Source organism: Neoarius graeffei, chromosome 8, assembly GCF_027579695.1.
Source record: "Neoarius graeffei isolate fNeoGra1 chromosome 8, fNeoGra1.pri, whole genome shotgun sequence".
NCBI classification, from domain to species: Eukaryota; Metazoa; Chordata; class Actinopteri; order Siluriformes; family Ariidae; genus Neoarius; species Neoarius graeffei.
In genome coordinates this window covers 57,524,264-57,812,621 of record NC_083576.1, presented here as the reverse complement: position 1 = coordinate 57,812,621, position 288,358 = coordinate 57,524,264, and the positions used below count along the sequence as shown (strand labels likewise).

At 42.0% G+C, this 288,358-nt stretch overlaps 5 protein-coding genes and 2 long non-coding RNA genes across 12 annotated transcripts in view; 2 read left to right on the top strand and 5 right to left on the bottom strand.

Moving 5' to 3' along the window:
* Positions 1–53,451: 53,451 nt before the first annotated feature.
* LOC132890178 (uncharacterized) lies at positions 53,452–53,994 on the bottom strand. The gene is made up of 3 exons (XR_009655166.1): positions 53,891–53,994; positions 53,586–53,745; positions 53,452–53,498 (listed from the first exon to the last, which is right to left on the bottom strand). It is a non-coding gene; the product is annotated as an uncharacterized LOC132890178 (long non-coding RNA).
* Positions 53,995–54,070: 76 nt separating this feature from the next.
* Positions 54,071–54,397, bottom strand: LOC132890177 (uncharacterized). The gene is made up of 3 exons (XR_009655165.1): positions 54,343–54,397; positions 54,197–54,250; positions 54,071–54,111 (listed from the first exon to the last, which is right to left on the bottom strand). It is a non-coding gene; the product is annotated as an uncharacterized LOC132890177 (long non-coding RNA).
* Positions 54,398–64,115: 9,718 nt separating this feature from the next.
* guf1 (GTP binding elongation factor GUF1) lies at positions 64,116–101,865 on the top strand. 2 transcript variants are annotated; one of them, XM_060927905.1, is made up of 17 exons: positions 64,116–64,497; positions 66,253–66,361; positions 77,215–77,363; positions 77,565–77,645; positions 81,972–82,049; positions 82,130–82,213; positions 82,317–82,381; positions 85,451–85,654; positions 90,991–91,130; positions 94,234–94,357; positions 94,488–94,620; positions 97,322–97,465; positions 100,696–100,829; positions 100,949–101,050; positions 101,263–101,382; positions 101,474–101,510; positions 101,608–101,865. In XM_060927905.1, exons 1-17 carry the CDS (start codon positions 64,309–64,311, stop codon positions 101,734–101,736), a joined length of 2,022 nt encoding a protein of 673 aa, XP_060783888.1. In that variant the 5' UTR covers positions 64,116–64,308; the 3' UTR covers positions 101,737–101,865. The 2 variants fall into 2 exon arrangements, with proteins under 2 accessions (XP_060783888.1, XP_060783889.1); XM_060927906.1 differs by lacking the exon at positions 66,253–66,361 and having other exon boundaries at positions 64,349–64,497.
* Positions 101,866–123,887: 22,022 nt separating this feature from the next.
* gnpda2 (glucosamine-6-phosphate deaminase 2) lies at positions 123,888–141,355 on the bottom strand. Its single transcript, XM_060927904.1, has 7 exons — positions 141,248–141,355; positions 136,123–136,252; positions 135,837–135,938; positions 132,120–132,302; positions 131,191–131,375; positions 128,513–128,687; positions 123,888–125,333 (listed from the first exon to the last, which is right to left on the bottom strand). Exons 2-7 carry the CDS (start codon positions 136,244–136,246, stop codon positions 125,269–125,271), a joined length of 834 nt encoding a protein of 277 aa, XP_060783887.1. The 5' UTR covers positions 136,247–136,252; positions 141,248–141,355; the 3' UTR covers positions 123,888–125,268.
* On the top strand, positions 137,712–260,907 carry frmpd1b (FERM and PDZ domain containing 1b). Of its 4 annotated transcripts, none has more exons than XM_060927900.1 (17): positions 137,712–137,850; positions 187,050–187,190; positions 219,682–219,793; positions 224,075–224,238; positions 233,917–234,019; positions 239,378–239,423; positions 239,521–239,625; positions 239,764–239,859; positions 240,043–240,168; positions 243,229–243,348; positions 248,793–248,929; positions 249,294–249,420; positions 249,687–249,779; positions 250,041–250,223; positions 253,842–253,986; positions 254,071–255,084; positions 255,203–260,907. In XM_060927900.1, the coding sequence occupies exons 3-17, from the start codon at positions 219,690–219,692 to the stop codon at positions 257,488–257,490; spliced, it is 4,851 nt and encodes a 1,616-aa protein (XP_060783883.1). In that variant the 5' UTR covers positions 137,712–137,850; positions 187,050–187,190; positions 219,682–219,689; the 3' UTR covers positions 257,491–260,907. The 4 variants fall into 4 exon arrangements, with proteins under 4 accessions (XP_060783883.1, XP_060783884.1, XP_060783885.1 ...); XM_060927901.1 differs by lacking the exon at positions 137,712–137,850 and adding an exon at positions 141,845–141,927; XM_060927902.1 differs by lacking the exon at positions 137,712–137,850 and adding an exon at positions 145,248–145,269.
* LOC132889910 (THAP domain-containing protein 1-like) lies at positions 152,925–156,364 on the bottom strand. The gene is made up of 3 exons (XM_060926725.1): positions 156,147–156,364; positions 155,681–155,868; positions 152,925–152,936 (listed from the first exon to the last, which is right to left on the bottom strand). The coding sequence occupies exons 1-3, from the start codon at positions 156,352–156,354 to the stop codon at positions 152,925–152,927; spliced, it is 408 nt and encodes a 135-aa protein (XP_060782708.1). The 5' UTR covers positions 156,355–156,364.
* A 22,717-nt stretch (positions 260,908–283,624) lies between the features above and the next one.
* The window catches only part of slc25a51b (solute carrier family 25 member 51b), a 25,665-nt gene continuing 20,931 nt past the window's right edge, over positions 283,625–288,358 (bottom strand). For both annotated transcript variants that reach the window (XM_060926966.1, XM_060926967.1), the window contains one exon: positions 283,625–284,987. In XM_060926966.1, coding sequence (XP_060782949.1) covers positions 283,973–284,896 — 924 coding nt within the window. In that variant the 5' untranslated portion in view covers positions 284,897–284,987 and the 3' untranslated portion in view covers positions 283,625–283,972. The remainder of the gene's footprint in view (positions 284,988–288,358) is intronic.

The following is a 288,358-nucleotide window of genomic DNA, read 5'->3' as shown; positions in this document are numbered from 1 at the left end:
TCATATTTGTGCCATCATTCAGATCCGCCCCCTCCACCTGCCTGTGCGGTTTCCTCAAGCTCTCACAGCTCTGCATCACAAAAGAAGCAGGAAGCAGGTGTAAAGTGTTTCCAGCTTACCTGCTTCTGCATCCTGTATCATTTTCTCATCGTGAACTTAATGATCTCTGTTTTCACTGCATGACGACAAGCCCTGTACTCTTTACTATGTGCAGCCCTTGTAAAATATGTTATTTTCTTTGATAGTGAGGCTAACAGCAAAACAGTAAATTAAAGCCAAATTCAAAATCCTGAATTATATTGTTACACCACTTGTCTAATGGGCTCTAATGGGTTCAAGTCTGAGAAGTGGATCAAATCCTATACCATATGTACAAGTAGTAAAAGAGTTTTTAGATATGTGGTGGTCTGGGGAGGAAGTTTACTGAGGTTTACTAGAGGATCAGCTCACCTAATTAGAATGTATATGACAAGATTGCATTTGCAAAATATCTGATTTGTTCTTCCTATTGAACTGAATACTGGTGCTGTATTCAATATTTCCAAATACTCAAGGGATGATTTAAATCTACACAGGCCAAATTGGATTCACTAAGTCTGCATGCAATTGCATAGAGCTACCAAATCTGTCTGAAACATGATTTGAGATCAGAGATGAAGTGGCAGAGTCGTCCATGTGGGAAAACTACTTCAAGATTACAGTCCAGTTGGCACAAACTACTACCACTAACTCTAAATGACTGGAGACATTCACAGGCATATATTTTCTAGCTGTATCAGTACATTTCGTTCACAGTAAGTTTAGGGTCATTTGGACATGTGGTATAGAGGAGCAGATGTTAGGCGTGTTATGAGAGGCAGGATAAAACTGTGGGGGATAAAATTGTGGCGTTCTTGTGCCCTTTTTCACTTACCCACTTCCCAGTCCACATCACTGAGCATATTTTTTTTTCAACAGAGATTCATTCTCTCTCTCTCTCTCTCTCTCTCTCTCACACACACACACACACACACACACACACACACACTATCACGTAGCACACAGAGACAGGTTCAATTTTACTCACACTTACGTTAGACATGAAATTAAAGTGGGTAGCTGTGTAAATCCAGTTTAACTCATTAACTACGGTGGTGCTTGAAAGTTTGTGAACCCTTTAGAATTTTCTATATTTCTGCATAAATATGACCTAAAACATCATCAGATTTTCACACAAGTCCTAAAAGTAGATAAAGAGAACCCGGTTAAACAAATGAGACAAAAATATTATACTCGGTCATTTATTTATTGAGGAAAATGATCCAATATTACATATCTGTGAGTGGCAAAAGTATGTGAACCTTTGCTTTCAGTATCTGATGTGACCCCCTTGTGCAGCAATAACTGCAACTAAACATTTCCGGTAACTGTTGATCAGTCCTGCACACCGGCTTGGAGGAATTTTAGCCCATTCCTCCATACAGAACAGCTTCAACTCTGGGATGTTGGTGGGTTTCCTCACATGAACTGCTCACAACATTTCGATTGGACTAAGGTCAGGACTTTGACTTGGCCATTCCAAAACATTAACTTTATTCTTCTTTAACCATTCTTTGGTAGAACGACTTGTGTGCTTAGGGTCGTTGTCCTGCTGCATGACCCACCTTCTCTTGAGATTCAGTTCATGGACAGATGTCCTGACATTTTCCTTTAGAATTTGCTGGTATAATTCAGAATTCATTGTTCCATCAATGATGGCAAGCCGTCCTGGCCCAGCTGCAGCAAAACAGGCCCAAACCATGATACTACCACCACCATGTTTCACAGATGGGATCAGGTTCTTATGCTGGAATGCAGCGTTTTCCTTTCTCCAAACATTAACTTTATTCTTCTTTAACCATTCTTTGGTAGAACGACTTGTGTGCTTAGGGTCATTGTCTTCTCATTGACACCAAAAAGTTCTATTTTGGTCTCATCCGTCCACAAAACATTTTTTCAATAGCCTTCTGGCTTGTCCATGTGATCTTTAGCAAACTGCAGACGAGCAGCAATGTTCTTTTTGGAGAGCAGTGGCTTTCTCCTTGCAACCCTTCCATGCACACCATTGTTGTTCAGTGTTCTCCTGATGGTGGACTCATGAACATTAACATTAGCCAATGTGAGAGAGACCTTCAGTTGCTTAGAAGTTACCCTGGGGTCCTTTGTGACCTCGTCGACTATTACACGCCTTGCTCTTGGAGTGATCTTTGTTGGTCAACCACTCCTGGGGAGGGTAACAATGGTCTTGAATTTCCTCCTTTTGTACACAATCTGTCTGACTGTGGATTGGTGGAGTCCAGACTCTTTCGAGATGGTTTTGTAACCCTTTCCAGCCTGATGAGCATCAACAACGCTTTTTCCGAGGTCCTCAGAAATCTCCTTTGTTCGTGCCATGATAAACTTCCACAAACATGTGTTGTGAAGATCAGACTTTGATAGATCCCTGTTCTTTAAATAAAACAGGGTGCCCACTCACACCTGATTGTCATCCCATTGATTGAAAACACCTGACTCTAATTTCACCTTCAAATGAACTGCTAATCCTAGAGGTTCACATACTTTTGCCACTCACAGATATGTAATATTGGATCATTTTCCTCAATAAATAAATGACTAAGAATAATATTTTTGTCTCATTTGTTTAACTGGGTTTTCTTTATCTACTTTTAGGACTTGTGTGAAAATCTGATGATGTTTTAGGTCATATTTATGCAGAAATATAGAAAATTCTAAAGGGTTCACAAACTTTCAAGCTCCACTGTAAATACATTGAGAAAAAAGTAATTAACTTCGCAAATTATTACTTAACTTAATTATTACTTACTTAACCTATTATTACATGGCTGTTGAATTGCAAAATTATTGCTCCCTTGATAAAAACTTATGAAAATCAACAAAACCCATTCCTAAGTATTCAACACTCTAACAGATTCAAGATATCAACAAACCTAAATTAAGTTTGTTTATCCAGTGACTCATTTGATGCCTACAGACCTATCAACATTGAGTTACTATATAAATGTTTTTTTAAGTGACTAATTTTGTCTCACAGTGAATGTGAGCCATAATTATACTGTTATACTGTGAAATGATAGGCATATCCTTTCATACTGTATATTGTGTCCCTAAGCCTAATATTAAAAATTATTGGTGTGTTTTATCAAATTTCCAGCCATGAGATCACAACAGATATATGCTACTTTTGCCATTTAACTTAATTCTCTTGAAGTTTTTTCTTTTCTCATTTTTGCTGACCCATTTCCCTATACATGAATAATGTCCTAGATAAACCCATAAATTGTGCATGCTCATTAATGATAGTTTTTTTTTTTTTTCCATTATGCAACTAGGTTACTTGTCAAATGATGAATAAGCAGATGATAGCCTTACATACAATCATCTATCAAAATATAATAATGCAGTGACTTTGTTGGCCTTTAAAGAGTGTATATAAACTAAAAAGCAGCCCTGACACTGGTCTTACATTGATTCATTACCTACACTCACTGTCCACTTTAATAGGAATACCTGTACATCTAGGTTAGTGCCCATAGGCTCTAGGACTACTCTAAGGTATAGTATAAACAATGTCTGGCCAAGAACACATGCAGAGATGACTCTGCATTTGTAGCAACAGATTCGGACGACGTGCAGGAAATCGTTGATCGCTTTGCCACAGCTGCAACCCTCTTTGGATTGAAAATCAATACCACAAAACAGAACTCCTGTACCAACCTTCACCTGAGCCACAGGCAATTCAAAACAACTTTTTTTTTTTGTCAATGGAACACCTCTTAGGCGTTATGAGAGTTTCATCTATTTAGGCAGTGCAGTTACCAACACAAACTCATCAGACTTGGAGGTCGACCGCCAGATTCATTACATTACAACTACATTACATTACAGGCATTTAGCAGACGCTCTTATCCAGAGTGACGTACAACATACCCAGAGCAGCCTGGGGAGCAGTTGGGGGTTAGGTGCTTTGCTCAAGGGCACTTCAGCCATTCCTGCTGGTCCAGGGAATCAAACCAGCAACCTTTTACTCCCAAAGCGGCTTCTCTAACCATTAGGCCATGACTTCCCCATTCAAGCTACCACCAAAGCCTTTGGTGCATTACAAAAGCAACTGGCATCAAAAGAACCACCAAGTTGAAAGTATACAACACCGCAGTCTTACCATCTCTGCTTTACATCACCAAATGCATGACGCTCTACCGTAAACATTTCAAGAAACTGACCAGGCTACAACTCTGACACCTGTGTCAGATCCTCAAAATAAGATGGCAGGACAAGGTCCCCAATGTAGAAGTCCTCAGGCAAGCCAAATACAGTAAGCGTGGAAGCCCTTATCACAGCCTCCCAACTTCGTTGGGCTGCACACATCTGGTGCATGCCTGACAAGCGACTACCCAAAGCTGTTTTCTACAGAGAACCGAGCCTAGGAAAGAGGAGACAAGGAGGACAGAAACTGAGGTACAAAGACGTTTTGAAGAGGAACATGAAGAATGTGGGAGTTGTTGATCAGACATGGGAAAGGGATGCCTCGGATAGAGCAACATGGCAAAGCATAGTTAAAAGCTCAGTGTCTGCAAAGGGACTATATGAGAGCTCGCAAAACCAGCCATTCCATAGCAGCTCAACCAGGCCATTCTTGCCACCATTGTGGACGACTCTGTCACTCTGGTGTGGGCCTCGTGGCCCATCTGCATTTCTGCGCATCCTAATGAAGCAGTCATCATCGCTAGCAATGGACAGCCGACACACACCTGTACACCTACACAATAATGCAGTTATCTAATCAGCCAGTCCTGTGGCAGCAGCACAATGCATAAAACCATGCAGATACAGATCAAGAGCTTCAGTAAATGTTCACATTAAACATTAGAATGGGGAAAAAGTGTTATCTCTATGACTTTAACCATGGCATAGTTGTTGGTGCCAGATGGGCTGGTTTGCATATTTCAAAAACTGTTGATCTCCTGGGATCCTAGGGTTTATACAGAATAGTGAAAAAGAAAAATCACTGAGTAAGTTACAGTTAGAGGAGAGGTCAGAGGAAAATAGCCAGTTTCGTGTTGCCAGGAAGAATATAGTAAGTCATATAATCACTCTTTACAACCATGGTGAGCAGAAAAGCATCTCAGCATGCACAAAACATTGAACGTTGAAGTGAATGGACTACAAGAGCAGAAGGCCAGACTGGGTTCAGCTCCTGTCAGCCAAGAACTGGAATCTGAGGCAATCATGGGCAAAGATTTATGTGAACTGGACAGATAAAGATTGGGGGGGGGGGGGATCACCTGTCTTCAATTGTCTAGTTTTGGTGAGTTTATGTGGGCAGGGTTGTGTTGGCCTAAAGTTTTGCATTTCAATTGCATTTTTTTTCTTTCTTTCTCTTCTTATGTAAACTGAGTGCCAAAAAACAGGCTGTAAATAGTTTCCTTGGTAACGGTAGAAAGAAGGGATTTTCTTGTTTGAGCAGCTTAGCTTCACATGATGGTAGCAGAATTAATAAGATGAAAAACAGGGAAAAGGAGGGCACCACTTTTCTAAAAGCTTCAGAATCTCAATATCATTTTTGCAGCTTAACAAAAGCTTGAACAACTGCTACCCAGGCAAGAGACAGGACAAGCGTTCCCACTTCCATTATAGCCTGGGTGATGTTTGAAAACACCCGTGTTGGGGGAATAAATGAGACATTGACCAAATGAAAACTACTTCAATGCAGTTGCTAGGAAACATGGCAGCAAAGTAGTTTTCAAACTGTACAACCATGGCGTATTTCTGGAACACAACAGAGTTGTTCTTAGAAGAAATAGCAGTGGATGTTAATGCATGTGTGGGTACAGGAGACTCTGAGACAGAAGATTATTAAAAGATCTTTTCAAGTGGGTGGGCACTCAAATTAATCTTTCAGACACATGCTAAACCTTGTATTAAATTATATTGTTTCTCTGTTCAAAGTGAATTTTAGTCAAGAATTAGTGGAAAGTCCATTCTCCACCATTAGCATAAGTGATCGCCAATAGAAACTACCTCTCTTCTTTGGGATGAAAGGTCTTTATCAAGATATTCTTGATATTTTTTAAGAAAAATTATCAGTTCTTGTCTTTCTTCTGATTTATAATAACATTTATTCTTGTCGGTATTTATTCTTGTAAAATTCTGACTTATTTTTAAAATAGACTGACTATATAATTCCTTCTTTGAAAGAAAATCCCACAATATTTGTATTCCAGATATTATGGGATTTTTTTTTCTTGCAAAAGTCGGATTTCTTTAAACACATTTACCTTATATTCTCTTTCATTAAAAACAAACAAACATTAGATTTCCATGTCGCTTGCTTAACTGCATTAGATTATTTTAGCCAAACGCATTGAAAGAGGTCAGTGGGCGGTACTGATTTTAGCACGTGCTGTGCTATGGCATGGTGAACCATATGGAGCAATATCAGAGAGGTCTGCCAGCCCAGATGGCTTCAGCTCAATCCTCTGGGTAAAGATGAACAGGATTCATTGTGCCCACTGGCTGTGTCTCAGCCAGGCAAAGGTGTTCATTATGATCTGGACCACTGTCAAATGTAGATGCCATTCCATGGGATAAAAGATAGGAAAGCAAATTAACCTTTAACTCTTGGGAGTTGAAATATACCAAACAGTCATATGGGCATTTTTATCTAACTGTCTAATTGATGTAATGTTGGCCTTTGTCAGGCAGCAGATACAGACACAAGTGCAGGTACTCACTATTTTTATTGAGGGAGCTTGCAAATGATCCAAAAATGTTAGGCAGATGATATGCAAACAACATAAACAATGCAAGGCATAAATCGGAATGAAGAATACAGAACTGGATCAAAAACCTGAGGGAGTGGAATGAGATGTAGGGACTTCAAAAAGTAGTCAATGATCACTACGATGACTGTGGTTCTGATATATGGGGAGATCTGTGACAGTTGATGGCTATGTGACCATGGTTTCTGTGGTGTAGGCAGAGGGATGAGTTTACTAGCCAACAGAATGCAAGGTACTTTGGCTTGGGCACATATAGAACAGGAGGATATGAACTGGTGAATGTTCTGGATGGCCACCAGTACTCGCCCTGGAAGACCGGGTGAGTACAATGACTGCCGGAGTGTCCAGTGGCTGGGGAGGTGCAAGCCCACGTGATCAGTTTGTTGCAGAGATGGAAGGGTTCATATCTCTTCTCCACTGGGCACTGTGGAGGAGTTCTTGCCTCTAGAATGGTTGCTATTTCTTGGTATATTTCCCTGGTGATAGTCCATATAACTGTGGGAAAATACATTCTTCAGACTTTTCTTTGGGAGGGGCTGAATACATACATGATAGGGAGTCAGCTTTGAGGTTCTTTGATCTAGGTCAATAAGAGATAGGAAACTTTAAGCTGGTGAAGAACAAGGCCCAGTGTGCCTGATGTGAGTTTAGCCTTTTGGCTGACTTGAGGTACTCCAGGTTCATATGGTTAGTGAAGAATGTGAAGGGGTGAAGTGGGTGAAGTCGAGGCTGCCTTGGTCATCCTGGCAGGCCAGCTTGGTGGTTCTCTCTGAGGTTTAGGGCAAATTCTGTGGCTCTCAGGTCCCCCTCCTTGAAGTGGAGAAATCTCTCATGAGAGTGGTCAAAGACACACTGGCAAAGCTGAAGAAATCATTTGTAGGATGCCATGTGCTCACCCCCTTGGGACCATAGAGTTCTGGACCATGCCAGCTCTTTATCAGTCAACAAGGTGACAAATTGCATGATCTTAGTTCGCTTGGGGATTCCTTCTTGACCCCAGAAATAGAGTGAGCATTGGAGCATGGAATCCTTACGTATTTCTCTGGGCATGCAATGAATGAATAAGCAAATAGGGAGGTCCCTACTGGGGCAGCTAGCACAGCTCTGTGCCTCCACCACAGCTCGATGCTAAGCACGGCTATCTGCTGTTGCTGTTCTCCATCCTGCTCAATATTTTTATTGAGGGAGCTTGCAAACAAAGAGAGACAAAGTTGAAAAATAGACAGTGTTGTGCAAACAACATAAACAAGGCACAGCAAAAAAAAAAAAAAAATCAGAGTTGAGAATACAGAACTGGATCAAAAACCTGTGAGACTATAATAGCAAGAAAAGGCTTGGTAGTGACTGATAAGGAACACAGAGTGTTTGCAGCTAGGTGTGTGCACTGAGAGTCCTTATATACTGTGTGTGTGTGTGTGTGTGTGTGTGTGTGTGTGTGTGTGTGTGTGTGTGTGTGTGATAGAGTTCAGGTGTGTACATCAGTAATCAGGTAAAAGACACCATGTGTAATGGTAGTTGGAGTCCATGTTTGTCGGCTGTATGGTGTTAAGGGTGGTGTAGTTGGATTAAGGCATGGAAATGACAGTCTTCTTCCTTTAGATGTGCATTTTTGGCAGTATTCTGCTGAATTTAAAATCGACCCACAACATCTCAATTATTTCCCTCTTGTTGTCTGAACATATAAACTAGTTGATTAAAAAAATGGAGTGCTGTAATTCTCATGATAAGCCTGATGGTTGCTATGCAAACAATCATAGTCCATATTGTTAGGCATAAGATCTGAAAGAAATGCACAGGGATCCAGTTTTGAATTATTCTGGGTCCTGCAGTCAATCCTTGTATATTGTTATTTTTGAGTCAATATTAAATTGTCAGTGATCAAGATTTTGTTTAATTTTTACAAGCGATCATCTACTACTTAGATTCTATTAAAATTGAAATATACTGCCCAGTTAAATGGCATTTTGCTTCTGCAGCATGATGTTGGTCTTCTTTCTTGTGCATTTTTGGCAATATTCCACTGAATTTAAAATCGATCTTGAATATATTTCCCCTAACAAAGCCTCTTTCCATTTTAGGCTGAAGATAAAAACTAGTTGGTAACACTTTTTGCCAACCATAAGCCATACTGTCATCATAATCGTCCATACTGTAAAACACATGCACACAAAAAAAAACAGAATCTATACTAAGTAATAGTCATTGCATGCATATTTTTTCTCAGTGATAAAACTTGTGTTTCATACAAGTAATCATCTTATACAATCTACTATTAGTAGTAAGAATATTAATACTATTGGTGGCATGGTGGTGTAGTGGTTAACACTGTCACCTCACAGCAAGAAGGTTCTGGGTTCAAGCCAGGGGCCAAAGGAGGCCTTTCTGTGTGGAGTTTGCATGTTCTCCCCGTGTCTGTGTGGGTTTCCTCCGGGTGCTCTGGTTTCCCCTACAGTCCAAAGACATGCAGGTTAGGTTAATGGGAGGCTCTGAATTGACCGTAGGTGTGAATGTGAGTGTGAATGGTTATTTGTCTCTGTGTGTCAGCCCTGTGATGATTTGGCAACTTGTCCAGGGTGTACCCCGCTTCTCGCCCATAGTCAGCTGGGATAGGCTCCAATTTGCCTGTAACCCTGCATAGGATAAGCGGTTATGGATGGATGGGATTGTGGGTGCAATTGGCCTTAAGTGATCAGTCTCATTAAATCAGTCTCATTAAATCAGTCTCATTAATAATACCATTAATTTTGGTGTTTAATAATAAATTACCAAACAACTAAATTATGGTGTATTCCAAATTATTAATGATCACTACTGATGCAGCAATAATGTATTACTTACCGTATTACATAGACACTACAGCCAATAGCACTCATATACACTTGGGTGAAGGCAATTTGGAGTTCTTTGAGATTGTGTGACTTCAAGTATATAGTAGCAACAAACAGACACACAGTTTAACAGAATAATTGAATTTATTATAACGATATACGGGGCGGCACGGTGGTGTAGTGGTTAGCGCTGTCGCCTCACAGCAAGAAGGTCCGGGTTCGAGCCCCGTGGCCGGCGAGGGCCTTTCTGTGTGGAGTTTGCATGTTCTCCCCGTGTCCGCGTGGGTTTCCTCCGGGTGCTCCGGTTTCCCCCACAGTCCAAAGACATGCAGGTTAGGTTAACTGGTGACTCTAAATTGACCGTAGGTGTGAATGTGAATGTGAATGGTTGTCTGTGTCTATGTGTCAGCCCTGTGATGACCTGGCGACTTGTCCAGGGTGTACCCCGCCTTTCGCCCGTAGTCAGCTGGGATAGGCTCCAGCTTGCCTGCAACCCTGTAGAACAGGATAAAGCGGCTAGAGATAATGAGATGAGATAACGATATACATTCAATAAGGTCAGCAGCAAAACAGTGAGGTAGTGTATGTGTGTGTGAGAGCGTGTGTGTGTGTGTGTGTGTGTGTGTGAGCGAGGAGAGAGAGAGGGAGGGGTGCGAGGCAGAGAGGAGACAAAGAGAGTTTGAATGTGCGTGCAGGAGGATGCGTTGTAAAGTTTGGAATGAATCAGGGATTGGAATGTTATCTACGGTGTCGAGGGGGAAGGGAGAATCACCTCGTGGTCTCCTTGAGACAAAGAAATTCGTCGTGGTGGCTAATCCACTACACTATAACATTACTCAATCCACTGAAATCTTGATGAGGTCAAAATGTGTGTAATAATGAAATTAAAGGATGTTAGAGAAGATAGCAAAGAGCATGCAACAACTTATCTATTAAAACGGAGCAAGAGCAATGTAGAACACAAAGATCAACTCGACACTCTAAGTGTCTATAGTGTGCACAATTAAACAGTTTCTGAGTTTAAATTCACACTACTTCATAAAGCTAATTCCTAAGACTAATTTGCCCAAATGCCAGCCTTACTTCCAGTAATCGATATCTCTATGCAGGATGTGCAGAGATGTCCCGAAGTTCTGCGGAGTTTCACAGAGCTCATGGAGGCTTCTGTAAAAGCAGGGAATTCTTGATCCGAGGCTTCGTCGTTTGTGAGGAAGAGTCTCTGATCAATAATGTGCACAGCGATTAAGTCAGAAGGAATCCGGTCACTTCTAACTTTTAATTAACTGCTTGGGCGGCAGTCGTAACATTACTCATAATAAACAAATAAAACCAGTTGTAACTCAATTTAGTGAGACGGCGCAACTTAGGTACTTTTACCGTGGCCAGTGGTAAATACGAAAGTGCATGGAGTCTTCTTTTTCTTGCAAGGCAGACGTCTTGATTTTGGATGTTCTGATGAAAGTGGGTGTCTCTTTATGTCTGTACGACGCGGAGTCCACAGAGTGAGAGAGCAAGAATGGAGGATGGCTAAGTCACTTATGGAGTCGGGGGGGATGTGACGTAGGTAATCCCGCCTAGGCGTGACGTAGGTCATCGCGGAAGTTAGTTGATGGGATTTGTAGTTCTAGACAGGACTGTGGCTGTACCTACAGAATATTAATACTGTTTTGTGAGTCATGGTTCAAACTATATTTAAAATAATTTTTAGACATGGCCTTCAGATTTGTGAATCCCTGATATTGCAATACAGTCTATGTTTTAGTCAACAGTCTTCTTAAAGCACTCTAGTTACCTTTAAAACAGTCTAATTCAGCTGTTCCAGTTTACAAGCCAATATACTTGTGCTTTCCAGAGTAAAGAGTGAAAATGCAGTGGGGGGATAAAAGTTCTCCCCGAGTCTCTCACTTGTTTGAGTATGACAGGTGAACTGTGAGGAATGAATGAGCCAGGCCAGTCAGCTAAACAGCTTTGAGCGAAACCTGCTAAGCAGTGGAGAGCAGCTGGTTGCGGCATGGTTGAGGGAGTCCTGTCTCTCTCGCTTTAGAGCTGTCAGTTGCACACAAAGATTGTGGCAGAAGGATTCCCTTGAGCAGCAATCCAAAGGGGGAAAACAATGGATGCACACACATATCCAACCCCATTTACACACAAGTATAGCAGATGTACACACGTTCTGTGGTTCCCCAAAGGATGATTGTTTACAGCTAATAAGAATTCAATTACAGCACAGATTTAACACATGGAAGTCAAGAGTAACCTTAAAGTTATTGCTTTCCTGTCAGACAGAGAAGGATATGGAACTAACGTGTACAGCAATTCCCAGAGCAAATGTTAAAAATACAATGTATGAATAATGCAAACACACACACACAGTCTATTAACTAGAGCAGAAGATTGGTATTGGCCTTACCTCACCTGTCAGTGGTGTCTGAAATTGGTTAGATTAGTTCATGGCCTGCTTGGCAGGACTCAAATAGAGCCAGTGAGTTTCTCGTACAGGAGCATAACAGAATGGCAGAGGAACATTTAAGCTTCCTGTAGCCTTTCAGGCTGAGCCTGTCACTAATAACCATGAGGTATGTCCGCTTGACATATCCAGCAGACAAAAACACTCACACTATGTCCTGGCTTAGGCTACAGCAAGGTAAATCTGTTTCAGGACACAATTCATTTACTTACTTATGGTTGTGAATTCCCTACTGTGAAGGATATTGTTAATAAACCATTTTGCTGTCGTGCAAAAGGAATGACATTTCACACTCTCAGAAATAAAGGTACCATATGGTATTTTCCTTCTCACTGCAGTGCTAAAGCGTTGGGTAGACTTATGTATGTTAAAATTTATTTAAAGATGTACTTTTGATCATACCACCCCAGTGACAAAGTAAAGTGCAGTTTGGTTCCTGTATTTCTGAGCTTGTCCTACTGCTAATTCAAATTATATATTTATAAGTATATCCAGCTTTCCACAATAAGATATAAACCTTTTTCATGTCGGCATAAGCTCTCTAAGATGTACCCTGCAGTCCTGGTTTATAATAGAATATCACCGTTAACAGGTACAGTTCATGATATAATGGAGATGATGATTCTTCATTTACTTAGCTGCTGTATTTCTCTCTTTCTCCTTCTTCAAATTTAAGCTCAGAATGTCATTTCAAATAATAGAATGTCATTTCAAATCATAGAATAAAATAAAACAATATTATCAATTATATATGAGCAATATGCCAAAAAGGAAAATTCTGTAAACTGTCTTTGCTTGAGTGTGGATGCCAGGATGGTAATCAATGAGAAAATGGAAAAGGCTCAGCAGTAATCAGAGAACACTGGCAACATTTGCTAGTAGATTTGATTGTATTATAATGGAACACCACTGGCACACCACTTAGAGAGAGAGAGAGAGAGAGAGAGAGAGAGATGCTCCAACTTACGCATGCACTTTTGTCTTTGTGTGTGGGTGGGTGTGTGGGGGTGGGTGGGGGTGTAAGAGAGAGAGAGAGAGGTGTTAAACAGAATAAGAAGAAGAAGAGAAGAAGAAGAAGTTAACAATTATTCGCTGAAGGTGAAGTGAATATCATTGAATAATAACCGAGACGAAGTCGAGGTTATTATTCACCGATATTCACTGAGCCTGAGGCGGATAATTGTTTTAGTACGGATATACAGATGATTATTTTTTTTTTAATTTTAAATCATCTTTTAAAATCAAATTATTTCAAACTTCAAAAGCAGCATGCAAATGTAATAAAGGCGCACTCAGACATGTAAAATAAATCACAATTCCACTTTACTTTTGAATAGTTTTAGACCAAACTTTATAGCATGTTTAGTGCTTTTAGGAACAGCATTTTCTTTCATAATTTGAAATTCTTCCTCATGTATGTTGACAAAACGATTGGCCGCCATTTTACTGAGTCGCTTGAGGTGATTATCAAGAAACAGTCCGAATTTCTCAAACAATCATCATGCGCAATTTCCTATAAATCAGTGTTTCTCAACCACTGGGCCATGGCCCATTAGTGGGCAACAAAGCGCCTGTTAGGGTTTTGCTGGGATTCGAACCTGGTTCGTTGGTGTGATAATCCAGCAAACCCCCACTAGGCCACCAGGGGGATGACTCAAATGCAGAGGCGTGAGGCGGAAGTAGAAAAAGAATCAAATGGTTTATTTAAACTATATACACTATATACAGGGCAAAACAAAAGACAAAAAAAACCAAAGAGTAAATCCAAAAGAAAAGCAAAGTGCAAAAATTCAAAAGCTAAGAAGATCAAAAACACAGTACAAAGGAAACTGGAGATAAACATAACAGCACAAAGACTCCGTGACAAGAGGACTGAACTCAGGGGTATAAATAGACAAACTAATTAAGGACACAGGTGAAGATAATTAGGCAATTAACACAAACACAAAACACAGGAACAGTGGCGGCCTCTAGAGGCCAAAATAGTCCTAGTCCTAACAGGACCCCCCCCTCTAGGAGCGTCTCCTGACGTTCCCAGGGCGATCCGGATGGGCCGAATGGAAGTCCCGACATAGTTCTTTATCAAGGACATCCCGAGCAGGAACCCAGCAGCGCTCCTCAGGACCATAGCCCTCCCAGTCCACCAGATATTGCAACCCGCCGCGGACCCGGCGGGAGTCAAGCAGGCGATTCACAGTGAACACAGTCTGCCCCTGGAAGATGCGGGGGGGTGGGGGGTTCCTAGGGGCAGGGGCATACGTAGACGTCAGTACGGGCCGTAACAGGGAAACATGGAAAGTGGGGTTGATCCTCAGAGTCCGGGGCAACTGGAGCCGGTAGGAGACAGGGTTCACCCTGCGCACCACCTTGAAGGGGCCAATGTAGCGAGGAGCAAGCTTGCGGTTCTCCACCCGCAGTGGAAGGTCCTTAGTGGACAGCCAAACACGCTGCCCAGGGCGGAAAGCGTGTGCAGGTCTCCTATGGCGGTTGGCCTGAGTCTGGTTGGTTCTGGAGGTCTGTATGAGGGTCTTCCTGACCATGCTCCAGGTCTTGCGACACCGTCTCACATATTGGTTGACCGAGGGCACCCCCGCGTCCTCCTCCTGGTCCGGGAACAGAGGTGGCTGGAACCCAAATTGGCACTGGAATGGCGACAGCTTGGTGGCCGATGACTGCAGGGTGTTGTGGGCGTACTCCGCCCATGGCAGCCAGGTGCTCCACGATGTCGGGTTATCCATAGCCAGGCCTCGCAGGGTGGTTTCCAGGTCCTGGTTGAGCCTCTCTGTCTGACCATTGGACTGTGGGTGAAACCCAGAGGAGAGGCTGGCAGTGGCTCCGATGACCTTGCAGAACCCGTGCCACACTCGGGAGGAGAACTGGGGCCCTCGGTCTGAGACGATGTCCTGTGGAAGACCAAAGACTCGGAAGACATGATTAAACAAAAGTTTCGCAGTTTCAAGAGCAGAGGGGAGTTTGCACAGTGGTATGAAGCGGCAGGCCTTGGAGAATCTGTCAACTAAGACCAAAATGACCGTGTTACCTTGTGACTCAGGGAGACCCGTGATAAAGTCGACTGCCACGTGGGACCAGGGACGCCGGGGAATGGTCAGAGGATGCAGGAGACCCTGGGGACGCTGTCGTGGGTTCTTGGTTCTGGTGCAAACCTCACAGGACAGGACAAATGACCTTACTTCCTTCTCCATGTTAGGCCACCAGAAGCGTCTTTTCAGGAAGTCCAGGGTCCTCCGAGCTCCCGGGTGGGCGGTGAGAGGGGAAGAGTGACCCCACTGGAGAACCTTGGCCCGGGCTTGATGTGGGACGTACAAGAGGCCTGGTGGCCCCGTCCCAGGACCGGGGTCCTGGCGTTGGGCTCGTCGGACAGTCACTGAAGGAGGTAGACGGTCTCCAGGTAGAGGTAGGGAGGCTGGGGGGGCTCAAGGCTTGGTGGCGTTCTCTCATCCTGTTGTCAAGACGAATAGCATGTGAGATGAGGGTTTCGAGGTCACTTGGGCATCCAATAGAGGCCAGACCGTCCTTGATGGGGTCAGACAGACCATGGTGGAAGGCTGACACCAGGGCAGTCTCGTTCCATCCACTTACTGCTGCGAGTGTTCGGAACGAGATGGCGTAATCTGCGACGCTTCCTCCTTGCCGGATGGACATGAGCTTTCGGGCTGCGTCGGTACTGATGTCTGCCTGATCGAAGACCCGAAGCATCTCTTCAGAAAACAGCTGGAAATCAAAGCACTCAGGTCCCTGTCTTTGCCAGATAGCAGTAGCCCAGGCTCGCGCCTTACCAGCTAATAAGGTGATCACAAAGGCAATCTTGCGGCGATCCGTAGTGTAGGTGGTAGGCTGAAGCTCAAAGGTGAGTTGACACTGGGTAAGGAACTCTCGGCACTCACTGTGCTTGCCGTCATACCTCTGTGGTGCAGGAAGGCTGGGTTCGCGAGGTGAAGAAGGCAGCATTGCAGGAGGCACTGGAGCAGGGGTGGGAGCTGGATCAGGAGCAGGAACTGGATCAGGAGCAGGAGATGCAGGCAGAGATGTCAGCTGTGCCAGGGTTTTCCCAATTTGCTGAAGCAGTTCCTCGTGGCGAGCGAGGGCCTCACGTTGGCTGGTGAGCGTACGTCCATGAGCGTCCATGGTCGCTCCGAAGCGTGTCAAAGCTGCCATAATTCCCTGAAGGTTGGCCGGGTAGACAGTTGAAGCAGCCTCTGCTGAGTCGGTCATGACGGAGTCTTTCTGTTAGGGTTTTGCTGGGATTCGAACCTGGTTCGTTGGTGTGATAATCCAGCAAACCCCCACTAGGCCACCAGGGGGATGACTCAAATGCAGAGGCGTGAGGCGGAAGTAGAAAAAGAATCAAATGGTTTATTTAAACTATATACACTATATACAGGGCAAAACAAAAGACAAAAAAAACCAAAGAGTAAATCCAAAAGAAAAGCAAAGTGCAAAAATTCAAAAGCTAAGAAGATCAAAAACACAGTACAAAGGAAACTGGAGATAAACATAACAGCACAAAGACTCCGTGACAAGAGGACTGAACTCAGGGGTATAAATAGACAAACTAATTAAGGACACAGGTGAAGATAATTAGGCAATTAACACAAACACAAAACACAGGAACAGTGGCGGCCTCTAGAGGCCAAAATAGTCCTAGTCCTAACAGCGCCATCTAGTGGGCTGCAAATTTTTTCAAGTTTAAAGCCAAATACTAAATAGTTCAGGATGTCGTAGGGTCCTAAATCCAGTAGCTGGTTTGCCGTATACTTTTCAAGTGGAACAAATACATTTTTGGGGTAAATTAAGAAGAACAAGCCTTTATTTTTGTCACATTCCTCTTCTACATTTAACTGTTGCGCGCGCACACACATAGAGCACGCACACACGCGCACACACACACACACACAGTGAGAGAGAGAGAGAGAGCAGAATAAATAAATATGTTTGTGGGTAAATTATATGGATCTGTGATGCCTGCATGATGCCTGCTGGACGAGAAGAGCAGGGAGGATTGAGAATCGAGTGGCTGTGGTTTGTTTACACCTGATACACCAATAGTGTCCTAGCAACCATTTCAAAGATGTGAACAAAAAGCCCAGAAATTCCTACTTACCCGGGAATAAATAATACGGGATTTATCTTGTGGTGTCCTGATCCCCAGATCTTTAACCCAGCCACATATAAAAAGTTGTACTCCTCCATACTCTTCCAGGTTTTCATCTGTGTGTCCATGTAGAATGATGTCTGCAGCACCGGGTAGTCTGAGATGTCGGGGAACTCAACAGATGGATAAATTTCTAGCTCATAATGAATGAATAACTTTATTTAAACATGATAAGTTGATCAGCGGAGCTGGTGGGGTCGTGCATGTACAGATACAAATAATTATAAATACAAAGGACTAAAAATATACACAATCTTTTTAAAAAACCCTTAATCTGTTGATTATCTGTTAATTATCTTCACATTAAGTTAATTAATAGTATGTGTAACTATTGTCTTTGTATTTAGTTACGGCTACAATAGGATCAAAATTTATTCTACTAATGTCAAATTTAGCTAGTAAATTTTTCTTTCATAGGAGAAATCCTTCTTTGTTAACGTGTAAGGATCTAATCCCATTGAGTGGTTTCTAGAGCAACTTCTTTTGAATGAACTTCTTGGTTTTAATAACTTGCTTGTTTGCTGTACACAAACATGGCAATAAGTTCTTGTGTTAATGGACCAGACTCCACTTTTGGATCATTAATCCCTTTTGACTGAGAATGCCCTGCATGCATGGTTTTATATTGGCTTCTGGTACATCCATACAGTTTTAAATATAAATACCTACAATAAAAAAAAATTGTTTTTATTGCATTTATTTAATTCCTGGGCTCCCATCTGTAACAGGGAGTGATATTGCATCACATTAAGGCCAAGTTTACATTAAACCGTATCTGTCTCGTTTTCTTCGCGGATGCACTGTCCATTTACATTAAACCGCCTGGAAACGCCGGGAAACGGGAATCCGCCAGGGTCCACGTATTCAATCCAGATCGTGTCAGCTCCGGTGCTGTGTAAACATTGAGATACGTGGATACGCTGTGCTGAGCTCCAGCTGGCGTCGTCATTGGACAACGTCACTGTGACATCCACCTTCCTGATTCGCTGGCGTTGGTCATGTGACGCGACTGCTGAAAAACGGCGCGGACTTCCGCCTTGTATCACCTTTCATTAAAGAGTATAAAAGTATGAAAATACTGATGCAAATACTGCCCATTGTGTAGTTATGATTGTCTTTAGGCTTGCCATCCTTCCACTTGCAAGTGGTAAGTGATATGTGCTGGGATCACACACACAGCGGCTCAGTCCCGAATCACAGCTTGTGCACTTCACTCGCGTGCTGTGTGAGCTGCGCAAGGCCGGAGTGCGCACCTCCAGAGGGCACTCGCTGTTCAGGGCGGAGTGATTTGGAGCGCAGGATGCCTGCGGAGCTAAGCGTATCCATGTATTGGTGTTGCTGTGTGCACGCAAATCGTGTATTGGTGTTGCTGTGTGCACGCTAATCGTTTTAAAAACGTTAATCTGATGATCCGCTGATACGGTCTAATGTAAACATGGCCTAATACACTTTACAATCAATTATTAGATTCTAATAGAATAGATGAGCCAAAATAATTGAGGATTGTTTTAATGGGTCCCAACTCATTACAAGTATGAATAGGTGGGCCTCGAAGCAGAAACGTTTGGGAACCCCTGCTATAAATCACCTGTGTATTTATACTGAAATAAGTGAGTCTTTGTCTTTTTTAATGTTAAGTAAAATGGCCAAGGAACATCTTCATGAAAATGCATTTCCGAACTCAACACCATTCCCAGTACTGTTATCTATAGAGTACTGTGCTGTTATGGAAGGGCATGAGGTTTTTGGATAACTTGGTTTACTGACATTGCTCACTTCTGTTGTGCAGCTATATTGCGTTTCACTATAGGTAACAGTTAGCATAGCTAACTGGTTAGTTAACTGCTAGAAAATTAGCTCGTTTTTGACAGGTAGAAATGAGTGTGTGGATCTGAATTATTATATTCTCTGAGATGTATTAACAGTAGTTCATTTTACTTTCACAATCAATTGTATCTGATAGATACAGTACATGTAATCAAGTTAATTAGCTTAACAAACAGGTATGTGGCTGAAAAGTTTTTTTTTTTCCTCAAAAAGTCTCTTGTGTAACTTGAAAAGTGTGAATATAGCTGTTTTAGACATTTAACATGAGTGCCCTTTGTTAAGTACGCATCCCAGGAAGCTAAAGAACTGACTATGGCAAAAACAGGGTGTAAAAAAAGATCAACTGAAATTTTATTAGTTTTCCAATTAGTAAGGAGAAAGTATACTTGCAAACCAACACAACCATGCTCACATACACTACCGTTCAAAAGTTTGGGGTCACCCAGACAATTTTGTGTTTTCCATGAAAAGTCACACTTTTATTTACCACCATAAGTTGTAAAATGAATAGAAAATATAGTCAAGACATTTTTCTGGCCATTTTGAGCATTTAATCGACCCCACAAATGTGATGCTCCAGAAACTCAATCTGCTCAAAGGAAGGTCAGTTTTATAGCTTCTCTAAAGAGCTCAACTGTTTTCAGCTGTGCTAACATGATTGTACAAGGGTTTTCTAATCATCCATTAGCCTTCTGAGGCAATGAGCAAACACATTGTACCATTAGAACACTGGAGTGATAGTTGCTGGAAATGGGCCTCTATACACCTACGGAGATATTGCACCAAAAACCAGACATTTGCAGCTAGAATAGTCATTTACCACATTAGCAATGTATAGAGTGGATTTCTGATTAGTTTAAAGTGATCTTCATTGAAAAGAACAGTGCTTTTCTTTCAAAAATAAGGACATTTCAAAGTGACCCCAAACTTTTGAACAGTAGTGTAAGAGAGAAAAGAAGCTGGACCTTGCCTATAAACCATCTCTGTTAATTATTACTCTTTCATAATGTCTTTTTAATACCAGGTCACAGCAGTAGTTGACTAAAAAGGCAGCTTGTTTAATTTAGTTATATCTCTAGGCGTAGCTTAGCGCATGCTAATTAGGCCATTTTCATGCATATTTTAGTTGATAGTGGCACTAAGAGAATGCACATTTTGCAGTTGTATCAATAACTAACCTCCACAGGAATTATAGTGTGATACATTGCTCAGAATGCCCTTTGGGTTTCACATAAAACTCGAAAGAATCTCTTTCTTGCTTCTATACTTCTAGCGCTTTCTTTCCATCCGATGGATTTTCTGCTCCAGCACATGAAGCCCTGAATGGCGCACTGATTATTACACCACTTTAGATTCACTCCCTAAACTCCAATCATCTTTGCTGATGTGTTTGGCATGAATCATCCCTTTTCCATCACTGCCAACTAAAGTGCCACAAAGAGTTTTTCACACTGGGAGCCCAGTTTATGGTTTACTGTACTTCTGTGTCTGCCAGCTGCTATCAAGTCTAGACCAGAGTCATGTTTATTGTGAATTTAAATATTATTCTGAAGCGCCCATCAGAGGACTTTGGACTTACTCATTGCTCTTACTGCCAGTCCAGCTCCAATTCTTCAAAATACTGTATTCGCTTGCTTAAATTATCCGATTCCAATAATATCTAAGTGTTTAGCTGGTGGTGATTAATTTGAACATTGAATCAGGGCTGTCAGTTGAAGTCTGATGAATATGTTCTACTCTGTATTTTATCTTTGCAAATGTGCCTCCATAAGGCTTTCTGATCTCTCTGGGAAATTAGCAAGGAAATGAGTCTGAATGCAAGTGGTTTCATCACTCTGAAAAAACTTTCGTGGGCCCTGGCACATAGCAACTTCTGATATGTACTGGTGAGGGACATGGTTTTAATGAGTAATGTTCTGCAGACTAAAAAAAGAAGCCTCATTATTCTTCCATGTAATTATGGTAATAAGATAAAAATTTAAGATGATAAATATTACACTTAATTACACTCAAATTTGTACTTGGACAGGTATAGATATATAAATAGCAAAATAAAATCATTTTTATCATGTGAATAAAAATACCATGTAAACAGATGAAATGGGTCAAAAAAAGAGTAAACATAGATATACACATCAGGTTATTGTCTTGGCAATGGGCATGTGCCATCCTTGACCGCCATGCAATGGAGGAGTAAGGCATCTCCTTCCCTCCACTAGCCTGGGGTGGTGCCTTGAGCAAGCACTAGCAACCCCTCACTCCCCCTGGTCAGGGTTACAACCAAAGACTGGACTCGGCAGACTGCGCAGAGGAGACCACCACCTGGTGGTTCAATGGACAGGAAGGCGAACCCAGCAAAGCGTTTGTGGAGTGCGATCAGGGCACTGTGCAACAAGTAGAACACTGTTGGCCATCCACTGCATCCCAAGCTACAGTGCCTTGAAAAAGTATTCATACCCCTTGAACTTTTTCACATTTTTCCACCTTACAACCACAAACTTAAAAGTTTTTTATTGAGATTTTATGTGATAGACCAACACAGAGTAGCACATAATTGTGAAGTGAAACAAAAATGATAAATGGTCTTCAAAATTTTAAACAAATAAAAATCTAAAAAATGTGGTGTGCATTAGTATTCAGCCCCCTGTACTCTGATACCTCTAAATACAATCTTGTGCAATCAATTGCCTTCAGAAGTCATCTAATTAGTTAATAGAGTCCTACTGTGTGTAATTTACTCTCAGCATAAATACACTTGTTCTGTGAAGGCCTCAGTGGTTTGTTAGAGAACACTGAAGAACAAACAGCATCATGAAGACCAAAGAACTCACCAGACAGGTCAGGGATAAAGTTCTGGAGAAGTTTAAAGCAGGGTTAGGTTATAAAAAAATATCCCAAGCTCTGAACATCTCAAGAAGCACTGTTCAATCCATCATTCAAAAATGGAAAAAGTATGGCACAACTGCAAGCCTACCAAGACATGGCCGTCCACCTAAACTGACAGAGTGAGCAAGGAGAGCACTGGTCAGAGAAGCAGCCAAGAGGCCCACGATCACTCTGGAGGAGCTGCAGAAATCCACAGCTCAGGTGGGAGAATCTGTGCACAGGACAACTATAAGTCATACACTCCACAAATCTGGCCTTTTTGGAAGACTGGCAAGAAGAAAGCCATTGTTGAAAGACAGGCATAAGAAGTCCTGTTTGCAGTTTGCCAGAAGCCATGTAGGGGACACAGCAAACATGTGGAAGAAGGTGCTTTGGTCAGATGAGACCAAAGTTGAACTTTTTGGCCTAAATGCAAAGCGCTATGTGTGGCGGAAAACTAACACTGCTCATCACCCTGCACACACCATCCCCACTGTGAAACATGGTGGTGGCAGCATCATGCTATGGGGATGCTTTTCTTCAGCAGGGACAGGGAAGCTGGTCAGAGTTGAGGGGAAGATGGATGGAGATAAATACAGAGCAATCCTGGAAGAAAACCTGTTGGAGGCTGCAGAAGACTTGAGACTGGGAAGGAGATTCACCTTCCAGCAAGACAATGACCCTAAACATACAGCCAGAGCTACAATGGAATGGTTTAGATCAAAGAATATTCATGTGTTAGAATGGCCCAGTCAAAGTCCAGACCTAAATCCCATTGAGCATCTGTGGCAAGACTTGAAAATTGCTGTTCACAGACGCTCTCCATCCAATCTGGCTGAGCTTGAGCTATTTTGCAAAGAAGAATGGGCAAAAATTTCAGTGTCTAGATGTGCAAAGCTGGTAGAGACATACCACAAAAGACTTGCAGCTGTAATTGCAGCAAAAGGTGGCTCTACAAAGTATTGACGCAGGGGGGCTGAATACTAATGCACACCACATTTTTCAGATTCTTATTTGTTTAAAATTTTGAAGACCATTTATCATTTTCATTTCACTTCACAATTATGTGCTACTCTGTGTTGGTCTATCACATAAAATCTCAATAAAAAACTTTTAAGTTCGTGGTTGTAAGGTGGAAAAATGTGAAAAAGTTCAAGGGGTATGAATTCTTTTTCAAGGCACTGTAGCTCCAGTCATCTTGATTCTGTCTTGCCCCTGGACCCAATTAGATCAGGATGAGAGAGTGAGGGTGATGGCTGCGCAACTCTCCCTCACTCTAATCCAAGTCACGCACAAGTCATGATTTCAAAGAAGATAGTGAAGGTACTCAACATTGGCCCATGGAATGTGCACATTCTAATGGATAACATCAAAGCAGACAGGTCAAAGAGAAGAACTGCACTAGTCGCCAATGTGGACATAGCTGCCCTCAGCGAAACATGTCTAGCAAACAAGGGCCAGCTCATGGAACGTGGTGGTTATACCTTCTTCTAGAGTGGTTGTAGCAGCACTGAATGGTGAGAGGCAGGTGTTGGATTTGCTGTAAAGTTCCACCTTGCCCAGAAATTTACCAAACTCCCGAGGGCATCGACGATCGCCTGATGACACTTCAGTTCCCACTTGGAGGCAAGAAGAATGCAACGTTAATTAACACTTATGCTCCCACAATAGATGAAACACATCACCGAGGCCCAGAAGAAATGAGCTGCGTGGAAGGCTCGAACTATCGCCACCCCCACTACAGCACCTACCCACGCATGTCTGATATGTGGGCGTACCTTCAAAGCCCAGATTGGCCTCATCAGTCACCTCCGGACCCACAACCGCCACCAACCAAATTGAAGTCATGGTCATCTTCGACCCTGAAGGATGGACATCATCATTGTCTTGGTTTGATCTCAGCAGTTAACAACATGAAATGCTAATTACATATGTATCCATGGTTCAATTAACCTTGGATAACTACTAGGGCAATAATTATTATCTGGAAAGATTCTTCTGAGTGTGGACATATGTTACTATGTGACATGTGACATTTATTCATCATTCATTCATCCTCAGTTTTATCCTGTTTTATCCTGGTCAGGGTTGCGGTGGATCCAGAGCGAATCACAGGAACAAAGGGGACACACTCTGAATGGGATGCCAGTCCATTGCAGGGCACCATGCACACATCCATTCGCTTACTTATTCACACCTAAGGACAATTTAGTGTAGCCAATCCAGGAAACTGTAGAACCTAAAGGAAACCCACACAGACGTGGGAAGAGCATACAAATCTTCATTCCGTAAAATGAGCTCAGCATCAAACCAGGGACCCTGGAGCTGTGAGGTGGCAAAGCTACCTGCTCTGCCACCAAGTCAGTATTGACATAAATTTGTCACATAGCCATCTTTTCCTGAAACTACTTGAAACGTTCGCACCAGGTCAGCCCTGGTTCTGAATGACAAGGAACTCTGGTGGTTATCCAAGGTTCATTGAGCCAGGTTCGTACATAACTAATATCCTATGATGGACTTTTGGGGGAATTGGAATTGGACCCTCTATTTATTCAGAAAGGCCATGATAAGTTTGAGAGAGATAACGTTCACAATGCTGTGACACAATACAATGGCTACTACACACACTTGCCACTGACCACTGACACATCTGACACTGACCATTAGAGGAAGTAGCATTCTTCTAGTTGCTAAGTTCTGTGCAATGTGGGCAGAATCAGCAGTAGATAGTGAGACCAGTCATGGGCCAGTGCATGCTATCCCATGGGGCTATTCAGCTCTCCTAGAAAGACTTGACATTAAGTTGACTTGGCATCAGTAAAAGGTCCACATGTACCTTACTAAATTTTTGTCAGATCTGGAACACTACTTAGAGTGCAGATGGCACTTTCCTGGCAATTTATCCTTCCATCACGAAAGCACTTCAACTGCACCCCTGGTAGGCGAGTTATTCACAGTGAAGCTAACTTGAGACCCACCTGAGAACATTCTGTGCAAGTTAAAGAGCGCTGTCTGACCTTATGCTGCCTTGATGATTAATGTATCTGATTGTTACAATGTCTGAGCAGACCAGCATATAATGATGTCTCAGAACTGCTAAGACATGTTTTAGGGCCTCATTTACCGTCCTCAATTCTAGCTAGTTTATGTTGTGATATCACAACCCTGATCTCCCAGGGAGTGTTTCACACCCCTATTTCCCTGTGGCACCACACTGCCCCCACCCAGTGAAGGAGGTATCTGTAGTGACTATTAAGAACTTTAAGTTGGAATGTCTGTCCTTGGAAAAACTTTTTTTTTAAATAAAATAAAAAAGCATCTCTGTTTGGGGGTGATGAGAAAATGGAAATAAGTGTTGCACAGACCCTCCAATGTGAACAAAATCCTGTGGCGTCAGGGAATCAATTACATCAGACAACCTTATGTAAAGGAAGGGATTTTAAGAAACAATTCAGCCCTCTCAAATCTAGAAATGGAAAGAAACCATCATCCATCTGAATAAGAAAGTATGTTGAGTAGAAATCCTTTTTTTTTAATTTGAGGTTCAGCTTCTCAATTACAACCTTGATGGATTATGGTTTTTGCGAGGCTATGTGTGGTGAGAATATTTGGGAGATGACAAACTGGAGTTTGTAGCCCTATAATACTAATATCAGTGTTCAAATGTAGCCACTGCCCAATAAAAAATATTTTCTGGCTATAAATGGCCCAACATCAGCCCCAGCTCTTCATGGCCATGCTGTACGGTGCCCTTTAGTGGTGGGGAGGTGTTGTTTAAGGCCCACCTCATGGGAAGAAACAAGGGGGCTCATGCCCCCTGTTAGGAGGCTGAAGCCCCTTTCTCACACAAAACCTGTTAATGTATCAGGTAAAAACAGCGCAGGGTAGATAACAAATTTCATTCCCAGTCAGTCTTTCATAATGGTAAAGTAACAGGTACCATGTATTCCCACCTGACTGTATTTAATGGGATGCTATGAAGCACGAACCTATGTGAAAAGCTCAAGCTAAGACATCAGCAACATAGCACCAGTCAGGCTGCATCATGTTTCTGTTAAAAGAGTTCTCTTCCTGCTCCTGAACATTTGTTTAGTTCAAGCAAAGGCTATGTATGACATTTTATAACATTAAATAGGCAAAAACATATTTCTGTGATGAGTTCCATCACAATATCACTGCATCATCATTTCACTTCACCACCAGTAACATCATGACCGGTCACAGCTTGTTAAGCTAATGGTTCCAATTTCCACTGAAGCAGTGGCCAAGATTACTATTAATGTTACTAGGTCTCCAGGGGATAGACTAACATTTTGACATTTTGCTCCCATTCCCACACAAGACAATTACAGCATAACTGTGGAAAATAAATGGCTTTCAGTGTGAGTGTGAATAGGATTTGAGAGGTGATTTTCTTTTGCCTAGGCCTGGTGTGGGGTGGCAGAACTTTTGTGGATATTGAAAACAGGGCAACCTCAAGGTTTCATTATTATATTTATTCTGAAACCTGCATTCTCTTTTCCATGGCCTCTTTGACAGTAGATCCAAAGAGTGACTCTGGCAATGTCCTACTGCCTGGATGATGACCAACTCCTCACAGAAGGATCAATATCTGCAAATTCCAATGGTAGCAGTAGAATGGCAAGCATAATGTCATACAGTATGCAATCCAATAATAAGTTTGCATTAGAACCTCACATGTGTCTACTGTCAGTCTAAATTCTGCTAAAATCCTGTAAATTCCATCATGACTGGTGCTGTGCAGAAAAGAGCATTCAGTGCCTTGGGTTACATATAACTATCCAATCCCACTCAGTTTAGAGCCTGTCAGTGTTGCATGGGAGCGATGAGGCTGTTTTCAGATGGTGAGGGGAGAGTTGAGCATGGCAGTAGAACTGCAGTGTCATTATGAGATGAGGAAAAACCTCCCAGATCTCAAAGCTCATAGGTTCAGTGGAGTTCCCTAGTGTTTCCCAAAAATGTAATAGAAATGTTGAATAAAAATCCCAAAGATAAGAGTCTATCATCTGCTATGGAGGACATCCATCCATTATCTGTAACCGCTTATCCTGTGCAGGCTTGTAGGCAAGTTGGAGCCTATCCCAGCTGACTATGGGCGAGAGGCGGGGTGCACCCTGGACAAGTCGCCAGGTCATCGCAGGGCTGACACATAGGGACAAACAACCATTCACACCTACAGTCAATTTAGAGACATCAATTAACCTAATCTGCATGTCTTTGGACTGTAGGGGAAACCGGAGCACCCGGAGGAAACCCACACAGACACGGGGAGAACATGCAAACTCCACACGGAAAGGTCCCCATTGGCCACTGGGCTTGAACCCAGAACCTTCTTGCTGTGAGGCAACAGTACTAGCCACTACACCACTGTGCCACCCCATTTTGGAGGACAGGTTACCTGTAATTCAACTGAAGTCAAAAGCTGTTAAGCAGATAGCTCCATATGGGCTTCCGAATGTATTCCCACATGTATATGTGGTAGGACGAAGCGCAATGGAGGTGAGAACGGGGGCGTGGCATTAATTTAGCCATCAGTGCAGTTGGCCTTTTTAAGGCACAGGTGTCGTGATTGCAGCTCATGTTTGTGTGGCAACGGGTAGGCTGTCTGTGTTTGTCCTGGTATGCTGAATGTTCATCAAGGGCTCCTATGCTTGAAAGTGGACCTTGAGATTCAGGGTTAATATTTTCGAGTTCGAGGCTGTGCTGTGTGGGACGACTATAGTGCTTCCTGGTCATAAGCTCAAAACACACCGCCACAGAAACATGTTGGCTGCTGCTTTGCTGCTTCACTGTTGCCGCTTTGCTGTTTCGATTCGGCTTGCTACATATGCTGCATGCGGTTGCTGCTTTCTACTGACATCTTCTGCTACTCGGCTTAACGTTTCTAAACTACCTTTAAGGGTCTTAATCTAAGGCCGCTGCTCTCCACTTTTCCTGTGGGCCTTTGTATGGCGGCTTGGTGTGCTTGTGGTATGTTTAGTGTCTACGTTGTGCGTGCGTGGTGACGTGTCTCCTACTTGTGTGAGTGTGAGGGTGAATGGTGTCGTCTGTGTCTTGCATTAACTGTGCTGTGCTTGAGTGTCTGTTTGTTTTGTGCTGTCTGATAAGTCCATTTTGATTCTGGATAATTTGTGTTTTTTTAATTTTTTTTTTTTTATATTGCATTGTAACCTCTCAGTACTGGCTTGGGTAATTACATCTAAGGGGGAGGCAAGTGTACTGGCTTACATGCATATCTTGTTTTTTGTTGGCTGTGGGTTATTTTCATTTGGGTGTCTCTTGTTTTATTGAGTGTGCATTTATTATTTGGGTTTGTATTTTTTTTTATTTTGCTTTTGCTGTAGAGTGCTGTGATTATTTGTTTGGTTTGTGGGATTAGGGGGACTGAGCCTATGTCGCATTGCTACACTGCTGCCTCTTGAGGCCCAATTCATACAAGTTATACTGGAGCTACAGTTGCATGTTTTAAATATATTTTTATATTGAAATGAATTCTTAATAAGGGGCGGCACGGTGGTGTAGCGGTTAGCGCTGTCGCCTCACAGCAAGAAGGTCCGGGTTCGAGCCCCGTGGCCGGCGAGGGCCTTTCTTTGTGGAGTTTGCATGTTCTCCCCGTGTCCGCGTGGGTTTCCTCCAGGTGCTCCGGTTTCCCCCACAGTCCAAAGACATACAGGTTAGGTTAACTGGTGACTCTAAATTGACCGTAGGTGTGAATGGTTGTCTGTGTCTATGTGTCAGCCCTGTGATGACCTGGTGACTTGTCCAGGGTGTACCCCGCCTTTCGCCCGTAGTCAGCTGGGATAGGCTCCAGCTTGCCTGCGACCCTGTAGAACAGGATAAAGCGGCTAGAGATAATGAGATGAGATGAATTCTTAATAAAGTGTTGCATTTGAGGAATCATGCGTCTGCTACATTCATTTAGTTGAATGGCCTGCTCTGTGGAGGAACACTACAAATTAATTTAAGGGTGATTCACTTGGACTGAAGTAGCTTCAGTTAGGGGCTAAATTCTAGTCATTTGGGTCGGTCTCATATACAAGGAGATGGCTGTATGACAGCAGTATTTATTGCAAATACTGTACTGCATCATATAAATATAATTTCCTCACTTTGCTGGAAGGTCTCAACATAAGCTATAGGCTAACAAAGAGATATCCAAGTTGGTTCAGTTAGTTAACTAGCTACAGTGCACTCCAAAATTATTGGCACCCCTTATCATTTTTTGTTACATCACCCCACAGAACTCTTTACAGTCAAAGTTGTAGTAGTGTTTCACAAACTTCAGGCTATATTTGTGGCTAACTGACAGAAAAGTTTTTTTTTTCAGCATAGCTTCCAAATAATCTTTTGGCATGGAGGTGTCATCTGATGATGGTTTTGGAGACTTGGAAACCCCAAGATTTTAGTTTTTCTTGTAATTCACTAACAGTGATCCTCGGGTTTTTATTATTTATTTTATTATTATTTTTTTTTGCCTCTCTTACCATCCTCCTCACTGTATGTGGGGGCAAAATAAACTTGGATCCTCTTCCAGGAAAGTTTGTAACAGTTCCAGTCGGTGTCCACATTTTTATTATTACCCTAGCAGTAGAAATGGACATTTGCAGGAGATTAGCTATTTTTTAATAAACATTCCCTGACTTATGAAGGTCAGCAGCATCTGATGGTGGTTTTCGAGACTTGGTAACCACACACTTTTTCTTGTAATTCACCAACAGTGATTTTACCATCCGCCTCACTGTACGTGGGGGCAAAATAAACTTGGATCCCTCGTCTCGTCTCGTCTTCTTCCGCTTATCCAGGACCGGGTCGCGGAGGCAGCAGTCTAAGCATGGAAGCCCAAACTTCCCTTTCCCCAGACACCTCGGCCAGCTCCTCGGGAAGAACACCGAGGCGTTCCCAGGCCAGCCGAGAGACATAGTCCCTCCAGCGTGTCCTGGGTCTTCCCCGGGGCCTCCTCCCGGGGGGACATGCCTGGAACACCTCCCCAGGGAGGCGTCCAGGAGGCATCCGAAAAAGATGCCCGAGCCACCTCAGCTGGTTCCTCTCGATGTGGAGGAGCAGCGGCTCTACTCCGAGCTCCTCCCGAGTGACTGTGCTTCTCACCCTATCTCTAAGGGAGCGCCCAGCCACCCTGCGAAGGAAACTCATTTCAGCCGCTTGTATCCGCGATCTTGTTCTTTCTGTCATTACCCAAAGCTCATGACCATAGGTGAGAGTCGGAACGTAGATCGACCGGTAAATTGAGAGCTTCGCCTTTTGGCTCAGCTCCTTCTTCACCACGACGGACCGGTAAAGCGACCGCATCACTGCGGAGGCTGCACCGATCCGCCTGTCGATCTCACGCTCCATCCTTCCCTCACTCGTGAACAAGATCCCGAGATACTTAAACTCCTCCACTTGAGGCAGGACTTCTCCACCAACCTGGAGAGGGCAAGCCACCCTTTTCCGGTCGAGAACCATGGCCTCGGACTTGGAGGTGCTGATTCTCATCCCAGCCGCTTCACACTCGACTGCAAACCGCCCCAGTGCATGCTGAAGGTCCTGGTTTGAAGAAGCCAACAGGACAACATCATCCGCAAAAAGCAGAGATGAAATCCTGTGGTTCCCAAACAGGATTCCTTCCGGCCCCTGGCTGCGCCTAGAAATTCTGTCCATAAAAATTATGAACAGAACCGGTGACAAAGGGCAGCCCTGACGGAGTCCAACATGCACTGGGAACAGGTCTGACTTACTGCCGGCAATGCGAACCAGACTCCTGCTCCGTTCGTACAGGGACCGGACAGCCCTTAGCAAAGAGCCCCGAACCCCATACTCCCGAAGCACCCCCCACAGAATACCACGGGGGACACGGTCGAATGCCTTCTCCAGATCCACAAAGCACATGTGGACTGGTTGGGCAAACTCCCATGAACCCTCGAGCACCCTATGAAGGGTATAGAGCTGGTCCAGTGTTCCGCGACCAGGACGAAAACCGCATTGTTCCTCCTGGATCCGAGGTTCGACTATCGGTCGAATTCTCCTCTCCAGTACCCTGGAGTAAACTTTCCCTGGGAGGCTGAGAAGTGTGATTCCCCTATAATTGGAGCACACTCTCCGGTCCCCTTTCTTAAAAAGAGGGACCACCACCCCAGTCTGCCACTCCAGAGGCACTGTCCCCGACCGCCACGCGATGTTGCAGAGGCGTGTCAACCAAGACAGCCCCACAACATCCAGAGACTTGAGATACTCAGGGCGGATCTCATCCACCCCCGGTGCCTTGCCACCGAGGAGCTTGCAAACCACCTCAGTGACTTCGGCTTGGGTAATGGACGAGTCCACCTCTGAGTCATCAGCCTCAGTCTCCTCAGTGGAAGACATGACGGTGGGATTGAGGAGATCCTCAAAGTATTCCTTCCACCGCCCGACAATGTCCCCAGTCGAGGTCAACAGCTCCCCACCCGCACTGTAAACAGTGTTGGCAGAGTACTGCTTCCCCCTCCTGAGGCGCCGGACGGTTTGCCAGAATTTCTTCGAGGCCGACCGATAGTCCTTCTCCATGGCCTCCCCGAACTCCTCCCAGTTCCGAGTTTTTGCCTCCGCAACTGCCCGAGCTGCAGCACGCCTGGCCTGCCGATACCCGTCGGCTGCCTCAGGAGTCCCGGAGGTCAACATGGCCCGATAGGACTCCTTCTTCAGCTTGACGGCATCCCTTACTTCCGGTGTCCACCACCGGGTTCGGGGATTGCCGCCACGACAGGCACCGGAGACCTTGCGGCCACAGCTCCGAACAGCTGCGTCCACAATGGAGGTAGAGAACATGGTCCACTCAGACTCAATGTCCCCCGCCTCCCTCGGAAGCTGGGAAAAGCTCTCCCGGAGGTGGGAGTTAAAGACCTCCCCAACAGAGTGCTCGGCCAGACGTTCCCAGCAGACCCTCACCATACGTTTGGGCCTGCCAGGTCTGTCCAGCTTCCTCCTCCGCCAGCGGATCCAACTCACCACCAGGTGGTGATCAGTTGACAACTCAGCCCCTCTCTTCACCCGAGTGTCCAAGACATAGGGTCGGAGATCAGATGACACGACTACAAAGTCGATCATCGACCTCCGACCTAAGGTGTCCTGGTGCCACGTGCACTTATGGACACCCCTATGCTCGAACATGGTGTTCGTTATGGACAAACTGTGACTAGCACAGAAGTCCAATAACAAAACACCACTCGGGTTCAGATCGGGGAGGCCGTTCCTCCCAACCACGCCCCTCCAGGTGTCACTGTCATCGCCCACGTGAGCATTGAAGTCCCCCAGTAGCACAATGGAGTCCCCAGTCTGAGCACCCCTCAGTACCTCTCCCAGGGACTCCAAGAAGGCCGGATACTCTATACTGCTATTTGGCCCGTAGGCACAAACAACAGCAAGAGCCCTCTCCCCAATCCGAAGGCGCAGAGAGGCGACCCTCTCGTTCACTGGGGTAAACTCCAACACATGGCGGCTGAGCTGGGGAGCTATAAGGAAGCCCACACCAGCCCGCCGCCGCTCACCATGGGCGACTCCAGAGAAGTGGAAAGTCCAGCCCCTCTCGAGGAGCTGGGTTCCAGAGCCCAAGCTGTGCGTGGAGGTGAGCCCGACTATCTCTAGCCGGTACCTCTCAACCTCCCGCACAAGCTCAGGCTCCTTCCCCCCCAGCGAAGTGACATTCCATGTCCCAACAGCCAGCCGCTGTGTCCGGGGGTCAGGTCGTCGAGGCCCCTGCCTTCGACTGCCACCCAATCCACACTGCACCAAACCCCTACTGCTACCTCTGTGGGTGGTGAACCCACAGGAGGTCGGGCCCACGTCGCCTCTTCGGGCTGAGCCCGGCCGGGCCCCATGGGCAAAGGCCCGACCACCAAGCGCTCGCATACGAGCCCCAACCCCGGGCCTGGCTCCAGGGTGGGGCCCCGGCTGCGTCCTACCGGGCGACGTCACGGTCCTGGATTTTTTCTCCATAGGGGTTTTTTGGTGAACTGCTCTTGGTCTGGCCTGTCACCTAGGACCTGTCTGCCTTGGGAAACCCTAACAGGGGCATAATGCCCCCGACAACATAGCTCCTAGGATCATTCAAGCACACAAACCCCTCCACCACAATAAGGTGGCAGTTCTAGGAGGGGAACTTGGATCCTCTTCCAGACAAGTGTGTAACAGATCCAGTTGGTGTCCACTTTTTTATTATTGCCCTAACAGTAGAATTGGAAATTTTCAGGCTAGTATCTTTTTTTTTATAACCATTCCCTGTCTTATGAAAATCAATACACTTCTCCTTCATTTGGTTTGTTTGTTCTCTTATCTTTCCCATGTTGGTGGATGACTGACAGAATTTGGCCTCTGTGTCACCGTATATTTGTTCCCCAGTTAATCAGGAAGCCATGGATTAGCAGCATGAAAGTTCTTCCAATCAACACTCCAATCAACTCAAAAATGTACAATTTAAATGGGAAACATGCTTCAGTTACATTGGGTTCAGTATAATTTCCAGTGGTGCCAATAATTGTGGCACATGTGTTTTTGTTGAAAATAATTATTTCTTGATGAGGGATTTGTTTTTCTCTGAAGAGATTTATATCAATTAAAGGTTGGATTTTTCTCAGTATGAGACGAAGCGACTTCACCAAAACGTGGATTTTTTTCCAACCCTTTTTACAGGAGCAGCCATGGCCTGAAAGTTAGAGAGGTAGCCTTGGGCCCAAAGGGTCATCAGTTTGATTCCCGGGACTGGTAGGAAAAATGTAAGGGGAGTTGAGTGAATGAACAGCACTCACCCCTGCCTCTGTAGCATAGCTACCCACTGCTCTGGGTATGTGTGTGCTCATTGCTCACTTGTGTTTTCACTGCTTCAGATGGGTTAAATGCAGAGAAATTTCGCTATGCTTGAGTGTACAACCCCGATTCCAAAAAAGTTGGGACAAAATACAAATTATAAATAAAAACGGAATGCAATAATTTACAAATCTCAAAAACTGATATTGTATTCACAATAGAACATAGACAACATATCAAATGTCGAAAGTGAGACATTTTGAAATTTCATGCCAAATATTGGCTCATTTGAAATTTCATGACACGAACACATCTCAGAAAAGTTGGGACAGGGGCAATAAGAGGCTGGAAAAGTTAAAGGTACAAAAAAGGAACAGCTGGAGGACCAAATTGCAACTCATTACATCACTTGGCAATAGGTCATTAACATGACTGGGTATAAAAAGAGCATCTTGGAGTGGCAGTGGCTCTCAGAAGTAAAGATGGGAAGAGGATCACCAATCCCCCTAATTCTGCGCCGACAAACAGTGGAGCAATATCAGAAAGGAGTTCGACAGTGTAAAATTGCAAAGAGTTTGAACATATCATCTACAGTGCATAATATCAAAAGATTCAGAGAATCTGGAAGAATCTCTGTGCGTAAGGGTCAAGGCTGGAAAACCTTACTGGGTGCCCGTGATCTTTGGGCCCTTAGATGGCACTGCATCACATACAGGCATGCTTCTGTATTGGAAATCACAAAATGGGCTCAGGAATATTTCCAGAGAACATTATCTGTGAACACAATTCACCGTGCCATCTGCCGTTGCCAGCTAAAACTCTATAGTTCAAAGTAGAAGCCGTATCTAAACATGATCCAGAAGTGCAGACGTCTTCTCTGGGCCAAGGCTCATTTAAAATGGACTGTGGCAAAGTGGAAAACTGTTCTGTGGTCAGACAAATCAAAATTTGAAGTTCTTTATGGAAATCAGGGACGCCGTGTCATTCGGACTAAAGAGGAGAAGGACGACCCAAGTTGTTATCAGCGCTCAGTTCAGAAGCCTGCATTTCTGATGGTATGGGGTTGCATTAGTGCGTGTGGCATGGGCAGCTTACACATCTGGAAAGACACCATCAATGCTGAAAGGTATATCCAGGTTCTAGAGTAACATATGCTCCCTTCCAGACGACGTCTCTTTCAGGGAAGACCTTGCATTTTCCAACATGACAATGCCAAACCACATACTGCATCAATTACAGCATCATGGCTGCGTAGAAGAAGGGTCCGGGTACTGAACTGGCCAGCCTGCAGTCCAGATCTTTCACCCATAGAAAACATTTGGCGCATCATAAAACGGAAGATACAACAAAAAAGACCTAAGACAGTTGAGCAACTAGAATCCCACATTAGACAAGAATGGGTTAACATTCCTATCCCTAAACTTGAGCAACTTGTCTCCTCAGTCCCCAGACGTTTACAGACTGTTGTAAAGAGAAAAGGGGATGTCTCACAGTGGTAAACATGGCCTTGTCCCAACTTTTTTGAGATGTGTTGTTGTTATGAAATTTAAAATCACCTAATTTTTCTCTTTAAATGATACATTTTCTCAGTTTAAACATTTGATATGTCATCTATGTTCTATTCTGAATAAAATATGGAATTTTGAAACTTCCACATCATTGCATTCCCTTTTTATTTACAATTTGTATTTTGTCCCAACTTTTTTGGAATCGGGGTTGTACATGTGACCAAATAAAGGCTTCTTCTTCTAATCTTTACAAAGGGTGCTAATAATTTTGGAGGGCACTGAACATTGCTATTAATCATCAGCTGATAATTCTGCAGCACTGCATCCACTAGTTATTTGGATTGTCTTCTTTAAAAACTGGATTTCACTTATAATTGTTTGAAGGATTGAGTACTGGAATACACTGCAAATAATTACATATTATTTATTTACCAATAGTTATGTTGTTGTCAGTTTCAACCGACATAAAAAAAAATCCACCATCCCCAACTTGTCTGCACTAATGAATCATTCACATGGTGAGGTGACACCCAAATCGCTCGCTATTCAAATCACATGTTCACTAAAGAGGTTATAACATAACAGTGCTGTAGAAACGACATATTTTCACCCAAATGCGATTTAATATTTTGTTATAACAACATCCCCTCATCTAATGCTTAGGCTAGAAGGTCTGAATGCTAAGCTTGCTCTGCATCTTAAAAGGCAAAATGAGTCACAGGTAAATAAAGATGCTTTCTTGTCTTGTTTGGTTAGATGGTCCACATTGTCTTTGCTCCTGTTTACATGTTGCTCTTCAGCAGATATTTTATTGAAGCTGCTTAAATGGGAGAAGAACTTTTGCTAAATATGAAAAAAAATAGGCTTTGCGTGTTTACTGATCCCACTATTAGGAGTGCAGAAACACACACACACACACACACACACACACACACACACACACACCGCTCCATAATAACTATATCCTCTAAAGACTCTTAGTGCATGCTGCATGTGTTTGAAGCCCACCTACAATCTACATAGAAAATGAATAGACATACACTGGTTTCACAAATCTGCTAACAGTCATCAAACATAAAAGGGAGATGCATTGGGAAGATATATTTTATTTGATTTCTTATCTAGGCAATTTTCACAGGGACCTACTTAGCAGGCCTATGAGTGGGTTGCCATGTTGCCATGGTAATGGTGTTCTCTCCTCTTTTCTCTTGCGTCTGTATCATCTGTATCAAGAGTGACACCCTGTGGAAGAAGAATGACAATAAATACTTTAAACTACAAACTGATCCTTAACTAGATAGAATGTAAAGCATTTCTTTGTTAGGCTTAGAATTACAGAGATGCAAGTATTATTTGAATGCTGTAATGCAAACATTCGAAAGCCGAATCAAGTACGACAGCTAAGATACGAGCTGTTCCAGTTGGCAATGTGTGCCACAGATTATACACAATGTATTTTTTGTGTCACAAAGTTAACGGTGTGTTTAAAGTGGTGAAGGAATGGGATGATTTCATGTTCGCAAACAGTTGCTTGGGTCCAATCATTTGTGACACTGGAACCAACATCTGCTATGAGTGAATCAGTTAGCAACAGAGAAACAAAGAAACAAAAAAAAAAAATCACACTCTTCACACTGTTATATGATATTATACAGCCACTTGAAAGGAGAGAAACATAAATAGCAGGACGTTTCATATGAGAATAAAACAAATCCACTTTCAGAACCAGTCAAGTGTTTGAACACACCTACTCATTCAGAGGTTTTTCTGTATTTTCACTATTTTCTACAGAGGTGCTTGAAAGTTTGGGAACCCTTTAGCATTTTCTATATTTCTGCATAAATATGACCTAAAACATCATCAGATTTTCACACAAGTCCTAAAAGTAAATAAAGAGAACCCAGTTAAACAAATGAGACAAAAATATTATACTTGGTCATTTATTTATTGAGGAAAATGATCCAATATTACATATCTGTGAGTGGCAAAAGTATGTGAACCTTTGCTTTCAGTATCTGGTGTGGTCCCCTTGTGCAGCAATAACTGCAACTAAACGTTTCGGGTAACTGTTGATCAGTCCTGCACACCGGCTTGGAGGAATTTTAGCCCATTCCTCCATACAGAACAGCTTCAACTCTGGGATGTTGGTGGGTTTCCTCACGTGAACTGCTCGCTTCAGGTCCTTCCACAACATTTCGATAGGATTAAAGGTCAGGACTTTGACTTGGCCATTCCAAAACATTAACTTTATTCTTCTTTAACCATTCTTTGGTAGAACAACTTGTGTGCTTAAGGTCGTTGTCCTGCTGCATGACCCACCTTCTCTTGAGATTCAGTTCATGGACAAATGTCCTGACATTTTCCTTTAGAATTCGCTGGTATAATTCAGAATTCATTGTTCCATCAATGATGGCAAGCCGTCCTGGCCCAGATGCAGCAAAACAGGCCCAAACCATGATACTACCACCACCATGTTTCACAGATGGGATCAGGTTCTTGTGCTGGAATGCAATGTTTTCCTTTCTCCAAACATTAACTTTATTCTTCTTTAACCATTCTTTGGTAGAACAACTTGTGTGCTTAGGGTCATTGTCTTCTCATTGAAACCAAAAAGTTCTATACTCAGCAAAAATAAAAACTTGACACTCATTATTTTTCAAATAGTGTTTAGAAACTTTTCTTGAAAGAGTTCTTGTTGTGATTATGGTTAAATGCATTGTCAAGGGCATTACGTCACACATTCATTCTACTGGTCGGGCCTACGTAGCACGTGCGAGAGCACTGCATGCTAAAATCACGTTTCCACGTGACACAAGTGACGTGACCTATTGATACACGTGCAGTTGATCTCACGGTAGCAGAGTAGAGTGTCATCTCAGAAAAACAAGGTTTTATGGTTAATTATTCGTTAATTTGCAATGCCACGACTGTCAAACATTCAGCGTGAACGTGCCATTGGCATGCTGAAAACGGGAACATCCGTCACTGACGTTGCAAGGGTTATGGGATGCAGTCGACAGACCATCCATAATCTCCAGACATGTCTCCATCAAACTGGCACCACAGCCGACCGCCCCCGTCCTGGTCAACCACGTGTGACGTCACACGCAGAAGACCGACAGATTGTCTTACGTCATTTGCGTAATCGGTTTGTCACTGCCACATCCACTGGGAATTAATTGTTTGGAGGTCGAGTGACTGCCCAAACCATTCGAAATCGCCTGCGCTCTGCTCTGCATTAAGTTGTGACTCACAGTTTTTGATCATGGACATTGTCGTCGCATTTCCGGTGGAACCGATTCCATGACAAACATGATCTGTATGCTATAGCATCTTTAATGACAAGATAATTGAATACAATCGTTATTTCAAACCTATTTTCCAAAATGTTCAAATTATTGACTTTGAAACGAGTGTAAAGTTTTTATTTTTGTTGAGTTTATTTTGGTCTCATCCGTCCACAAAACATTTTTCCAATAGCCTTCTGGCTTGTTCACGTGATCTTCAGCAAACTGCAGATGAGCAGCAATGTTCTTTTTGGAGAGCAGTGGCTTTCTCCTTGCAACCCTGCCATGCACACCATTGTTGTTCAGTGTTCTCCTGATGTTGGACTCATGAACATTAACATTAACCAATGTGAGAGAGGCCTTCAGTTGCTTAGAAGTTACCCTGGGGTCCTTTTTGTGACTTCACCAACTATTACACGCCTTGCTCTTGGAGTGATCTTTGCTGGTCGACCACTCCTGGGGAGGGTAACAATGGTCTTGAATTTCCTCCATTTGTACACAACCTGTCTGACTGTGGATTGGTGGAGTCCAAACTCTTTAGAGATGGTTTTGTAACCTTTTCCAGCCTGATGAGCATCAACAACGCTTTTTCTGAGGTCCTCAGAAATCTCCTTTGTTCGTGCCATGATACACTTCCACAAATGTGTTGTGAAGCTCAGACTTTGATAGATCCCTGTTCTTTAAATAAAACAGGATGCCCAGTCACACCTGATTGTCATCCCATTGATTGAAAACACCTGACTCTAATTTCACCTTCAAATTAACTGCTAATCCAAGAGGTTCACATACTTTTGCCACTCACAGATATGTAATCTCATCTCATCTCATTATCTCTAGCCGCTTTATCCTTCTACAGGGTCGCAGGCAAGCTGGAGCCTATCCCAGCTGACTACGGGCGAAAGGCGGGGTACACCCTGGACAAGTCGCCAGATATGTAATATTGGATCATTTTCCTCAATAAATAAATGACCAAGTATAATATTTTTGTCTCATTTGTTTAACCAGGTTCTCTTAATCTACTTTTAGGACTTGTGTGAAAATCTGATGATGCTTTAGGTCATATTTATACAGAAATATAGAAAATTCTAAAGGGTTCACAAACTTTCAAGCACCACTGTACATCGTAGAACAATACTGAAGACATCAAAACTATGAAATAACATCTGGAATACATATATGTTATTTACCAGCTGGGAGGTCGGTATCGTGAAATACCGTGACCGAGGTCTTGAAAGTACTGAGCGAGGTCCTCTGGGCAGAGGTCAGTATTCAAGGCCGAGGTCACGGTATTTCGCCATACGGACCGACCTTAAGCTGGTAAATAATATATTTATTTTTTTCTTTACCAAATTCTAACAGAAAACGAGAGCGCCCGAAAGGGAAAACCGAGCCGAGCCGCCATTTTGAATCCTCATTCACGGCTGTAATGCAAATTGTTTCCTCCTCGGTATACAAGTGCACTTCCATGGCAGGAAAAAAACCTACATTTTGCCGCCTATGTAGTCCCCTATTTATACAAATAGGAGTCATTCAGGATTCAGCCATGTTTTTGCTCGGTGTTTTTGCTTGACCAAAGTTATACAGTATTGTGACCTTTATATTGCATAAATAAAGCCATTTGGTGAAACTTTGAAGAAGAGATTGTACTGGTTTAAAGTTTTTACCTAACGTAATATTATGTATTAGGATAACATGGCCCAAAATGGGCCTCATTAACTAATGAGATCAAACTGTTAGCAAGTTAGAGGTTTTTAGCTTTCTCCTGAAATGTTTTCTTTTATTTCGTCTTCCTCAGGGTAGTAAAACTCACTTTCGCTGTGAACACTGTCGTTATCGCTATCCATGCTGTAAAATTAATGCTATTTTGAATCCTCATTCACGGCTGTAATGCAAATTGCTTCTCGGTATACAAGTGCACTTCCATGGTAGGAAAAAAACTACATTTTGCTGCCTATGTAGTCCCTTATTTATACAAAATTGAGTCATTCAGGATTCAGCCATGTTTTTGATCGGCGTTAGCAACAGTTAGAGGTTTTTAGCTTTCTCCTGAAATGTTTTCTTTTATTTTGTCTTCCTCAGGGTAGTAAAACTCGCTTTCGCTGTGAAAACTGTCGTTATCGCTATCCATGCTGTAAAATTAATGCTGTTCTCCTGAGAAATGCTGGCAAAAATTTATAAGATTTTTGATAATCTTATAAAAAAAGATAAATGTTGACAAAAAATGCTACTATGATTGTTGTTGTTGTTGTGAACGAGCGAGTCGCCAGAGGTCTGTAACTGGGGTCCATACCATAGGATACGGACCCGCTCGCCAGCCAATCAGAGCGCAGGATTTGGACTGCGATAAAAACAAATTGAATTATGTGGTCAACAAAAAAAAGTGTTAAAAATGCTTAATATTTTATATTCTTTAAAGTAACCAGCGTTGAGTCAGCATGGTGGTGTAGTGGTTAGCATTGTTACCTCACAGCAAGAAGGTTCTGGGTTCAAGTCCAGTGGCCAATGGGGGCCTTTCTGTGCGGAGTTTGCATGTTTCCTCCACAGTCCAAAGACATGCAGGTTAGGTTAACTGGTGACTCTAAATTGACCGTAGGTGTGAATGTGAGTGTGAATGGTTGTCTGTGTCTATGTGTCAGCCCTGTGATGACCTGGCGACTTGTCCAGGGTGTACCCCTCCTTTCGCCCGTAGTCAGCTGGGATAGGCTCCAGCTTGCATGCAACCCTGTAGAACAGGATAAAGCGGCTAGAGGTAATGACATAAGATTAGATTATTATTATTATTACATCACATCACTCCTGTAGAGGACGGCCTCATATGGACAGTCGAAAGTCGTACTTGGAAGACGGCTCTAGGCACTTACAGTTTTGCTATTATGGCTGATGCTACAATTGACTTGATAACTTTAGGACTGCAGGTGTCATGAACAGTTTTGCACTCAAGTTTCCATCAATGAACAGTTTATAACTTCAACAAAACAGACTTCATGTTAAAACTATAATGAATTTCCTGGTTACACAGTTATACTTTGTGACTATATAGGACACAGTTATAGAAGTATATTATTTATAATCACGCTATATGTCATCACCCAAATGAGAATGGGTTCCCTTTTGAGTCTGGTTCCTCTCGAGGTTTCTTTTTCATGTCATCTGAGGAAGTTTTTCCTTGCCACCGTCACCATAGGCTTGCTGATTGGGGATAGATTAGGGATAAAATTAGCCTATGTTTAAAGCTGCTTTGTGACATTGTCTGTTGTTAAAAGCGCTATACAAATAAACTTGACTATTATCATTATTAGTGTGCTTGCAAAAGCACTTAAGTTTTATTTTTATTCTTCCATTTCACCCGTTTTTTGGATCCACTCCTCCTACTAGGGCTTTCGAGATAGAGACACCGGTCCAACGCTGAAACGTAGGGCCCGATCTGAAATGGCGTGCTTGTTTTCAGCTTTTGGATCGTCACACCTGTTCTCTCGTTCTTGTTATTTTTCTGTCATTTTTCCCCATAGAGAATGAATAGAGTTCACGAATCGAATCATCCTGCTCAGACACGCTTCATCGCAGACGCACCAAACCTCGTGTGATATCTCAGGCCAACTCCCCAGGCACATATATGCATTCGGTTCTGACCTGCACTCATTTTTTCCTTTCTTTTCATGCCCCACTTTTTCATCCATTCACTTCCATTTATTTTTGGCCCCATTGAAAATGAATGGCGTTTCGGGAAAAAAAGCTTTCACTCTCTGTCAAATTTTTTAACTGAGTGACCAAACTTCAAGAGACTTCATATGATGCCTCAAGGCAAGCCCCCACACATATCCATCCCCTCATCTGAGACCTGCACTCATCTTTTTCTTGGTTTTCACACATCCTTTTTTCCCTCCATAGGCTTCCATTGATTTTTGGCCCCATTCAAATGAATGGAGTTTTGAACCCCGTAGCCAGCGAGGGCCTTTCTGTGCGGAGTTTACATGTTCTCCCCGTGTCCGCGTGGGTTTCCTCCGGCTGCTCCGGTTTCCCCCACAGTCCAAAGACATGCAGGTTAGGTTAACTGGTGACTCTAAATTGACCGTAGGTGTGAATGTGAGTGTGAATGGTTGTCTGTGTCTATGTGTCAGCCCTGTGATGACCTGGCGACTTGTCCAGCCAGGGTGTACCTCGCCTTTCTCCTGTAGTCAGCTAGGATAGGCTCCAGCTTGCCTGCGACCCTGTAGAACAGGATAAAGCGGCTAGAGATAATGAGATGAGATGAGGAACATCAACGAAACTGACTTCATGTTAAAACTTAACGTTCTTGTCTGTTGTTGCCCAAATGAGGATGGGTTCCCTTTTGAGTCTGGTTCCTCTCGAGGTTTCTTCCTCATATCGTCTGAGGGAGTTTTTCCTTGCCACCGTCGCCACAGGCTCGCTCATTGGGGATAGATTAGGGACAAAACTAGCTCATGATTAAAGTTATTCAAATGATGTAAAGCTGCTTTGCGACAATGTTTATTGTTAAAAGCGCTATAGAAATAAACTTGACTACTTCACCTGGACTGAGATGATTTGAACATGTGACTCGGCTACAAACGAGTCTGAGAATCGTTTGTGAATGATTCATATGATTCATCCTTCTCATGTTCATTACACTCGCCGAACAGCAGATGGCGCTGATGGTTAATTCAAGGCTCGTCACTGATGAAAGAAGACGACACTTATGGTTGTATTACATATAGCTCAGCTTGTAAAACATCCCTTCTGAAGCTGGAAAGAATACAATTAAAGGCCATTAAAATAGCTTTGGGTGCTATTAAAACAACTCCTGCATGTGCTCTTCTGGTGGAGTCAGAGGAAACCCCACTTAATTTAAGGTTTAACAAGCTTTCTTTAATGTATTGGGTCAGACTGCAGGGCAGTATTAACAATCCAGCCATATCAGTACTTAAAGATTGCTGGGAATATTACAAGAAGCGTAATGGGTTTGGGTGGAATATTGACAATACTGCAAACCAGTATGGTTTGAAGGAATGAACATACAGCCCTGCATTAGCTTTAAGTGGTGTCTCTCCATGGATTCTGCCTACCCCTGAGGTTAATATAGAACTGCTAGAGGTAAAGAAAGATTATCCAAATCAAAAGAGTTTTGCATTATTTTGCAAACAATACTTGACTTCTTCATTCTATGGATATCTCCAAATTTATACTGATGGATCAAAAGATGTATTAAGTGGTAAATGTAGCATTGGAATTTCTCATCCTCATCATTCTCATTATCTCTAGCCGCTTTATCCTTCTACAGGGTCGCAGGCAAGCTGGAGCCTATCCCAGCTGACTACGGGTGAAAGGCGGGGTACACCCTGGACAAGTCGCCAGGTCATCACAGTGCTGACACACAGACACAGACAACCGTTCACACTCACATTCACACCTACGGTCAATTTAGAGTCACCAGTTAACCTAACCTGCATGTCTTTGGACTGTGGGGGAAACCGGAGCACCCGGAGGAAACCCATGCGGACACGGGGAGAACATGCAAACTCCGCACAGAAAGGCCCTCACCGGCCCCGGGGCTCGAACCCAGGACCTTCTTGCTGTGAGGCGACAGCGCTAACCACTACACCACCGTGCCGCCCGCATTGGAATTTATATTCCAGAATTCAAAAAAACATATGGCTATAGACTGAATAATTTCCTATCAGTTTACTCAATTGAAATGGCTGGAATTCTTTCTGCATTAAGATGGATTGAAGAAATCAAACCACTCAAGTCAGTTATATGTACAGATTCAATGTCACTTTTACAAAGGTTTTATCAGGTAACTCAACAAGGGAAGAGGGCCCCATACACGTTCAAAAAAGTCGTCAAAATTTTGTATCAAAATTTTGATATCAAAATTTTGATGCAAAATTTTGATGTAAAATGTCCACACATGATTCAATGTTTTTTCTATCAAAAATTCAGTATTGTCAAAAACTTTGACATGGACGCAGCAGTGGCCGTAGCACTTGTGTTCGCTTTGGACAATGAACCGCCTCGGCTTCGACGGAAATGGTCGAAAGACTGGTTGTTGAAATGGCGAACGTACGGTCACGTCAACCTCCTCAGAGAACTTCGTCTCAAAGAACCAGAGGACTTCCGTAATTTCCTTAGGATGGATGCCCCATCCTTCGATGAATTATTGGACCTTGTCAAGCCATTGATATTGAAAGAAGACACTATGATGCATTCATCTATACCACCAAGTGAACGCTTGTCCATCACACTGAGGTACCTGGCATCTGGAAATTCTTTTGAAGACTTGAAATTCCTGACTGCAACGTCTCTGCAAGCAATTGGAAAGATAGTTATTGAAACTTGCGAGGCCATCATCTTTTGTCTGAAGCGTCAACAAACAATAAAGCCCCCCACATGCATCAATAATTTGACGACTCTTCAAAAAATATCAAAGTGATTTGATATGTCAAAATTTGGGTTCAAAATTTTGACATCAAATTTTTGACATCAAAACACCCTACACACGATCAAACTTTGTATCAAAATTTTGATATCAAAATTTTGATACAAAATTGATGACTTTTTTGAACGTGTATGGGGCCCTTTAGTAATTGAAGTTAAACATCCCTTAGCTCACATAAGGAATATGGGACTTACTATTGAGTTTTGTTGGATACCAGCCCATATAGGAATTAAAGGCAATGAAATAGCAGACCACATAGCCAAAGAATCCACTGATAAAGAACAGATAGACATTCATATTCCACTGGGAAAAGGAGAAGCTAAAGCCTTAATTAAAACAGAGATTATGAAAAGATGGCAAAAAGAATGGGAAACAGAACCCAAAGGTAGACAATACTTTAATATGCAGAGTCAGGTATGGGGGAAAAGAATAACATCAATGGGATTTAACAGAAATGAGGAGGTAGTATATACAAGATTAAGACTGGGACACAGGTCTTAATGCAACATTACAGATATTAGGTAAAAGTGATGGTCTTTGTCAAGGATGTAGAGTTAAGGAAGATGTTGAGCATGTTTTATTCCATTGTAGTAAATACAGTTCTCAAAGACAGAAATGGTTGGAGCTTGAAGCAGGTTCAGACATTCACAACATACTAAAGGAAGAAGGAATACAGCGAAATAGAATTAAATCACTAATCATTTATCTTAATGATACAGGTCTAATGAAAAGAATATAATTTTTTTTTTTTTTGTAGCCTAGTAATCTGACATAGAATCTGTCCAGTCCCTTCACACACTCCTGTACAGTAGGTGGCGGTATACACAGATTGTGACAATCTGCCATTAAAAAGAAGAAGAAGAAGAAGACACACGTAACCTTTAACCTTTCTCAATGAGTGTTGGGAGTATGGTTGAGCCCAGATTTGTAGCTTTGGATGGGATGGTAACAAATTAGCAAATCGATTGGGAATAGATGATATCATTTGTAGCAAGACTGTGCCCCTGGTAACAACTCCACCTTGGTTGTTTTGCTCCACTATGGTGATCATGGAAACCAAAGAGATAGCTAGATCTGGAGGAGTGTATCAGAACGTAGAGCAATATTTAGGAAGTAGGTACTATAATACAACACAGGTTTATACAGATGCATCTAAAGATTCAGAGGGTAAAACAGGTATTTCAGTTTATATCCCTGATTACAAAATCTCTATGAAAAAGAGAACATCAGATCATCTGTCCATATTTTCAGCTGAAATGACAGCCATTATTATTGCATTACAGTGGATAGAAGAAGAAAAGAAAGAAAACACAACTTTATTCATCACACACTTGTGAAATTTCCTTTCTGCATTTAACCCATCTGCAGCAATGAACACACATGTATCCAGAGCAGTGGGCAGCCATGCTAACAGCGCCCGGGGAGCAGTTGGCTCACTCAAGGGCACCTCAGCCCAAGACCGTCCCATATTAACCTAACCGCATGTCTGAACTGTGGGGGAAACTGGAGCACCCGGAGGAAACTCACACAGACACAAAGAGAACATGCAAACTCCACACAGAAAGGCCCACGCCAGCCGCTGGGTTCGAACCTAGAACCTTTGCTGTGAGGCGACCATGCTAACCACTACACCACCGTGCTGCCCATCTAGGCCCCCCTAAAGCAGTTATTTGTTCTGATTCTATGTCAGCGTTTCTCAACCTTTTTTCAGTCATGGCACCCTTCAGAAGTATGCAAATTCTCAAGGCACCCCCATATAAAATACACGCAGTCACGCTGACCATACGCTGACCCCAGCAGTGACGTTGTGACATGGGAAAGGGGGCTGTGAGACAAATTTTGATGATGTATGAGGCGGTGATGATCTGCATTCATGTAACTATCGTTTTTTGGAATTTTAATTCATTTTATTTCTTTCAATGTTAGAATATATAATTTTTTGACGGCACCCCTAACGAAGCCGCGGCACCCCAGTTGAGAAAGGCTGTTCTAGGTCATCTCTCACATCCATTCAAAGTGGAGAATCATCATGCCGACAGGACTTATTGAATGAAATTAATAATATCTTATTTGCAATCGGTCAACGGGGAATATCAATCCAGTTTGTATGGGTTCCAGCCCATAAAGGAGTTGGTGGTAATGAGGAAGCAGACAAGCTGGCAAAAGAGGCAACCAAAGAAAAGGAGGTTCAGTTAAATATTCTACTCAGTAGATCAGAAGTTAAGGTACTCATTAAACATATAGTTAACATAATATGGCAAGATGAATGGGATAAGGAGAAGAAAGGTAGACACTTGTATAATATACAAAAAGATATTTCAAGTCGCAAACCTAGTTACCCAAACAGACAGGAGGAGGTTTGGTTTACAAGACTGAGAATAGGCCATACTGGATTAAATCTCATCTCATCTCATCTCATTATCTCTAGCCGCTTTATCCTTCTACAGGGTCGCAGGCAAGCTGGAGCCTATCCCAGCTGACTACGGGCGAAAGGCGGGGTACACCCTGGACAAGTCGCCAGGTCATCACAGGGCTGACACATAGACACAGACAACCATTCACACTCACTTTCACACCTACGGTCAATTTAGAGTCACCAGTTAACCTAACCTGCATGTCTTTGGACTGTGGGGGAAACCGGAGCACCCGGAGGAAACCCACGCGGACACGGGGAGAACATGCAAACTCCACACAGAAAGGCCCTCGCCAGCCCCGGGGCTCGAACCCGGACCTTCTTGCTGTGAGGCGACAGCGCTAACCACTACACCACCGTGCCGCCCACTGGATTAAATAACAGCTTTTATTTTTTTCGCGGTCCAAATCCTGCGCTCTGATTGGCTGGCGAGCAGGTCCGTATCCTATAGTATGGACCCCAGTTACGGACCCCGGTTACGGACCTCTGGCGACTCGCTCGTTCACAACAACAACAAACATAGTAGCAATTTTTGTCAACATTTATCTTTTTTATAAGATTTATTTATAAGATTATCAAAAATCTTGTAAATTTTTGCCAGCATTTCTCAGGAGAACAGCATTAATTTTACAGCATGGATAGCGATAATGACAGTGTTCACAGCGAAAGTGAGTTTAACTACCCTGAGGAAGAAAAAATAAAAGAAAACATTTCAGGAGAAAGCTAAAAACCTCTAACTGTTGCTAACGCTGAGCAAAAACATGGCTGAATCCTGAATGACTCAGTTTTGTATAAATAGGGGACTACATAGGCGGCAAAATGTAGTTTTTTTTCCTGCCATGGAAGTGCACTTGTATACCGAGGAGGAAGCAATTTGCATTACGGCCATGAATGAGGATTCAAAATAGCATTAATTTTACAGCATGGATAGCGATAATGACAGTGTTCATGGCGAAAGTGAGTTTTACTACCCTGAGGAAGAAGAAATAAAAGAAAACATTTCAGGAGAAAGCTAAAAACCTCTAACTTGCTAATGCCGAGCAAAAACATGGCTGAATCCTCAATGACTCAGTTTTGTATAAATAGGGGAGTACGTAGGCAGAAAAATGTAGTTTTTTTTTCCTGCCATGGAAGAGCACTTGTATACCGAGGAGGAAGCAATTTGCATTACAGCTGTGAATGAGGATTCAAAATGGCGGCTCGGCTCGGTTTTCTCTTTCGGGCGCTCTCGTTTTCTGTTAGAATTTGGTAAAGAAAAAAATAAATATATTATTTACCAGCTTAAGGTCGGTCCGTATGGTGAAATACTGTAACCTCGGCCTTGAATACTGACCTTGGCCCAGAGGGCCTCGCTCAGTACTTTCAAGACCTCGGTCACGGTACTTCACGATACGAACCTCCCAGCTGGTAAATAACATATATATATACACACTACCATTCAAAAGTTTGGGGTCACTTTGAAATGTCCTTATTTTTGAAAGAAAAACACTGTTCTTTTCAATGAAGGTCACTTTAAACTCATCAGAAATCCACTCTATACATTGCTAATGTGGTAAATGACTATTCTAGCTGCAAATGTCTGGTTTTTGGTGCAATATCTCCATAGGTGTATAGAGGCCCATTTCCAGCAACTCTCACTCCAGTGTTCTAATGGTACAATGTGTTTGCTCATTGCCTCAGAAGGCTAATGGATGATTAGAAAACCCTTGTACAATCATGTTAGCACAGCTGAAAACAGTTGAGCTCTTTAGAGAAGCTATAAAACTGACCTTCCTTTGAGCAGATTGAGTTTCTGGAACATCACATTTGTGGGGTCGATTAAATGCTCAAAATGGCCAGAAAAATGTCTTGACTATATTTTCTATTCATTTTACAACTTATGGTGGTAAATAAAAGTGTGACTTTTCATAGAAAACACAAAATTGTCTGGGTGACCCCAAACTTTTGAACGGTAGTGTACGTTATAAACAAACATCCATCTGGAAAATGTGAACTTTGTGGAGTGAGAGGATGTAGATCATGTTCTTTTAAGGTGCTTAAAATTCTCCAGACAAAGAGAAAAACTGAAGAGGGAAGTGAACGCAGTTAAGAAAGCCTTTTCTTTAGACACCTTATTAGGTGAGCCTAGATTAGGAAACATCACTCATGCTATGATAACATTTATCAAAGAAACAAAATTAGCAAATAGGATTTAGTTTGTTGTTTTGTGTTTTTCAAATGAGGAATAAAGGTGAGCAGGAGCAAAACAGAATACATGTGCGTCAATGAGAATGGGGATGAGAGTGTAGTGAAGATGCAAGGAGTAGACGTAAAGAAAGTTGATGAATTCAAGTACCTGGGGTCAACTGTGCAGGAAAATGGGGGCTGCGATAGTGAGGTGAGAAAGAGAGAAAGGTAAGATGTATAAAACAGTAGTGAGACCAGCTGTGATGTATGGAGTGGAGACCGTGCCCTTAACGAAGAGACAGGAGGCAAAGTTGGAGGTGGCAGAGTTGAGGATGTTAAGATTTGCGATGGGAGGTTGGACAGGATAAGGAACGAGCACATCAGAGGGACAGCACATGTGGAGAGTTTGGGAATTAAGCTAAGAGAGATGAAACTGAGATGGTACGGGCACATCCTGAGAAGAGATACAGAGCATGTGGGAAGGAGAAGGTTGAGGATGGAGCTGCCAGGCAAACGAAAACGAGGAAGGCCAAAGAGGACATGAAAGTGGCAGGTGTGGTAGAGAAGGATGCGGAAGACAGGGAGCAATGGAGACGAAAGATCCGCTGTGGTGACCCCTAATCAGGAGCAGCCAAAAGAAGAAGTTTTGTGTTTTTCTTTTATTTAATTTTCTTTGAAATGACATCCATTTGATTGCACCTCAGTCCAGTAGATGGCGGTAATACGCTTTGTTTGTAAACTGCCATAAAACCTGACGGAAGAAGAAGAACCTTTAACCGAGTTACGATAACTCTTGTATGGATACCAGCATAGACGCCGCATTGAGCTGGTGGCCCGTTGCTGGGATACGTCAGAGTGTCCGCCATATTGGATGTGGCAAATCTTCCCCATAAACCAATGCAAGTAAATGGACTGAACTTCATAAAGCCCCTTTCTACAATAATATTTAACTCGATGCCTTTTATTCACCCATTAAGACACACACGTATATATTTGGGAAACAAACAGGCATCAAAACAACACATAACTTTTATAACGGGGCTCCCTCATGCCTGTGTTACCTTCTGGCTCTCTCCTTTTAGTTATGCTGTCATAGTTAGTTGCCGGAGTCCCTGCTTGTACTCGGTGCAATATGTATACTGTTCCTACTTATTCAGGTGACATTGGGCATACCTAACCACCTGTGTTTTCTTTCCCTCCCCCCCACCCCAAATCTGTCCCTCTGAGTTACATGGAGTCAACAGGAAATCTTTTGGTGGAGACGGTGGAGACCTCGACTGGCTATCGTAGCCTGCAGGGAATCGGCCGTCAGACATTCTGTCGCATGTCCCAGACCCGGTGAAATGTAACTGAATTGTCTTGGCCAGCCCTAAGGGTCCCATCTGCATCTCATCATTGCTGAGGAGTGTGCTCCCATCACCCAATCAAGCATCCAGCCAGAGCAGGTCATGATATATTTTACCATATTAACATGCCATTGTGTGTTATGCCTGATGTAAAGACTCTCGTCTCTGCGAGCCTACCACACAGATTTAATACTTGTCATTTTTAGGGCATACCTAACAACGTGTTTTCTTTCTCTCTCTCCCCCCCCCCCCCCCCCCCCCCCATCTGTCCCTCTGAGTTACATGTTGATCCTGGGATTGAGATGCTGGCCTCTTCTGCCCCTCGGACCTGCTTGATCCATCCTGGTGCCCTGTGTCTGGTCGGAGTTTTATCACACCGCTCCTGTGAAGGACGGCCCCATGAGGACAGTTGAGGGTTATACCTGTTAAAACTGTTAATATTATAGTCAGGCTGTCTGTTGTTGCCCAAATGAGGATGGGTTCCCTTTTGAGTCTGGTTCCTCTCGAGGTTTCTTCCTCATGTCGTCTGAGGGAGTTTTTCCTTGCCACCGTCGCCACAGGCTTGCTCATTGGGGATAGATTAGGGATAAAATTAGCTCATGTTTTAAGTCGTTCAAATTCTGTAAAGCTGCTTTGCGACAATGTTTATTGTTAAAAGCGCTATACAAATAAACTTGATTTGATTTGATTTTGATTTTAATGTGATGGTTATAAATAGTGTGCGAAATACCCTGTACACTGCAAACTAGCGACAGATACGTGATAGATAGCTCAGGTAAGCTAATCAGTCAGCATACCATAGGAAGCTACCAAAACCTGAGGCCAAAATAACCAACCTACAAGACTGAATATGATAAATGATGGAAATAGTGGAAAAAATGGAAATAGTGAATGAAAATAAAAATGTACTGTTTTATTTATTGAGTCACCACACAGACCTACTCTCGTTGAATAAAGTGAGCTGAATGACCACCAAACTGAGTTCGGCCAGGTTCTAACGTCATACCAAAACAAAATACATCACTGATTCCTTCACATTCAGAAAGGTTAAAAACATTCATCATACGTTCAAAAACGTTCATCATTCTCGTAGTCGGCGTGACGTCACGAACACATGACAACAGGTGCCATATTTGACTAGGTGAAAACATGTTTTACCCAACTTTGTTAGTGTTCAGTGTTTTAGTAAGATTTTGTTAGTTTTAGCTTAATATACTCGTAGAATGTCCTACCAGTATCAAGATAGTTTAGCTGCTGAGGATCTAGCTCGTTATAAATTGAAAATCAGTGTTGCTGGACTGGAGTTATGTCCGTACAAGCAAGGGTGGGGCAGGTGTCAAAACAATGGTGACTTATGGGTTTTTGCAGACAGATTTGTATTATGAAGCGTCAGCAAGTTTTCAGAATGTTTATTGTGGCAAATTCACCTATTACTGCTCATTTGTCAGCAATTAACTCATACAATAACAGAGCTGTTACTATCACTAAAAACTCATGTCTATTATAAATTCTTTTCTTCACTTACCATTGATGAAATGACGACCGCATACATATGTATAGTTAGATTTGGGTTCCCATAACTTTCCATAGTTAACAGATCCACCCTACTAACAATTTTTGGTTCCCAGAATGCTCCTGGAACACGAGCCTTTGGTTCCAGTTTGGTTCCGGCTACGTTCCCTGAAAGTCATTTTTGGTTCTGTTTAGGTTGTCACTTGGTTGGCAGGAAAGTTTAATTTTGGTTCCCAGAACGTTACTCATGTGGTTCCCATTTGGTTCCCTCACCGTTCTCACACAGTCCCTTTATCCTTGTTCATGTCATGTTTGTTCCCTCAACGTTTCCATATCATTCCCATAACCTTGTTGGTTACATGTTTGGTTCCGTAGACGTGCTCCTGATGTTCCCCCAACCTTGTTTATTATGTGTTCGTTCCCACAAGGTTCCCCTACAACATTCTAGTAACCTCGTTGGTTACATGTTTGGTTCCCTCAGTGTTCCCCCAATGTTCTTTCCCTCACCATAATGTTGTCATATTTCTGTAGTATGTAATTCATTGTAAAAGTTTTGGTTGCATGACAAATATTTACTTCAGAACATATAAGCAGTGATGAATGACCAGGAAAATGTTGCAGGACTAGAAAGTTTAATAGAAAAAATATCAAGAATACAACATTGGTAAGGACATCAGCAACACAGTGCAACATTATTATACATTATAAAACATCTGACAACTATAGACAATTCTGAAAACTATTTCTTAATAAAATACAATAAAGGCAAAAAATAAGAAAACAAATTTTAGAAATGCCAAAAACGGGTGCGTGTGCATAGAAGTTGGTGTACGTCTTCAAATCTTGAGGACCAGCTGACCTAAAAAAAATAAGAAACAAAACGTTTAACACCAACTTAGTGCCAATGTTTCATTTAATTATTGTGAATATTCAGCGATTGATAAAAGAAAGACTTAAGTTTAATTTACCGTCTGTGTGGTGCAAACTTCAGTGCATGCCCAATGCACATCTCAATATTAGCTACCTTCTTGCCAGGGAAGTTCTGCATGCAGGCCTCTACAAATAGAAGTAAAAAAAAGTTACATATTTAAATCTCAGTCAAACTTGGCATAACACTGATTTGAAAAATATATGAACACTTACCCGTTATAATTTTGCAAAGGGTTAAGTTCTGGAAAGGCTTTTTTGCTCTCCTCCCCCTCAGGCTGTACTGCGCCAGGACATTGTTGGTAGCCACCTGGCGTAGAATGCGACGAATGGCTGCCCCCGGATTCGCCCCTCCCAGGCTTTCAAGGAAACGTTTCTACAAACAAACAAACAAAAACAAGAAAAACATAAGTATACAATGAAAACGAATGTGGAGAGCTTATGTGGTCTACTTTCATTAGCCAAATCAATACATTACCAATGACAATTTATTTCATATATAATTATGTCCAATTAATTACCATTTGGTTCCTTCTTTCTGGTTGAGCCAGACTCCTGTCTAGCTCCTCCAGCTCCTCCACTGTGCTGCATAGGCCCAACAGCACATCTTCCTGCAGAGGAGGCTGAGGCAGGTTCGAGACCACGGCAGCCTCCAACGACTCTGACTTCCTCTCCATAGCCTCCATCCTCCTCTCCATAGCCTCCATTCTCCTAGTCATTCGCCCCATGTGCTCTTCCATGGCTAGGTACATTTGTGATAGAATTCATTTTAGTTTTTGAACATAATATACTTGTCATATGTGAAAATGTGTGTATATAGTACTTACTTCTTTTTGTGTCATCCGTCGTCCTCAATAGGAGCCTCTTTTGTTCCTCCAGGACTACAGGTAGAATTGAGATGAAATTCATTTTAGTTTTATACCCAATACACTTTTCCTGTGTGAACATCAACAAGTGTGTATGAAGTACTTACGCCTTATTACGGCAGCCATGCCTGAAGCCCCCTCCTCTTCGCCATGAGTCATTCCTGAAGTTTTTGAAAAGAAAATTGTTAGTGTTTGCTTTCTTGGTTAGGAACTTGTAATCAGATAGTAAATATAAAATTCAAAGCAAATGTACCCTCAACTGGGTCAGATGATGTTTGTTCCTCAATCTACGACTCTTCCAATGTCCGATGGCTGGGTGCTGGACTGACATGGGTTGAGGGACTGGCGGTTACACAGCTGTGAGGCGTTGACACATCTGAATAGAAAGATGATACAAATGTCATTTCTTTTATGGTGGGCTTCTTATGAATGTAATTTCAAAACATAAACCCATGCTAATACATCAACCAACTGAAAAAAAAGCTTACATGATGGTGGTGGAGGCATCTGTCGAACTGAAAAGAAAAAGAAGAACCAATTAGATCAGTCACATAACATGCACAGGGTTATTCTGCAAAGATGTTAGCACCAAGCTACGTAAGATGACTTGACCAACTTACCCACGGGGCTTTCACATGGACCCACAGTCCTGGCCTGCTTCCTTGGCTGTGGAGGGGACTCATCTGGAAAGAAAGACCATAATTTGTACCGACAGGGAAACAAAATATTGAATTGTGTACACAATTCAGTCTGTACTGAAGAGGCCTTACCCTCACTGGAGGAATATGTCCGGGGACGCCTGCGCACCCTTTTTTGGTTATTGGTCATGCCATCATCTGTCTCTGGGCATGAATTGTCCATGTATTGCAGACATTTCTTGTCTGCCAGGTCGTAGTTATCTGTGTAAGGAGATGATTTTTGAGCAAGTAGAAGAACAAAGCTGTATTTCCATGCATAGAAAAAATTATGAATCTTTTCAATATAGTGCATAGCAAAGATAGCTCACCTGTTTTGTACCATACTTTTCTAATAGGATGTTTCGCCCAGCTGCTGTTGGGCGCAGCAAGGTTCATCACCCGCTTCCGGACATTCATGTTTGTCCATAAGCACTGTATTGTCGCTTTTCCACTACAAACGCGGCTGAGTTGGGCTGAGCCGTGCCGTGCTGAGTCGAGCTGGGTGGGGCTGTTGGAGTTGCATTTTGACTACAACCGCGCTGAACCGTGCTGGCTGGAAGTGGGTGGACACATTGGGTGGAGTTAGCGAAAGTGGGTGGACGTCACGTGATGTCGTTAGGCGGCGCAAACAGTGACATCAGTGACCTTTTAAGCGGTAGTCTCACAACCCGGATAGTAAACAATAAACATGGAGGACATGGAGTCGTTAGTGTTGCTGGTCTTGGTGCTGTGGCTTGTTGTCACCGACAACGCCAACAGATACTGGCAAGAGCGTATAGATGAGGCGAGGCGCATAAGGCTTCAGAAATTCTCGTAATTCTCCTTCTTCCGGGTTTGCGGTGTTTACAGATCTCAGCGTGCTCGCGGGGCGTGTGTGGGCATGTGAGGACACTCCTCCTCACCAATCAGTGCACAGGGGAGTGTCTGCTCACGCCCCCAGCCTCACTCAGCTCGGTTTGGCTCGCTTCAGCCCCACTCCAAAACCGTGCGAGTTTTGGGGGCTGAGTAGGGCTGAAGCGAGCTGAGTTGTGCTGTTCTTGATAGTCGAAACGCGAGCCGTGTCGGGCTGAAGCGAGCTGAAAAAGGGTAGTGGAAAAGGGCCATAAGCCCCCCTGTGTTTGGTTAAAAACAAAAGAAAATCAGATGTGAAATCAGTGTGGTGGAAAAAACCTCTAAAATCAGGGATGAGAATTTTCCGCCGATCGGCGGATTTCCGACTTTTTCAGACCAAAATGATCGTTTTTGAGATCGATGTAAATCCGTTGAGAAATTTTCGGGGGGGGGGGATGATTAACGATCTGTGGTCACCTTATAACGCAGACATCCCAAGTCTCCCAGAACTTCCGGGAGTCTCCTGCATATTGATAGAAGCGAGCAAGAGCGTGCGCGCGCAACATTAAGGTCTGCATCACGCATCTTAGAATGTGCGCGCGCGAGGGAGACTGTGTCTGCCTGTTCATGTAGCGCATGCCAGACAAAGAGCATCCTGATTGGGTTACTCAGCAAAATAAGCCAATCAGCTTTCAGTGTGGGCGGGCTTTTATCCCTTTTCTCGAGGACTGACCGGCATAGCAGAGAGAGAGCGCGCGCCCCAAAAAACGAAAGTACAAAACCCACTTCAGCTCAGATTACACAAAAGAATCTCCCTGTCTAATAAGGGTAGAAAATAATGACAGTTTCTTGCGATTTACTGTTTGCAGCAGTGGTTTCAGCATTGCCCATGGTGGCTTAAATGATTGTAAAGGACATGTTGAGGTGAGGCGGCACGGTGGTGTAGTGGTTAGCGCTGTCGCCTCACAGCAAGAAGGTCCAGGTTCGAGCCCCGTGGCCGGCGAGGGCCTTTCTGTGTAGAGTTTGCATGTTCTCCCCGTGTCCGCGTGGGTTTCCTCCGGGTGCTCCGGTTTCCCCCACAGTCCAAAGACATGCAGGTTAGGTTAACTGGTGACTCTAAATTGACCGTAGGTGTGAATGTGGGTGTGAATGGTTGTCTGTGTCTATGTGTCAGCCCTGTGATGACCTGGCGACTTGTCCAGGGTGTACCCCGCCTTTCGCCCGTAGTCAGCTGGGATAGGCTCCAGCTTGCCTGCGACCCTGTAGAACAGGATAAAGCGGCTAGAGATAATGAGATGAGATGTTGAGGTGAGGAGTGTCATTTCATGTGCATTATAGGTCTACAACAGGCTGTCATGAAAAGACCAAACTTATTGAAGATTTCCGTAAAGTAACAATGTATGAATATACATCATATATATCAAATACACGTCATATATAAGTGTGTATCTTTTTATAAATGAGGTTAGCTTGTCTAATGTAGCATGTTGGGGAGAATCATAGTATCATATCTATATTTCTGATAAAATGTTAGGTATGATACCGTGTATAACTCTCCTACTTATTGCTCATTTCATGGGGGGGAGTTGCTGGCGTGTGCCGCGCGGGAGCGTCTGCCCACATTTTTTTAGGCCGAGATGAACTTATAGTTTTTGATTTAAAATTTTTTTTCCAATTTGTAATGCCCATTGTACATGCCTGTTCTTTAACTCAAAATCACCATCTCGATCTTCAGATTGACCGTATGGTATATGTATTACATTACACAACATCCTATCCAGATAAAACCTAGTTAGTACACACAACAGTTGAAACGGAAGTGATGAGTGATGTTGAATGTTGCCTGCTTAATATGCAAGAGCACCATGATAACATCAGAAGAATGCTTCAGAGAATTATATGACAGAACTTTTTTTCTGGTTTGCACTTCATTGTAAAGGATTAGAGTATTCAAAGACATGAATAGCAAAAATGCAGAAATATAATACTGTAGAGCTCGTTTATATTAAAAGGTGCATTGATTTTTTGAAATCATCAAATATGAATTGATTAAAAACAAGTCTCTTGTACCATATTAATCATTTTCACCTGGTAGTCCACCAAGAAGGGGAATTTATTTCCAAATACATTGCAACTTTTTGCTGATAAAATTAATAGTTTTGGGGTAAAAATAAATAAATAAAAAATAGCCAAAAATCATTAGCCCCTGGAACCCCTGGGCCCCGCCCCCTTGGGCTATGGGCCCCGCCCCCCTGGGCCATGGGCCCCGCCCTGGTTTTTTCAGACTTTTTAAATATTTTTCATTCTCATCCCTGTAAAATGAAAAAAGAAAAAACTATAAACCGCTTACTTCAGCAGTCGTCTCCAGCCATGTGGATGGCACCACTGCCATTGCGTTATCTATAAACTCAACCACAGTGAAACTCATCTGTTAATAAAAAAAGGCAACATTAGCATAGAAAAAGAGCACTATATATTTTACAAATTGAATTGTCAAAGACAGTGTTAGGTGTTTATGTACGGTAATGCAGTTTTTATTCAATTCTATATACAGTACACAGCATCAAAAACATTCACAATCAATCAAGTCAAGGTAAAAAAAAAAATCAAGTCAAAAGTCAAGTTAAAAAAAATCTAAAAATCATGCAGGACTGTCAAGAAAACATTTGTTTGTGTCTGTGGCTCCTCAATCATCACAGCCTGTGTTGTGAGTTCACGTTCTGGCACCAGCTTCATTAAACAGTCTCTCTTTTTCACTCTGAAACACCCGATGATTCTTGAATCATGAGGATTTGTGAACAGAGGATCCACCTTATCAAACACCTTGCACAACAAATCAAATCAAGTTTATTTGTATAGCGCTTTTAACAATAAACATTGTCGCAAAGCAGCTTTACAGAATTTGAACGACTTAAAACATGAGCTAATTTTATCCCTAATCTATCCCCAATGAGCAAGCCTGTGGTGAAGACACCTTGTCATTCCTCTCCTCAATGGCCTCACAGCATTTGTCACCTGCTAAGATGTACGCATTGTTGGGTCTTCCGATTTTCTTTTTTTGTGCCGGAGCTGTGCTGCTTGGACCCTGTTCCATCTCCGAGAGCCTTTTGGCCACTTGAATAAGTGGTCTTCTTCCAGATCTGACCAGATGTTTCAGCTGCCCCAAGTAGTTCTCAAACCGGAAGGCGCTGCATGCATCCAGACATCCAAAGTTTTCCGCTTCATCTGTTAAATGGAGCATGGCATGGACATTGTACACCATGAAGTGGCGGCCATACAGGTCTGCTGTCTCTGCCACAAAATACTCCATTAGTCCTCTGCTGTAGTCTGCGTGTTTGCGTGCCAGGTTTGGAGAAACCAAAATATTCAGTGCTATGCTGAAAGCCATGAAATGCCTGTACAGTGCATTGTGGAGAATGTCCTTGAGCACTAGTTTTCCTGTGTACAGTGCAAACTGACGCAGCTCTGTAGCCTTCCAGCGGTCCACTTCTTCCAAGCTCTGAGGCTTCCTGGTAAAGCAACTTGGCATAGATTGCTTCAATCCACAGAGTCTTCTGCTGACCTCTTGGATCTGTCCAGCAGACAGTCTTACCTGCCTGCTTCCCCTCACCCATTCCACCAGCAGCTTCTTCATAATGCCCAAACAAGCTTGATGCATGTAGTCAATGGGAAACATTTTGATCATATCAATGGGAAGTTCCAGAAATGGGGAAACAGCATGGCCCTCATCCTTCTTGGCAGACATTTCTGTTCTGAACATCTCGTTGGTTCGCATGGTGTTACAAACATCTGGGTATGTTACATGTCTGTCCACCCATAGTCCTGTCTGTGTACATTTGTCGCAGCCATTGTATCCAGTACACAGTTTGGTCGCTTTGACCATTGCCTTGGCTGGTGCATCGCATACAATACAACGCAACACAACAGTCTTCCCTTGAATTCCATTTTCCAGCAGATCCTGCATTTCTGCAACCACAGCATTAAGAAACTCCAAATCTGTAGGTTTGGATGGTCCAGATGTTAAGGTTACAGGGAAAATACGGGTTGGAGACAGGTGGATTGCACACAAAACAGGCCATAGAGTGTTCTTGCTACTTTTGAACAGTGGAAGGCCATCAATGTTGAGCGACAACTCCAGCGTGTTTAGTTCTTTCAGAACCTCCTCTGGGTAGTGTTTGAGTTGTTCTTTGATAGTTCTCCTCAATCCAAAGTGGACACACTCCATCCCTGATAGTGTTGTTGACCTGATATCTGTTGGGGTTGCTAACAAGGTTCTGGCTGTTGAGGGTAGCTCTGGGTGACCATTGGCTTTTAATCCCACAAGAAGTTCATCAAGTGCAGAGTGTGGGATGTGGCGTTTCAAGGCCCACTGTTGTAACAAGTTCCTAACTGAGCGCTGTGGGTCGTTTTCCTTGTTGTAGGCGTCATTGGTAGGTGTGTCCCACATTTCTGTGTCCAACGCAGATCCATCACTGCTGCTGTCCTGCTCCGAGCTGCTGACCGAACTTGTTGGCTCTGCCATGAACTCAGGCTGTTCTTCAATCTCCGCTGGTTGTATCTCTGGCATGTGTTGAGGACCATGATGTTGTTGCTCTGCTTCTTGCAGAGCCTGTCCTGTCCTTGCTGCATCTCGCGCAGCCTGCTCTTCCCTGCTTGCTGCATCTCGCGCAGCCTGCTCTTCCCTGCTTGCTGCATCTCGCGCAGCCTGCTCTTCCCTGCTTGCTGCATCTCGCGCAGACTCCTCTGCCCTGTTTGCTGCATTTCCTGCATCCAGCTGGGCACGCACCAGTGCTCGCACATTCAACACCTCTCGCCGCGCCCTCTTCCATTCCTTTGTGTAGGTCTGTCTGGCTAACCTCTTTGAACTCATTGGCTGCAATGCAATACGATGCAATACAATGCAAACAATGTGTACCTGTTGCAATGAAAAGCGGGGAAAATTTAAATACAACATTACAACAACAACATAAATTTAAGCACAGTGTTTCAGTTTACAACCATACTTGCACTTGACAAAAATACACACAGGATTAAAACTGGGGATGAGGTAAGAATATGTGTGACAAACATGACAGTAGCATTGCATTCAATCGAGCAGGAAAGCAAAGCAAATGTGTAACAAAAGAATGGTCTGTTGCAGAATATTATATATTACTTGTTGGCAACTTGTGTCTGCGGCTGGGACTACAATGGATGCATTAAGTCAAAGACTTAACTATAATCAATGGAATTAGCTTTTATAGTAGCTATTATAGTATTATTACTATAATATTAAAGTCTTAACTATAATCAATAGAATTAGCTACACCAGAAAAGGCAGCACAGAGAACATTCTAAAAATAGCCCATTATTTTTCAACTTCATGTAGTTTGACTCAACTTGACTAAGCGTAGCGCACCACATCCAGTGAAGCTCCAGCCTGAGACAGAGTGTATATAAACTATCCTTTATACAACCACAATAAAATGAATCTTACCTTTTCAAGAGTGAATCCCAGTCGTGTAGTCAAGTAGAATCCAAAGCTTTGTTGTCAAAGTAGAAGCCGTTGAAGCAAAAGGTGCTCTCTGCGTCCGAAGGTAGCAGCAATTGATTCTGTTCATTGCGATCAGCCCAATTATCCATGTCTTCACAGCCACACCCCCACCACGTCAGGCAACCTGGTGGCCAATCAGCAGTCTATGTTCATTTCAAACTGAGGAGGGCGGTCGTTGCGATACAAACGTTTAGATAGTAAAATGTTAACAAATGACTTCCATAGAACCCTCTCATGATATAAAACTACCACATTCTAAAAATACATTTCTATTTTCTACCCACATAGCCTACCGCATAAAGTTTGCAACAACAACCATTTATTCTAGTAAATATAGAGGCAGATATCCCTTATGCGAAAACAATACATTTTTTTCTTGCGGCAGGACGGCAGTGTTTCCTATCCACGAAATTGCCCTCTGCATTAAAGTACAGAGCTGTTGCAGTATGCCGTTTATTTTTAACCAAACTATAGCATTTACTGCACTAACACTGTAGTAATTCTGTTCTGCACTACAGCATTACTCTAGTAATAACAATTCACTGTAGTGCAGAGTATGATTCTTTCCATAAAGGATGCATCAGTTCTCACTTCACACCTGTTTACAGCCCTCAACCATTTTTCTCTCCTTTTACCCGATAATGGTATCATATGAAACTTTAAACCTTCATTTTTTATTGAATTGGCTGTACAGCCTGCTACACAACACCCTTTAGGCATGCTAATAGCATAAAAAAAACCTCTCAAATTTGAACTAAATTGCTACAATACACAAACAGGCTTCTCCCTCCCTTTCGCCTAAGCCAATATGGCGGCTGGGTTGTCACGGAAGTCACATGACCAGTGACCCGGATGTCCGACTTCGAGAATAGTGTGGCACTGTATTATCTAATTCTCACTGCTTATAACTATACACCTACCCGGTGGAGGTGAGCTGGGAAACTGAAGACTGAAGGAACAGCTCCCTCTCTGATCCTGACTGTCTGACCTGTTCTGTCAAAATCCTCCGTTCTGAAGTGTTCACTGCAGAGCATGGATGACGGAGTAGCAGAAAACCCTTCCCGTCACACAGCTGTCTCCCACTGCTTTTTCATGTCTTTATTTTTGGGAAACCTACATAGCATGTGAAAAGTTAGCTAAGCAACTAACAACAATCAGCGTAGTTACGAAGGAAATACTTCGTTGTTTGGAGACAGGTTTCACCGAGCGGCTATTATGCGCGAGACTTCATATTAGCCACAAAGTCAGAAAAATCTGTTTGTAAAATTACGTTATAATGACCAAATACAATGAAAAGTATTTTTCCAGTCTCACCTGTGAAAGGTAATCCCATGTGATCTCGTTTGGACGGTAAAGGATGGCGGCAAGGATGACGTATGATTCTACGCAGAAGGCGGTGTCTGTGTTTATATGTCTATGGGTACCAGCTCATACAGGAGTTGTAGGGAATGAGATGGCAGATAAATGCGCTAAACAAGCAGCTGGAAATCTCAGCACAGATATTGAAGTCGCTTACAGCAAGGCAGAAAGTAAAAGTATGGTTAAAAACATAGTTAAGGGAAAATGGCCAGACTGGGAGACAGCTTTATAATATCCAGAACAAAGTGGGAAAGAGTAGAAACACCAACAGAAGTAAGGAAGAGGAGGATGCTTTTTCGAGAATGAGGTTTGGACACACAAGATTAAATAGTTCTTTGGTGATGATAAAAAAAAGCATGCAGATGGAAACTGTGATCTCTGTGGCAGTCCAGAGTCTACATCACACACACACATCACATTATCTCTAGCCGCTTGATCCTTCTACAGGGTCGCAGGCAAGCTGGAGCCTATCCCAGCTGACTACGGGCGAAAGGCGGGGTACACCCTGGACAAGTTGCCAGGTCATCACAGGGCTGACACATAGAGACAGACAACCATTCACACTCACATTCACACCTACGGTCAATTTAGAGTCACCAGTTAACCTAACCTGCATGTCTTTGGACTGTGGGGGAAACCGGAGCACCCGGAGGAAACCCACGCGGACACGGGGAGAACATGCAAACTCTGCACAGAAAGGCCCTCGCCGGCCACGGGGCTCGAACCCAGGACCTTCTTGCTGTGAGGCGACAGCGTTAACCACTACACCACCGTGCCGCCCCCCCAGAGTCTACAGAGTATGTTATTTTGCAATGTCCTAAATATCAGGAAGCCGAAAACAAAGATTAATTTTACAGTTGCAAGGGAAACAATTAGTGTTAAACTTGGAGGACATTCTGCAAAGGAGTTCAGGTGAAATCTGCTTCAAATATGTATTTAGCTTCTTAAGGAACACAGGTCTAATTAAGGGGCGGCTCGGTGGTGTAGTGGTGAGCGCTGTCGCCTCACAGCAAGAAGGTCCGGGTTCGAGCCCCGTGGCCGGTGAGGGCCTTTCTGTGCGGAGTTTGCATGTTCTCCCTGTGTCCGCGTGGGTTTCCTCCGGGTGCTCCGGTTTCCCCCACAGTCCAAAGACATGCAGGTTAGGTTAACTGGTGACTCTAAATTGACCGTAGGTGTGAATGTGAGTGTGAATGGTTGTCTGTGTCTATGTGTCAGCCCTGTGATGACCTGGCGACTTGTCCAGGGTGTACCCCGCCTTTCGCCCGTAGTCAGCTGGGATAGGCTCCAGCTTGCCTGCGACCCTGTAGAACAGGATAAAGCGCCTAGAGATAATGAGATGAGATGAGATGAGATGAGGTCTAATTAAAAGAATTTAGGTTTGTTTGTTTTTAAACTCAAGTATCACACCCCAGTCCAGCTGGTGGCGGTAATGCACCATTGAAGCGAGTTGCCAGCCGCCATAAAACCGGAAGAAGAAGAAGAAGAACCTTTAACCTCAGCATGGCGGCGTCCTGTGAATATGAATCTCAAATCAAAGCGTGAATGTTTCTATCGGAAATGTAGATGAACAAATTTTGTCGAGAGCTCGGGAAATCTACAGACAGTGGCACAACCGTGCCTTATTTAATGTTTTCCTAACAGCTGGTCTGTTCAGGCAGGAGCCGCTGGTTGCTATGCAACCGAGACCTCTTAGTAATGTTTTATTGTTTGCTGGGCTCTTTCGGAATGTTAAGATCTGCAGGATAAGGCGGAGAGGGCAGGGTTATACTGAGCCGTGCACTTTAATCAGACACAGATGGATAAAGACGGGCTTTGTGTCAAATACATACTGTGTAAGAGACTTCAGCTCTTCAGCTCAGAAGGTAAATCCAGGCTGGAGTCTGGGGTTCAGGTCACATCACTGGTGTGAAACTGTGTTATCATGAAGAGGATGATTCTGTAATCTACCCTTTTTAAAGTATTCACCTACAACCCCGATTCCAAAAAAGTTGGGACAAAGTACAAATTGTAAATAAAAGCGGAATGCAATAATTTACAAATCTCAAAAACTGATATTGTATTCACAATAGAACATAGACAACATATCAAATGTCGAAAGTGAGACATTTTGAAATTTCATGACAGCAACACATCTCAAAGTTGGGACAGGGGCAATAAGAGGCTGGAAAAGTTAAAGGTGCAAAAAAGGAACAGCTGGAGGACCAAATTGCAACTCATTAGGTCAATTGGCAATAGGTCATTAACATGACTGGGTATAAAAAGAGCATCTTGGAGTGGCAGCGGCTCTCAGAAGTAAAGATGGGAAGAGGATCACCAATCCCCCTAATTCTGCGCCGACAAATAGTGGAGCAATATCAGAAAGGAGTTCGACAGTGTAAAATTGCAAAGAGTTTGAACAGATCATCATCTACAGTGCATAATATCAAAAGATTCAGAGAATCTGGAAGAATCTCTGTGCGTAAGGGTCAAGGCCGGAAAACCATACTGGGTGCCCGTGATCTTCGGGCCCTTAGACGGCACTGCATCACATACAGGCATGCTTCTGTATTGGAAATCACAAAATGGGCTCAGGAATATTTCCAGAGAACATTATCTGTGAACACAATTCACCGTGCCATCCGCCGTTGCCAGCTAAAACTCTATAGTTCAAAGAAGAACCCGTATCTAAACATGATCCAGAAGCGCAGACGTCTTCTCTGGGCCAAGGCTCATTTAAAATGGACTGTGGCAAAGTGGAAAACTGTTCTGTGGTCAGACGAATCAAAATTTGAAGTTCTTTATGGAAATCAGGGACGCCGTGTCATTCGGACTAAAGAGGAGAAGGACGACCCAAGTTGTTATCAGCGCTCAGTTCAGAAGCCTGCATCTCTGATGGTATGGGGATGCATTAGTGCGTGTGGCATGGGCAGCTTACACATCTGGAAAGACACCATCAATGCTGAAAGGTATATCCAGGTTCTAGAGCAACATATGCTCCCATCCAGATGACGTCTCTTTCAGGGAAGACTTTGCATTTTCCAACATGACAATGCCAAACCACATACTGCATCAATTACAGCATCATGGCTGCGTAGAAGAAGGGTCCGGGTACTGAACTGGCCAGCCTGCAGTCCAGATCTTTCACCCATAGAAAACATTTGGCGCATCATAAAACGGAAGATATGACAAAAAAGACCTAAGACAGTTGAGCAACTAGAATCCTACATTAGACAAGAATGGGTTAACATTCCTATCCCTAAACTTGGGCAACTTGTCTCCTCAGTCCCCAGACGTTTACAGACTGTTGTAAAGAGAAAAGGGGATGTCTCACAGTGGTAAACATGGCCTTGTCCCAACTTTTTTGAGATGTGGTGTTGTCGTCATGAAATTTAAAATCACCTAATTTTTCTCTTTAAATGATACATTTTCTCAGTTTAAACATTTGATATGTCGTCTATGTTCTATTCTGAATATAATATGGAATTTTGAAACTTCCACATCATTGCATTCCATTTTTATTTACAATTTGTACTTTGTCCCAACTTTTTTGGAATCGGGGTTGTAATTAATGTGTGCGCTTGGGACCATCTTGCTGTGACCAAGTTCTCACAAGTCTCTGTTTTTCCTTCTCACGGCAGAATATCGATATGTCCCGGTTCTCTGTGGACAAAATAAGAAACTTCGGCATCATCGCTCACATTGACCATGGGAAAAGCACCCTCGCTGACAGACTGTTGGAGATGACAGGTGGATTGTGTCGCCCTCGGCTGTAGGCACCTTACAAACGTCAATTTATGAAAGCCACAAACTAAGTTCTGGCCATGAATTATTATATTTTGGCTACGAGAAATCCAGTTTTATCCTCTCTACATTCACTGGATATGAGGAATCGCATGCTCTTAGGTGTCTCCCATGACCCGGTATGGAAAGTATGAACCAGAATGGGATGGTACATTACGTTTTCTAAATGTTCAAGGGTTCCATACTTGTCCTCACACTACCATACACTGTCATGTATTCTTTGATTATCCAGTATTATTATATCCCGTCGCATTGTGTTGACATTATATTTTCAATCAAAATTGATCTAAAAGCCCGGAACTCCAATTACGGAATATACCTCGGCGTGACGTCTCAAAGAAATCCCGTGTGGCGGAACGAGCGCCATCCTGTTGGGATGGGTTCTCACTGGGTAGTTGTCTCCACGTTTAACTGTCATGATGGAGATGTTGATGTGTCAGACAGTGGAGGAGGCAACTATCTCAGGTTAACATGTTTTAAGAAGTGTGGCTCGGTTTGCAAGACCAGTGTCATTAAGATCACTAGTTTTGAAGTTTGTAGCTGTTCAATCCCAACCTGATACTAATTCCTGTGGTGTATTTGCCATAGCAAACTGTGCCAGTATTTTACATGGCATTGACCCATGTACTGTCGAGCATGATGTTAGGGTCATGAGAGAGCACTTACATACAGTGGGGCAAAAAAGTATTTAGTCAGCCACCAATTGTGCAAGTTCTCCCACTTAAAAAGATGAGAGAGGCCTGTAATTTTCATCATAGGTACACTTCAACTATGAGAGACAGAATGGGGGGAAAGAATCCAGGAAATCACACTGTAGGATTTTTAATGAATTAATTGGTAAATTCCTCGGTAAAATAAGTATTTGGTCACCTACAAACAAGCAAGATTTCTGGCTCTCACAGACCTGTAACAACTTCTTTAAAAGGCTCCTCTGTCCTCCACTCGTTACCTGTATTAATGGCACCTGTTTGAACTCGTTATCAGTATAAAAGACACCTGTCCACAACCTCAAACAGTCACACTCCAAACTCCACTATGGCCAAGACCAAAGAGCTGTCAAAGGACACCAGAAACAAAATTGTAGACCTGCACCAGGCTGGGAAGACTGAATCTGCAATAGGGAAGCAGCTTGGTGTGAAGAAATCAACTGTGGGAGCAATTATTAGAAAATGGAAGACATACAAGACCACTGATAATCTCCCTCGATCTGGGGCTCCACGCAAGATCTCACCCCGTGGGGTCAAAATGATCACAAGAATGGTGAGCAAAAATCCCAGAACCACACAGGGGGACCTAGTGAATGACCTGCAGAGAGCTGGGACCAAAGTAACAAAGGCTACCATCAGTAACACACTACGCCGCCAGGGACTCAAATCCTGCAGTGCCAGACGTGTCCCCCTGCTTAAGCCAGTACATGTTCAGGCCCGTCTGAAGTTTGCTAGAGAGCATTTGGATGATCCAGAAGAGGATTGGGAGAATGTCATATGGTCAGATGAAACCAAAATAGAACTTTTTGGTAAAAACTCAACTTGTCGCGTTTGGAGGAGAAAGAATGCTGAGTTGCATCCAAAGAACACCATACCTACTGTGAAGCATGGGGGTGGAAACATCATGCTTTGGGGCTGTTTTTCTGCAAAGGGACCAGGACGACTGATCCGTGTAAAGGAAAGAATGAATGGGGCCATGTATCGTGAGATTTTGAGTGAAAACCTCCTTCCATCAGCAAGGGCATTGAAGATGAAACGTGGCTGGGTCTTTCAGCATGACAATGATCCCAAACACACCACCCGGGCAACGAAGGAGTGGCTTCGTAAGAAGCATTTCAAGGTCCTGGAGTGGCCTAGCCAGTCTCCAGATCTCAACCCCATAGAAAATCTTTGGAGGGAGTTGAAAGTCCGTGTTGCCCAGCGACAGCCCCAAAACATCACTGCTCTAGAGGAGATCTGCATGGAGGAATGGGCCAAAATACCAGCAGCAGTGTGTGAAAACCTTGTGAAGACTTACAGAAAACATTTGACCTCTGTCATTGCTAACAAAGGGTATATGACAAAGTTTTGAGATGAACTTTTGTTATTGACCAAATACTTATTGTCCACCATAATTTGCAAATAAGTTCTTTAAAAATCAAACAATGTGATTTTCTGGATTTTTTTTTCTCATTCTGTCTCTCATAGTTGAAGTGTACCTATGATGAAAATTACAGGCCTCTCTCATCTTTTTAAGTGGGATAACTTGCACAATTGGTGACTGACTAAATACATTTTTGCCTCACTGTACTTGTATGCAAAACAAACTCTTTACCATGTTCCCACATAAAATTGTTGAGAAAACTGTTATAGAACCAGTCATGTAGAAAGGCTTTACTGTAGTTGTAAGTTACTAGAAGATTCAGATTTGTATTTTATGTGCAATGAATGTAAAATGCCCTGCGATGACCTGGCGACTTGTCCAGGGTGTACCCCGCCTTTCGCCCGTAGTCAGCTGGGATAGGCTCCAGCTTGCCTGCGACCCTGTAGAACAGGATAAAGCAGCTAGAGATAATGAGATGAGATGAAAGATGAATGTAAAATGTAGTTTCACACTGATTGTGAAAACGTGGGTCATAAAACAGAAGCACGGATCAAAAAAGATAAGAACATGAAATGTATACAATGTCAGCTGAAGAAACGAGAAGGTAGAGGAAGAGGCAAGAAATTGTAAAATAGATGAGTAAATAGTAAAGTTATATGTTTTGACAGTAAAACAACTAAATATATTTTGTTTTTGTTCTAAGTTTATTTATCGTACGTGACGTGACGGGTTCATCTATAAAGGCGGGATGACTAATGTAAGTACCGATTAATAAAACGGTGGATGTGACGGATGTCTCTGTGAAACTGGAACAAAAAAGGTAAGATTATACATTATGTAAATAAATGTCACAAAAACGGTATTGCAGGACGGAACATTTGTTATACATGGGACAGAACAGCATATAAAAACCCGGAAGGCAAATATAAGAAGATACGTGACACCACATTAAAATACGTGACGTTACTGTTCCATCCCATTCTGTTACATACCGGGTTATGGGGGATGCGTGCTCTTATTGGCTTCTCTACTACTAGGCTATCAGCTTGTATACCGTGAGTAGAGAAAAACAAAATAGTAGCACGTGTTGCTGAACCAACCGAGGATGAAATAAAAACTCTAGTAAAAAAAAAAAAAAAGCAACAAAACACGGAATAAAAGTATTTGCTGGTAAGAATTTTTTTTTTTAATTTTCAATAATTATTATTATAGCATTTTTCACAAATTGCTACTGTCGTTTCACCAGTTTAATTTACATTCTAAGCGGAAATGATTTTCTCGGTTGTTTTGTATAAAGTTTTTATTTATTGAATTTGCTAAAAATAAAAATGCTCCGTTTCTCAAAATCCGGTGAATGTGGATAGAATAAAACAGTTATTCCACTCAGTCTTGTCATACAGTTAGGCCCTTAAATATTTGGACAGAAACAACATTTTTCGAATTTTGGTTCTGTACATTACCACAATGAATTTTGAACAAAACAATTCAGATGCAGTTGAAGTTCAGACTTTCAGCTTTAATTCAGTGGGTTGAACAAAATGATTGCATAAAAATGTGAGGAACTAAAGCATTTTTTAAACACAATCCCTTCATTTCAGGGGCTCAAAAGTAATTGGACAATTAAATAATTGTAAATAAAATGTTCATTTCTAATACCTGGTTGAAAACCCTTTGTTGGCAATGACTGCCTGAAGTCTTGAACTCATGGACATCACCAGACGCTGTGTTTCCTCCTTTTTAATGCTCTGCCAGGCCTTTACTGCAGCGGTTTTCAGTTGCTGTTTGTTTGTGGGCCTTTCTGTCTGAAGTTTAGTCTTTAACAAGTGAAATGCATGCTCAATTGGGTTGAGATCAGGTGACTGGCTTGGCCATTCAAGAATATTCCACTTCTTTGCTTTAATAAACTCCTGGGTTGCTTTGGCTTTATGTTTTGGGTCATTGTCCCTCTGTATTATGAAATGCCGACCAATCAGTTTGGCTGCATTTGGCTGGATTTGAGCACACAGTACGTCTCTGAATACCTCAGAATTCATCCGGCTGCTTCTGTCCTGTGTCACATCATCAATAAACACTAGTGACCCAGTGCCACTGGCAGAAGCCATCACACTGCCTCCACCGTGTTTTACAGATGATGTGGTATGCTTTGGATCATGAGCTGTACCACGCCTTCGCCATACTTTTTTCTTGCCATCATTCTGGTAGAGGTTGATCTTGGTTTCATCTGTCCAAAGAATGTTCTTCCAGAACTGTGCTGGCTTTTTCAGATGTTTTTTAGCAAAGTCCAATCTAGCCTTTTTATTCTTGAGGCTTATGAGTGGCTTGCACTGTGCAGTGAACCCTCTGTATTTATTTTCATAGTCTTTTCTTTATGGTAGATTTGGATATTGATACGCCTACCTCCTGGAGAGTGTTGTTCACTTGGTTGGCTGTTGTGAAGGGGTTTCTCTTCACCATGGAAATTATTCTGCGATCATCCACCACTGTTGTCTTCTGTGGGCGTCCAGGTCTTTTTGCATTGACGAGTTCACCAGTGCTTGCTTTCTTTCTCAGGATGTACCAAACTGTAGATTTTGCCACTCCTAATATTGTAGCAATTTCTCGGATGGGTTTTTTCTGTTTTCGCAGCTTAAGGATGGCTTGTTTCACCTGCATGGAGAGCTCCTTTGACCGCATGTTTTCTTCACAGCAAAATCTTCCAAATGCAAGCACCACACCTCAAATCAACTCCAGGCCTTTTATCTGCTTAATTGAGAATGACATAACGAAGGAATTGCCCACACCTGCCCATGAAATAGCCTTTGAGTCAATTGTCCAATTACTTTTGGTCCCTTTAAAAACGGGGTGGCACATGTTAAGGAGCTGAAACTCCTAAACCCTTCATCCAATTGTAATGTGGATACCCTCAAATGAAAGCTGAAAGTCTGGACTTTATGTCCATGTCCGTTATATAACTATAACTTGAATATGTTTCAGTAAACAGGTAAAAAAACAAAATTTGTGTCAGTGTCCAAATATATATGGACCTAACTGTACATGGCTTATAGCCAACTCAGTGCTACATGCCTCATCGGCTATCAGCTCATGTACGACTCGATTTCATGGAATAACTGTTAAATATTATACGGATAGGAGTGTTTTACTGGGAAATACGCCACTTGTATTTTCATCTGAACCACATCCAAGACATTGAAAACAGCAACTGTGACATATTTAAATAATAGTGGCCAGCTTTTTTTCCTGGTATATCAGATATATTCCATTCAGCTAGCATGATATTGAAGGAGTCAAAGATGAGTTCACGATCATGCTCGCTGAATGGAATATATCTGATATACCATGAATAAAAGCCAGCCATTATTATTATAATTATACATACACACTCTCTTCATATCAGCATTCTTGAAGGCCAACGCTAGCTTACCTGCAAGTTGGCGCTGTTAGCGCGGCAGTGAAGTCACCTTCCAGTCGCTGTAGCATTCATCAGTAGCACAAGCTAACGACCGAGAAACTAAGATTTCTGTCCCAAGACTCTTCTTCCACGCACACTTGCCACAGCATTTTTCACTCAGACTGAAGTATTCATTTTCCTGTGTAATTTCCTGTGTAGTTACTTTTAAAATCAGCAGACAACTACACACAACGGAGTGACCTGGCAGCCAAAAATTCTTTCAAAATCTTCCACTTTTAATGAAGCAAACCTCACGGCCATGTTTATTTACAAATTATTACAGTCGCTCGCTAGCACGGACGTTTTACATCTCCGATGTGTGTCTTTTCCAGTTTTTCGATGTCCATTGGTATGTTTTTCTCTTGTAAATATGCATAAAGAATATCTAATGAAGTTTTGTTAGCCTTTCGGGTTTTCAGCGCGTCTTCGGTTTCAGTTTTCAGTTTATTTATTTAGTGTTTAATTACAGGGATCCCAGACGTCTGCTATTTAGCGGAATTCCGTTATTTTTCTAGCCAAAGTGGTGGTGTTTTGTTTTTTTGTTTTTTTAAATCTCTTGTATATCCGTTAAAAATATGTTTAAGTAAAATGACCAGCAGAATATGTTCTGATTTAGTTTGCTTGTTTAGCGATGTTTTTGTCAGCTTCGTTTGTTCTCGTTGACATTTGGGAACACTTGGAAGTTAAATTGATGTAAATACCGCGAGACTGTACGCGATAGAACGAGAAAACAATATGGCTGCGCCCATTTGCTAGAAAACGTGTTTTAACTCCGTTCGTGCTTTTGTTTCTAATGCGTTGAACTTAATTCAATATGCAGGGCTGTGAAATATTCGCGGAATTCCGCGGATTCTGTCGCGAAAAATATCATCTTCACAAAACGTCTATTTTTGCATTAAAAATCATTGGGGGGGTCTAGTCGGTTTTAATCGCCTTGCACGAGACCGGCGGCTCAATACAGCCAGACTCGCGGAGTTTTATGCCAGCTGAGCGTGGAACATGTCTTGACTGCGACTCAGTGCATGACAGAGCTAAAAAAAAAATAGCTATTGCGTGACCTGGCACCGCGTATGTGGATTTTGTACTTACAGGGTGCAAGATCAGACATAGTTAAGATGCCATCAAAAAGGAAAGCTAAGGAGGTGTTTGAGAGAGATGCAAAGAGGGCTAGAAAAGAACACAGACAGACTGAAGGAAAAGATGAAAAAGAACAAGTTTGCAAAACTGAAAGAGATGGTGTTAAAGAAAAGAAAATTAAAAGACTTTCATTAGATGCTGTTTGACAGACTATGAGCATTTTGTAAATAGCTTTAATAGAGGAATGCAAATACTATAGAACTAATAACTAATAGCCTTACTGAAAGATGAATTGAAAGAAATAGCTGGGAGTGATGCAAAGAGGAATAGAAGGAGCCAGAAGTAAAAGAAAAGATGTAAATAATATATTAGATAAGAAACATTAGTTTTTTTAAACTTTTGCTCTGTAGACAAGAGACATTGTGACAGATTCTTGGAAAAAGCCAGGACATAATACAAGAATTAAGTGTAATTTGGAAGACAACAGGTATCTCTCACTTAAATATTGAGCATGATTTTTCACAGGGCGGCACGGTGGTGTAGTGGTTAGCGCTGTCGCCTCACAGCAAGAAGGTTCTGGGTTCGAGCCCCGTGGCCGGCGAGGGCTTTTCTGTGTGGAGTTTACATGTTCTCCCCGTGTCCGCGTGGGTTTCCTCCGGGTGCTCCGGCTTCCCCCACAGTCCAAAGACATGCAGGTTAGGTTAACTGGTGACTCTAAATTGACCGTAGGTGTGAATGTGAGTGTGAATGGTTGTCTGTGTCTATGTGTCAGCCCTGTGATGACCTGGTGACTTGTCCAGGGTGTACCCCGCCTTTCGCCCGTAGTCAGCTGGGATAGGCTCCAGCTCGCCTGCGACCCTGTAGAACAGGATAAAGTGGCTAGAGATGATGAGATGATTTTTCACAAAGTCATTTTGAAAGGCCTATCAAAGATTTCTTTTATTAACATTTCTTTAAATTGTTATTTACACATTTTTTTTACTTTTATTTTGATTAAGAGATAAAATACATAGGCACTTATTAGATATTTCTATGACCCGCCACGCCTACTTAGATCAAAAGGTGCAGGCTATCTGCTGGTACCTCGTATAGTGAAGGCTACATCAGGGGGCAGAACCTTTTCTTACAAAGCCCCACTGTTATGGAACAGCCTTCCAAGTAATGTTCGGGAATCAGACACAGTCTCAGCATTTAAGTCTAGGCTGAAAACATATCTGTTTAGTCAAGCCTTTTGTTAATGGTGTTTATGAGGTAAAGGTGTAGATCTGGAGGGTCCTCAGACATAGAGTGTTTTGGTAAACTGGGATGTATGGATGCTGTCAGTCCCCACTCGCTTGCTCACTCGAGTTTGTTGACGGTGCAGTGGCTGGCTGCTTTATGTCCCGGGGCTCCCTCATGCCTGTGTTACCTTCTGGCTCTCTCCTTTTAGTTATGCTGTCATAGTTAGTTGCCGGAGTCCCTGCTTGTACTCGGTGCAATATGTATACTGTTCCTACTTATTCAGGTGACATTGGGCATACCTAACCACCTGTGTTTTCTTTCTCTTCCCCCCCCCCCACCCCAAATCTGTCCCTCTGAGTTACATGGAGTCAACAGGAAATCTTTTGGTGGAGACGGTGGGGACCTCGACTGGCTATCGTAGCCTGCAGGGAATCGGCCGTCAGACATTCTGTCGCATGTCCCAGACCCGGTTAAATGTAACTGAATTGTCTTGGCCAGGCCTAACGGTCCCATCTGCATCTCATCATTGCTGAGGAGTGTGCTCCCATCACCCAATCAAGCATCCAGCCAGAGCAGGTCATGATATATTTTTTACCATATTAACATGCCATTGTGCGTCATGCCTGATGTAAAGACTCTCGTCTCTGCGAGCCTACCACACAGATTTAATACTTGTCATTTTTAGGGCATACCTAACAACGTGTTTTCTTTCTCTCCCCCCCGCCCCCCCATCTGTCCCTCTGAGTTACATATTGATCCTGGGATTGAGATGCTGGCCTCTTCTGCCCCTCGGACCTGCTTGATCCATCCTGGTGCCCTGTGTCTGGTCGGAGTTTTATCGCCCCACTCCTGTGAAGGACGGCCCCATGAGGACAGTTGAGGGTTATACCTGTTAAAACTGTTAATATTATAGTCAGGCTGTCTGTTGTTGCCCAAATGAGGATGGGTTCCCTTTTGAGTCTGGTTCCTCTCGAGGTTTCTTCCTCATGTCGTCTGAGGGAGTTTTTCCTTGCCACCGTCGCCACAGGCTTGCTCATTGGGGATAGATTAGGGATAAAATTAGCTCATGTTTTAAGTCGTTCAAATTCTGTAAAGCTGCTTTGCGACAATGTTTATTGTTAAAAGCGCTGTACAAATAAACTTGATTTGATTTGATTTGATATTTCAAGGTATTTTACATGGATCTTTCATTTTAAAAGAGAGAACTGTTGATAGGTATTTTATATGGCAAAATGAAGACCAAGACTAGTCAAATATTTACTTGTTGAGATCAATTTTTTACTTGCAGGAAATGCTCAGAATACACCATATAACACCTAAAATGGCTTGGTGACCCCCGGCTTATGCCGGGGGGCTGTGCCCCCCAGACCCCCCTTTTCCTTGGATTTCTTATTTACAATTTCACAGCCCTGAATATGTCGTGGAAAAAAGATATCGTCCATAAAAGAGATAGCAGAACAGTGTCCGGGTTAGAAGAAGTATTCTTCAAAGCTACATTTTCATCTAATTTTTATAAATAACAAATTTTTTTTTTGCCACTTATGTCATTGATTACAAAATATGGCATCAAATAGATACACATTGTTAAATTCTGTTGCTTTTCTATGTTAAATCTATTTAAAAAAATATGTTCTATAGCATCTTTAAATGTTAAAATCTCAACAGCTTCAGGGGGCTTGCAGCCCCCTTGACCCCTGCTGGTAGTTTCTTACATTCCTCTATTTTTTTCAATTACTGCTGGGATCCCTGTTAATTATAGCATAGCTAATCCTAGGAGTAGCACTGGAATAGCCTCATCATCTCTGCTTCCCAGCGAACAAAAAAATGATTGTGCACATGGGCAGCAGAAACGTTTTGTCATTGGATCTTCGCATGAGCCCCGATGTGTGATGTCGTGTTGTCTTGACAACGTGCAATATTATAACAATATTTTTTGCTTTGAGAATTTAGTTATCTTGAGGCAGGCTACTGTTATGTCTATGTGATAAGCAACTCCAGTATGCCATTATGCATCATTCCAAGATTAAAGTGCATATTCTGGACCAATTTCGTGGGTTTTTTTATATGAAAGTATGTCCCTTTACACACTCATCCAAAAGGGTAATTTTGCACAAGGCCATCTGTCTACAGCAGAAAAAAATAAAATAACAAAACGTATCTGGAAAAATCCCAAGGGAGTCTGGAGCCAGATTCGTGACGTTACCTGCGGAAGCGCCAGCAGGCTGCGAGAGCTTTGCACGGTTTCAGTGCACAGCCTGTGTAGACCAAGCGCTCCCCTTTCTCTCTCATTGTCCGGTCTTTTGGAAAACAGTGAGTACTAATCCCATCATGATTGGTGTCGCTACAGCCTCCTACGATACATCTGTTAACCATTTTAATAATTACGCGATAACGTTGAAGAAATTTGCAGAAAACCACCAGGTCGTTTTCTCATAAACAAACCAGCGCTGACGTAGGATTCAGAGGGAGGCGTCCCGCATGTGACATCACGAAAATCAGTGTCTCCTGGGAAATCCAAATGCCAAGTTTTTTCAGAGGCGGATGAATTCACCTCAAATGGCTTGATTTCAACTGAATTTTTCTGGTATTGCGCAAGGTAAAAAAATTGCAGAGAATGCAGAATGTGACAGATATTTGACCAAAGTTTAATATAAAATAGGAGAATTACATTGATCTTGCTCCTGAATTTACCCGTGATATGCACTTTAAGGTGTGATATATTATCGGTCATCTCGTGCTCACAATGGTGTCATTTGATTCATTTCTCTGTGTTTTACTCGTTTTAAAATACAGTAGTTGCCGCATCGTAACACTTTTGTGGACGCAAAATACAGCTTGAAAAACTTGACTTGTGCTCTCAGTGTATTAAATTGTTGCCACATCTTAATTAATAACCACCCTGTCACCTCAGTGGCTCTGGATATACTTGTAAGTGGACAAACTACTGAACACGTTGCCTTAAAATCCTTCATATTTTGTGCAGGTGCCATTGCAAAGACAGAGCGGAATAAGCAGGTGCTGGACAAACTGCAGGTGGAGAGAGAGAGAGGAATCACAGTAAAGGCTCAGACTGCCTCTCTGTTCTATCAGCATGAGGGACAGACTTATCTACTCAATCTCATCGACACACCGGTCAGCATAAAACAACTCGCAATCCACAGCAGTCGTATACTGGAGAGAATTTTATTAGGTTATACTGTATATGCTGAATTAATGACTGTTTGAGTGTGCTCCAAGGAATTTCTTGAACTTCTGCTGCATATGCTTTAAAAATGTCTAGATTTGATAATTTGGTCTTTTTTTTTTTCCTCCCACCCCCCCATGTGTGCTCAGGGTCATGTTGACTTCAGCTATGAGGTGTCGCGCTCCATATCAGCCTGCCAAGGGGTTCTGCTCATAGTAGATGCAAATGAGGTACCGTGCACCAAGGAGGCAAACTGCAGCTAACTTTCTTCCATAAACGCTTTAGTGTTTTAGCTGGAACAGTTCTTTTAAGAGAATAAAAAGTGTGCATCGCTACATTTTCTATCCCAGGAGTCGTCAGCTGGCAGACTGTAGTCACGATGCAGAGAAAAATATTGTCGCAGAGAAAAATGGCAGTGACTGCAGATTTTTAAATATAAACCAGCATGGGTTGGATAGCAGGTCCTTTATTGTGTCTTATGCAGTCACATGTATTTATGTAAATAATTTAGCTGAAGGCAGCTCATCAGACCAGAGGAACTCCAGGGAAAGTGTGACATTAAATCAGAAATCAAGTATGTGGACACCTGACCATCACGCCTGTATGTGCTTGTTACGTTACATTAATGGCATTTAGCAGACGCTCTTATCCAGAGCGACGTACAACCCCGATTCCAAAAAAGTTGGGACAAAGTACAAATTGTAAATAAAAACGGAATGCAATGATGTGGAAGTTTTAAAATTCCATATTTTATTCAGAATAGAACATAGATGACGTATCAAATGTTTAAACTGAGAAAATGTATCATTTAAAGAGAAAAATTAGGTGACTTTAAATTTCATGACAACAACACATCTCAAAAAAGTTGGGACAAGGCCATGTTTACCACTGTGAGACATCCCCTTTTCTCTTTACAACAGTCTGTACACGTCTGGGGACTGAGGAGACAAGTTGCTCAAGTTTAGGGATAGGAATGTTAACCCATTCTTGTCTAATGTAGGATTCTAGTTGCTCAACTGTCTTAGGTCTTTTTTGTCGTATCTTCCGTTTTATGATGCGCCAAATGTTTTCTATGGGTGAAAGATCTGGACTGCAGGCTGGCCAGTTCAGTACCCGGACCCTTCTTCTACGCAGCCATGATGCTGTAATTGATGCAGTATGTGGTTTGGCATTGTCATGTTGGAAAATGCAAGGTCTTCCCTGAAAGAGACGTCGTCTGGATGGGAGCATATGTTGCTCTAGAACCTTGATATACCTTTCAGCATTGATGGTGTCTTTCCAGATGTGTAAGCTGCCCATGCCACACGCACTAATGCAACCCCATACCATCAGAGATGCAGGCTTCTGAACTGAGCGCTGATAACAACTTGGGTGGTCCTTCTCCTCTTTAGTCTGAATGACACGGCGTCCCTGATTTCCATAGAGAACTTCAAATTTTGATTCGTCTGACCACAGAACAGTTTTCCACTTTGCCACAGTCCATTTTAAATGAGCCTTGGCCCAGAGAAGACGTCTGCGCTTCTGGATCATGTTTAGATACGGGTTCTTCTTTGAACTATAGAGTTTTAGCTGGCAACGGCGGATGGCACGGTGAATTGTGTTCACAGATAATGTTCTCTGGAAATATTCCTGAGCCCATTTTGTGATTTCCAATACAGAAGCATGCCTGTATGTGATGCAGTACCGTCTAAGGGCCCGAAGATCACGGGCACCCAATATGGTTTTCCGGCCTTGACCCTTACGCACAGAGATTATTCCAGATTCTCTGAATCTTTTGATGATATTATGCACTGTAGATGATGATCTGTTCAAACTCTTTGCAATTTTACACTGTCGAACTCCTTTCTGATATTGCTCCACTATTTGTCGGTGCAGAATTAGGGGGATTGGTGATCCTCTTCCCATCTTTACTTCTGAGAGCCGCTGCCACTCCAAGATGCTCTTTTTATACCCAGTCATGTTAATGACCTATTGCCAATTGACCTAATGAGTTGCAATTTGGTCCTCCAGCTGTTCCTTTTTTGTACCTTTAACTTTTCTAGCCTCTTATTGCCCCGTCCCAACTTTTTTGAGATGTGTTGCTGTCATGAAATTTCAAATGAGCCAATATTTGGCATGAAATTTCAAAATGTCTCATTTTCAACATTTGATATGTTGTCTATGTTCTATTGTGAATACAATATCAGTTTTTGAGATTTGTAAATTACTGCATTCCATTTTTATTTACAATTTGTACTTTGTCCCAACTTTTTTGGAATCGGGGTTGTACAACATACCCAGAGCAGCCTGGAGAGCAGTTGGGGGTTAGGGGCCTTGCTCAAGGGCACTTCAGCACATTCCTGCTGGTCCAGGGAATTGAACTAGTGACCTTTTGGTCCTGCTTCTCTAGCCATTAGGCCATGACGTCCCCCTTATTGAACATCCAGTTCCAAAGTTGGTTCCCCCTTTGTTGCTGTCACAGCCTTCGCTCTTTTGGGACGGTTTTCCACAAGGTTTGCACACAGCCGGAGTTCCACTTCATCCTGAACGTGTTCAGTGGGATTGAGGTGCAGGCCACATGAGTTCTCCACTCCAAATTTGGAAAACTATCAGTTCTCGACGTTAACTTTTTTCTTCTTCTTCTTCCGGTTAGACAAGCAGCAAGATTTTTCACTTGTCCTGACCATAACCTTTTTTATTACTACACTACCGTTCAAAAGTTTGGGGTCACCCAGACAATTTTGTGTTTTCCATGAAAAGTCACACTTTTATTTACCACCATAAGTTGTAAAATGAATAGAAAATATAGTCAAGACATTTTTCTGGCCATTTTGAGCATTTAGTCGACCCCACAAATGTGATGCTCCAGAAACTCAATCTGCTCAAAAGAAGGTCAGTTTTATAGCTTCTCTAAAGAGCTAAACTGTTTTCAGCTGTGCTAACATGATTGTACAAGGGTTTTCTAATCCTCCATTAGCCTTCTGAGGCAATGAGCAAACACATTGTACCATTAGAACACTGGAGTGATAGTTGCTGGAAATGGGCCTCTATACACCTATGGAGATATTGCACCAAAAACCAGACATTTGCAGCTAGAATAGTCATTTACCACATTAGCAATGTATAGAGTGGATTTCTGATTAGTTTAAAGTGATCTTCGTTGAAAAGAACAGTGCTTTTCTTTCAGAAATAAGGACATTTCAAAGTGACCCCAAACTTTTGAATGGTAGTGTATGTATTTACTAGTTCAGTGACAGGAAAGCGGTTAACAAAGTTTATCAAAAAGCAGGTATAGTTATGATAATTATTATGCTTTAATGATTTATAATTTTTCAATAAAATTCAAACTTTAACTGTCACAATAAACAAAAACAATTCAAAGCCCCATTATGATGCATGTGTTGTTATAACCCATTACCTGTTATGCAAGTTTAAGAGTTGGGATTGACATCTTTTTCACTTTCTTTTGACAAAATGAAACTGAAAGAAAGCAAGTTGGACACGATGAGGGTGACAGAATCACGTTGTGAATGAAGAAAAACCGTGAGTGAGTTCTGCGCCGTCTTAAAATTCCCATGAAATATTTTGCGACATTTGTGATCGTTAATGTGAACCATACAAAAGCAAAATACAACGAATGTCCGAATGAAATAAAGATTCACCACAGTTAGATATATTTTTTTGAGGTCGCCAGATGAATTCAAAGTCTAATAATCTAGAATTAGTTATTACAACGTGGTTATTTTTACACACGCACCTGCTGTACTTGGCTTCCCCAGAATTTCATAAACGCACCGGATTGAAGTGATGGAACTAGTCTTGTTGGAACTTTACTGATGTAACTCTTGAATAATTATGATGATAATGGTGGGTTTGTTTTTTTAACAAATATTCAACTTGTCCCATTGGACAGGCAGATGCGGATTTGGCTTGTCCAGACCAAATGTTTCGTTGTCCCGGACAGTTGGACTGCCATGAACATCAAGCCCTGAATATGTCTTGGGCCTTGCTTTGTGCACAAGGGCATTGTCGTGATGAAACATGTCTGGGCTTAGCCCACATTCCAGCAAAGCTCTAAAGCTCCTGGAAAGCTGTAAAGCTACAGCATGCAAAGACATTCTATACAATTGTGTCCTTTGAACTTCATGGCGACAGTTTGGGAGAAGGCCCACATACGCATTTGATGATCAAGTGTCCACATATTTATGGCAGGAGTCAAAAGTGATAGTGAACTACGTTGAATTGATGTCTTGTTTATAGCCATGAACTAATAATTAATGGGTACTCAATAAGCATTTAACAGGTAACTTGTCAGCATTCAGTCAGTTGAGTTGCTTATCTGGACTTTTGTAAAGACGGGGTTTTGTTCTAGTGTTTTGTTTTTTTTTTTTGTTAGTTAAATATCCTTGCTCTGTACAGTGAGGAAATCTACCATAACATCTTTTTCAAATAATTACGGTGATAGCATAAGGCTCTGACAGTGAAGTAAAAGGGATTTATCTTTTATTTATATTTGCATTTCAATAAACAAATGTTATTTATTGTGATATGTTTCTTTCTGTTTGTCACTATTAAAGGGAATACAGGCACAAACGGTGGCAAACTTCTACCTGGCGTTTGAAGCTCAATTAACCATCATACCAGTTATAAATAAGGTAAGCGCATACTTTTGACAGAATATTTCCCTGTCAATGGTGTAAGTTTGTGTGATCGAATTCTTTTCTTTTGTAATTAGATTGATTTAAAAAATGCAGATCCTGACCGAGTGGAAAAGCAAATCGAGAAGATGTTTGATATTCCAAGTGAGGAGTGTATCAGGGTGAGCACAAGTCACGAGCTGAGAAATAACGTTGTGCTCCGAGTGCATTTTTATCCTCACAACCATGTTTAGCCTCATGCTTTTCGAAATCCTTGTCTTTTAGATTTCTGCAAAACTAGGCACAAATGTGGAGCGAGTTCTTCAAGAGGTAGTGAAGAGAATACCTCCGTGAGTTTTCATCAAATTCTTTTGAATCTTTTTCATTCAAATTTCTACTTGGATATTTGGAGTATTTTGCGTATGTGGTGGGGTTGTGTTTTTATTTATTTATTTAAAAGCAAAAATGTTGAGTACATTTCAAATCATAGTTTGTTCAGAAATCTTATTATACTCCCTGGAAACAAAGTTTGGGGGGGTAATATAGGAATCACCCTGTCTGTCCGTCTGTCCATGTGTCTTGTAAGCACCACTCCTCCTAAACGGTTTCATGAAATTTTACACAGTTGCAGTGTACCACCTGAAGATCTCATCTCATCTCATTATCTCTAGCCGCTTTATCCTGTCCTACAGGGTCGCAGGCAAGCTGGAGCCTATCCCAGCTGACTACGGGCGAAAGGCGGGGTACACCCTGGACAAGTCGCCAGGTCATCACAGGGCTGACACATAGACACAGACAACCATTCACACTCACATTCACACCTACGGTCAATTTAGAGTCACCAGTTAACCTAACCTGCAAGTCTTTGGACTGTGGGGGAAACCAGAGCACCCGGAGGAAACCCACGCGGACACAGGGAGAACATGCAAATTCCACACAGAAAGGCCCTCGCCGGCCACGGGGCTCGAACCCGGACCTTCTTGCTGTGAGGCGACAGCGCTAACCAGTACGCCACCGTGCCGCCCTCACCTGAAGAGGTCCATGAAAAAAAATAATCCCGAACCAAGGTCTTAAAGATACTTATTTTCTTACATGTCTCATTATCTGGTGATGTGGCTGGTGTTCCATTCCATGAAATTGTACCAAATGGATTTAGACCCAATATATTATTGAGATGAACGACTAATAGGAATTTGAATCATAGTGTTGCGGGGGTACCTTTTTCTTTAAGTTCACACACCGTTCCAGTTGACACATTTTGTTGCGAGCGGGGGGAATTCTATAGTGAGTTTACTCACAGTTCTAGTTTATAACCAGCTAGGAGACACGTTTATGTCAACTTTCGGTTTGTTCATTTTAATGAAGTCACATTGAAGGTCATTGCTGATATTTCTGTGCAGTAGATCTGCTCAGGATACTGCTCCATTGCCATGATTTGAACACTTGAAGGAGATACGCAGAACCATGGCCTCACTTTTTGTTTATAAATGCCTTGAGACCTCAAGAATGGCACAGGAATAGTTTTAAGCGTTAACAATAAATTTAATATAGTAATTTTTACGATTAAAATGATTCATATAGGTAGCGGTCTGAGTGAATGACCTTGACATCTGTGACATCACCGCAGGAAGTCTATCGGTCTCATTGCCATTTCCACTATACTAAAACACAGAGCTGACTGCAACTTCGAGCTTCTGTTTTGAGCTAATTTATCGCCATGCCACGTAGATGTGTTGCTGGCGGGTGCAGCAACACGACAGAAGGTGGATTTATGTTGCATTCATGGCCCAAGAATGTTCAAACTGCAAAGATTTGGACGCATTTTGCAAGAAGTTCATGGGCACATTGGGCACCTACGAAGTGGCCTCTCCTCTGCTCTGTACATTTTACTGAAGACTCGTATGAGACCTCTGATCTGTTGAGGAGCGTTGGCTATAAGCCCGTATTGAAAGAGGGTGCAGTACCAACAATTAAAGGAAAAGAAAACTACAAGAAAAGTAAGTTCAGTTGCACCAGTTCTCCTGGAGTGTGAGCCGAGGGTTGTTGCTAAAACCCGGGCTGGAACAGAACGGGATGTGACATTATCGCGTGGGCAGTGACCTCCTCGCAGTTGTCACTAAAACAGGTGACGTCCCGTCCTGGGTTTTAGTAATTGCCTGAGCTGAGCAGTAATGGCGGAGTACTCAGTATAGAGAAAGAGTGGACCAGCCGTCTGATTTCTCCGCTGGATATGCTTGGCTCAGCAGCAATATCTCGCCCTTACATAGAAGAAGCAAATGAACGGAGAACTGAACAGCTGAAAGTCAGATTGTTTTGAAACAATCGGCCACAAGGTCGGCCTTCAAGAAGCGAGAACACAGACGGGTAGCTGTGACTCTCATTTGGATACAAAACAACAAAAACAACACTCGTTGTTTATCTGCATTTAGATTAATGCATGTAACTTGTATTTTGTATTTAAGTTACCGGTATAAGATTATTTAATTTGCTTCAGAATGTGATTGTCTCAGTTCATCTGATTATTTAATTAGCCTTTTACGGTTTAAAAGTGAAAATGCATGCATGTACATGTATGTTGCATAAGTTATAACACCTATCCTGTTTTCATGAGAGTCAACCCACAATCAATGAAGTCAAATCAGTCTTAGCTGAGCAAGTCGGTAACAGTATTTCTTACTTTCACCGTAAATTTTTATTTACATGACTTTGGTCTATAGCTGTCAAAGGCTTCGGCATTAAGACCGGTTCCTGCTGTGACGTCACGCACTCAGGGCTGGCTGGCTCAGCGGGGCAGCTCGAATGCCAACTTTGCAGTCGATTTTCTCATCTCATCTCATTATCTCTAGCCGCTTTATCCTGTTCTACAGGGTCGCAGGCAAGCTGGAGCCTATCCCAGCTGACTATGGGCGAAAGGCGGGGTACACCCTGGACAAGTCGCCAGGTCATCACAGGGCTGACACATAGACACAGACAACCATTCACACTCACATTCACACCTACGGTCAATTTAGAGTCGCCAGTTAACCTAACCTGCATGTCTTTGGACTGTGGGGGAAACCGGAGCACCCGGAGGAAACCCATGTGGACACGGGGAGAACATGCAAACTCCGCACAGAAAGGCCCTCGCCGGCCACGGGGCTCGAGCCCGGACCTTCTTGCTGTGAGGCGACAGCCCTAACCACTACACCACCGTGCCGCCCTGCAGTCGATTTTAACTCTCAAAAATATATATTTTTTAAATTCCCATTTATGCAGCATACAAGAGTCAAGGATGGAGATTCTATCCACTCACAAATGTATTTAAAAATAAAGGTTCTGCGTATCTCCTTTAAGCATTATGAAATATCTTCATATAAACATGCATTTGTGGATGTTTATCGGTTTTCTTAACCTTGAAGGCTTTTTCTGACTCTTTCCAGACCCACAGCTAAGCTAGAGGAACCATTTAAAGCCCTGGTCTTTGACTCGACTTTTGACCACTACAGAGGAGTAGTAGCCAATATCGCCTTGTTTAATGGACAGGTCTGTAAGGGAGACAGAATCGTCTCAGCTCACCTGGGAAAGACGTACGAGGTCAATGAACTGGGGGTTCTGAGGCCAGATGAACAACCTACAGAGAGACTGTAAGAAATCCTTATGAGCAATAAACACTGTTTATTCATAATATACCGGTACTAAAGCAGAGGTGGACAAAGTACCCAAGTTTATTACTTAAGTCAAAGTACAGATCCCACTCGTTAAATGTTACTCTGATATAAGTGAAAGTTGTCCAGTCAAATTTTTACTTAAAGTAGTTCTAGAATTTGAAAATCGCCTTTGCATGTAACGATGAATACTAATATTTGTAGTATATTACAAAAAAATCACTAAAAAATGTTTATCCGTAATGATTTTATAGAGGATTTTCTGCGATAGCCCACGAGCAAAACATCGCGCCGCGATCACGTGACCGATGACGTAGTAAATTGACAAGCTAGACAGCTCACTGCCTGTACATACTGTGACTGTGAGTGACAATTCACGGATCTACGGATTATTTCCACTGTATACGATGGTAAAAAAGTGTGTAGTGAAAGTTCATTATGTCTACCTATTGAAACTATTCTTTAAATTCGTTTCTTAAGACAAGGATTTTTTTAAGATGTTACCTTGACAGTTTCGGCGATAAACTTCCGCCTTCTTCAAAACAGTCACCAGATGTCGAGTGGTGACGTGCCTTATCAGCTGATGTTACTCTAAGGAGGCGTGAACGTCCCGCCCAATTTGACAGGTAGTTCACACCTCCTGCTGTACCTGACAGCAGGAGGCGTGAACTACCTGTCAAATTGGGCGGGACGTTCACGCCTCCTTAGAGTAACATCAGCTGATAAGGCACGTCACCACTCAACATCTCAGAAACTGTTAACATTGCTTATCATATTAAAGGCCAGCGCGCAACTGTTTTTTTTTTTTTTTTTTTTCTCGGACTGGCCATCGGGAGTAGCAGGAGTTTTCCCGGTGGGCCGGTGGTTCAGTGTGGGCCGGCGGAGGGAAAAAAAAAAACCACACAGTCGCGCGCTGGCCTTTAATATGATAAGCAATGTTAACAGTTTCTTTAAGAAACTGTTAACATTGCTTATCATATTAAAGGCCAGCGCGCAACTGTTTTATTTATTTTTTTCTTCCGCCAGCCCACACTGAACCACCGGCCCACCGGGAAAACTCCTGCTACTCCCGCTGGCCAGTCCGTGTGGTAACATCTTAAAAAATCCTTGTCTTAAGAAACGAATTTAAAGAATGGTAAAAAAGTGTGTCGCGTACAGCTGTTCTAAAACCAACAAAGACGGAGTATCTCTACATCAGTTCCCTGATCCTGATAAGAATAATGGATACGATCTCGCTGAGTGGAACCGGCAAGTAAAGCGGACGAGGGCAGACTGGTGCTAGTTGAAGGCTAGTGCACATATTTATGCTGGTGAGTGTAAAGGGAAAAGTGGTTTTTATAGTCCATGGGAGAATCTTGAGGCGCGCTTTGTACGAGCTTCCCGAACCTTTAGGACAATTAAAGGGTTCTTTAACTAAACAAGAACTAGACGATCCCTGGACGAGTTCCTGCTTTGCACTTCTACGATACAGCCGTGACTGTCCCCATTCAGGCCCGCATTTTTCTTCTCCCCAAGCTCCGAACGCACACAAAGCAGACTTTGACAGCTGCAGTCATTTCCGTGTTGTTGGAAAGGCCGCTTGAACGCCATCGGTTCGCCCCAAATATACTGCCGATCAGTGTTGGGGACGTTACTTTCAAAAAGTAATTAGTTATAGTTACTAGTTACTTTTCCCAAAAAGTAACTGAGTTAGTAACGGAGTTACTTTGTCATAAAAGTAACTAATTACCAGGGAAAGTAATTATTCCGTTACATTTTGTTCCCCCTCAAAAAAAATCAAATTCAATTAGTGTAATCATAATAAAAGTGAATGTTAAATGTGTTTAATGACTGAAATGGACACTTAACAGAACCAATTAATAATGTTATCTACACTATATTAATATTTTTGTGGGACAATGTGAGATAAGACATCTATCAAATGTAATATATTTTTGTAGTTATTAAAATTATGTTACTAATTACTGGCCACTGACGAGGACAAATGCTTTGTTCCTCGACATAATGTGCATTGCACGTAAACACTCTTGCCTTTTATTTCAAGTAATGAAAAGTAATGGCTGTATTTCCAGTGTGAAAGCGCAGTGCTGGGCTGACCGCTCGCCATCGCTGGGTCTTCCGATTGAAAGCGTGCGCAGTAGTACAGTAGGCGTGGCCTACCTACATATGTTGTCCAAATCTACTCTGATTGGCTTACTGTGCCGTTGTCTCGCGTCTCCCCGCCCCACACGAAAGCAGAGTAAAGAAAGGCTGAACGAGCAGCGTGCCAGATGAGAACAGCTTTAATAAAGTAACACATAGTATTTTATTGTAAGTAACGGGAACGGCGTTATAACGATGTAAAAAGTAATTAGTTAGATTACTCGTTACTAAAAAAAGTAACGCCGTTAGTAACGCCGTTTATTCTAACGCCGTTATTCCCATCACTGCTGCCGATCACGACGCACATTTCGGCCCAGACCTCTGATTTAGTAGAAAAAATGTTGTGCATCGACTCACCTCAACTGGAACACGATTCACTTTCGTCTTCAGACGCAATTTCGTCTGAATAATCGCTGTCTGATTCACTCATTTCGCTTGTGTTTATACTGGATGCTGCCATCCTGGTCAATTTACTATGTCATCGGTCACGTGACTCCCGACTGGGATTTATAGGAAATGCTTCCCAGAAGCTCGGTTTTGTCGCTCAAATACACCCCTTTGATGGGGAAATTTTTTTTTTTTTAATTTGCATACATTGAATATATACCCTTATACTACATTTTCATCAATAGTGGGTTCTAAAATTCTAGAACTACTTTAAGTTCAGGGCCGCATTAACCCTTGCCGAGGCCCTGGGCAGACACCCCCCCCCGAGGCCCCAGCCCCGCCTGTTGTCAACTGCGCTCAGCAAATTCACCCCTCAGACGTGCCTGTCTAACTAGACACAGAAACTTAAATAATGCCAGTGGCACAATTAGAAATACTATTGAACGATAAAACTTTATATCCATCAACACCTATTTAATCGAGAAAAAGCAATGGTGAAAAAATCCATCAGACATCACGGTTAACAAGTCTGGTTAACTAAAGTTTAGCCTCAAGAAGCCTTTGAATGAGTGAGTCAATGAACAACATGTCAAGAACATAACCTCGGCCTACAACAGTTTCTTTAGTCTTCAGAACAAGAACATTCATTTGGTATATAACCGTTCGTTTTCATTTTGGAATCCAGGCGACTTTTAACTTGTGAAAACAAAGAGCGATAACAAAGAAAGAAAAATATCTTGCTTCTCAGAAATAAATCTCAAAATGTTAGGCTATGTGAAACATTTCATCCTTTCACACACGTAATGTCCCAAACAGCAGTGGCACACAGCTTTGCGCATTCAGTTTGACAGCCATGGGTCAACTTACAAGGGCACTTTCCTACTTTTCTGGAAAGCGAAGTCATTAATTAAATCATTGAACTCAAGCTGGCGTAGCGTGTGAAGACATGGTGGACAGTGATCATATTGACAATGACGGGTGATTTATGCGACGGGACAAGGTGGGCTTCCTTAAGCCTAGGTCACAACTGGACGTACGATTTTTTGGCCGTGTGATTTTTGGCGTTTCCCAAATCGCTGCGTTTTTTTTGTTCATGGAGAAAGACGCACGTTGGCCATAAGTTTGTCTTGCAACCTGAAAAAAACGTAAATGGCCGTAGAGTTTGTTTGACATGACAAAGAACCTCTGCGGCCGGTCTGCGGCTCGAAAATCAGCACGTCACACACGCGCCCTCCGTGCGTTTCTTGCATTTTTTGCATGTAGACCGGCCGTAGGAGCACATACGGCCGGTTGTGACCGAGGCTTTACAGGTGGTGAAATGCATCAAAAATGTTATCAATATGATCAAAACTTCTGAAAATATCGTTTCATATTTTCCGATCTCGCTACCTCCGAGGCCCCGGGCAGCTCCCCATGAAGCCCATTAGGATAACGCATCCTTGCTTAAGTTAAAGTACTGAAGTACTTGCTTTTAAAAGTACTTAAGTATTAAAAGTACATTTTCTGTCAAGGCATTGTGTTATTGTCATAACGCTTACAAAACCGAATGCCTCTGAAGCAGCGACTGGATTTTCTGACTAGTTTGTAGAACCTGTAGAGCTGAAACTCCACCTGACGCTAGCAAACTCTTTTCAAACTCAAAATCATATTGGGGAGCTAACGCTACTAGAAAAGAAAGATTTCTACATTCTGTTTATTTGGCATGATTATGCTGAAGTTAACATTATTCGTGTTAGCGTAACTCTGTTTTTACATGCTAACTAACAGTGTCCAAGTTAACTAGCTATGTGTTAATGTTAGCTGTGGACAAGGCTGTGGCAACTTGGCAGGCAAATCCATAGAAAGTCATTTGACTAACCAGACTGTGTCGCTATTGCAACGTTATCGCTAGCTCTAAAAGCACAAACAACTTCGCTGCAAGCTTTCTCTTGGAATAAAATGTTTACATACCTCAATATGCTTCCGCAGGTTGGACAGCAAGTTTTTGAACGCCATGATGTGGTTCGGTTTAGGTAAACAAAGCAAACATTTAAAATGAAACGAATCTTTAATCCTTTCAGAAAACTGAAACATGGGTTCTAGGTAAAGCCATGAGTGCGTGCATTATTCCCCAGAAGAACCGCCTCCTTCCATTCTGCCATCAACTGATCGTGTTAAATAACGCTGCTGAGAAATCACTGAACTTGATTTTATACAGTTTATGGACGTGACGTGACCCTAGTGATTACTGATCGGCTGTCTCGGTGTCACCTGCGAAAAAAACATCACGTTTTAGAAAAGAAAAGAAAAAAACATCCACTTTCAAAGCCGCTTCATAGTGACGAGTAACGAGGACCTTGATAGAAATGTAGTGGAGTGAAAAGTACGATATTTGTCTTTCAGATGTAGTGAAGTTAAAGTCAGAAGTTTCCAAAAAATTAATACTCAAGTAAAGTACAGATACTCAGAAAGTGTACTTAAGTACAGTACTCAAGTAAATGTACTTCGTTACTGTCCACCTCTGTGCTAAAGTGATAATAATCCCCAAGACATGTTTTCCTTTTTTTCCACAGTGGATTTCGTTTGGTATTATTCTAAATGTAAAATATTCTCATTACCAAAATGACCTCTGATCCACACTAGTCGCAAGAACCTGAATTATCCGCACTCCGTGGATAAAGCCAGACGAAATCCACAGAGAAAATCCAAGTTATAAAGTTCCACTTTGTGATCCAGATGTTTTAATATTTGCACAAACAGTGGTTGCTACATTTATTTTGTGCCCTGATGCATACTTTTGATCTCAGCTATGCAGGACAGGTGGGTTATGTGATAGCCGGCATGAAGGAAGTGAAGGACGCTCAGGTTGGAGACACGTTCTATCTCCAAAAGCAGCCAGTGGAGGCGCTGCCTGGCTTTAAACCTGCTAAGTCCATGGTCTTTGCAGGTATACAGCTTTCATGTAAAGGTTACAATAGCTTTCTGTAATTATGTTCAGTAACACTATTTTCCTGAATCGTTGCATTACATTGCATTATTCTGATTAGGTTTTTTGCTAATTGCTTGAAAGACATTGTTAGACCTGCACTAACGGTGATAATCCTCTTATTCATTGATTGATAGTGTCTTGCAAAAGTATTCACCCCCCTTGGTGTTTGTCCTGTTTTGTCGCATCACAAGCTGGAATTAAAATGGATTTTGGAGGGTTAGCACAGTTTGATTGACACAGCATGCCTACTGCTTTAAAGGTGCAAATTGTTGTTTTATTGTGACACAAATAATAATTAAAATGAAAAAACAGAAATCTGGAGTGTGCATGGTATTCACCTAGTCTGGTTAACACCAGACCATATCACAAGTGAATATGGTCTGGAATCCGCCTATTGAATTTCTCGTAGGGGAGGTGTGGTTTACGATTGTCAACGGCCGTTTATTGGACGTTTCGAATGTCTATCATTTGGCGTATACATAGCCCATGGCCAATCATGGCAGTTGTACCCGGTGACGTAGTTAGAGCGACGAAGAAGAGAAAGAAAGAGAAGGCAAAACAAAAATAGGAAAACAATGGCACCGAACGATTACTGCCGTTTGTGCAAGACAAAGCTTGATCGAAAGTTTGGTTCGTATCGCTCGCCGCCATGTTAAATGTGATCCGTAAACAGTCCCAAATAAACTACAAGCTTCCGTTTGTCGAGTAGTACGCGTCACCGTCTTTCCACCCCTCCCCACTCTCTGATTGGCTCCCTAACTCAGAAGAGCCTTTAGACCATAGTTTCCATGCTGTCTTTTCAGATCGGAACAATTGTGCAAAGCAGCATGGGATTTCCCAGGCTAGTATTCACCCCCCAAAGTCAATACTTTGTAGAGCCACTTTTTGCTGCAGTTACAGCTGCAAGTCTCTTGGAGTATGTCTCTATTAGCTGAGCACATCTAGCCACTGGGATTTTTGCCCATTCCTCAAGGCAAAACTGCTCCAACTCCTTCAAGTTAGATGGGTTGTGTTGGTGTACAGTAATCTTCAAGTTATGCCACAGATTCTCAATTGGATTGAGGTCTGGGCTTTGATTAGGCCATTCCAAGACATTTAAATGTTTCCCTTTAAACCACTCCAGTGTAGCCTTAGCAGTGTGTTTAGGGTCATTGTCCTGCTGGAACGTGAACCTTCATCCCAGTCTCAAACCTCTGGCTGACTCCAACAGGTTTTCCTCCAGAATTGCCCTGTATTCAGTGCCATCCATCTTTCCTTCAGTCTTGACCAGCTTTCCTGTCCCTGCAGATGAAAAACATCCCCACAGCATGATGCTGCCACCACCATGCTTCACTGTAGGAATGGTGTTCTCAGGGTGCTGGATTTGCGCCACACATGGCATTTCCCATGACGGCCAAAAAGATCAAATTTAGTCTCATTTGACCAGAGAATCTTCTTACATGTGTTTGGGGAGTCTGCCACATGCTGTTGGGCAAACTCCAAACGTGTTTTCTTAAACAATGACTTTTTTCTGGCCACTCTTCCCTAAAGCCCCACTCTGTGGAGTATACGGCTTAAAGTGGTCCTATGGACAGATACTCCCATCTCCACTGTGGACCTTTGCAGCTCCTTCAGTGTTATCTTTTGTGTCTTTGTTGCATCTCTGATTAATGCCTTCCTTGCCCGGTCTGTGAGTTTTGGTGGGCAGCCTACTCTTGTCAGGTTTGTAGTGGTGCCATATTCTTTCCATTTTGCTATAATGGATTTAATGGCGCTCCCTGGGATATTCAAAGTGTGGGATTTTTTTTATAACCCAACCCTGATCTATACTTCTCCACAACTTTGACCTGTTTGGAGGCTCCTTGGTTTACATGTTGCTTGCTCAGTAGTGTTGCAGAGTCAGGGTCCTTCCAGAACAGGTTGATTTATACAGACATCATGTGACAGATCATGCGACACTTTGATTGCACACAAGTGGATCTTAATCAAATAATGATGTGACTTATGAAGTGAATTGGTTGGACCAGCTCTTATTTAGGGGTTTCATACGAAAGGGGGTGAAATACCTATGCACACGCCAGATTTCTGTTTTTTTCATCCTAATTATTGTTTGTGTCACAATAAAACAACAATTTTCACCTTTAAAGTGGTAGGCAGGTTGTGTAAATCAAATGGTGCTAACCCTCCAAAAATCCATTTTAATTCCAGCTTGTAATGCAACAAAACAGGACAAACACCAAGGGGGATGAATACTTTTGCAAGACACTCTAGATACATACTTACTTACTTTATTCATCCCGAAGGAAATCGAGGCATCCAGTAGCTTATATGACATGCACGTACAAATACAAAAAAAAAAAAAAAACAGTTGTGAGATGATCACAGATTCTAGGCAGTATGCATAGCGCAAGTGGACGCTCCGGTACAGTAGAATGTGTACCATGGCGGTAGTGCAAAAAGTGAACTATGCAGGGATATACCAGTGCACTTACTCTACCTGATACAAAATACACCGATACCAGAATGTAAACAGCAATAGAAATTAACTATACAAATCCTTTCATACCCGTAAACAAACACGAGAATTAAAAGATAAAAACAACAGGTTAAAATTTAGGACAGTACAGAAACGGAGATCGGCGCCGCCCTATGCGCATATGGTGCGGGAAAGGACTTTAGACTAGACAGACAGTCAAGATTAAAAAATAATAAATTGTGCGTAAGGACTAATATAGCCAGTAAAAGACAGAGGAGCTGTTTACATGAAATTATTTAGAAAACCGATACAAAGGCTGTTAATGTGTTCTTGACCCAGAGAAGACTTCAGTGACTTGACAGATCTGAAACCTCTTTATAGAATTAATTATCATGAATTTTGTGTGTGCAGCACATCCAGAGTAAGGCGCATCGAAACCTTTTTGAGTAACAAGGCTGTAACAAACTGTTCCAAACAAGTGGCAGTGAATAACTGCTGTCGACTCGGTGTTCGCATCTTGTTCGCCGAGTAAACAGCTGTTGCAACTGTAACTGTTGCTTAGAACCATAATGTGTTTAAATTGAATTAAATGTGTATGTGCGGTAGGCATATACCCTACGGATCAGTCGGAGTATCCTTCTCTGCGCAGCGCCGTGGAGAAGCTCACTCTGAATGACTCCAGCGTGACGGTGCAGAGAGACAGTAGTCTGGCTTTGGGGGCTGGCTGGAGGTCTGGATTTAATATGTTCACATTTACCCCCCTCCCATCCTCTTATTTCACAACAGAAATATTCTGGCAGAAATGCAGTAATTACGGTATATGATGATGATGCACTCTTTGATCTTTTTCGTTCTCTCAGGCTGGGGTTTCTGGGTTTGTTGCACATGGAGGTCTTTAACCAGCGTTTAGAGCAGGAGTATAATGCATCTGTTATCGTCACAGCTCCGACAGTGCCATACAAGGCGGTCCTGGCCTCGCCCAAACTCATAAAGGTATAACGGGATACGTGATTGGTTGTGGCAACTTAATTGTTATATGTATAAACGTACACTATATGGCCAAAAGTATGTGGACACCTGACCATCACAGCCATATGTCTGCTTTCATCAGACTGTCGTCCTGAGCACGAAATTGTTTAAAATGTCTTTGTATGCTGTAGCGTTACAATTTACCTTCACTAGAACTAATTGGGCGGCACGGTGGTGTAGTGGTTAGTATTGTCGCCTCACAGCAAGAAGGTCCGGGTTCGAGCCCAGTGGCCGGTGAAGGCCTTTCTGTGCGGAGTTTGCATGTTCTCCCCGTGTCCACATGGGTTTCCTCCGGGTGCTCTGGTTTCCCACACAGTCCAAAGACATGCAGGTTAGGTTAATCGGTGGCTCTAAATTGACCGTAGGTGTGAGTGTGAGTGTGAATGGTTGTTTGTCTCTACGTGTCAGCCCTGTGATGACCTGGCGACTTGTCCAGGGTGTACCCCGCCTCTCGCCCATAGTCAGCTGGGATAGGCTCCAGCTTGCCCGCGACCTTGTACAGGATAAGCGGTTACGGATGGATGGATAGAACTAATTGGCCCAAACTTGTTCCAGCATGACCAGTGTCCCTTTGCACAAAGCGAGGTTCATGGTTTGTGAATGTTACAGTGGAAAAGTCCGAGTGGCCTGTACAGAGCCCTGACCTCAACCCCACTGAACACCTTATGGATGAAACGGTGACTATAGTACTAGTCAAAAGTTTGGACACCCCTCCTCATTCATAGTTGTTTTCTGTATTTTGACTATTTTCTACATTGTAGAACAACACTGAAGACATCCAAGCTGTGAAATAACATATGGAACATATATGGAAATAATTATGGAAACCAAAAAAAGTAGTCACCGTTTACCTTGATGACGCTTTGCACACTATCGGCATTATCTTAACCAGCTTCATGAGGGAGTCACCTGGAATGCTTTTCAATTAACAGGCGTGCCTCGTCAAAAGTTAATTAGTGCAATTTCTTGCTGCCTTTATGTGTTTGAGATCAAACCGTAAATAATAATAAATACAGTAAATAGCCGGCGGCACAGTGGTGTAGTGGTTAGCGCTGTCGCCTCACAGCAAGAAGGTCCGGGTTCGAGCCCCGTGGCCGGCGAGGGCCTTTCTGTGTGGAGTTTGCATGTTCTCCCCGTGTCCGCGTGGGTTTCCTCCGGGTGCTCCGGTTTCCCCCACAGTCCAAAGACATGCAGGTTAGGTTAACTGGTGACTCTAAATTGACCGTAGGTGTGAATGTGAGTGTGAATGGTTGTCTGTGCCTATGTGTCAGCCAGTGTTGGGCACGTTACTTTCAAAAAGTAATTAAATATAGTTACTAGTTACTTTTACCAAAAAGTAACTGAGTTAGTAACGGAGTTACTTTGTCATAAAAGTAACTAATTACCAGGGAAAGTAATTATTCCGTTACATTTTGTTCCCCCTCAAAAAAAATCAAATTCAATTAGTGTAATCATAATAAAAGTGAATGTTAAATGTGTTTAATGACTGAAATGGACACTTAACAGAACCAATTAGTAACGTTATCTACACTATATTAATATTTTTGTGGGACAATGTGAGATAAGACATCTATCAAATGTAATATATTTTTGCAGTTATTAAAATTATGTTACTAATTACTGGCCACTGACGAGGACAAACGCTTTGTTCCTCGACATAATGTGCATTGCACGTAAACACTCTTGCCTTTTATTTCAAGTAATGAAAAGTAATGGCTGTATTTCCAGTGTGAAAGCGCAGTGCTGGGCTGACCGCTCGCCATCGCTGGGTCTTCCGATTGAAAGAGCGCGCAGTAGTGCAGTAGGCGTGGCCTACCTACATATGTTGTCCAAATCTACTCTGATTGGCTTACTGTGCCGTTGTCTCGTGTCTCCCCGCCCCACACTAAAGCAGAGTAAAGAAAGGCTGAGCGAGCAGCGTGCCAGATGAGAACAGCTTTAATAAAGTAACGCATAGTATTTTATTGTAAGTAACGGGAATGGCGTTATAACGATGTAAAAAGTAATTAGTTAGATTACTCGTTACTAAAAAAAGTAACGCCGTTAGTAACGCCGTTTATTCTAACGCCGTTATTCCCATCACTGGTGTCAGCCCTGTGATGACCTGGCGACTTGTCCAGGGTGTACCCCGCCTTTCGCCCGTAGTCACCTGGGATAGGCTCCAGCTTGCCTGCGACCCTGTAGAACAGGATAAAGCGGCTAGAGATTCTATTCCACAATTGTAGTAATCCATATTATGTCACGAACCACTCAACTAAGAAAAGATAAACAACATCCATCATTACTTTAAGACATGAAGTGTGTTTTAATTAATAAAATCTAAAGAAAAACCATTGAATTAGAAGGTGTGTCCAAACTTCGGACTGGTACTGTACGTGCCAGGCCTTCTCATGCAATATCAGTACCTGACCTCATCCCCACAGCTACACTCTAAAATCTAAGGTAAAACCTTCCCAGAAGAGTGAAGGTTGTAGTAAAACTGCGAAAGGGGGAACAAATCTGGAATGGGATATTCAACAAGCATACATGGTTGTGATGGCCAGATGTATACATATTTTTTTGATCCTCATAGAGAAAATGGAAAAACTCTCAGATATTTCGGAGCAATGTTTTTAGTTATTGTAGAGTATGGAGTATTGATGGATTGTCTTATTGTGTTGAGTAGGAATATGGGCAGGAGGTGGTGACCATTGTAAACCCAGCCCAATTCCCTGAGAAGTCTTGTGTGGCAGAATACCAGGAGCCCATGGTAATGGGAACTATCATCAGCCCTGACGACTTTACTGGGAAGATCATGAGCCTCTGTCAGGTATGATTGCCATATAATTATCTTAAATCACACAGCTCAGTTTTTAACGTAGCCATAATCTGGTAAAAAAAAATGCATTTAGATTCTAGCAAGCTTTCTCTTTTATTATTGTTCTAGTTCTAATAAATAAAGATTTGTTGATGACAAAACCTGCTATATGACATACGGGTTCAACACTCTTTGAACGTTCATGGACTTGTTAATAATAAAGCTGTATTTCCGATGAACATAAAATACACGTTCAGTACATGAACAACATAATCAGAAGTTAGTGGTCAGTTTAACTATGCATTAGCTCAGGGATTCTCAACCTTTTCTGCTTCGAGGCCCACTTATTCATTCTTGTAACTAGTCAGGGCCCATTAAAAAAGATCCCCAATTATTTTGGCTCATCTATTCTACAACCCCGATTCCAAAAAAGTTGGGACAAAGTACAAATTGTAAATAAAAATGGAATGCCTAAATTTACAAATCTCAAAAACTGATATTGTATTCACAATAGAACATAGACAACATATCAAATGTTGAAAGTGAGACATTTTGAAATTTCATGCCAAATATTGGCTCATTTTGAAATTTCATGACAGCAACACATCTCAAAAAAGTTGGGACAGGGGCAATAAGAGGCTGGAAAAGTTTAAGGTACAAAAAAGAAACAGCTGGAGGACCAAATTGCAACTCATTAGGTCAATTGGCAATAGGTCATTAACATGACTGGGTATAAAAAGAGCATCTTGGAGTGGCAGCGGCTCTCAGAAGTAAAGATGGGAAGAGGATCACCAATCCCCCTAATTCTGCGCCGACAAATAGTGGAGCAATATCAGAAAGGAGTTCGACAGTGTAAAATTGCAAAGAGTTTGAACATATCATCATCTACAGTGCATAATATCATCAAAAGATTCAGAGAATCTAGAAGAATCTCTGTGCATAAGGGTCAAGGCCGGAAAACCATACTGGGCGCCCGTGATCTTCGGGCCCTTAGACAGCACTGCATCACATACAGGCATGCTTCTGTATTGGAAATCACAAAATGGGCTCAGGAATATTTCCAGAGAACATTATCTGTGAACACAATTCACTGTGCCATCCGCCATTGCCAGCTAAAACTCTGTAGTTCAAAGAAGAAGCCGTATCTAAACATGATCCAGAAGCGCAGACGTCTTCTCTGGGCCAAGGCTCATTTAAAATGGACTGTGACAAAGTGGAAAACTGTTCTGTGGTCATATGAATCAAAATTTGAAGTTCTTTATGGAAATCAGGGACGCCGTGTCATTCAGACTAAAGAGGAGAAGGACGACCCAAGTTGTTATCAGCGCTCAGTTCAGAAGCCTGCATCTCTGATGGTATGGGGTTGCATTAGTGCATGTGGCATGGGCAGCTTACACATCTGGAAAGACACCATCAATGCTGAAAGGTATATCCAGGTTCTAGAGCAACATATGCTCCCATCCAGATGACGTCTCTTTCAGGGAAGACCTTGCATTTTCCAACATGACAATGCCAAACCACATACTGCATCAATTACAGCATCATGGCTGCGTAGAAGAAGGGTCCGGGTACTGAACTGGCCAGCCTGCAGTCCAGATCTTTCACCCATAGAAAACATTTGGCGCATCATAAAACGGAAGATACGACAAAAAAGGCCTAAGACAGTTGAGCAACTAGAATCCTACATTAGACAAGAATGGGTTAACATTCCTATCCCCAAACTTGAGCAACTTGTCTCCTCAGTCCCCAGACGTTTACAGACTGTTGTAAAGAGAAAAGGGGATGTCTCACAGTGGGAAACATGGCCTTGTCCCAACTTTTTTGAGATGTGTTGTTATCATGAAATTTAAAATCACCTAATTTTTCTCTTTAAATGATACATTTTCTCAATTTAAACATTTGATATGTCATCTATGTTCTATTCTGAATAAAATATGGAATTTTGAAACATCTACATCATTGCATTCTGTTTTTATTTACAATTTGTACTTTGTCCCAACTTTTTTGGAATCGGGGTTGTATTAGAATCTAATAATCTATTGTAAAGTGTATTAACGGAATCCAACATCACTCCCTGTTACAGATGGGAGTCCAGGAATTAAATAAATGCAATAAAAAACAACTGTTCTTAATTGTAGGTATTGTATTTAAAACTGTATGGATGTGCCAGAAGCCAATATAAAGCCATGCATGCAGGGCATTCTCACTCAAAAGGGATTAATGATCCAAAAGTGGAGTCTGGTCCATTAACACAAGAACTTGCTGCCATGTTTGTGTACAGCAAATAAGCAAGTTATTAAAACCAAGAAGTACGCTCAAAAGAAGTGGATATAGAAACCACTCAGTGGGATTAGATCCTTACATGCTAACAAAGAAGGATTTTTCCTATGAGTTGGAAATTATCCATCCGTTGAGTTCCCCGACATCTCAAACTACCTGGTGCTGCAGACATCGTTCTACACGGGCAAACAGATGAAAACCTGGAAGAGCATGGGGGAGTACAACTTTTTGTATGTGGCTGGGTTAAAGATCTGGGAATAAGGAGATAGCAAGGTATACAGATCTAAGTGCAGGAAGAGTGTTTATTAGCAGGCATGATATTTACAACAACAAATTTTTACAAAAAACAAACAAAAGCAAAAGAGAGTATTTAAACAGTGTTATAAACATGGCTAGAAACAAACATGACGGTGATGATGATAATACTTCGCAAAGCCTCTGTGAAAACAGCGTCCGCATCCGTGCGTGCGGATTGCGCTAAAATCAGTATCCGGTGTTTCCCATAACGACGAGTCCCAAGAGCGCGCACAACGTGCTCTGTGAGCGTGTGCGGCCGCTCGAGCTGCGCCACACTCAAGTGTGCAAAGGCGTAACAGTCAAGTGTTCACCTGCTGTGTGAGCACAACTTTTAGCTCACATGTATATCGCCACCAAAGTGCCTCGTTTTTAACCCATCGCAAAGCATCACGAGCTGTAGTGTGACTGTAGCTTAATGAGATGGATGTGACGTCGGATGCAACCCAGCAATTGTACTCTACTACAAGTAAAAAAAAAATTGCGGCCCACTAGATGGCACTTCACAGCCCAGTGGTTGAGAAACACTGCATTAGCTGTTACGGTACACGTTAATGTGTGTCTCCAACACACAATTGTTTAGTTTACTTTCCCCCAAAATCAATAAAACGTTTCTAATTTCACCAAAGTTTTATTAAAATTGATATGTTGTTGCCACTTATTTTCAGAGCCGCAGAGCTATTCAGAAGAACATGGTTTACATCGATGACCACCGAGTGATGATGCAGTACCTGTTCCCTCTAAATGAAATCGTGGTAGACTTTTACGACGAGCTTAAGTCCATGTCATCAGGATATGCTAGGTAATGTTCGACTTGCCCATACGAGCTGTTCCTTTGTAGCCCTGTAAGAGTTGAGAACTGAGCTGTCGTTTTAGTCCGATTCAGCGTTTTCACACCGCAGTGCAATTTCTCCTTTCCAGCTTTGACTACGAGGATGCTGGCTATGAACCAGCTGAACTGATTAAGATTGATTTCCTGCTGAATGGGAAACCAGTGGAAGAGCTCACCACTATTGTTCACAAGTAAGCTCTAGTTTCACAGGGTGCATTTGCATGGCTAGCAGTGTCAGTGAACACGACATAGCTGTGCATGCTAAATACCCGAGTTTGAGGTCAGCCCTTGGTTCAACGCAATCCAAGGGCAGTCTCATTTAAATTGCAAACTATTGTCTGTGTTACTAGCTGCATGATTGATTTTGTTTTAATTAGAGCCTTTGCTGTGCTGCTGCTTTTAGAGACCGGGCCTATAACACAGGGAAAGCCATGTGTGTAAGGCTGAAGGAATCCATCCCCAGGCAGATGTTTGAGATTGCTGTACAGGCAGCTATCGGGAGCAAAGTCATCGCCAGGGAAACGTGAGTGGTGATGCTCGTTTTGTGAAACGGTACGCGCTGTAAATAGGAGTGAAGTGTTTGTAACATTTGCATTCATGATTTATTCTCACAGAATCAAAGCATACAGAAAGAATGTCCTCGCAAAATGTGTAAGTGACTCCTCTTTGCCTTTTTATCCTAATTGAACTATTTCTTGGTATACTCCTCTGGCCCGGACACTAATATAAATTCTACCGTTCCTAACAGTATGGTGGTGATATCACACGGAAAATGAAACTGTTGAAAAAACAAGCAGAAGGCAAGAAGAAAATGAGGCGCATCGGAAACATCGAGGTCCCAAAAGAGGCCTTTATTAATGTACTTAAAAGGAAGTAGAAACTGCCAGAAAAATGTGTCAAAAAATTGCTACATCCTGAGGCTGTATTTGAAAGCAGAAAGGCTTCACGTCACATCCAAATAAAGTCTGTGGTGCCTGCTTAGGAATATCCAGGATTCTTTTCATAACAGGATTGTGTTTTGATTTTAGGAGAAAAACTGCTCAGTCTGACAATTTCAGGGATGAAAGTCTTCCGGAAATCCGGATATTTGACAAAACTCTTGAAAATCTCCGGTTTTCCGAATGGAGAAATGTATTTTTCGGATTTTTCGCGTTCCTAGACGCGGTGTAATACTTCACATCGTCCTTGCATGGGCGCAGTCCTTAAACAGCCCAAACACAGTTCATCGATTAAAGACAGGTGTTCTTTGTTAACGGGGCGCACGCCCAAGGCGCACCTTCAGGTGCACGTGCTAAGGCGCGCAGGACTGACACCGTTCTGCGCAAGCGCAACACAATCGCACTAGAAAGCATGTTTAAGCTGCCAGTGTAGCTGCAGCCTTCTTAGTTGCGAATTACGAGTATTTCCTCGTGTTAATAATTCGCCATGTCAAAACAAGCGAAACTTTCCTCCTTCTTTTGACGTGAAGAGAGGTAAGCAATTTATTATATATATTTTTTTTCCATCAAAGTTGCATTTTGTGGTTTCGAAGCTAAGTTTTAGTACCGTTTCTAGAACACATCATCAAGAAAACTTGGAAGAAACAGCAATAATGGAAGAGCCGGTTTCTAAGCTGCCTAAAACTAGCAATGGAAATTATTTTTTGTTACATAATGCACTCAGGCTGCCAGTCAGTGTGTGACACACACACACACACCCTACGCCCCTGATTTACATGAGAAATTTGGTATTCATTGGTGTGTTTAAATTTACAGACAATACGAACTAATGTAAACAATTGGCTTCAACTCGCATAAATCTGAATTGGAAATGTTTAGTTCACTTTCGCTTCTGCAAACGCACAACTCTACTAAAAGATTGATAAACGAGGCTCAACGTCCCCAACATTGAAACCTGAAAGCTTTAGAAACTCTAACAGACCTTTACTTTTTAACAGGACTGTTTTGGGATTTTGCTGAGTTTACCTTCAACTGTCTGATTTTTTTTTTCAAAGTAATGAACTGTGTAGCCAGGAAAATCACCGCGTTTTCTAAATGCACTCCTGAAAATTACTCATTAACTAGGGGAATTAAATTTGATATTTTTGACATGTTAATCATTAATGTACATGAAAAAAAAGGTTTAAAAGTTATAACTTGTTTTAGTGAAAATAAGTACTAAAATGCACTAGAATGCAGGGTTTTGCGTGTTATGGTATTAAAATATTTTTGGGGGACGTTGCCCCCCCATCTTAGTTTGGCTTTCAAAAGTTCAGGGTTTTTTTTTCTTTGCTCCACTTTCATCTCTACAATTTGAGCTTATGGCATCCAGCGATGTAAAGCAAGAATGTTTCCTGAACAAGAGAACTCGAGCAAGCCTTCATTTTACACGCTTGCGCCCCCAGAAAGCTAATTATTTTCTCACGCTTTGAAAGAATCATTCTGGAAAAAGTGATGGAAGGCCGGAATAGAAGATATTACAACTTCAAATTTCATACCAACTCTTGAATCTTGCGACTCACTTACTCACATGTCCGTGATGGGACCTGCAGTGAAGATTCTCGAAACATGGGCATTTTCAGGAAGCAAGTTATTCAGAAAGGCAAGGCAAGTTTATTTATATAGCGCATTTCATACACAGTGGCAGTTCAATGTGCTTTACAGAGGTAAAGGCAAAACAGTAAATGACAGAAAATAAAATTACATAAAATAAAAGGGGAAGAAGAGAGAAAAAAATAAGAAGAATTAAACAATAGTAGAAATAAAATAATAAAATGAAGTAAAAGTTCAGTAAAAAACAGCAGAATAAAATAGAATAAAAGTTAAGTAAAGTTTAAAACATGTAAAGATGATATTTATCAGTTAGCAGAAAGCATCTGAGAACAGCTTGGTCTTTAGTCTAGATTTGAAGCTGCCAACAGCAGGAGCATTTTTAATGTCCTCTGGGCGTTGGTTCCATAGCTGGACTGCATAGTAGCTAAAAGTTGCTTCACCACACTTTGTTTTAACAACAGGTTTTACCAGTAAATTTTGCTGCTGCGATCTGGTAGATCTGATTGGGTTAGGCCGCTGCAACATGTCAAGTCAAGTCAACTTTATTGTCAAATATGCTATACATGCTTGACATACAGCACAGATGAACTATCAGTCCTCTCTGACCCACGGTGCAAACTGGCAATGCAATAAATAAAAATAGAATAATTGAAAAAAACAAACAATATAAACAGTATAAACACTCTAGATAGGAACTAGATAGACTAAACACTCAAACAATATAAACAGAATAAATAAACAGTATAAACACTAGATAAGAACAAGACAGACTAAACACTCAGACAATATAAACAGAATAAATAAATAGTATAAACACTAGATAAGAACAAGACAGACTAAACACTGACAATATAAACAGTATAAAACACTCTAGATATGAACTAGACTAAACACTCAAACAATATAAACAGAATAAATAAACAGTATAAACACTAGATAAGAACAAGACAGACTAAACACTGACAATATAAACAGTATAAAACACTAGATATGAACTAGACTAAACACTCAAACAATATAAACAGAAAAAAATAAACAGTATAAACACTAGATAAGAACAAGACAGACTAAACACTGACAATATAAACAGTATAAAACACTCTAGATATGAACTAGACTAAACACTCAAACAATATAAACAGTATAAATAAACAGTATAAACACTAGATAAGAACAAGACAGACTAAACACTGACAATATAAACAGTATAAAACACTAGATGTGAACTAGACTAAACACTCAAACAATATAAACAGTATAAATAAACAGTATAAACACTAGATAAGAACAAGACAGACTAAACACTGACAATATAAACAGTATAAAACACTAGATGTGAACTAGACTAAACACTCAAACAATATAAACAGTATAAATAAACAGTATAAACACTAGATAAGAACAAGACAGACTAAACACTGACAATATAAACAGTATAAAACACTCTAGATATGAACTAGACTAAACACTCATATATATATATATATATATATATATATATATATATATATATATATATATATATACACACACACACACACACACACAAATTGGTACAAATAACCAAACAGTGAAGGGCACTTGAGGTATAGCAGGTAAACATGAAATAAGCAGAATAAACAAACTAGCAGCTGTTAAGGTGAGGTAGTGCGGAATAGTGCAAATGAGCGAGGTAAAGTGAGATGTGTGGTCCCGGAGTTCAGTGTGTTAATGAACGATGAGATGTATGTGTATATATATATATATATGTGTGTGTGTGTTAGGGGGGGGACTGTGAGGATGACATGTCAGATGCTGAAGGGGGGTGTGCGGGCAGAATCTGTGGCAGGGGGCAGAACAGGGAGGGAGTTGAGCCTCCTGACCGCCTGGTGAAAGAAACTGTTCTTGAGCCTGCTGGTTTTGGCCCGGAGACTCCGCAGTCTCCTCCCCGACGGCAGCAGGCTGAAGAGGCTGTGAGATGGGTGGGTGGGGTCACCTGCAATCCTGATGGCTTTGCGGGTGAGGCGGGAGTTATAGATATCCATAATTGGGCCCTGTACCATTTAGAGATTTGTACACCAGCAGCAATGCTTTAAAGTCAATTCTGTAGCTTACTGGAAGCCAGTGAAGGGACCTTAGAATTGGAGTAATGTGCTCTGTTCTTTTTGTTCGTGTGAGAACCCTAGCCGCTGCATTTTGAATCACCTGAAGTCGTTTGATGGTCTTTTTTGGCAGGCCTGTGAAAAGGCCATTGCAGTAATCAACCCTACTAGAGATGAAGGCATGTATAAGGCCCACTTTACACGGGGACGGTCTGAAACAAAAACACAAAAGTCTGTTTTCGTTCTCACTTTTTTCCGCGTCTACACGACCATTTTCAAGGAGGAAATCTGCGTCTATACGGTGACGCATAAATGTGTGGAATTCAATTGGATGTGCATGCCAGGCGGCTAGGTGGTGCTGTGAAAGACCTCCGCTATGTCTGCACGCATGCGCAACGTCTTCCGTCTTGTCTGATCTGCGCCGCGAAAACTTTGACTACTCTGGCTATGGTAAGTAAGAAAGTAAGTAAAAAAGTAAGAGCATACTATACCCGCCTCTGTTCATTAACGGTATATGTGCAGATTCGGTATAGATGTTCGAAGGATTCCTGGACGTTTATTAAAGCTGCCAGAGCAGCTTGAAGGTCCGTTGGATCGATGTAATCAGACATGCTCTTACTTTTTTACTTACTTTCTTACTTCCCGGGCTGGCATGTACAGTATATGACATATGTACGACGTAAACGCGTACCTGACGTGAGCAGATCCGAGCAGAGTTTCGCGTATTGGGTAGTTTAGACGGATATGCAATGGGGGCTGTTTTTAACTTATCCACTCTGGAAGGCGTTTTCAATTTTTTCCGTTTTTCAGCCTCGGAAACGCCGTTCCCGTGTAGACGAAAGGCACTTCCGATAAAATATTTAGTCGTTTTTACCCGACAGCGTCCTCGTGTAAACGGGCCCTAAGTTTTTCCAGATCATTTTTTGACATAAGTCCTCTTAGTTTGGAAATGTTTTTTAGGTGAGAAAGGTTATGAAAAGCATAGTGAAATGGCTACCATTCGTAGGATCAGACGGCAGCCCTGAATGCTCGTTCCACGCAGATTGAAACATGTAAAGAAAGCAGTACAGGATTCATTCTGATGTTGTTTAGCACCTGTTACTTGAGAGAGATCAGAGGCAGATTGAAATTTATTCTTCAGAAACCTGGCTAACTGTTCAAACATACTCGTGTCTCAATCTCGTGCTGAGCATGACTTAGAGATTCATAACACGACGGAGCTGAAGTCTTCACACACGTTTACAGACAATACAGGGACGGACGGACAGACAGACAGGCACACCACTGAAGCAGATGTACTCAGCTTTGCACTTTTTGACTACTTTTTTTTTTTTCCTCTGTCATTGTTGCCAGCCTTTTTCTTATGAGCAAAGGCACGGTCCCAGCTAAGCTCTCCTAACTTGTCATTTACCATCAAACCAACGCTTAACAATGGCGCTCGTTAAAAGTACCATCACTAGGATAAGCTGACCCTCTGTCCATCCTGCTAAATTATCAGCGAAGAGTTGCACAAAATACCCCAAACCCTTGTCCTACATGAATTGATTTGAAGTGCTATATTTACAGTATTCCAGCTAGTTTAGTTTACCAGGGTGCCGTGCCTTGCCCTCCAAAATGTGCACCACACCCTCAGATACCAGCGCCCTACTCATAATTTTCCAAAGCTTTCCAAGTGCTCAGCACATGTTCCACCGCAGAAGAGTGTTGCCGACTTGCAATGAAGATAACGCGTGCTGACCAATCACAACACAGTATTAGCACGGGGTCCTAGACCTGCTCCGTCGACCATTTTGTTTTATTACGATAACGAGTCAGTGAAGCAAGGTCTGTTTGTTTGAAAAGCAGCGATGCCTACAAACATGCAAAAGAATTGCTAAAAGCAGCAAGGGGCTCACAGAACCTAGCATCTCTGTTTGCCAGAACATAAGTAGATCTAGAAGTTGAGGACGAAACAAATTCTATCAAAAGTTATAACCGATGGATTTAGACTCTCTAGATATACAGTCATGGCCGAAAGTGTTGGCACCCCAGAATTTTTTCCAGAAAATGAAGCATATCTCCCAGAAAATTATTGCATTTACACGTTTTGTTATATACATGTTTTTTCCTTTGTGTGCATTGGATTAAAAGAAAAAGGAAAAAAAAGCAAAATTGATATAATTTAATGCAAAACTCAAAAAATGGGTCAGACAAAATTGTTGGCACCCTCAACTTAATATTTGGTTGCACACCCTTTGGAAAAAATAACTGAAATCAGTCGCTTCCTATAACCATCAACAAGCTTCTTACACCTCTCAACTGGAATTTTGGACCACTCTTCTTTTGCAAATTGCTCCAGTTCTCTCATATTTGAAGGGTGCCTTATCCCAACAGCAATTTTAAGATCTCTCCACAGGTGTTCAATGGGATTCAGATCAGGACTCATTGCTGGCCACTTTAGAACTGTGGGTGCAATCAGTTAATTATTGAAATTAAGTGATCAATCTCATTAAATCAGTCTCATTAAATTTGAAGGTTAATAATTAAAATGAATCAATCCCATTGAATCGTTTACTTTGACTCATTTGAATTGAATCATACCATAGAATCAGTCTCATTTGAAGTGAATCATTCAGTGAATCGTTCAGTGAATCATTTAGTGAATCATTTAGTGAATCATACCATTAATCCTGGATAAATTACCAAACAGCTAGATTATGGTATATTTCCTAATTATTATTGATCACTTACTATATTACATAACTTATATGCACCTTTTTGAATTCTTTGAGAGATTGGGGACTTCAGAAATATTGTTCACACCAACAAGATGAATACACACAGCTTTGATAATAAATGGATTTATTATAACAAAGATAAAAATGGATAATCTCATCTCATTATCTCTAGCCGCTTTATCCTTCTACAGGGTCGCAGGCAAGCTGGAGCCTATCCCAGCTGACTACGGGCGAAAGGCGGGGTACACCCTGGACAAGTCGCCAGGTCATCACAGGGCTGACACATAGACACAGACAACCATTCACACTCACATTCACACCTACGGTCAATTTAGAGTCACCAGTTAACCTAACCTGCATGTCTTTGGACTGTGGGGGAAACCGGAGCACCCGGAGGAAACCCACGCGGACACGGGGAGAACATGCAAACTCCACACAGAAAGGCCCTCGCCGGCCCCGGGGCTCGAACCCAGGACCTTCTTGCTGTGAGGCGACAGCGCTAACCACTACACCACCGTGCCGCCCCAAAAATGGATAATCAATATATACAAATATGATATGGTGTGTGTGTGTGTATGGCCTAGCTTGTGCTAGCTAAACAAAGGAATGTTATCTAAATAGAACAAAGGATTAGCTCTGTTGCTAATGTGCGCTTGTGTGTGTGTGTGTGTGTGTGTGTGTGTGTGGGAAGGACTTGACCATGTGTTTAGCCTCGTGTAGCTAACTACACGTGGTGGAGGCCTAGATTAGCCTTGTGTTGCTAGTGTGTTTGTGAAAGGCCCTATGGCCTAGCTAAAGTGTGTTTGTTAGGCCTGGTGAGGCCTACTGAGCACGTGTTGCTAAAGACAAAGGGAAGCTATCTAAAGTGTATCAGGCCTGGTCAGGCCTGTTGAGCACGTGTTTTCTCAGTAACAAAAAGATTCCACACTCATAACATTACCAAACTCACTGAAACCTTGATAAGGTCAAAATGTATGATAAGGAAATTAAAGTGTTAGTCAGAGAGGAGCATGCACAGCCTATCTATTAAACAATTGAGAGAACATAGAACAGAACAATTCAACACGCTGCGTGTCTAACAGTGTAACAGATAAACCTGGGTTTAAATTCACACTTTCAATAAAAGCAAATTCCTAAGACTATCTTAATTATGCCCAAATGCCAAAATCTTACTTGATCCTGCCTTTAGCAAGATATGAAGATGATGTTCGCCGTTGCAGAGCTTCGCTGTTCATGAAGCACGTGAGCCGCCCGTGTAGAAAGTGCAGAGTCTTCTTGGGTCCGGCGGAGCACTTGGGTGGTTCCCGTGGAAAGCAGAGGACTCTTGGTCCGAACTTCAGCATTCGTGAGGAAAAGTCTCTGATCAGAATAAGATGCACAGTGCTTTTGAGTTAAAAAGGATTCAATCACTTCTTAACTTTTAACTGCCTGGGCTGCAGTCGTGACGTCACTTCTAATACGAATAAACCGGTTGTAACTCAGGTTGAGTTTAAAGATCGCGCTATTCTGGACTTATACCTTGGCCAGTGGTTAGGCACAGAACACGCTGGATGGTGAATCTTGCAAGAAAGAAGTGTTTTCAGGTTTGAGAGCATCTCTTTATGCGTCTAGACTCCTCGGAAACCGGACACGAGAGACAAAGGGCTGAGGAATTCCAGGCGGTTTATGCCTTCCTGGAGGATGACGTAGATGATCCCGCCCCGGCGTGACGCAGGTCAACGCGGAAGTGGGCTGACGGGAAATGTAGTTTCTTAGTGGAATGTACCTACAGAACCCTCCAGTGCTTTCTTTCCATCCATTTCTGGGTGCTTTTTGAGGTATGTTTGGGGTCATTGTCCTGCTGGAAGACCCATGACCTAGGACGCAAACCCAGCTTTCTGACACTGGGCCCTAAGTTGCGACCCAAAATCCCTTGATAATCTTCAGATTTCATGATACCTTGCACACAGTCAAAGCATCCAGTGCCAGAGGCAGCAAAACAACCCCAAAACATCTTTGAACCTCCATCATATTTGACTGTAGGCATTGTGTTCTTTTCTTTGTAGGCCTCATTCCATCTTCGGTAAACAGTAGAATGATATGTTTTGCCAAAAAGCTCTTTCTTGGTCTCATCTGTCCACAAGACGTTTTCCCAGAAGGATTTTGGCTTATTCACGTACATTTTGGCAAACTGCAGTCTAGCTTTTTTATGTCTCTGTGTCAGCAGTGGGGTCCTCCTTGGTCTTCTGCAATAGCGTTTCATTTCATTCAAATGTCGACGGATAGTTCGCGCTGACACTGATGCACCCTGAGTCTGCAGGAGAACTTGAATGCATTTGGAACTTGATTGGGGCTGCTTATCCACCATTCGGACAATCCTGCGTTGCAACCTTGCATCAATTTTTCTCTTTCGTCCTCGTCCAGGGAGATTAGCTACAGTGCCATGGGTTTGGAACTTCTTGATGATGTTGCACACCGTGGACAAAGGAACACAAAGATCTCTTGAGATGGCCTTGTAACCTTGAGACTGTTGATATTTCTCCACAATTCTGGTTCTCAAGTCCTCAGACAGCTCTCTTCTCCTCTTTCTGTCCTCCATGTTTAGTGTGGCACACACAGACGCACAATGCAAAGATTGAGTCAACTTCTCTCCTTTTTATCTGGTTTCAGGTGTGATTCTTATATTGCCCACACCTGTTACTTGCCACAGGTGAGTTTAAAGGATATGGGACATGGATTTTTTTCTGGGCATAATTATGTATAAAGGACATAAGAAATGCCATCTAAATCACTGCAGGGCGTCAAAAATGTGAAAATCATCACATTATTCAAGTTTTTTTATACATCAGCGTAAAACAAGGATTCGTTAATGAGCTAGGTGGTCACGTGACCCGTGACGTAGCAAAAACTTTCCAAGGAGCCAGCGCTTGGGTATCTAATGTAAACAGGTTACCGAAATGGACACCAGTGACAGTGACATTCCCGATGTTTCACAGAGATGGGAAGTTAGACCCTATCAATTCGAACCAATAGCTGGAAATTCACATGAATCTTGTATTTACTCTGACGGGTCAGATGATTCTGAGAGTGAGAGTTCATTCAGTCCCCATGAAACTGAAAGCGGTCGGCTCGATAACACATCCTGGTAAGTTAAAAACAATTCTGCTCAAAGGCTAATGATCTGTTGAAAGAAGTATTATTTTTGTATCATACATTGAAAGTTCATCATAGATCTAGCTAAAGTCCGTTGCAAGCTATTTTTTTTTTGCTGATATTTTTCGAGATTGATTGAGATACAATGCTTCCAGAGTCCGAGATGAAAACATTCAAAATGGTGAAACGAGTCAGAATTATGATAATCAATAATTGATACACCCAAAATTATAATACTAATCCTTACCTCAGCTTTCAGTCACTTAGTGAATGCACCTCGGCATTTTTCCGCATGAGGCCCATGGTAAAACCACACTTCCAGGAGGGGCTGCCGTCTGCCTCCCAAGCCAGCCGAGAGCGCTCCTCATCGGGCACGGCCAGGCGGGCGAATGCCCTGGTTCGTCCGCCCTGTCTAAAAAATAATGGTACAACTCCGAGTGAAGGTAAATTTGGCTTGGCAATTAATTTCGTTCAGTACCTGAGTATTAAAGTTGAAAGAATCCTCTGTGAAATGGTCCGAACACAGTTTGTGGGAAACAGTAGGTGCAAAGTTTTTTCTATGGCAGTAGTGAGCCCACACTTTCCTCAGCTTCGGGTCCTTGGGGAATGCAAAAAAAACTTACTCCAGGGCATTTCCCATTGGAATTATTGCAACCATAAGCAGCACAATACACCATGATGTCCAATGTACTTTGAAGACTATAAAAACAATTTTCTTGTCATCCACTTCTCCATTCATCTACCCGCTTGTGCTGTGCCCGAAAGCTTTTGTGACGTATGATCACGTGACAGCGGCTCTTCCGGTTGTAAAATATGCATATCGGAAGTCGAGCAGAAATGCCATATAATCATCACGAATATAACGATTTTGCTGAATTTAATAGATAATTTTGTATTTGTTGATGCAATTAATTCATATTTTTAATGGAAAGAAACTGATATAGCGTGCATTTATGTTTCATGTCCCATATCCTTTAAATGAGCATCACAGGCTTGAAACTAAATAATTTACCCACAATTTTGAAAAGGTGCCAATAATTTTGTCCGGCCCATTTTTGGAGTTTTGTGTGAAATTATGCAAATGATTATTTTTTCTTTGTTTTTTTTTTTTGTATTGTTTCAATACACACAAAGGAAATAAACGTGTTTAAAAAACATGAGTAATTGCAATCATTTTCTGGGAGAAATACTTCATTTTCTGGAAAAAAAATCTGGGGTGCCAACACTTTCGGCCATGACTGTAGATCTATAGAAAATCTAGTCACTAACATTTAATGTGTTAGACTAGATCTAATCTAACATTAATATCCCGGATTAATATTAGCAATCAATTAATGCTATTAGTGTTACTATTATTAGTAATATTAACTAACGTTAGGCTGTCATGCAAATGCATGTGGATAAGAGTGACAGTTTGAGGCACACCAAGCACGAACGTGTGCGGATGTGACATTATGGAGCGTTGTATTAAACTGGTTATGTAAGAAGTTTCAGCTTTGCTTACTTTATGAAGAAGAAGAAGCCTTTTTATTTGTCACACATACACTCGAGCACAAAGTGAAATTTAACCCATCTGAAGCAGTGAACCTACACACGCACATACAGAGCAGTGGGCAGCTATGTGACAGCGCCTGGGCAGCAGTTAGGTGCCTTGCTCAAGGGCACTTCAGCTTGTTAACCGCTTGTCTTTGGACTGTAGGGGAAACCGGAGCACCCGGAAGAAACCCATGCAGACACGGGGAGGACCTGCAAACTCCACACAGAAAGGCCCCCGTCAGCCGCTGGGCTCGAACCCAGAACCTTCTTGCTGTGAGGTGACAGTGCTAACCACTACACCACCGTGCCACCCTTTTTATTTTACAAAAGTACCTTGTATAGTTGCCCAGTATGGCTAATTTTGCATGATAGCTTCTTTGTTTTTTCGCGATGTGAGCAAAATTGCCCATGGTAATTGTTGGTGCTCTGCCCTCTTGGAAAGCTAACTGGAACACTGATTTACTCTTAGACTGACAGCTTCCACCCATCTTGACACTCTCACAAAACATAAAATGGAGGAGAATTTCTCTCGGTGGGATGAGGTTAAATTTCAGCAAACTATTGGAAAACGATTCTCAGTACACTTGGAGCGTGTAAACCTCTCAACCTGTCTCGGGGAACGTTTTAAGAATACACGTGGTTGATTAAGACTCAATGACCCTCTTATTCCAAGAAATGCTCGAAATAAAGATATGTGCACAAGCCAAACCACTTGAGTAAGAATCAACACCCCTCTTATTCCAAGAAACACTCAAAATAGAGAGAATTTATACAAATGAAATGACCGTTACTTCCAGTCAGCCCTAGGAAACACCTACAGGCTTTTATGTTACATGTTATTGTCTGTGATTGGGATTACAAGATCTCAGATCTTCAGATGGAAGAAGAGAACCCAAGATGATTAATGAAAAAAATTATCTTGCATTCCACATGGAGATCCCGGAGGAGCCCCTAGGAAACCGATAGGTTTTAATTTGTCTGGACTGAAGAAAGTTGAATTGACAAAGTATGCTCTAGAAATATAGTCCTCTGCCACTTCAGAGATTCTGCCTCACGGATCATTCTGGGAGCAACAGTCACTGACTCGGACACAGCTGTTCATCGATGTTTCTCAGTTTATCGAATGACAAGCAGGAGCATCCAAGAATGCGGTGTAGCGATATGATCGGAAGATGTGATTCCAGGAAGCCGAGTTGTCTGCGTGTGAAATGGTAGCTTCAATGGTTGATGGAAAATTACTGATCAGGATATCCTTATGAAAAACAGAGCAGATGTGTGAGCGAAGATAAGTTTCAAGACTGTAACTGAAACTAGCCAAAACAAGTTACAAGCATGCCAAAATATGAACTGTGAAATATCTATATCACTGCATATGGCTGATTTTGCAAGGCAGCACCCTATCCTGTACATAAAATTGGGGTGACCCAAGTAGGATGTCAATCACGCCACTCAAGTTGCAGACCATGAGGGGGCAGCCTGTGAAAATCAGAGTCATGGTAACTGCTATGGCCTCACTCTCCCTTATTGAACTAAATATGTTGAGTGAATGCACTAAAAATTTCCTGAGAAACAGGAGGCTTCAGATAAGTCAATCATCACGTGTGCAATATATACATCTCATCATCTCTAGCCGCTTTATCCTGTCCTACAGGGTCGCAGGCAAGCTGGAGCCTATCCCAGCTGACTACGGGCGAAAGGCGGGGTACACCCTGGACAAGTCGCCAGGTCATCACAGGGCTGACACATAGACACAGACAACCATTCACACTCACATTCACACCTACGGTCAATTTAGAGTCACCAGTTAACCTAACCTGCATGTCTTTGGACTGTGGGGGAAACCGGAGCACCCGGAGGAAACCCACGCAGACACGGGGAGAACATGCAAACTCCGCACAGAAAGGCCCTCGCCGGCCACGGGGCTCGAACCCAGAACCTTCTTGCTGTGAGGCGACAGCGCTAACCACTACACCACCATGCCACCTGCAATATATACATTTTTAAATAAATAAATTTATTCATTCATATACATTCCATGGTGGCTTAGGGGCTCTAAGTGTCTGTCTATACTGCTGCTGGATAAAAACAATATCTCTGTATAAGTCATCTGTAATTGTTTTAACTTAAGATTTTATTTGTAATGAAATAGCTGGTACAGTACTTGTTATTCCACAAAATCGAGTCGTACATGCACGCTGAGTCGGCTATAAGCCACGTAGGACGAGATTGAGTGGAGTAACTGTTTTATTCTATCCACATTCACTGGATTTTGAGAAACAGAGCATTTTTATTTTTTGCAAATTCGATAAATAAAAACTTTATGCAAAACGTCTGACAAAATAATTTCTGCTTAGAATGTAAAACCGGTGAAATTTGTGAAAAATGCTATAATAATTCTTGAAAAATAAAAAAAATATGTTCTTACCATCAAATACTTTGATTCTATATTTTGTTGCTTTTTTTGGGGGGGGGGGGGGGGGAGTAGAGTTTTTATTTCATCCTCGGTTGGTTCAGCGGCACGCGCCGCCATTTTTGTTTTTCTCTACTCATGGTATACGAGCCGATAGCCTAGTATTAGAGCAACCAATCAGAGCACGCAATTGCTCATATCCAGTAAATGTGGATAGAATAATTTATGGTTATTTGTCTCCAATAATACTTTGAGTCTACCTTAATAGGCCTTTATGCTTAGTCCCTTTAGCATTTGGTAATACTATATTTTGATGTAATTCATTCCCTTGCAGGTACCTTTATAGATGTGATAGCACTGCCTTCTAGGACACTGAAGTGTGAGACAGTATAGAAGTCAAGGCAGCTGCCTTCTGTTTCAGACACTTCCAAGGAATTTATTGGAAACCAATAGTATATTTATTTCTGAGTTTTGGACTGAGTCAAAGTACGGAGTATATGCTCACTTAAAATGTAAATATAGACCTAAATAATGTTAAAATGCATTATATTTCTTATTGCGGGCGGCACGGTGGTGTAGTGGTTAGCGCTGTTGCCTCACAGCAAGAAGGTCCTGGGTTCGAGCCCCGTGGCCGGCGAGGGCCTTTCTGTGTGGAGTTTGCATGTTCTCCCCGTGTCCGTGTGGGTTTCCTCTGGGTGCTCCGGTTTCCCCCACAGTCCAAAGACATGCAGGTTAGGTTAACTGGTGACTCTAAATTGACCGTAGGTGTGAATGTGGGTGTGAATGGTTGTCTGTGTCTATGTGTCAGCCCTGTGATGACCTGGCGACTTGTCCAGGGTGTACCCTGCCTTTCGCCCGTAGTCAGCTGGGATAGGCTCCAGCTTGCCTGCGACCCTGTAGAACAGGATAAAGCGGCTAGAGATAATGAGATGAGATGAGATGAGATGAGATTTCTTATTGGCTTTAGGCAGGGCTTAATTTGAGCTGACGGAACAAGATCCGTAACCTCCGTCGTCGGATCCGGCAGCTATTTTCATTTCATTCAGTGTTCCGGCAGCTATTTAAATGGATCAGATCACCTCCGTGACCATCACAAAGGGAAAAAAAATCAAACAATAAATTAAATAAATAAGTAAATAAAAATTTGTTTAGTGTTCGGTTTTGATTTTGATATCCGTTGTTGATTTCTGTCCTATGACATCCACAAAATCTATGCGAAAGGGGAAGGGGGGGGACATGGGGTGTATACTTCCGCTCAATAGAACACTGGATTTTTTGTAGCCGTTAGCTTGCGCTGTGGAAAAAATTGGCAAAAAAAACAAGAAAGCTTACTAAAATTTTTCAAAGTCCCAGGACAGCCGGATCCTAAACGTTACCCTGCCCGCTACAGGCAGCGCAGGATCCCACCCGTGATGGAGCAACCCGAGAGCTACAATGGGCTGCAAAGCGCCGGCGCATCCTGAACCTGCCGACCACCTGCGAACAATCCCAGTTACAGAACAAATCCTTGACTATGTGAAGGGTGTAGGCGGATCGCTGCCCTGAAAAAAAACCGTTACATGTCAACTCGTTATTACTTAAGAAAAGAATTAACCGTGTTACTTGAAAAAGAAAAAACGGTTCACGTCACTTTTTAAAAACCCGTTATTACTTACCCATTAGGCCAAAAAAAAAAATGTGTGTGTTTCCGGTTACGTAGATTTCAAAACTAGGGTCGGTAGGCAGGCATTTTTTTTTTCAAGATGGCTGCCATAACCTATATTTAGACAGGAATAATTTCACAAAATATAATGAATTTCTTTGCAGGTCACCTGAGTTACCACCTTCTGATGAATCTGATGCAGCATGAGACACCTTTTAACATGAATTTTTCTGTAAATATAACAGCTCAATACACCATGAGAGAGAGAGAGAGAGCAGCCCCGCCCCTCTCTGCTCCCTGAGTGCAGCTCGGCGCCTTGGTAACGGTGCAGGGAAAAGACACAATATAACAAGCAAAGAGCGCTTTTTCTCAGAGTTCCCTCTCCTCGAACAACGCTGATTTACACGCAAACGGAAGGAGCTATTCACAAAATTCTTTCACATTGAGTGCTACAAGGCTCCCATGAACACATAAATGTACGTTTTTTTGTCCCTAGTGTAAAAAATGTGGACACTAGAGCGAGTTAAAAACAAGTGACTTTTCTGATTTTGCAGTAAAAGCGCTGCCAGGTTTATAATGTGAGTCTATGGGGCAGCGCGGCTGTCCTCTCCTTACTTTCAGGCTTCTCATTCAAAAACTGTAAAGGCCCGGTCCCACTGCACTTACGGATGCAAAGAGGATGTAAAACGTAAAAAAATCTTTGCCATCCGTTGGAAAACGCTATGCATCCGTTGTGTACTCATTGCATACGTGCTTCATACGCTCTATCCATCGAGCATCCGTCCACTGTGATTTCATCCGCGCAAAAAGTTTTGAGCTGCACAAAACTTTTAGAATGGATGAACTTTCCGCCGTGTACGATGTAAATCCGCGACATATACGAGCAACAAATGTTCTATGTCCGTTATCATCCGTTAAACGTCTGCTGTATCCTCTCTGCATCCTCTGGGCATCCTCGCAACTCACATCCGCTGCAGCTGAAAACGGAAAGAGGGAGGAAAGATAAGGTACATGAAACGTCTATTCATCGTTAGTAGCACGGAAATAGAAAGGATGTAAGCGTATGCATCTCGTATATAAAGTATTCAAAACGGACAAAGCGTTTATATCTGGGATGTATCTCGTATATTTAGGATGTCTGGAGTATGTCTAGAGTATGTAGAAGGACACCTAGCGGACAATCGATATTTTGTATAAAAAGGGGGAGAAAATCATCTAGTAGTAGAGATGTATCGATGTAGCCGCCAACACGTCTTTCCGCTTTATGCTGACGGCGTGCGTGCTGCATCCCTTTATATCCGCGGAGCAGACGCAATTCATACCCCCCGCATGCGCAGTGAACGGTCTGCATCCGATATACATCCGCGCAACATCCCCTTTGTTTCCGTTAGGCGTACGTGATGCATCCCCTTCATCCGCTATGCATCCGCTCTTTCTGCTATGCGTCCGCTTCTCAGTTATCACCGGTAACCCCTTCGGAGCTGTCATCCACTTCCATCCGCTTTCATCCGCTAGGCTTCCTATGAACATGCGTTTAACATCCCCGCTATATACTACCCACGTCCGTTCTTTTCCGTTCTATTTTCGCAAATTTTCGCAAATTTTGTCCATTTCTGGAGCGGATGAAAACGGATAGAGCCACCCCCGAAATTTTGCTCGTCCGCTGTGTCCTTTTTGCATTCGTTTTGTGTCCATCGGCCAGTGGGACCGGGCCTTAAATCCTATCGCTCAGGGAGACACTTGTCTTGATTCACACAATGTGTGACTACAACTTTTGAGAAAGTTGTGTGTGTAGAGTGAAAATTGTGGCTGAGAAAACAGTTTAAATGAGAAAGTTAGAGCTTTTTTTTTCCAAGCTGCCTACACTCTAAACTCCACTGGTGTGTAACAATAGACACCCATTATAAAGTCTGAATTTCTCCAGAGTTGCTCATGGTGTTTGATCTGTGACTGATCCAGTGGCGGTTCTAGACCAAAATTACTAGGGGGGCCGAGGTGGGGCCAGTGCTTTTTCAGGGGGGCACATATAAGGAAAAAACATGGCAATGTTTTGTTTAGTTTATTTAAAACCAAAACAAAATACATTGAGCATAAATACAATGAGATAAACATTCTGTCTCAATAGCCTAAACATAAAATAAATTGTGCTCAATAAATCTTAAAACCATGTTTCTCTTTTTTGTAAAATAAGATTTCTATTTTTGCATACAATGAACCTTCTATCTGTCCAATGACACTTTTTACATTCACAGCATGAATGAATTTTCTTTTTCACAGCATGAGACTTGAATGTACAATCACTATCTTTATCTAAATCACACTGTCATCATCTCACTCTTTCTTTATGTACAGCAGGGGGGAAAAATAGAAAGAAAAAATAAATTCACATACAGTGGTCTCAGAATCACCCTATAGCATTCACAGCAGGCTGAAACACTACAACAACAAGATTCTGCGATTGTGACTCCTTGAGAAACGATCTACAAATGCATCAAGGTTCAAAGCCTTGGACCTTCTGGATTCAATGCTGAGCACACCAAGATTGCTTAGACGCTCCTCACTAATGGTGGATCGGAGGTACCGTAGGTCTTCACCAGTTTCAAAGTGGAGAAACTCCGCTCACAAGAGGCAGATCTCACTGGGAGTGCCACAGCTATTTTGCTTAGTCTAAAGAGCTCAAAAAATACTTCTTTATATGGCTCAGTGAAACGTGTCAACGCTACTGTATCTGATGGCTTTTCAATCAAAAAACTTCGGACGTGACAGCTGTTATCACTCACGTCCGAAGTTTACAATTCGCGCTGCTGCTGGTCTTTCTGCTGCAGGTAACAGTGTGCGTGTAGCGCTTTAAGGAGTCCGTGTAGAACACTCCGTCATGTCAGTTCCGATCTTCGAGCCAGCGCACGTCGAAATTAATAAATCTTATTATCTGTTCAGCACAGGGGCCACAACAGGGGCCAGGAGCAATTTTACAGGGGCACTGGCCCCCGTTTAAAACCACCTATGGACTGATCAAAAAGTATAGAACCTAGCAAAAAAGTTGAATGCCAGATCCACACAGGAGAATTTTGTCTCCGTTTTAAAGTTTGAATCATGTCTCTAGGTGAAGGACAAAATAAGCGTTATCTCTGCTTCTGTTCCCTCCGACACACTACTGCCTCTGCCGAGTGCGCGCGCACACCGCATGTCGGGGCCGCGGATTAGTTACTCTCCCCTGATCAACGAAGTCTGTGGCGAATTTGTGGTTATTATCAGTACAAACAGCGCGAATCACAACTTAAATGAGTGTGGTTCAGTTTGGCATTATTGTCAGTCCGTTAGATAAACATTTAATTTTATTAAAATCGAAAATTAATATTTAGAGCCTGTGGGCTACAAAAATAAGTCATTAAAGTAGCCGGCTGGACTTAATTGTGTAGTCGGCTGTCTGGCCGGCAGCCGGCACTTGTGGAAAGCCCTGATTTTCCCAGTGAGTGACAAAAACTTCCGGTTCACGCGGTTGGGTTATATGTAAAAGTCGCGACTGGGAAAAAAACGAAAAAAAAAAAGTTTAGGGTCGGGCGGTACGGATTAGGGTCGGTCGGGTAACCGGAAACACATTTATTTTTGGCCTTACTTGAATCGATTGCACTTATGGCTGCTACTTGAATCCTTGGAATATAGTAAAACTTGAATCCTTAAAATGAATTCTCCAACTTGTTTTGTAAACCCTTTATTTCTTAACTATTGCTTGAATTGATTGCACTTATGTTTGCTGGCACTGCTTTTAAACTTGAAATATGCTTGAAATCCTAGGCTATACTTTTAAATACCCTACTTAAATCCTTAAAATGAGTCATTTAACGCATGTCTTGTGTGATCTGATCTCCAATGGTGAAATAAACCGGTTATGATATGAGTACAGTCTGTTATTTTAGAAGATAAATTTAATATATAATTTAATATATAGCCTAATAAAAAATAATATTTTATAACATATCACGACAGGCGGCACGGTGGTGTAGTGGTTAGCGCTGTCGCCTCACAGCAAGAAGGTCCTGGGTTCGAGCCCCGGGGCCGGCGAGGGCCTTTCTGTGTGGAGTTTGCATGTTCTCCCCGTGTCCGCGTGGGTTTCCTCCGGGTGCTCCGGTTTCCCCCACAGTCCAAAGACATGCAGGTTAGGTTAACTGGTGACTCTAAATTGACCGTAGGTGTGAATGTGAGTGTGAATGGTTGTCTGTGTCTATGTGTCAGCCCTGTGATGACCTGGCGACTTGTCCAGGGTGTACCCCGCCTTTCGCCCATAGTCAGCTGGGATAGGCTCCAGCTTGCCTGCGACCCTGTAGAAGGATAAAGCGGCTAGAGATAATGAGATGAGAATGAGATGAATATCACGACATATTACTGTCTGTAACTGTTCGTCACTAAAGCGTTTTCTAAGATCATAATGTCTGATATTTTTTTTTTTGCCAAGCGGGGCCACTGCCGGGTCGGTCGACACGTGGTAGGTCTATTGTTCAAATGCGTTCTACGATCTATGGGGCTGCGTTGTGGGTGCAAGTGCCAGGACCGTTTTATTTATTTACTTTCTTTATAATCTCAGTCAGATACACAAGCAAGATTAAGTCTTTACTCTGCTGTGTTTTATTATGGCCATCAATATATTGTAACCTGTTTGATTTGTTAATTGTTGATCCAGTTGTTGCCTTAACGCAGGGGTCTGCAATGGCTCAGGAGCCAGATGTGGCTGTTTTGGTGACTGCATCTGGCTCGCAGATTAATCAGCTCACATTGAGATCAAGAAGTACACCTCCATTTAATGAAAAAGTCAGTTAGCTGTCCGCAAAGCAAAGCCTTTTGACAAAGAACATGGCGAAAAGGGAAAAAAGGTGACTGGTAGGCTACCGTACATTTCAACAGGAATGGACAGAGGAATTCGCCTTTGTGGGGTGAGAGGGTTCTGCTTTGTGTCCAATAGGCCTATACAATGACAAGATTGCATCGATGAAACAACGAAATAAAGCAGCACTTCGAAACACGCCAAGCTACGTTTGCGTCAAAATATTCAGTGGGGGACAAGAGGAAGACGGCATGTCAAGAGCCTCTTCATTATGAAAAAGAATATATTACACTCAAATTGTTGGTCATATGTAAAAATGCATTTTAGTTGTATTCAGTGTCACTTTTTATATATGGCTCTCACGAAAATGTATTTGAAAATATTTGGCGTTCCGGGACCTCCCACTTCACAAATTAAGCACTGGCTTTAGGGTGCAATGAAACACTGAAGGTAATCTGTTTAATTTTATAAAACACAAAGACGTTAAAAAGGAAACGATGCATGTTTAATTCCAAGTGAGAAACAAGATTTTTCCTTTACGAATGTTTGGCCTGGAGCGAGGAGGGGAAACATGATATTGTATTTTTACCCCGTTTGCATGTACATGGAACTCTTAAAAATTATTAGACTTGGGCAACTTTCATTGCATTCTGATGATGGATTATTGAAAACATCCTGGTCAGGATTACTGTGGATCTGGAGCCAGTCCTGAAGTGTGAGGCAGGAATACACCCTGGACAGGACATCAGGTCACTGCAGGGCACCATACAGATGTACATTCACACAACTGTTCACAGCTGGGGGGCAATTTAGCATAGCTAGTCCACCTCCCAGCATGTTTTTGTGAGGTGAGCAGCTAACCTTCTTACCTTCTGGTTTGTCCACGTGATCTTTTGCAAACTGCAGACGAGCAGCAACGTTCTTTTTGGAGAGCAGTGGCTTTCTCCTTGCAACCCTGCCATGCACACCATTGTTGTTCAGTGTTCTCCTGATGGTGGACTCATGAACATTAACATTAGCCAATGTGAGAGAGGCCTTCAGTTGCTTAGAAGTTACCCTGGGGTCCTTTGTGATCTCGTCGACTATTACACGCCTTGTTCTTGGAGTGATCTTTGTTGGTCGGCCACTCCTGGGGAGGGTAACAATGGTCTTGAATTTCCTCCACTTGTACACAATCAATCTGTCTGTGGATTGGTGGTGTCCAAATTCTTTAGAGATGGTTTTGTAACCTTTTCCAGCCTGATGAGCATCAACAACACTTTTTCTGAAGTCCTCAGAAATCTCCTTTGTTCGTGCCATGATACACTTCCACAAACCTGTGTTGTGAAGATCAGACTTTAACAGATCCCTGTTCTTTAAATAAAACAGGGTGCCCACTCACACCTGATTGTCATCCCATTGATTGAAAACACCTGACTCTAATTTCACCTTCAAATTAACTGCTAATCCTAGAGGTTCACATACTTTTGCCACTCACAGATATGTAATATTGGATCATTTTCCTCAATAAATAAATGACCAAGTATAATATTTGTGTCTCATTTGTTTAACTGGGTTCTCTTTATCTACTTTTAGGACTTGTGTGAAAATCTGATGATGTTTTAGGTCATATTTATGCAGAAATATAGAAAATTCTAAAGGGTTCACAAACTTTCAAGCACCACTGTATATTGCAATTACCCTTCTAGGTATACTCTTAGTTTTCTAGCCCTAACCCTTACCTCATGCACAGTACCAGTAGACAACTTAAGTGTTTGTACCTTAAGGTACAAATGAAGTTATAAAGGTAAGAATTCACAAAATAAACAGATACTCAGGATTAAGAACAAATAAATTTTCTTTAAAAAAAAAAAATTACTACAGGGCAAGTACACAAACATAAGGCACAAATATTTTAATACTTTATTACACTTTTAAGTATATCTTGATCAAAAGTTTAAGTATAAGCTTAATAGACTTTTCTATATACTTTTCAGTATAAGCCAAGTATACTTCTGTCTAACTTAATAAAGTATATCTCTGATAAGTAAATAAAAAGTAAACCAAAATCATACTCTTATTTTTAGTTTAAAAGTAGTATACTAGAAGCACACTTGAATGAACATTTTTTGTAAGGAAAATTTAGGGTTTCCAGACTTATAACACTCACCAAGAGACATATTTAAACCAAACAAACAAGCTTTATTTATCATTCATCGAGCCTGGAGTATGTGAAGAAAATTTGGTATTGAAATAAAAGTCTGGTAACAGCTGTTTTACTAATGAAGTGAATGCAACAAAAACATGAACACTGTTGCCATCAGCTGTCAGTGGTACGGTAGAGTTTCAAATCAATCTATTGAGGTTTAAAGATGTTACAAATACAGTAAATTCATTCATATGCAAAGTAACTTGACAGTAACACTCCATGCAGTAACGTCTAACCACCAAGGACAAAAAGTAGAATGGGTTTGCTAGAATAATAAAACAGCAGCCAACACAGTAATAACGAGGAGTGTACATGTGCTTGGAACATTTACGTTCATTCTAAATCGGCTCAGTTGGATTTATGATTACATTTTCTGGATCAGGCTTTATGAGCTATTGTTTGTCACATAGCGACACGTATGCCAAAGCTAGTGGCCCATCTTTCTGAAAGTAAAGTTGAACTACAATCAATAAGGAAATTTTGGAACATTTTGATTAAAAAAAAATAATAATAATATATAATGGTCCCAAATAAACTTGTAACTCATTTAAGGTTCCAAAGATGGATTGGTCTCAAGCATGCATATTATGGTTTAATCCAAAATGGCTCCCAAACATACAGAAAGGGCCTTGTATTAAAGCCGCCATCATAGCCACACCTACCGATTTTGTCTTCTTAGATCTTAATTTTCACCAAAACATGCCCAAAATAAATTGAACTGTAATAAACATGAGCAGCAGTTACAGTCACTGTAGGTTGGGGTTTCAAATGAATACCGTAAAATCCAAAAATGCATACATGTGTTTCAAAAAAGAAGGGAAAAATGTCTGTCAAATACTTCAAGTAACAAACTAGATCTCATATGAATAAATGTTTTTTTTTCTTTAGCCATGACCCATACATTTTGAGAGATACAATATGATTAGGTGTAAGAAGTGTCCTTATCACTTCAATACAATAATAGCACTTGAAGGCACATTAAATACACAATGGTAAAATGATAAGTTCGGCCTTAAACACAGGAGTGAATTAAAATGGTGGTGTTTTATGCGAGAGGTCTTTCTTCAGTAACAATGATAGATCAGAAGTGACTTGTAATAAACTTGCCTTAAAACTACCCCCCCCCGGATCTTTATAATACTCGCCTGACCAATAGTTCCAAATTGGCAGACGAGAGTTTGCATTTGCTATTGTGCAAGTAAACATTAATGTGATGCAAACCTGTAATCTACACATCACTGGTATTTCAGGCACCTTTGTGAGGCTTGCGTCATCTCCGAAACCACACTCCCGCTACCTGATACAAATCCACTTCGTTCCCTGATGACACGACATACTGCCTGGCCTTCAGCCTTAATCCTTGTAGTCTTTCATGCTGTGCGTCGGCTCAACCAGCTGATTGTGGACATGCATCAGCCCTGTAAGAAAAAGGACTTTGAGATGAGCAAAAATTTCTGGTAACTGATGAAAGGCAGTATTGTAGCCTCGGGCGTCTGGAGTTCCAGACGCTGAATAATTTGCTGCAAGACGTTCTGAAGAAAGCAAGTTTGCATGACTCAACGTCTAGACTCAACATCCAACCTCGACTACTGAAAACAAGAGTCATCAGGATGTGACGTATTCCCCCTGGCCTCCACGTGAAACCCCACTCCAAATTTTTCTAACTTGAACTGGTTGCCATGGAAATACGGAAAAAATAAATCACAGAAATGTCAAAAGGCACAACTCCTCTAGTCGCTTAACATAACGGTCAGCTTTCGTGAAAAAATTCCTAATAGTTTTTGAGTTATGCTCCGGAAACTAAAACGTTTACAGACGGACAGAGCGATACCTGTAGCCCCCCACGTTATATGCCGCGGGGGTAAAAACTAAGAAAAATTGATGTTAAGATCGTACAGATATAACCATCAAGAAAACCAGCTACCAAGAATTAAGTGCTCCACTGTATTTGTTGCATTATCTGTATTGCTTTAGCTTGATAGTATTCCTCATCTCATCTCATCATCTCTAGCCGCTTTATCCTGTTCTACAGGGTCGCAGGCAAGCTGGAGCCTATCCCAGCTGACTACGGGCGAAAGGCGGGGTACACCCTGGACAAGTCGCCAGGTCATCACAGGGCTGACACAGAGACACAGACAACCATTCACACTCACATTCACACCTACGCTCAATTTAGAGTCACCAGTTAACCTAACCTGCATGTCTCTGGACTGTGGGGGAAACCAGAGCACCCGGAGGAAACCCACGCGGACACGGGGAGAACATGCAAACTCCGCACAGAAAGGCCCTCGCCGGCCACGAGGCTCGAACCCGGACCTTCTTGCTGTGAGGCGACAGCGCTAACCACTACACCACCGTGCCGCCCCTGATAGTATTCCTATTTATTTCTATTAAAATGAAGACGACATGTACATGGAGACAAACTTCATTAACCCGTAAAGTCACAAGACACTCAGAAAATCAGCATTCATGTGTCCAAGTCCGTTTTACTCTACGGCTCAGAGACGTGGACCCTGACTCAACAACTGTCCAAGAAGATAGATGGCTGCTACATGAACATGCTCAGGACGGCCCTCAATGTGAACTGGTGGGAGCGGCGCACTAACAAAGATGTCTGTGGTGATCTTCCTAGAGCAACAGGAAAGATCAGACAACGGTGTATGAGACTGGCAGGACCTACAGTGCGGGACGAAGATCTAGTAGCCCACAAGCTAGTCCTCTGGGAACCTCTCCATGGTCTAGACGAAGAGCACACCGCAAAGACACTGGACTTGATAACACTGACGAGATAGACTGCTGTGGCGGAACGACACCAATGCTCGGTCCTGGAAGCCGCCATAAAAATCAAGTCATGCGTCTGAATAAAACTCGTAGCAGAGCCAAACACTAACTATTATGTTGAAAAAGTAGTACGGTGGCTGATCTCTATATACAGTACAACAATAGAGTTCTGCACCAGGAAGCAGGACAAACTAGCCATTTTCATTTCAAACAATAAAATAAAATGTAAAAAAAAAAAAAAAGAGCATCTCCTGCCAGACTGAGGCTAGTCATTCTGATATCGCTAACTTTATGCTTCACAAAAAGTTAAATCAAGTCAAGTTTATTTGTATAGCGCTTTTAACAACAGACACTGTTGCAAAGCAGCTTGACAGAAAATTAAAGACTTTAAACACGAGCTAATTTTATCCAATAATTAAAAAGCAATTAATTATGTTTCAGTAAAATTTGTTTAGTTAATACAATCATCTTTACTCTTTTTTTTTTTTTTTAATGAAGTAGGAAATAATTCCGGCGGCACGGTGGTGTAGTGGTTAGCGCTGTCGCCTCACAGCAAGAAGGTCCGGGTTCGAGCCCCGTGGCCGGCGAGGGCCTTTCTGTGTGGAGTTTGCATGTTCTCCCCGTGTCCGCGTGGGTTTCCTCCGGGTGCTCCGGTTTCCCCCACAGTCCAAAGACATGCAGGTTAGGTTAACTGGTGACTCTAAATTGACCGTAGGTGTGGATGTGAGTGTGAATGGTTGTCTGTGTCTATGTGTCAGCCCTGTGATGACCTGGCGACTTGTCCAGGGTGTACCCTGCCTTTCGCCCGTAGTCAGCTGGGATAGGCTCCAGCTTGCCTGCGACCCTGTAGAACAGGATAAAGCGGCTACAGATAATGAGATGAGATGAGGAAATAATTCCAGAGTTCACTGTACATAACCTCAAAAGAATTATGCATACCTAACCCTGCTCGAATGATTTCTAATCTTGCCAGTCAGGCTTGTAATACTCGAGTCCAGGACTCGTGCCCTAATTTTAAGGACTCGTGACTTGACTTGAGCACTGATGACTCGGACTTGTGCATTAACTGCATTCAGACTCGTAAACTGGAGACGAGGACTTGGATTTATTCCTTTATTTTTTGTAACATGCCATAATAATTTGGCACAAGATACTTATCTCTACATTAATTTTTGTACTAATTTCGCACAAGTGTCTCACGCCTTGGCGCGTGCATCAGATAGACTCTCCAAGCGGACTCTCGTGTGCGTCGTAAGCGACTCGTACCTGCACAGGATTAAAGCACAATCAGCACACCTATAGAAAAACCGTGAAGACACACTTACTTTGTGCAGTATCGAGTTGCGTTGCTGACATTACTGAGCCTTGTTTGGATTCCTGAGCCCTGATTTCCTGTTTCTTGTCTTTGATTCTGCCGAGTCTACCATAACCTGTTTGTGCCTCGCTCGATGTATTGCCTGTTTCACGACTTGGCCTGCCGTTCTGGATTGTTTACCTGTCTTCACTTGTATTAATAAACACACCTTCTGTACTTACATCCGTCTCCTAACCATCTACTTCACACTCCCTGATAAAGAGAATGCACATTCACCTGTTCATACCGGTACGTCATGTTCAGGAACAATCTAATGTTAATGGTGCTGAAACAGCCACCGTCAACTGGTGCGGTTGGAGTCTTGTTCTCGGACTCGACTCGAAATTTTTTTAATGACTTGGACTTGAGACTAGACTTGGACTTCAGGTTTAGTGACTCGACTACAACACTGCTGCCAGCAGGAGAGCTGAATGATGAGAGACAGAAAAAATGCTCACATACCTTTAAAGTACTTTACAGTCTTGACTCTGAGCTCAAGTGTAGCGTCTTCGTCGCACACAAAGATGGTATGAGGGTGCTGCTGGAAGGCAGATACAGTCCACATGTGGTTCACCCCTTCTTCTATGGCCTTATATAAAGCAAAGGCTTTGTGTGCTCCCGTGATCAGGATCATAACCTAGAAATACAATATAAATCAGATTTTTTTTGTTGTTTTTTTGCTCAGCATTGAAGCTTTAACAGCAATCAAATGATCTATTGTAAAGGCAATCGTTATTGTAATGATCATGTGATGCGTCGGATACAGAATCAGCATAAACACCTGCATAGTAATAATGCATGCACCCTTTCCTGTATAGTATTTCTAAAGCATGCAGTGTAACTGTAGAATCCTACACATTACCATATCAGGGCTTGTTGCAGAATATATTACGTATAATAATGTATCCATCATGCATATTCCACGAAGTCGAGTCGGTTACGTACGACGAGATTGAGTGGAATAACTGTTATTATATCGACATTCACTGGATTTTGAGAAACAGCAGTTTTTTATTTTTTGCAAATTTGATAAAAACTTTACACAAAACTTCCGACCAAATCATTTCCGCTTAGAATGGAAACAAACTGGCGAAATGACAGCAGCAATTTGTGAAAAACACTATAAACACAACTCTTGGGGAAAAAAAAAAGTTCTTACCATCAAATACTTTTATTCCATATTTTGTTGCTTTTTTTGGTATTTGTTTGCGAGTAGTTTTTATTTCGTCCTCGGTTTGTTCAGCAACACGCGCTGCCATTTTGTTTTTCCTCTACTCGCAATATATGAGCTGATAGCCTAGTAATAGAGTAGCCAATCAGAGTGCGCAACTGCTCATATCTGGTGAATATGGATAGAATAATATCCAATACCTTAAATACAACTATATAGTATTCAGTTAAGGAAACAAAAATTGTTAAAAACAATGACATGGAGTCATGTGAGAAGCAAAAGCGGATTGATTCTCTGCTTATTTTACAACCCCGATTCCAAAAAAGTTGGGACAAAGTACAAATTGTAAATAAAAAACAGAATGCAATAATTTACAAATCTCAAAAACTGATATTGTATTCACAATAGAACATAGACAACATATCAAATGTCGAAAGGGAGACATTTTGAAATTTCATGCCAAATATTGGCTCATTTGAAATTTCATGACAGCAACACATCTCAAAAGAGTTGGGACAGGGGCAATAAGAGGCTGGAAAAGTTAAAGGTACAAAAAAGGAACAGCTGGAGGACCAAATTGCAACTCATTAGGTCAATTGGCAATAGGTCATTAACATGACTGGGTATAAAAAGAGCATCTTGGAGTGGCAGCGGCTCTCAGAAGTAAAGATGGGAAGAGGATCACCAATCCCCCTAATTCTGCACCGACAAATAGTGGAGCAATATCAGAAAGGAGTTCGACAGTGTAAAATTGCAGAGAGTTTGAACATATCATCATCTACAGTGCATAATATCATCAAAAGATTCAGAGAATCCAGAAGAATCTCTGTGCGTAAGGGTCAAGGCCGGAAAAACATACTGGGCACCCGTGATCTTCGGGCTCTTAGACGGCCCTGCATCACATACAGGCATGCTTCTGTATTGGAAATCACAAAATGGGCTCAGGAATATTTCCAGAGAACATTATCTGTGAACACAATTCACTGTGCTATCCGCCGTTGCCAGCTAAAACTCTATAGTTCAAAGAAGAAGCCGTATCTAAACATGATCCAGACGCGCAGACGTCTTCTCTGGGCCAAGGCTCATTTAAAATGGACTGTGGCAAAGTGGAAAACTGTTCTGTGGTCAGATGAATCAAAATTTGAAGTTCTTTATGGAAATCAGGGACGCCGTGTCATTCGGACTAAAGAGGAGAAGGACGACCCAAGTTGTTATCAGCGCTCAGTTCAGAAGCCTGCATCTCTGATGGTATGGGGTTGCATTAGTGCGTGTGACATGGGCAGCTTACACATCTGGAAAGACACCATCGATGCTGAAAGGTATATCCAGGTTCTAGAGCAACATATGCTCCCATCCAGACGACGTCTCTTTCAGGGAAGACCTTGCATTTTCCAACATGACAATGCCAAACCACATACTGCATCAATTACAGCATCATGGCTGCGTAGAAGAAGGGTCCGGGTACTGAACTGGCCAGCCTGCAGTCCAGATCTTTCACCCATAGAAAACATTTGGCGCATCATAAAACGGAAGATACGACAAAAAAGACCTAAGACAGTTGAGCAACTAGAATCCTACATTAGACAAGAATGGGTTAACATTCCTATCCCTAAACTTGAGCAACTTGTCTCCTCAGTCCCCAGACGTTTACAGACCGTTGTAAAGAGAAAAGGGGATGTCTCACAGTGGTAAACATGGCCTTGTCCCAACTTTGAGATGTGTTGTTGTCATGAAATTTAAAATCACCTAATTTTTCTCTTTAAATGATACATTTTCTCAGTTTAAACATTTAATATGTCATCTATGTTCTATTCTGAATTAAATATGGAATTTTGAAACTTCCACATCATTGCATTCCGTTTTTATTTGCAATTTGTACTTTGTCCCAACTTTTTTGGAATCGGGGTTGTATAATACTGCTTTATAATGTTGTACGTGCAAGCTTAATTTGGGTGTGAATGGCTTTTACCTCTCTAGCATCCATAACTGTGCCCACACCAACAGTGAGAGTCATAGTGGGGACTTTAGACAAGTCATTTCCGAAGAAGCGAGCGTTGGCCACTATAGTGTCGTTAGCCAGGGTCTTCACTCGCGTCCTCGACACTAGACTGGAGCCAGGCTCATTAAAGGCAATATGGCCATCTGGTCCAATTCCTATAATTGGGGGAGGGGGGGGGGGGGGGAACCACAGTGATGAAAACGACAAATTCTAATAAAATTATGCATCATTTAATACAATTTATAGAACAGTTGAATTCTCAAATCTGGTTGGTCAGAAGGTGTGGATTAATTTTCTCCAGCAGCTGCTCTGACAGTAGCACAGGGTGCAATTCAAATCACACATTTATAGTAATGCACTCATTCTAATACAACATTTACATTACAGCAGAAACGATAAACAGGAACTAACTTGTATCGTGGATGCACCACAACATGAACTGTAACTATAAACAGCTACAAGTACGACATGTTCTTTAATAAACTGACAAGTTACTGCAGTACAAAAGAAATAAAACATTTCAGGACATGCTCTTATTAGAAAATAACCAACTTCATGCTAACAGTAATTCTGCTTCATGTCGGGCCGCATCATAGCGCCTAGTTGTTTGTTATTTTCTTATAACAGCACAGCCTGATGTGTTTTATTCTTTACTAAACTACCCAAGGTTTTTTTAAAACTATAAAGGTTGTTAAAAATGTTCTTTTTGGAACCGACAGGCTGCCTGGCAATGACACAGCCAGAATATTCAGTGCCATTTTTTTTTTCCAGACATCAGATTCCTCGCTTAACTAAAAAGACTACATACTACTCCAAGAACCTACCACCTGTCACACAAAAATACAATATGTGCCATTTTCCTTTAAAACCTCATTCATAAGCATCAACTCTGAGCGCACCTCCAACAAACAGCTCGATGCCCCCAGCAGCTGTTATCTTCTGCTCGAATGAGTCACACTCGGCCTGCAGGTCAGTCGCATTGCCATCCAAAATGTGAGTATTCTGTGGTTCGATGTCGATATGTTTGAAGAAGTTGTTCCACATGTACGAATGGTAACTCTCTGGATGGTCCCGAGGCAGGCCTATAGGACACATACAGCATTAAAAAGTCAAGAGTGCTGTGAGAGCACAATATCCCCTGCTGGCAACTGTACCATAACTCTGATAAAATGCCACCGAATTGAACGAAATTGCAATATGCATACTACTGACATATAACAAAGAATCCTGCCAAGTTTTGTGAAATTCCTCCAAAAATTGTGAGAGGAGCTGATTTCAGAAGGTGAGCACCCTTCCCGGGACGGACATCGCCACGACATAATCCCCTTTTGGCCAGCGGAGGATAAAAATTGTAAGGGAAGTTGATTTCAGAAAGCAAGTAGACCTTGATGAAATTGCCAAAGTACAAGTTTGTTAATAATCAAGGGCATAACTCTGGTACAATTTGCCCAAATTAAATGAAATTTCAATATACATATAACTGTCAGATAACAAAGCCTTCTGCCAAGTTTGGTGAAATTCCTCCACAAACTGTGAAAGGAGTTGATTTCAGAAGAACGTACACCCTCATGAAATTGTCAAAAAAAAAAAAAGAGAGAGAGGGAGAGAGAAACCCAACCTTTAATCGAAAAAAAAAATCTATGCAGAGAAAAACAAAATCCCTCATTAAGAAATAATCATTTTCCAGAAAAACACGTGCCACAATTATTGGAAATTATACTGAACACAATGTAACTGAAGCATGTTTCCCATTTAAATTGTGCATTTATTAGTTGATTGGAGTGTGTAGGAACTTTCAAGCTGTAATCCATGGCTTCCTGATTAACTGGGGAACAATTATGAGGTGACACAGAGGCCAAATTCTGTTAGTCATCAATCAACATGGGAAAGATAAGAGAACACACAAACCAAAAGAGGGAGAAGTGTGCTGACCTTCATAAGTCAGGGAATGGTTAGAAGAAAATAGCTACTTGCCTGAAAATGTCCGATTCTACTGTTAGAACAATAATTTAAAAAAAAAAAAGTGGAAACCAACTTGAACGGTTACAAACTTGCCTGGAAGAGGACCAGAGTTTATTTTACCCCCATGTACAGTGAGGAGGATGGTAAAAATCACTGTTGGTAAATTACAAGAAGTAGTGTGTGGTTACCAAGTCTCCAAAACCACCATCAGACGCCATCTCCATTCCAACAGATTATTTAAAAGGTATTCCAGAAAATAGCCTTTTCGGTCAGTTAACCACAAGCGTACGTATTTGAAGTTTGTGAAATGCCACTATAACTTTGACTGAAAACATGTTCTGGGGTCTGATGTAACAAAAATTGAGCTTTCTGGCAATAAACGCTCAAGGCGAGTTTGGCGTAAAAAGAAGGATGGCTGTAAAGAAAAGAACCCGATCCCAACTGTAAAATATGGTGGAAGTTCTGTGTGTTTTGGGGCTGTTTTTCCTCCAAAGACCCTGTAAACATTATTCGGGTACATGGCATCATGGACTCCATGAAATACCAGGATATTTTAAATCAAAATCTGGCTGCCTCTGCCAGGAAACTAAAACTGGGTCGTCATTGGATCTTCCAGCAGGACAATGACCTGAAGCATATGTCCAAATCAATACAAAAATGGTTAGCTGACAGACAGAATGAAGCTTCTGCCCTGGCCATCTCAGTCCCCTGATCTGAAACCTGTGGGTTGAGCTGAAGAGGAGAGAGCACAAGAGAGAGCCGAGGACCCTGGGTGATCTGGAGAGATTGTGTAAAGAGGAACGGTCTCAGATGCCCTGCTCTGTATCTCCAACCTTATAAAATGTTACAGGAGAAAACTTAGTGCTGTTCTACTGACAAAGGGAGGTTGTACAAAGTATTAAATGCAGGGGTGCCAATAATAGTGGCACGTGTTTGCTTGTTGTTGAAAATTATTTCTTGATGAGTGATTTGCTTTTCTCTGAATAAATATATTTCAATTAAAGGTTGGATTCTCATTTTTCCCCCCCCCAGTGTGACATGACCCTACTTTACCAAAAGGTGGCCTTTTTTCCACTAATCTTTACAAGGAGTGCCAATAATTGTGGAGGGCACTTTATCTACAACCCACTGTTAGGGCCTCTGCATGCTCTTGCGACAAGGCTTTCGCAGATAGCTTTTCGCAGACAGTTGTAATTTATCGTTGAGCGGGGAGTAATAGGCGTGCGTGATGTTATTCACCGCCACAACGCAAGGGGGCGCGAAGTCACTAGGAGTAGTTGGTGGGTGTGGTTAGTGGAGTGTTGATCCTCCGGTTACTTATAATGACTAGAACTGGAGTCGTATAGATGTACGTACTTCCTCGATCAACCACTCTTCGTGCTGCTCCATCTTCGCTCGTGTTTTTAAAAATGGCGGTCGTGAAAACAAACCAAACCGGGAAAGCAGGGAAGCGGAAGTGCGTGTACAGCGGATGTAGAGTGGACCAATCAGAGCCCTCTTGTCTGCGGCGCTGTCTGCGAGGCTTCTGCGGTGGTCACAGTTTTTGGGAGGTGCGCGCAGAGCGTCTGCGAAGGGGGGGAGGCTACGCAGACACCATCTGCGAGGACTGCGTTGTCAGCATAAATTGGCCTTTAGACTTCCTTGTGCATCATATAATACATTAACCATTTACCTCATTTCTCAGTTTTCATTCAGTGTGACAAATTTAATTTTGGGCCTTTAAAGGAACAGTCCACCGTACTTCCATAATGAAATATGCTCTTATCTGAATTGAGACGAGCTGCTCCGTACCTCTCCGAGCTTTGCGCGACCTCCCAGTCAGTCAGACGCAGTCAGACGCGCTGTCACTCCTGTTAGCAATGTAGCTAGGCTCAGTATGGCCAATGGTATTTTTTGGGGCTGTAGTTAGATGCGACCAAACTCTTCCGCGTTTTTCCTGTTTACATAGGTTTATATGACCAGTGATATGAAACAAGTTCAGTTACACAAATTGAAACGTAGCGATTTTCTATGCTATGGAAAGTCCGCACTATAATGACAGGCGTATCTGAGCTCCGTATCAATGCGCTGTCGAAGCGCGCAGAAGGTGTTAGTACGCCTGTCATTATAGTGCGGACTTTCCATAGCATAGAAAATCGCTACGTTTCAATTTGTGTAACTGAACTTGTTTCATATCACTGGTCATATAAACCTATGTAAACAGGAAAAACGCGGAAGAGTTTGGTCGCATCTAACTACAGCCCCAAAAAATACCATTGGCCATACTGAGCCTAGCTACATTGCTAACAGGAGTGACAGCGCGTCTGACTGCGCCTGACTGACTGGGAGGTCGCGCAAAGCTCGGAGAGGTACGGAGCAGCTCGTCTCAATTCAGATAAGAGCATATTTCATTATGGAAGTACGGTGGACTGTTCCTTTAAAGATTTAACTTCACTCCAGGAACACAAAAACACCTGCAAAGCCAGCTCCAGTTACAACAATATAAACAGTGATAAACACAAATCACTTCCTGTCTTTTTATAATTTACAGTACTTTTTTTTTGTTTATTAAGAGATTCTAAAGTGCATCTGATTTATATTTCGAAAATCGTGTTTAGGAAACAGAAATCGATGTGCCACATGCTAATGGTTTGCGATAAGACTCAGTGACTCACCAACATACTCATCCATGTTAAAAGTCTTCACATATTTAAAGGAGAGGTCGCCATTCTTGTAATACTCGATCAGCTTCTTGTAACAGCCCAGTGGTGTGCTTCCTGAAAACATCATTCATACCCAGAGAATATTTAAATTCAGATACAAATTTTCAGAAATATCTTGCTAATGGTGATATAGAACATACGGACAGTGCTGCATGTGACCTTCTCTCTTCAGTTATATAAAGACAAACATGCCTTATAAATGCCAAAGAAAGCGTTCCTCCATTTTATATTCACGTACCTGTGGGCAGACCCAGAGTAAAATATCTCTCTGCACTAGGCTTGAACTGGATAATACGGTTGCGGATGTATTTGGCAGCCCACTCGCTTGCCAGGTCATAGTCATCGAGGATCACAAGCCTCATGATCACCTTCACAAAGAGTTCAGATAAGAAATAAGGAATCAATACCCAGTCAAATCATACAAAGTGATACTCAAAATACAAAATGGACATGTGACTTATAGAAAATATATTTATTATGTTTTCTATATATAATAGAACTAGGTTTATGCTTAAAAAACCCACCTCAATTAGTTTTGAACGCTACGAATAATGTAGTCACAACTAATCTGTTTACTACAGACATTTGAGGATATAGAAAACACAACTGGCGGCACGGTGGTGTAGTGGTTAGCGCTGTTGCCTCACAGCAAGAAGGTCCGGGTTCGAGCCCCGTGGCCGGCGAGGGCCTTTCTGTGCGGAGTTTGCATGTTCTCCCCGTGTCCGCGCAGGTTTCCTCCGGGTGCTCCGGTTTCCCCCACAGTCCAAAGACATGCAGGTTAGGTTAACTGGTGACTCTAAATTGACCGTAGGTGTGAATGGTTGTCTGTGTCTATGTGTCAGCCCTGTGATGACCTGGCGACTTGTCCAGGGTGTACCCCGCCTTTCGCCCGTAGTCAGCTGGGATAGGCTCCAGCTTGCCTGCGACCCTGTAGAACAGGATAAAGCAGCTACAGATAATGAGATGATAAAACACAACTTGTACAGAGAGGATATTGCACAGTGGTGCAAAGTTTGAGTGGTCAACATATTCACGAGTGAGCAAAGTAAACGAGTGAAAAGTTTCTTTCAGCATGAGAAGATAAACTTCATATCTTCAAGCCAACATGTAATATTCTTTTTTTATTATATAGACAAATCAACCAAAAAAAAAAAAAAAACGCAAGTTAATCAAAAGAATTTTAATTTTGAACGGGTTCGTCATTTTGAAAACGCGTCTGGTCAGCGGGAAAACACTGGGAATGACGTCATTGGAGTGAAATATCAGGAATTATTATCTATACAGGACACTTTTTCATTGGAGTAAAAACATGTATTCTATTCCCTTCTAGCACGTTTCATTCATTTGGTTTGATAGCGTGCAATATTATCATATCGCTTACCCTACGTGTATTAGGTCACTCTTCCCAATGGAGAATGAGCGATGAATATGGTTTACAATGTCATGTCATCTTGACAACCATGCAATGTCACACGTCAGAGACGTAAAACTTCCGCGCTAGCAAGCAACAATTTGTAAACAAACATGGCCACCTGCTTTGCTTTGTTAAATACGGAAGATTCTGAGAGAATTTTTGTAAGAAAAAGACACGCTGAACACCCAAAAGGAATGTGGGAATGTGTATGTATAATAATAGCTTTTTTTTTTTAGGTATATCAGATATATTCCATTTGGAATCATGCTAGCTGAACAGAATATATCTGATATACCACTCAATATTATTTAAATGTGTCACGGTTTTGGTTCTCCATGTCCCGGATGTAGCTTGTGTGAAAAATACGAGTGGCATATTTCCCAGTAAAACACTTGTGCCTGTATACTAAATTAATGACATTAGTAGCATATGGCTGGAATCTCATCAAAGTATGAACAACTGCTGTGAAACCTCGGGTTGTATTTTTCCCCCAAATCAGTACGTGGAGTCAGGCATGTTCAGATGAGGAATTTGGACATATCCAGCGTAAAGGTATTTGCCTGCATGGGCATGTTTTCTTGTGCTTCCTGTCAACAGCATGTAACTCAGCAGTTTTTGTGGTAAAAATGTCACATCTCCTGTTTTCGAAGCAGCATTTTTCTGAACACTGTGCCACAGACATCAGATAAGAAAATGCTGCCTAGGTCCACAGGATCTTTACAATTATCAAAACAACGAATAGTACCCTTAAAAAAAAAAAAAAAAAACACATATATAATATAAAATACACACACACTATTTTTATATACAGGGCTCGAAATTCATATGTTTTTTCACCAGCCAGCCGGACTAGTTACCTTCCAAAGTAACTAGCCAAACAGAAAATCAACTCGCCAAAATTTGTTCATATATGAATTTTACTTCTGTCAAAAATAACACAAAAGAGAGTAGTTACCATTGTTCATGACTAATGTGCATTTATTTCAAGACCCGAGTATTTTGATACTGGTTTTTTTGCACACTTTACAAACTGGCATTTGCTCCTCCACGTCCTCCTCGCGATATCCAAAAAAAAATGCCAGATGACCAACCCCTTACTAGTTCTTTTAGGAACCAATTTGTCCGCTTCCATTTTTAATTTGTCACTGAAATTGACTGAGCTTACACGGTAGCCTAGGCAATACCAGCGACTGCACGAACTGAGTCAGTGCTGTAAACCAAAACCAGTGTTGCCAGATACTGCTGACGGTTTCCAGCCCAAAATATGTTCAAAACCCGCCAAAATGAACTTAAAACCGCCCAAAATGTAAAATGTACTTGATGCCTATCTTGTAAAGTAAAAACATGCAGCTAAAGTCCAGTATACTATTTGTAAATCGAACAACAATGCAAACAACTTCTAAATGGCAACACGAGACCGTCAGTGCCGGAGGTGAAAAATCTGCTGTCTGGTACTCGGCTCCGTATGGCTGAATCAGATTATAACTCTGCAATCATCTGCTGTGTTCTGAATATCGCACAGCCCTAGTCTGAATCTTCGCTTCATACTAGTGCGTCTCAAAAATTTAGAATATTGTGAAAAAGTTCAATATTTTCCATCGGTTATTTAAGAAAGTGAAAATGTTAAATATTATAGACTCATTACACAAACTAAAATGTTTCAAGCATTTTTCTATTTTAATCAGTATGGCATACAGTACAAAAACATAAAAAAAACCCCTCAAAATATTAGAATATTTAATTTCGAGTTTGAGTAAAACAGTATGAACACAGTGTATCTCTCGGTCTAGTTCAGTACACACAACCACAATCATGGGGAAGACTGCTGACTTGACTGTTGTCCAGAAGATGATCACTGATGCCCTCCGCAAGGATGGTAAGCCACAAAAGGTCATTGCTGAAAAGGGTGGCTGGAAAAGGTGCACAAGCAACAGGGATGGCCGCAGTCTTGAGAGGACTGTCAAGAAAAGCTGATTCAAGAACTTGGGAGAGCTTCACAAGGAGTGGACTGAGGCTGGTGTCAGTGTATCAAGACCCATCACGAACAGACATTTTCAAGAAAGGGGATACAACTTTCGCATTCCTAATATCAAGCTACTCCTGAGCCAGAGACAATGTTAGAAGTGTCTTATCTGGGCTAAGGAGAGAAAGAAACAGACTGTTGCTCAGTGGTCCAAAGTCCTCTTTCAGATGAAAGTACATTTTGCATTTAATTTGGAAATGATGGTTCTAGAGTCTGGAGGAAGAGTGGAGAGGCACAGAATCCAAGGTGTTTGAAGCCCAGTGTGAAGTTTCCACAGTCTGTGATGATTTGGGGTGCCATGTCATCTGCTGGTGTTGGTCCACTGTATTTTATCAAGTCCAAAGTCAACACAGCCATCTACCAGGAGATTTTAGAGCACTTCATGCTTCCATCTGCTGACGAGCTTTTTGGAGATGCTGATTTCCTTTTCCAGCAGGACTTAGCACCTACCCACAGTGCCAAAACTACTACCAAATGGTTTGCTGACCATGATATTACTGTGTTTGACTGGCCAGCCAACTTGCCTGACCTGAACCCCATAGAGAATCTATGGGGTATTGTCAAGAGGAAGATGAGAAACACCCGACCCAAAAATACAGATACGCTGAAGGCCACTATCAAAGCAACCTGGGCTTCAATAACACCTCAGCAGTGCCACAGACTGATTACCTCCATGCCACACTGCATTGATGCAGTAATTCATGGTAAAGGAGCCCCGACCAAGTATTAAGTGTTTAAATGAATATACTTTTCAGAAGTTGGACATTTCTGTATTGTAAATCCTTTTTTTTGATTGATCTTAGGGAATATTCTAATAATTTGGAGATACTGGATTTCTGATTTTCATGAGCTATAAGCCATAATCATCAAAATTAAAACAAAAAAGGCTTTAAATATTTCACTTTACATGTAATGAATATAGAATATATGAAAGTTTACCTTTTTGAATTAAATTATGAAAAAGGAACTTTTTCATGGTATTCTAATTTTTTGAGATGCACTAGTACACACACACACACAGTTCTGAAGCCTGTTTTGAATCTAAGGAAAGGGAAACCAAAATCTCCTGACATTCCATCCCTTTTCTCGGTGACTACTCCGATGCTGCGAGTCTCTAAGCTTTTAAAACCTGCTTCAGTTTTACGGTACATTATTATATTTCCAACCTGCCTGAAATAAACAGCCAGTGACGTTACATGAGTTTCTTTCCCACTTTAATACTCCAAAAAAAAAGACCAACATACACGTGTATTCAGAACAAGTCCAGTTTTAAACTGTCAGTGAAGAATCACCTTTTTAATGGTCTTAGACAGCAAGAAAATAACACCTTTTTATTTTACTAATTTTATTATTATTATTATTATTATTATTATTATTATTATTTTATTATTGTGGTTGTTGTTATTTATTATTATTATTATTATTATTATTATTATTATTTTCATCATTTACATAGTACAGTGAGTCAATATTAAGTCAAATCATAACGTTGCCATTGCTGTTTTACGTGTTTTAATGGGACCACAATGGAAATAAGTGCTTGCGCTTTCTTGTGTAATCCTGATTTTAATGTATTTTGTACTTCATTTTACATTATGATCGAATCAAATCAAATCAAATCAAAAGTCTACACTTTTCCACGACCTGGAGCTCAACGTAACAATTTAACAAAGGAATACAGGGGGGGAAAAATAGGACTGTATTATATCAGGAAAAAAAAGTTTTTCAAACCAAAATGTCTCCCTGTTAGACCCACACTGAAGAAGCCATTATTCTCCTGTGTGTATGATTATGAACTAACCGTAATCTATGTAAAATTTATACTATCGTCTGGCGTAATTTTGCGCATAACAATTTTTTTACAGAGGGGGAAAAAAAACTATCATTTATTTTATATTTTATATATATATATATTGAATTTCTTACCGTAAAAACTATAATATCAAGCAGCGTCTGGCTGAATGGACTCAGGTTTATGCGGCTTTTCTTCTTTTCCAAACACTGATCATATGATTGCTTTCCGGTCACATGCTCTGACGTCACCCAGCCGGAACTAGGATTTGTATTTGTATGGTAGCCGAAAAGGTACAAAAAGCCTGTATACACATCAGCAGTGGACTAAAACGTGTGTGCTTAATTACAGGCAATGTCTGAAAACTACTACTACTACTACTCTAGGCGCCAGGATGTAAACACAAACCACTAATAAAGCATTATATTATTATTTAATAATAAAAAAAAGACTCAGTTATGTCAATTTATTAAGGATTTTTTTCCCGTCTGTTTTAAAAGAAAATATCATAACACGTGGTGTTGTTTTCAGTTTGTGTGTAATCTTGTAAAACGAGGAGCCTGGGAACAGTGATGTGTGATGGATAGAAAGAGCAGGGCAGGGGGAAGCAAAAGGAGAGAGAGAGAGAGAGGGAGAGAGGGAGGGAGGGAGGGAGGGGGTGGGGCGGCTGAGCTTCCTCTCCCCGGATTAAACGCCCATGAGCGGTGCTCTTCGCTGACAGCATCCACATTCACACACGAACATATCGCATCGCATCCCATCGCTCTTGGGTTCAGCCTCATCGCCTGCTGTTCACTTATCCGAAAACCACGCGGTGAGAGTCATCAATGCATTCTTCTCTTTATTATTGCATGCTCTTTCATGCTTGATGATCTGTTTTAAAAGGCGAATCAATGGGCCGATGCTTTGGCATCAGGAACGCTGCCTTCAAATTAAACTATCCGCTTTGTTTTTGGCTGCACTTTTTGCATCAGTCTCGTACTGGGATGCGATCTAGCCTGTAGTCTGGGCTGCACACATGCATACTGTACATGTGTATTCTCTTCTCTTACAATGGGATCCTGAGACACATCCAAATCTGATTAATGTTACTGGGGAAAACAAAAGGCCATGCTTTTCTTTGTTTACTGTTTAATTACATGGTCAGTCTTTTGTCTTAATAAGTTCCTGAAAAGGTCTGTGTTTGTCAGGAATTACTATTGCTGAGATTGTTGTTGTTGTTTGTTGTTTTTCTGGTCCAAAAGAAATGAGGTCAGATTTCAAAAGAAATAAAATAGAGACGACTGGAGAAAACCTGAAAGTTTAATGTGCTGCTATAATAATAATAATAATAATAATTGATTTGATTGATCAGTTTTTAATCAGTGACATGTTCAGGAAAAAAAAAATCTCAGACAAAATGTGAGATGTGTGGTTTTCATTGTTTGGCTGAAGCTTTTTGTGTGAAGGAGGAGGGGATGATGGCTGAATGGGAGCACTTCAAGATTCAAAGATTTTTTTTTTTTTATTGTCAATTCACTATATATCCAGGATATATAGGAGAATCGAAATGCCGTTTCTCTCTCACCTTACTTGTAAAATCATTATATATATAAAATATGTATTTTTTAAATAAAATATAGGTAAAAAATACACTCTAAAATCAAACAATGTAGTACAAAATAGCAGTAGTGCAAATACAGTACGATATCTGTAATGGATAAGGTGCTTAGAAGAGCAGCTTATGAGGTGTATACTGTATGAGCAGTGTTACACGGTCATTGTGCATGGACTTGTAAATAAAGCTCTGAACCTGTGAGACCTTGTGAGAGCAAAGCGGTGAGGTCTTGGACAAACCTTCAGACCTTGTCTTCTCTTAGTAGGTGAGGTGTGGCTCGGTGCTTGCTGCTACACTTGGTGTGTGTGTGTGTGTGTGTGTGTTTGGATGTCAAGCTTGATTCAGCTTCTCTCCTGATGCACCGCAGTGGACCGTAATAACGGCGCGTGCACGTTTATCTTTTCGTGTTGAGGTGTGTGTACAGGATCAGCTGAGCTGTAAAGCTGCATTTTTGCCATTGCTGACACACACACACACGAGCTGTCAGTGAGTCGACGCTTGAATAAGCATGCCATGTGCAGGATCTGTTGGGTGCATGTGCTGTGTGTGTGTGTGTGTGTGTGTGTGTTGTTCCAGGGTTTGTCATGAGTCACTGAAGAATGGGAAATATATGATGAAGCTGGTTGTTGTAGGGGTTTATAGGGGGGTATCCAGCCAATACTGGCACATACTAGCAGCTCCCTGTCCCATTGTATGAATCTTCTCTCTCTCTCTCTCTCTCTCTCTCTCTCTCTCTCTCTCTCTCTCAGTGGGCATAATCCAAGACACCCACTGGCTATTTTCCAACATTATTCTGTCCTCAATTCATCAACAAACTCCAGATTGCTGTTTTAAAAGCCTAATACTGCCCAATCAAATCATATCCATTTCCTTATGCAAATGACCAAAGCAAAAACGAATCTGTTCCAAAACCATATTGTGTTCGAGCTTGTTACAAGATCTAGCTTGTAATTAAAACCAACAACTATTAAATTTGATCTACAGATGATGGTTGGGAGTTGCAATAATGATCCACAAGCAATTCATCCTGAGCACATGTGCAGGGGAAAAATGTCTGATACCGTTTCAAATACAAGACAGAATAAAACGTTAATCCTTATAAGTGGGCACATTATGTAATCGCCACACTGAAGCTCTGATTCTCTCTCTCTCTCTCTCTCTCTCTCTCTCTCTTTCTTTCTTTCTTTCTTTCGTACACACACACACACACACACATGTGCAGACATATGAGACTGTGTGGAGAATTGATTGGCCATCTCTCGCTCTCTCTCCTTGCATACTTGCAGTCCAAACACAGCTGCTTCCTCATGCGCAGCAAGGCTTTCTTCTCAACATTCTGTACATTTACAACATTCAGAACAAGGCTGTGGAAACATACAGTGTCCAAACGCAATGCTTTCTAATTAATCAGCTAATCACTGACTTAATATGCCCTTTATTACTAGATAAACCACCAAGAGTCGTTTACTAAGATGTCTAAGTGGGTCAAATGAAAATATCAATCAACACGTTTTCTGTATGCAAACTTTTGTTTTGCTTTGTGATATCTGCAGTGAGTGAATATTTATTTATAGCTTTTCCATTTGCCCCTTTTCAAGAACAAAAGGCGAAAATAGCCACCCTGGACACATGGGCTACTAATCTCCAAAATGCTGGTGAGATTAAAAGTCACTCAAAGTCAGTGTGGATGGAATTGAATTGAAAGGTGCAGATGAGGTTCAGTTTATTCTGCTAACGGGTGGGCTGACAGTACGGAAGAGGATGGCTTTAATGAGTATAACAGAGGAAAGGCAGACTCATTCGCTGCACCTAGCAGAAAATGCCACACAACCGAACTAAAGAAAAAGAAATGCTTGGCAAGCTCTTAACCTTTAAGCAATTCGTATTCATGGCTGTGTTTTAAGCAGGATGACCTAATTATGGTGTTGTTTTTTTTATTTGCACTGCTGATTTGACATTCAGTGAAGCCAAATCAGTAGATATAATTTGACAGTTATACCTGTCTTTGTGTGGTCAAGCAGCGGAATTTCATTTTTGCTTCGAGCACCTCTCAGTGTACTACAATATTACATATCAATCAACTGTAACCATGACCAGGATAAAGTGATTAGTGAAGACGAATGGATGAATACTTTATAAAGTACCTTGTAGTTTCAAGTCCATACCTTATACGCATCTATTTAGATTTCATGTCACGACAGTGTCCTTATTTGTTCGGCCGCTCCCACTGCATGCTAATTCAGTATGTAACTTCAGTCTATCTTCTGTCCCAAGCCTGGTTCAGCTTCACTACCGTTGCTTTGTTTGCTCTGATTCTGTGCTATTGAGCGCAGTACCGTTTGGTCCAGCTTGGCAGGATCGGTCACTCACTGCCTGCACTGACAAACAGCAATTTGAATTGGATTTAAATGCACAGAGCCCTGACCTACTAGCAGAGCTTACAGGCTCCGCTTAAAAGCAAGAACGAGACAGAGGGATACAGAGAGAAACAAATGAGGGCAGTGGGGGGATGAGGAAACGCAGCAGCTGTGTGACAGTGGAAAAGGGAATGAATGAGTGGTGAGTCCAGATTTATATCTTGCTTCTTGCATGAGCAAGTCAACATGGAACATGAAGGTATTTGGTTATTCCAGTAGTCTCTCTCTCTCTCTCTCTCTCTCTCTCTCTGAACTATGTTGACTCCTGGTGGGGAAGTGATATGATGAATTAGGTCACGGTTTAGTTATCTGAGAGTAACGTGCATAGTCTTTACTTCATTACTAAGGGTGTTACTTACAGTAAGTGGCTTTCTGGATGTTCGGTTGTTTTTTCATAGTGCTGTTTGATTTGTTCCCTCATCTTACTTGATTTTTTTTTAATGCTTCACTTTCTAAACACCGATTGAAAAACAGTTGTAGTATTTTAACTTCGCTGTATTGTCTTGTTTGTGTGCCAGTCAAAAATTGTTGAACAGCTGGGGTGTGTTTTTTGTTTGTTTGGTTGTTACAGTTTAATTACAATTACTTCCACTTACCAAACTAAATGATACAGAATCGCAATTAAGGTAATTAAGGAAAGCTACATTTTTGTGGAAATCAATAACCGGTAGTTTTCAGTTCCTAAGGGGACACTAAATAAGAGCTAGTACAGTGCTAGTAATAAAGCAACATTAGGTAGGATTTAACCTTAAAATATCAGCTTCAAAATCCATTTTGATGGTACATTGACTTGTAATAGGGAAAACGGTTTGTCTTCCATCACAACTTCACACCCAGTTCAGCAGTCCTAGCACTTTCATGAGAACTAACCTCCTGCAAGAACTCATCTCATCTCATCTCATTATCTGTAGCCGCTTTATCCTGTCCTACAGGGTCGCAGGCAAGCTGGATCCTATCCCAGCTGACTACGGGCAAAAGGCGGGGTACACCCTGGACAAGTCGCCAGGTCATCACAGGGCTGACACATAGACACAGACAACCATTCACACTCACATTCACACCTACGCTCAATTTAGAGTCACCAGTTAACCTAACCTGCATGTCTTTGGACTGTGGGGGAAACCGGAGCACCCGGAGGAAACCCATGCGGACACGAGGAGAACATGCAAACTCCGCACAGAAAGGCCCTCGCCGGCCACGGGGCTCGAACCCAGGACCTTCTTGCTGTGAGGCGACAGCGCTAACCACTACACCACCGTGCCGCCCCCGCAAGAACTGAGTCATGGTTTATGGCAGTGTTGTAGTCAAGTCAGTAAACCTCGAGTCTGAGTCCAGTCTCGAGTCCCCAGTGTTCAAGTCCAAGTCATTAAAGAACATTTTGAGTCGAGTCCGAGAACAAGACTCCAACTGCACCATTTGATGGTGGCTGTTGCTGCCTTTATGTGAAAGCGTCTCTGCTACTGTGTTGGACTAACGTTACTGCTTGACTGCCCCGTTTTAGTTAACAGGCTACAGATAAAAAACTAGTTCATCGCTCAGCAAGCCCCGCCCACTATCAACAGGGCAAATAACATGAGAGAGGGTTAACACTAGCTAGTTCATCGGTCAGCAAGCAAGCCCCGCTATCAACAGGGCAATGAACATAGCGTGTTCCTTACTTCTCTGGGTGGAGTCTTACCAAATGACGACTAAAGTTCGAGGTTGTCCCCGTCATCTCCTCGATAGTTCTTCTACATATGGAACACATCGCAGTGCATTTTTTCCCACTGCACAAGAAGTCTGTATAAGCAAAGCGGACAATCCTAGGGTCGTTCTCTCCAGGCATTTTAGCGCCATTAACGTTAGTTTGTTCCTGAACATGACGTATGAACAGGTGAATGTGCGTCCTCTTGCACAAAATTAGTATGAAAATTAATGTAGATATAAATATCTTATGCCAAATTATTATGGCATGTTACAAATATAAAGAAAAATCCAAGTCCTCGTCTCCAATTTATGAGTCCGAATTCAGTTAATGCATACTGTAAGTCCAAGTCATCAGTGCTCAAGTCCAAGTCAAGTGAAGTTACGAGTTCTTAAAATTAGGGCACGAGTTGGACTCGAGTACTACAAGCCTGGTTTATGGCACCAACAACTACGAAGTATTCAGCTAGCTAATAACTATAAAAGGAAGCTAGGTCGGTATTGTCAATATGGACATTGTGGCAAGAGTCTGGACAAGAGTAAATCTTGGACTTACTAGTAAGACGGACACCTTTTTGTTGAACCAGTGAGTAATATTAAGTTAGCTGTTTGACTGTGTCTTGTGGTGTTTCATTTGCTTGACATTTAACTCGCAGGGTTTTGATCATAAGCCAAGTCAGGCCATTTCGACAAAAGTTTAGCTACTAGCTACATCTTGAAGTGATGTTAGCAAACTTGCTAGATAACACTCAGACAGACATTGGCACTGGTAATAAGTCCTCTTGCGTCGTCTTGCTTTGTTGGATAGATTTCCACCCAAGTTTTATATATATATATATATATATATATTATATATATCTGTGAGTGTTTAGTCTATGTCTATTTCTTATCTAGAGTGTTTATACTGTTTATTTCAGTTATTCAGTTATTCTATTTTTATTTATTGCATTGCCTGTTTGCACCGTGGGTCAGAGAGGACTGAAATTTCATCTGTGCTGTATGTCGAGCATGTATGGCATATTTGACAATAAACTTGACTTGACTTTGCATCACTTTGTGTCAGGGGCGTCCAGGTTTTGGAAGGTTAATTTAGTTGACTAACTAGATATGTCGGTGTTATGGTTCTGGTTACGTTAACTTAGTATGCTACTATTCCAAGTTGTGTGCGATACGTGTGCAAACTTTGACTACTGCATGTTTACTTCAAGATACAAGTTTTCAAGGCATAACATTGTTTTTGGCTTCTGACGTTATCTTTGCCTCCCCTCCAGAGTAAATAAATACACCACACATTTCGTCCTTTTTGTGTGTTTATTTCTTGAGAAATAGAAGAGAGAATCTCAAATGTGCAGCGAATGTCCAATATAAAACCAGCTTTACCGCGGTCTGAGTTTATGTTGTTTGTGTAACAAACTTGTCTATATGAGTGAGTTCAAAATGCCCAGTGGCCACAGCACATACAGAATACGATGGTGACAAAATTTGGTGTTGGAATGCTTTCGGCACGTGAGCGGCATGATGGTGTAGTGGTTAGCACCACAGCAAGAAGGTTCTGGGTTCGAGCCCAGTGGCTGACAGGGGCCTTTCTGTGTGGAGTTTGCATGTTCTGCCCGTGTCCGTGTGGGTTTCCTCCGGGTCCCCCACAGTCCAAAGATGTGCAGTTAGGTTAACATGGGGTGGCCTTGAGCTGAAGTGCCTTTGAGCAAGGCACCTAACCCCCAACTGCTCCCCGGGTGCTGGAGTATAGCTGCCCACTGCTCTGGGTATGTGTGTGTGCTCATTGCTCACTTGAGTGTGCATGTGACAAAGGCGGCTTCTTCTTCTTCCGTATTCTTCAGCTTGTAAACAAATGCATATGTAGAGCTATCCAGGGAGGGCTCAAAGCTCGACTTATTCTTTCCTTCGTGGCCGCCCGTGAGACGGCTGAGGCAGATTCTGGTCCGTTACAATGCAATAACCATATGAAAACAGAATGAATCTGTCAAAAGAATGTAACACATAACTACTTTTTTGAGAAAATATCTTCAATTTTACATTACAATTTATGATCTATGGCTTAGGATGTCGCTGGATTGATGTGGGTTATTTTTTAAACAGTGGAACATCCATGGATGCAAAAATGGCAATTCACTACTTGGCGCAAAGGCTTCTAGGAAGGGGTGAGCCGGCCCCTTTAACTGTCAAACAAAAATATTTGGGGACTACTGCACTTTAGCGGGCGCTAACCCTAATCCAGACAAACACCAGTTTTGATGACTTCAACATATAATCGAACAAGGTAAGCTTTTCTTTATTTATTATTGATAATACAGGGGCTGCTGCCCCCGAACCCCCGCTTAAATTCGCTCAAACGCCCCTAGGCTTGGTAAATGTAAACAATTTGGCGGAATTGCACCCGCTAAAGTGCAAACTATCCAATATGTGCTACATTGCCTAATTAGAGTGCCAACGATTTTGGCCTTTTCCAATTAAATTAGATCAAGATTGTTCAAATAAAAGAAATAATTTGTGACATTTCACTCATCATTTAATAATAAACACTTCTTGATTCATTTAAAACTAGCCCTGTGTCCGAAATCGCTCACTCGTTCACTACTCCCTACCCACTATACTGTATAGTGAATTACTATAGAGAGGACTGTTTCGTGAGCTCAGTGATAAAATGAAAAAACACTTTCGGACACTAGTCCGTCGCGCTGTTATTTACGTCATTACTGTCGCACAATTAAAACGTGCCAGATCAGTGGGCTGGTGAGTTTTCACAATAATAAATGCACGCATGTGTTTTTGATTTGATTTCTTTCAGCGCGACCACAATGCATGATGGGATATATTCCTTGGTTAGTGACCATCGGTTGTACACTACTTTTCGTGATGCATTGTGGGATACTTTGAATGCACTACAAAGGATGTAATAATTCTCACTATACATTCGGACAGCACTACAAAATGGCGAACTCACTATATAGTCCACTATATAGTGAGTAGGGAGTGATTTCGGACACGGGGTAGGTCTTTTCAGCAAAAAATGCTGGAGTTCGAAATAATTTGACTGGAGTGTATTGTTTTGCTGAGAGTATTTTGTACAACCCCGATTCCAAAAAAGTTGGGACAAAGTACAAATTGTAAATAAAAACGGAATGCAATGATGTGGAAGTTTCAAAATTCCATATTTTATTCAGAATAGAACATAGACGACATATCAAATGTTTAAACTGAGAAAATGTATCATTTAAAGAGAAAAATTAGGTAATTTTAAATTTCATGACAACAACACATCTCAAAAAAGTTGGGACAAGGCCATGTTTACCACTGTGAGACATCTCCTTTTCTCTTTACAACAGTCTGTAAACGTCTGGGGACTGAGGAGACAAGTTGCTCAAGTTTAGGGATAGGAATGTTAACCCATTCTTGTCTAATGTAGGATTCTAGTTGCTCAACTGTCTTAGGTCTTTTTTTCGTATCTTCCGTTTTATGATGCGCCAAATGTTTTCTATGGGTGAAAGATCTGGACTGCAGGCTGGCCAGTTCAGTACCCGGACCCTTCTTCTACGCAGCCATGATGCTGTAATTGATGCAGTATGTGGTTTGGCATTGTCATGTTGGAAAATGCAAGGTCTTCCCTGAAAGAGACGTCGTCTGGATGGGAGCATATGTTGCTCTAGAACCTGGATATACCTTTCAGCATTGATGGTGTCTTTCCAGATGTGTAAGCTGCCCATGCCACACGCACTAATGCAACCCCATACCATCAGAGATGCAGGCTTCTGAACTGAGCGCTGATAACAACTTGGGTCGTCCTTCTCCTCTTTAGTCCGAATGACACGGCATCCCTGATATCCATAAAGAACTTCAAATTTTGATTCGTCTGACCACAGAACAGTTTTCCACTTTGCCACAGTCCATTTTAAATGAGCCTTGGCCCAGAGAAGATGTCTGCACTTCTAGATCGTGTTTAGATACGGCTTCTTCTTTGAACTATAGAGTTTTAGCTGGCAACGGCAGCTGGCACAGTGAATTGTGTTCACAGATAATGTTCTCTGGAAATATTCCTGAGCCCATTTTGTGATTTCCAATACAGAAGCATGCCTGTATGTGATGCAGTGCCGTCTAAGAGCCCGAAGATCACGGGCACCCAGTATGGTTTTCCGGCCTTGACCCTTACGCACAGAGATTCTTCCAGATTCTCTGAATCTTTTGATGATATTATGCACTGTAGATGATGATATATTCAAACTCTTTGCAGTTTTACACTGTCGAACTCCTTTCTGATATTGCTCCACTATTTGTTGGCACAGAATTAGGGGGATTGGTGATCCTCTTCCCATCTTTACTTCTGAGAGCCGCTGCCACTCCAAGATGCTCTTTTTATACCCAGTCATGTTAATGACCTATTGCCAATTGACCTAATGAGTTGCAATTTGGTCCTCCAGCTGTTCCTTTTTTGTACCTTTAACTTTTCCAGCCTCTTATTGCCCCTGTCCCAACTTTTTTTGAGATGTGTTGCTGTCATGAAATTTCAAAATGAGCCAATATTTGTCATGAAATTTCAAAATGTCTCACTTTCGACATTTGATATGTTGTCTATGTTCTATTGTGAATACAATATCAGTTTTTGAGATTTGTAAATTATTGCATTCCGTTTTTATTTACAATTTGTACTTTGTCCCAACTTTTTTGGAATCGGGGTTGTATGTCTTGTATCATTTGAGTGTGTTTATGCATTGTTTTGTCTGTAAGGATTGGTTTGAGTATTATTTTGTGTAAGGTTTTTGTCCGTTTTTTTATTTTATCTGTAACGTTTTGTCTGAGGATTTTGTCAGTTTTATTTTCAGTGTGTTTTGCTGTATGTATTGTTTTGTCGGAGTGTTTCATCTGTATTTAGTCTGGGATTTATTTTTATTTATTTTTTAAATTTATTTTTTGCATGTCTCTTTATTTCCAATGAGTGTTTTGTGTGTGTATTTGAGTGTCTATGTGTATTGCCACGTGTCTCAACACTAATATGGTCGGATAAGTCTGTGCATCAGGAACCTTCACTGCAGTTGGCGTGAGCTTGGTGCGTGTTTGAAATTAATAGCATTTTCATAACCTTTCGTGTCAGCCTGCATTAGGGCCGGCACAGATAGCAGACATTGATTCCTCTTTGTGTCAGCTTAAAGACAGGATGACTCATCCCTGTTGCAGATGCAGATTGTTATTGATTATCATCAAAGTCATGTTTGTGCCCAAACCATCCATGACGATAGTCATTGCGTCTGTGGTTCCAGGTTGGTCAAGGACCAACTTGTTAGCCAGAATACACTGGTCACGCAGTGCCGAAGGGATCCGTACTAGAACTCGGATGCGTCCTGGTGCGACTCCTAGGTGGTGTACCAAGGCTTGTTGACTTAGTAATTGTTGTGCATGTTATTCATAGCCACAACATTAAAAAAAAAACCCACACTGTCGTGCAGCCTGAACAGTATTTTTAGTAAGCACAGCTGTTAAAAGAAACCTGAGCCTGAATTCAGCAGGCAGTACAGAATTAGTTTCTGTTTGACTTTTATTTCAAATGTATTTATTTGCATTTCCTACACTGAGAATGTGCTGTCTGCAGGGCTTTCTTTTGTGTATTGCAGATACAGGCTTCTGTATTCAGTATCACTCCGCTCTTTCTCACACTCCAGGCTTCATCTTCTCCCTGGTTTTCACACCTTCCCCGCCCATCCTGCCCTTCTCTGACACCTTTCCACTCTGAATTATCTTTCCACAGTCATTCTGCTTTCACAAGTTTCTTCTTATTTGGAAGGAAATTAGATTTCGTATGTTCTCTGTGTTGTTTTTGTTCTTACGCTCTTTACAAAACGCTGCTTGTTGGTTTTTTTCTTCAGTAAATCAGTGTCTCTTGTTATTACTTCGCCCTTATTTAAACCCTTTAACCTTTTTACTCTCTGCAGCAATTTCTTAACCCTTTGTTGCCTTCTTTGTCCTGCATTTTGGTTCTCTTTTTCATCATAGGGCCGTGGCGATGTGATGAGGGATTCATTTCGCTGCAGTAACTGAATTTATTATTCATACCCGAGTTACAGTTAGCCTAGATTTGTGTGTGCAGGGAAAACGACAAGAAGGAGTCTAGAGCAGGCTCTATGTGGAGCAGAGACAAACGGGGAAGGAAATTTTTCAGGAGCCCAGGGGTTTTTTCCACGAGCTAAGAAACCTTTGATGTATTTCCACAGCAAGTAGTTCCTGGGGACCTTTTCAGTTCCTGCTTCATAGAAGGATCCTTTCTGCAGACCAAGAAATATTGCAGTGGAGCTTGTTATACGTTGCTGGTTAACACATGCATCACAGAGTGACCACACCCATAAACATCCATTTTGAAAATTTAGCCATGAACAAGTGGTTTAAAAAGTTACATTCACTGCAACCCCGCTATAACAGGCGCTTTTATTACGAACTTTCGCAACTATCCCTGTGTCCGAAATCGCTCACTCGTTCCCTACTCCCTATAGAGAGAATTACTATATACAGTATATACAGCAGGCTTTCGTCTAAACCAGGGAACAGGGGCGTTGCGCCCTCTTGCTCTCGGCGTGCGCCCCCTTACCGAAATGCCGATTGAACCCCAAGTCACCCTTAGGCCATGCACTTATATGCTACTGCACAACATGCAATCTTTCTCAAAATGATCTTTTCTCCGTGAAAACATCCCAGCAACACCACGTGACAATGTGTCTCATCATCAAATGCGTTATAATTACTCCAAAAATATTCCAATCATAGTAGATACACCGCCAGACGGTGCAAAAACAATCCGAATTGGCGTTTTCCAGACTGAGGTGCCATGTTGTTTAGTTGTTTACTTGTCGCGGCTGCTCTCGCGAGATTTGACATGGGTTACATACAAGGTCAGCTGACTTGTAGAGCGAGATTTCTCGAGACTGAATGACCTTTCACCCACCGGCGCGGGAGCTTTTGACAGAAGTAGTTCGCGAGTTGTTTTTGTTTAGCCTAGTAAACTAGACCCACCCGCCTAGCGGCCAAAAATATTTTTGCCTAGCAAGTGGGTCTAGCCTCGCACCATATAAACAAAAACACCCCGGGCATCAAATCGTGCCCGCCAATCACAACGCAAGGTTTTTGTTTGGATTCTTTGGGCGGGCTTTTGCAGGAGTGACGACAAAGCTGCGCGACGCTGGAGAAAGCACAGCAGGAAAGATGGCTATGGTTAGAGAACAGCGCGCGTTTGACTCCGCTTTGGAATCAGTTTTAGAAGAATTAGACTTGGAGTTTTCGTTGAAACATGAGCAGGAAGAGGCTCTCCGCTCATTCCTTTTCAAGAAGGACGTTTCCGCTGTTTTGCCGACCGGCTATGGCAAAAGTCTGATCTACCAGCTGGCTCCGCTCGTAGCCAAAAGGATGGGGCTAGTTTGTGCAGTACGAAGAATTAATAAACAGCTTTGAAACATTACTTTTTGATTGTTTCTTATTTTCCCGTTATTTTAAATTTAAGGGAAATTATTTCACCAAACACCACTAAATAAAAACTCAAAAACAGTTTAAGCAAACCCTTGAAAAACACTTGGAAAAAAATGAGTGTATGTGGTACAGACTCCAAACTTGTGGTCATTATCTCCAAACTTCTTAATATCTAGAACCTGTTTATTAATTAATACGCATTTTGAAAAATTATTTATTTCAAGGCCTCCCCCACTGCTTTCTGTCGCTCTGACTACGTCATAGTCACTGTTGCGCTGATTGGTCAGAGCGTTGGCCTATACGCACAGAGACAGTTTGAAAGACAGCAGTTTGTTCCACCCCCACCCTTCAGAAATGTCTACGGATCGAGGCCAGACTAAATATTCACATTTAGTCTGGCTTGCCAGGCTAGTTTTTGTTGACACTTGGGCATTTAAAGATGTCATCCCACGGCACGAAACGGAAGAAAGCCAAAGACTGTCTGGGGCAGAAGAAGATTACTTCTTTCTTTTTCAATGTTGACAGACAATTTGTTACAATTTCCCTCTCAGATAGCCTCAGAATGTCCCATTGTAGCCTCAATTTTTCAAAGGCTTCGCACGGCGGGGGGGACAACCGGCACCATCCCCCCCGCTTCGCTCCCTCGCCATGGTGAGCGCCCTCATACTAAATTTTTCTAGAAAAAACCCTGATACAGGACTATATAGTGAGCTCATTGGTAAAATGGAAGAAAAAAACAAAAATGCTTTCGGACACTAGTCCGTCTCACAATTAAAACGTGCCAGATCAGTCGGCCGGTGTGTTTTCAAAATAATAAATACCTGCATGTATTTTTGTGATCAATACATATTATACTGAGCGTATTTCCCACATTAATCAATACAAAGTATCTGCATCTTTCAGTTTTTTTTTAAATCAAGGCTGAATACTTTCTTCTTTGCCACTGCCTTTATTATTAAATCAAATTTGAGACTTTTTAATTGATTTCTTTCAGTGCAACTGCAATGCATGATGGGATATATTGCTTTGGTTAGTGACCATCGGTTGTACACTACTTTTCGTGATGCATTGTGGGATATTTTGACTGCACTATATAGGGTGTAAATAATCCTCACTAAGGTTTCGGACAGCACTACAAAATGGCGAACTCACGATATAGAGATCTTGCAGTCACGTGACCGGAAAGTACAAAGCCGCCATTTTGTCGGTAAAAAACACCGCTGAATACTGCTGCAGTCGTGTACAAAATGGATAAATTTCAACTGACGGACTATACGGCTCATTTTTCTAATGAACAGATAATTAGATATATGTCTAAAATAAACAACCTACGGATTAGTGACCCTTATGGCTTACCGGACGTAGTTTTCACGACCGTGTCAGTGGATATGGAACTGCCAGAGGAATACCCAGACGTGTATAAGAAGAGCTCTGGCAGCCAGTGTCTTTGCGCACTGATCACGACGTTGCTTCTTTGATCGCTCACGTCTTGTGTACGTTTCCATTTCTCTCTTTCGTTTTCTCTTCAGTGGAGAGGAAGTGTGAGCAAAAATGGACGGTACATAATCTGGAGAGGTCGGGTTATTGCTCTTCTTCCCTGAAAGACAGAAATATACTGACTAGTGGCAATTGAGCACGAGGAATTTATGATTTGATACTTATGAAGTTATCTATCTCTACATGTGACCCCTAAAAGTGTAAAATAATTTTATATCTAGAGACTACATTGATTGTCACACCACTAAAGACCCAATCCACCCCCCCGCCCCAAGCCTTTTCTCAGGTTCCCACTTCCCGGAATTTTTTATTAGAGCAAGTCATAAACTTATGTTGCGAATAACCACATGGACATACTGAAATAAATACATGGCGAACCTGAGATGAAATGGTCACTGCACAGGCGCCAGTGATCGTTCTTTCCAGTCGGTTCCCATGCCTTGTTCTTGTTGTTTGCATCGGCCTGGCCGATAGCAGCAATCCACTTTGCACGACTGTCAGGGTCCCGTGGCAGCCTATGAAACTTTCTTCCCGATTTCTGACCTCTCCTGTTGTGGCATTTATATGCCATACAACTCTCCGGCATTGTGGCACGGTAATATTTGAAGATTTGGGCGAAAAAAAAACCAAAGTCAGTGTTGGAAACACGGCGGAAATATGGCGTTTGACCGACAAAATGGCGACTGCTTACAATCTGGAGCGGATGTGACGTCACGTGCAAGATCTCTATAGGGAGGGAAAGTAATCTCATCGCCCCCTACTGGATGCGTTCCAACCTCTATGGCAAAATGAACGGGAATATCTTTTCAAAAAATTACATTTCGGGTTACACTTCAAAGTTAAGACAATGGCTTCCATATGTTGTGCATGTCGGGCAGCTCTATCGATCCTGGTGATCATACTTTATTTTTTCCACCGATTTGAATTGTTTTGAATGTTTTTTAATAAGCTGATCAAAGACTACACGGACCCGACGTCGCGTATGTGACGTCACCGCAAGTCTAGCGCCTTTCCAAACCTGTAGCAGGTAGCGGCCGGCGAGTAGCCTACATCAACATGCCGATTTGTATAGCGTGGTTGGTGGAGTATTTCTGTACCAATAAGAAATGCATCCCTCGTGGGGATAACTAAGCGTGGGATAGCTAAGCCTACTGCTGACGTAATATGAGCGACTCTGACTAGACAGTTTTGTTGTAGTCCATTTCTGACAGGTTAGGCGCAATTTCGATCTTTTAAAAGACAGCGAAATTTCACCTGATACTTTCACAGTTAGTAGATAATCCCAACATATACAACATATTTTTTGGGGGGTGTACAAGTTCTACGTCATAACTTCGTGGGATTTTTTTTAAAAATCGGGTCTATAGGGGTGTTCACACGGCACATATTTGCATCGATGCTGCACCGATGTATTTTGTTGCGATATATCTTATACCAGTGTAAATTTTGTGGAGCGTTCACACGTCACAAACCTGCTTACTAGAGAGAAGCGTGTTAGCACCGGTGCAGCCCCACTTGCGTTCACACGGCAGTTTTTGTGACTGTGCTATACGATAGTAATAATGCGGAAATGAAATATGCGCATGCGTGAAAATGTACTTCCTTTTCCCGGTTGTCATGGCATCACCAAGCGCCGGGAAAACAACGTGGATGAAGACACCAGTGTTGCCAGATACTGCTGACGTTTTCCAGCCCAAAATATGTTCAAATCCACCAAAATGCACTTAAAACCGCCCAGTCTGGCAACACTGGAAGACACGCAGTTCTGTTCTTGATATTCGCCATTTTGGAAGCGCAAAATACCAGGATGCAAATTATGCAATGCCCGTATGTAATCAACTCTCCTCACGCGTAGCGAGTCGACCCCTGTAGCGTTCACACATCCCATATCAGTGCTGCCTCGCAAACTAGCATTTACTCCGGAGTAAATTTCTTAAACCACCTCCCGAGCAGGGTTAGATTTGCACCGGTTTAAGCAGCTTTCAGGGGCTACACCGGTATAACTTTGTACCGTGTGAACGCTCTACCGGGGCAGCCCCAGTGCTACACCGGAGTAAAAGTTGCCGTGTGAACACCCCTTATGGGATTTTCAATAGTATGGCTCTCGGCTTAGGAACGCTACCACTAGGATCGCTGTGTTTCACTTTCCCTCCCTATATAGGGTGTAAATAATCCTCACTAAGGTTTCGGACAGCACTACAAAATGGCGAACTCACTATATAGCGATTTCGGACACAGTCTATCACTACGTTCAGACTGCAACCTGAAACGACCCATATCCGATTTGTTGTGAAATCCGATTTTTTTGTTAGGCCGTTCACATTACCAATTATATGAGACTTGTATGCGATCTCCAATATGAACGGAAAACGACCCAAATGTGTCCCGCATGCGCAAATTGACACGTAATAAGCACATCTACGTAATACGTAAACAAAAAAAGCGCACTCTTCAAGTTTAATGATTTCTTTTTTTGTTTGTTTGTTTAATTATCTGGTTAGTGTTAAAGTGTGAGGTCTCGTGTGTGTTTTTGTTTCTGAACTGAAATGAAAACGTGTAGCCTGGTAACGAGGGTTGACTCCTAAATGTCTCTCTAATTTCTATACAAGTGCACTACATGTTACTAGGAAGTAATGGATTTTTAAACTCTATACAGTGCACTCAAGCTTCAGTAGGCAGTCATTTGGGATACGGCCGCTGTATTACCAAACTCTTAATTCAGGCTTAATAATTTGCACATATTTATTTCGTCGTATTAATAAACTTTTTCTACATTTTTATAAATATTTATTTAGATTGTTTATAGCCAGCTGAATTCTGCAACTTCTCTCAGTGCTGGCTCAAGGTGCAGAAACACCAGTGCAGTTTGCTATGGAGATGAGGCGAGACCTGGCGATGTGGTTTTTGTGGCGGCGGCGGAACTCGCACAATAATCTGATTAATGTGGGCAGCAGACTAATGAGACCGAAGGTGTCAAATTACTGGAAATTTCCAGAACAATCTTATAATCTTGTAATACAGGATGATTTAAGTTATAAATCAGTTATAGAAACTGTTTTATTTAATCAGGCTAACAGATCAACATCCAGGTCCCTACCAAATCCACCATTAGCTTGATCAGTTCTATAAAAGTCTATTTAAATTCTAAAAACTGTACAAATGTTGTTGTTTTCCACCAAAGAGGCGGGATTAGCCAACGCAGGATAGTGATGTTTGTCTCTTGTTGATGACGTGTAGGTCGCATGAATGCGACCTGTCCGGTCAGACTGCAGTCGCATGTGAAAATAACGGATATGCATCGGAATTAGGACCACATATCCAAGCGGCCTGGGTCGCATGTTAAAAAATCGGCTCTGTATCGTTCAGATTGTTAATAACAAATCCGATACAGGTCGCATATGGGCAAAAAAATCGGATATGGGTCGTTTCAGGGTGCAGTCTGAACGTAGTGCAAGTTCGTGTCCCCCGCCTTTAGTGACGATGTGTCAGAGTCTTAAAAAAAAATAAAATAATAATAATAATAATAATAATAATAATAGGTACCCTATGGGTACATGTGGCTACTGCTTATGAATAAAATTGTTTTCTGATACCATGTCCATACAGTAAATATAGCATATATACATGTTATCAATCAGGCTTTTAGGCAGGATTTTTTTTTAGGGAGTCTAACTTTTTTGCAGGTGTCACTGTATGTGGCGAGGTGTAGCGGCGCGTTGAGCGCCGCTGGCACGAGTGTTTTAGGGGGTTCCGGGGGTACAACAGATTGGTAATACAATATCAACTTTGGGAACACCAAAACAAAATACACTGCAAACTGCGTATATTTTTAATGAATATTATTATTAAAATGGGTATATTTCTGGGATTTTTTGAGCTGGAGTTGCATATTAAGCATGACAAATTAGCTATAAAGCTTTCTGATCGCAGAATACTACATAAATAAAGCTTGTTGTAGCTGTGTTTGTCTCAGTCAGTAGTGCACCTATTGCAATTGCATTACATGTGACAACCAACCCCGAACACAGTGTGACAACCAACCCCGGCTGACCAGTTTTGCTTTCAAAGCCGCTAGCGTCCAAAGATTTAGTATAACCTACTATTTAGTATAGCCTACTAGAAATACTACCCGCCGGCTCGACTACCACACTCTCCACTACGTAGCCTGTAATGTTGGGAAAATCTGCATGAAAATGTGTTATTTACTGTTAAAAGGATTTATTCGGGATAAATAACATGTCAGGTAAGGCCGGTTTTCTATAGACTACATTCCACATTTAGCTGCGGCAATATAGTCTACGGCTATATTGTCTGGATATTTATGCCAGTGTCTCCTAGGCATACATCTTTTCCCCCTCTGCTCTGGGAACGCATATTACAAGTGCTTTGTACACCAAATTTATTTAATAACCCATTTATTTATAACGAGGGCTCTCACAACTTTGAAATTAGTGCAGCCATAGAAACGCGTGTTTCTGTAGCTCTGCGGCGGGTGCCTATATTTTGTACTCTGGGCTCGTGCTGTTGCTATGGTAACCCTGGGCGTCTTCGGGAAAGACAGCTGTCAAAGCGAGACTTCTGAAATTTCCAAAATGGCGGTGTCAACAAAGCTTGTAGATCCTCGGAAAGCTCAGACTCGGCGATTTTTTAACATATTCAGCTAAGTTACCGGACATAACACGGGCGGAAATATTAGGGCGTCTTTAGGGCGTCGTACTAAAAAGTAGGGCGTCCAATTTCTTGTTTTTTTCAGTACAGGGCGTCGAAAAGACGCCCAGACGCCCCTCTATCTAAAAGCCTGTTATCAATTATACTAGCCTCATCTCTTGCAAGCATCAGCAAGGGCTTGTAGTATTTTGGTTACCAGTTTTGTTTACTGTTTTGTTCAAAATACAGTGCTGTGAACTATATTTTCAAAATAGTAAGAAAGCACTTGTTCATGAATTGTCTTAGAAACATTATTCAGTACTAATGAGCACATTTTGTTTCACAAGTGTAGTGTAAAGACTCTAAAATAAAAAAATTAAAGCGAATAACAGAAGTTTGACTAATTATGCTTTTTTTACTCTGAAGTAGCCACAACAAAACTCTGACGCATTTGTTCGTCATAACATTAAACAGAGATGTGCATTTTGTGAAATAAACAGAGCTTGTGATCTTTGAACACCTCATACAGCGTCCAGCTTCCTGAAGGGTCCTGATCCTGCTATTTTATAAGCAATAAATAAATAACCGCAATAAATAACCGCAGAACGGCACCGAAAACGGAACATTATTACACTTAGACAAAACCCCCTTCTGTGTGAATGTTTATTCTGTTACAGAAAGGTGTAACTGCGTAAAGGATTAAATCATTTTCTCTCCTGCAGCATTTTATCAGTCAGGTGTTTTATTGCTCTGAGCGCGCGCAGAACTGCTGATGAATAACAAACACGCTCGAGCTGAGTCGTCGTGAGCGAGCGTGCGCGCTCATTAACTGAGAGAAAAAATGCTGATTGGCGCGAGGTAGTCAGTTAGCATTTCAAAATAAAAGTCCTTCAACACATTCTTACAACACGATGATAACGCGAGATCAACTGTTCATGTTGTGAGATCATGATTCACCGTTCTGGTGCTGTGCAGTGCACGATTGCTACACTCGTTCTTAGATTCTTACAACACGATGATATCATGGCTACCGCCTCTATATGAGGCAGTAGCCACAAAAATCACTGAGTCAAGCATTCCTCTTCCCACCAGAGACAATAAGTCATCAAGTCCACAGTCAATTTAACAATACGTGTTAATGCCATAAAATAAAGGCTTAACGCGCCGAGTTTAGGTTTCAATCACAAACAATTATGGAGAATGGTGATCAAAGGATTGATAAAAGGACAAAATGACTACTGACATCATTGGTGATTTGCAACACATGAATGAACTGAATGGTGAAGCTTTAGGAAACATCGCAAGTCAGTGGGTGGACATTGATAACGATACACCGGTAACCTCCGTCATTTCCATAACGGATGAAGAAATCATCGCCTCCGTTCATGATCCTTTAACTCAGTCAATGAACTGCGATAGTGCCTGAGGCCCTGTCCACATGGCAACGGATTCAGGTGAATCTGATAAAATTGTTTATCATTTCGGCCTGGCGTCCACACGGCACCGGCGTTTTGGGTTCCCCAAACCGAAATCTTTTGAGAACGGGTTCCAGAGTGGAAAAATCTGGCAACAGCGCCGTTGCGAAGTCATCTGGATGAGTAGAACGGATTTGTTTACGATGACGTCACAACCACATGACTGTCAGTGCTTCACGCCGGGTAGAAGTGTAACGAACTCGATGCAAGTTGTCAACAAATCCTATAACTTGGTTCATGAAACGCGCTTACAAAATATTTTCACTGTGAATATTTATTGTGTAATGGTGCAAAGTGAGAGAGAGAGTGAGAGAATAGCCCTTAGGGCAGAGTCTTTAGTCCAAACACTGCGGAAGCAGTACCAAACCGCGCACCGCCCATGCGCTTTCCAAAAACAAAAACAATCCCGCCAGCAAAAATAGGAAAAAAAAAAAGGAGCGATCTCATCTCTTCAGATGTTGGTTTAAGTCCGACAATACATTCCTCAAAAAGGGCGTAGAAGAACAAAGTAATCCATCAATGTGTAGCATTCAATTTATTCCGGACCATTAAAGAATTCTGGAGGATATCAGAATGTTGGCGTTAGGGCTGTCACGATTACCGGTGTACACGGTTACTGCGCTAAAATATTTTGACGGTGACCATAACCTTCTGAGTGTCAAAACCGCGATAGCTTCCATTTTCGTGAGACTTTGAACTTTCGTCCGAGTTTTCCCGCTGACGCCACTCAAGTTCACTCACTCACTGTCCGAAGTTCAAGCATGGCGGAAGGAGGAGACTGTGGTGGTCATCAAGATGAAGACATCTATCCGCCTTCCAAGTGGATAAAATCGGAAGTGTGGAAATATTTTGGATATTTCAAAAATTCGGAGGGACAACTTGTTGATGACGGTGCTCCTGCATGTAGAGTGTGCAGAAAAAAGGTGTCAGCGAAAGGCAGCAATACATCAAATCTAATGACTCATCTGCGAGACCATCATCAGCATCTGTACAGCAAGTGCAAGGTAGGTTAACGTGTATGTTTTAGCTGAAATGCGCAAAGTAACTTTTGACTTTTGACGAGGGAAGATGAAACAATTATTTCCGACTGTCAATAATGTTAGACCTTGATGATAATCTTTATTGTCGAAAGACGGCCACTGCTAGCAGTTTTAAAATGCATCTAGCACTAGCTGTGGTTAGCGCTATTCTGAGGTAAACATCACCATTCTAAGCTAAGTTACACAGCTAAACTTTCATTCGCCACAAGACGGTGAAAATGGATCAGTGAAACACACGAAGTAACGTATGACTTCGGGTCGAGGGAAAATACAACAGTTGTATCCGACTGTCAATAATGTTAAACTTTGATAATGATCTTTATTGCGAAGTGCGCCCACTGCTAGCATTTTAAAATGTGTCTAGCTGTGGTCAGGATCCACTTGTCCACAGTCCAAACTTGAAAACCTGAACCACGCCCACTCAACCTGAGCCACGCCCACTCAAATAACCGTGATAATACTGTACACCGCGATAATTTTGGTCACAATAACCGTCATGTTAAATTTTCATACCGTGACACCCCTAGTTGGCGTACCAGCTTCCATCTACCCCCGTTCATTCCTCTTTCTGCGTCTTTCGTTTTACGCTACTGATTAATAATCAAAACTTTATATGGCTAATGCTACAGAAGAAGGGGTTTATGCGCATGCGTCTACTTCTTTTATTGTTCTGGTGTCTCCGATGGGACCGTCTTACAGCACACGTAGAGGTGTTGGATTGTTTTCAGCAAGCGTTGCGTTGCCATATGAACCTGATATTTTACTGATCCGTTGCCCATGTGCACGCGATATTTAAAAAAAAAAATCTCGTTGCCGTTGTCGTGTGGATGTAGCCTCAGACATTTAAGTATTTGAAGAAAAACAGTCCCAGTGTTCCCGAAATATCGTCGGACACCGGTCATGACAGACGAAAAATTCAGTTGTCCTACATAATTAACATAAACGTCAGTCAACCTGACCGATAGCTATTGTAATTACTAATATAAACATCCAAATCTAAAACATGCCTGAATTTAACGTGAGAAAAAAACACAAATATCGTATTTTTCGCAATTAATAAACAAAGTTCTAACACTCCATGCATTGATGCCTCTACGCAGTTTCGCATACCTTAAATACACGTCAATGGTGCACAGAGTTTTCTCGCAGCGACCTACTTAGTTCATTGAGAAGATACGTTATCGATCGATATGCTGTCCGAATGCATTCGCGCCATATTTGTTTACCTTGGTGTCACTGTATGGATGGCTCTGATTAGTCTATCTATTGAGGCCTCTCCCTTTATCCAATCAAAAGTCGCCTTACTACCTCTTTTGGTTGCTCCCTGTTAAAATGTCCATGCTGAATGCGGCCGGTAAAAGCGTGCATTGTTTTTTTGGAAAAAATGCAAAATCGGACACCGTCAAACTGCAAGTTGCTTTCAAAAGGAGAACATCTGTCAATTCTGAAGGGGGAAGCAGCCATGCCGTCGTTTTCAAGAGGCATGGCGAGTTGGGAGGCCTTGGCTTCGTTACGATTACGGTAAAAAGCTCATGTTTTGTGACTACTGATCGTGCTGTCAAAACTAGCAGGAACCAGCAGCAAGATGTTCAGATGTGTGATATTGTTGATGTTGAAGGTGAAGCTGTGGCTGGTTCTGATGAAGATGTTGAAGAACCTGTTCCTCAGATGGATGAGTGTTATGAGCAGGATTCTGATTCTGATCTTGATGCCGGCTATGAGAGCTTTGATGAGCAGGATGAGGAAACTAACAACCGTCTGCTTGAGAAATTCAGAAATGAGCTTTGATGTGTTCAATGATAAACTGATACAAAAAAATATCATCAGTAACTGACCGTTTCAGTGTGCTGGAAAGGACATTGTCGAATAGGACATTGTGGAATAAATAATAGTCCTTGATTTTCTTGCTTGTTTTCATTCATTTTACACAAAGCTAAAATTGTCTGACAAGGTCTGAAAATGTCTGACATAGATCTGCCCAACGTCAGACAATATGACTGATGTTAAGGAAAGTTTTTCGGGAACACTGCAGTCCAGAATTACAAGTTTCTGTGGCAAGTAAAACTGATGGGACATTAGGATCGTACTGCAACAGTTTGTATGCTGGGGCAATGAGGAACTGGGAGACAGGCGCGACAGTTCAAGGTGCATTTTATATTATTTATCTTTACTTTCACTTCTCAGTCACTTTCTCACTGTGTCCGAAATCACTCACTCATTCACTACTCCCTACTCACTACAGTGCCTTGCAAAAGTATTCATCCCTCTTGGTGTTTGTCCTGTTTTGTCGCATTACAAGCTGGAATTAAAATGGATTTTTGGAGGGTTAGCACCATTTGATTTACACAACATGCCTACAACTTTAAAGGTGCACGTTTTTTTTTTTAATTTTTTTTATTGTGACACAAACAATAATTAAGATGAAAAAACAGAAATCTGGAGTGTGCATAGGTATTCACCCCCTTTCGTATGAAACCCCTAAATAAGAGCTGCTCCAACCAATTCACTTCATAAGTCACATAATTAGTTGATTAAGATCCACCTGTGTGCAATCAAAGTGTCACATGATCTGTCACATGATGTCCGTATAAATCAACCTGTTCTGGAAGGACCCCGACTCTGCAACACTACTAAGCAAGCAACATGTAAACCAAGGAGCCTCCAAACAGGTCAGAGACAAGGTTGTGGAGAAGTATAGATCAGGGTTGGGTTATAAAAAATATCCCACACTTTGAATATCCCAGGGAGCACCATTAAATCCATTATAGCAAAATGGAAAGAATACGGCACCACTACAAACCTGACAAGAGAAGGTTGCCCATCAAAACTCACAGACTGGGCAAGGAGGGCATTAATCAGAGATGCAACAAAGACACCAAAGATAACACTGAAGGATCTGCAAAGATCCACAGTGGAGATGGGAGGATCTGTCCATAGGAACATTTTAAGCTGTACAGTCCACAGAGTGGGGCTTTAGGGAAGAGTGGCCAGAAAAAAAGTAATTGTTTAAGAAAACACACTTGGAGTTTTCCCAACAGCATGTGGCAGACTCCCCAAACACATGGAAGATGATTCTCTGGTCAAATGAGATTAAATTGAACTTTTTGGCCATCATGGAAAATGCCATGTATGGCGCAAACCCAACATCCTGAGAACACCATTCCTACAGTGAAGCATGGTGGTGGCAGTATCATGCTGTGGGGATATTTTTCATCTGCAGGGACAGGAAAACTGGTCAGGACTGAAAGAAGGATGGCACTGAATACAGGGCAATTCTGGAGGAAAACCTGTTGGAGTCGGCCAGAGGTTTGAGACTGGGACGAAGGTTCACATTCCAGCAGGACAATGACCCTAAACATATTGCTAAAGCTACACTGGAGTGGTTTAAAGGGAAACATTTAAATGTCTTGGAATGGCCTAATCAAAGCCCAGACCTCAACCCAATTGAGAATCTGTGGCATAACTTGAATATTACTGTACACCAACACAACCCATCTAACTTGAAGGAGTTGGAGCAGCTTTGCCTCGAGGAATGGCAGGGCTCGACATTAACAGTAGCCCGATTGCCCGGGGCAACCATTCAATAGATTCGGACAACCAGACTCTCACAAATGCTTGCCCGATCGGGCAACTACCCAAATATGTCAACTTGCGTGAAAAACTATGTTTATTCATTCATATTATGATGAAATTCCATCACGATTTGCGATTGTTTGACTTGGAAAGACCGCGTCCATGTTATCATTACAGGATGTTCAACAACTAGCGGAATTCACATTTGCACATCACGGGCTCGCAATGCAGTTTCCCATTGCTAATAATTATCGCGTAGTGCATATTCAATGTTCTATTCAGACCCTCCAGGATTTCGCGATGTTGCGATTTGCAAATTCAACCAATCCCCGCGAATTCAGGGCGGTGTTGCAATTATATCCAATCACCGCAACTTTCCCGCAAATTTGACCAATCGTTGGCGTCGTCTTGAGGTGACGTTGACAAACTACCTTCCGCCTTACTTCTATGTATACGTTCAAGAGAAGCAGCATGTGCGCAGTGTTGCCAGATTGGGCGGCTTTAAGTGCATTTTGGCGGGTTTTGAACATATTTTGGGCTGTAAAACGTCAGCAGTATCTGGCAACATTGCATGATGTGCAAGTGAGTGTTTATGTAGGCTTAAATTCTGTTACTGAAAGTGTGTTATGTTTACAGTGAAGGACTGTGTGCACTTTACATTATTTTTTTTACTTAATACAAGAAATTAATGGATGCCAACATTTTTGCCAAAATCATATTTTATTTTCCATTGTTTAGGCAGCTTCAGCATCATACTGTGAGATTCTGTTCAAATTGTTTTTTTTCTTCTATGAAGCCTGAGCCATTTATTTTATTAGTTTATAATTATTGTTTAATTTAGTCTTCAGGAGAGACTGCCTGCACACAGTACTAGTATTAATAGTTTTTTTTTTTCTTACATGAAAGCTGAGGCATTTGTATTATATTTTAAGGTAACTTCATGTTGTGCTGTGAGGTTCTATGCACTTTAACTTTTGAACCAACAGGTGCATTTGGATAAGTAAAGCCTATTTTTATGCATTTTTGTAGTCCTGGTAATCTTTTATATTGGTAAAGTTGTTTATAGGACCATTTCTCAGTGTCTTTGTTTTTTTAATCAATAGTTTTTCAGTAATAACTTAATATTTAACATATCACTCAATTTTAATCACAAAAAGAGAAAATCGCAACAATTTCTCGCAACTTTCACTTCCTCCCGCAATGTAATCGCAACAAAAACCTAAAAAACACCGCAACTTTCATCGCAATTTTTTTGGAAAACCCCTGCAACATCAGACATTTTAGCCCGCAACAATCACAAAAAAGGCCCGCGGAATCCTGGGGGGACTGTCTATTGGTATGTCCTTCACTACATGACTAATTACTGCATTACTCGCACGGGGTGCTAGTGTCAATGCTTGTTGATACAGACAGCGTCTGAGAAGGTTGAATAATAAATAAAAAATAATAATATGTAATATTTGGGCAACCATGTTCTGAGTTTGGGCAACCAGATTTCTACAAATGGTTGCCCGAATGGGCAACCATGTCTCAAAGTTAACGTAGAGCCCTGATTGGGCAAAAATCCCTGTGGCTAGATGCGCTAAGCTAATAGAGACATACCCCAGGAGACTTGCAGCTGTAACTGCAGCAAAAGATGGCTCTATAAAGTATTGACTGGGGGGTGAATACCTATGCACACTCCATAGTTCTGTTTTTTCATCTTAATTATTGTTTGTCTCATCTCATTATCTCTAGCCGCTTTATCCTTCTACAGGGTCGCAGGCAAGCTGGAGCCTATCCCAGCTGACTACGGGCGAAAGGCGGGGTACACCCTGGACAAGTCGCCAGGTCATCACAGGGCTGACACATAGACACAGACAACCATTCACACTCACATTCACACCTACGGTCAATTTAGAGTCACCAGTTAACCTAACCTGCATGTCTTTGGACTGTGGGGGAAACCGGAGCACCCGGAGGAAACCCACGCGGACACAGGGAGAACATGCAAACTCCGCACAGAAAGGTCCTCGCCGGCCACGGGGCTCGAACCCGGACCTTCTTGCTGTGAGGCGACAGCGCTAACCACTACACCACCGTGCCGCCATTATTGTTTGTGTCACAATAAAAAAAACAATTTGCACCTTTAAAGTGGTAGGCATGTTGTGTAAATCAAATGGTGCTAACCCTCCAAAATCCATTTTAATTCCAGCTTGTAATGCGACAAAACAGGACAAACACCAAGCGGGATGAATACTTTTGCAAGGCACTGTATACAGGGAATTCTATATAGAGGACTATATAGTGAGCTCATTGGTAAAATTAAAAAAAAATAAAAATACACTTTTGGACACTACTCTGCCGCGCCGTTATTTACATCATTACTGTCGCACAATTAAAACGTGCCAGATCAGTCGGCTGGTGGGTTTCCAAAATAATAAATACACGCATGTATTTTTATGATAAATGCATAATATACTGAACATATTTCCCACATTAATCAATACAAAGTATTCGGTGCCTGCTGCATCTTTCAGTTCTTTTAAATCAAGGCTGAATCCTTTCTTCTTTGCCGCTGCCTTTTAGTAAATCAGAGTTGAGGCTTTTGATTAATTCCTTGCTCTGCACTGTAACTTTGATTCTTGTATTTTATCTGTCTTATTCTAGTTTAGCTTATTTTCTGTTCTCTTACTATTTTTAATTGTACTTGAATGTCCATTTATAATGCGTTTCTTCCTCCGTCCATTCAGCCCAACACACTTTTTTTTTTTCTTTCAGCATGACCGCAGTGCAGGATGGGATATATTGCTTGGTTAGTGACCATCGGTTGTACACTACTTTTCACGGTGCATTGTGGGATACTTTGAGTGCGCTATATGTGGTGTAATAATTCTCACTATACATTCGGGCAGCACTACAAAATGGCGAACTCACTATATAGTCCACTATACTGTATAGTGAGTAGTGAGTGATTTCAGACAGGGTAGGTTTTGCTCACACATGCATGCATTGGGGAACACAGCTCTCTCTCTCTCTCTCTCTCTCTCTCTCTCTCTTTCTCTCTCTCTCTCTCATTACTGGCCATCTGAAAGAGACACATTAATACACAGCCAGTAATCCAACACAGGTGTAATTCCTCACACGTTACCTACTGGTTCAACCTGACTCCTCACTGTTCACAGCTGGCCCTCGACCACACCCTTGCCTACGCCACATGCACTTTTACTAACTGAACATTCACCATATTTGCATTATTTTTATGACATTGGAAAGCGTGACTGACTTGTTTCCTTTACTTTGTGAATATGTAAGTGAATTAAGCGTAAATATACATTAAACACAGTTGGTCTTGTTTTACGCAAGAGCGAGTGTTTGGTGTGACAAGTGAGTCCATTTCGGCATTACACACTTTTCAGTATAACAAACTTTGGACATCACCCAAGGAGTTTGTTATAGCGGGGTTGCAGTGTACATGTACGAGCAGATTTTTCAAACGTCTCTTTAAAACATATTAATGCAGCATTAAAAAAAAAAAAAAAAACAGTGGTGGTGTCTCTAGTTTCTCTATTACTGTGTCTGAATTTGTTCCCTATTCACCAGATGGCGCACTATTTAGGGTGTAGCCATTTTTGTGGCTATTGCCTCATAGAGGCTGTAGCTACTATGTCATCGTGTTGTAAGAAAGAATGAGTGTAACAATTGTGCATACAGGTGTTCCTATTAAAATGACCGGTGTGTGTATACAATTCGTTTCTCTATTCAAAATAAATGGACAAGACTAAAATCGCTTTCAGGCAAGTTTATGGTTATTACCAAGGGAAAGTGCATTCCTATTTTAAAATATCCTCCAGGTTCTCCCCCTTTCCTCGCCTTCTTCGGCCAGTGGTCCCATGTGTGATGTAGATGTGACGCACTTCCGAGTTGTTACAGAAAGTTGTCGAAAAGAGTATTGAGACCACTGAGCTCTAGCGCCAGGCCATTTCTGGGAAATAATAAGAGTTTGGGTCATGGCGACAGTGTGTGTATGTTCGCCTCGGTTTGGAGGTTTCAGTTTCAAAAACTGTAAGAGGTAAGAGTAGAATAATATATAAAGTACAGACACGGTATATTTTACTTCTGTGATTTTTAAATTGCTCATTTTTGGATTATGCTTCATTTTTGTGGCTACTGCCTCATAGAGTGAATATACGTATATGCTATATTTACTGTATGGACATGGGATCAGAAAACAATTTTATTTATAAGCAGTAGCCACATGGACCCATAGGGTACCTATTTTTTAGTGTTGTCTGAATTCTCAGTGTAAAAATTACATACTGTACATACATATACAGTACTAGTCCAAAGTTTGGACACACCTTCTAATTCAATGGTTTTTCTTTACTTTTATTAATTAAGACACTTCATTTCTTAAAGTAACGATGGACTGTCGTATATCTTTACTTAGTTGAGTGGTTTTTGACATGATGTGTAATCAGACTATTTACTGTATTTTTATTATTCAATATTTACTGTTTGATCTCATACATTAAGATGGCAATTAATTGCACTAATTAACTTTTGACGAGGCACCTGTTAACAGGTTGTATTCGGTCACGTGACTTGCTTGCGAGTTTACTTCCGGTGAATGAAGTAGTGGTCAGGCAAACCAGTTCCAGACTGCAGACAGCTGATCTGGGTAACATCATCCAAAAATCCCTGTTCAAAAATTAATATCCTGCTTGTGCCTGCATGTTACATCCCATCTGTGGAGTTTATGCAGTCGACACCAAAACCAGAACCAATTTGGCTGCTGTTTTGTAAAGAGCTAGTGAAACCATCTCCAACTATTTTCGCAGTTTAGAAACCAATGCACGGTCAAGATACCTTCAGAAAGTTGCTCTTTGCAATGGGATTAGATCCTTACACGTTAAGAAAGAAGGATTTTTTCCTACAAGTTGGAAAAGTATCCATCCGTTGAGTTCCCCGACATCTCAAACTACCTGCTGCTGCAGACATCGTTCTAAACGGACACACCGATGAAAACCTGGAAGAGCATGGAGGAGTACAACTTTTTATATGTGGCTGGGTTAAAGATCTGGGGATCAGGACACTACAAGATAAATCTTGTATCCTTTTTTTGCCCGGGTAAACTGGCATTTTGGGGCTTTTTGTACACATTTTCACGATGGTTGCTAGGACGTTACAATTTTTAGTATCGAGTGTAAACCAGGCTTGTAGTACTCGAGTCCAACTCATGCCCTAATTTTAAGGACTCATGACTTGACTTGGACTTGAGCACTGATGACTCGGACTTGTGCATTAACTGCATTCGGACTCGTAAATTGGAGACGAGGACTCAGATTTTTTTCTCTTTTTTTTTGGTAACATGCCATAATAATTTGGCATAAGATATTTATATTTACATTAATTACTGTACTAATTTTGTGCAAGAGTGTCACACCTGCGCGCTTTGGCGTGTGCATTAGATAGACTCTCGGGCGCATTCCGGACAGCACATGCGCCATAAACGACTCGCACCTGCACAGGATTAAGGCACAATCAGGGCACTTATATTAAAAACTATGAAAACACACTTACTTTGCGAAGTATTGAGTTGCGTTGCTGACGCATTACCGAGCCTTATTTCCTTGTTTGGTTTCCTGATCCCTGAGTTCCTGTTTCTCGTCTTTGATTCTGCCGAGTCTACGATAGCCTGTTTGTTTGTGTTTCGCTTGACCCATTGACTGTTTTACGATTTTGCCTGCCGTTCTGGATTGTTTACCTGTCTTCACTTGTATTAATAAACACACCTTCTGTACTTGCATCCGTCTCCCAACCATCTCTGACAGAATACTTCGCACTCCCTGACAAAGAGAAGCACATTCACCTGTTCATAAGTCATGTTCAGGAACAAACTAATGTCAATGGCGCTGAAACTGCCACCGTCAAATGGTGCGGTTGGAGTGTTGGACTCAACTCAGCTCGGATCTATAGCGGACTTGGACTCGACTTGAAATTTTTTAATGACTCAGACTTGAACACTGGGGACTCAAGACTAGACTTGGACTCGAGGTTTAGTGACTCGACTACAACACTGGTGTAGACAAACCACAGCTGCTTGATTCTCACTCCTCCCTGCTCTTCTCTTCCAGGTAAATACAGTGGGGAAAATAAGTATTTGATACACTGCCAATTTTGCAAGTTTTCCCACTTACAAAGAATGGAGAGGTCTGTTATTTTTATCGTAGGTACACTTCAACTGTGAGAGACAGAATCTAAAAAAAATCCAGAAAATCACATTGTATGATTTTTAAATATTTAATTTGCATTTTATTGCATGGAATATGTGTTTGATCACCTACCAACCAGCAAGAATTCTGGCTCTCACAGACCTGTTAGTTTTTCTTTAAGAAGCCCTCCTATTCTCCACTCATTACCTGCATTAATTGCACCTGTTTGAACTCGTTACCTGTATAAAAGACCCCTGTCCACACACTCAATCAGACTTCAACCTCTCCACCATGGGCAAGACCAAAGAGCTGTCTAAGGACACCAGGGACAAAATTGTAGACCTGCACAAGGCTGGGATGGGCTACAGGACAATAGGCAAGCAGCTTGGTGAGAGGGCAACAACTGTTGGCGCAATTATTAGAAAATGGAAGAAACTCAAGATGACTGTCAATCTCCCTCGGTCTGGGGCTCCATACAAGATCTCGCCTCGTGGGGTATCAGTGATCATGAGAAAGGTGAGGGATCAGCCCAGAACTACATGGGAGGACCTGGTCAATGACCTGAAGAGAGCTGGGCCCACAGTCTCAAAGATTACCATTAGTAACACACTACACCATCATGGATTAAAATCCTGCAGTGCGCGCAAGGTCCCCCTGCTCAAGCCAGCACATGTCCAGGCCCGTCTGAAGTTTGCCAGTGACCATCTGGATGATCCAGAGGAGGCATGGGAGAAGGTCATGTGGTCAGATGAGACCAAAATAGAGCTTTTTGGCATAAACTCCACTCGCCATGTTTGGAGGAAGAAGAAGGATGAGTACAACCCCAAGAACACCATCCCAACCGTGAAGCATGGGGGTGGAAACATCATACTTTGGGGGTGCTTTTTTGCAAAGGGGACAGGACGACTGTACCGTATTGAGGGGAGGATGGATGGGGCCATGTATCATGAGATTTTGGACAACAACCTCCTTCCCTTAGTAAGAGCATTGAAGATGGGTCGTGGCTAGGTCTTCCAGCATGACAATGACCCGAAACACATAGCCAGGGCAACTAAGGAGTGGCTCCATAAGAAGCATTTCAAGGTCCTGGAGTGGCCTAGCCAGTCTCCAGACCTGAACCCAATAGAAAATCTTTGGAGGGAGCTGAAACTCTGTGTTGCCCAGCGACAGCCCCGAAACCTGAAAGATCTGGAGAAGGTCTGTATGGAGGAGAGGGCCAAAATCCCTGCTGCAGTGTGTGCAAACCTGGTCAAGAACTACAGCAAACGTCTGACCTCTGTAATTGTAAACAAAGGTTTCTGTACCAAATATTAAGTTCTGTTTTTCTATTGTATCAAATACTTATTTCATGCAATAAAATGCAAATTACCGTAATTATTTAAAAATCATACATTTTCTGGATGTTGTTTTTTTTTTTTTTAGATTCTGTCTCTCACAATTGAAGTGTACCTATGATAAAAATTACAGACCTCTCCATTCTTTGTAAGTGGGAAAACTTGCAAAATCGGCAGTGTATCAAATACTTATTTTCCCCACTGTAAATCATTCACAAAGATCCACAGAAACCCCTTTAAAGACCTGGGTATTACATGTATTATATACACGTTAGTTTACAATATGGCGGCCACAATCAAACAGTAAACAAAAGCACATCTGAGGACTTAACTATCTCCTAAACTTCAAAACATCACTAAATAACGTAAAATGGCCAGAAGAGTGATTTTGCGAATCCAAACGAAATAAATCAGAGGAATTTACAAACCTTTCCCGAAGTGATCAGCGCAAACCCGAGCATTGTTCGACTCTGCTCTCTTCCATTGCAGCGAAAGGTTCAAGAGCCACCTTTCTCATCATCTTTTGGGAAAATCCTTTGCTTTTTCACCCTTTTATCACTTCACGGGGAACCCAGAAGAAACTTTTATCAGTTTCACGGTTTGTTTGCTTCGAACAGCCCAAAACAACGCAAGCTTGGGGCATTTTAATGATTAGCAAGGCTCCCCAGTGATAGTAACACTTTGTGAACAGTGAGCTTGGCTGACCACCACTTCATGCCTTGCATATCTAATGAGGCGAATGTGACATCGGATGCAACCCACCTATAGAAAAGCATTCCAGGTGACTACCTCATGAAGCTGGTTAAGATAATGCCAATAGTGTGCAAAGCGTCAAGATAAACGGTGGCTACTTTGAAGAATCTAAAATATGAAACAAATTTTGTTTCACACTTTTCTGTTCTCCATATATGTTCCAGAGTGTTGTTCTACAGTGTAGAAAATAATCAAAATATAGAAAAACCTCTGAGTGTGTCCAGACTTTTGACTGCTACTGTCTTTACAAATTAAATTGGCATTATCACCCATAGTGTGTCATAATGCATAACTATTTCTGCACCAAATACTATAATGCACAGCAATTTCTCTTCACTCAAAAAGTACTTGTCAGAATGACTAGCACGTCGAGGATATAAATGTAATTCATTACTGTTTAGCGACCACTAAAGCCAACATGTACTTGTTAATTGTGTATTTAATACATAATCTTTTTTTTAATACATCTGTAGTTTTGTGGATTTGATTGCTAGGTACAGAGCCCCTAAAGGGACATGTGCAAAAATAAATAAAAAATGAAAGTTTCTGGTGCGGACAAGAAACTACCCAAGAGAGACCTGAACTCCATAAATATGATGAAGCATTTCTAACAGGAGACTAGCCATACAGGACATATTTTACAGTGTAAAATATACCATATGTAGCTTGAGAGCACGAAATGTACCAAACGAGATCATAAATCAACTAACAGATGACGTGTGCACCAGATACTTTCTTTTCTCCCTAGGCTCGGTAATTTACACCGTTGGGGTTAATGTAATGATGGATCATGTACAGTGATGTCCGAAAGTCTGAGACCACACTGAAAATCTGGGATTTTAAAAAAATTATTCTCATCTCGTCTCATTATTATTATTATTATTATTATTATTATTATTATTATTATTATTATACCCCCACTCCAAGGAGGGGTGGAGTGGGTTATACTGGTTTACCTCTGTCTGTATCTGTATCTCTGTCCATCCAAAACACGCTTTTTCTCAGCAACCACAAATCATAGCCACTTGATACTTGGTACCAAACTTCAGCTTGGGGTTCCATACCATGTATACCATTTTCAGATCTGTTGCACATCAACTTCCTGTTTACCTGAATGTATTTACGAAACATATAATGTGGATTTACAAAATTTTCATAGCACTTTTCTCCACAACTACAAATCACACCTGCTTGATATTTGGTACCAAACTTCAACTTGGTGTTCTATACCGTGTATACCGTTTTCAGGTCTGTCGCACATCGACTTCCTGTTTACCGACTGAATGTATTTGCAAAACATATAGCATGGATTTACAAAATTTTCATAACGCTTTTCTCAGCAAGTACAAATCACAACTGCTTGATATTTGGTGCCAAGTTTCAGCTCGGGGTTCTATACCGTGTATGCTGTTTTCAGGTCTGTCGCACATCGACTTCCTCTTTACCGACTGAATGTATTTACGAAACATGTAGGTTGGATTTTGACGCTATTTCAGGAAGCGAAATCAGGCCTGGCGCCAGGAACAGTTTACTAAGGGGGCAATTAGAAATCGCAAGGGGGCAAATATTTTTCATATAGTGTGTAGTAGTGATGGCGGTCTGACAACGTGTTTCAAACAATTAACTGCGCCAACCACAAAACCACGGCCCCGAAGGTTGCTTTAGTACGGGAAAATCATGTGACATATTACCAGGGCAGTTGCACTTTATCAACACCCGTGCCCACCTGTTACCCCTCCCCTCCAATTTTCTCACAGACACGCGTTACAACCGGAAAGATGCCAAACATAAAACAACACACACAAACCTACAGACAAGTCCTTTAAATTTAAAATACATACAAATAGCTCCGCGGCATGAAAACAAAACGTCAATGCAAGTCTAAGGTACTTGACTCGGCGGCCAAAATCATAATTTAAAAAAATCAACAGACCCCGCGGCTGCACCAGTAATAGCCTTCCTGACTCGCACCGAGTCAACGCTAACCACTTAATCCGCGATCCCAGTTTAGGCGTGTAGGGGACAAAACACTCTGAAGTGATGAATTTTCACCCCCGCTGCATGGGGGGTGACGTCAACGACACATATTCTTACGCTATTTGCGCACAAAGCGGACCATATATGAACACATACACCAACATAAACGGAGATAAACTTAGCCTACAAAGAAAGAAAATGGATTCACAATATTGTGATTGAATTCGTTTAATTCGGTGGGGGAAAGACTACTCCCGTAAACTTGACTGCATATTACAGGATATTGCAGAGACAATGCACTTGTAAGTGTCATAACAACCAATCAGATTTGTTCTACCGTGCCAGTTTTAGTAGTGATTTATGTGAAATGTATTTTTGTGCAATGCGCAACCACTTAATATTTCGTATTTGAAAATGCAAATTATTAATACGTCTATAATACATTATATTTTTATAAGAAAACAATTAAGTGATCTGAGTCTCCGTTGAGGGGGCGGGGCTGTAGCCACGAGGGAGCGACGCCCCCTTTCGCCCCCCACGGCGCCGGGTCCGAGCGAAATGCTATTTCAAAATGACAGTTTACCATGATGCTATTTGAAATCCCTGGGGAGAGACACTGCTCTTTACTTACTTGTTTCAGGGTTCGTTATTTGTTGAAGTCAATATTCATAATAAGTGTCCTATTCCTTCGATTGCTTGCATTCTGATATAAGCGAGAGCGGGGGGGGGGGATACATAAATGAGCAGTAGCTCACAGCTGATCTTGCTTAAAACTGAAATTTAACAGAAGGTTTTAGAATTGCGAAATATTTAAAATAAAGTAATTGTTCAATATATTTATATGTAATATTTATGATTCTGTGCCATTTCTAGCTCCCTATTTAAATATAAGCAAATGTGTAATATTGACCATGTTAACTGCTTTGTACAAAAGTTAAGATTTTCCTCATTCCCAATCTCTTCTATTGAAGCATGTGTTCAGACAACACTCCGATGGATTTGATCTAAAATGGATCATATGATTTTGCACAAACTTGTGGAGTCCATGCCAGCTCGAGTGGACAAAAAGGGGATGGACCAAATACTAAGAAACTCTAAAATTCATGTAAACTAGTAGTTATTGCCCGTGAACGTCATTTCCTCTGAATGGTGCTCTTCACAGGGGCTGCGCTGGTCACTGTGTTCTGTCAAAATGACCTAAATCGCTCCCCGTATCTCCTCAGTGTCGTAGACTTGGCCCTAGCGGAAGTCTCCAACGAGGAGCGCTGATTGCGAGGTCCCGTACAATCGAAACTCTCAGGCGAGTCGGGGAGGGGATTCCTTGCCGAGGCTGTGCGCAGTGTGTTAACATGAGCATGTAGCCGATGGGAAATGAATAGTGTGTTGGATTAACACTAATCCCATGTTTTGGAGAATCGAAAATGTTGTCTTGGGGCCCCTCTGGGGTGCCACCAATCCATGTGCAAAGTATGGAGTATGTGCGTCCAGCTGTGTCGATTTGTATCGGTGGACAGACAGACAGAGAGACAGACAGCCTTCCTTTAGTAGTATAGATATTTCAAAGATTCTTCATTTCACTCAAGTTGTCAATAAAATATATTGTGATGAACATTGTTGTATTAAATTGTGAAAAAAATAATAAAATGGAAGCATTTTCATTCGTGGCCTCGGACTTTTGAACCCCACCAGAGTATTCATTATTGTGTCAGTATTCAGTCTGGCATTTCTCTCTATATAGCGCTCTGTATAGCACAGGATAGATAGAAAATCGTGAACAAGTGGGTGAAATTATGTAACCAGTGTATCAGTGACAGTTGGTCAGGATACTGAATGGGAAGCTTAAATACATTTTACTCCACATCAGGAACTCGCTGTTGTGAACTATTCAGAGTTCAGAGTTCTAGCATGAAGTCTCATCGTATCAGCATAAAACTATTACACGTACACACAGGAACACACACACGCATATACTCATACTCATTGAAAGTTGGGTTTAGAAACTTGAGAGGGATTGAAAAAGAATGAAGAAAACGTTTCACTGAATGTGAATGAAATTGCAAGCAAAAATCACCAAATTGTTCCAAAGTGCTTAACATCATTTAATAACGTTAGTTAATACAGCGGCGGCTACAATTATCGACAGTCCATAATTAATTATCGACACCTTTTCAGATTTACCAATAAAAAACAATTTTGCAAAGGTGAGTTTCAGTTCCAACAGTTATTATTGGTTAATTAATCAACCGGAAGACCCCCCTCGCCCTTTGATCTTGTCGTCTGATGACACAGCTCGTTACCCGAGATGGAATTTTTTTTAGCACGATCAGCAATTTGAGGAAAACCCGGATGTTATCATCGCAGGTAAGCATGGTGGAAAGATCGTGGACATGTTTTTACTTATCAAATTCACCGATATTTCATGATCAAATCAAATCAAATCAAGTTTATTTGTATAGCGCTTTTAACAATAAACATTGTCGCAAAGCAGCTTTACAGAATTTGAACGACTTAAAACATGAGCTAATTTTATCCCTGATCTATCCCCAATGAGCAAGCCTGTGGTGACGGTGACAAGGAAAAACTCCCTCAGACGACATGAGGAAGAAACCTCGAGAGGAACCAGACTCAAAAGGGAACCCATCCTCATTTGGCAACAACAGACAGCCTGACTATAATATTAACAGTTTTAACAGGTATAACCCTCAACTGTCCTCATGGGGCCGTCCTTCACAGGAGCGGTGCGATAAAACTCCGACCAGACACAGGGCACCAGGATGGATCAAGCAGGTCCGAGGGGCAGAAGAGGCCAGCATCTCAATCCCAGGACCAACATGTAACTCAGAGGGACAGTTCGGGGGGGGGAGAGAGAGAAAGAAAACACAGGTTATTAGGTATGCCCTAAAAATGACAAGTATTAAATCTGTGTGGTAGGCTCGCAGAGACGAGAGTCTTTACATCAGGCATAACACACAACAATGGCATGTTAATATGGTAAAAAATATATCATGACCTGCTCTGGCTGGATGCTTGATTGGGTGATGGGAGCACACTCCTCAGCAATGATGAGATGCAGATGGGACCCTTAGGGCTGGCCAAGACAATTCAGTTACATTTCACTGGGTCTGGGACATGCGACAGAATGTCATGATCTCCTTGTCGAAACCTACTTCGTTTCTTACTCTTTCATTTGACAGTCGCCACTTTGTATCTAAACATGCGTTTGAGAAGTCATGTGAAGTGTCGATAATAGTGATCACTTTCACCAGTGTCCACCATTATCGACACCCTGTGGAATTAAGTGACCTTGACAACTGTTATGGATCGATCTTTGTGTAACATTGTTGAAGTAGATGAAATACTTTTTAAAAAATAAAAGTGCTGTGATTTATGATATATATAATATTTCTGATTCATAACAGAATGGAATGTTTATAGAGTATTTGGAATCCTATTGCAATAAATAGAATTAGAGCAGAATTAAATTCCTAGCATAGAAAAAATTACATGCTTGAAATATTCAGATTTTTTTATTCCATTCAGAAAATATTTTTTTCCAATTTGTTGTAAATATCTACCACATGTTACAATATCAGTAGACATTTTAGATTTCAGGTCGAGGAATGACATGCGACCTTTGACCTGGATTTTCATGTGGTTACAGTGTCAATTGCCTGTTGACATTTATTGGTAAACTACAAAACTAGAAATTAATACAAACAACAACGAATGATTAACAAAATGTGAGCGATGCGGATCGATAGATCGGGGATCGATTAATTGTCACGCCTCTAGTGAATTCCATCCATTTATTCAGGAGCTTAAAGGTAAGGTAGGTAATTTTTATGCCTCCGCCACCGTAAGGTGCAGGAGGCATTATGTTTTCGGGTTGTCCGTCCGTGCATGCGTGCGTGCGTCCGTCCCGAAACCTTGTGAACACGATATCTCAAAGGCTAATGAAGGGAATTTCACCAAACTTTCACCATTTGTGCGCTTTGGGACAAACATGAACTGATTAGATTTTGAGATCAAAAGGTCTAAGGTCAAGGTCACTGTGAGGTCAAATGTCTGTTCAAAAACCTTGTGAACACAGTATCTCCAAGGCAAATGAAAGGAATTTCACCAGGTCAGGATTACTGTGAGGTCAAATGTCCATCCCCAAATCACAGCTTCATAAGACGTGTAGTCTACCGGGCGGAGGCATCCCCATCAACGCCATTGGCGTCGAGTTCTATCTAGTTAGAAGTATTTTTTGTTATATTTCTTGAAATGCTCTTTACATCTCGGCAGCAACGAATAAATCAAATGATCAAATGCTCTGAGCATCAAAATCTCTCATCTGTGGCAGTCGTATGGCTGTAAAAAAAAAAGCCCATTTGGCCCGAATGAAATGATTGGATGGCTTACCCGCATGCACTCTGTCCACGTTCCAATTGCACGTGACTGGAGTCTTCGACAAGGCTAGACAGCTGTGAGTACTAATATTAGCCGTGATCATTGTTTACATTCGTTTTGATAACGTTAGGTGTTTTCTGACATGTGAATGAGACACAAGGTAGTTGAATATGACGACGCACTACGCTCCTCTCCTCGATGCTCACTCTTGTGGAGTCGTCCTGTTCATGTGTTTTGGAGGGATGGCTGATCAGAGGGGATGGGATGTATTGGTTGGATATTTTCAAAATCTAGCATACTCTTCCTGGTTTCTCCAAAATTACCTACCTTGGCTTGAAAGTTGGCCAGTTGAAGAAATGTTAAACGTTGAACATTACAAAGAAATGCATGAAACCACACAAAGCTTTTGACTGCATCTTTAACTGATGATTGTTTGGCAGTTTTGGTTTGATACATTAAAAAAACCCACCAAGCTACAGGTCTACAACTTTGCGGTTTTGTCTGTGCTGTTCTACGGCGCCGAGACCTGGCCTCTCAGCAAGACCTTGGCCACTCGTGTTCTCGGCTTCGAGACCCATGCTCTCAGGACCATTGAGGAGTTGCGTTGGTGCGACCATGTCTCCAATGAGGAGCTCTGCCAGAGGACCAACCAACCAAATAGCCTCCACACCATTGCACAGTGCTGTGTTTGTTGGGTCAGACATGTCCTGCACTGCACAGACAACCACCCTACAAGAGCCATTTATGAGTTTTATCCACCAGCGGTGGGATTGGAGACGCCCACGTGGCTGACCATGCACCCATTGGAATGATGTCGTTTGTCAAGACCTTCAGCATATTAATTTGAGACTGGAGGACATCCCAACACCACTGAGCTCTATATAAAATCTGGAGGGCTCATAACCTATTCCCCACTGTAGAAACGAATGAAGCCATCTGGCCGCCATATTACCACTCCCATCATGTGTATTTGGCTTATGTGTTAAACCGTGGTATCTGATCAAATTTGCCCCAAGAAAAGTATCTCCTGACCTTTTTTTTTCCTCTTTCATTACCTCCTCTTATTTTCTCAACTTTACCCACATTCCTTATGTATCTTTATAGCACTCCCCTTCACTATTTTTGTTTTGTTTTTTCCTTTTCCAGTTCAGTCTCTGATCCTTTTTTTTTTAAATTTATTTCAAGAAAATAAAAACTCTATTAAAATATAAACCTACATCATCCAAAGCACATGACTATGACTGTCACTTATTATGAATGAAAAAAAAATGCACATAGCAAACAACAACATAACCACTGATTGGCAGTTTGGCACTTAACATAATACTGTACTGGAAAGTTTCATGTAAACTGAACTCTTAACCCCTTCAGTGCCCTTGGACGAGTCACGTACATCATGAAATCTTTTACCGCTGTGCCTTATGACGCAAGCTACTCATCATAAATGCCTCCTTTTATGTACTTTACATGGCACATTACTTTTACTTCATAGTGGCACATTACCGCGAGTTGGCGTAGTGGTTAGCGTGTCCGCCTCTCGAATGGGAGATCGTGAGTTCTATTCATGGTCAGGTCATACCAAAGACCATCATAAAAATGGTACCCAGTTACTTGGAATACCTGGACCCTTGGTGTACATAGAGTTTTCAAGTACTAGTAATTCATGTTTATGGACAGGTTCTCATTGACAAGACCTGCTGTCTTGTTTTTTGGATGTTTTTGAAGTTGTTTTTGATTACTAAAGTTATTTTTACTCTACAAGAGTGTGTTTTGTGATTTTTCTATACAAATATTAAAAATATAAAAGTCATAAAAGTTCTGTACAAGTTAGAGAAAGATTATCAAAATATACCAATTTTGATAATCTTGATATTTTTATATTTTTGTCCTATATGCCTGGCCTATTACAATTAATTATGGGTGGCAGCCAAGGGGTTAATCAACCGACTGGATCAATCAGATCCCGTCAACCCTAAAATACTAGTTCATCTGCATCGTGCAATAAAACAAACAGTGAATACTGAGTGCATTATTATTGTCTTATTTAGTGTGTCACTCAGGTGAGGGAGGTGCCTGTACATTTTGGTGGGACGAGGACCTGCGGTGGCCAAGTTATGAATTTTTAAATCCCCGCGTGCGAAAGTGGCTGGAGCAAGGGCTCATGCTAAAGCTTTCTGCAATCCGTGCTTGCTGCTGACATCGGATTGGGCCAAGCCTGGGCCGGTTCAAAAGGTCTCGGGGAGAGGGATGTGCATGCAAATTGTGGCGGGGCCGGGACCATCTGTGGCCAAGGTATGAATTTTTAAAAGTAGGGCCCGTAGGGGTCCCTGTTTCACAGGCCTTGTTACAACATATTCACCCAGTGTAACATTTGGAAGAAAATTAGAAGTAGATTAGACCCATATTTTTACAATTTTTCATGAGCCATCCAGTTTGATGCTTTTGAAATATAGACGGACAAATTCGAATTATTTTTTAATCAGCCATTCGGTCCAATGCTTTTGAAATACAGACAGACAAATGCGAAAATTACCGATCAATGTTCGCTGGTCTGGCTTTATTTCCCACACTGCATTGGGACTGCCATATCCACTGACTCGGTAACTGTGGCTTCAGATATCTGTGGTTTATCCCGGGCTGAAAATTGTCACGCTAGCACCTGGCAAGACTTGTAGCTTCCCAGAGCGCACTGCACAGTCTACAAGTATGAACCCTTAACTACAATTTCCACACACCCTGCTTATTAACTCAACCACGTATACCGGCTTTCGCCTTTTTTACGACGAAGCATCTGTTAGTTTGTCTTGCGTTTGTTTTTATTTTCCGTGCCGAGGCTCATTGTGTTCCTGATTTTTACTCTTATGTTTTCATGCCTGGTGTTTTGCGTTGCTTTGTCTATCCTGTGAAAATAAAAGGTTTCTGCGCTTGCATCCATCTCTGCGCTTCAACCATGATATGAAGTGGAAACATTATTATCTTGTTCCTGAGAGAGTGAGAGAGAGCACATTCACATCACTTTTATTACAGTATAATGTGATAACTTTTATTATTATTATTATTAGTTACTGTTATTGATGTCATTTTGTGTAATTTATGAATTAAATGTTTCAGGAAACAGGACACCATTACAGTATAATGTCAGAAAATATATGGTTCTCGGTGTGAGTGGGAATGGGGGAATAGAGTATTCAGAGCTCATTTTCTATATTATCTAAAAAAGTTAGCCAAAATGTTTAAGGAACATGTGTTTCGCCAGACTTGATTAGGAAAATGTGAATAGTATTCAAACAGTGAAATTATTCCTACAGCCATAATGGAAATACATTTATCCTATTTTTTTTTATGATGATGAAAGAAAATTATGTTATGTTTTAAAGGGCAGCAGATGTTTATACTGGGGGGGGAATCTTGAAATCTTGACATCACAAATTGAAATGCATCAAGATGCATGAAGAATTGTTTTCTAATCACATTACGGCACCCTGCGTCCAAAAACTGAATCATGAGCTGCCTGGAGATTCCCACCCTAATGCTGATCGATGAACAAATCATTTTCAGTAGAGTTCATCATTTCTATGTACTGGGAAAAAGGATGTCACTAATGTACACATGATGTCTGCTCCAAGTCAAGATTAAACTGTGATAAGTGTCAATGTAGTCATTTTTTAGTTTGGTTTTATTTTGAGAATGACAATTCTTTGACATATTTTGAGGACGGGCAGCACGGTGGTGTAGTGGTTAGCGCTGTCGCCTCACAGCAAGAAGGTCCGGGTTCGAGCCCCATGGCCGGCGAGGGCCTTTCTGTGTGGAGTTTGCATGTTCTCCCCGTGTCCGCGTGGGTTTCCTCCGGGTGCTCCGGTTTCCCCCACAGTCCAAAGACATGCAGGTTAGGTTAACTGGTGACTCTAAATTGACCGTAGGTGTGAATGTGAGTGTGAATGGTTGTCTGTGTCTATGTGTCAGCCCTGTGATGACCTGGCGACTTGTCCAGGGTGTACCCCGCCTTTCGCCCGTAGTCAGCTGGGATAGGCTCCAGCTTGCCTGCGACCCTGTAGAACAGGATAAAGCGGCTACAGATAATGAGATGAGATAAGATTATTTCAGTTTTTCCTCTTATAGTCTTTCATATCTTTCTTCTTTCATTCATATATAAAATCAATACTCATAGGTGAAATAACCATCCACAACCTTTGACCTGACGATTTGTAAAGTTCATTGCTGCACATGTAGACATTTTTCTTCTAATTTTTCCTCAACAACTACATCAATAACTTGTTCAATTTTGTGTAGCTTCCAGTAGGCTAAATAACAGTTCCGTTCCGCAATGGGAGTGGTAAGATGGCGGCCAGCTGGCTTCACTCTGAGCCTATGAGCTCTCCAGATTTTATATAGAGCTCAATGTCTAACACTCAGCCAAGCCCATGAGAGATGGCAGAGTTTGGTGGCACTGGTGGGCCATGCTGGCATGAGGTTTAGGAGGGAGGAGGAGGCATTAAAAAAGTAGAAATTTAGCTTTGATGTAAAAAAAAAAAAATGGCAGCGTTAATGTTGCCAGAGAGTAGCACATTTGTGTACAATTTGTCGTAGTATATTGTTTTTGTCTGTTCAGTATGCAGCCTGAGTGCAGTGGCTTTTACCAGGATAATCCAAGGAATAGGACGTGGTCCGTAGATCTTAGTAGCATAGTAAAGTCTTGAGCTCAGCGTAGATAATTATATTAGTTGCCATTTTGTATAAGGAATAAAGCCTTTAGAATGAGCTCCAGGCAGGGGATCAGAGGAAAAGAGAGAATTTAAAGGCGGAGCTGTATATCTAGGACACCGAGTGTAAACATTACTATTGATGTGCATGGTGTTAAAAGGACATTACAGTATGTGACTACATGAAGAATACTTTGCCTTTTGGAACTGCGCTGCCTTTTCTTTTTTTGGGGGGGAGAAATGGTTAGAGCTGGTGCTTTGAATCCCTTCTTATCCCCTGCCACGAAATGCGCAGGGGGGCATAGGAATGGACTGAGTCCGTCCGTTTCACTCTGGACAAGTTTTCTCAAAAACTACATAAGCTACATCAATGAAACTTTGCGTGCTCATGCTACAATTCATGATCTAAATTGGGTTCGAAAATCTCATCTCGTTATCTCTAGCCACTTTATCCTGTTCTACAGGGTCGCAGGCAAGCTGGAGCCTATCCCAGCTGACTACGGGCGAAAGGCGGGGTACACCCTGGACAAGTCGCCAGGTCATCACAGGGCTGACACATAGACACAGACAACCATTCACACTCACATTCACACCTACGGTCAATTTAGAGTCACCAGTTAACCTAACCTGCATGTCTTTGGACTGTGGGGGAAACCGGAGCACCCGGAGGAAACCCACGGGGAGAACATGCAAACTCCGCACAGAAAGGCCCTTGCTGGCCACGGGGCTCGAACCCGGACCTTCTTGCTGTGAGGCGACAGCGCTAACCACTACACCACTGTGCCACTGGGTTTGAAAATCATTTACAATAAATTATTATTTTCAGAGTTATGGCCCTTGATTTATGTTATTGGACTTTGGACTCAATCTGGACAAGTTTCCTCAGAAACTACATAAGCTGCATCAGTGAAACTTTGCATGCTCATACTACTAAAAAAAGCTGGCTAGTGTTTTATGAAGGTGTCCTAGCACTTACGACATCATAAGTCAATATTAAACAATGGACTTACAAGGGTGTAAGTCTTAAGAGGTCTTCATAAAATGCTCGTGGCGGGGGATAGTGATGACCATGTCTTCTTGTTTTGTTTTGTTTTTTCCATCACAGGTTTACATTATGCTACGGTAATGGACATGCAATGACCCTGTATTTTATAAATGCCATGTTTATTTAACATTTTTCCTCCTCCGTGTCGTAGATCTCCAATCTGATTGGTCCTGATGGTGATAAAAACGCACCTCCGCTACCCCTCAGCGTATCCAGGAAAGAGGGATGTGATATCCTTTCAGATTCAGGAATTTCAGTGTTTTGGAGCTTGTAAGACACAATTCATTCACAGGTAAGTGCTTGATTGTGCTTTCTAGTAAAAGTATTAATTTGCTGAGTTAGAAAAATGCTGGAATATTTTTTTTAAACAAAAAATGATTACTCTTAACTGTTGTTATTTTATAAAAACAATACTTTAATATTTTCTCAGATATTTGCCTAGTATTCGATGATATCATCATTGATCATAATGTAGTAAAACTGTGCTGTAAGCAGGGTTTAAATTTTAGTGAGGTCCTCATTGCAGAAATGTGTCACAGTTGATGTATCACAATACCGATTGTGTACTATAGATCAGGGGTTTCAATCTTTTGGGGACGAAGGCATATCAATGGTCAAACCAGAATGTCAAGGCTCACTGACTCAAACCTGAAGAACATTACACACATTATGATAGGCTATAATGTCATTAGTGAGATTTCACTGATATCTCAATATCTATAGCAGACTGTCAAATAATTATCACACAGATAGTTAAATCAGGGCGGCACGGTGGTATAGTGGTTAGCACTGTCGCCTCACAGCAAGAAGGTTCTGGGTTCGAGCCCAGTGGCCGTCGAGGGCCTTTCTGTGTGGAGTTTGCATGTTCTCCCCGTGTCCGCGTGGGTTTCCTCCGGGTGCTCCGGTTTCCCCCACAGTCCAAAGACATGCAGGTTAGGCTAATTGGTGGCTCTAAATTGACCGTAGGTGTGAATGTGAGTGTGAATGGTTGTTTGTCTCTGTGTCAGCCCTGTGATAACCTGGCGACTTGTCCAGGGTGTACCCCACTTCTCGCCCATAGTCAGCTGGGATAGGCTCCAGCTTGCCTGCGACCCTGTAGAACAAGATAAGCGGCTACAGATGATGGATGGATGGATGGATGGATGGATGAATAGTTAAATCAGACAGGCAGGCATAACTACATGATGCTACTAGCTGGATCTAACCCTGACTACTGGCTGGAGGTCATCAATTACTGCAAGGGTCTCAGCCATGGTGGCTCATTGCTATTTAGCCCCTAATGCTGTCTCAGCTTCAAGGTGCTGACTGCAAAGTCATCTGAAATTTTCTATTTTTCTATTGTGCATGGCATTTTCCTATGTCTCGCAAGAATATCATGCAGACAAGATGTGACCATTTTGATGCCCCAAGGGTCACTTTTCTATATTTTGGGACCGAATATCTTCCTTCTTGAGGTAAACAGTACAGCCCTACGGAAATAGCCAAACGTGAGAAGCTTTAACTAATTAGCGTAACGATGGAACTGCATCACATCAAGATGGCGATGCACGGAAAACCTCATCATGACTCTGCATCGACATCGGAGAGTTTTGAGTCACAGGGATGCAATTTGTGGTTGATATTCGTGAATAGATCCGTGAAACAAAAGACGAATAGGTCTTTCTGTTATTGCTTTTGTGTTATTGTTTCTTTCTCTGTAAGATCAAAACATTAGGTGTATAACTCCATACTCGCTACCATGGAGTTGAGCCCCATGCATTCTAAGGCCAAGATAGCTACAGTTGTGGTCAGAAGTTTACATACAGTGACATGAATGTCATCTTGGATATGAATGCCATGGCAGTATTTGGGCTTTCAGTAATTTCTTTGAACTGTTCTTTTCCTGTGGCAGAATGTACAGCATACATCTTTAATTAAAAAAAAAAAAACACACTAGAATTTGGTGCACAAGTTTTAATTTTCTTCGGGTTTTCTGAAATCAACACAGGGTCAAAAATATACATACAGCACATCTAATATTTGGGTAAAATGTCTCTTTGCAAGATTCACCTTGACCAAACATTTTTGTTTACCATGAACAAGCTTCTGGCAGAATTCTGGTTGGATATTTCACGACTCTTCATGGTAGAATTGGTAGAGTTCAATTAAATTTGTTTTTTTTTCCTTGACATGGACTCAAATTATAAGCATGGTCCATATATTTTCAGTAGGGTTGAAGTCAGGACTTGCTTTAAGCTTAATGTGAGCCTGCTTTATCCTCCACAAACACTCTGATGTGTGTTTGGGTTCATTGTCCTGTTGTAACTCCCAAGTCGTGTTCAAGTTTCTGATGGTTTATGCTGAAGAATTCTGAGGTAGTCCTCCTTCTTCATTATTCCATCCACTTTGTGCAATGAACCAGTTCCACTGGCAGCAAAACAGCCCCAGAGCATGATGATCCTACCACCACCAGCAGCTGGTACAGTGTCCCTCTGTACATGGTGGTCATTGTGGCCAAACAACTCAATCTTTGTCTCATCTGACCATACAGCTATCCTCCAGAAGGCTTTTTCATTGTCTGTGTGGTCAACTTCAAACTTTAGTTAAGCTTGAAGGTTTGATTGTACAGCATACATCTTTAATTAAAAAAAAAAACACAACTTGGTGCACAATTTGGTGCACAAGATTTAATTTTCTTTGGGTTTTCTGAAATCAACACAGGGACAAAATTATACATACAGGGTCAAAAATTTACATATGCTCACTTAGATTGTTAATTCAGAGGTGCTGAAACTTCCAAAATGTCTTTTATCTTGCCAAGGCCAAGGTCTCTTAACTTCCTGTTAGCGATCATGATGGACTACAGCTGGTAGCTTCTCTGTGCCTTCATAAAAAGGGTTTGTTTACAGCACTCATTGGATTGACCAACACACAATAAAATGGGAAAGTCCAAGGAGCTCAGTGCAGATCTGAGAAAGAGGATCGCAGATATACACAACTCCGGAATGTCTCTTGGAGCCATTTCTAAGCAACTGCAAATTCCAAGATCAGTTCAAACAATTGTATGCAAGTTATTATGAGGTGTAGTCACTTTTCCAAGCCACTTTGCTTCAAGAAAACCCAAACTATCACCCTCAGCTGAAAGGAAATTAGTTTGGATGGTCAGGAACAACCTGGGAACCACCATGGCACAGCTCTGCCATGAACTGGAAGCTGATTTTGGAACAGGGGGTTATTTCTTGGATAGCAGCCTCTTAGTCCATGCTGATCTGAACTATCGACAGTGATCTATCAGCTTCCAGTTCATAGCAGGGCTGTGCCATGGTGGTTCCCAGGTTGTTCCTGACCATCCAAACCAATTTCCTTTCAGCTGAGGGTGACGGTTTGGGTTTTCTTGAAGCAAAGTGGCTTGGCAAAGTGACTACACCTCACAATAACTTGCATACAATTGTTTGAACTCGTCTTGGAATTTGCAGTTGTTTAGAAATGGCTCCAAGAGACATTCAGGAGTTATGTACATCTGTGATCCTCTTTCTCAGATCTGCACTGAGCTCCTTGGACTTTCCCATTTTATTGTGTGTTGATCAATCCAATGAGTGCTGTAAACAAACCCTTTTTATGAAGGCACAGAGAAGCTACCAGCTGTAGTCCATCATGATCACTAACAGGAAGTTAAGAGACCTCGGCCTTGGCAAGATAAGAGACATTTTGGAAGTTTCAGCACCTCTGAATTAATAATCTAAGTGAGCGTATGTAAATTTTTTACTCTGTATGTATAATTTTGACCCTGTGTTGATTTCAGAAAACCCAAAGAAAATTAAAACTTGTGCACCAAATTCTAGTGTGTTTTTTTTTAATTAAAGATGTATGCTGTACATTCTGCCACAGAAAAGAACAGTTCAAAGAAATTACTGAAAGCCCAAATATTGCCATGACATTCATATCCAAGATGATATTCATGTCACTCTATGTAAACTTCTGACCACAACTGTAAGTGCTAGCTAGAATGATTTAGTTATCTGTCCTGAAAAATGACATGACATCTAACCTTGCTCTATCTTGCAGTTGCACTCACTATGCAGCTTTCCTTTTCTTTTCCACTGGCGGTAAAGCAGAGTCCACCATGTTTGCCCACGGCAACTTGTTTTGGTTAAAAATAGGTCAAACGCCTCACGGTGACCACGTGATATTGTTGCTCTCTTGCTTTGGCAGTCTCCGGAATCGTAAAATGCGGGACAAATTTTATCTCACCAAAAAAAAAAAGTTTACACCGAGGATACACGGTGTGTGCAGCCGACCCGAGCCTTTGCACTCACAGCATGGAACTAACAAACAATTAGTTACTGCCTTTTTCAGTCGCTACAAAAATAATCCTCCTCAACGGACCTAAATTTATTTTTAAAATACAACTGAGAATGGTATTAAAACCATTTAGATTAAAAAAAATTGTAAAAGTTATTCATAAGTGTAATATTTAAAAATCCTATTTCATGAGCCTGCATTAAAAACACATAAAGTTCCTCAAAATGACATGGTACACTTCACTTTGGTTCACGGCGCACCACTAGTTAAAAGCTGTGGGCTATCTGTTCCATTAATGTGTCTGCAGCTTGCAAGCTGGTGGTGGTTTTTTGGGGTTTTTTGGTAATGTTGCAAGGTTCAAATATTACAAACCACTCAGTACACTGATAAACACTCACGTTTCTATCATGGACAAACATAAATGGTCATCCTAAGCTGTTCTGAGCTTCGTAGAGCTCTGATCATCACTGTTGACTGGGTCTTGGTAGGCAACTATTTTTCTGAACAGTCGACTACATTCTACACCCACATCATCAGGACATCACTATTTTTGCATATTGAATTTGACAACTGGAGGCTACATGAGCGAGAGAGGGGGGGAAAACCCAAACAAAACCACAAAACCTTCCGGTGTCCTCGCAGCTAGTTAGTGTGACTATCAGATTTCCGTATAGTGATTGTGGTGTCGTTATCGTGTTACACCATCACTTCCTCAGCTTCATACAGTATGTACCAGTTAATACTGCAACAGTTAATAAAATCACGTGTACCCTAAACTGAGAAGATGATCCGAGGATTACAGATTTGTAATACTCAGGTGTTAGGGGAGTATTGGGTTTTGTATTCTGAGCGTTGTGCTTTAAGGATCAGTATTGTCTCGTCCTCAAAATCTCATCTCATTATCTCTAGCCGCTTTATCCTTCTACAGGGTCGTAGGCAAGCTGGAGCCTATCCCAGCTGACTACAGGCGAAAGGCGGGGTACACCCTGGACAAGTCGCCAGGTCATCACAGGGCTGACACATAGACACAGACAACCATTCACACTCACATTCACACCTACGGTCAATTTAGAGTCACCAGTTAACCTAACCTGCATGTCTTTGGACTGTGGGGGAAACCGGAGCACCCGGAGGAAACCCACGCGGACACAGGGAGAACATGCAAACTCCGCACAGAAAGGCCCTCGCCGGCCACGGGGCTCGAACCCGGACCTTCTTGCTGTGAGGCGACAGCGCTAACCACTACACCACCGTGCCGCCCGTCCTCAAAATATGTCAAAGAATTGTCATTCTCAAAATAAAACCAAACTAAAAAATGACTACATTGACACTTATCACAGTTTAATCTTGACTTGGAGCAGACATCATGTGTACATTAGTGACATCCTTTTTCCCAGTACATAGAAATGATGAACTCTACTGAAAATGATTTGTTCATCGATCAGCATTAGGGTGGGAATCTCCAGGCAGCTCATGATTCAGTTTTTGGGACTCAGGGTGCCGTAATGTGATTAGAAAACAATTCTTCATGCATCTTGATGCATTTCAATTTGTGATGTCAAGATTTCAAGATCCCCCCCCCCCCCCCCCCCCCAGTATAAACATCTGCTGCCCTTTAAAACATAACCTAATTTTCTTTCATCATCATAAAAAAATAGGATAAATGTATTTCCATTATGGCTGTAGGAATAATTTCACTGTTTGAATACTATTCACATTTTCCTAATCAAGTCTGGCGAAACACATGTTCCTTAAACATTTTGGCTAACTTTTTTAGATAATATAGAAAATTAGCTCTGAATACTCTATTCCCCCATTCCCACTCACACTGAGAACCATATATTTTCTGCCATTATACTGTAATGGTGTCCTGTTTCCTGAAACATTTAATTCATAAATTACACAAAATGACATCAATAACAGTAACTAATAATAATAATAATACACTACACGGTGGTGTAGTGGTTAGCGCTGTCGCCTCACAGCAAGAAGGTCCGGGTTCGAGCCCCGCGGCCGGCGAGGGCCTTTCTGTGTGGAGTTTGCATGTTCTCCCCGTGTCCGCGTGGGTTTCCTCCGGGTGCTCCGGTTTCCCCCACAGTCCAAAGACATGCAGGTTAGGTTAACTGGTGACTCTAAATTGACCGTAGGTGTGAATGTGAGTGTGAATGGTTGACTGTGTCTATGTGTCAGCCCTGTGATGACCTGGTGACTTGTCCAGGGTGTACCCCGCCTTTCGCCCATAGTCAGCTGGGATAGGCTCCAGCTTGCCTGCGACCCTGTAGAAGGATAAAGCGGCTAGAGATAATGAGATGAGATGAATTACACAAAATGACATCAATAACAGTAACTAATAATAATAATAATAATAAAAGTTATCACATTATACTGTAATAAAAGTGATGTGAATGTGCTCTCTCTCACTCTCTCAGGAACAAGATAATAATGTTTCCACTTCATATCATGGTTGAAGTGCAGAGATGGATGCAAGCGCAGAAACCTTTTATTTTCACAGGATAGACAAAGCAACACAAAACACCAGGCATGAAAACATAAGAGTAAAAATCAGGAACACAATGAGCCTCGGCACGGAAAATAAAAACAAACGCAAGACAAACTAACAGATGCCTCGGCGTAAAAAAGGCGAAAGCCGGTATACGTGGTTGAGTTAATAAGCAGGGTGTGTGGAAATTGTAGTTAAGGGTTCATACTTGTAGACTGTGCAGTGCGCTCTGGGAAGCTACAAGTCTTGCCAGGTGCTAGCGTGACAATTTTCAGCCCGGGATAAACCACAGATATCTGAAGCCACAGTTACCGAGTCAGTGGATATGGCAGTCCCAATGCAGTGTGGGAAATAAAGCCAGACCAGCGAACATTGATCGGTAATTTTCGCATTTGTCTGTCTGTATTTCAAAAGCATTGGACCGAATGGCTGATTAAAAAATAATTCGAATTTGTCCGTCTGTATTTCAAAAGCATCAAACTGGATGGCTCATGAAAAATTGTAAAAATATGGGTCTAATCTACTTCTAATTTTCCTCCAAATGTTACACTGGGTGAATACATTATGTTGTAACAAGGCCTGTGAAACAGGGACCCCTACGGGCCCTACTTTTAAAAATTCATACCTTGGCCACAGATGGTCCCGGCCCCGCCACAATTTGCATGCACATCCCTCTCCCCGAGACCTTTTGAACCGGCTCAGGCTTGGCCCAATCCGATGTCAGCAGCAAGCACGGATTGCAGAAAGCTTTAGCATGAGCCCTTGCTCCAGCCACTTTCGCACGCGGGGATTTAAAAATTCATAACTTGGCCACCGAAGGTCCTCGTCCCACCAAAATGTAGAGGCACCTCCCTCACCTGAGTGACACACTAAATAAGACAATAATAATGCACTCAGTATTCACTGTTTGTTTTATTGCACGATGCAGATGAACTAGTATTTTAGGGTTGACGGGATCTGATTGATCCAGTCGGTTGATTAACCCCTTGGCTGCCACCCATAATTAATTGTAATAGGCCGGGCATATAAGACAAAAATATCAAAATATCAAGATTATCAAAATTGGTATATTTTGATAATCTTTCTCTAACTTGTACAGAACTTTTATATTTTTAATATTTGTATAGAAAAATCACAAAACACACTCTTGTAGAGTAAAAATAACTTTAGTAATCAAAAACAACTTCAAAAACATCCAAAAAACAAGACAGCAGGTCCATCATAACCTGTCCATAAACATGAATTACTAGTACTTGAAAACTCTATGTACACCAAGGGTCCAGGTATTCCAAGTAACTGGGTACCATTTTTATGATGGTCTTTGGTATGACCCGACCATGAATAGAATTCACGATCTCCCATTCGAGAGGTGGACACGCTAACCACTAGGCCAACTTGCGGTAATGTGCCACTATGAAGTAAAAGTAATGTGCCATGTAAGGTACATAAAAGGAGGCGTTTATGATGAGTAGCTTGCGTCATAAGGCACAGCGGTAAAAGATTTCATGACGTACGTGACTCGTCCAAGGGCACTGAAGGGGTTAAGAGTTCAGTTTACATGAAACTTTCCAGTACAGTATTATGTTAAGTGCCAAACTGCCAATCAGTGGTTATGTTGTTGTTTGTTATGTTCATTTTTCTTTTCATTCATAATAAGTGACAGTCATAGTCATGTGCTTTGGATGATGTAGGTTTATATTTTAATAGAGTTTTTATTTTCTTCTATTTTCTAAGTTCTAGTCCAGCAGATTTTAGTCTGAATGCCAAATATTACCATGTCTGGTTTTCAGTTATATTAAAAGTCATTTTGCTACAAAGTTACTTGGAATCTCATACTCAGTTTTAAAGGTCCCATGGCATGAAATTTTCACTTTCTGAGGTTTTTTAACGTTAAAATGAGTTCCTCTGACCTTCTTAAGTCACCCCAGTGGCTAGAAATTTCATAATGTGTAAACCAAACTATGCCCAACATTTGAGAATGGTGCGTCAAAACGGCGCGTTGATAAACTCTTCCCTTTACTACGTCAGCAAGGGAGATGATCCCCACGCCCCCCCTCTGGATTCCCACCCACTGTATGGATTGCCCTGCCCAGTTGTAGTGAGGAGACCATAGAGGACGCAACAACATGGCATCACCTAAGCGAGCGAAACATGGAAATTGCGCTGTACATGGATGTGACAACACAGAAAGGAGTCTGTTTTTACTGCCGACAGGAGAGCCCCTGAAGACGCAGTGGCTTAATTTTATTTACTTCAATAATACGCCGTCGAGTCTACCTAAGACGGTGTATGTTTGTCGGAAGCATTTTCCTGATGAATGTTTCCACAACTTGGGACAGTACAGGGCAGGTTTTGCACATCAACTGTCACTGAAGCCTGGGTCCGTACCAAGCATCCCTGCCGCATCAGCCACAAACAGCGAACAAGTAAGTGTATAACTGTTAAGTCGTTTTGCCGTGTTTTAAAATCGGTGCCACGTTAGCCTTGCAATGGCTACATTAGCTGTGCAGCTAACCGCTTCCTGCAGTTAGCCAGGTACTCTGCGCTACAAAACCAAAAAGCATGCAGTATGCTCTGTTAAACTGAGTTTAGTCTGGAAATTGACTGTAACTTATGAGCTTATGTTTTGCCGTGTTTTAAAATCGGTGCCACGTTAGCGTTGCAATGGCTACATTAGCTGTGCAGCTAACCGCTTCCTGCAGTTAGCCAGGTACAGTACTCTGCGCTACAAAACCAAAAAGCATGCAGCATGCTCTGTTATAATAGCCAATCAAAACAGTTTTTACAAAGACACCCACATTCTTTTTTTAAGTCACTCGTTCATTTTATTTGTTTGTTTGTTCAGTAAAAACCCAAACATTTGTTGAATTTATTTTATTTCCTCGCGTCGCACCTTAATGACATCAGCGCGCGGTATTTTTCCCTTCGCGGTTTGTTCCTTCTCTCTCGCCATAGTAAGACACCCACATCCGCTTGTTCTGACCCACTGGAGGTAGCGTCACAGTGCTGTTAGCCAATCAGAGGTAACACGTTTACATGTCATGAATATTAATGATAAGACCCGCCCCCACCCTCTACCCTTCCCCGCCTCCTGCTTCTCATTAGCAAAACGACGCACTGGGAAAAGGGCTGAAATGGGGCTTTCTCCCAGGAGTCTATATCTACGTGCCGAGGGTTCATTTCGAGAAAGGCTGCGGATATAACATCCGGAAGCCTCCACGAGCCCGTTTAAAGCATCAACAAACCACCATGCCATGGGTCCTTTAACTCTATTATGTAAAAATAGTTGTATTGTTAATTACTAAATTTCTTAGAGATTTGGTATAAAAAGTCATTGTTGACATAGTTTCATGAGTGTTATTATAGTACCGATATGAGTACCAGTAAGTTGTAACCAACTGGAACATCCCTTCCCCCCATACGTTTTTCTAGACATGGAACTGACCTGTGTGTATGACTGTTTTCTTGGATATAACTTTAAGCATGTTTTTCTTGAATCTTCTGACATTTTCTTGTAAATTATATTCAGTTTGTAGTGTAATTAGCAACTAATGTCTAGTGTAATTTGGCCTTTGAAGGTCACAAAAATGTGCCTGGAAATAGCTGAGAAACCATCTCCAGGCATCTAAAGCCCTTCAGCTTCCCCGGCCGCGTTTTTCCGGGCTTTTGGCCCGTCATTTGGACAGACTGAAATTTCAGACTTGTCTGTCCTGTGACAGTCTGCTTAAAATTCATTATTTCCTGCACTGCACTGTATAAGCAAACATGTTATAAAGAGCCTTTGCTTTAACAAAACAAATATTCAAAAACAGGAAATAGACTCTCTCAACAGAGAAGTGATGCAGCTTAACTAGCTAATGTCTCAGCTTGGGCTTTTCATAACAGCAGACTTGCCGCTTCGTGAATTATACCATATATCCGGTCTCGCACAGTTCACACATCACACAGAGGTTTGTACTCCATAGCATTCCGTTAAGTACAGTACTTGACACCCAATTATTTTTGTTTAGTGGACTGAAAGCTACCGAATTCAAATCACAGACTTCCAATTTTATTAGGTTTTTTTTAAATAGAACAGTTAATATGGCCATATGGCCCTAAATTCGCCACTATTTTTTCCTGCTTCACCATGACCCAATTCAAGATACTATGTCATACATCACATGGTAGGCTTTCCCCGTTCACGCAAGGCATTGTGGGATACAAATATGAAACAGGAGAGGGGAAAAATGGAGGACGTGAGTGTGCGAATGAAACATGAAAGGCCGACTACAGTAACGGAAAGCGAGAAGAAAAGACATTATGTTGTGAAGGAAAGGAAACGCAGGACCAAACTAATAAATATCGGCGGTCAGCGAGCACCTCGGTGTGATCAGCTGTTCGTTTAGCGACAGGATGATGTAACTGTCAGTGCACGGTCAAGGTAAACCTGTAGATGGCAGTAATGCAACACTGTGGATGCCAGCTGCTGTAAAACCCAAAAGAAAAAGGTAAACCTGCGCATGCACACAAACACTTCCTCTGTCTGTCTGCTTGACTGCACAAAGCGAGCGATTTCATGCGCATAATTTGCACGGGAAATAATCCCCTCAAATTAAATAACTTCCCAGCCACAAAACGGCCTGTTTTTTTTTTTAAGATATTACAGAAATAAACATATCACAATGACTATATTTGACCGATTTTATGAAATCGAAAGGCCGCCTAGCTTTAAATATAAAAAGCAAACAATTACTAAACTTAAAATAATTAAATAAACATTAATAAAACACATAAAAAGCAAATGTGTCGTAAATGTCTAGATCATTGCTCGGTAAATGTCTAGGTAATTTCCAGCAGGCACTTTATTGGAGTCTGTATTTTCTGTGCCTAAATTTCAAATAACATTTGGCATATAGGGGACTATGTAGATTATAAGGCCATTATGTTATACCTTGTGTAATCAGCATGTATGAATATGTATGAAGATATAACAAAATCACTGTGGATAAATAAACAAGACCGTCAGTGACTGCGTAGCTCATTCCGGCCCCGTCTAGTCCAGAAGGAACGATCTAAAGTGGGCCACCTTGCGCAATAAATATTGCAAGCTATATACACTACATACAGGCTATATACAAACTATATATAGAAGCTATATACACCTTAGGAATACCGACCTATTTGCCAGAAAGAATCCAAAACAGTGAGGAATTGACCGAGAAGAAGTGATTTTTTTTTTTTGTTGTTGTTGAACTACTCATTAAAGATTAATGACTTAAGCCTTCACTTCATTAATAATTGTAATTAAGCAAATCTGGGTAGAAGTTATATGCACCCTAGGTATCCCTAGTCTGGGCCCGCCCATCCTAAGCGTGACGCAACACAAGGGCCTGTTGCGAGCTTAGTCTGGCCAGGCAAGCTATCTACAGCTCTTCCAAGCTCCCGAAAAATCGGGAACCAATCAACTTTGAGCATCTCCAATGGCCCTGGGTAGAGGCGCGTTCAAGGCACTGACGTAGTAGAACTGCGACCGGAAGCCATAGATTGTTTACAGAATCTATGCCGGAAGCGCTTCATTCACGCTTCCGCATCTATTACGCGTAGATGCTGTATTGAAAGCATTCAACGGGAAGTTCTCATTGAAAACGGAGCAAAGAGCAGCCCTGGAGGTATTTATTGAAAGGAAGGACGTTTTCGCCTTGCTCCCGACCGGCTTCGGTAAGAGTTTAATCTACCAGTTAGCCCCGTCGTGTCACATACGTCAGAGGAAAGAGTGATGTGATTGGTTTAAGCTTCGTCACAGCCTTTTCTGGCTTCGACCAGTAGCAAACTGAGGCATTTCAGGGAGGCGGGTCAACCACAGGCTCTGGGAAACGGTTGGGCTTAATATCTTGGCCAGACCAATAGCTCGTAGAGCTTTGTCGCGTTAGCCAGACTAAGGTATCCCTACCTTCATGCCAAAAAGAATAAAAATCAGTGAAGAACTGAGGGAGAAGAAGCAATTTTCGTGAAATGTAGACGACGACGGACAACACGTGACGGCATAAGCTCATCACCTGTCGGCCAGATGAGCTAATAACAGTGAATAACGATAGTAAATCCATCCATTATCTGTAGCCACTTATCCTGTGTAGGGTCACGGGCAAGCTGGAGCCTATCCCAGCTGACTATGGGCAAGAGGCAGGGTACACCCTGGACAAGTCGCCAGGTCATCGCAGACAAACAACCATTCACACTTGCATTCACACCTACAGTCAATTTAGAGCCACCAATTAGCCTAACCTGCATGTCTTCGGACTGTGCTGGAAACTGGAGGAAACCCACGCAGAGAACATGCAAACTCCTCTCAGAAAGGCCCCCGTCAGCCACTGGGCTCAAACCCAGAACCTTCTTGCTGTGAGACGACGGCGCTAACCACTACACCACCATGCCACCCCCGAATGCGTACGGCATTGTTGAATTGTATTAGAATACCACACCTTTTAAGCCAACATCCTCGTGAAGATGAGTAGCGTCTTGACCAAGAATCCATGATAGCTCAGCCAAAAACCTGTCAAGGCCCCATTTTGTCAGAAGATGGATGATGATGACTTAAAATGATTTGAAATAAGTGGTTGCTGCAAAGAGAATCAGTTCTTTGCCGCTTCCATTTCTGCTGGACCCTGAGTAGGACCCTATTAAAAGCCTGTGGTCGGAGTTGAAGAGCCACACACTTTCTAACCTCAATCATCTGAAGCGGTCATGAAGGAGTAATCTAACCTGATAAAACATAATTGAGTTACTGTATGCTTTCTTACCAGGAGAGTCTTCACCACAAATACTGTAGGTGCCAATACTTGGGCTTTTTTGGGGGTGAGGGAGAGGTTTTATTCGTTATGAGAGTTTAATTAAATCCTAAGCAATTAAATGGTTAAACCTAATTAAATACAACACTGATTTGAAATGGGTTGCATTGCAAAATGCCACTTTCCTTTAATCGATTTATTGATTTATTGCAAATGCTGCATTATCAGTAGCGCGATCTGTGCAGCAGCTCTGCAGAGTCACACCCGCACAGACCAGATCACCATTCTCAGTCTACAGATTTCAAAATTCTTTGTTCTGCTCTGGTTCACAGAGATGAAGGCTGGGTGTTGACAATCAGTCAGTGTGTCTAACGGTGATATATGTCTGTGTGAGTTAAGTTTGCTCTAGCCGGCTTCATGCTGTGGAGATCTGCAGCAAATCTTTTCGTATAGAAAGCAGTCAGCAGTATGTGGTGCATAAACAAACATTCACTGCAGTGATCCAAGATGTTATTAACCCACTGAAAAACGCAAAGCTAATGTCAAAAGTTGTTTTTTAAAAAAAAGTGTATTTGTTGCATTGAGAAACTGTGGAAGTGTAAAGATCTGTTCTCTGTGCTAAAGTAGAAGCAGTGCCATATTCTCGACGGACAGGATGATGCAGTAAAGCTAAGTAGGTGTCAAGTTTCTGCAGGTTGAAATAAGGTGTGTTAAGAGATATATCTGAGAATGAGAGATGTTCTAGGAATAGATTAATGGGCTTACTGCAGGCACGCAGGTTTCCCTCTCAAAAATACAGTGATGTTCAGACAGACCCTGTGTTTTAATTGATGAACTGGTCACACGACAGCTCGCAATGGGTTTGCGAATACTTGGCGATGAAAAATTGGTAGCACTGCCACTAATCGTGTGATGCACAGTGAATGTTCTCCAAGCTTCGCGAGTTTTTTTTTTTTTTTTTTTTTGAGCTGTCTCTTACTCGTGAGTGGCCAAAAAAGGTTGTGAAAAAATTTCAGTGCATGCATTGAAATTTGGTGGTGATGTTTTCTACTTTTTTATATTGTAAAGTGCTGACAGATGGGTTTGAGAATGGGCGGCATGGTGGTGTAGTGGTTAGCACTGTCGCCTCACAGCAAGAAGGTTCTGGGTTCGAGCCCAGCAGCCGACGAGGGGCTTTCTGTGTGGAGTTTGCATGTTCTCCCAGTGTCTGCGTGGGTTTCCTCTGGGTGCTCCGGTTTCCCCCACAGTCCAAAGACATGCAGGTTAGGCTAATGAGTGGCTCTAAATTGACTGTAGGTGTGAATGTGAGTGTGAATGGTTGTCTGTGTCTATGTGTCAGCCCTGCGATGACCTGGCGACTTATCCAGGGTGTACCCCGCCTCTCGTTCATAGTCTGCTGGGATAGGCTCCAACTTGCCCGCAACCCTGCACAGGATAAGCGGTTACGGATAATGGATGGGTTTGGAAATACTTCCTGAAGCTCAGGGAACCTTCACCATGCATTGCAACCAAAATGCCTCATTTTCATTGACAAAGCATCACGAGCTGTCATCGCCACACCTGGTCACATCTGGTTTTATGCCAAATGTCTTTCCTGATGCGACCCTCCCCATTCTGTCCGGGCTTGGGACCGGCACTAAGCATGCACTGTACAAACCCAGTGGTCGGGTATTTTACCTAACCTGCATGTCTTTGGACTGTTGGGGAAACCAGAGCACCCGGAGGAAACCCACGCAGACGCGGGGAGAACATGCAAACTCCACACAGAAAGGCCCCCATCGGCCATGAGGTTCGAACCCAGAACCTTCTTGCTGTGAGGCAACAGAGCTAACCACTACACCACCGTGCCGCCCAATCACAAGCTGTAATATAACCGTAGCTTAACATGACTGTCATATTTTCATGTGAAAAGTAACTTTTCTTATTTATTTAAATCTGTTAGATCATTTTTGCTTGTAAGCAACTATGCAGTTTTGCCCGAAAACAACCAGGAGTGAAGGCTAGCACATGTTCCCTCTCCAAGAGATGCAAAGCCAGCCAAAGCATGTTTTCCAAACTGCTGCACACGCTAGATCACAGGGAAGTGTAAGGCACTCAAAGGAAAATGCTAACTGTTCTCTTCCACATACCTGAACTCACAGCTCCTCACGACTGGCTAGTGTTGCTCTCTGACGGGGGAGGGAGTAACGTAGTCTTTCCCACCCGGAGAGCACAGCCGCTTTTGTACTCTCTGACTCCTGGCCCTGGACGGCTGTGGCATTTTTGGGATTCAAACTCCTAATGATTAGCAACCCAAGGCTCGATATTAATGGTAGTCCAACTGTCCGGGACAACCAAATGTTTGGTCCGGACAAGTTAAATCTGCATCTGCCTGAATATTTGTTGAAAATCACCATTTTTATAGTAATTATTCAAGAGTTACATCAAGAAAGTTCCAACAAAACTAGTTCAATCACCTCAGTGATCCGGCTGTGTTATTGTTTATGAAAGGGGAAGTTGAGTACAGCAGGTGTGTGTGTAAAAAAATAACCACGTCGTAATATCTAATTATAGATTATTAGACTTTGAATTCATCGAAATTGGAGAAATGGTGATCAAATACCTCAATAAAATAAATATCTGTGGTGAATCTTCATTACATTTGGACATTCAATGTATTTTTCTTTTATATGGTACACATTAACCATCACAAATGTCGTAAAATATTTTACGACAGTGCCGAACTCACTCACGGTTTTTCATTCACAACGTGATTCTGTCCCCCTCGTCATGTCCAACTTGTTTTCTTTCGGTTTCATTTCATTACATTAATTTATACTTCAAGTTTTACTGGATTAATTAAGATTGAACTTTATTTCCTCCAGAAGCTTTGAATCTGGGCGAGTCTAACTCTTAAAACCGCAGATCAGGTAATTGATTATAACAGCACACGCACCATAATGGGGCATTGGACAGTTTTTGTTTATTGTGACAGTTAAAGTTTGATTTTTTTTTGAAAAATTATAGCTCATTAAAGCATAATGATTATCATAACTATACCTGCTTTTTGATAAAGCTTTTTTTAACCACTTTACCAGAGTAATATTTTTTATCGCCAGAATTTAGGGCTGTACAGTAGTGACTGGAGACACTAATAGCTGCCTGCTAATTGCATGGAACACCAACAGACTAATTTGTTGTTAGCGTGTGAATAATAGCTGTGTTATCAAGTTGCAGTTTGGGGCTGTAGCTGCACAGAGTGTGAGAAACTTCTGATATTGGAATAAAATATCTGAGTGCCGTATCTGTGAGGTATGAGAACAGAGTAGTTAAATGGCTCTCAGCCATGGATCTGCGAGAGCTCATGCATTAATGGATGAAGCATTTGGACTCGTACCTTTTGACATGTCAACTCGGACAACTTAAGGAGTCAGCAAGGGTGTTAAGATCTTGACTGAATCAGCAGTAAAGAGACACACACACACACACACACACACACTGATACATGAGCTTAGAGTTACACAAACTTGAAGTAGAAATACATTACCTCTGTACTTTTCCTTTTCCACTAGTGCACTTTGACATTCTGTCTTTATATCTGTAGTCTGGTTCCAAGCATCTAAACCAGACCTGGGCATTTTACGGCCCGCGGGCCGCATCCGGCCCTTTGGTTCATTCTGACCGGCCCGCGTAAGGTTAATTAGAAATTACAAAATAAACGTATTTTCTAATTTTACCTCATGCATGGACTGAATGTGCATTGCTTTTATTATTTTGAAGTTGTGTTCACCAAAAACGCAATGCGCGCGACATGAACATGACATAAAATCCCACGAAACCTAATCCCGCAATAACTACTTCCGTAATTTGTCCAGACCAACCACAAACTTGTACGTCATCCTTCAAACGGTCCAGCCAATCACATAGTGTGACGTCACCAGCAGGCGCCGGAGCCCGAGCCGATCTGTAGATCTGATACCTACACCGAATGGACTGATGATCATCTGTCAGCTGTGCTTTGCATCTCCACCTCAGACATTCAACCTGACTCTGATGCACTCGTTAAAGCCCAACAGAGACTAGATTTCTCTCACTGAACAAATAAAAAACTGAAAAACACCAAATGAGGTGATTAGACTACAAATGTGGGCATCATTATTATAATATGATGTATCTTGCTTGATATTTGGAGTAGAAAGACAATATTGTGATGTCTTTATTGTGTTTTGGGGTGAATGTGACTGAAAAAAAATATGGTACAAACGTTCACATTTTGTTAACCATTGTTTTGGGAAATTTGATTGAATAAATGACATTTTTTGTAAGGCAACCTCGTTTTTTCCATACTCTTACCAGTCTCAGCAGCTTGTAAAAACAATGTTATTTACTGCTTTATATAAGGAAATACAATTAATATTATGCAGAATTTAGTTCAGCCTTTTGGTCCGGCCCGCCACAAAATTTTCTGTTTCTCATGTGGCCCCATGGAAAAAATAATTGCCCACCCCTGCTCTAAATGGATATATGTATATATCAGTGCAATAACACACAGTGCATTCGACCGTCAAACACACTGTTTCAATCACCACTGATTGATAAAACAATGATTAAGGGTTTTGGGGGTTTTTTTGTTTTGTTTTTAAATCTCCTGTTTCCTTGCTCTCTCATACCCCTTTTCCACCAAATCAGTTCCAGGGCTGGTTCGGTGCTGGTGCTGGTTCACAACTTGTTCAACTTGTGAGCCAGCTGAGAACCAGTTTGCTTTTCCATAGCTCGCGGTGCTAAGCGGAGCCACGTCATTACGTCGCTGTATACGTCAGTTACGTCACTGTATACATCAGTTACGTCGCTGTATACGTCAGTTACGTTGCTGCGTTTGCATAAACCTTGGCGCGAATATCGAAGCAAAAACACCACGGAAGAAGTAGCAGCAACAATAATAATAATGGATGACTTCACGTTTGTACAGCTGCTGCTTCTCGTCACTTAAAAATGGCGATCTTTCGTGGTTTTGTTATTGTTGTTGGTCTTAACAACTCCGCCCCCCCGCTGACGTAAGCGGTTCTTTCCTCTGGCCCAGCAGAGAGTTGGTGCTAGCCTGGAACCGGTTTTTCTGGCCCCAGAGCCAGTTCTTTGTCAGTGGAAACAGAAAACCCGGTTCCAAACTAAGCACTGGCCCCGAACCAGCCCTGGAACTGCTTTGGTGGAAAAGGGGCATCTGGTACACACACACACACACACACTTGAATCTCTGTAAAAATGGAGGAGGATGACTCTCTCTCCGTTTCACTTTTACTCCACACACATGCACACTACAGGAAAGTCACAGTTCTATCTACTTAAAGGGGAACTGAAGTCATTTTTAAACTTGCTTTATTTCTTAATTAACGTGTTCTTCAATTACGGTTTCGGTTATATCATGACTCATATTGGCAACTAATTGTAATTAAATATTATACTTATCGGCCTATTTGGTTTTTAGCCATGTTGAATTTAGTTCATTTGGTCCACGGCAGGCGTCGCTTATCCGCGCGATCTTCACGAGACTTGTGCGAGACTTTGAAATGTGAAATGTCAGCCAGGTTTCAGTACGGCTATTTTGAAACCTGTTTTCCTGATGAAATATTGCACAAAAATGAGTTTAAATGACGATTACTGCCTACTTTTTTCAAACTTTCCTGATTGCTTTCAAAACAAACAAAACTTCCGACTTGATTACATCAGCATTCGAAAGAGGGCGCTCGCTAGAGCCCTGCACTCCCGCGGGAGTCCCGCGGGACTCGCGGGACCCGCTGCAAAGCAGTGCGGCGCAGGACAAATTTTGAAAGCTCATTGCAGGTGCGGGTGGGACCGGAAGTGCACATATGCGCGTGCGGGCGGGAGCGGGAGTGCACATATGCGGCGCGGGCGGGAGCGGTGATAAGCTGCAGTCCCGGTAACTAAAAACGTGTTTGAAATAAAATTTCTAAATTATTAATTTATGTCTATCATATATAATTTGTGCTGGATATTTTATTTGGCATTAATAAAAACATTTTAAGATGCCTAAATTTGCGGATGTGGTCTAATCTTGCGTACGTTTCCGATTCCTTTCCGCTCTTCCGTGTTTGAGATCTCCGATCATGGCAGAAGAGCAGAGCTCCTCTAGTGAAGCTCACAGTGCTTCAGAAGTAAGTGCTGCTTTAAAAAGAAAGTAGGGGGCGGGGCACCATCACGCTGCGTCTTTAAATTATATTAATTTCTTATAGGCCTACTTGTATTTCCTAGAATGTAAATGTGAGGAGTGACATATAAGCTATGTGCAATGTACAATATTCTTAATATCCACTGTAGATTTTGGTAGGTGTGTTGGGTATCTCTGTAAAGCCTCAGCTGCGCATGCCGCCTGGCAACACGCACCCTCGCTACGTGCGCTAGGTGAAGGATCGGTCAATGGAGAGCTCAGCTAAGCTCAGCATGTTTAATTCCCCAAGCCAATGACAAGAACTTTCATGAGAAATAACGCGAACGTCTGCATCATGCGGGATTTGCGGGCGGGAGCGGGACAAAATATGGCAGACGTGGGCAGAAGCGGGACTGAAAATCATAATTCTTTGCGGGAGTGGGACTGCACAATGCGGGAGCGGGCCTGAAAATTCTGTCCCGCGCAGACCTCTATTACATAGCATAGTTCAAACACTCATAACTTGCTATAGCAGTGACAAAATAGCTATCAAAAATCTTATCTCATCTCATTATCTCTAGCCGCTTTATCCTGTTCTACAGGGTCGCAGGCAAGCTGGAGTCTATCCCAGCTGACTACGGGCGAAAGGCGGGGTACACCCTGGACAAGTCGCCAGGTCATCACAGGGCTGACACATAGACACAGACAACCATTCACACTCACATTCACACCTACGGTCAATTTAGAGTCACCAGTTAACCTAACCTGCATGTCTTTGGACTGTGGGGGAAACCGGAGCACCCAGAGGAAACCCACGCGGACACGGGGAGAACATGCAAACTCCGCACAGAAAGGCCCTCGCCGGCCACGGGGCTCGAACCCGGACCTTCTTGCTGTGAGGCAACAGCGCTAACCACTACACCACCGTGCCACCCACGCTATCAAAAATGCATTCCTATATTTAATAAAATGAGAAATAGAATTTTGATGATAAAAAAATTTGCTTTCAGTTCTCCTTTAATCTATAGTGGGTGTGTAATGGTCATCGATATTCCGCAACCCAGGAACAGAATTATAAGTCGAAGAGACACTGTGGAATTCTGTCAGTGAATAATTTATGACCAATTATTAATGAATATAAAGTGCAAACTTAAAAGTGAAATATTATACCCCTTTTCCACAAGTTGATCCAGTTCCCTGAGGTCTTAATAAAATGTCCGTGATGTGCTTTGGTCAAAATACCACAAGGATAAAGCACCACAAGCTCCTTTCTCACTCTGTCTAAACAGCGCTGTTGGAAATGGCCAATCTGAGGCCAAGTTTACATTAGACCGTATCTGTCTCGTTTTCTTCGCGGATGCACTGTCCGTTTACATTAAAACGCCTGGAAACGCCGGGAAACAGGAATCCGCCAGGGTCCACGTATTCAATCCAGATCGTGTCTGGTCCGGTGCTGTGTAAACATTGAGAATACGCGGATACGCTGTGCTGAGCTCTAGCTGGCATCGTCATTGGACAACGTCACTGTGACATCCACCTTCCTGATTCGCTGGCGTTGGTCATGTGACGCGACTGCTGAAAAACGGCGCGGACTTCCGCCTTGTATCACCTTTTATTAAAGAGTATAAAAGTATGAAAATACTGCAAATACTGATGCAAATACTGCCCATTGTGTAGTTATGATTGTCTTTAGGCTTGCCATCCTTCCACTTGCAAGTGGTAAGTGACGCGCATGCCCGATATGCACTGAGAGCACACACACACAGCGGCTCAGTCCCAAATCACTGCTCGTGCGCTTCACTCGCGTGCTGTGTGAGCTGCGCAGGGCCGGAGTGCGCACCCTCCAGAGGGCACTCGCTGTTCAGGGCGGAGTGATTTGGAGCGCAGGATGCCTGCGGAGCCGAGCGTATCCGTGTATTGGCGTTGCTGTGTGCACGCGAATCGTGTATTGGCATTGCTGTGTGCACGCTAATCGTTTTAAAAACGTTAATCTGATGATCCGCTGATACGGTCTAATGTAAACCCCACCTGAGTGCCTGGTCTTTAAATGATAATGAGCCACTGCTCACCCCACCCCCCTCTTAAACCAGCCAATCAGGTAGCACTTTCCTCATGAATATTCATTCACAGTGGCTGTTCTCATCATAGATTTACATAGAAGACTATAGATTCCTCACCACGTATAGATAGTTTTCACTGACGTCACGGCATTCCGGGGAACGCCCCCCAGCCGCCATCTTGGGGGTCAAACAAAACGGACCATCGCCACTACCGGCTACGTTATCTCGGATGAATTTATGAAGTTATATAGTCAGTTTTGTAAAATAAAGATCATTGTCGGCAAAATCAAGCAAACAGAAGTATATAGATACATTAGACGACATCTCATGACAACGGTATGCAGCCAAACTGGCCTTGATTGGGGGAATTGACCCCTACGAAGTGGACAAAGATGCATTTTCAAGTGACTATGCAGGGCTGCCAAAGCCTGAAACTGCCAAAGCCTGCTCCAAAGCCTGAAACTGACTTCCTCAAACTTTAAAGGCTGTCTGATATATACAACTTTATATATTCACAGCGCGCCTTTTGGCGGATGCCGCCTGAATCACGCAGATCCGATTTTTTTTGGGGGGGGGGGGCGTTGGAGTGTCTGATTATAATTTCAAAGTAAATTCTGTATTAAAATTACTAAATAAGCAAATCCGTTACAGTCCATGAAACAGGAAGTATAAGGATGAGAAAAAAACAGTTTAAATCGGGAAGCTGCGCACATTTGCGCAGTCCTGCACACCGCTCGGGCTGCGCAAATGTGCGCAGCTTCCCAATTTAAACTGTTTTTTTCTCATCCTTATACTTCCTGTTTCATGGACTATAACGGATTTGCTTATTTAGTAATTTTAATACAGAATTTACTTTGAAATTATAATCAGACACTCCAACGCCCCCCCTAAAAAAAAAATCGGATCTGCGCAATTCAGGTGGCATCCGCCAAAAGGCGCGCTGTTTGCATCCCAAACACAAATCAAATCATACAGAATAGACCTAAAATGTTTTCCAAAAATGACCCTTGCGTGAGTGAAGTGACAGGTTTCAAATAGAAACGTGACAAACAAGCGATATTAAGTGTACATTACAATGTAAACGTACACTCAGCGGTTCCAGTTAGGCATTCTCCAGAGATTGTTCACATGATGTTTTGGTTTCCAAAAACAAACTTAAACACAATTGATTGTTTATTTAAACAACTTACCACTTATAAAATGATCGGAGCAGACTTTGCTGTGTTTGGAAGGCTGATAATCCTTGCAGTTGATTCTCGCAAGCCATAGATTTCTCCTTTGTATGCTGAGTTTGTTTGCTCGCCTTCGTGCTCCCGTACAGTGGGAATTCCATAAAAGCTCGGCTTGACTTCATCATTTGACCTATTACGACAGCCGTGAATACAACAGGTGTGCACCATTGCTAGCTTTAAATAGCCTGCTTGGGTTCTTTTGAAGACTTTGTACTCGCGTATTACAATGTGTGCTCAGTCACCTGTACGGTAAGCTGGACCCCCAAGATGGCCGCCACTAGGGAATCCCCGACTCTGTGACGTCATGTGAAAACTATCTATTCCAGAACATCCGCACAGGGCGGCCATCTTACCACAGACAAGGGGTATGAAGACTTACACAAGCACAGCACAGCCCAGCACTCACATTATGATTTACAGGAAATCAAAGTACTGACTTTGATGACAAGATGATGTGTGTCTGTGTGTGTTTTAATTGTAGATGTTTATATCAGTATGTTTAGTTTTATTTTAACTGCACATTGGAGCCTAGTCAAATGAAATTTCAGTCTTCTGTGCTAACATATATTGACTTTGACATGATAATCAGCTTTGAATGTTCTTTTTGTAAATGTAAAGATATCTTTTTATCCTTGGAAGTATAACCACATGTGATTAATTAAGGGCTTTTTTTGTCACAAACTACCGTGAGTCGCTGTCACTGTTTTATACTATTACTTACTCGGGCAGTGCATTTGTTATTATGTTATGATGTGAGTTTGCATTTGTTATTATGCTATGATGTGAGTGCATTAGGTTTTTGAGGTGGATGAAGTATTTCTGAAGTTTCAGAAGTGAGTAAGCTGTTTATTTAACTTTAGCTTCCCCTATGGCCCTATCACATGTAAAAATATTTTCACTAAAAATTGGAAATAAATTGTATGGTTATTTGTCCTAAGGCCGCAGTTATCCATAAGTATGCAGTGTTAGGCTTCTCACAGCAGAGGAATTTCAGCATGCATCCTGTCTTACAGTCTGTAGTGCACTGAAATATTTTCGCCAAGCTATGCGTATTTTTTTAAAACATAAAATGATTATTCATCATTAATATCATAAATACATACTTCCGTTTGTTTTTTTTATATAACAAACCAAACCGTTTGAATATCGATTGAAATTTGAGGAAGTTACGGTCATCTGGAAAGTACATATCGCTACCAACACAATGTAATGGGTAAGCCAGCTGTCTGAGGTAAGATGGCCGCCATGTGCAGACGTTCGACTTCGTTGACGGGCGATGGGGACGAGGCATCTAGTCTTCTATGTAAATCTATGGTTCTCATGCTATGAGTCGAGATACTCAAATGAGGGGGTGGTATAATTCTAATATGCTCGACTTGTGACAAAGAAAGTGGAGCCAAATCTGAACAGCTTGTTGAAGCACATGTTTTCTGAAATAGGCAGCACAAAAGAAACTGACTACGTTGTTGTATTTCAGAGTTTGTGGGTTGGTAGACACTCCAGATCCCCAAATGTGTGTGCACGAGCACTGAAAACACGAGTTTTTCATAATACGTCCACTTTAAAACTATTTCAGGTCTTAGAATGAGAGATCATATGGAAAGCCTTACCAAAGCCGTTCTTAGTCTGTAAAGTTAATCGTGAAACATTCATGCCCCTTCCTAGGAGTTTCACGCACTCCCTTATCTGTCATCTTAAAGGTAGACGGCCTTTCGATTTCATAAAATCGGTGAAATTTAGTTCTCTCTGAAATTTGGTCATTGTGATTATATGTTTATTTCTGTAATATCTCACAAAATATCAGGCCATTCTGTGGCTGTGAAGTTATTTAATTTGAGGGGATTCCCGAGCAAACAGCGTGCATGAAATCGCTCACTTAGCGCAGCCAAGCAGACAGAGGAAGTCCGTGTGCGCATGCTCAGGTTTACCTTGACCGTGCATTGACAGTTCCATCATTCTGTCACTAAACGAACACACCGAGGTGCTCGCTGACCGCCGATATTTATTAGTTTGGTCCTACGTTTCCTTTCCTTTGCAACATAACTGTTTACACTTTATACATCTTTTATCTTTGATAGACTTCACTGCTATACTGTCATATCTGCCATATTTATACTTACACTGTAAATTCTGCTCATACTGCCATATTTATATTTATACTGATAATTCTGTTTATGGGGCAGCACGGTGGTGTAGTGGTTTGCGCTGTCGCCTCACAGCAAGAAGGTCCGGGTTCGAGCCCCGTGGCCGGCGAGGGCCTTTCTGTGCGGAGTTTGCATGTTCTCCCCGTGTCCGCGTGGGTTTCCTCCGGGTGCTCCGGTTTCCCCCACAGTCCAAAGACATGCAGGTTAGGTTAACTGGTGACTCTAAATTGACCGTAGCTGTGAATGTGAGTGTGAATGGTTGTCTGTGTCTATGTGTCAGCCCTGTGATGACCTGGCGACTTGTCCAGGGTGTACCCCGCCTTTCGCCCGTAGTCAGCTGGGATAGGCTCCAGCTTGCCTGCGACCCTGTAGAACAGGATAAAGCGGCTACAGATAATGAGATGAGATGAATTCTGTTTATCTCGTGCTATATTGCCCTACTATACTGTCAGACTGCTGTTCCCGTTTACATTGTTCATTCTGTTTATATTGTCATTCATCACATTTAAATTTATACCGTTAATTCTGTTCACACTACCACATTTGCCATATTTATACTTTCTGGATTGCCACTGTCTTTTCTTAGATAGCTTTAGCTTGTGTGTGTGTGTGTGTGTGTGTGTGTGTGTGTGTGTGTGTGTGTGTGTGTGTGTATCTTTTACCTATATTTTATATTTCATGTTTATTACTGTTTGCACAGCGGATAAGAGGGAAACGCAATTTCAGTTCTCTGTATGTCCTGCACATATGGCATTATTGATAATAAAGTTGACTTACTTACTTTCTTACTGACTTACTTATAACGTCTTTTCTTCTCGCTTTCTGTTACTGTAATCAGTCTTTCACGTTTCATTCGCATACTCGCGTCCTCCATTTTTCTCTCCTGTTTCAAATTTGTATCCCACAATGCCTTGTGCGAACACGGAAAGCCCACCACATGATGTATGACGTAGTATCTTGAATTGGGTCATGAAAAAATTGCGGAGAATTTAGGGCCATGTGGTGCTAAACTCATGAATTTTTCTATTAAAAAAAAAATAAAATAAAATTGGAAGTCTGTGATTCGAATTCAGTAGCTTTCGATCCACGAAACAAAATTAATTAGGTGTCAGGGAAAATTCTTTTTATGACCTACACTTGAAAAATCTGAAAGGCAGGAAAATCAGCTTACTAAGCTGGGTCACAGTGTGCCCATACACAGCACATTCATTCTACTATATTTCTACTCTATTGTTGGATCTGTGCACAGCCAGTGTCATCATCTTTGGAGTTTTACAGCAGCTGGCATTACATTACTGTCACCGTCTGAAACTAGTCTGTTACTGTCTCAAGGGGAGAAAACAAAGCTGATTTTCCCTGTAATTCTATTTAATTTTAGTTCATGTTGCATTGTTCATTGTAAGTTTTTTAGTTTCCATTTTTTTTGAACTGTCCTTTTTATTTTTAATACCACGACCAACTTTGTTGGAGGAGGTTATGTTTTCGCCTCTGTTTGTTTGTCTGTTCTCAACGTAACGCAAAAAGTAGCAAATGGATTTTGATGAAATTTTAAGGAAAGGTGAGCCATGGGCCGAGGAACAATTGATTAGATTTGGATGCCGATCCGAATATGTGGCTTGGTGGAGGTACGCACTCAACCGAGTGTCCTTCTACAACCCCAATTCCAAAAAAGTTGGGACAAAGTGCAAATTGTAAATAAAAACGGAATGCAATAATTTACAAATCTCAAAAACTGATATTGTATTCACAATAGAACATAGACAACATATCAAATGTCGAAAGTGAGACATTTTGAAATTTCATGCCAAATATTGGCTCATTTGAAATTTCATGACAGCAACACATCTCCAAAAAGTTGGGACGGGGCAATAAGAGGCTGGAAAAGTTAAAGGTACAAAAAAGGAACAGCTGGAGGACCAAATTGCAACTCATTAGGTCAATTGGCAATAGGTCATTAACATGACTGGGTATAAAAAGAGCATCTTGGAGTGGCAGCGGCTCTCAGAAGTAAAGATGGGAAGAGGATCACCAATCCCCCTAATTCTGCGCCGACAAATAGTGGAGCAATATCAGAAAGGAGTTTGACAGTGTAAAATTGCAAAGAGTTTGAACATATCATCATCTACAGTGCATAATATCATCAAAAGATTCAGAGAATCTGGAAGAATCTCTGTGCGTAAGGGTCAAGGCCGGAAAACCATACTGGGTGCCCGTGATCTTCGGGCCCTTAGACGGCACTGCATCGCATACAGGCATGCTTCTGTATTGGAAATCACAAAATGGGCTCAGGAATATTTCCAGAGAACATTATCTGTGAACACAATTCACCGTGCCATCCGCCGTTGCCAGCTAAAACTCTATAGTTCAAAGAAGAAGCCATATCTAAACACGATCCAGAAGCGCAGACGTCTTCTCTGGGCCAAGGCTCATTTAAAATGGACTGTGGCAAAGTGGGAAACTGTTCTGTGGTCAGACGAATCAAAATTTGAAGTTCTTTATGGAAATCAGGGACGCCGTGTCATTCGGACTAAAGAGGAGAAGGACGACCTAAGTTGTTATCAGCGCTCAGTTCAGAAGCCTGCATCTCTGATGGTATGGGGTTGCATTAGTGCATGTGGCATGGGCAGCTTACACATCTGGAAAGACACCATCAATGCTGAAAGGTATATCCAGGTTCTAGACCAACATATGCTCCCATCCAGACGACGTCTCTTTCAGGGAAGACCTTGCATTTTCCAACATGACAATGCCAAACCACATACTGCATCAATTACAGCATCATGGCTGCGTAGAAGAAGGGTCCGGGTACTGAACTGGCCAGCCTGCAGTCCAGATCTTTCACCCATAGAAAACATTTGGTGCATCATAAAACGGAAGATACGACAAAAAAGACCTAAGACAGTTGAGCAACTAGAATCCTACTTTAGACAAGAATGGGTTAACATTCCTATCCCTAAACTTGAGCAACTTGTCTCCTCAGTCCCCAGACGTTTACAGACTGTTGTAAAGAGAAAAGGGGATGTCTCACAGTGGGAAACATGGCCTTGTCCCAACTTTTTTGAGATGTGTTGTTGTCATGAAATTTAAAATCACCTAATTTTTCTCTTTAAATGATACATTTTCTCAGTTTAAACATTTGATATGTCATCTATGTTCTATTCTGAATTAAATATGGAATTTTGAAACTTCCACATCATTGCATTCCATTTTTATTTACAATTTGTACTTTGTCCCAACTTTTTTGGAATCGGGGTTGTAGTTAGTTCAGTTAACAAAATTATTTTTTCACTGCTAGTTTTAGTTTTGTTGACCCTGATGATTGGTTGAATGAGCAGGGGTACAGGTGTTCCTATTAAAGTGACATGAGTGTATTTGACTGAAGAATTTCTGAAAATATCTTGCATATATATATATATATTATTTACCAGCTGGGAAGTCCGTATCGTGAAATACTGTGACTGAGGTCTTGAAAGTACTGAGCGAGGCCCTCTGGGCCGAGGTCAGTATTCAAGGCCGAGGTCACGGTATTTCACCATACAGACCGACCTTAAGCTGGTAAATAATTTTTTTTCTTTACCAAATTCTAACAGAAAACAAGAGCGCCCAAAAGGGAAAACCAAGCCAAGACGCCATTTTGAATCCTCATTCACGGCTGTAATGCAAATTGCTTCCTCCTCTGTATGCAAGTGCACTTCCATGGCAGGAAAAAAACTACATTTTGCCACCTATGTAGTCCCCTATTTATACAAAATTGAGTCATTCAGGATTCAGCCATGTTTTTGCTCGGCGTTAGCAAGTGAGAGGTTTTTAGCTTTCTCCTGAAATGTGTTCTTTTATTTCTTCTTCCTTGGGGTAGTAAAACTCGCTTTCGCTGTGAACACTGTCATTATCATTATCCATGATGTAAAATTAATACTATTTTCCTGAGAAATGCTGGCAAAAATTTATAAGATTTTTGATAATCTTATAAAAAAAGATAAATGTTGACAAAAAATTCTACTATGTTTGTTGTTGTGAACGAGCGAGTCGCCAGAGGTTTGTAACTGGGGTCCGTACTGTAGGATACGGACCCGCTCGCCAGCCAATCAGAGCGCGGGATTTGATGGAAACCGCACCACGAAAAAAAATTAAATTGTTTATTGACAGTGACAGTTTAAAACTGCCATTCCAAGTGAGTTTTACTGAACATTTTTTTTCATTATGGTTTCTTTTTGTGTACAGGGTGACATGTTGAAATTTATTGTCTGTGATAATCGTACATAGACTGCAGATATGTTACATAGAGACAAGACTAAAACACTTTCCTTTAATTGGAAAAGCATTTGGATCTGTACCTTTATGCCACCTGACGGCACACAAACACAGAGGAGCTTCCTTCATTACACAGTAGAACAGTAATTAGGGAGTGACTGATGGAAAGCAGTTGCACATCACATCAGCTCTGTCCAGGTCGATGTGGATCAGCACAAAGGAAGAAGCGCTGCTGTCAAATCATGCAGGAAAATGCAGGTTAATCCTCTAATACTAAGCACACACACTGTTGAGTGGGTCACGGGTCATGTGTTGTGTATGTTTGTATGCAAGCGCATCAGCAATGTCTGAACTAAAGCAGGGTTTGAGAGAGGCTTGTTTGCCACTGTTCAGCGTTGTGTGCTCTGATTACACATTGGGTTCATGTTTAAAAGCTACAAGTGTTTGGTAGGTAGGTACAGTGGTGCTTGAGAGTTTATGAACCCTTTAGAATTTTCTATATTTCTGCATAAATATGACCTAAAACATCACCAGATTTTCACACAAGTCCAAAAAGTAGATAAAGAGAACCTAGTTAAACAAATGAGACAAAAATATTATACTTGGTCATTTATTTATTGAGGAAAATGATCCAATATTACATATCTGTGAGTGGCAAAAGTATGTGAACCTCTAGGATTAGCAGTTAATTTGAAGGTGAAATTAGAGTCAGGTGTTTTCAATCAATGGGATGACAATCAGGTGTGAGTGGGCACCCTGTTTTATTTAAAGAACAGGGATCTATCAAAGTCTGATCTTCACAACACGTTTGTGGAAGTGTATCATGGCACGAACAAAGGATATTTCTGAGGACCTCAGAAAAAGCATTGTTGATGCTCATCAGGCTGGAAAGGGTTACAAAACCATCTCTAAAGAGTTTGGACTCCACCAATCCGCAGTCAGACAGATTGTGTACAAATGGAAGAAATTCAAGACCATTGTTACCCTCCCCAGGAGTGGTCGACCAACAAAGATCACTCCAAGAGCAAGGCGTGTAATAGTCTGCGAGGTCCCAAAGGACCCCAGGGTAACTTCTAAGCAACTGAAGGCCTCTCTCACATTGGCTAATGTTAATGTTCATGAGTCCACCATCAGGAGAAGACCGAACAACAATGGTGTGCATGGCAGGGTTGCAAGGAGAAAGCCACTGCTCTCCAAAAAGAACATTACTACTCATCTGCAGTTTGCTAAAGATCACGTGGACAAGCCGGAAGGCTATTGGAAAAATGTTTTGTGGACGGATGAGACCAAAATAGAACTTTTTTGGTTTAAATGACAAGTGTTATGTTTGGAGAAAGGAAAACACTGCATTCCAGCATGAGAACCTTATCCCATCTGTGAAACATGGTGGTGGTAGGATCATGGTTTGGGCCTGTTTTGCTGCATCTGGGCCAGGACGGCTTGCCATCATTGTTGGAACAATGAATTCTGAATTATACCAGTGAATTGTAAAGGAAAATGTCAGGACATCTGTCCATGAACTGAATCTCGAGAGAAGGTGGGTCATACACCAGGACAACGACCCTAAGCACACAAGTTATTCTACCAAAGAATGGTTAAAGAAAAATAAAGTTAATGTTTTGGAATGGCCAAGTCAAAGTCCTGACCTTAATCCAAACGAAATGTTGTGGAAGGACCTGAAGCAAGCAGTTCATGTGAGGAAACCCACCAACATCCCAGAGTTGAAGCTGTTCTGTAGGGAGGAATGGGCTAAAATTCCTCCAAGCCGGTGTGCAGGACTGATCAACAGTTACCGGAAACATTTAGTTGCAGTTATTGCTGCACAAGGGGGTCACACCAGATACTGAAAGCAAGGGTTCACATACTTTTGTCACTCACAGATATGTAATATTGGATCATTTTCCTCAGTAAATAAATGACCAAGTATAATATTTTTGTCTCATTTGTTTAACTGGGTTCTCTTTATCTACTTTTAGGACTTGTGTGAAAATCTGGTGATGTTTTAGGTCATATTTATGCAGAAATATAGAAAATTCTAAAGGGTTCACAAACTTTCAAGCACAAATGTAGGTAATCTTTGTAAAAGTTTCCCAGGTCAGTTGCAAAGTTTTCTTTTCGTTCTTTTTGTCCCACAGCAGTACAGAAATCACTGATGCAGGGCATGATGTAGAGGTCAGCCGCCATGACACTGAGCAAATTTGAATGGGAGGAGGCTTTTTTTTTGTCGCATTAAACTATGAATGGACTCTTTCTTTCTGCTTTTTTTTTTCTTTGTTGCTCCCTGTCTCTTTGTGCCTGTATTTACTTGAGGAGTTCTTGACATCTCTCTCTCTCTCTCTCTCTCTCTCTCGGCATAATCCAAGACACCCAATGGCTATTTTCCAACATTATTCTGTCCTCAATTCATCAACAAACTCCAGATTGCTGTTTTAAACGCCTAATATTACCCAATCAAATCATATCCATTTCCTTATGCAAATCTAAACATGCAAATTACCAAAGCAAAAACGAATCGGTTCCAAAACCGTATTGTGTTCGAGCTTGTTTCAAGACCTAGCTTGTCATTAAAACCAACAACTAATAAATTTGATCTATAGATTATGGTTGGGAGTTGCAATAATGATCTACATGTACAGGGGAAAAAATGTCTGATACCGTTTCAAATACAAGACAGACTAAAACATAAACCTTATAAGTGAGCACATTATGTAATAGCCACAATGAAGCTCTGAATATCTCTCTCTCTCTCTTAACTATCTTCTCGATCTCTCTCCACTTTGCACTCTTTACAGTGATTGACTGCAGTTCTACAGCAGGAGTAAAGGCTCATTGATTACTTAGTTTCGTCAGCACGTCAATTAATCATATTTAATCACAGTTAAGACATGCAGTGATATTGTAGCTGTGGTTTAGCAGAGTGCTGAGAGTGGTCTATTTATCAGCGACTGACGCTTTTACAGCCCCCTGGTATTGCTGCTTGCTGATGGGAAAATCATATAGCAATGTGTGTGTTTTGTATTCTTATGGCTGAGACACATGTATAGCGGTACAGAAAATGGGTGAAGGGTGTGTGTATGTGTGTGAGAAAATGTGTCGGCTCATGCACTGTATATGCGTCACCCCCAGAATGAACGCGTTTATGCTTATGCTTCCGAGCTTATGTGAGAGCCTGTTTGTCTTCAGTGTGATCTATGATGTCGTCTGAATGCAAGATCTCACTGTTGGTTACGTAAAACACATAAGGAGTAATAGACAAGTCAGAGAATGTGTGTGTGTGTGTGTGTGTGTGTGTGTATTTAGGAGTTGAGGAGAATTAAAGTCTGTTTTGGATCATAAGCAAAAGAACTTGTCATCTGTTTTCCCATCAGTCCGTATATCTCTCTAACCTCTTCGCTCTCTCTGTCAGTCATTTAGATGGAGGAAAGAGAGAGGAGTAGGAGTCGCTCCCCGCGTAGGGTGCGTCGGGTAGAGCAGGTGGTGGGGAGATGGCTGCGCCGATCACGAGACTCCCTCAGCAGGTAAACTTCTCGCATGTAATTAATTAACCTATCTATGAATGTTGTCACCCAAGAGCTTTTCGCTGTAAGTGTAACCACAGAAAGCACAAAGCTAAATCTGACATGAACACCCCACTGTGTAAACACAGCCATAGATTTCTCTGTATTTGCCTTTATTCTTGTTTGCTATCTCACAGTACAGTGTGCTAATCATTTGTCAAGTAGACCGACAGCATTGCGTTTTGTGTGTGTTTTGCTCATTGTGTATGCAGGTCAGCTGTATTCATATTTAACTCTTAGCCAACTCGCTGATTACCATACACCAAGATTACTGTGTTCCAGTGGAGGATGTTTAGCTGCTGACAGTGCTGTTTTTGTAAAATGTGCACACACTCCTTAAATTCGTTTATCACACCTTAAGGGCAAAATGCACTTGGTCAATGTCCCTAAACCACACTTTTTTTTTTCCTTGTACAAATCAACAATCATGTTGATTGACCATGTGTTTTTGAACCGTAGCTGATCCAAAAGACCATAAATTAACCGAAAATCAATAAGATCAACCGATTTTCACGGAATCTGCCGAAACTGAACCGGAAGATCCTGAAGGGGTGCATGACGTCACACATGTAACAATTTCAGGTATCAATTTAGTTCCCGTGCGCAGCAGTGGTTAGACCAGTCTCGATATGGAATCACGTTTTGAAGAGAATTCTGATCGTGATTGGGATTCTTATATGTCGGATGAAGGGGCAGATGATTATCAAGGATATTCCAGAGTAAATGGTTATCTTTTCGAGCCTCCAAGACGAGAAACAGATGCCAGTTCAGTCAGTTCACAACAGTCCCACTCACCACCGATAGCGTACCACCAGCCAGAGAGAATTGGAGAAACAGATCGGTTTGTGGATCTTTATTCTAAGCTTCGTCTGCAAAATATAGGGAAAATATTTACATGTACCTTAATAAATGCAGAAATATAATCTTTAAAACGTACATTTATTCAGTGTAATTATTGAAAGAAAATATGAAGTGGGTGATAATCAGGGAATCGACGAACCGTCCAAACGTCAGATCAGATGTCATTTTATGAAATAAACGGCTTTCTTTTTTGCTCCAGTAATTCCCATGCGGTCGTTCTGGTGGTGATGAACACTTGATGAATCAGATTTATTATTAGTAGGCCTAGTCATGTGTGGATATATGTGCAGTAAACACTGGTAAACAGTGGGTCTAGACTCTAGTGTCCAGCAACTGCATGGTGTGCAACTGTGCATGTTATGATGTATCAGTGTACATGCGTGTATATATCTGATACATGTAGATCTATATTAGAGGTCTGCGCGGGTCGGATTTTTCAGTCCCGCCCGCGCCCGCAAAGAATTATGATTTTCAGTCCCGCTCCCACCCGCACCCACAAAAAAATTATGATTTTCAGTCCCGCTCCCGCCCGCGCCTGCCATATTTTGTCCCGCTCCCGCCCGCAAATCCTGCATGATGCAGACGTTCGCGTTATTTCTCAGGAAAGTTCTTGTCTTGACACAGCGTGATGGTGCCCCGCCCCCTACTTTGAGTGGATTTGAGCATAAATATCTACAGCTCACGTTTGTTATTGTTTACCTTGTTTCTGAATTCAGCATGTAGTATCTCTGATAATAATAATTAGTGCTGTCAAACGATTAAAATATTTAATCGCAAATCACACATTTTTATCACATGAGAAACCATTGTAATTCTCTGATCAGCATAAAAAAGTGAATGGGCTTGCTTTGTACCAATGTTTTTTCTTTTATTTTTTTTTATTGCAAAGCAGAGTTAGTAAAAGAAATGAATTGATTTCCTGCTTGCGTTAGTCTACAACTTTAATCAGAGAGACAGGTTACACAGTGACGGTAGGCTTGGCTCAATGCTATCCCAGAAATCCTTCCTGTAATATGCAAATTTGGCTGTCCAATCAGAGGCGGCCAAATTTGCATATTACAGGAAGGATTTCTGGGATAGCATTGAGCCAAGCCTACCGTCACTGTGTAACCTGTCTCTCTGATTAAAGTTGTAGACTAACGCAACAAATAAATCAATTCACTCATGGTTCTCTTACTAGCTGGGTGTGAACTGCGAGTTATTAGAGTGATCAAAGAATTTCCCCTTAGGGTGATCAATGGCAAGTTTAAGATGCCATTTCTCACTCAATCTGGCAATCTGACTTTCTCTGCAAATTTAGGCATCTTAAAATGTTTTTATTAATACCAAATAAAATATCCAGCACAAATTATATATGATAGACATAAATTAATAATTTATAAATTTTATTTCAAGCACGTTTTTAGTTAGCGGGACTGCAGCTTATCACCGCTCCCACCCGCGCCGCATATGTGCACTCCCGCTCCCGCCCGCGCGCGCATATGTGCACTTCCGGTCCCGCCCGCGCCCGCAATGAGCTTTCAAAATTTGTCCTGCGCCGCACTGCTTTGCGGCGGGTCCCGCGAGTCCCGCGGGAGTCCAGGGCTCTAATCTATATTTCACCAAGCTACGTGTATTTGTAATATTTGTGTATATATGGTATATTTCAAGTGCCAGTGTGGTCATTGTCAGCCAGTCTGTATAGTTGGCACACTTCCTGGTTTCAAGAGATTTTTTTTTCTCTTCTGGCCTGTCATCTGTTCCATCAAGAACACCTGCCCTTCATAGCACTTCTTGTCGAAATGCTGCTCACAAATTCCCACTTGACTCTTCTCCGGTGGCGACACGAAATCTGCCCGCTTCATTTGCACAAACTTCACCCACTGTCGCTTTAGATTAGTGTAATTTCTCAGAAATTCATGAACTGAATGTCCTGTTGTATATGGATTTGAACATCCAAACACAACGCAGCACTTTCTCATTGTTATTTTTGTAAGATTCCATCAACAATATCCAATTCCAGTGAGTAAGCAAGCATGGAGTCAGATGAATGGAAATGACCCAGATAACTGGGATCCCACGTGTGACGTTATGCGAGATTAGCCCTGGGGCAAGGCTGTCTTTTTTTCCGGGATCCGGACACCGCGATTTATTGATATTTTATTATAATTTTCCCCCTGCTTTATTAATTCATTTTGGTCATTACTAATGATATTCATTTTAAAGCATTACAATAAGGTATTACATTCACTTTACGTAATGCATTTGACATCAAACAGTAAATAATAAAAACACAGTAAATAGTTCTGTTCCACAACTGTAGTAATCCATATTATGTCAAGAACCGCTCAACTAGGTAAAGAGAAACGACGTCCATCATTACTTTAAGACATGAAGTGTCTTTTAATTCATAAAAATAAAGAAAAAAACATTGAATTAGGGCGGCACGGTGGTGTAGTGGTTAGCGCTGTCACCTCACAGCAAGAAGGTCCGGGTTCGAGCCCCGTGGCCGGCGAAGGCCTTTCTGTACGGAGTTTGCATGTTCTCCCCGTGTCCGCGTGGGTTTCCTCCGGGTGCTCCGGTTTCCCCCACAGTCCAAAGACATGCAGGTTAGGTTAACTGGTGACTCTAAATTGAGCGTAGGTGTGAATGTGAGTGTGAATGGTTGTCTGTGTCTATGTGTCAGCCCTGTGATGACCTGGCGACTTGTCCAGGGTGTACCCCGCCTTTCGCCCGTAGTCAGTTGGGATAGGCTCCAGCTTGCCTGCAACCCTGTAGAACCCTGCGACTATTACATGTGGGCACTTCTTAATGTGGATAAATAAAAATGCAAACTGCAGTGGATTTCTTAAGTTCTTTTAACAGCACTGAGGACATGTTTCACCATCCAGTGTCAACTCTTTCAGATTTTGTACACACAATACGATACGCATAGTTCAGTTACACACAATACAGTAGATGGTGTTTATTCTGTGTGGAGATGTTTTAAGAAAGTTTCTTAAGCACTAGATACCGTATGTAGCTGTTATTTAACTAATTGACAGTTGAATAGTTGTTTCCTATCTGAACCGTTAAGATATGTATATATAATTTCACAAAATCGCTAAAACTTTACAAGAATAGTTAACACTCCGTAGCACTGTTCACATCTTATTTTACTTGAGTTGCTCGTTTTGTTATAGTCTACATTACATCCCTCGAATGTCACCATTTCTTGGTTATATTTTGTTACTGAAAGTGAAGCAACTCTGCCAGATAACAGTCAGAGAATATACATCAATACTTTGTCATGAAAAGGGCTGTGAGTGTATATGCCATATGCCAAACACACACAGAGAGAGAGAGAGAGAGAGAGAGAGAGAGAGAGAGCTTACCTGTCTTCCATTGTGCTGTTTCTTAAAGGGAGCGTATTCTGGGGGACAGGAAGTCGGGCCGTTCAGACGATGGCGGCCAACAGCATTTCCCAGTGAAGGAGACAGTGGAGGTGATCAGAGATGCTGTGCTGGACTCACATGGCTTTACACTCTCCACACAGCTCCCCCTGCTGGTCAGGGACATTATTCCAGGTATCCAAAAAGAAACCCAGTAACTATAATCAGTATTTACTAGTAGTGATTATACTTTACCCCAGTGCATCAGTGCAATATGAACTCAAGCTTATTGGTGTTACACACATTTATTCGTCCAATCATCACTGTAACTGCATTATCGTGGGAACACTGGGCACGCAGCAGGAATACACCCTTAATGGGACACCACAACATCAAAACCCCAATTATGGACCACCTGAGATTGGGCACGCAATACAGATTCCTTCAACTTATCCTGTTCTTCCTGGAAATTAAATCTGTGTTGTAATCAGGTTGTAATATACATATAAAGCAAATGCATCACAGTAGACGTAATGCATTCAGTTCAGCTGGAATTAAAAAGCAAGTGTTGCAACCCTCTGGCGTGTATAAACATGAAGGAGTTTTCCTATTCCTTATATTTTGCCAGGGTGGCATGGTGGTGTAGTGGTTAGCACTGTCGCCTCACAGCAAGAAGGTTCTGGGTTCAAGCCCAGTAGCTGACAGGGGCCTTTCTGTGCGGAGTTTGCATGTTCTCCCCGTGTCTGCATGGGTTTCCTCCGGGTGCTCCGGTTTCCCCTACAGTCCAAAGACATGCAGGTTAGGTTAATTGGTGGCTGTAAATTGACCGTAGGTGTGAATGGTTGTTTGTCTCTACAGTTAGGTCCATAAATATTTGGACAGAGACGACATTTTTCTAATTTTGTTTCTGTACATTACCACAATGAATTGTGAACAAAACAATTCAGATGCAGTTGAAGTTCAGACTTTCAGCTTTAATTCAGTGGGTTGAACAAAATGATTGCATACAAATGTGAGGAACTAAAGCGTTTTTTAAACACAATCCCTTCATTTCAGGGGCTCAAAAGTAATTGGACAAATTAAATAATTGTAAATAAAATGTTCATTTCTAATACCTGGTTGAAAACCCTTTGTTGGCAATGACTGCCTGAAGTCTTGAACTCATGGACATCACCAGACGCTGCATTTCCTCCTTTTTAATGCTCTGCCAGGCCTTTACTGCAGCGGTTTTCAGTTGCTGTTTGTTTGTGGGCCTTTCTGTCTGAAGTTTAGTCTTTAACAAGTGAAATGCATGCTCAACTGGGTTGAGATCAGGTGACTGACTTGGCCATTCAAGAATATTCCACTTCTTTGCTTTAATAAACTCCTGGGTTGCTTTGGCTTTATGTTTTGGGTCATTGTCCCTCTGTATTATGAAATGCCGACCAATCAGTTTGGCTGCATTTGGCTGCATTTGAGCACACAGTACGTCTCTGAATACCTCAGAATTCAACCAGCTGCTTCTGTCCTGTGTCACATCATCAATAAACACTAGTGACCCAGTGCCACTGGCAGCCATGCATGCCCAAGCCATCACACTGCCTCCACCGTGTTTTACAGATGATGTGGTATGCTTTGTATCATGAGCTGTACCACGCCTTCGCCATACTTTTTTCTTGCCATCATTCTGGTAGAGGTTGATCTTGGTTTCATCTGTCCAAAGAATGTTCTTCCAGAACTGTGCTGGCTTTTTTAGATGCTTTTTTAACAAAGTCCAATCTAGCCTTTTTATTCTTGAGGCTTATGAGCGGCTTGCACTGTGCAGTGAACCCTCTGTATTTATTTTCATAGTCTTCTCTTTATGGTAGATTTGGATATTGATACGCCTACCTCCTGGAGAGTGTTGTTCACTTGGTTGGCTGTTGTGAAGGGGTTTCTCTTCACCATGGAAATTATTCTGCGATCATCCACCACTGTTGTCTTCTGTGGGCGTCCAGGTCTTTTTGCATTGATGAGTTCACCAGTGCTTTCTTTCTTTCTCAGGATGTACCAAACTGTAGATTTTGCCACTTCTAATATTGTAGAAATTTCTCAGATGGGTTTTTTCTGTTTTCGCAGCTTAAGGATGGCTTGTTTCACCTGCATGGAGAGCTCCTTTGACCCCATGTTTTCTTCACAGCAAAATCTTCCAAATGCAAGCACCACACCTCAAATCAACTCCAGGCCTTTTATCTGCTTAATTGAGAATGACATAACGAAGGAATTGCCCACACCTGCCCATGAAATAGCCTTTGAGTCAATTGTCCAATTACTTTTGGTCCCTTTAAAAACAGGGTGGCACATGTTATGGAGCTGAAACTCCTAAACCCTTCATCCAATTTTAATGTGGATACCCTCAAATGAAAGCTGAAAGTCTGGACTTTATATACATGTCCATTATATAACTATAACTTGAATATGTTTCAGTAAACAGGTAAAAAAACAAAATTTGTGTCAGTGTCCAAATATATATGGACCTAACTGTATGTGTCAACCCTGTGATGATCTGGTGACTTGTCCAGGGTGTACCCCACCTCTCACCCATAGTCAGCTGGGATAGGCTCCAGCTTTCCTGTGACCCTGCACAGGATAAGCGGTTACGGATAATGGATGGATGGATACATTTTGCCACTGGAAATCTGAATCTGTAGCCAGAAAGAAGAAACCACAATTCAGAGATGAGCGAGTAGTCTAGACAGCAATAGACCCTTGTCATAAATATCACATAACAGTGCTGTGTCTTCACTGTAGATGAGTAGTGTGTATTAAAGTGGACATATTATGAAAAACTAACTTTTTCAGTGCTTGTGCACACACATTTGGGTATCTGGAGTGCCTACCAACCTACACACTCTGAAATAAGACAACACAGTCAGTTTCTTTTGTGCTGCCTATTTCAGAAAACATGGACTTCAACAAGCCATTCAGATTTGGCTCCTCTTTCAATCATTAGAATTATACCACCCCCTCATCTGTGTATCTTCACTCATGGCTTGAGAACTGCCTTTTGTGAATGAATATTCATGAGAAAAGTGCTGCCTGGTTGGCCGGCGGAAAAGGGAAGAGGGCACGAGAAATATTTTATTCCAGTGCAGTTTTGTTACAGGACCACACCGAGTCGTGTCTCAAGTGGTGTCCAGGGTTCAGGGTAGAATTTTTTTATTGCTGCCCCTGGCTGAGGTAATATGCATAATGTACAAGCAGAGGTGTCCAGAAGCGCCGGCACCTGGCAGTTTTCTCCAACTACACAGACGGTCTGTGCCGGCTACTCGATCCCAGGAAAAGAAAAATAAAACTTGCCTTGCAATGCTCAAGCGGGTTTTTTTGTTTGTTTGTTTGTTTGTTTTTAAATATTGTCTCTGCTGCCCATAATTTGCTGATCAATTCTCATGCTCTGCATAACTACACCATGTAGTTATGTTACAGAGCCAGGCAGCATACTACAGAGTGTAACAGAGAAAGCCAAGCAGACATACATCTGGAGGGAAATCCCAGAACTAGCAGAGGACGGTTTCCATCCATCAACCTCTGGGTTTTGGGCCCAGCATGCTCCCACTGCACCACAATGTGCCTGGAGGGAAATTTCATACATATTTTGCAAGTATTTTACAGGGATATGGTTAGTGCAGTGGTGCTTGAAAGTTTGTGAACCCTTTAGAATTTTCTATATTTCTGCATAAATATGACCTAAAACATCATCAGATTTTCACACAAGTCCTAAAAGTAGATAAAGAGAACCCAGTTAAACAAATAATACAAAATATTATACTTGGTCATTTATTTATTGAGGAAAATGATCCAATATTACATATGTGAGTGGCAAAAGTATGTGAACCTCTAGGATTAGCAGTTCATTTGAAGGTGAAATTAGAGTCAGGTGTTTTCAATCAATGGGATGACAATCAGGTGTGAGTGGGCACCCTGTTTTATTTAAAGAACAGTGATCTATCAAAGTCTGATCTTCACAACACGTTTGTGGAAGTGTATCATGGCACGAACAAAGGAGATTTCTGAGGACCTCAGAAAAAGCATTGTTGATGCTCATCAGGCTGGAAAAGATTACAAAACCATCTCTGAAGAGTTTGGACTCCACCAATCCACAGTCAGACAGATTGTGTACAAATGGAGGAAATTCAAGACCGTTGTTACCCTCCCCAAGAGTGGTCGACCAACAAAGATCACTCCAAGAGCAAGGCGTGTAATAGTCGGCGAGGTCACAAAGGACCCCAGGACACAAAGGTCACAAAGGTCACAAAGGACCTTCTAAGCAACTGAAGGCCTCTCTCACATTGGCTAATGTTAATGTTCATGAGTCCACCATCAGGAGAACACTGAACAACAATGGTGTGCATGGCAGGGTTGCAAGAAGAAAGCTACTGCTCTCCAAAAAGAACATTGCTGCTCGTCTGCAGTTTGCTAAGGATCACGTGGACAAGCTAGAAGGCTATTGGAAAAATGTTTTGTGGACGGATGAGACCAAAATAGAACTTTTTGGTTTCAATGAGAAGCGTTATGTTTGGAGAGAGGAAAACAAATGTGTTGTATGTGTTGCAGTAGTGCACATTATGCAGGTGTTTCTTGGCAAGTCAAATGTTAGCCTTAGCTCCACTACCCAATATAATAGCTGTCTTGCTAACATTAAACACGCCTGCATAATGTGCACTACTGCAACACGTACAACACATTTGTCCCGCACTTACACTTTGTTGAATTAATTCAATATCATAATCACCACTGAAGTCCACTCGATCCTTGTTTACCGTCAATGGATCGGTCACTCGTCAAACAGTCCGCCAAAATCCGAGTAGGGAATGGCTGAGCGTAGCTGTCAGTTAAACACAAGTTACCCAATGGGAACGCATTCCTGGACAGCCCACCCACATGTGAAGTTTGTGCCAAAACTGCAAGCAAAAAGTCAGGGAGCGCAAACGAGAAAGCTGGAATCGCAACCAAAATAAATTACGTCAAACAAAACTGAGAAAGACGCGGAACAAAAATAAAAGGTTTCTGAAGAGTAATAGACTGATATTTTGCACGATTACACGAATTTGCCAGTCTAAAAAAATTGACTTTTTTTAATTTTGATTTATCGTCTTTGTTTGATATTTCAGAAGTATTGTATGAACATTTTGGCACAAAATTGATTCCATAAACAAGCTGCTTTAAAAGACCAGCAGCAAACAGGGTCAAAGTTGAATTTGGTTAGATGCTCTTTTCATCGAAAAACAATGGCACTGGTAGGGCCAAGCAATCTGGCTGCTTCTCGTCTACAGACAGTCTGACATTTACTCTGTCTGTCTTATAGGTTGCTCTGTGTGTGTGTGTGGCTGTCATGAATACTTCTCCCTCTCCGTGTGAAGCATCCAGCTGTGCGCCACATCAAATCACATTCAACCTTTTTTTTTTTAAATTATCGTTACCAGGGTTACAGTGAACACACGCTTAATCACTTTTGCATGTATGTATGTTTAAGAGACAGAAACGTCTAAATTGGTCACATGCAATTATCTCTTTTCCGTGTGTCTGTTTGGTTTGGGTGATTGCGTTTCCTGCTTGTCAAGTTCAGAGAGCAGTGAGAGCCAGCTGCTTCTCGTCTCTTCTTTCTTCCATTCTTTAAGATGCAGGTGCACTCAGGGAAGGGTGTACATGTACACACCGCACACACAGTCTGACACATTCACTCACACACATACACCACTAACTTGGCTCTGTATTTTTTTTTTTTACAGATATAAGCCGTGTCCTTTCGTTTAAATAGGCTCTCGCTTTTGTACACACCCACATATATGCACACATACTTCCTCACTGTCGGGGAAGCAGCATGCTGACACCTCCGTTTCTGCGGCAGAAACAGCTGATCAGAGCCCAGTGGGAGAAACTTGCTGCCCTCTAGCCTGATAATTACATTTTAGGGGAGAGAGAGAGAGGGAGAGAGAGAGAGAAAAGGGGGGAGACATAAGAAGATTTGTGCGTGTGTGTGTGTGTGTGTACGCACGCTTGTTGCCAAGGCACATTTTGGCCTAGAACCGAAGTGAGAAAGACAGAGAGATACAAACGCAGAGCAATGTGCAGTCGGGCAAAGAGGGCCAAGAGATAGCATGGATGGAGGGAGTGTTTTTACAGCAGGAGGGTGAACTGTGTGTGAGCATATATTGTCTGCATGTTTATAAGCGTGTCATCTTATTCTGACCTAAAGACAAACATGTCTGACCAGAATACTGAACATCTTGCAGTATTCTGGTCATTATCGCTGCATAAGTAATGACTCAAATGTACAACCCCAAATCAGAAAAAAAAAGTTGGGACAGTATGTTAAAATTAAAACAATGATTTGTAAAGCATTTTTGACCTGTATTGCTCTCAAAACAATACAACAGCGTATTATTTGGCGTTTTAACGCTTTCTTATGTATTTATTTTCCAAATTAACACATTACAATTTTGAATCTTGCAACACATTTCAAAAAAGTCAGGACGGTAAAGCATTCTTTGTAATGTTGCCATTCCTTCTCACAACACTTAAAAGATGTTTAGGGACGGAAGACACCAAGTGATGAAGCGTTTCAGGTGTTATTTTGTTCCCATTCTTCCTGCAAACAGGTCTTATGGTGATGATACACGGGGCAACTTTTTGGGCAATGTTGCCGAGCAATGTTGCTGGCAACGGGCAACTAGGTGAGACACAGGGCAACTTTTCAGGGCAACTAACAATGGGCAACAACAGTTAGCAACGGCAGTTTACAGTTAGCTAAAAAAAATCGATGTCTTAATTTTTGCTGTGACCATTTAATCAAGCTGTCTGTTGTTTTTTAGAGCTTTGGTGAGGTAAATTCCTCCATATAGAATATTAAAATAACAACTTACCGGCGTAAAAACAGATGAGGAGTCTCTCCATCTCTTCACTCCACCGAGCGGCCGCCATATTTGTTTGAAATTTCTGATCCGAACCTCACCGGAGGTCACATGACTCGATACTCGCGTTCTGATTGGCTTATCTCAAAAAGTTGCCAGAGATTATCAAAACCATTCAGAAAGAAACAATGTTGCCCAATCTCAATAGAAAAGAGTCAAAACGCAATTGCCCAGCAACATTGCTCGGCAACATTGCCCAAAAAGTTGCCCCGTGTATCATCACCATTAAGGTGTCCAAGAGTATGGGATCATCATTGTCATATTTTTTTGTTTCAAAATTCACCACACATTCTCTATTTGGGACAGAGGGGACAGACACCCTCTCCTTCCACAGCCATGCCTTTGTAGAATGCAGAATGTGGTTTTGCATTGTCTTGTTGAACTATCCCTGGAAAAAATGTTGTCTTGAAGGCAACATATGTTGGTCCAAAATTTCAATGTGCTTTTCTGCATTCATGCTGCCATCACAGAAATGTAAGTTACCTTTTCCAAGGGCACTGACACAACCCCATACCATGACAGACCCTGGCTTTTGGACTTGTTACCGGTAACAATCGGTAGAGGAAGCCATGGGCTAATGGCCAGAGAAGCAGCTCTGGGACCAAAAGGTTGCTGGTTCAATTTCCTGAAGTGCCCTTCAGCAAGGCACTTAACCCCCAACTGCTCCCCAGGCTGCTCTGGGTATGTTGTACATCACTCTGGATAAGAGCGTCTGCTAAATGCCATTAAGGTAATGCAATGTAACAGTCTGAATGGTTCTTTCCATTTTTGACCCAGCGCGCACAGGTTCCATTTCTTCCACAAAAGAACTTGAATGCTGATTCGTCTGACCACAATACATGTATCCACTGTGTGATGGTCCATCCCAGATGCCCCCAAGCCCAGAGCAGTCAACGGCGCTTCTGGACACGGTTAACATAAGGCTTCCTTTTTGCACAGTAAAGTTTTAACTGGCATTTTTGGCTGTAATTCCATATTATAGTGCTTGACAAAGGTTTGTCAAAGTAATCCTGAGCCCATGTGGTTACATCAGATATGGATGAATGACAGTTCTTGATTCAGTGCTGTCTGAGGGATTGGCGATTGTTCAGATTAGGCTTGCGCCCTTGCCATTTATGCACCAAAATTCCTCCAGATTCCTTGAATAGTTTAATAATGATATGCACTGTATAATGGGTGAAATATCCAAATCCCTTCCCATCTTCCTTTGAGGAACATTTTGTTTTTAAACATTTTAATAAGGGCGGCACGGTGGTGTAGTGGTTAGCACTGTCGCCTCACAGCAAGAAGGTCCGGGTTCGAGCCCCGTGGCCGGCGAGGGCCTTTCTGTGTGGAGTTTGCATGTTCTCCGGGTGCTCTGGTTTCCCCCAAAGACATGCAGGTTAGGTTAACTGGTGACTCTAAATTGACCATGAGTGTGAATGGTTGTTTGTCTCTATGTGTCAGCCCTGTGATGACCTGGCGACTTGTCCAGGGTGTACCCCGCCTTTCGCCCGTAGTCAGCTGGGATAGGCTCCAGCTTGCCTGCAACCCTGTAGAAGGATAAAGCGGCTAGAGACAATGAGATGAGACATTTCAATAATTTTCTCATGCATTTGTTGACAAACTGGAGATCTTCAGCCCATCTTTACTCCTTAAATACCCCTTTTCGATCAACAGGAAACAGATTCTGTTCTGAATCGCTCACCGGATTTTGAAACATTCAGAGGATTTTGACCAAAAATACATTGGTTCGAAATTTGAAAAGGCGGTTCCCAGGTGGTTATGATTTGGGGTTGTAAGTACTCATCCACATATAATTAAAAAAGTTAGGTTGTCCAAGGTCTGAGGAAAGAAGTATACACAGAGGGCGAAAAAATTTATTTCCATAAAGTTCCTTTTTGGCTCAGCCTTTTGGCTGAAGCCTACAGAGGCACCTGTCTATATGTGTATGTTTAACCGAGTTTGAGCGTTTTTAAGAATGTAATTAATGTGCCAGCCTCAAGTAGTGATGCCACAGTCATGGTGTGGCACTATTGAATACGGACTATATAAGTGTCACATTACATAACATTAGTTTGCGATGCAATCCTCCATGGCTGAGCGGTCTAGAGCACTGTCCAGGAAAGGCACAGATTTTGCAATGTCAATTCAAATCCTGGCATTGACGTAAAAGTCTCTAGTATTCAAGGTTGCCGTTATAACCGGGTAAACAGCTGAACCACTTTCCTTCCTTACCTTCAGGTAGTTACATGAACTCTTTTTTTTTTTATTTAGTTATAAATATAGATGAGCCATATTTCCATCCAGAGCAAAGAAACAAAACTTCCTTTCATGTACACAAAGCTCCAAAAGAAATGAAAAGACTATAAGAATTACTACTAATAATAATGTGTGACATGCTTTATTGTCTGTATTGATCTTGTGTAATGACGTAATATCCTCAAAAAACATGCAGTTGTGCTGGAAGAAATATCCTGAGGGGGCATTAATGTAATTATATCATACAACGTAATGTTTCACCTTTTTTTATCCATGGCAATCTGCCATCTAAACCATTTGTCTTCTTGCAGAATTAGTTTTTTTATTTAACTTCTCTAGCACAACTCGATCAAATCCGAAACAGCTTCCTGTTCACTGAACTGTATGTCGGATATAACGTATTGACATTCTAAACCGTACCTACCTAGTGCACTTTATAATGCTATTTAGGATTCGTTCAGAAGGGGACGTAACAGTGTTCATGTAACACATTAGTACCCACCTCTGACCACAATACTGATGTGATTTTCAGTAAAATTACGAGCATCTTTGTTAAGGTTCTTGCACTGTAACTGAAAGGCAACTCAGTGCCATAATTTATTTTCTCAGTCTTTTCTGTGTTTTTAAGAATAACACGTAATCCGTCACATATTATATCTGCTGACTTTTTCATGTGTGACCATTTTTTATGTACAAATTGCAGGAGGACCAGCAGATGGACGCCTCTTACCAGGCGACCAAGTATTGAAAGTGAATAACAAAGCCATTGACGACTTGTCTCCTGAATATGTAGACAACATGATTAGGTAAAAATGTATTCTTCTGTCTCTCAACCTGCATTCCAACATGCATTTTTTCCCCCCCATTACAACTTGAAATGAAATGAATGTCACGTACAGCAAAAGAGCAGTCAGTTCTAGCATAAGGTAAATAGGTTTTCTTTCTGGAATTAAGAACCATCCTTGGCATCATGCATGGTCAGGTTCCTTCAAAGTACAGTATGTATATATAGCTTGCTAACTTGCTATTCAAGTAATGACATTAAGTTGTGTTGAACTTGAGTAGCTGGCTACATTAAACCTAATATGTAATGTATATTTGGGAAGTATTTATAGCTCCTGCCTACACTTCTAAACAGCTTGAAATATCTGAAGACAGATTTTTCAAAGGTTTTATGGACGGATCAAATGAGTGACTCTTGATGGACCAGATGGATGGGCCCGTGGCTGGATAACTAATGGACACACGGCACCACTTCGATTCAGATGCCAGCAAGGTGGAGGAGGGGTACTGGTATGGGCTGCTATTGCTGGGTTTCATGTGACATCACATCCGCCTCATTAGTTATTCAGAACTTTAGCTGGTGGTCAACCAAAGCTCAGTTGATAAAGTGTTTGTACGGAGAAGGTGCATTGCTCCATGAAAAATGCCTTAAGGCCAATTTATGCTGACAACGCAGTCCTTGCAGATGGCGTCTGCGTAGCCCCCCACCTTCGCAGACGCTCTGCGCGCACCTCCCAAAAATTGTGACCACCACAGAAGCCTCGCAGACAAGAGGGCTCTGATTGGTCCACTCTACATCCGCTGTACACGCACTTCCGCTTCCCTGCTTTCCCGGTTTGGTTTGTTTTCACGACCGCCATTTTTAAAAACACGAGCGAAGATGGAGCAGCACGAAGAGCGGTTGATCGAGGAAGTGAGGAAGTACATACATCTATACGACTCCAGTTCTAGTCATTATAAGTAACCGGAGGATAAACACTCCACTAACCACACCCACCAACTACTCCTAGCGATTTCGCGACTTCGCGCCCCCTTGCGTTGTGGCGGTGAATAACATCGCGCACGCCTATTACTCCCCGCTCAACGATAAATTACAACTGTCTGCGAAAAGCTATCTGCGAAAGCCTTGTCGCAAGAGCATGCAGAGGCCCTTACACTTGCATTGTTTTAGGTTGTTCGAATCGATCAAACCGTGAAACTGATAAAAGTTTCTTTAAGGTTCCCTGTGAACTAATAAAAAAGGGTGAACGAACACAGGATTTCACAAAAAGATGCCGAGAAAGGTGGCTTTTGAACCTCTCACTGAAATCGAAGGGAGCCGAGTCAAAGCATGCTCGAGTTTGCAGTGATCACTTCGTGAAAGGTTTGTATTTCCCTCTCAGCTATGTCCTTAGTGTTTTCCAAGTACTTTTCTTGCTATGTGTTATTTTATGGTACTTTTTTTTTAGTCACGAAGCGCTAAAGTCCCCAGCTGTTTCTTTGTTTACTCCTCACAAAGTCCATATGCATGAACGTCGTGACAAAATTCTTACCCAGCCATACAGTTACAATGCGCCGTGATCACTTCTTCTCCATCTTGTTTAACTAAGATCCAGGTCTTTAAAAGGGTTTCTGATGATCTTTGTGAATGATTTACCTGAAAAATAAGAGCCAACACAAGCAAGAATCAAGAGAACTGTTGTTTGTTTACACTTTTACTTGCAGCGCTTCGTTGTAAAGACGTGAACAAATGGCTTAAAAAAAACATTCTTACACGGGCAAAAACAATCCAGGATTCATTCGGCAACAACTTGATAGCGAGGTCCTTTACCCAGCCACATACGAAAAAGTCATAAGCCTCCATACTCTTCCACGCTTTCATCTGTTTTGCGGTGTAGAAGGACGTCTGCAACACCAGATAGTTCGAGATGCTGGGGAACTCGACTGAAGGGTAGGTTTCAAGATCGTATGACAAATCCTTCTTTCCCAGACTGTAGGGGTCGATTCCATTGTGCATAGCAATCTTCTGAATATATCTAAAGCCAGCAGTGGCTACTAGATTACAAGCATACTTTGATAAGTTATCGCTAGTTGTTTGCACTACGGCAGCTGTTTTAGACCACCAGCGATTTCACTTCCGGTAAAACCGCTAAGAAAAGTCACGTGACTGAAACCCAGCAATTATTAAGGATGAGCTAGTTGGACCATTTCGGGTTGAAGATGGACTTGAAATCAACTCCCAAACCTACTGCCAGTTTCTAGTGGATACATTCTTCAAGCAGTGGTACAGGAAAAAGTCAGCATCATTCAAGAAGGCTATGATTGTTATGCAGGACAATGCATGCACTCAAGTACTCCACTGCTTGGCGAGCCAGCAATGGCCTTAAAGATGACCGAGTAATGACATGGCCCCCTTCCTCACCTGACTTAAACCCTATTGAGTACTTGTGGGCCCTTCTTAAATGTGAGATTTACAGCGAGGGAAGACAATACACCACTCTGAACAGCGTTTGGGAGGCCGTGGTTGCTGCTGCACAAAAAGTTGATCGTCAACAAATAAAAAAAACTAACAGACTGGATGGAAGGCTCATGACAGTTATTGAAAAGAAGGGTGGCTATATTGGTCACTGAATATTTTTGATATGCCAAAAGTGTTTATTTGTTAATTCTGAGTTGTTTATTTGTTACTCTAAAAATTAAAATGAACACGTGAGATGGGAAAATTTTTGCTTTTCATTTAGTTGCATAATAATTCTGCACACTAAATGTTGCCTAATAATTGTGCACACTTATATATTCCGGCGGCATGGTGGTGTAGTGGTTAGCACTGTAGCCTCACAGCAAGGAGGTCATGGGTTCGAGCGCAGCGGCCGGCGAAGGCCTTTCTGTGCGGAGTTTGCATGTTCTCCCCGTGTCGGCGTGGGTTTCCTCCGGGTGCTCCGTTTTCCCCCACAGTCCAAAAACATGCAGGTTAGGCTAATTGGTGGCTCTAAATTGACCGTAGGTGTGAATGTGAGTGTGAATGGTTGTTTGTTGTGTCAGCCCTGTGATGACCTGGCGACTTGTCCAGGGTGTACCCTGCCTCTCTCCCATAGTCAGCTGGGATAGGCTCCAGCTTGCCTGTGACCCTGTAGGACAGGATAAGCGACTACAGATGCTGGATGGATGGACTTGTACCCGTATATTCCCCTGAGAAGGCCTAAACTCCCCTTTCCTCTGTTAAACATTTGGGTTTTAGGTTTATTATCAATTTGGATTGACTGAGAGCACTGTATTTGTTCAACAATAAAATTAATCATCAGGAATACAACTTGCCTAATAATTGTGCACACAGTGTACTGTTAACAACACTCTGTAAACCTTTGGGAACTGAAGAGACCAACTGCTGTAGTTTTGAAAGTGAACTGTTGTCCCATTCTTGCCTGATATACTATTTAATTTGCTCAAACAGTTCTGGGTCTCCTTTGTCATATTTTGCACTTCATAATACGTTTTAAATGGGAGACAGGTCTGGACTGCAGGCAGGCCAGTTTAGCACTCGGACTCTTTTACTACAGAACCATGCAGTTTTAATACATGCAGAAAGCGGTTTGGCATTGTCTTGCTGAAAGAAGAAAGGTCCCCTGTGAAAAAAGAGGTCATCTGAATGGTGGCATATTGCTCTGAAACGTGTATAGATCATTCAGCATTAATGACGCCTTCCCGGATGTACAAGCTACCCATGTCATGTGCACTAATGCACCCTCATATCATCACAGATGCTGGCTTTTGAACTGTGCACTGATAACAAGCCGGATGGTCCCTCTCCTCCTGGAGGAACGCAATGTCCATGATTTCCAAAAAGAATTTCAAATTTCAATTTGTCAGACCACAGGACAGATTTCTCTGGATTCTCTGAATCTTTTAATGACACAATATTACCAGTATGTACCATGGATGATGTGATCCCCAAATTCTTTGCAATTTTATGTTCTTCTAAAATTATTGTGCTATTTGCCCATGCAGTCTTTCACAGAGCACTGAACCCCTCCCCATCTTTACTTCTGAGAGACTCAGCCTCTCTGGGATGCTCTTTTTTTGTTATACCCAATCAGGTTACTGACCTATTGCCAGTTCATCAAATTAGGATTTTTTGTTTTGTTTTGTTTTGTTTTTTAAGCATTACATAACTTTTCTAGTCTTTTGTTGCCCCGTCCCAATTTTTTTTTAAACATGTTGCTGGCACTAAATTCAAAATGAGCATATATTAAAAAAAAAAAACAATAAGATTTCTCAGTTTCAACATTTGATATGTTGTCTTTGTACTATTTTCAATTAAATCTAGGGTTTCTGTGATTTCCAGAGCATACAGTAGTATTCTCCTCTTTTTTATTTTCGGTTTACACAGCGTCCCAGCTTTTTTGGACTTGGGGTTGTAAATCAAACTAAATCTAACTGGAAAATGCCACCGGATCATTTAAATATAGCATACAACATGTATCTGTTTGACAAACACTGGTTAATATCAATTGTAAGACAAATTCTAGGCTTACAGTGACTGAGTCTTAGGCCCTGTCCACACGGCAGCGGATTCAGGTGAATCTGATAAAATTGTTTATCGTTTCGGCCTGGCGTCCACACGGCACCGGCGTTTTGGGTGCCCCAAAACGAAATCTTTTGAGAACGGGTTCCAGAGTGAAAAAATCTGGCAATGGCGCCGTTGCGAAGTCGTCTGGATGAGTAGAACAGATTTGTTTACGATGACGTCACAACCACATGACTGTCAGTGCTTCACACCGGGTAGAAGTGTAACGAACTCGATGCGAGTTGTCAACAAATCCTATAACTTGGTTCATGAAACGCGCTTACAAAATATTTTCACTGTGAATATTTATTGTGTAATGGTGCAAAGTGAGAGAGAGAGAGAGTGAGAGAATAGCCCTTAGGGCAGAGTCTTTAGTCCAAACACTGCTTTATGTGGCTAATGCTACAGAAGAAGGGGTTTATGCGCATGCGTCTACTTCTTCTATTGTTCTGGTGTCTCCGATGGGACCGTCTTACAGCGCACGTAGAGGTGTGGCATGTGTATTGCATCGTTTTCAGCAAGCGTTGCGTTCCCATATGAACCTGAAATTTTACTGATCCGTTGCCCATGTGGACGCGATATTTAAAAAAAAAAATCTCGTTGCCGTTGTCGTGTGGCTGTAGCCTTAGTCGTTGCTATAGTATAGTAATTGCTTCACCAAACAAGTGCACTTGATTTAATAAAGCACTAATTTCGAGTCACATTACAACCTGGGAATGGAAAATGGACAAGCCCTTAAATCCAAACATTTAGTTATTTGATAGAGCACAATCCCCCCCCTCCCGTCATACAGCGCAGTGATGCAATTGGGTTACAACCTCATATGCTCTTTTCCTAGGCAGTGCCAGGACTCTGTAACCGTGACGGTCCTCAGAAACATGTTGGTGAGTACATAACTGTGCATACATAGGAAATGACATTCTAGAAGCTCCTACATTTTGGTAACGAGGGTATGTGGGCAATATCCCCCCCTCCCCCCAGAACCCCAAGTCCTCGTTTATGTCGGCAGAAAAGAGAGCTCGCCTGAGAAGAAATCCAGTTAAAGTGCGCTTTGCCGAGGAAGTATTAGTCAATGGACACACTCAGGTTCGGCCACCTTGCATAAGCACACACACCTACACACCCTGATGACTCACACAGGCTTCATCATTTCAAGCACATACTTTTTTTTTTTTTTCTAATCTGAAATTCATACCATTTGTGTGTGTGTGTGTGTGTCCCCAGGGAAACTCCCTTCTCTTCCTGCCCAATGTGCTTAAGGTCTACATGGAGAATGGGCAAACAAAAGCCTTCAAATTTGATAAGACCACCACAGTGAAGGTTTGTCCTCAGCATTTCTATCTTCCTTCCCCTGTGACTGCAAAACCAGTTTTTCAATTTATGTTCTTAATTACTAACAGATTGACCCGATTATACTGCACAAAGTCATAAGTTTATGTTGATCGTGCTACACAAATGTACTCTCCAGCTGTATGTTATTCGTGTGTGTGTGTGTGTGTGTAGGACATTGTGCTGACTTTAAAGGACAAGCTGTCAATTCGATCTATTGAGTATTTCTCCCTGGTGCTGGAGCAGCAATACAGCATCACCAAGCTACTACTCCTGCATGAAGATGAGCTCATACAGAAGGTAACTATTAATATCTCTCCATCTCCTTCCTACACAGGTATCCTTTCTATAGCTTCCTTTCTGTCCCTTGAAAAGTTGCTCAGGTTTAACAGTCAGCACTGCAAAAAAATGGCCTTTCAAAAATAAGAAATAAAAGATTAAAACAAAGCATATGGGGCGGCACGGTGGTGTAGTGGTTAGCGCTGTCGCCTCACAGCGAGAAGGTCCTGGGTTCGAGCCCTGGGGCCGGCGAGGGGCTTTCTGTGTGGAGTTTGCATGTTGTCTGCGTGGGTTTCCTCCGGGTGCTCCGGTTTCCCCCACAGTCCAAAGACATGCAGGTTAGGTTAACTGGTGACTCTAAATTGACCGTAGGTGTGAATGTGAGTGTGAATGGTTGTCTGTGTCTATGTGTCGGCCCTGTGATGACCTGGCGACTTGTCCAGGGTGTACCCCGCCTTTCGCCCGTAGTCAGCTGGGATAGGCTCCAGCTTGCCTGCGACCCTGTAGAACAGGATAAAGCGGCTACAGATAATGAGATGAGATGAACAAAGCATATTTGCTTGAATCAGGTGAAAAAAATCTGCCAGTGGAACTAGTCAAGTTTGACTTGGGAAGATTTCTTAAAGTAAGATGAAAACTCTAACCTGTTTTTAGATGAAATAATTCCAAAATAAGATTGGGGAACTTATTATGCGAGATCTGATTAACTCAAAATAATCAAAATAGTTCTTATAACAAGATCGTACTTCTTACATTTAGCCATTCAAGTCATTTTTATTTATTTCATTTTAAGGGTATTTCACTTAAATTCATGACAAAGTCTTAGCAGTAAAAACTGAATTTAAGATAAATATACTAATATTAGGATTGTTAAATTCTACAACTAAGCATTGCTAGCTTGAAAGATTCTCCTTTTGTGACCTGTAATTAGTAAAATACTCTAGATATGAGACCAGAGACTATCTTGAATCAAGTTGACGACACGTGTAGCATTGCAACAAGTTTATTTTTTTCCCATTTCAACATTCAAATATTAAAACATCTCTTAAGATTCCACTTCCCCAGGACCTCAGGCACCAAAAAAAAAAGTCTACGCATTTTGACTTACAGTGCTTACACAACGCCAAAGCAACAGTGCATTTTGGGGGCACTGACTATTCATGTGTACGAGGGGTTTACAAGATCAGGCACAAAAAAAAAACAACCAAACAACCAACCAAACAAAAAAAAACCACTGAACTTAACTCACAGCATTCCAAAAAGACCTCACTAAAACGCCCTCCACTCACTCATAGCCTTTTTGAAGGCACTTGTCTGGTCTAGAGTATGTACAGCATCTAGAACAGGGGTAGGCAATTATTTTTTCCATGGGGCCACATGAGAAACAGAAAATTTTGTGGAGGGCCGGACCATAAGGCTGAACTAAATTCTGCATAATATTAATTGTATTTCTTTATATAAAGCAATAAATATCATTGTTTTTACAAGCTGCTGAGACTGGTAAGAGTATGGAAAAAACGAGCTTGCCTTACAAAAAATGTCATTTATTCAATCAAATTTCCCAAAACAATGGTTAACAAAATGTGAACGTTTGTACCATTTTTTTTTTCAGTCACATTCACCCCAAAACACAATAAAGACATCACAATATTGTCTTTCCACTCCAAATATCAAGCAAGATACATCATATTATAATAATGATGCCCACATTTGTAGTCTAATCACCTCATTTGGTGTTTTTTATTTGTTCAGTGAGAGAAATCTAGTCTCTGTTGGGCTTTAACGAGTGCATCAGAGTCAGGTTGAATGTCTGAGGTGGAGATGTGAAGCACAGCTGACAGATGATCATCAGTCCATTCGGTGTAGGTATCAGATCTACAGATCGGCTCGGGCTCCGGCACCTGCTGGTGACGTCACACTATGTGATTGGCTGGACCGTTTGAAGGATGACGTACAAGTTTGTGGTTGGTCTGGACAAATTATGGAAGTATTTATCGCGGGATTAGGTTTCATGGGATTTCATGTCATGTTCCTGTCGCGCGCATTGCGTTTTTGTTGAACACAACTTCAAAATAAAAGCAATGCACATTCAGTCCATGCATGAGGTAAAATTAGAAAATATTTATTTTGTAATTTTTAATTAACCTTACGCGGGCTGGTCAGAATGAACCAAAGGGCCGGATGCGGCCCGCGGGCCGGAAAATGCCCAGGTCTGATCTAGAAGGAGCTCACTCTGAATGACTGAAAAAACAGTCGCAGTAAACTTAGGATATGTAAGGTGGAGTTGAATTGTAATGAAAGATTCAAAGATTTCAGTAAAGTTCATTTATTCCCAAAACAAGCATACTTTGTTTTTTTTTTCTTGAAACAAAATGAACCGCATTTGACAAATGTCCAAAATGTACTTACTTGTTTAAAAAAAACTTGTTTTATTTTCAAAGGTGCTCCAAATAAGACTTTTTCAAGACTTTTTGTCTATACAAGGTTTTCAGGATGGACTGTCTAAAAACTAGCCTTTCTAGCTAAATGAGGTTTTGCTTGTTGGGCAATTATGTCTTATAATAAGGGTGGCTCGATGTTCTCATCTCATTATCTCTAGCCGCTTTATCCTTCTACAGGGTCGCAGGCAAGCTGGAGCCTATCCCAGCTGACTACGGGCGAAAGGCAGGGTACACCCTGGACAAGTCGCCAGGTCATCACAGGGCCGACACACAGACACAGACAACCATTCACACTCACATTCACACCTACGGTCAATTTAGAGTCACCAGTTAACCTAACCTGCATGTCTTTGGACTGTGGGCGAAACCGGAGCACCCGGAGGAAACCCACGCGGACACGGGGAGAACATGCAAACTCCGCACAGAAAGGCCCTCGCCGGCCCCGGGGCTCGAACCCAGGACCTTCTTGCTGTGAGGCGACAGCGCTAACCACTACACCACCGTGCCGCCCCTGGCTCGATGTTTTGACTTGAAAATAGACAAATAAACTTCCTAAGATTTTTTATTTTTTGCAGTGAGGTTCATGCACTTCACATAGCTAATGGAAGAAATTCATTAATAACCATTGCTGATCTCTCAGGTGGTCCAGAAGAAGGACTCGCATGATTACAGATGTCTGTTCCGAGTGTGTTTTATCCCCCGAGATCCAGTGGACCTGCTACACGATGACCCGGTCGCCTTCGAGTACCTCTTTCACCAGGTATGTGCAGTTTTACTGAATTGCCGTAAATAGATTCATTAATGTTTGTGTCACACTGTCTCGTATCTTGCCACGTAAGCGGCGTGTGGGTCAAACGCCAAGAAATGAGGTATATTTCGTCTAAAATTGAAGTCCTGTGATGTACACAGCGTATGTGTGGTGTATCTGGGGTTTGTATGCGGTTCAAGGGATGTAAAGTTATGGCGTACTGAGGCGTATGCGTGACGTTACGCGTTGCCGTGGCGTAACCATTTCATTGGTGTGACATTGCTGCTGCATATCTGCGGCGTTCACAGGTGGGTATAGACCCCTTCGCATGTTTGTAAACAAACCAAAAGTTGCCAGGATGCGCGCGCAGCCTGGACTCAGAAACAATGGCACTGCCCATAGACCGGCATTATGAGCTGTCAGATTATGCAAAACAATTGTCGTTACAAGATCGAGAATGCTACATAAATAAGTTAACTCTAACAAGTGGACATCGCCTACCGGATCCGCATTTAATTAAAGAGTGGACGGACGATGTTAGTAAGTTCCCTGGTATACAATGGGCAGATATATACTCGTACCTTATTGACAAGACTTCAGTGTACACCCACGAAAAACTTCGTGCTTACAAGTCTTTAGACGCATACGATTATGCTATGTGCGGGCATGTACAACTTGATTAACAATGGGCCATTCATATTCATTTTGTTTTAATCAAATTATGCCAGTGATGTGATGGCAATGTGGCTTTAGCTACAACAGCAAATCCCAACACTAAACAGCAATTTGCAGGAGGTAATGGCATGAAAGGAATGATAGTGTAAAGAGTGCAGCTAAGAGAAATCAGAGCTGCGTAAAAAGCGAGAGGCAGAGAGCAGAAATGAAACTGAACGGGGCGGGAGCTAGGTTAGAGCAGTCAACGTAAGTTGGCATTTAGAGTGAGGGCACACAATTTTACCTTTCCATCCTTGCTTTAAAATTGTGATTTTCGGCATACACAAATAATGATGGCACAAAATCTGGACTGCTTGAGTCAAGCGAGACCTCTCCTACAAACAAAATTGCATGCAATGCTAAGTTAACATGCTAACAATATTCATTACATTGTGTAACTATGACCCAGCTAATCAGACAAACATTACCAAAGTATTTCGCTACATCAATAAACGAAGACTAGAAAGAATAAAAAAGAAAGCTTTAATAAATAGCCTGATCTTACCTGTGATGAAGTGGGCGCTGCAAACCCGCGCATTTTTGATAGTGCTTTCATCCCAGTCTACACGTTTGATGGCTTGTAGCCATAGACGTCGGCGATTTTTTTGGAATGGGTGAGATCCTGCTGGAATTCTGAACATTTTACCCCCATCACTGCTACGATTCTGACACCCGACAACACAACAACTAGGCATTTCTGAGTCTTTTTTGGGTCCAGGCTGCGCGCGCAATTTCCTCTTACGTATGAATGACGTTTACTGCGAAGGGGTCTACAAAAGGGGGCCCCATACTGCATTTGTTGTCATTCATCGCAGTCAAGAAAGCATCACGCCAGTAAAGAAGTCAGGACCCAGGAAGGGCAAGGGAAGAGGGAAGACATCAGCCGCATCCACCCAGCCAGCCCCAGAGCCACCTTCATCAGACACATGTCAACTGAAGCGTTCACATGGCGTAATAGGTGTTCGAGCAACGTTCCAGCTGTGTCAATGCTGCATAGCTTTTGTTTTTACGGCATATGTGTGACGTATCAAAGCTGCTACGTACAGCGGATATAAAAAGTGTACACACCCCGTTAAAATGCTAGGTTTTTCTGATATAAAAAAAATGAGACCATGATAAATAATTTCAAAACTCTTCCCACCTTTAATGTGACCTATAACCTCATCTCATTATCTGTAGCCGCTTTATCCTTCTACAGGGTCGCAGGCAAGCTGGAGCCCATCCCAGCTGACTACGGGTGGGGTACACCCTGGACAAGTCGCCAGGTCATCACAGGGCTGACACATAGACACAGACAACCATTCACACTCACATTCACACCTACGCTCAATTTAGAGTCACCAGTTAACCTAACCTGCATGTCTTTGGACTGTGGGGGAAACCGGAGCACCCGGAGGAAACCCACGCAGACACAGGGAGAACATGCAAACTCCACACAGAAAGGCCCTCGCCGGCCCCGGGGCTCGAACCCAGGACCTTCTTGCTGTGAGGCGACAGCGCTAACCACTACACCACCGTGCTGCCACCTATAACCTGTACAGTTCAATTGAAAAACAAACAAATCTGTTCAGGGGGAAAAACATAAAAAATAAAAAATATACAGTAAGCTGGTTGCATAAATGTGCACACACTTAAACTAATACTTTGTTGAAGCACCTTTTGATTTAATTACAGCATTCAGTCTTTTTGGGTTCACACCTCCCATCAATTAAAATGACTCTGATTAACCCCAAATAAAGTTCAGACATTTACTCGGTTGTATCCTCCAGTAAAAGCCAGGGTTCGCAGAGAGCTTACAAAGCATCAGAGGGATCAGAGGAATTGTGAAGTGAAATGAAAATGATAAATGGTCTTCAAAATTTTAAACAAATAAGAATCTGAAAAATGTGGTGTGCATTAGTATTCAGCCCCCCTGCGTCAATACTTTGTAGAGCCACCTTTTGCTGCAATTACAGCTGCAAGTCTTTTGTGGTATGTCTCTACCAGCTTTGCACATCTAGACACTGAAATTTTTGCCCATTCTTCTTTGCGAAATAGCTCAAGCTCAGCCAGATTGGATGGAGAGCATCTGTGAACAGCAATTTTCAAGTCTTGCCACAGATGCTCAATGGGATTTAGGTCTGAACTTTGACTGGGCCATTCTAACACACGAATATTCTTTGATCTAAACCACTCCATTGTAGCTCTGGCTGCATGTTTAGAGTCATTGTCTTGCTGGAAGGTGAATCTCCTTCCCAGTCTCAAGTCTTCTGCAGCCTCCAACAGGTTTTCTTCCAGGATTGCCCTGTATTTATCTCCATCCATCTTCCCATCAACTCTGACCAGCTTCCCTGTCCCTGCTGAAGAAAAGCATCCCCATAGCATGATGCTGCCACCACCATGTTTCACAGTGGGGATGGTGTGTGCAGGGCGATGAGCAGTGTTAGTTTTCCGCCACACATAGCGCTTTGCATTTAGGCTAAAAAGTTCAACTTTGGTCTCATCTGACCAAAGCACCTTCTTCCACATGTTTGCTGTGTCCCCTACATGGCTTCTGGCAAACTGCAAACGGGACTTCTTATGCCTGTCTTTCAACAATGGCTTTCTTCTTGCCACTCTTCCAAAAAGGCCAGATTTGTGGAGTGTACGACTTGTAGTTGTCCTGTGCACAGATTCTCCCACCTGAGCTGTGGATTTCTGCAGCTCCTCCAGAGTGATCATGGGCCTCTTGGCTGCTTCTCTGACCAGTGCTCTCCTTGCTCGCTCTGTCAGTTTAGGTGGACGGCCATGTCTTGGTAGGTTTGCAGTTGTGCCATACTTTTTCCATTTTTGAATGATGGATTGAACAGTGCTTCTTGAGATGTTCAGAGCTTGGGATATTTTTTTTTATAACCTAACCCTGCTTTAAACTTCTCCAGAACTTTATCCCTGACCTGTCTGGTGAGTTCTTTGGTCTTCATGACGCTGTTTGTTCTTCAGTGTTCTCTAGCAAACCACTGAGGCCTTCACAGAACAAGTGTATTTATGCTGAGAGTAAATTACACACAGTAGGACTCTATTAACTAATTAGATGACTTCTGAAGGCAATTGATTGCACTGGATTGTATTTAGAGGTATCAGAGTACAGGGGGCTGAATACTAATGCACACCACATTTTTCAGGTTTTTATTTGTTTAAAATTTTGAAGACCATTTATCATTTTCGTTTCACTTCACAATTATGTGCTACTCTGTGTTGGTCTATCACATAAAATCTCAATAAAAAACTTTTAAGTTCGTGGTTGTAAGGTGGAAAAATGTGAAAAATGTTCAAGGGGTATGAATACTTTTTCAAGGCACTGTACCATGGAGCACAGTGAAGACAGTCATCAAGAAGTGGAGAAAATATGGGACAACAGTGACATTACCGAGAACTGGACGTCCCTCCAAAATTGATGAAAAGACAAGACGAACACTGGTCAGGGAGGCTGCCAAGAGGCCTACAGCAACACTGAAGGAGCTGCAGGAATTTCTGGCAAGTACTGGTTGTGTACTACATGTGACAACAATCGCCCGTATTCTCCATATGTCTGGACTATGAGGTAGGGTCAAAGAAAAACATCCAGGCCCGGCTAAATTTTGCAAAAAAAATACATCAACTCTCCCAAAAGTATGTGGGAAAATGTGTTATGGTCTGATGAAACCAAGGTTGAACTTTTTGGCCACAATTCCAAAAGGTATGTTTGGCGCAAAAACAACACTGCGCATCACCAAAAGAACACCAAGCCCATGGTTCACAGAGAGCTTGGTGGTGGCAGCATCATGTTTTGGGGTTGTTTTTCTTCAGCTGGAACAGGGGCTTTAGTCAAGGTGGAGGGAATTATGAACAGTTCTAAATACCAGTCAATTTTGGCCCAAAACCTTCAGGTGTCTGCTAGAAAGCTGAAGATGAAAAGGAATTTCATCTTTCAGCACGACAATGACCCCCAAAAAGTTTTGGAACGGCCCAGCTAGAGCCCAGACCTAAATCTGATTGAAAATCTGCGGGGTGACCTGAAGAGGGCTGTGCACAAGAGACGCCCTCGCAATCTGACAGATTTGGAGCGCTTTTGCAAGGAAGAGTGGGCAAATATTGCCAAGTCTAGATGTGGCAGGCTGATAGACTCTGACCCAAAAAGACTGAATACTGTAATTAAATCAAAAGGTGCTTCAACAAAGTATTAGTTCAAGGGTGTGCACACTTATGCAACCAGCTTATTGTATGTTGTTGGTTTTTTTAAATGTTTTTCCCCCTAACAGATTTGTTTGTTTTTCAATTGACTTGTACAGGTTATAGGTCACATTAAAGGTGGGAAAAGTTTTGAAATTATTTATCGTGGTCTAATTTTTTTACGTTAGAAAAACCTATCATTTTAACGGGGTGTGTACACTTTTTGTATCCACTGTATGTGCTACGGATTTTTAAGTGCGGACTTAAAAATACGCCGCACCCTGGCGTACAAGGAGATCGTGTTACGCATCCTAGAGTATTAGCTATGTAAGCTGACGATGCTGTGACGTTCCTTTCTTACTGCCACGTATCCTGATACGCCGTACATACGCAAGGCTGAAACGCCAGTGTGTGACACAAGCATAAAGACCCATGTCTGTTTAGTGATTTTGCTCAAGTCAAAGTGTATGTTGTCTGAGTAAAATTGATTACTGCATGTGAAACATTGGGTACAATTTCTTGTGATTCAAGACGCAGTATTGGGATTTGCCGTGTGTGTTTGTGTGTGTGTATAGAGTGTTGGGGATGTGCTGCAGGAGCGATTTGCCGTAGAGATGAAATGTAACACTGCTTTGAGGCTAGCAGCACTGCATATGCATGAAAGGTTGGCCAGCTGTGGACAAACTACAAGAGCATCTATCAAAAATATTACGTAAGTCTCACACTGGCACACATGTATCCTGATACACTTGTAACTCAAATATACAGCATTTATATAGTACAATTAAATACTCGCTATGTTCCAGTCTGGAGGCACTTCCACTTGCAACCTTGAATCTCGTCAAGCTTTGTGTTTGGGACACTCTTCATAGTCATCAATGCATCATAACAATCATGCACTAGCTTACCTGCTTATCCGATCCCTGATTCTGAACTAATGGCAGCTATTTTTCTGCCCTTTAACACAACTGTTTGCTGAATAACCTAACCGCTTATCTGCCTGCCAATCAAATGGCCATTATGATCGTTAAATAGCAAAATGTTTGTGTGCATGTCTGTGTTTGTGTCACTTTCAGTAAGGAGTTTGGATTGGAGAGTTTTATTTCGCCCACATTACTGAGGAACATGAGAGAAAAAGATCTGCGGAAAGCTCTTACAGGCCATATGAAGAAAATCCAGTCACTGCTCGAACCGCGTCAGAAAGTAAGCTTTGCATTTTTGTGTAGATTAGGGCTGAAAAAATATTACAGTTATGGGTTTTATATATATATATATATATATATATATATATATATATATATATATATATATATATATACAGTTATTACAGCGATATGGGATTGTGTGGAAAAACTGAGAAGAATGGGCATGAGTGTATGTGTTTTTGTGATGCTCACCATAATGGATTTACTCTCCCTATTCTTTCACCTCTCTCTCTCTCTCTCTCTCTCTCTCTCTCTCTCTCTCAGGTAATCTCAGTACCTCAGGCCAGGTTAGCATATCTAACTCAGATGGCAGAACTGATATCATATAGTGGAAGAAGCTATAATGCCACCATGCTGGTGAGAGCACCTTGTTACTTCCTGATGAAAGTATAAATAAAATCTACTGAGTTTTATTCTTTATTTCCCTTTTAACTTTTACGAACCTATTGGCTACTGTTTATTTTTATGGGATAAAATAATAGTTTAATAATAATGGACAAGGACCTAATCCTTATTTTTGAGATTCTTAGTAATATATTTCTGTTTTACTTGGCAGACATTCTGTGTATGAGGAATGATGAGGATGATGATAGGTGTGTATTTATGTGTGTATCTCAGCTGCAGGACCGGGAGTCGTTGGTGAGTTTGTTGGTGGGAGCACGATTTGGTGTCAGTCAGATACTAAACCACAAGCTGAACATGATCTCGACTATTATAGACTTCCATTATATCAGCCGTGTAGAAGTGCTCTCTGAGTCTGACAGGGTCAGCATGCTAAAGATCTACCTACATGATATCCAGGTGGGTCCACAGATGGGATTTCTTGCAGAATCAGAACAAAAATGTTAAATACATGGAAGGTATATGCCAGTGGCGAACCGTTAGTATTAGAGCTGGGACTTCAGCTCAGCCAAAACTTAGCCAGACACACCAAAAAAGCAACAGGGCAAAGGATTTTGCAAGGGATTAGCGACAGGCTGCCAGGTAGCTCTGTTGTATGTAGTTGTCGATGTTGATTTTAAAAGTAACTAAGTAAATTACATAGGGAAATGCATATTTAAGTCTGAGTGAAAAATACTGGGGCGAATGTGTATAACCGACTTTCACCAGTCAGTTACTCTAATAATAACTAAGGGCGTATTCACACCTACGTTGTTTGGTCCGGACCAAATGAACCAAATTTCCCTTGGTCCAGACCTTTTGGGTTGGTCTGAATACAAACCACTGAACTCTGGTCCGGACCAAAGGAACCCTGGTGCGGACCTTTTGGAGGTGTGAAAGCAGACCGGACCTAATCCGACAGTTTTGCTTTTTTGTACCTCGGGAGCTTCCGTCGTTTGTCGAGCATTATGGGAAACAGAGTCTTGACACTCCACCGCAAAGTGCAAACACTGTTTCGGTTGTCAAGGGAACCTTACAACAGTCGTTCAGTCTTTCAGACCAGTGGTAGGCTAGACTACAGAGTACAAAAAATGAGTAGGGGACAAACGTGGGCCGAGGAAGAAACGCCTACCCTTTTGGATATATGGGCAGATGTCCACATATCTGAGCTTTTGGAGAGAACACACAAAAATGCCGACGTGTTTGCTGTATTCAGTGAGAAAATGAAGGAGCAGGGGTTCACGCGCTCCCCAGAACAATGTCGGCTAAAAGTGAAGAAACTCCGTCAGACCTACATTAAAATCAGGGACATTCTTTCAAAAAGTGGCGGTACTAGCGACTTGCGTGAAGAGCCAGAACTGTCACAACATGATGAACATCAGCGCTATCCTCCGTGACTACTTTTGAACTTAATGCTTTGTGCGCGTGTCGTCTCTGACCAATAGCTGAACGACCTCAGGGCGCATGGCTTTGTTGACAGATTTTGGTCCGCTTACTAAAATGTACAGTGTGAAAGCGAACCACACCAAAATGAAAAAATAAAAAAAACATTTGGTTCGGACCAAAGCAAGTGAACTATCGAACTATCCTGGTCTGAATACACCCTAAAAGTCTCTGTGTGGCTAATAAATGATGCAGAGGAGGTGAAGAGTTGATCTGTCAGCATTTATTCTGGAAAACAGTGAATGACTGGGCTATCAACACACGGAGATAGGGGAAAGAATTCTGGTATCCCCCTTTCCAGACATCCCAAGTATGATTAAAAAAAAAAAAAGTTGCATACTGTAGGCTACATACTGTTCAGTAGGCTGGCTACATTACACTGTGAGATAACAGACCATAATAGTCGTGCACTTAATATTGATCGTATAGTGTAATTTACAATGTACAGTAAATGAAATGAACAATACAGTAATGAATAATATATCTGACACATCTTAAGTGTTTTCTTAACATAGTCGGGCAAGCATACCTGGAAAACAATGAATGACAGGGATATCAACACACGGAGACAGGGGAACGCATTCTGGCATCCCTATCACATAATAAACCAGTTAGCACCCAGCCAAATGGCTACTCAGAAAAACACTCGACTTTTCACACGGAATTTTACGACGCTAATTTACATATTTGATCTGATACAAACAGTGGATATGTGTCAAAATATTCAAACATCAAAAAATAAACATTATATCTTGGGGAAAAAATAAAAAATATACTGTATTAATGAATACTGTCCATACAGGATTCACGCAGCCAGCTTACCCCTTTCCAGACATCCCAAGCACAATAATGTCCACAAGTGTGTTACACTAATGCCCCATCAGAAACAATAGTGGAACCGTTAACGGAACCTAACAAATTAACATATTTTACAATAGAGGGACTTGGGGAAGTTCACAAAAAAAAAAAAACAACAACAACTTTATCCATATGAAATTATGACATTACTGCATGTGTGTGGAAGAAGAGTCTGGAGACAGTTTCTTGGTTGTTAGCTTGTGCTACTTGCGTTTGATAGCACTGGCTTTGCTAACACTACTGATGAACACTACACCGGCTGGAAGGTGACTTCACTGCTAGGTGACTGCGCTGGCTCATGGTTAACCCTCTGGAGTCTAAGGCCTTTCAGAGACTTTGAGGCTGTTTGCAATACCCTGACATTTTCAAGTATTTCAACTAACTGTAAACATCTATGCAAAAGTGGCACATATGGTTGTATTCTGAAAAGCCTAACAAAAAATAATATGAAAGTAAAGTGAATGTAATACAAACACGTTTTATTTAAATTGAGTGTAAACACAACTGTACAAAAAGCAGGTTTTAGAGGTCTTCAAACAGTGCAAGAAAACACAATAAATATATCTAGCCAAGACTTTTGAAGTTTGAACCTTGTAAACAAAAGTGTTGGCTGCATAAAAGTAAAAAGAGCATTTAGAAATGTTTTGTTGTTTCCATACAAAATGTAAAAAAGTAATTGTATGTCAAGCCAGTGTCTCTGTTAGTCGAATACTAATTAGATGGGCGTGAAACACCTCTGATGGCCCCCACCCCCCGTCACTTTCCATGTGCTCTGGCAGGACATTGCCTTTGCCTTCTGGCTGAATGGGGCGTGCTCTCACCTCTGAATAGCCACTCAAGCACCGGGTACTTTACATGTGAATAGCGATAGGTGTGGCCTCGGGGGCTGCTGCAGTCAGACAGTACAGAAAATCCAAAGATTTCTTTTCACTCTCTTTAAAAAGGGCCAGCTGTATAATTTATTTCATATATATATATATATATATATATATATTTGAAAACTAGAAGTTTCAAGGTTTTTAATGGTGTCACTTATATGTTTGAATGACAAAAACTCACAGGGTTACAGATGTGTTTTTGGAGAAGTGTCAAATTGCCCACCGGCGGGCACTTAGACTCCAGAGGGTTAAGCTCGCGTTGGCCTTTGAGAAGTCCTAGGGTGATAAATTTTTGATCCCTCCCACTACAAATGAAAATCTGGTTGGTTATTTCATCTGTCACTCCCTACACAAACATACACTGCCATGGCCTTCTGTCCCGGCAATGAAGTCCTAACCAATGAGTGAGGCAGCTCTAAACTCTTCTCACCCTAGAGACAACAAACAAAAAAATTTCATTGGATAACTCTATTTTAATGTTTTCAGGACAGTAACCCTTTCATTTCTGAAGCAACTTTGATAGAAAATGAGGTCAATTTAGAATTAGAAGAGAATAATTATAATGGAATTATGAAAGAAATTAAATATAACCTTTGAAATACTGATATGTTTGAGCCTTCTCTGAAGGCCGAGAAGGCCCTGACGGTTCCTCTCTGGTGTATGCAAACAATATGATCAATGTGAATATTTCTTCACATTTCTTTAGTTTTCCTTTTATATTCCATATTTAGAGATTTTATGAATTTATCTTTTATATTCAAGTATCCTTTCAGAGCAAATAGTCATACCCTACACACAGTTTTACAATATGTATGCTTTTGTTTTTGTTTGTTTCCCCTCTCTCACTCTCTGTGTACAGCCCCTGGCCTTGCTAATGGATTCTGTAGCCGCTAAGGACTTGGCATGTCTGCTGGCAGGCTATTGCAAATTGTTAGTGGATCCAAATATGAACGTGTTCCGCTGGGGCCCTCGCCCCAAAATACGTCGTATACCTTTAGAAGAAGGTAAAATAGAAATTATTTCAAGAATTACATCTATTCCTTACGCTTTAAACCTTTGATTGTTAATGCTATAATCTAATTCTTTAGGCTTTGGATTCCGCTGTGGCAGTGACTCAGACGAGAGCTCAGATGAGGACTACGCCATGGACAACCTGATAGACACACCAGTCTCTGAGGACACTGTCTCAACTCAAACAAACGATGACAGGGAAGATGAGAAGGAGGAAGAAAAAGAAGAGGCCAAAACAAACACAATAAGGGTGATTGTGACTCAGACAGAAGACGAGGAGAAGGTAGTAGAAGGTGCTCTAGAAGGAACAAGTACAAGCGGTTCTTTTGAGGATGAGGATTATGCAGCAAGAGTAGATGCACTTCTAGAAACAGGATGGTACACAGACCCAAGAGTCAACAGCAGCTTCTCTAGTTTGTCCAGTAACTCATTTAACACCCTTGAGGAGATTAGCAAAGTGTCCATGACATGGCCTGCTCGTTTGGACTCTTTTCAGGAGGAGATGCCCAAATCGGACCAGGCTACTGGTGCTTCTAACCAGGATGTCCACCATCCTTACCTGCTCGAGATCCCTGAACACCTGAATCAGAAAAAGAAATCAAACCCCCCCTCTAACTTGCTCTATGATAAGCACAGTGGCTTGCGATACAGTGACCTCTCCCAAATGTCTGACTCCCTTCCAAGCCCACCTGAAGCAAGTGATGATGCTCTGAGTGATTTGGAAGAGATTAATAAAGATGAAAACAAAAATTATAGACCTGCAGACATTGATGCCGTGTTGGCTTCGGGTAGTAGTAATAGCATAAAATCTACAGTAGCTGGCTTCAACGTCCAAGCACTTTTAGCAAGGATCCGTAGTCATCCAGCATGTAAGAAAGATCTGAGAAACTTGAACCTCCACCAGAAAGAGGAACCAAAGCCTAAAGGGCCTTTGTCCAGACCAAAAGTTCAACCTCCACCTCCACCACCAAGAACAGTATCCAGAGTTTCTGAGTTGGCAAAGGACACCAGAAACAGTGGGTCAGAATCAGAAGATGAATTCTTTGATGCACAGGATCATCTCATTCCACCAACTTCAGAACAACCTGCAGGTCAGCGAGCTTTTCCTAAACAGGAGTGTACATGTTCTGTATAATTTGTGTCTTAAATGATGTGTATTCTCTCTAGAAATCCTACTCTAACATTGTTCTTTCTCTATGCTTCTTCCAGAGAAGAAAATAAATGTGAATGGAATGGGACATGCTCTGAAAAAAACTGCGATAAAGATCAATGTGGAGGAACCAGAAGCTTCAAAAATGCAAAGCCACTTGGACAAGCCACACAGTGACAATTCTTTACCTATTAATAGAAACAACCTAAAGAAGGATGCTTCCATCCTTAAAGATCTCACACCTGCAAAAAATATTCTTGATAATAGAGAGCTGAAGGGTCAGCAGCCGTCGGTGATTCTGCGTCCTCAACCCGTGCTTGAACCTATGCCTATCCCAAATAATCATGTCTTGGATAAGAAGGGACAGCAGTGTAATGGAGATGTTCCTGCCCGTAATGCTCACATATCCTCTGAGCTTTTGGAGATGGAGCCAGACACTATGGAGTTTAAACCTGTTACTACAATTGGACCACCACGGTCTTCCCCCTTAATCACAGCAGTACGGCAAACTAAATCCCAGGTACCAATCACAGTGGATCTTGCAACACTTTCGAATGATACTCAAAATATCACAAAACCTCTCGATTTTAATAGTGAAATAGCGAAAGAAGAGAAAACAGGAGAACACCAATCACCGCCTCCTCTGCAGCCCAAGAAAGAAGAAGTTTTTGCAAAACCCCCAGAACCTGACAAACCCATATGCAAAGTTTCTCAGTCATCATCTGGTCTCGCTCTGAAAACTGAAGATGAGAAACCATCAAATGGGATTACTTTGCGTACCTGGTCCCAACGGAACGGGGCTACACCGGGCCCTCCTCTGAGTAAAGGAGTCTCTCTGAGCCATGAGAATCTTAAATACAAACTGAGGAATGAGAATACTGCAGTCACAGTGACCAGCGCTTCAACTCTGACTGCTACTCCACCCCCGTCTGTGGCTATCAGAGGCTCTATAAGCATGGATCCCAAAGATCCCTTTGGGACTGGAAGGCGTTTTAGCAGCAGGAGTTCTTCTGGGCGTTTGTCTGCTTCAGCACTACGTGGAAAGATCCAGGACATGCCCTGGTATCTCACCCGATCCCAGGAAATTTTGGGGACAGTAGCACTCAGCAGTGATAAATTAGCAGACACTAAAGCATCTAAGGATGCAGATGATTACAAGGACTCTAAAAAGGAATCTCCAAAAGCCACTTCAGTACCTGCGTTGAATGATTGGACAGAGAAAGATGCTGAGGTGGTTGTTGTGAAACTCAAAGATGGGCCACAAGAGGTGGCCTCGCATGTGAAAGACACAAGTGGAAGAACTTCACTGTCTGGTCATCCAAACCTAAAGCAGAATGGGTTACAAGACTCCAGTGAACTTTTCTCACGCTTGGGAACATGCCGATCTGAACAGCCTAAGTCGCAAAAAAACACTGTTGCAAAGGATAATCTGGAAAGGCCATCTCCTCCGTCTAGCACTGGCACACCCCACCGTGATGCATGTGGGTGTCATACTGTTTATGCCAATTGCTTTAGTGGGGATTCTGAGGATTTGTGTGGTTTTGATGATGATCTGACAGTGTACGAGTTCTCCCGTCAGAAACGAATCAACAAACCACCCCAGACCTCCACTGCACCTTCCTCTGCCCCTTCTTCCAACATCCTGTCTCTGCTAAGAGACTCCCCTCACCCCCTTTCAACTTCTTCTGAGCTTAGTCCTCTCTTTACGCCACCCCGGCCTAGGCCCCTGGGTTACAACCCACTGGACAATCCGCTACGTAATCTTCAAGAAAGACGATACGTAACAGGCCTAAAAGGTACTGGGCTTAAAGGGGGCTACATGTCCCTGCACAAAGATATTGATGAACTTCTCCTGGTGCTTAAGAATGGAGAGACTGCAATAAATCCTTCAGGCCAGAAGGGGCCATGTGAAAAGGCTAGTAGTATGAATGGCAATTCCTTTTCAGAAACGGAGCGCTGTTTAGTGCAGGCTGAGGCACGGAGGCTGGCCTCAGGATGTCAGCGTGCCACGCGAGTTGGTTGGGCACCAGATGATGCTCTTCTCTCATTGGGCAATAGCTTTGGAGCTTTGGTACATCTAGCAGCAGCTTGCCTTCAAGTGTCCTGTTCAGACTGTGGAAGTTACCATGGTGATATTGATGGCAGTGAGGCTCTAAGGAAGCTTCAAGAAATTGTGTGTCTGTACAAGGAGTTTGTGATGGCTGTAGAAGCAGCCAGAGAGGGGGAGGGCGTCAGGTTGTTAGCTAAACAATGCACGGTTCTCATATCTACAGTCTTCTCTCTAACACAGCTCTTCAGGACACACACTCCAGACACAGACAATAGACATTTACCCCTAAACTTCTGAACTTGGAAGTTTTGAATGAAAGAGATCAGAGAACTAAAAAGAGAGTGAGAGAGAATGGTAATCATTTTCTTTGGACTTAAAGACTTTAAATGTGTGCTGGCACACATGAAATAAAAGTAAGTGCCGTGTACACACACACAAAACACACAAAATCTCAGTCAAACTCATTAACAGGCAAATAAGTCTACTAAAAAGTAGAATCTTTTGTCCTCTAAACCTGTTGGTCTTGCCAAGTCTCCTTATGAACTTTAAACAGGATATGGTTTTATTGATACATACAGTAGCTATTTTCTAACAATATCTTATTTCTTTAAGTATGGTATTCAAGTTCTTATTTATTTTTACATACGATATGTACGCACCGTGGGTTATAACCTATACCTACTTTTTTTGTTTTGTTGTATGTAAAGTGCTACCTCTTGGTCTAACAACTAGTGAAACCTGAAAAAAAAAAATACAGTGTTATGGTGTAGTGTCTGTAATTTTTTGTACTGCTATTCACTGATTTTAGGCATGGTACTTCATAAGATGGGCAAAGCAGCCACCAACCCACTTTCTTCTCCCTACTCCTGACCATGTGTACATATAATAGATGGTAGAAAGGATGTATAGAATACTCAGTAACTTTTGAATCGTGTGCAGTAATTTATCAACTCACTTTCCAAAATTTTCTTCTTTCTTTTTGCTTGAAAGCTGGATATAAATGGGAATTAATAGCTGTTGAGAGAAAACTGAAAGTGTTTAATTTTATATCTAAGGTCTATATGTCAGTATGAACCGTCATATTCCTTTTTCATCGGCAAGTTAGCTTACTGTTAATGGTAGCGATCAGTTTTATCCAAAGATGATGCAGCACGAAGTGCTATGTCATTGTGACCATTCATTTCTAGTACTAGTCAAACTCCACTATTTTTACTTCTTTTATTACTATGCAAGTGTCACTAATTCATAGCTGTTGTCAAAATATCTGTATTCAACATTGCTCATATCTTATCAAAACTGTTTTGATAATGGGGCTTCCCAAACAAACCTAAGCCTTATTCTTGATCTAGAAGTACTTGATCTAGAATATTCTGGATCGAGGTCAAATCAAGTACTTATGCAATTGCAACCTGGATCATAATTTGCCTTTTGATTATTGGGGGGAAATCTTGCCAGGTATTAGTACTAGAGTTTCAGTAGGTCTTCATTAGGCAGCCCAAAATTAAGTTAGTGTTCATTTTATTAAAGGTGCTGACTGCAAAGTCATCTGAAATTTTCTTGTTGTGCATGGCATTTTCCTTTGTCTCACAAGAACGATATTATGCGGACGAGATGTGATAATTTTTTTTAAAAGATTTTTTTTGTGCTTTTTCCGCCTTTATTGGAAAGGACAGTGTAGAGACAGGAAATGAGCAGGAGAGAGATTGGGAAAAGACCTCGGGTCGGAATCGAACCCGGGTCCCCGGATTTATGGTATGGCACCTTATCCACCTGAGCCACAACGTCCCTGAGATGCGATCATTTTGACGTGCTGAAGGTCACTTTTCTCCATTTTGGGACCGAATATCCTATTTCTTGAGGTAAACAGTATGGCCCTAGCCTGGGAAATCCCATGCTGCTTTGCACAATCGTTCCGATCTGAAAAGACAGCATGGAAACTATGGTCTAAAGGCTCACCTGAGTTAGGGAGCCAATCAGAGAGTGGGGAGGGGTGGAAAGACGGTGACGCGTACTATTCGACAAACGGAAGCTTGTAGTTTATTTGGGACTGTTTACGGATCACATTTAACATGGCGGCGAGCGATACGAACCAAACTAACCAAACCAGCTTCTCTCATATTTGTCTTGCACAAACGGCAGTAATCGTTCGGTGCCATTGTTTTCCTATTTTTGTTTTGCCTTCTCTTTCTCTTTCCTTCTCTTCTTCGCCTCTTCGTTGCTCTAACTACGTCACCGGGTACAACTGCCATGATTGGCCATGGGCTACGTATACGCCAAATAATAGACATTCGCAACGTCCAATAAACGGCCGTTGACAATCGTAAACCACACCTCCCCTACGAGAAATTCAATAGGCGGATTCCAGACCATATTTCACTTGTGATATGGTCTGGTGTTAACCAGACTAGTATGGCCCTATGGAAACAGCTGAATGTGAGGAGCTTTAATTAATTAGCATAATGATGGAACTGCATCACACCAAGATGACACACAGAAAAAACATTGTGATTCTGCATCGACCTCTGAGAGTTTTGAGTCACAGGGATGTAATTTGTGGTTGACATTCACCAATAGATCCATGAAACAAAAGATCTTTTCTCTGTTATTGCTTTTGTGTTCTCGTTTCTTTCTCTGTAAAATCAAAACATCAGGTGTATAACTCTATACTCACTACCGTGGAGTCGAGCCCGTGTATTCTAAGGCTAAGATAGCTAAGCGCTAGCTAGAATGATTTAGTTATCTGTCCAGAAAAAAATGACGTCATCTAACCTTGCTTCGGCAGTCTCCGGAATTGTAAAATGCGGGACGCGTTTTATTTACACAGAGGATACACGGTGTGTGCATCAGCGAAACATCTCGAAACTTCAACAGCAATAGAAATGGAACATTTTGCCTAGAATTCAACTTTGCAGTCAGAATCTTTAACTATGTTCAAATTCATTACGTCATAAAATGTGGGATCTTCGGAGCCAAGTAAAGCTCTGTATCGTCACTGGTAGCATTCATCATTTCATCTTTTTCACATAAAGGTAAAGTCTGAGGTTTGGATTTGCAGGAGTAAGCCTGTTCTATGTCAGTGCAAACTTTCAGTTCTGGAAATTGATGAACAGATAATTTAACCTAGTCCTTAAAGCTTGTTGCACTTGCAAGTGATCAATTATGAACATAATATGGTTTAACTAAAGTCATTATATTAGGAGTGCTTCCAGACATCACACGCGCGCGCACACACATCTCCAGACCACATGGTATGTCAAACCCATCGAGTGAAACACTACAAAGTTGTGTTTGAGGCAGCAGGTCACACTTAGAAGAGTAGCATAAAAAAATAGCAAAATGTAGAAAGGAGTTTTCTTATGCTGACTCACTATTGCATCTGTGGTCTTATCTGTTATTAATTTTTAAAATTTGTTCCAGCACGCCAGCACATGTTATGACACTAATTGTTACACTGGCAGAGATATCTATCAGCCATGTCAAACTACCTGATTGAGGACAACCTCAAATGGTCCTGTAGCTATTGTTTGGTTTTTTTTGTCATAATTGTAGCAAATAATAAACGAGAACATGTACTAAATTTAATCTGTGTATGCGGATAGCTTGCATTTGGAGTCCACGTATATAAACCCAGACGAGCTCTGAACAGTGAGAAATTGTCTAAATAATGAAGGGACAATCGTGAAGTCATTTTGCATTCCTTCTACTGTAACAATAATTAAAGAATGAACTTGAATGGAATCTACTGCTGAATTGTTTCATTTAACGTTGACTCATGTATTTAGCTTGTTTATTCTGTGCATTGACTCAGATTTTTTCCCCTCGTGTGTCAGAGTTGGCTGTTTGTTTTACTGCAGATTTCTTACCTAGCTCAGGAGAGCTACCCAGGGTGGACATCAAGGACTTTCCACCCAAAACAACCATTCACACACATTCTCACCTACGGGCAATTTAGAGTAGCCAGTTAGCCTAACTGCATATCTGTGGACTATGGGGGAAACCAGAACACCTGGAAGAAATGCTTGCAGACACTGGGAGAACATGCAAACTCCACACAGAAAGGCCCCCATCAGCTGTGAGTTTCAAACCCAGAACCTTCTTGCTGTGAGGCACCAGTGCTAACCGCTGCACCACCGTGCTGCCCCACTCACACGTTAAACACTTCTAATAAAATATCTAATTAAAATAACAAACTACTGTAGACAAAGCTGGTAGATGGAGCTGGATGTGTCTGCCCAGTAGGCATCATGTTCTGTGTGATCTGCTGTACTAGATCAGTCAACTGAAGCTTAGTTTTAATGTAACGTACTAAATTATTGATGGATGATGGTCTTTCCCTAGAAGCATAGCTATAGATTGTCTGATGTTATATGATAATCAATTATGGAACTATAACAATAAATATGTTGCATTTAAAATGGTATGATTAATGCATTATCCTTGTAATGGGTGTTAAACATTCATGCAGCTATGTTATTTATGTATTTATTTATTTTTCTTTACCAAGCTACACTTTATGGGAGCATATCATTTGGCTTTAATAGTCAGTGTAGGAAACTGGGTTACATACATTTGAGTGTGATTTTATATTTAAAAAAAAAAATCTCACAGCGTGATATTTAGCAATATCTGCTAAAGGTAAACTCCAAATACCTCAATATAGGGAGCACATAGCTGACGAGGAAAAGCTCTAGATATGAGTGACAAAGGAAAACCCAACATAAAGTGTGTTAGTCTAGTACCATGTACAGCCAGAACAGCCACAGCATCAATTCTGGACACCTGACCCATAAATGGGTTTTCCCCAAACTGCTGCCACAAAGTCTGAAGTACATAATTGTATATATCTTTGTATGCTGTAACATTACAATTTCTCTTCACTAGAACCAAGAGACCCAAACGTGTTCGAGCATGACAGTTCCCCTCTGCACAAAGCGAGCTCCATGAAGACATGGTTTGCCAAGGTTGGAGTGGAAGAACTTCAGTGGCCTGAACATCAACCCCAATGTGGGATGAACTGGAATGGTGACTGCACCCCAGGCCTCCTCACCCTGACATCAAAACCCGGCCTCCCTCATGCTCATGTGTGAATGAGTACAAATCCCCATATCTACACTCCAAAATCCTGGCGGAAAGCCTTCCCGGAATGGTGAAGGGTATTCTAGCCGAAAAGGAGGACTAAATCTGGAAGAGATGTTTATAAAACATACACAAGTGTGATGGTCAGGTGTCCGCAAACTTTTAGCCATATAGTGTACCTGGAACTGTAATGAAAAAGGTACAATATTCCCTCAAATGATCATGGTGGTGAGCACTGTATCACACGTTAGTAAAAAAATCACCCATAAGTCTCTGGTCAGGTTGAGATCTGGTGCCTGTGAAAGTTACAGCATGAATACGATTTGTATCATTTTCAACATGATCAATCCATTCAGTGAGCCCTTCTGCCCTGGGAATGGGAAAATTGTCGTTGTGGAAGAGACTATGCCTATCTGAATAGAAATGGGATTTTTTTTTCCTTAAAATTGTCACTAATCTATATATTAAGGCCCCGGTCACACCGCCCGAACTTTGCTGGAGCGTTCCTTGAATGGTAGGGAGGGGGGGCCGAATTTCGACAACGCTCGTCACCGCGCACAAAATGGGAAAAAAATCGAAAACACGGGCGTTGGCTTAGCGGTGCACCGCTGAAGCCGGCGTTGCTTTAGCGTTGGTTTAGCGGTAGCGAGCGATAGCGAGCGTTGGTTTAGTGGTGACACGAGCATTGGTATAGCGGCGTTCTGCGCATGCGGGCTTTGGCTCGGCGGGGGTATAAAGTTGGTTTAGCACCAATCATAGCAAGTCTCTCAGCATCCATGGTGATACAGTTTTACAGTAACTTTGAGCAAATTCGATATAGATGAGGTCTGAACTCAACAGCAGCTCGATTCCAAATGAACTCCTGGTCCATTTCTACCCGTATTTATAGCCAAATTCTGGTCCCGCTCCGACACCTCTATACCAACGCCAAACCAAAGTTCATCGCCGCCATGGATAGCTGCTTCAACGCCCGACACCGTTCCAGCAACCCCGTGTCCGCTCGTAAAACGTTTACAACCGCTCCACCGAAGTTTGTGCAACGTTTAATCGCCGCCCGGGCAACGCTGGCGAAGCAGCGGTGCTCCAGCGTTCAAGATTTCTGCGTTGGCCTAGCGGACCCAAGTGTCCACGAACTTGCGTCTAGCGGTGCCAAACTTTGACTGGGCGTTGGTGGAGCGGGGGTGAACTTTGCCGGGGCGGAAAATTGCCCCCTCCTCACCGCTTGCAATATTTTGTGCAGCTCAAAACTTTCGGAGCGGTAGGAGGGCCCCTCGAGAAACATCAGCGGTGGCCGAGCGTATACGGCGTTGCTTTAACGGGGGCCAACTTTTGTTAAACGGTGGTGAACGGTTACGAGCGGTGATGAATTTTTTCACCGCTCCAGGAACGTTCCAGCAAAGTTCGGGCGGTGTGACTGGGGCCTAACATGTATTTTTAATGCCTTTTTTCTTAGGATTATATTAAAGACTGGTTCTGTACTTGTGTAGAGATTTTCCGTACAAGAATAGTATTTAGTGTTTTAGGGTAAAATAAAAATATTTGTATGCCAGTAAGGGAAAAAAGTTACTCAAATAGAATAAAATGATAATATGGATGCAAATATTGTCAAATAACAGATTAGTATAAGCAGACGTTGGGGTGGGGTGATGAAAGTCACAGGGGTAAGTGAATAAGTGTAGTGCTGTAGTTAGGTTGTAGTTGGCCTATCCCAACCCAGCCCAACTGTCCCCAGCCGCTGGCAGGCAGCTACTTGCGAACCAAGAAGCAGCTATGGCATCAGTCCTCTTGCTAGTTATAACCTCTCCTTACCCAAGACTCCTACAAGGCCTCTTCGCTGGCCACCCTGGTAATTTGGGTTTTGAGACTCAAAGCTGACCTACTGTATCTTGGAGCAACAAACGGCCCCAGAGGTGCAGTATGCATGACCCACCGGCATGTGGGCACGCCCTGGTACTCACCAATGTTTGTCCCAGCTATGGGTCAAATAGCCAGGGAGTCAACCCGGTTAAAAACCTGGAGTGGAGCCCCACAGGCACTCGGCTGGCTACGTTTACTGTCAACCCTCTGGCAGCTCCTGCATCCCTGCTCATTCCCAATTATCTTGACTCCATCCTGCCACTGGATCCAGATGAGCAGGGATGAGAGGGTGAGGCTGATGATGCGCGACTCTTCACCTAAATCAACTTTAGCAGTGCAAGCCATGACTTCAAAAGTCCTGTGGTGATAGGGGAGTGGCGAACCAGCAAGTGCGGCTTATACTCAAGCTGCAGTCACAAGCCTGCAAACAGGTGGTTCAGGGCATGTAGTCATCTTCTACTGGACCAAGGCAGCAGTGGAATCTGGCAGCCCCCTAAGCGACCGAACAGCCCTTTTCAGGATTGCTCTACTTGCTTCCACAGCATGAGGATGGGGCTAGAAAAGGTGCCCAAAACAAACTCTGCCTTAGCCCAACCTGACCAGCAGACTGTAGCTGGAGGGAATCCCAATTCATGCGGTCGAACAAGAAAAGACAAGAAATGCAAGGTGACAGTACTCACCTTCGACACTTGGAACATGCAAACCTTATTAGACAATACCAAAGTTGACAGACCCGAATGGTGCACAGCATTTGTGGCCAGACAACTTGCCCGTTACAACATTGCCATTGCAGCCCTTAGTGAAACGCGCCTACCCGGCGAGGGTCAACTACCTAAACAGGAAGGAGGCTACACCTTCTGGAGTGGCCACAGTGAAGAACACAGAGAAGGCAGGGGTCAGATTTGCAATCAAGTCCCACTTCATGTTCCAGCGTGACCGCCTGCCAAAGGGCATAAATGATCGCCTGATGACTCTCCAACTCTCGCTGGGTCAAAACAAAAGCGCAACATTCATCAGTGCATATGCACCAACAATGACCAATCCAGACAAGATGAAAGACAAGTTCTAGGAAGAAATCGACACCCTCATCTCAGCAGTCCCAAAGTTTAAGAAAGTAATCCTCCTCGGGGATTTCAATGTCAGATTCGGCACAGATCATCAAACCTGGAATGGCGTGATTGGGCCTCACGGTATGGGGAACTGCAACAGTAACAGTCTACTTCTCCTAAAACTGTGCTCTATGCTTGATCTCCTCATCACTAACACCCTCTTCTGTCTGCCGACCCAAGAAAGAACATCCTGGATGCACCCCTGCTCCAAACACTGGCATTTGATTGACTACATTATCACCAGGAGGAGGGACAGACAGGACGTGAACATAACCAAAGTCAAGTATGTTGCTGACTGTTGGACAGACCATCGGCTGATTGTGTCCAAAATGAAGATACAGTTCCTGCCCAAAAGATGGTCTCAGAGGAAGAAGACCTTCAAGAAGTTAAACGTCTCCAGACTTAAACAGGCTGAGGTTGCGGCAGGCTTTGCCAGTGACCTGGATAGCAAACTGAAAGGCCTTAAGTTTGGGAGCTCCCCTGTTGAGGAAGACTGGTCTGTGCTTAGGAAGGTGCTGTACTCAACCTCCCTCCAGCAGCTAGGACCCACAAAACGGAAAAATCAAGACTGGTTTGATGAGAACGACATGCAGATCTCATCCTTCCTGGTCAAAAAACACCATCTTCACAAAGTTGCTATGGATGACCCCACATCAGCTTCCAAGAGGGCAGCCTTCACCAACATCCGCAGGGAAGTCCAGGCCAAGCACCATAAGATGCAAGACAACTGGCTTGGTGCCAAAGCTGAGGAAATCCAGTACTTCACAGACAAGAAACACCAAGCGCTTCTACAAAGCCCTCTATGGAACTCAACCCTCTACCTCCTCCCCCCTCCTCAGTGCAGATGGGAAAACGCTCATCACAGACCAAGCCAAGATCTTGGAGCGCTGGGCTGAACACTTTGCAGCTGTGCTAAATCGTGCATCATCCATCAATGACAAAGCCATCCAATGTCTTACACAGATCCCAGTCAACCAGGAACTTGGTACACCACCCACCATTAAGGAGACTCAAAAGGCCATCAGTCAACTTTCTAGGGGAAAGGCACATGGCATTGACGTCATACCTGCAGATATGTACAAGGCAGGAGGTCCTGTCCTCACCCAGAAACTGGCAGACATCTTCCAGCCTATATGGAAGCAAGGTGTCATACCCCAGGACTTTAAGGATGCTTCCATCATACACCTTTACAAAAGGAAAAGAAACTGCCAATCCTGTGACAGTCATCAGGGAATTTGGCTCTTGTCCATAGCTGGCAAAATCCTTGCCAGAGTTCTCCTCAACCGCCTCGTCCAGCACCTAGAACAAGGTCTCCTCCCTGAAAACCAGTGTGGCTTTTGTGCTGGAAGAAGCACAGTGGACATGAACTTTGTGGCTAGACAGCTACAAGAGAAGTGCCAAGAACAGAACAGTGAAATCTACACCACCTTTGTCGATCTCACAAAGGCCTTTGACACAGTTAGCTGTGAGGGTCTGTGGAAGATAATAACCAAGTTTGGCTGTCCAGAACGCTTCTTCACTATGGTACACCAGTTGCATGATGGCATGACAGCCCACAGACAGGATGATGGTGCAACATCAGAAGCATTCCCAGTGCCACATGGTGTGAAGCAGGGTTGTGTGCTAGCGCTAACACTCTTTAACATCATGTTCTCCACCATGCTCACTGATGCCTTCTGTGACTGTGAGGAAGTAATAGCCATCAAGTACAAGACAGGAAGGCTGTTTAACCAGCGCCGATTGCATGCAGTAACGAAGGTGAAAGAGACCGTAATTAGAGACTTCCTTTTTGCCGATGACTGACTGTGCCTTCAGTGCCACAAATGAACAGTCAGTGCAAGCAATTACTGACAGGCTGTCTGGGTCATGTGAAAACTTTGGCCTTCCCGTCAGCACCAAGAAAACTGAAGTCTTGTACCAACCCCGACCTGGCAAGCCCTACCAGACACCCAACATCATGGTAAATGATACAGTGCTCAATGATGTTGACAGGTTCACATACAGTGGTGCTTGAAAGTTTGTGAACCCTTTAGAATTTTCTAAATTTCTGCATAAATATGACCTAAAACAACATCAGACACAAGTCCTAAAAGTAGATAAAGAGAACCCAGGTAAACAAATGAGACAAAAATATTATACTTGGTCATGTATTTATTGAGGAAAATGATCCAATATTACAAATCTGTGAGTGGCGAAAGTATGTGAACCTTTAGGATTAGCAGTTAATTTGAAGGTGAAATTAGAGTCAGGTGTTTTCAATTAATGGGATGACAATCAGGTGTGAGTGGGCACCCTGTTTTATTTAAAGAACAGGGCTCAATCAAAGTCTGATCTTCACAACACATTTGTGGAAGTGTATCATGGCACGAAAAAGGAGATTTCTGAGGCCCTCAGAAAAAGCATTGTTGATGCTCATCAGGCTGGAAAAGGTTACAAAACTATCTCTAAAGAGTTTGGACTCCACCAATCCACAGTCAGACAGATGATGTACAAATGGAGGAAATTCAAGACCATTGTTACCCTCCCCAGGAGTGGTCAACCAACAAAGATCACTCCAAGAACAAGGTGTGTAATAGCCGGCGAGGTCACAAAAGACCCCAGGGTAACTTCTAAGCAACTAAAGGCCTCTCTTACATTGGCTAATGTTCATGAGTCCACCATCAGGAGAACACTGAACAACAATGGTGTGCATGGCAGGGTTACAAGGAGAAAGCTCTCCAAAAAGAACATTGCTGCTCGTCTGCAGTTTGCTAAAGATCACGTGGACAAGACAGAAGGCTATTGGAAAAATGTTTTGTGGACGGATGAGACCAAAATAGAACTATTTGGTTTAAATGAGAAGCGTTATGTTTGGAGAAAGGAAAACACTGCACTGCAGCATAAGAACCTTATCCCATCTGTGAAACATGGTGGTGGTAGTAACATGGTTTGGGCCTGTTTTGCTGCATCTGGGTCAGGACAGCTTGCCATCATTGATTGGAACAATGAATTCTGAATTATACCAGCGAATTCTAAAGGAAAATCTCAGGACATCTGTCCATGAACTGAATCTCAAGAGAAGGTGGGCCATGCAGCAAGACAACGACCCTAAGCACACAAGTCCTTCTACCAAAGAATGGTTAAAGAAGAATAAAGGTAATGTTTTGGAATGGCCAAGTCAAAGTCCTGACCTTAATCCATTCAAAATGTTGTGGAAAGACCTGAAGCGAGCAGTTCACGTGAGGAAACCCACCAACATCCGAGTTGAAGCTGTTCTGTATGGAGGAATGGGCTAAAATTCCTCCAAGCTGGTGTGCCAGAAACATTTACTTGGATTGCTGCACAAGGGGTCACATCAGATACTGAAAGCAAAGGTTCACATACTTTTGCCACTCACAGATATGTAATATTGGATCGTTTTCCTCAATAAATAACTGACCAAGTATAATATTTTTGTCTCATTTCTTTAACTGGGTTCTCTTTATCTACTTTTAGGATTTGTGTGAAAATCTGATGTTATTTTAGGTCATAATTATGCAGAAATATAGAAAATTTGAAAGGGTTCTCAAACTTTCAAGCACCACTGTATGTGGGCAGCACCCTGTCACATCAAGCCAACACTGACGAGGAAGTCAAGTGTAGGATCGCCAAGGCCAGCAGTGCCTTTGGGAGGCTTCAACAAAACGTCTGGGAATGAAGGGGTATCAGTCTTAGCACCAAGCTCAAGGTCTACTAGGCGGTAGTCATAACAACGCTCCTCTATGCCTGTGAAACCTGGACCATATATAACAGACACGCCCGGCAGTTGAACCATTTCCACACAACCTGTCTCCGCAAGCTGATGAACATCAGATGGCAGGATCGCATTCCCGACACAGAGGTCCTTAACCGGGCCAACATGCCCAGCATACACACCTTCCTTGAGAAGGCACAGGCAAGGTGGGCTGGTCACGTTCTGCGCATGAACAACTAGCATATCCCCAAGATTCTACTGTATGGAGAACTCGTGGGGGGCAAGCACCAAGTTGGACACCCCAAACTCTGTTTCAAAGACAACCTCAAGGCCACATTTAAGAGCCTTAACATTCCTGTCCAGAGCTGGGAAGCTCTTGCCTCTGACCAACCCTCATGGCGCAGCCTGATCAGCAGAGCTGTTAAGTCAGCTGAATAGCATCGCAGAGCCACGGCTGAAAGGAAATGGGCAGTGGGAAAAGCTAGAGTAGCCACCACCTTCACTTAGCCACCCAAGGTGCAGAATATGCGGCAAACAGTTCAGTTCAGAGCACAAATCAGACTCATCAGTCACCTCAGAAGATACACAGCCAACCAGTGAAGTCATGGTCCTCATCGACTTCAATGGACGAACATCATCATAAGCAGAAGTCCTTGTGAAGTTTCCACTTTGTCACGTACAGTTGTGTTCAAAATAATAGCAGTGTGTTTAAAAACGTGAGTAAAGCTCAAAATCCTTATAATAGTTTTTATTTCCATGCATTGGGAACAATGCACATTATATTCTACATCAAAACATGAAGAAAAATGTATGAATATTTTAATTACTTTACAGAAAATGAAGAAAAATGAACATTGGGCTGTTCAAAAAAATAGCAGTGTCTGCATTTTTCATTACAAACTCCAAATATTTACTGTATAAACTGAAAAAATCTTAAGGATTTAGTATTCCTGTGAATCACTAAACTAATATTTAGTTGTATAACCACGGTTTCTGAGAACTTCTGGCACCTGTGAACAGGTATTCCAGCCCAGGATGATTTGACAACATTCCACAATTCCTCTGCATTTCTTGGTTCTGCCTCAGAAACAGCATTTTTGATGTCACCCCACAAGTTTTCTATCGGATTAAGGTCTGGGGATTGGGCTGGCCACTCCATAACTTTCATTTTGTTGGTCTTGAACCCTGATGCTGCTCGCTTACTGGTGTGTTTGGGGTCGTTGTCTTGTTGAAACACCCATTTCAAGGGCATTTCCTCTTCAGCATAAGGCAACATGACCTTTTCAAGTATTTTGATATATGCAAACTGATCCATGATCCCTGGTATGCGATAAATGGGCCCAACACCACAGTAAGAGAAACATCCCCATATCATGATGCTTGCACCACCATGCTTCACTGTCTTCAGAGTGTACTGTGGCTTGAATTCAGTGTTTGAGGGTCGTCTGACAAACTGTCTGTGGCTCTTGGACCCAAAAAGAACAATTTTACTTTCATCAGTCCACAAAATGTTTTTCCATTTCTCTTTAGGCCAGTCGATGTGTTCTTTGGCAAATTGTATCCTCTTCAACACATCTTTTTTTTTAACAGTGGAACTTTGCGGGAGCTTCTTGCCGATAGATTAGCTTCACACAGGCATCTTCTAATTGTCACAGTACTCACAGGTAACTTCAGACCGTCTTTGATCACCCTGGAGCTGATCATTGGCTGAGTCTTTGCCATTCTGGCTATTCTTCGATCCATTCGAATGGTAGTCTTCTGTTTTCTTCCACGTCTCTCTGGTTTTGCTGTCCATTTTAAAGCACTGGAGATCATTTTAGCTGAGCAGCCCATCATTTTCTGCACTTCTTTACAGTATACGTTTTACCTCTCCAATCAACGTTTTAATCAAAGCACGCTATTCTTCTGAACAATGTCTGGAACGACCCATGTTTCTCAGGTTTTCAGAGAGAAATGGATGTACAACATGTGCCGGCTTCATCCTTAAATTAGGGCCACCTGACTGACATCTGTTTTTTCACAGAATGAATGATCTCACTAATTAAACTCCACACTGCTATTATTTTGAACACGTCCCTTTCACTTAATTATTCGATTACACAGACTCGGGAGCATGCATATCATGAATGTTGGGTCTGTTGGTTTTCTATGACTCTACTACACCTACTGGTAAATTATTTGCCATGTAGTAATATCATTTCCACCAAAAACAGTGACTGATCTGGTTAGTCGTGTTGGACTGCTATTATTTTGAACACAAGTGTACATAGTACATCTCTCTTTGAGGGAGTTTGTGTCTCTGTTTCGATCTTACTGTAATGCCTACATCCACTAGATTTTCTAGGCACTATCACAAAAGTGAACAGTTGCACAGAGGGATGTCATCTAGCCTCAGGAGACACTCTAGCTTAACAACTGAGTCCATTATGTCAGAAGATGTTATGAGGAAAGAATGTAAAAAGTGGGTCACCAGAGCTGTGTGTGTGTGTGTGTGTGTGTGTGTGTGTGTGTGTGTCAGAAGTTCATGAATACAATTACATGAATGAATGGATGACAAAATCAACTCTGTCCTTTTCAAATATGGGATGTGCATATCTGGAATTCATGATGGCAATACTATAAATGAAGGGCTGACCCAACCCTTGGATATAGTGCTGGGTATTTACCTGATCTCAGTTTGTGCCAAGATTACAATGTTTCCTTCGTAATGAGAACCTTGAGGTATTCAAATTTGATAAATGTGTCTGTATTTTCCCATCTAACGGTTGGTTTACACCGATCAACCATAACATTAAAATCAATCACTGACAGGTGAAATGAATAACATTGATTATCTCATTACAGTGACCACTGTCAAGGGTTGGGATCTATTTGGCAGCAAGCGAACAGACAGTTCTTGAAATCGATGTGTTGGAAGCAGGCAAAATGGGCAAGCGTAAGGATCAGAGCAACTTTGACAAGGGCCAAATTGTGATGACTGGGTCTGAGCATCTACAAAATCACACAACTTGTGGGGTGTTCTTGGTATGTAGTGGTTAGTACCTATTAAAAAAGTGGTCCAAGGAAGTGAACCAGTGACAGGGTCATGGGCAGCCAAGGCTCATTGATTCATATGGGGCACGAAGGCTAGCCCATATGGTCCAATCCCACAGAAGAGCTACTGTAGCACAAACCGCTGGGAAAATTAACGCTCATATATAGCGTAAATTTTTGCATTTTATTTATATATATATATATTTATATAAATATTTATATTTTATATATAAAATTTTGGGCAGCATGGTGGTGTAGTGGTTAGCACTGTCGCCTCACAGCAAGAATGTCTGGGGTCGAGCCCCATGGCCGGCGAGGGCCTTTCTGTGTGGAGTTTGCATGTTCTCCCCGTGTCCGCGTGGGTTTCCTCTGGGTGCTCCGGTTTCCCCCACAGTCCAAAGACATGCAGGTTAGGTTAACTGGTGACTCTAAATTGACCGTAGGTGTGAGTGTGAATGGTTGTCTATGTGTCAGCCCTGTGATAACCTGGCGACTTGTCCAGGGTGTACCCCGCCTTTCGCCCGTAGTCAGCTGGGATAGGCTCCAGCTTGCCTGCAACCCTGTAGAACAGAATAAAGCGGCATGAGATGAGAGATGAAATTTTGGGCTTTTTTCTTGGACAGCAGTCTCTCAGTTGTGTTGACAGTGTTCTAGCAGCTTCTAGTTCATGGCAGACCTGTGTCTTGGTGGTTCCTGGTTTGTTCCTGACCATCCATACCAATTTCCTCTCAGCTGAGGGTGACAGTTTGGGTTTTCTTCTAGCAAAGTGGCTACATCTCCCAATAACTTGTCAAGTCAAAGTCATAGTCCCTCTCATGCCAGTATCTGTTCTTCCCAGGCAGTCTTCTGCCCCAGTACTAACCAACTCTTTAAGGTGTATGGGTGTGGTGCTGATCTCCATTTCGATAGCCCTCGGCCTCTTGCCTATACAGCTAGGGTTACAGTGGGGGGCTAGTCCTCTGGTAACCACAAGAGTTTGACTTCCCAGCTTGCATCTGTATTGCAGCATGCCTTGCCAGACGGTAGTAGGTGCCATTTTTATGATGGTCTTTGGTATGACCCGACTGTGAGTAGAACCCGCGATCTCCCAGTCGAGAGGTGGACATGCTAACCACTAGGCCAACTACTAAGGTCCAATAACTTGTACTTGAGTATAATTGTTTGAACTGATTTAGAATCTGCAGTTGTTTAGAAATGGCTTCAAGGGACATTCCTGAGTTGTGTAAATCTATGATCCTCTTTCTCAGATCTGCACTGATCATCTTGGACTTTCCCATTGTACTGTGTTTTGGTCAGTCCAGTGAGTGCTGTCAAACAAACCTAGTGAGTGCTGGTGGCACAAAGAAGCTACCAGCTGTGGGCAATCAAAACAGCTATAGTCAAACTTCTTAACAGGAATTTAATAGGCCTTGGCAAGTTAATAGACGTTTTGGAACTTTCAGAACCACTGAATTAATAATCCAAGTGAGCATATGTCAATGTTTTGACCCTGTGTTGACTTTGAAAAACTCAAAGTAAATTAAACCTTGCTCACCAAATTGTTGTTTTTTTTCTATTAAAAGATGTATGTTGTACAATGATTCTGCTACAGAAAAAGAACAGTTCAAAAATCACTAAAAGACCAATATTTCCTTGCCATTTATGTCCATGATGACATTCACATGTATGTAAACTTCTGACCACAATTGTATACAATGTCCTTCTCAAATTGGGCTTTCAATATATACCAGCTATGATGCTTGTGAGATCACAGCCACATCAGAGATTATATTCTTCACACCTGGGCTATAGACCCTTTTCAGTCACGTGACCTTCATAAATGCGACCACCATTTTGGACATGTAGCGGACTTCGGCTCGAATTGGTTTGAATGTGAGGAAGGCGACAAACGAACATACAAGAAAAAGGAGCGAGATGCAGAAAATACCTTCGCTATCCAGCGACGTAGGGCATTTACAGGGCGAGCAGAGGGAGAAATAACAACAGTAACGACACATTAGCAACGCCGTACAGAAATAACGGTTTATGGCACAGACCCTTTCGGTTCTCGCTCATCTAGCTGCTACAATGACTGCTTAGACTGCAACAATAATACCTAACACACATTTAAGTATCCGTCGTAAAGACATGAAACTCGTCGAGTGACGAGTGTGTTCATTGATAAGCTAACACAATCTAAAAGTAGACATACCATCACACTGCCCGGGCGCTGTGTACAGTTTACCTTCTACGGTTTGTGCACTCACTAGTTGCCATTACTTTCTCCAACCGTTGTTACAGATTACAGGGAACGGCCTGGATTTAAGAGACAAATACATGTTCCTCTTGTTTTGAACACTTATTTGTAGGCAGTGCTTAATTTGTAAAGTGGGAGGTCCCGGAGCGCAGAGGATGAGCAGCTCCGGTGCGGAAAAAAAAGAGGGGGGGAGGGGGGCGTGGCGCTGCGCTTCTGGGCATGTTTTGTAATAACACTGCAAATTAAGTTCATCTGCAGATATTTTGTGGATGTCGTTTCATGAGAGAAATCACCAACAAGACAGATATAAAAATCAGACATTAACACTAAATAAACTTGCATTTTTTAAATTTAATTATTTGGTTTTTTTTGTTACATAGTCAAAAGAGGTGTCGGATCACCGGATCCAGTGTAAATAGCTGCCGGAGCCAACGCCCGAGGTTCCGGAGCGCGCTCCGGCTTGCTCCCCCTCAAATTAAGTGCTGTTTGTAGGACACTGCCTCTGATCTGTCCTACAGTCTACCAACAGCAAAGGAACACAACACTAGCTAATGTCGTTAGCTAATAGCTACTACAGAAGAAGAGAGGTTACAATGGGTTATTTTAGCCTATTTGGTTACACACTCGCCGCCACAGAATGTTAACAGCAATGTAATGCCTTTTCTGGCTAATTTTATTCGTCTTACCTCCAACAAAGTGGTCACTACACAAGCGTTGGTATGCTGAGGGCTGCCAATCTTTCCTGTTTATGGCCGCTATCCATCTTCTCCGTCGGGATCCGATAAAATGATAACCCTTGCCTTGTTTTTTGATGGTTACTACATCCAGGTGCACAACAATATAGTGGCATGATGGAAGTCTTACTGAAAATAAACACTTTCTTTGCTGCTGTTCCTCAATGCTGGCTGTGGTAAACTACTGGTAGTACATGTCCAAAATGGCGGCCACGTTTGTCGTGACGTCACATGAAAAGGGTCTATAGCGTAGGGTGGCTAATGGAAGCCGCTCCTTATTAAACAATATCCAATACCATCCAAAACCATATGGCAAAATGTGTTATGAACTTTTTGAGCATAAGTCTAAACTATCTTTGGTGCAAAAACAAGAGGGTTTCTCAAACAAATGACACTATGCCCATGATGAAACATGGTGGTGGCTGCATCATACTGTGGGAGCATGCAGCTGAAACTGGGGCTCTATTTCACGATGGAGGGAATCATGGATATTTCCAAATACCTATTATATTTTGATAACTATTTTTGGTACAAAAACTGTAGGCCTTTGTTAGAGATTAAGCAAAATGTCACTTTCTCAGACGATAATGACCCAAAGCACGAATCCAAGTTAACAAGGGAATGGCTTCAGGAGAAGATAAATGTTTTGGAATGGCTCCATCAGCGTCCTGATCAAAATCTTATTGAAAAACTGTTAATGACTTGAAGAGAGCTGTGCACAGGAGAGTCCCTTACAATTTGATCGATCATTTTTGCAAGGAAGAGTGGAATAGAATTGCCAAATCAAGATGTACTACGGGCGGCACAGTGGCGTAGTGGTTAGCGCTGTCGCCTCACAGCAAGAAGGTCCGGGTTCGAGCCCCGTGGCCGGCGAGGGCCTTTCTGTGCGGAGTTTGCATGTTCTCCCCGTGTCCGCGTGGGTTTCCTCCGGGTGCTCCGGTTTCCCCCACAGTCCAAAGACATGCAGGTTAGGTTAACTGGTGACTCTAAATTGACCGTAGGTGTGAATGTGAATGGTTGTCTGTGTCTATGTGTCAGCCCTGTGATGACCTGGTGACTTGTCCAGGGTGTACCCCGCCTTTCGCCCGTAGTCAGCTGGGATAGGCTCCAGCTTGCCTGCGACCCTGTAGAACAGGATAAAGCGGCTACAGATAATGAGATGAGAAGATGTACTACATTGGTGGGCTCCTAACCAAAAAGACTGAGTGTTGTATTAGAAGCAAGAAGTGCTTTAAGAAAGTATTGGGGTATACACACTTGTGTGACCAGGTTACTGTAAGTTTGTTTCCTTTTGTTCCTGCAGAACATTTCTGTTTATTTTTCACTTGAAGTTTGATGGTTATATCATATTAAATGTGGAACATGATCTGAAATTATTTATTTTGATTTTTTTTTCTTTTCGTCTAAAAACGTGCAATTTTAACAGCACTGTTTAAACTTTTTTCTAACCAATGAACATATATGTCACCACAGAAACAACAGTACACCATGGTTAGAGATTATTGATGGTTTAATTTAAGAAATAAACATCAAGAGCATAAAAGCATAAAAACACGCAAATGGTTCTAAAAAAAAAAATAAGATAACAAAAGATACAGTTTCAACAATTTTGTGGAAATTAAATTTTCCACCCAATTTGTCCTCCATACCTTTTTGATTGTGTGTGTGTGTCTCTCTCTCATTCATATTATATATATATATTCATTCACTGGATATAAGCAATCATGCGCTCTGATAGCCTAGTAATAGAGTAGCCAATCAGCTCATATACTGTGAGCAGAGAAAAACAGAAGAATGGTGGAGCGTGTTGCTGAACCAACCGAGGACGAAATAAAAACTCTACTTGAAAACAAAACCCCCCAAAATACAAAAAAGCAACAAAATATGGAATTAAAAAAAAAGTATTTGATAGTTAGAACATATCCTTTTTGATTTTTCAGGAATCCTTATTCTAGCATTTTTCACAAATTGCTGTCGTCATTTCGCTGGTTTGTTTCCATTCTTCACCTTTAAGCATTAAAATCTGTTGAATTGCTTAGACTGGTTCAAAAGCTCAAAGCAGCTTGAAAATTACATAACTGAAATGTCCAAGGAAGAATTAAATAAATATCTAAAGCTATTCTACACCTCGGCACAACACCAAGACGGCACTTTCTACAAAAAAAAAAACACTAAAGTCAATTCATGCAGCCATCCATAGGTTTTTAAGAAGTCTGCCTAAGCGGAAATGATTTTGTCGGACGTTTTATATAAAGTTTTTATTTATTGACTTTGCAAAAAATAAAAATGCTGTTTTTCAAAATCCAGTAAATGTGGATATAATAAAGTGGTTATTCCACTCAATCTCATCATACATGGCTTATAGCCGACTCAGCGCGGCTCATGTACGACTCGATTTCGTGGAATAACTGTTAGAGTTCCCTTGCGACATAGAAAGAGGAGGAAATTTTATATTAATACAATATAAAATCTTTCATATCACCAATATTACCAACATAAAGTTACTAATACATACAGAACTCACACTGCCCAGCCTTCACAGCTGATTAAATTCATGATTTCTGGTTTTAACCTTTTTTACCAAAAAATCCTTCATCATGAGTAAGCGGAGACCCTCAACCTCAGCATCCCCATATATCCAAATCTTATATTTTACCAACATCCTATTAAGATTCTTAACCGTTACTAAAAAGGTCATACACAGCTGGAAGACAACATTAAGTCTTAAGATATATGGTCAACCTTTTTTTTTTTTTAAATAATAAAGCTGATCATAACACTTTAGATGTAAACACCGGATACATGAACCAGATTCTTGTATTAATATAATGAAAGCATGACATGTTTGACCAGCAGCAGATCTGACATTCCATGCTGGATTTTATTTTGGGTTTCTCTCTGTGTATTTGTTATTGTATTTGCAGTTGTAGTGCATCGTGTGTATATATATTCTTACTGAAGATGAGTTCCTGTCTGAAATGCATCAAAAATATAACCTGCATTCTGCAGTTGGAGGATGAACATTTCATACCGGATCATGAGACACAATAAAAGCATGAAAAAGTAATAGCAAACAGGCTTTTGTTTGATTTGTGTACATGAAACTCGGTTAGATGGTTCTACCACAAACAAAGTCTGCTTTCTCTGTGTTGGTTTGTCAAAATATCAGACCTTTACAAAAGACGCCCCAGCCCATTTCTTCAACACGTAGCATTATCTTGGGCGGCACGGTGGTGTAGTGGTTAGCGCTGTCGCCTCACAGCAAGAAAGTCCGGGTTCGAGCCCTGTGGCCGGCGAGGGCCTTTCTGTGTGGAGTTTGCATGTTCTCCCCGTGTCCCCATGGGTTTCCTCCGGGTGCTCCGGTTTCCCCCACAGTCCAAAGACATGCAGGTTAGGTTAACTGGTGACTCTAAATTGACCGTAGGTGTGAATGTGAGTGTGAATGGTTGTCTGTGTCTATGTGTCAGCCCTGTGATGACCTGGTGACTTGTCCAGGGTGTACCCCGCCTTTCGCCCGTAGTCAGCTGGGATAGGCTCCAGCTTGCCTGCGACCCTGTAGAACAGGATAAAGCGGCTACAGATAATGAGATGAGATGAATATACAGTTCCCCAATTTATTATAAGCAGCCAATAAAATGGCCATCCCCTCAGCACTGCTAAACCAAGAGGCACTTATTGTTACTACACGCAGTGCCGCATACCGTCAGTGTCTGCCACATTAGTGTACGTGGAAGGAGATCAAGAGAACATCTGCTATGTGCTCTTGGACATATTGGTTCATCACGTAGCAACAGCTGGAGAACACACCCGTCTTTTCCTCCGAAATAAGAACATTGTATTCTGTAGTATCCCTTTCCATATATTCACAGCAACGTTCCTGTTTCTCTCGTGTATCAAACTCAAAATGAAATGTAAAGAATTGTACTCGATCAGTCCTGATATGTTTGGTGTTATAAGGTGTGATTCTTTAGTTTTGAGGCTGATTTATCTCACCAAAAGGGATGTAACACAATGACACTACTGTAACCAAAGTGGGTTGGCCAGGGAGCTCATACTAAAAGCCACTTAACTTTTTGGTTGGATCCTGATCCACGCCTTTAATCCAAACCAGATGCCCTGTGATCAGTACTGGCAAGCTTTCTTAAAGCTAAATAAACCAATTGTGCACCTCCAGCTGGTATCTGGACTTGTGTCTATTTAAAGGTAAACTGCCTTTTAGATTTTTCAAGTATAGGTCATGAAAAGAATTTTCCCTGACACCCAATTATTTTTGTTGAGTGGACTGAAAGCTACTGAATTCGAATCGCAGACTTCCAATTTTATTAGTTTTTTTTAATAGAACGATTAATAAATTGAGGACCACGTGACCCTAAATTCTCCACTATTTTTTTCCTGCTTCACCATGACCCAATTCAAGATACTACGTCATGCATCACGTTGTGCTTTCCCCGTTCGCACAAGCCATTGTGGGATACAAATTTGAAACGGGAGAGGGGAAAAACGGAGGACGTTGAGTGTGTGAATGAAACGTGAAAGACCGAGTACAGTAACGGAAAGCGAGAAGAAAAGACGTTATGTTGCGAAGGAAAGGAAACGCAGGACCAAACTAATAAATATCGGCGGTCAGCGAGCACCTCGGTGTGATCAGCTGTTCGTTTAGCGACAGGATGATGGAACTGTCAGTGCACGGTCAAGGTAAACCTGTAGATGGCAGTAATGCAACACTGGATGCCAGCAGCTGTAAAACCCAAAAGGAGGACAAGAAGAAGGTAAAGCGTGCGTCTGCTCGACTGCGCAGAACGAGCGATTTCGTGCACGTTATTTGCTAGGGAATCCCTTCGAATTAAATAACTTACCAGCCACAGAATGGTCTGATTTTTTTTTTGAGATATTGCAGAAATAAACATATCACAATGACCAAATTTCAGAGGGAACTAAATTTCATTGATTTTATGAAACCAAAAGGCCGTCTAGCTTTAAAATGCATTGCGTCGTGTCTGAATAACAGTCATATTTAATTACACCCTACTGACCAATCATGGACACTTAAGGCCACTAGTTTTGGATTGGATCGATTGGCCTGTGTGCCCAAATCTTCATGAACTTGCCTTGATGTCAGTCACCTTGTAGGACACCATTAACCTTCAAGTAGTTCATGTCAAACTACACATGGGGCACAAGGTATGAACTGTATGTTCGAATGATTTTCATTTATTTCTTTTATTAATCTTTAGTACCTACTTTATCCTCATGTTTCAGTGGAGCCTTTCGAAGCTCCAGGTTCCAATTTATTACGCAGTTAAATCACCATTCTTACCAGAAATCAAATAAAAGTGATGCAGAATCACAACAAATAAATAAAAAGCACTCATTAGTAGCTGATGGTGACCTGCTAAATAAGGAAAGATTAGTCTTATTAACAGGTCACCATCAGCTCCTAAGGAGTGCTTAGTAATTAGTAGCACTTGGAAAGTAAACCTATTAAGATCAAATGACTCTTCGGTAATATCACACTGCAACAGTAAAAAATAGTTCACTTGTGTTGAACAACTTCACCTGGCAACGTACATACACAATATGGCCAAAAGGATCTCGATTCTTGCCCATCATACCCATATGTGGTTCATCCCAAAACGTTTGCCACAAAGCTGAAAGAACAAAATTGTCTAGAATGTTTTTGTATACCATAGTATTATAAAAGTTTCGCCATTCACTGGAACCAATAGGCCCAAGCATGATGACGCCACCCGTATACACAAAGCAATCCTCATAAAGAAAATTCAAGTGGCCTTCACAGAGCCCAGATCTTAAAGCAGACACGCAGAGCCATGGCCTCACTTTCGTTTATAAATGCCTTGAGACCTCAAGGATGGCACAGGAATAGTTTTAAGCGTTAACAAATCTAATAGTAATTTTTACGATTCAAGTGATTTATATAGGTAGCGGTCTGAGCGAATGACCTTGACGTCTGTAACATCACAGCAGGAAGGCTATCGGTCTCATCGCCATTTCCGCTATACTAAAACACAGCTGACTGCAACTCCGATCCATCATTTTGAGCTAATTTATCGCCATGCCACGTAGAGGTGTTGCTGGTCGGTGTAGCAACATGACAGAAGGTGGATTTATGCTGCATTCATGACCTAAGAATGTTCAAACTGCAAAGATTTGGATGCGTTTTGAGAGTTGTTCACGGGTACATTGGGTGGCTACGAAGTGGTCTCTCCTCTGCTCTGTACATTTTACTGAAGACTCGTACGAGACCTCTGATCTGTTGAGGAGCGTTGGCTATAAGCCCGTATCGAAAGAGGGTGCAGTACCAACAATTAAAACTACAAGAAAAGGAAAAGTATTTTTTTTTTTTTTTTAAAGTGAGTTCAGTTGCACCAGTTCTCCCAGAACGTGAGCCGAGGGCTGTTGGTAAAACCCGGGACAGAATATATCGCTCGGGCAATGACCTCCCCATGGTTGTTGCTAAAACCGGTGACATCCCAGTCCATCCTGGGTTTTAGTAATTGCCTGAGCCCAGCAGTAATGGCGGAGTACACAGTATGGAGAGAATGAGTGTAGCAGCAGTCTGATTTTCTCCCAGGGATATTGTTGCCACCTCACCCTTACGTGGAAGAAGCGAATGAACGGAGAACTGAACGAACAACTGAAAAAAGTCAGTGACGGGTAAGCGCCAACTCTCATTTGGATATAAAGCAACAAAAACACATTGTTTACCTGCATTTAGATTAATACATGTAACTTGTATTGTGTGCTTAAGTTACCAGTGTAAGATTATTTAATTTGCTTCAGAACACGATTGTCTCAGTTCATCCGATTATTTAATGAGCCTTTTACGTTTTAAAAGTGAAAATGCATGCATGCACGTACATGTTGCATAAGTTATAACACCTATCCTGTTTTAATGAGAGTCAACCCACAATCAATGAAGTCAAATCAGTCTTAGTTGAGCAAGTCGGTAACGATATTTCTTACCTTCACCATAAATTTGTATTATTTATATGACTGGTCTGTAGCCGTCAAAGGCCTCGGCCTTAAAACCAGTTACCGCTGTGACGTCACGCACTCAGGGCTGGCTGGCTCAGCGGGGCAACTTGAATGCCAACTTTGCGGTCAATTTTAACTCTCAAATATATATATTCTTTTAAATTCCCATTTATGTAGCATACAAGAGTCAAGGATGGAGATACTATCCACTCCGTTATTTTAAAATTAAAAAAAAAAAAAAAAGTTGTGTATCTGCTTTGACGTTTTAGCTGAACTGAAACTCACATCAGACCTCATTAATGCTCTTCTAGCCGCATGAAGAGAACCCCACAGCCACGTTCCTAAATCTAGTGGAAAGCCTTCCCAAAAGAGTGGAGGTTATTAGAAGAGCAAAGGGAGACTAAATCCGGAATGGGATGTCACCTACCATCTGCCATTCTAGTTGCTTTGTATGTCCACCATCATGGCAGACGCTCATGACGAAGCATGTTTTGATCACGTGGTCGGTAGTCATCTATATACAGCTACTTGGTCTTCTGTAATTGTGTTGGTTGATAGTCAAGTTAAGTATTACCGCCACCTACTGTTTGGAGAACCACTGGTTTGAGAGTACACTGTTGAATTGAGTCTGTTGTGGAGCAACTGCACAGACAGGCCTCCGAAAAAAGTTACAGACGAAGCAGTGTTGGGAGGGGTGGCTGGAGGAGGGGCCAGAGATTTATTTAGGGTAGCCTTGGCCACCCCTCAGCTCTGGCCTAGATGTGGAGGGGACTCCCAACACAAGTGCGATGGTCAGCTGTTCACAAACTTATGGCCATGAAGGGCCTTTAGTACACTTTCTGCTGTTTTCTGAAACTGAGGTCACGTGATCTCTTTTGACGAGTCTACTTTAGGAACGGTGGCTATAATGCTGTGTTCACATACACACACACACACACACACACACTGGTACAATAGTGGTATAACTGTGTCAATACAAAGTATACCGGTACAGTAGTGCATCTGTCCACACTAGTGAGAAATGTTTGCGGTTTTCTTCCACGGTAGTTGAAATGCGCATGCGTGAAATGTTTCCGTGGTTACTGAGTAACTTCCTTCCGAGAATATGCCAGATGAAACAATGTGTGCTTTTTGTTGTCAATGTACAGTCTGTATTTCTGGTGGTCATTTATTCAGTCGAATCGTATAAAATGTGCGAGGCAGTTGAGAAAGAAACAAAGAAAACGAATCTCCGTTCACCATTTTATTCAGCGAAGACACCGATTGAGGTGTGACTTTGCATCGATACAGAGCCGCTTAATCTGTCCACACTACAGCGAAGCGCTACAGTACCGATACGAAACCCATACATTTGTGGGTTTCGTACCGCTACAGTTATACCGCTACAGTACCGGTATAGTTGCTAGTGTGGACAGGTGTTGCGGTACGAAAGTGGTTTCATATCGGTACAAAATCCTTAGTGTGGACAGGGTACAAGCTTCCCTTACTCCTGAGCAAAGTGACTTTACTGGAGTTGCAAGGCTTTGGAGAGGAAAAGAAAGAAAAGGGGGGGGGGGGAGGAACCCCCATCTACACACCTTTGCTGACTGACTACATTGGTGCTAAATGGTGAAATTTCACTCATTTAACTTCCTGCCAAAAGTATTTAATGCTGACAAGTAAAATCAAATACATGTGATATGGTCCATGCAAAAAAGAGTGTGTTTATTAGGATTAGTACAAACATGACTTTCCATACAGATGAATGCTGTTCAGTCATAACACTTAGTCTTGATTCCCATCTCTAAGCCTTATAACTTCTTCCCAATGAAGGACGTGAGTGTGTAAAACTGGGCAGTGGTTGTTTCCAGAACATCAAATATGAAACCAGAACAGAATTAGCTTGATCATAAAACACATCCCTGTTAAAACTGTAGGTGAATACAAAAGGAAGTGGCAGTGCCCTTAAGCTCCAACAGTGTGCTGTGGCAAAGAACAAATATTGTCAGCTGGGATGAGCATCCTCCACGAGCCTTCCTTTCTCTCCTCATAGTACTTTAAGCAGCAGTTCATACGTCGCATTAATGATTCCCCATGAGAGCAACGAGCGGTGGTAGTTGAGCGTCGCGCCACGGAACAGCATCGCCACACTCCCGCCCCGCTCTCTCCACACTGTCAGGAGCACCTGGCTGCAGGGCACAAATGCACCTCCGACCTGCGACTGTGCCCGGGACTTTGCCACGTTCAGCGGATAGAAGAGGACGCCAAGTGCGGCTCCCAGCAGCCCACCGCACACAAAGTCGTTCAACATGTGTCCGGCGCGGCTGTGGGCTTCAGGCAGCTGTCGCCTGAGCGGCCCGCGCAGTCCAAAGAACAGCATGTTGCTGGGCCCGTTGCGCATCAGCACAGGTATCAGGCCACGGTAGCACTCGCGCACTCCATGCTGGCGTAGTAACGTGCCAAAGGCATGTGCTGTGTTACGGAAACGCCCCGCATGCCGGTGATCCTGAAGCAGCGTCTGCACACGCTCAAACGGTGTCAGAGCTGCCTCGGCTGTGCCAGCCAGAAATGCCGCTGCGCTGCGAGTGAGGATTTCAGGAGCGCCGCAAGACCCACCATGACGTAAAAGCAGCCGTGAAAAGTCCTCATACAGGCCAAACATGAGAGCTACTGTAGTCGTTTTCTGCAACAGCGGAGGCAGCAGCCCACGGTACAGGGTCCGTAAACCTTCTCTTTGAAGCTGCCGTACTGCCTCCGTGGCTCGCATGCCATGCAGCTGTTGCCGGAACAGCACCTTCTGGATGGGGAAGGTGATCAGGATGTTGGTGAACGCAGCCACTGAGCCACACACGTAGTGTTTCCCTCGAGGTTCAAGACCCACCTCCAAGCTGTGTGCAAGGACGGGACTGCTGCACGGCTTTCCTGGAGGAGGGGGCATGGTTTGAGGTTGCAGGGAAGAGTCTGGGGCCATGATGGCAACCACCACCACCACAGGATAAATCGCACTACTTGTTGGTGTTCACTCCCATATCCACAGGAGCGCTCGTCAACAGCAGCGTGACCTGTAACACAAAGAACACCCCTCAAATAATGAGCTGGTCAAATAGAAACCCCACAGCTACATGAACATCCTTCAACAAGTTTACATCAAATTGTACAGCCATGTTCAAATAAGTGCATTTAAGTTGTAGATTTCAGACCAAGAATTTTAAGCTTGTTTGGGAGTACAGATGGTGAACAGGTGTGCAGCACGCTCCAGTACTAAAATTTGTTCAAATAGGTTTCGTTTTTACATAGGCCATTTCCGGGACTCCCTAAAAAGTGAATGACGCATGAAATGGAATGACAGCTAGTGATTTGAACAATAAATGGTCCCTTGTCATTCAGATTCTTATAAATGGAATAACGATTGAAATGTAGGTGGAATGACATGCTTTCAGCTCATGAAATGGAATGACATTGTTTCTAAGTGGAATGACATACTTTTAGGTTATCAGTGAGATCACCTTTTACAAATGGAATAACAGCGTTTCCAGGTGGAATGACATACTTTAAGCCAGGGCTTTGAACCAGAATTTTTCCTATTGGTTCGTTCCGAACAGAAACGGAATTTTAACGTTTCCGGTTTTGGGTTCCACCATTAAATAGACGTTCCCAAACCGGTTAGAACAACAACAAAAAAAAAATTTTCATTCCCGGAACGGTTAATTACATTCCCTGTCAGCTGTTTAACAAATGGCTATAAAATTATGTCTCTGTCTCATCCAGCTTAAGCCAAATGTAGGCTAATTCTATTACAACCTTCATTAAATAAGACAAGAAATAATTCAAAACAATCATTTCAAATGTTGGCGATTTGGATTCTCAGTATGTCTTCCCATCTACACAAACAGAAAAAGTGCCAAAAATGAAAAGATAATTCGTTTAGTGTGTTACCAAAGGCTAGTCAGGCCCTATAGAGGGCTACCGCATGACGTCACCGCACCGTGAGATTTTGTTAGGCGCCATATTGGAAGACCAAGTACACATCTATGACAGTACATACATAAAACAAACTACACCTGAAATGTAGCCAGGGCCGGTTCTGCCCTAATCTGGACCCGGGTGCAACATCGCGCAACCCCCCCAAAAAAAAGTCTAAATCAGGACAACCATCACATAACTATAAACATTTTAGATCAACTATTTTAACTAAATGGGCTATAATAAATAAGCCTGCAGGCAGCCACGGCGGGCTGCCTCAGAAAAGTAACCATTCAATGACGCAACTGAAAGCCTGCAGCCACGGTGGGCTGCCTTAAAAAGTAACCATTTGTCCTACCTTAAAACTCGTTTTGCATTTTCTGCCTCCTTTTTTGTATTTTCAATCCTCCGTTTATTTTCTTTCCTTTTCTGAAAACCCGATTTGTGTCCAGACATTTTGTTCTGCTACCAACGAACTAACTCGTCAGGTCTCGTCTCTCGAGCCCGCGATGATTCCCGTGGGAAGGGCAACAACTGATACATTTTTACAAACAGCCAATAGGGAGGTTGCATCGTTCAGGCTCTTCTTTGCTCAGACACTCAGTAATGCACTTACTCACCATCACGTGGAGACGTGATAGTAGTCCACCCTCCCGCTCTCTCCATTCAGTCAGCGAACGTCACACAGGAAGTGAACCCCAGCGGGTCATAGAAACTTGTGCAGGAGAAGAATGGCTTTTTTATTTGTAGGCTATGGAAACTTTGAGGAACAAAATAAAAACCGGTATTAACCGGTTACCATTATTTTTAATAAGCGTTTCTGTTCCGGAACATAAAAAAATAAGTTTCTGGTTTCGTTTCTGTTCCATGTGAAATAGAAAAAGTTCCCGGTTTTCGTTTCTTGAACCGGTTCAAAGCCCTGCTTTAAGCTAATGTTATCAGTGATATCCCCTTTTACAAATGGAATGACATACTTTGAGGCAATGTTAGTGATATCAAATTAACAAATGGAATGACATCACTGATAACATTGCCTCAAAGTATGTCATTCCACCTAGAAACCTTATCATTCCATTTGTAAAAGGTGACATGACTGACAACATTAGCTCAAAGTCAGTCAATACATATAGAAACCCTGTCACTCCATTTGTAAAAGCTGATATCCCACCAAGCACCCACTTATCTTATCCTAGGGAGGTCTCAAACTAAAGATTTCAATCGTTATTCCATTTGTAAGAATCTGAATGACAAGGGACCATTTATTGTTCAAATTTACTACCTGTCATTCCATTTCATGCGTCATTCACTTTAGGGAGTCCTCCATTTCCTTCAGAATTGTGGCTGAATTGTGGAATTTCATAATCACTGCTGCTGTACGTCAGAGATCGAAACGGGAATTTGGGAGCACTGGTCCATTTGGACCAGCGCCTCCCAGAGGTACTGGTCCGAATGGAGTAGCACTGGTCTGTATTTATAATTACTAGGGCTGTCGAAGTTGACGCGATAACACATTAACACGATCTCAATTTATCGCAATTTTAAAAAAAAAGTGCCGTTAACGCAAATTCTAATTTGGCCCTGCGAGTCACCCGTAGTTCCTGTTGAGGCTTGTTGCATGCTGCGTCAATAAGAGCAAGTGTGAGTGATGGAGAAAGGTTTGCTAAACAGGAAGTTTCATTTCAAAAGAAGTGTGATTGAGTTGGTTTTGGTATGCACTTTGCAGTTCTAAAATACTTTTGTAAAGTGAGATGTCAGTATGCTGTAGCACTGGGATAGGACACTAAATGTCTTTATTGAAGTCCAGCTGCGATTTATTTTTGTTTGCACAGCACTGGGAGTCCTATAGGCTGGGACTGAATACAACTCCAGCACAATTGAAGTTTTATTTCATTTATTTTATCACACATGTCTGAACTGAGACACAGTAGTATGTGACTACATGTTTTATATTTGAGACTACAGCTCCCTAATCCATCACAAAATCCAATTTTGTGTTTTGTATGTTCAGTACTGCCTAGCATGTGAGTGAATAAACTCCCTTACGGTACCATTTTCTCTTGTCCCAGCAGTTTTTAACAAGTACTTTTAGTATAAAATGTGTTCACCATTTTAATTGTAACATTTCAATTTAAAAGCCTTATTCATTTACATAGATTTAAAAAAAAAAAAAAAATTCGATTAATCGCAATTAACTATGAAATTGAGATTAATCGCGATTAAATGTAATTGTTTGACAGCCCTAATAATTACAAATTTCAAGCCAATTTTACATACATTTATTCATATAACACAACCATATTATACATGAGTGATCAATTTCAACTGGCTATAAACTTCCTCAGTCATCTCATTATCATCACAATCTTCGAAACCCTCATCATCATCTATCAGGTCATACACCACATCATGCTGCGCCTCCTCGTCATCTTCATCTTCCACCTCCTCATTCTGTCTCTCCTGGGGCTCTACA

What these genes read in the sequence shown, in the direction of transcription:
- guf1 (XM_060927905.1), top strand. Translation starts at nt 64,309, where the DNA reads ATGCAACCGAGACCTCTTAGTAATGTTTTATTGTTTGCTGGGCTCTTT. An exon ending in TCAATCTCATCGACACACCG is followed by an intron (nt 77,364 to 77,564) that starts GTCAGCATAAAA and finishes ATGTGTGCTCAG; the next exon opens with GGTCATGTTGACTTCAGCTA. An exon ending in GTAGTGAAGAGAATACCTCC is followed by an intron (nt 82,382 to 85,450) that starts GTGAGTTTTCAT and finishes GACTCTTTCCAG; the next exon opens with ACCCACAGCTAAGCTAGAGG.
- gnpda2 (XM_060927904.1), bottom strand. Translation starts at nt 136,246, where the DNA reads ATGAGGCTTGTGATCCTCGATGACTATGACCTGGCAAGCGAGTGGGCT. An exon ending in CATCGAGCTGTTTGTTGGAG is followed by an intron (nt 131,376 to 132,119) that starts GTGCGCTCAGAG and finishes CCCCAATTATAG; the next exon opens with GAATTGGACCAGATGGCCAT. An exon ending in CAGTTATGGATGCTAGAGAG is followed by an intron (nt 128,688 to 131,190) that starts GTAAAAGCCATT and finishes TTGTATTTCTAG; the next exon opens with GTTATGATCCTGATCACGGG.
- LOC132889910 (XM_060926725.1), bottom strand. Translation starts at nt 156,354, where the DNA reads ATGCCGGAGAGTTGTATGGCATATAAATGCCACAACAGGAGAGGTCAG. An exon ending in CAGTGACCATTTCATCTCAG is followed by an intron (nt 155,869 to 156,146) that starts GTTCGCCATGTA and finishes TCTGTCTTTCAG; the next exon opens with GGAAGAAGAGCAATAACCCG.
- frmpd1b (XM_060927900.1), top strand. Translation starts at nt 219,690, where the DNA reads ATGGAGGAAAGAGAGAGGAGTAGGAGTCGCTCCCCGCGTAGGGTGCGT. An exon ending in TGCTCGAACCGCGTCAGAAA is followed by an intron (nt 249,421 to 249,686) that starts GTAAGCTTTGCA and finishes TCTCTCTCTCAG; the next exon opens with GTAATCTCAGTACCTCAGGC. An exon ending in TCTACCTACATGATATCCAG is followed by an intron (nt 250,224 to 253,841) that starts GTGGGTCCACAG and finishes CTCTGTGTACAG; the next exon opens with CCCCTGGCCTTGCTAATGGA.